Below are 267,280 nucleotides of genomic sequence, written 5' to 3' on the forward strand. Positions count from 1 at the left end.
CGTCGGTATCTCTGTACATCGACAAATCTCAAAACTCTGAAAAACACGTGGGGGCATCATTCCTCCCATCATAATCCATACTCATAAACTCATTAAAACTCCATAAAACTTCACAAAACTCATAACACTGTGTTGCAAATACTTGTCCAGTGAGGCGCGCTTAAATCGTTATAAAGGACCTCGCACATTACTAAATATCATTCCAAAACAAAGATCTGGGCGCTTACATACATATAATTCAACATCACAAAAAAAAAACGATAAGAAAAACGATAGGAACAGCAAGCAATACTGAACAATAGGGTTGGGATTGTGAAAAAGAGTTCAACGTCTTGAGTTACAGTGCCGTTACAGCGTCCAGTGAGCGATACTCTAAGCAATACACAGATAGCTAAAGTTCTAATTCAAAGTCTATAAGCGTCTCCTCTTGTCATCGCGTTAGTCCGGGTCGTTCTTTATCATCATCTTGTCTTTAATGTCGCTCAATTCTTAATTATTCAGTCCTATTCAATATTCGTCCTTCCAAAGGGGTTCTGAAATCTTCATCTCTTCAGCGCTGTACATCGGTGTCGTTCGGGTAAAGTCGTTAGTCGTCAAGCGCAGTTTTGTCTCTGCCATCGAGCCAGTTAGTTCGGTTCACAAGAAAGACACCTCTTCGCCATTTCACTTTTCTTCACAGGATGTCAATGTGTGTAAAACACCTGCCCGGGATCTCCATTCACGTGTCAGGGGGTAAATCTCTTCTCGCTGGGGTCTCCACACTTGTCAGGGGGAATATCGTCTCGTCTCTATATCTCGTCCTCTTGAGGTGCGGGATCGAGAAAGTCACTTAAGCTTTACAGTCAAATAGACACACACAACGAAATACGTTTCAACTTTCGTCTTAGTCGATCAGTCGAGCACTTTATAAGACACAGCGCCCTGGGGGAAAATCCCCAAGACTATCGCAAGGCTGACCCAAGACTCGCACAAGACTCTCTAGGACTGGACTCTCGACTCGTCTCTCCTCGTGTACTCGCCAAGACCAACTCAAACATTAACCTATTACAAAGCAGTAAAAAGACTCTAGGGCGTAACCTTCAATCATAAAGCCAATCACACTAAGTACTGAATACGTCATATCTTTTGATTAATCGTTCACTACATTAATAACTATGAATATAAACTGTCAGAATGAGTAGTCTGAATAGCGACGGTTATCTCGTATTTAGTTCCAAATCACTGAGCCAAGTTCCGTCCAAAACTTCAAATAGGCCTAAACGATGACAGACATAACACAGCAATTTGCTCGTAATCAGCTAAATAAGTCGATTAACAGATACGGGAAAAACAAATTCATGACAGTACTATAATTTATCTATATTGGAAAATTGTTATGGGGATTATTAATTTTATTAAACAATATTCAACTATTCATTCAACATCAATAAGATCATTAATTACAGTATGTTACTAAGCAGTATACAAAATACATGATACAAATGTTTATTTGTCTTAGAAACTAGGGGCATTATTAGAGTATGAATCTTATTTTGGTCCTCCTGCCAGAGCAACTGCACGAATCATAAGGACAGCTTCCAAGGATGGTATTCCCAGAATAGCACCAGTTATTAAAGAAACATATTTTTTTAATTCACAACAACAATGAAAGGACCAGTAACTGCGACAAAGCCCTACTCCCCGCGAAAGCCATCTGAAACGAAACCCACTTACCGCAAAAGCCACTTATCGCGAAGCTGCTAGTCTAGTAAGTATAAATAAAATAAGTAATAAATATAAATATATAAATATATAGAATTGGACAGATTCAATCGATAAGATATAAAAACAAGTATGTGTCCGATACTTCTGTGGCCGAAACTTCTTGCTTTCGAGATAACAACTTAGTTCTCCGCCGTTGATGCATCAACATTGGAAATAGTTTCCATCGTTTCCTGGTGACATGGACATTGTGTAAACCACGGACACTCTTTACGTTGCTTGGTTCGTTGTTTTGACATAAATCGCCCCTAGAACCAAAATCACCCTAAGTTATACACTCCTAGAACTACATTCTACATTACATTACATTCTACTACATTAGTCTATTTCTTTAGTTCTAGGAGTGTATAACTTAGGGTGATTTTGGTTCTAGGGGCGATTTATGTCAAAACAACGAACCAAGCAACGTAAAGAGTGCCTGTGGTGTAAACCATTAGAACGTCTATTTTCATCAAACAATCCACATCATATACGAGAATTCACTAAACTATACCTAACGGAAAGTGTATTTCAAAAACACGTCTGAAATTCAAAAACTTCACTGCATATTTTTTTTAATTTTTTTATTAGACGCATAAAATCCTTAGGAAAGGATAAAAAGGGTCTTACAGAAAGAAATTAAAACAAACTACAATCTAAAAAAGAAAACAAAAAATAAAAACTTTTCTAAAAAAAATCAAAAAAATCAAAAAAATCAAAAAAATCAAAAACAATAAAGACAATTTGCAGCCAATGGTGAATACAGAATGAACACAAAATGTAGCCTAATACACTGATAGTTGTTGCTGTTTTGTTCCATAGCTGTTTTTTAGGAAGACTACTAAGGCTGGTGCTAGAGTATGGTTTGCCATAATCAAAATGAATTTATTCTGACTATTTTCTTTATCAAAATTTGTAATTTTTTTTTTGCAGTCAGGAATAATTTGTCCCTATGGTGACTGTAAGCTGGACATTTCATTACAAAATGTTGCTCATCCTCAATTATATTTTGGCTGCACATATCACATGTTCTTTTATCCAGCGGCACATTATTATGTCTGCCTTTCTCAATTTTAAGGTCATGGTTGCTTGTCCTGAATTTTGCAATTAACCTTCTAAGACCATGGTTCTGCATATTAATTAGGTAATTTTCAATTTTTAAATCTTGTTTGAAAAGTCTGTATGTTCTGTTCTTAGTTTGTTTTTAGCCAAGGTTTGTTTTCTATTATCATTATGCATGTCTAAGATCCATTGGTTCTCAAATGACTTGTTTATTTTTTTATGAATAAAGTCTAAATTTTTCTTAATTATTTTTTCACTTGAGTTTACAATGGTGACAACATCTATATCTTGCATGAGTGTTTCTGTACTAGTAAACCATTTACTTTTTACATTCTTATTTACTAAGTAGGCTTCTCTTAGTAATGTGTTATCAGAGTTTGTTACCCGGTTGAAATATTTATGTCGCATATGTGTAACAACCTCATCCGGAAGGTGATTACATTTTACATTTTGCCCATGTCTACGAAATTACGTTTTTTTTATTTATCTAAATTACATTCTTACGAAAATACCCCTTGCCGACCCTCTTTGGTTCCTAGCTCTTTCGGTTGCCGATCGTCATTTTCATTCGGCGTACATTGCCGGCCCGAGAATGCGACTTACAAAATATACGATCCACAACAAATTAGTTTAAAATTAGTGAGCGACAAAAACATAGCTGGACACGGCAGTGCCTACTTTTACTTATTTTTAAATCTGTCATTTACTTGTAGTTTGCGTTTTCACCCGTCTATTTTTTTCGCCTGTCATAGCCTACTTTTAATTATTTTTAATTTTATCATCGGCTTGTAGTCTGGCGTGTTTTTGATCGATAATTTTGCAAATGAGTCAGGGAATTGTTTTCACCATACGCAAAAAAACTAAAAAATAAGAATAAATTTATTGTGAATTATTTGTTGACAAAGTATTGGTGATATTTGTTTGGAAATTCTTATTTTTGTTATTGAGCTGCGCAATTTGTGATTGGAAGTCTGAATACCAGTACTGGTATGAGTCTCTTGCTGGAAACTGAATCTGCTCGATGAGGGCGCTCTATAATGTCATTGCGCATGCTCAATAAAATCCGCCATTTTGGAATTATCTGCCGGCAACATGGTGAGTCTGCAAGTTTTCCTTTTGTATTTTGGATGATATTTTTGGGGGGTTTTGTTTCACTGACCCGAATAAAATAAACCGCTGTCCCACATATTGTAGTGTTACTTGTTAGGTCTGGAAATATCGTAACGCACATAATCATGTTTATTACCGGGTTGTGACGATCGACCACTGACTGACTCTAGTTCTAGTAGTTGCACTGGCGGTTGATGCAGTTTTAGCAGCTCCGATTGGTCTACGTTACACTATGTTCAAGGCGCCACAGTTCCATGCTTAAAGTGAACACACTGTTTTTCGGCGGTATGTATGTGTGGAAGTATATCAATTAAAGCATTATGCAAAATCGCATTACTATTTTGCAAATTCGTAAGGTACCATCCTTTCGTTGTATCCCAACTGCTAATCCTAACTCTAACCGTGTATGCCGTTCTTGATGAGGGATGTGCTTATTAGTCCCCGTTCTGACGCAGTCCGAAAACGGGGACTTTTTTTCTTATTGGCACCAACATGAAGGAAATATACATTACTTATTCAAGTACAACTATTCATTAATTACTTTAATTATGTCTATCCATTTCTGACAATGTGTATCAAGTTTATCTCTTTCTGTAGCAATTTCATATTCTAAATTACAATTAGACTTCACTAGGAGTTTGAATAAGGGAAAATGGGGTTTGGACTTTCTCATCTTTGCTGCATAAATGTGTCTCTTAGCAATTAACATAAGGTGGTTGTAAATTACAGAATATGAACACTGTCAAACAGTCAAACCTGTCTATAAAGGAAGTCAGTGGACTGAGCCAAACTGTCCTTTATAGACAGGTGGTCTTTATATGGAGGTGGCCTAATTTATTCATTCAATCATGAATATTAATTAGGATGGGAATTTTAAGGGAGATCATAAGCAAAACATAAAAACAAACCTACACATTGTACAATGAATAGGTCTTTTTTAATAAAAGTCACTCATTTTCATCTGGATAATTACACAGCTTTACTTTTTTACTACAAATTATATCATGTAAATTCACTGGAATCAAGTGATTCTGCCCATGGATTCATTGGTGTATTTAATTCGGTCTCCGTCCGTGCGTCCGTCCGGAGTCATATCTCAGAATCCCTTGGACCGATTCCGTTCATTCTTTGCATGTGCCTAGTACTTTATGTGGGACATATGCACATGCAGTGGTTTAGCGATTCGATTTAAAATGGCCGACTGGCAGCCATCTTGTTTTTTGAAAATGTTGTATTTTGGACATGCTTTGTCAGTTGTCATTCAAACTTGGTACATAGATTATACATGTTAAGATACATGTCCATGACGATTTATTTCGCAATTGGATCAAAGATGGTCAACTGGCAGGCATCTTGTTTTTGTTTTTTTATGCGGTATCTTGGACGTGCTCTGTCAGTTTTCATTCAAATTTGGCACATACATGTACTTTATACATGTTAGGATGCATGTCCATGACAATTTGTTTCAAAATCTGGTCAAGGATGGACGATTGACAGCCATCTGACTTTTTGGCCTTACTACTATATTTCCACAATTTATGTACCATTTTCATTCGTATTTGGCACATACATCATACATGTCAGTGTGTTTCATAATCAGATCAAAGATGGCTGAATAACGGCTGTTTTTATTTTGGCCATATTACTATGACACAAAACACATGTTTTGATGTAAATAAACAATCTGTTGTATACGCAACTTGGAACTCAAGTTTCAAGGACACGCTCGCGACCACCCCTCCACTTTAATATGATGAGCACAAAGAGAACTTGTTTTTTTACTTTTTCGCAACTTCACAAACTAAGTTGCAATGGTCACCCCTGTTTATTAGCCCTAAAGATTGCGTACTCGGTAATCTGAACGTAACATATGGCCACTTTCCTGTTAGCGATTCGCAAGTAGCTATTGTCTTTTTGCTGAGACCGTCTGATGGAAATGTTGATGGTCGTTATACAAAGGTTAAAGTGTGAATAGGTCTACAATAGGGTGGTTGCTGGTCGTGTTGGACATGTGGTCGCTATATCCAGTGTCTTTAACGTGTAAATTGCAAAGGGACTGTACTAAGGTGGTCGCTATGAGCAGCTGGCCGCTCTGCACATGTGGTCGTTAACACAGGTTTGACTGTATTTCCAAGTATGATCACATCAAGAGTGGGTTTATGTACCAACATCATTGTTTTTTTAACATATGAAAAATTCATCCCAAAAATTAGCAGTAAATTTACATGAATAGAAAAGGTGGTCCAGGGTTTCATTTTCATCCCCACAAAATGTTCAAAGAGGTGATTGATTAATACCGCTTCTAGACAGATCATAATTTGTAAATAAAATGTGATATATTAACTTGAACTGTAGTTCACATGTTTTTGTATCAATAGCTACCTTGAATGATAGACCATCTGTAAAACTCCAAAAACTATTATAATTAAACTCTCTTTCATAGTATCTTTCATTGATTAGCTTATCCTTATTTCTATCCATGAATATTCTTTTTATTACATTTTTTGAGATTTTGTCAAGTTCTATGAAACCACAATCAAAAAAATACTGATCTACTGTTTCCGTAGAAGAGTCATTGTTATCAATTTCTTTCCATTCTCTAGGAATAGACCTTATTAATCCATAAAGCATAAATATTTCATTACAATTAAGGTTTTTTAAATGCAAGTCTTGCCAGGTCATAAATTTGTTCCCATTTTGTAAATTAGAAACATATTCAGTTTCTTTCTGCCTGAGATTTCTATAAAAGACTGATCTCCCTCCTACAGTAATATGCCTGTTGTTCCAAATTATTTGACTAGATACATCTATATCATAATTCTCATCAGATTCATTGGACAATGACCATGCTTCTAGTGCTTCAATATAAAATTCTGAGACTACTGGTTTAAGAGACTTAATATCAAAATTACATTTGAAAAGATATTTCCCACCATATGGTTCCAAGCGATGGTCAAGGATCAATTTCCATGGATGTAAAATTTCTTCATTGAGGTATCTTTTGATAAGATTAATACAGGTGTTTTGAGTCCACCCTTTGAGATCTCCCTAACCATCACTTTCCTTGCTATTTGATCTTTTCCATTCCAAATAAAGTTAAACACCAACTGCTCAACCTTTAATTTCTTGTTTAACTGATAGTTGTAAGAGATGAATATTCCTGCTATCTTAAGCCATTCATCGTCACACAGCTACTCAAATTTGTATAGTAGGTATCTATCCATTGTTTAAAGTTTGGGCCAAATCCATATATATGTATTCAAACATTCTTTGAGATAATCCCATTCAACACTGTCAAATGCTTTTTCAAAATCTATTGCAAGTAGAATCCCTGGTTGGTTAATACCGTTAAAATCCTATTATAAACCGCGGTTTATATTACAATGTACTGTAAAATGACTAATTTTCACTGGGTTTAAATTTCACTGATTTACCATTTCAGGCATATTCAGTGGGTTTTAAATTCACGGTTTCGTCATTTAGATAATGTGTTCTATGCTAAATTTTACATATTCACTGGGTTTTAATTTAGCGCATTTTTCCAGTCAGCGAAATAAGCTAAATTAAAACCCAGTGAATAATTACCCCCTTTACAGTATCAAATAAAAAATTGGGATCAACAGCTCAAGTCTGGGGTGCGGTTTATATTAGGTGCATATTGCAATCACTAAATGAGCGTGGTAATTTTTTCCCACATCACTTGCACAAAACAAACAATACACAGTACAATTTTGTGAATATAAGCTAACTCCAATTTAGATGTCGGGGAAGAGTGATAAGCCTCACGTCACAAAAAAACTGTTCACATGAAGAAAAAAAATACTCTGTATATTTAAGGTAGCGAGACTATTATTTGCATACTTGTTTTCATCTTCTAATTGTGACTAAATGACTACAAATAGACCCAGGAAAGTATAAATTTTTAGAATCGCCAGACTTCAAGCTCTTCACAAGTGTATTTTGCATGCTCGTATCTGCATTCTACGACGCGTTACTCAATCAAAGGTGAAAAATTATTTTTTCTGTAAAAAAAATAATTACGCATTTACACTGGCGATAAGAAGTATTTTTTTCACTTTTCCTAGTTGTTCAATAGTCTGGTAAATTGAATGTGTCTGGTCAGTTTTATTCAAGCAACGCGTTCTAAAAATAGTGTGCTGAATTTCAATTACTGTTTTAGTCACATTGCCCCCAACTCAAACCACAACTCGTTGGTAAATAATCGATGAAATAGTTTGTCTGGACACATTCAAGTTCCTCTCATTGTCACCTTAAAGCTGTGAAAATTTGGTGTTAATCCGACGACAATAAGTATACGTTATTTTTTGTTAAAGACCTTGTATTTTGAAAAACATAAACTCCTAGAAAACGTCCATGAAGGAACAGCAAAGATTTTCAAGCTTGTTTATCGGCACAATCAATTTGTTTTCCCATCAAGGTCTGTTTTACCATGTGTAGGGGCATCCAAATGTGTAAGGCTATTAGAAACCAAAAAAATAAAGGAATGGGATAGCTATAATTGGATAAATTCGGCATATGAAAACACCAAAATCAATGATTTTTTTCAGTGGCTGTGTGACCTTGTGTCTGACACATTCATATGCAAATGACTAATCTGTGAAACAAACAGGGGCGGAGACAAACCACTCGAATGTTTGGAAACACTCATTGTGTGTCAGATAGCTACTGATAACACATCCTAACATTGCTTTGTCTTGAGTTTATCTTTGAAACTTATAGGCACACAGATTAAACCTGTATTGTTGATTTTGGAAAACACTACTGAGGCTGCCTTGCTTCCCTTCAGAAAATATACATTTTAACCAACTTACATGACATTCTATGTTATGTTGACTTTATCATATGAAAGTTTATAGTGCATTTCATCAATTAATAAATAAATGTGAAAATCGTTATTTTCAACACAAATAATAGTCTCGCTACCTTAATGTAATATACATTTATTATTTTTAATTTTTTTCGTAACGGAAAGTATATTCTGACAGGAGTTTCAAATATAAACAAAAATGAATGCATTGCTTAGTAGAAAATGATCGTGGTACGGCACTAAAAAAAGTACGGTACCGCGTGGGTACGATAACGCAATCCGGCCATGCTTCAACTCACAAGTGAATAACTTACTTGTTTTCGAACTGTTGAAATTGTTGATTATTACTCAGTAGTAATTATAATAATGCACGAAAAATTAATTGGTTGAATTGTTATCAAATGCAAGTAAAATTCAACTTAGTTTCACCGTAAGCGAATTATTTCGGTCACACGATCGATGGGACCGGGTAGGTCAAGTCGCTAATTAACCAATCAAAATGCTGGATGGTGCCCACGTGTTCAAATTACCTTAGTTCATTTAAATATGTTAATGACAGGTCACTGACTTCATGGTGAACGAAACCCGGAAGCGATTTACCGATAATGTAGTCTTTTGGCTTTGATTTCCATGGAAAACGACACGACTTTTTTTTAAATCAAGAAATTAGTTGTTTTCGAAAGATAAACTGAGCATTGAAAAAGAATTTAACAGTTTTTTGGTGAGAACAGCTCATTGTCGAAAACTTGCGACACACGGACGTACATGTATTCATAAGGAGTATTGACAAAAGTTGTCACAAGACAAAAGCAGTTTCACTGCGTGTTTGACATCCTAACACTATTGAACAATAAAGAGATGTGAATTTTTTTAGGCACGTTGTCAAAACAAATGAATAGGATTAGGAACAATGTACCAGCTGGTTGAAACAAAGTCGGTCACGATCTTGTTGAATTGGGGATACGGTTAGTAATAGGTACTTTTAATGTTTTCAATTTTTGTTGAGAACTCTTTAACACTGAAGCCGAAATCAGGGGTGCGGTTACTATTAGGTATGCGGTTTATAATAGGATTTTAACGGTAGTCCCCGTTCGGACGCAGTCCAAAACAGAGACTCATGTTTTGACCTCCGAGTGTCTGTGCGTGTGTCCGGACCTGTATCTTAGAAATACCTGGACCAATCACAATCAAACTTCACACATACATCATACATGATATTATACATATGTACGTCAATTTGTTTCACAATCTGATTCAAGATGGCCGAATGGCGGCCATTTTTGTGCTAAAAATCATCAACATCAAGCATTTTTCCACTGTTTACAAATGGATTTTGTTCAAAATTTGTATATATGTTAGACATGATATGACCTTGATGCACATCATTTTGTTTTACAATCTGATTCAAGATGGCCGAATGGCAGCCATTTTTGTGCTAAAAAATCATAGAAATCAAGCATTTCTCGGCTGTTTACAGATGGACTGGCGGTCATTTTGCTTTAATGAATGTGGTTCTCGTGCCATATGCCTGACTTGCTTTCACTGATTATGTTTAAATTTTAAATATTCATTATACATCATGTCATCCATAGACAGATATATTGGTTTGACGACCCTATTCAAAATGGCCGAATGGTGGCCATTTTTGTGCCAAAAAATCATCAAATATCAAGCATTTCTGGCATTTATGGATGGATTTCGTTCTAACTTGGTACATACATTAGACATTACGGGTTCCTGATGCACATCATTTTATTTGTCAGATCAGATTCAAAATGGCCGACTGGCGTCCATTTTGTTTTAATGAATGGGCTTCTAGAGCCATATCTCCGACTTGCTTCCACTGATTATGTTCAAATTTTAAATATTCATTATACATCATGTCATACATAGACAGATATATTGGTTTGACGACCCTATTCAAAATGGCCGAATGGTGGCCATTTTTGTGCCAAAAAATCATCAAATATCAAGCATTTCTGGCATTTATGGATGGATTTCGTTCTAACTTGGTACATACATTAGACATTACGGGTTCCTGATGCACATCATTTTATTTGTCAGATCAGATTCAAAATGGCTGCCTGGCGGCCATTTTGTTTTAATGAATGGGTTTCCAGACCCATATGTCTGACTTGTTTTGACTGATTATGTTCCAATTTTTAATATTCATTATACATCATGTCATAGATATATGAATATATTGGTTTGACGATCCTATTCAAAATGGCCAATTGGTGGCTATTTTTGTGCTAAAAAAATCCTCAAATATCAAGCATTTCTTGCATTTATGGATGGATTTTGTTCAAACGTATAACATACATTTGACATTACAGGTTCCTGATGCACGTCATTTTATTTTTCAGCTTGGATTCAAAATAGCTGACTGGCGGCCCTTTTGTTTTAATGATTGGGCTTCGATAGCCATATCTTTTAAATGCTTTGACTGATCATATTCAAATTTTATATATTCGTTATACATCATGTTATATATATATGTATTCAAAATGGCTGATATCGAATGCTGTTCCAGAGCAATATCTTTCAATATGGACAAGTACTTGTTTGACGATCAGATACAAATGTCAATCATTTTACTGTTAAAAAATCATATTCCTGACATGGTTATATTCCAGCTATATTACTATAAACAAAACTATATATCTTAAATTTGATAACTAACGGGGACTGTGCCATGCATGGCTTGTTTTCATGTGTATATGACAGGATTTCTTCTGTTAAACATATATAGTCACAAATATCTCTACCCTTAACAATTGCACTTTGCTGACTATCTATAAGGTGTGGCAAGATTGACTGTAGATGTTTGGCTAGACATTTAGATCCTATCTTAGCATCAATGTTAATGAGAGATATTGGATGCCAGCTTTTAATGTACCTTGAATCTCTACCCTTTTTTTTAATCAAGGAAATTATTCCTTGCCGTTGCGAGTTAGAATGTGTTCCTTGTTCAAATGCATAATTAAGTGATTCAACCACGAATTGCCCAGTCTTAGGCTAGAAGGTAGTATGTATAAAATTCAAATGGAATTCCATCATTCCCTGGAGTTTTATTTTTTGCCATAGTATTAAGCACAAAGAATGCCTCATTAATTGATATTTCTTTCTCGCAATGATCTACCATATTATCTGTTAGTTTTGGGATATTGTCATTGAGAAAATAATCATGATCTGAGATATTCCTATCATTTGCCACTTTAGAGGTATATAAATCGGTGTAGAAAATTATCAGCTATGTAAGAATATCTTTTTGACTGACTTTTAGATTATTATCTGTACCAATAATTCTCTGAATATGGGTTTTTCTTCCTTGCCACTTTTCTAATCCTAGAAAATATTTGTTATTCTTTTCTCCTTTTTCATGCAAAATAACCCTAGATCAGATTATTGCACTTTCTGCTATATAGTCGTATTCTGTTTCTAAATCTCTTTTAACTTTTTGTAATTTGAGAAAGTTTTCTTTGGATGATTCCTCACTAATCTCAGTCTCTAACTTGGCCACCTTTTGTTCTAATTCATTAACTAGGTTTTTCTTCATTCTAGCTTTAGTTTTGGAATAAGACATGGAAAACTTTTTTATTTCATAATTAATCAGGTGCCATTTCAATCCTTTGTTTTCCATATCACCATATTCAATTACCCATTGGTCAATAATTTCATATAGTTTGGAAATATAGACTCCATCGTGTAAAAGACTTGTGTTGAGCTTCCAGTAAGAAGGCCCAAAGGAATTTCTAACTGAGTCAAAATTCATTGAGATGGGGAAGTGATCTGATCCAATGGACGGGATTATATCAGCTGAGCATATATCTTGTGGAAGAGTCACTGACAAGATAGTAATCTAATCTACTTTGTATAATTTTGAGTTTTACCCCTTCTCCAGGTGAAGCGCAATGTTTCTGAGTTATGAACTCTCCATATATCTATTAGACCATAGTGTTCCATTAATCATTCTATTTTTGGCATTTTTCCACCCTGGTCCTGAAGAGCCTGAACGACCCATTTTATTTAACGTAATGTTAAAATCACCTGCTATAATGATTTCTGTATCCGGGTTGATCTTACATACTGTAATTTTCTCAATAATTTTCTGAATAAAATTCACATGATCTCTTTCGTTATTTTACATTAACGTGGGATGCGGCTAACTTTTTTTTCTAAACTGCGCATTTTTCTGCGCATACATGCATGTCTATGCGCGTGCACCGTAAATCTCAAGGTAAACATTGGAGGTCAGGTCAAACACTTTTTTTATGAAGCGCTGTGTTTAAATTCCTGTACAAGTATGTTTCGTAATAAAAACGGCAAATTTTTTACTCGTGGAGTTTTCGAGCGAGAGATTGTACGGTTAGATGGCAGTTACAAACGTGTAACAAGCGGTGAAACAGTGTACGATCCTAATGACGATCATTCCTACCACAGTCGAGCCGCCGAACCTAGCGGCAGTGTACCTGTTGTCATCAACATTCAGCACAGGAAGAAGTAGTGACTTCTCCAGGTAAAGGCAATCACCTAGACGATGATTGTTTTCCTGTAGGGGACAGTGTGCAATTGTCTGATTGGAAGGTGGGTCCTCGTGTTGTAGATCTTGGAGTGCTTGCTAGAGACCTTGATGCATGTAGTGCATCGTTGCGTCTGAGCTCCTGTGTAAGTGACAAGTGTTACGGCCTTGGATGTGTCCTATACATCCAGTGTGATAATTCAGGGTGTTTACTTATTAATCGCGTATATACAGGCAGCAGGCAAAGACAGGACGGAAAGATAACAAGATTACCCGTTTGGGATATTAATTCCAAACTCGCAATCGGTAAGTTGCATAGCTTTATGGTATGTTATTGCTGCTGTTATATGTATTCAAGTTGTAGATGCTAGAAATGATATATTTTTCAAAGTGAGTACAGTTCGATCAGTAAGATGAATATAATTATAAATTACATAAATGTGTTTTCAGGTATGTTACATGCTGGAGTTGGTGAAAGGCAATTAGTACTTTGAATGTACCTGGTATACATCATAAAAGCTTGAAGTCCAGGGAGAGAGAGAGAGGTTGAAGCTGCGATTGAAAAAATAGCTAATGCTTCGGTACTGCAATTGTTGGGAGATGAAAAAAAGGCCACACTGTAAGTTACCTTTTTTGGTTAAGTAATTTTACATATTACATGTACACACAATTTTACTGGACGGGTATATTTTTTTAATGATTTTTTTTAACTATTCAGGACTAAAGAAAAACCTGTACATGCAATATCAGATGAACATGACAATTCTGAACTTGAAGGTCAGTATATTATATATCTATAATTTTAGATATTATGATGAAACATTGTTCAGGTTAGACAAATGTAAATATTTGGAAAACATGTGCACTTTTAATCTCACTGGTCATGTTTTTTTTTTCCAGGAACTACTGTAAACATTACAGCATCAGTAGATGGGGCATGGCAAAAACGTGGTAGTGGAAGAAGTTACAATAGTCTTTCAGGTTGGTTAAAATAAATACATGTATGTTTTCTTATGATTGATGTTTATAGGGACAGGGAGTAGATATGTTCAAGTTTAAACATTTTAAAAAAAAATTGTTGTTTTTGATATTTATTTGAAAGGTCATGCAACAATGATAAGTGAACTAACTGGAAAGTGCATAAGATATGCAGTACAAAGTAAGAGCTGTAGTACATGTCAATATGCAAAGAAGTTGAGAGTTAAGGCTAAGTCACATGATTGTAGAAACAACTGGACAGGTTGGGCAAGGGCAATGGAAGCTAGCATGGTTATAGAGATGTTAGAAAAGGCAAAAAGTAGTGATGTAATAGTAGACACTCTTGTAGGCGATGACGATAGCACCACTATAGCACATGCTAGACATCAGTTTAACCATAAAATAAAGAAGCGAAGTGACAAGAATCATGTTAAAAAAACATTAGGAAATGACTTGTATGCTCTTAGAAACAAACACAAGCATCTTACTGTATCTGTCATTAGCTATTTGAAGAAGCTTGTGCACAGAATGAGGGAAATCCGGAAGGTCTCAGTTCAGCGATATTAAATATTGTGCCAAATGCATTTGGTTCACATGAAAATTGCAATGCATTATGGTGTCAATATTTATCAAAACCAGAACACTATAAACATAAAACCTTGCCACGGGCCAAGATTTACAAGGAGAATCTCTCAGTCAAAATTTCAGTGCCATGTTTAATAAATATGCCAGGCAGAAAGAAAAATTGAGTTGTCTCAGGTCTAGTCAGGCTATTGAAAGTTTGAACAACACCGTAGCATCAAAAGCTCCTCAATCCCATCACTATAGCTCCTCAGAATTAGAGTTAGTTCAGCAGTAGCACAGAAAAATGAAGGTTGTTCATATGTATCTCACAAGAGTATCAAATAAATAAATGTTGTGGTTCTGATAGTTTGTCATTACCAATACTTGTATATCGTATAGTTTATTATTTGGTAGGTCAGTATATTGCTTTCCCTCTAGAATTTGGTGAAATTAAATTTACTGTTTAACAAAAACTGAATAAATTATTATTATTTTTAGTAAATTTTCTTAATATTGCAAAATAAAAAAATAAAATATTGTTTCTTTAATCAATTTGAAATATTAAGGATGGTCATTTATATCATATTTTTGAAACCAAAAAAAATATAAAATGCATGAACCAGATTTGAAACAATCAAATGTTATGTATTTTGGTAAAAACAAAGTCAATATTTGCATAGAAACATGTTTGTGTACCCCTACTTTTCATTTATCCTTTGCTATTGTAATGGAACTGTTCACTAATCAAAATATCAAACATGACCAATGTCTTATTAATAATACAATAGTGGCGTTCACGTTAGAGATCTCGGCACGTGCCGAGACTCGGGATCGAGTCGGCACGTGCTGAAACTTATGTGTGAACGGTTGGGACCGAGTCGGCACGTGCTGAAAAGAACTCGATCTCGGTTCTGATAAATGCTTGGGATCGAAACTCGGCACATGCCGAGATTTTCTGCCTGAACGCTCAGCACGAGCCGAAATCACGCCCTCGGTGGTAAATTTAAGAAAAACATAAGTTGATTGATACTAGTATGAAATGACGATGAAAGGAAATTCAGATATACTAGTATATGATCGGATGCTGTAGGAATGAATGAAATGAATGCAAACCGTTGTCAGCGACGCTTATTTATGTGCTGCTGCAACAGCTATTTTCTTGCAATACTAAATTGACATGAAAAAAATAATTGTGTTTCGAATCTTCTTTGCCGTTCATGTACACGATGGCTCGTAGTAAACACCATAGTAATAAATGGATATAATTTCACTATAACAATTACTATTATTATCATATGCGTATCGTTTTCCATGTTTGGGCCAACAGATCGACGAATGAAGGCGTGATTTCGGCACGAGCCGACTCAGTCCTAAGTGGGCCCCGAATAACGTGACTGCAACTGCTGTAATCCCTCTGCAAACACAACGAATTAAAAATTTCAACACGTGCCGAGATCCCGTAACGTGAACATAGTAAATGATACTGTTACAAAAACTCCATTAATCAATCACGTAAGCACCATTGCAAACCCGACCAATTATAGCTGGTTACCATGGAAACAACACTTAAAATTGGTCAATAAACCAACTTGTCTTTTTACTCAATAATAACTAATATATTTATGGTCTAATGTTATTTTATTATACCATTCACAGGTTAACAAAAGCATAGGCCTATCTCCAGGACGCCATACTGTGACGCAGGGCCTCAAGTTAGATAAAATTAGAAAGCATAAAAAAACAAAACAATCATCAAAAGAATTCAAAAGAAGACGTATCGAGCTTAAAGAAGGAAAGTATAAGTGTAATGTTGCCCATGAAGTTTGAGAAGGTGATAGCTACGAAAGCAATATTACATTCAGTCCTGTAACTCTAGATATCAATGAAATTCCAGATCCTGTCATACCACCTGGTCGTACACCACTCACTGATACATCAGTTAACTTTGTTGTTTTTGATCTGGAGACTACAGGCTTAGGTGAGAATGAAATGTATTTACTTACCTTGCAATATAAGTTGAGTGTTTATGCATGCACTGAATTGTTTGTGAATCAGATTCACTAAAAATTAATTATGACTTTTTGCTCACATGGGAGGTAATGAGTTTGGTGTATCTGTGTGCATGTGTCTGTATGGGTGTGTGTCCCTGTGTGAACAATTTCAGATACACAGATATTGTTAGGGGGGATGCAATGAGTGCAATGAAATGAGTACAAACATGTACATTTATTTACCTACTGCTAATTTTTTTTTTTTTTCTTATTTCAGATACACAAGCAGGTATTGTGCAGATAGCAGGTGTGCATGGAGACAATTGCTTCAATGCATACACATTTCCTTCAAAATCTATGTCTTTTGGTGCAGAATTGGCAACAAAAAATTTCAGTTAATCAAAATACTGGCAAAATGTTTTATGATGGTAATGAAGTTAATTCAGTGCCTTGGAAAGAGGGGCTCTCAAATTTCCTTTTATGGTTGAAATTAATTCCAAATGTTGTTTTAGTTAATCATAATGGGTATTTATTTGACAGTCGTTTAATTATTAGGTCTTTACAACGCTGTAACTTTATTGAGGAATTTCAGACCTGTTGTGCAGGATTTCTATTCTTTACAAAACCTATGAGGCACATAATGCACAGAATGATGTCATAGCATTGCAAGAACTGTTTTTGCAATCTAATCAAGTAATAGTTTAATTCACTCTTTCACAAAAGACAATATTCTTCAGGTCATTCACTTCCAGGACAGGAAAAGGTTTAATCTGTCAACATTGAATCCTATGATTGAGTCTTGTACAATCTCAAAATCCATGGCTAAAAAAATTGCATCATTGTCTTCAACATCAGCATTTGCGTATTGCCTTTCAAAGTAGAGGTGCTGATGGTATACGTTCACTTTTCACAGAATTACATAATGGAAAGGCTAAGAGTAACAAGATCAAATAGGATCATAAACTCTGTCACTACATATTTTGAATCAAACTGATCAAAAGTAATTTTTAGTGATTGTCCTATTAATGCACTGTGATCAAACATGATTTGACACTGCAAATGTACCCTATGTAATACCTTTCAGGGATATATATTGTATCTTATTTGTGTATATTGAGCAAAATGATCTTATAATATACAGTACAGTTCTCGCGGAAGCTTTGGCTTCACTTCGCTTCAGCATCGCATTGTTCTGGCTTCAGCATCGCATCAATGTCGCGACATTAAAAAGTCAGGCGGTTATCGCTTTGCTTCATTATGGCCTCATTATGGCGACAATGTGGCATCTCGCCCGCTTCCGCTTTTCAATCGCTCACTTTTGCGACCGCTTGTTGAATTTTCGCTTTATTTTCGACTGTGCAAAAATTCGGACGACTAACAATTTTCTGGTTTTCATAGATCCTGGCATGGGGTCGGACTCGGCTAAAACTAAACGAAACACAGAAAAATACCACCAAAATGAGGAATCTGAATCTGTTCTCTTACCAGCAAATAAAATGAACGAAAGTAAGGTAATTTTATAACAAGAACAGTTTCATTTCGTATAGCAAATTGTGTTGTTTCCGAACGATGATTGCATCGTGTGATTTAAATTTATCACATTTTTCCTTGCAGTCAATATGACACTTGTCACCTTGCAGATTGCAATGTACTTCACATAGTTTTTGGTACCCAATACTCGCAACATTAAATAATTAAACAAGATATCTGTTTAAAATGTCATTTTACTCTTTGAATTTCAAGTCGATTACATATCGAACTTCTGTACATGTGTTTTTTCTCTACTGCCTTTCCATGTGAAAATAATGAGGTCATACTCATGTCACAATACTTTGAAGCTGATGCCATGTTGATGCCATGAGACTGCGAAGCTGAGGCCACGATGATGCCACAAAATAAGAGAGGCGAACACAGCTTCAATTTTCAATGATGCGATGTTGAGGCGACATCGAAGCCATGCGTAGGCGACAATGATGCCACAAAAGCCAAAGCTTCCGCGAGAACTGTACTGTACATGTATTACACATTTATTGTTTACTAGTCTACCAGAATCATATCTCTAATAGAAATAAACTAAAATGTATATGTACATGCATTTAGGTTTACTCAGAAAATAAAATGAATTTTTGTATTTATGTGACTTTTCCATTACTTGCCATCTTCATTCTTCTGTGTGATAGGAGTAAATAAAAAACGGCCCCTCTCCCTACCCCAAATCACCTCCCCTAGATTGGTCATAACATGATCACATACATTGTAACACACAGGATGTAGCAGGTAAATAAAGCATACCCTACCCAACTCTTTTACTTTGGATTGGTCATAATTTGATCCCATAACACCCTGGATATGATAGGTAAAATATACACCCCACCCTAGATTGATCGAAAGTGATCACATAACTAGGGAAGGTGCCATGTATAGTTAGTTGTCTTGACTGATGCACCTTCCCTTCCACCGTGGTATTAGAGTACAGAGTTTCAGAAAATTACTGTGTAACATTACCCATAGTAGCGACCCTCCTTAATAAAAAATTTCTAGTTCCAAATGTGATATCAAGTATTATATACCTCCCATTGTTGCTAATATGACTGACATTAATTTTATAATTACAATTTCTGAGTATAACCATGACACCCCTGCTGTTAGTTTTGCCATGTGAGTAAAAACATTCCCCTCAGACTGGCTTGACCAATATCTCATTTTCTAATGTGCTATGTGTCTCTTGGAGAAAAATAGTATTCGATTTCTTATTTTTTATCCAGCTAGAGATCTTTTTCCTTTTTTAGCCCCCGCCGGATCTGTGATCCAGGCGGGGGCTATTAATTTGGGTCGTGTCTGTGCATTCGTGTGTGCACATTTTCACGTTACCAGCTTTTTCTCACAAATGTGTGTTCCAATTCAGTTCAGAGTTGGTACAGAGACAGGAATTGGTGGTGCTATTATGCACATCAAGTTATTTTTTCAATTCTTCAAAGTTTCACTGTGTTTTTCTTTGATTTTTAACATTTTTCCTTCAAAACTGCTGGAAATCCGACTTTTCTCGAAATTACCTGAGTTTAATCCGAGTTTTGATGACGCAAACGCAGTTCTCATCTCGGTGGAAATCAGTCGCTTTTGTGTGAGGATGTTGTATCCCGGAATTGTATCTTTATTTGCGCAACGCTTATATGGACAAAATTGTGTCTCGTCAATTTCAAAGGTAAGAAACTGTGCTTATTATGGTATTTATACACTTTGTATTATCGTTTTTGTCTCGGGTTTGGTGATCGTGAGAAACTATTGCTAACCTGGCGAGAGTTTCGCCCGAAAAACTGCCTTTTTATTATTGTTGTAGGAATTGATTATATATTGTGTAAATTGAAAGTTTACCTCGTGATTTAAGAGGTTTACACTGCTCTCTCCGGGATTCAAACGTCGTGGTGGTGTCGGCTCAATGCTGCTCTGAGATGCTTGCCAGACTATGCTTCGCTCAAAATCATTATCGCCATGCTTGATTTCCGCAACATTTACATTATGATTTCCACAGCTATTGTTCTATGAGATGCGTCCTCAAGTTTAGTTGGGTCGGCATGTACTCGTTGAAAGTGTTGGTTTATTTACGTAATCCACTGATCACGCCAATGCGAAGTTAAAAATATGTCGCTACTCGGAGAGCTTGCCCAGAACGCTACTTGTCCCAAATAAACGTACCGGTACGTTTATTTTTTTCCCCGAAAAATTACACCCGGTACATTCTTTTTTGGGACGATACGTTTATTCATTTTTTTAAATCGGGCAGATTAAAAAAAAAATTACGCCTTTTTTTGCCATGAATTACGAAGCCAAAAGATTGCACTAAAACATCGGTAAATATCTTCCGTGTTGCTTTCACCATGAGGTCGCTGAACTGTCATTAACATATTTAAATGTTTATGGTAATTTGAGCACATGGGCACTATCCAGCATTTTGTTTATTTGATGAGCGACTTGACCTATCTGGTCAATAAACACACCTCGTCAGCATGGATAACATGGCGGATATAGTATGGCATGGAGCGTTAGTATGTAATCGAAATCATTTTCTTACGATAAAACTAAGTTGAATTTTACTTGCATTTCATAACAATTCAACGAATTTATTTTTTGTACGAAGTACGAATCAACAATTGCAACACTTCGAAAACAAGTAAGCTGCCGTACCGTGATCATTTGCTACTAACAAATACATAATGCATATTAAATATAGTGAATATTTTTTGTTGTCATGTGAACAGTTTTTTTGGTTGACTGAAATTTTCCAACATTTCATGACGCCCATTGTAGAATCAAATTACGGCTTTTCACTCCTCCTTGTCTGGCGCCTGTTTAAAAGATTATACGGCATCTTGCTTTTCACCAGCCACGAAGGTCACACTAGTAGATGAACTTGATCGATACTGCCGACCATTCCGTGCATTTTTTATCGACGCACGACGGCACGCAAATCGAGAAAAGTATTGTCCTTGCAACAATTTCGCGCAATAAGTCACTATTGTACTGTGACTGATTTTAATAATAATAATAATATTATAATATTTATTCAACATTAAAACAAACTACAGTGAGTTGTTCTATGGTTGTATAAAAATAAAATAAACTACATTAAGATACAGTAAAGTTAACCAACTAAACAGAATCCTAAATGAAGCTAAAACATATTACAAACACATTTAGAATCACAATAAACTTGTATGATACAGTACAATACAATACAATACAATACAATACACAAACTAGTATTGCTAAGGAGTGGAAAATCACATTCACATTAGAGTCATAACTATGGAAAGAATATTTTTAAATTTGGTGGAGCTGCTCATATATCATTTGCATACATTTTTGTATGTATTGTGCAGTTTCCCAGCCAGTCCGACTCGAGTAGTGATTGGTTTGCTATTTCATTACATCTTGCGGCCTTTCAAACAGTATATTGCTACAGCTGGACATGCATCAATTGTTGTCCATTTATATTCCTAATGCAATTTCCTTCTGGCTGGTATAAATATATTAAGTAATATATGAAAAGACAGTACACAAATATCTTTTTTAATAATTAAATTTAACAGCTAATGGGAGCACATACATGTATGCTACAACCTCTGCTTACTTTTGACTAAATGTTTTTTTTTGTTTTTTTCAGGTGCAGAGCCAGAATTTTTTTCTCAGAAAGCAAAGCCACTGGAACTGCATATATTACAAAAGCATACTATTCGCTGCATGTCTGACAATTGTATAAAGTTTCGCAGGTCCTCTTCTTTTTTTTTTACTTTGAGAAGTGCTGTCAACCAAAGCATAAATATGTGTTTCTCTGTACATAAAAGTTCAATTTCACACGATTTGTTAATATTAATGTATGATAATAAAAACTTGATACTATTTTTCTGGATTCTTGCACTTTATTTGTATCATTGTCATATGAGAAGTACTCTTGTTCAAACTAAATGTAGATCTGTACATGAAGTACATGGGAAGTAAAGCTGTTGACACAAGTAATGTACACCAAGGATCATTGCAGTTTCTCAGTTCCTCATCTGGTGCTAGTACTTGTATGACAAACAGTATCATTTCCCTGTTACTGTCTAAGATATCAGAAGTTTTTCACTGAACAGTTCTGTGATTGACAATGTCCTTGTATTAGGAATACAGTTGTACAAGGAAGTTTATCCAAACAGACACAACACTGACTCTTCAACATATTTGCAGTTGTGATTTACATACTTACATGTCATTTTACCTGTTGTACTCCGGGCTACGGAATGCTAAGTACGAGTTAAATCTGATCCAAATTTAAGACGCGGTCTAGACCCTTAGTACGGGCTAACGAAGTGTGTGCGAACGCTTAGCCCAGGGCTAAGCGCCCTCTGTGGAGACCTTTGGGTGTGAACATTATGCACGTAATCAAATATATCCAATTTTCTCATTCCCAAAATGGCAACCGAGCTCAGTGTACATGCTTCCACACTGATCGGATCGCTGTAGTGAAGCGTACAGCAGCACCAATCGTAGACAAAATAAATTTGGTTCGCTGTCTACAACATGCATTAATAAAAAAACTCTGTATTCTGTTACGCCGTTGTTTCTGTGCATCCAAATAAGTTGGGTCCGTCTTCTCTCTCGTTTCTGTGCACGTCACTTCAAAATTAGAACGAAACATGTCAGCAGCAGAAGTAGAACCTCGCGCGTGTCATCCATTTTTCGTTCGTTAATAGCGGCTTGCACCTTAGCCCGTGCTAACGACTGGCCCTCCCTGTGCGTATGTATATATGTAAAAATGATCAAAAGTTTGGGCATTTGTTTCTCAAAGGTTCTTCAACCAATCTACTGGATGTTTTTAGATATAACTTGCCTGGCCATAGCTTCATATGAGAAAAATATTATAAATTTGGTGTGTCACATGATTTGGCCGCCAACTTGGATTTTGTGAAAACGTAACTTGTGCAATAACATGTGTTGTATTGGTCTGATTTGGTTAAAATTGTGTACGTCAATTCTCCTTCAGAGTCGCAATCTTTCCCATGAATGTCACATGGCTAAATCGTGTGGCTACGCGCCCATGGGGTGGGGGGCTTCTAACCTTATTAATATGCATAACTGCTATATCTTAAGCACTGTTGTAGTTAGGAAGATGAAACCTGCTGAATTATTATGACGTTAAACAAGAGATTTGAATAAAATAACAGATGACAATATATGGTCAGGTGAACTCATTAATATGCATAATTGTCATATCTGAAACGCTGTTGCAGAATGAGACATGCAACCAGTGCCTTAATGAAGCCATCAAACAAAAGATGTAACTGACATTTATGATTATGTAACCTCATTAATATGCATAAGTACATGGCTCCTTTTATATTCTGAAAACCATATCTCGATAACCAAACCATTCAAAGTACCTAAATGGCAATTCGGTGACCACTTTAATTACGGAATTCGTTTGACAGCTTGGGCCATTGTGACGCTGCTTACAGCTTTAATTAAATTTTGCATTTGATTTGAATATTTTTTTTTGCAATGCATAATGCGAATAAGCCTTGTTACATACATTGTACTGTATACTAAATTGTATTGTGACTTGTAATTTACTAATATGTAGTACAGTCGAGCATAGCATAACTTAACTTCAAGTTCAGAGTGTCATTATCATCAACAATTCTTTGTAGTATTTACCTACTTGTCTAATATGAGACATTTAGGTAGATTTCTGTGCACTATAATATATATATATAGATGGTAAATTTAAAATCCAGTTAAGGTTTTTTTATTAGTAGACAAAATGTTCAAAAGTGTATTTGACTACTTTGGTGCTATGTATTGCAATTATTTGTTACCGCTATCTGTTATTGCTGTTATTCGTCCCCGTTCAGGCGCAGCCTGAAAAGGGGACTTTATAATTCAGGTTTTGTCAAATGTCCGTTTCCCATTGTCCATATTCCATTTTCCGTCTCCAACATTTTTCCAGAAATTCTACACCAGGTATCAGTGAAACTTGGCAGGTTGATGAACAAGTCTCTGACGAGTACACACGTAATTTTTTTTCCAGATCTAAAAATCCCAAGTGGGTCTTTTTCACGATTTTCACCAAAAATTACCTCTCCTGGCAACATTGACAGAACGTGTGCGCATGCTCAGAATAAATTAATTACTGTAAAATACTTTATTTTCGCTTGCAACATTTTTTTGCTATTTTCGCTGAAGGAATGTTTCAGTTAAAATAAAATCCAGCGAATATATCTTTTTTCCTATATTTTACAGTCAACTTGTCAAAAATCAAGGAAAATAAATTCAATACAAAACACCCAGAAAAAGTCTTTTCAGCAAATGATAATTTTAGCTGAAATAAAATATTTTACAGTAGATTAGATCTGTGAGTAACGCTGCTGTTATTACGACACATGATTTCTCCATTGCGTACAATTTATTATAGTACTGTTTATACATGTATTCTGTTCGGCTCAGTGGTCTCATTCACTAGTTACTAGAAGAACTAGTAACCTTATTTGATTTCAAGAACTTCAAGAAGGCGGCATAAGAGACGTGTTTGCAAAGGTAAGTTCTCCAGTTTCAGCAAAATTGAATGTATATTGGGGTACGATTGGTATACATTCCGTGACGGATGGACGTGAATATTATGATGATTGCCAGCTTTAATTCTTGTGAAAAGCCAAAAAAGCAAACAATTGTCTCCAGTCTACGAAACTAGTTCGTAAATTGTATACCCTGTCAAATTATTGTACACGAACGATTAATTCATGGGGACATAGTTTTCAAGTAAATTGTTATCCGGTCTTTTGCTTGTGACGCGATTTCCGAAATATCCACAACTCGGGGGGGGGGGGGGGGGGGGGTGTCCCTGTGTCTGTGTCGATCAATTTATTCATTATATAATAGTAGGTTGCCTATGATTATATTTTTTTTTTTACGTTGTGAGCATCAGATTTTTTGTTCCACCGTTATCTCAAGAACCACTAATCAAATGTTGGTGAAACTTGGTACATAGATGCTCTGGGATAATGCGCAGAGTTGATTAGGTTTTGGTAAAAATCTATGAATATTAATTACCTAATTTGCATGATAATTAACTGATTTTAAGCTGTTCTATGACTATTCCACTGATTTTTGAAGATTTCAATGAAACTTGGCACATGGATGCGCAGATTTGATTAGTTTTGGGTAAAAATCTGTTAATATTATTAATTACCTACCGGTAATTTACATAATGATTAATCAATTTTTGGCTTTTCCACTGATATCTCAAGTACTAATCATAATATTTCAATAAAACTTGGTACGTAGATGTCATATGACACTGCACAGACCTGATAGTTTTTAGGGTAATATCAGTACATATTAATTACCTAATTTGCATAATTAATTTTCAGCTTTTGATATTTCGAGTAGTAATGATCACGTTTCAATGAAACTTGGTACATAGTTACTTGAGGACTGTGCAGAGACCTAATTAGTTTTTGGGTAAATATTTGTGCATATTAATCACCTTATTAGCATAATTAGTTAATTTTCAGCTTTTCACCTGATATCTCAAGTACTAATCATCACATTTCAATGAGACTTGCAACATAGATATTCTAGGACTATGCAGAGACCTGATTAATTTTGGGATAAATAATTGTGCCTATTAGTTACCTAATTTACATAATTAGTTAATTTTTTGCTGTTCTATGGCTGTTGCACTGATGTCTAAAAACCACTCATTGGATTTCAATGAAACTTTTAAAAGAGTACCCATCACATTTCAATGAACCTAGGACTATACACCATATTAGTTTTTGGTAAATATTTATACTTCTTAATCACCTAATTAACATAATTAATTAATTAATACTGATATCTCAGGTATTGATCATCACATTTGAATAAAACTTGGTACATAAATGCTCTAGGACAATAGACAGCCTGATTAATTTTGGGTTAAAATCTGTTCATATTAATTTTCTAATTAGCATAATAATTAATATTTTTGACTCCCGTGTGCGAAGCACAAAAGGGAGTCTTTGCAGTTACCCTGTCTGTATGTCTGTATGTATGTATGTATGTATGTATGTATGTATGTATGTATGTATGTCACTTTTTTTGTTCCACCGTTATCTCAAGAACCACTAATCAAATTTTGGTGAAACTTGGTACATAGATGCTCTGGGATAATGCGCAGAGTTGATTAGGTTTTGGTAAAAATCTATGAATATTAATTACCTAATTTGCATGATAATTAGCTGATTTTTAGCTCTTCCAAGACTGTTCCACTGATATTTGAAGAACCACTCATTGGATTTCAATGAAACTTGGCACATGGATGCTCTGAACTAATGCGCAGATTTGATTAGTTTTGGGTAAAAATCTGTTAATATTAATAATTATCTAATTTACATAATGATTAATCAATTTTCCGGCTTTTCCACTGATATCTCAAGTACTAATCATAACATTTCAATAAAACTTGGTACATAGATGTCATATGACACTGCACAGACCTGGTAGTGTTTAGGGTAATATCAGTACATATTAATTACCTAATTTGCATAATTAATTAATTTTCAGCTTTTGATATTTCGAGTAGTAATGATCACATTTCAATAAAACTTGGTACATAGTTACTTGAGGACTGTGCAGAGACCTAATTAGTTTTTGGGTAAATATTTGTGCATATTAATCACCTTATTAGCATAATTAGTTAATTTTTTGCTGTTCTATGGCTGTTGCACTGATGTCTACAAACCACTCATTGGATTTCAATGAAACTTTTAAAGAGTACCCATCACATTTCAATGAACCTAGGACTATACACAATATTAGTTTTTGGTAAATATGTATGCTTCTTAATCACTTAATTAACATAATTAATTAATACTGATATCTCAAGTATTGATCATCACATTTGAATAAAACTTGGTACATAAATGCTCTAGGACAATAGACAGCCTGATTAACTTTGGGTTAAAATCTGTTCATATTAACTCTCTAATTAGCATAATAATTAATATTTTTTGGGTTCTAATCACATTTCAATGAAACATGGTACATTGTGCAGACCTTATTAGTTTTACACTTAAATCTGTTCATATCAGTTACCTGATTTACATAATTAGTTTTCAGCTATTCCATCAATATCTCAAGTACAAGTAATTTTGAATTAATTTGTAATGCGTCTTCAATACTCTCAGCACACGGGAGTTCTTTCTAAGCTTTCTTTGATTTTGGTTCTAATCACATTTCAATGAAACTTGGTACATTGTGCCGACCTTATTTGTTTTACACTTAAATCTGTTCATATTAGTTACCTTAATTACGTAATTAGTTTTCTGCGTTTCCATCAACATCTCAAGTATAAGTAATTTTGAATTAATTTTTAATGTGTCTCCAATACTCTCAGCACACGGGAGTTCTTTCTAAGCTTTCTTTGATTTTTTGAATATTTTGGATATTTCATTCACTCCTGACGCCTAAAAGAGTCTAATTTATATTTTACCGTAGTCATTGACACCTATTGTGAATAGCCTGAATGGGTAAGCTTCGTTTCGACAATGAGCTGTTATTTCTGTGAACAATGTTAAATTATCCTTTGAATGCTCAGTTTATTTTTTAAAAACAACTAATTTTTTGATTTAAATAAAAATCATGCCGTTTTCCCCATCAAAATCAAAGCATAAAGATCTTGCCAGAACATTGGTAAATCTACTACCGCGTTGCGTTCACCACAAGGTCACTGAACCGTCATTAACATATTTAAATGAACCATGTGTAAATAAAAATATGGCGGATATCGTATCGCATCGAGCATTTACATTCGACCGAAATCATTCGTTTACGATGAAACTGAGTTGAATATTACTTCCAATTCATAAAAATTCAATTTTGTGCGGTATTATAATCATTACTGAATAATAATCAACAATTGCAATACTTTGAAAACAAGTAAGTTATTCACTTGCGAAACACAGAATGACAAGATTGTGCTACTGTGATCATTTGCTACCGGTACTAACCACTAAGCAATGTATTCGTGTTTGTATTTATTCAAAACTTCTTTTAGAACATACTTTACTTTTCGTTATCAACAAAATTCTAAAAAAAATAATGCATATTACATTATGTGAATTTTTTGGGGGGATTCAATTCCAACTTTTCGCGATGCCTATGAACCAAAGGCCTTTCACTCTTCTCTGAGTGTGACACCTAAACAAGAGGTTTTATGGTGTGTAAACTGGCATAGACTGGCGCAGTCGGGGCGATTAATTTGTTTTTGTAGTTTAAATAAAATTAAAAAAAAATCGCGAAATGGAGGTGTTAGCACGAAATCACCCCGACTGGTTTATTCTGTAGGAAATTCATTGCTATTAAATATTCATGAATGCACTTATTATAATGAGGTGGGCGGGGAAATACATGCATAATGAGGTCAACACTGTAAGGGTCATACTGCAGACCCAACATGGCGGCACGTTGACATTCGAGTTTGTCGTAGTCGTCGTTTCTAATTCATCACAGTGTGTAAACAAGTAACTCGTACTAGTCGTACAATTAAAAAAATCGGCTGCTACAATCAGCCGACGTCTTCTAGGTCCGAGGTCAGTTGAAGAGACGTTGTGATTGGTATAGATAATTGTCAATTAGAACACTCATTAACATAATTACCGTTGAAAAATCGACGGGTTCCTGCAGTGTCGATAGAGGGCCATGCAGAATAAACCAGTCGGGGTGATTTCGCAGTTACAGTAGATTTCGCGCTAACACCTCCATTTTGCGATTTTTTTTTATTTCATTTAAACTACATACACAAAGTAATCACCCCGACTGCACCAGTCTAAAACTGGCACTAAATGAAAAGGCCGTTGAACATTATTCAATTTATAAGTACATGTTATTATGTATTTAATTATGAAAACTGACTAAATTAAATGTGATCTTAATTTTAATTGTTTGAACAGAATTATGATTTATATTGGTAATGACGTTTTCATCCAATATTAATTGTGCAATTGTTAAAATGCCTACCTACACATTTATTGTTTTTGTTTCTGTTGCCCTGAAATAGACATTTGTAAAAAAAAAAATTAAAAAATCATGCTTAATTAAAATTAAAAAAAAAAGATGTAACCATGTAGCCCCTTCCTGTTATCTGTTTCCAACTCCTTCCAAAGTAAACTGGCGAAGCCATGTAATTGCCATACAATCATCAACTGCGGGAAAACTTGTATGTTATTGAAAATCGGTCAAACAATCGGTCTTCTCGTGGCACTTATGCACAGTCAGTATCCCAGCGATCTCAGCTTACTAAGCGGTGATGATAGTTGAAATGGAAAACTGAATACAAAAATCCAGTAACATCTCAAACGAATTTCCGTCTGCAGTGAATGCATGTTTCGTTGCATCAAATAAATAACCCAATTTTATGATAGGAGCTTGCGATCTTGTGTCATACAGGGTCAAGTGATTGAGCAATAAAAAATGTGGTTTTATGTATCAGGTCATTGAATGTATCCAAAAACATGGTACCAATGATATGAAATTTCAGGAGTGCTTGCTGAAGGTTTATCAATCTTGCGTATTGTCTTGTTCTTTTTCAATCCTGCATTTCAGTTACTAGAATTTAAACTGAAATAATAGTTTCTGTTTTTCTTCTAAAAATTCGGCCACTTTCAAAAACAAATATTTTTCCATGGTCGAAATGCAAGAAGAATACAAAACTACTGTGATTTCATAGCGATACCTGTAGGGCCATTGTCAATTAGTTCGCTTGATCAACACAGTGTTATACATAGGGCTGATATTGAATCACAGCGTATAAAATCTTGTGATACTAATCTCTAGAACCACTCAGATTGGTACATATGTCTTATGAACCCACATGTGTATATCTTTAACTATACTCATTTTAAATTTTTTTTTTTTTTTACAGTGGTGCTGTGAACTGCTTCAATTTTGCAAGGCAATTTTTTGGGGGTTCCCACAACATGGAGTGTCAGGAACTTTATTGAAATGTTGTACACAAATTTTATAAAATCCTGAATATATCTAGAAGTGAAAATTAAATGGTTTACAGTATTTTATACCCATTAATAATGATTGAAATGCAATAATATCACTGCACTAAAAAGACTTCGAACAATTATTGTTACTTCTCCATTGTATTTGACAACATGAGAATGATTCTGATGCCCAGTGGTGATGTTGAAACAAACCCAGGTCCTCGTAATATACTAAGACCTGATTAACAAAGAGGTCATGTACATCAAGGTTCATTCAGATTTATGAATGCAGTTTCTTGAGCAAGTATACATGTATGACAAATAGTTTTGTTGCACTTGTGTACTCTGAGATTCTGAACAGTTTTTAGTTGTCAGTACAAAACTAGATTATGGGAAATCACTTTATGATGAGTTGTACCCACAAAGAGTACATATTTATTCACCTGTTTGCAGATGTTCCTTGTACTACTTTATAATAAAATAACGGGGACTGTGACATTTCATGTCATTTCATTTTTATGCACATTGCTTTTTTTGTAGTTTCGTAACCAGTATGATAATGATGTCACTGTGTGGAGTCCACAAGGCAGAATTCATCAAATTGAGTATGCTATGGAAGCTGTCAAACAAGGTTCAGCTACTGTGGGACTCAAATCTAAAACACATGCTGTTCTTGTAGCTCTGAAGGTAAGAACCTAAACTTTTCATCTCAAATCTAAAACACATGGTGTTCTTGTAGCTCTGAAGGTAAGAACCTGAACTTTTCATCTCAAATCTAAAACACATGGTGTTCTTGTAGCTCTCAAGGTAAGAACCTAAACTTTTCATCTCAAATCTAAAACACATGCTGTTCTTGTAGCTCTGAAGGTAAGAACCTAAACTTTTCATCTCAAATCTAAAACACATGCTGTTCTTGTAGCTCTGAAGGTAAGAACCTAAACTTTTCATCTGAAATCTAAAACACATGCTGTTCTTGTAGCTCTGAAGGTAAGAACCTGAACTTTTCATCTGAAATCTAAAACGCATGCTGTTCTTGTAGCTCTGAAGGTAAGAACCTAAACTTTTCATCTCAAATCTAAAACACATGCTGTTCTTGTAGCTCTGAAGGTAAGAACCTAAACTTTTCATCTCGAATCTAAAACACATGCTGTTCTTGTAGCTCTGAAAGTAAGAACCTAAACTTTTCATCTGAAATCTAAAACGCATGCTGTTCTTGTAGCTCTGAAGGTAAGAACCTAAACTTTTCATCTCAAATCTAAAACACATGCTGTTCTTGTAGCTCTGAAGGTAAGAACCTAAACTTTTCATCTCAAATCTAAAACACATGCTGTTTTTGTAGCTCTGAAGGTAAGAACCTAAACTTTTCATCTGAAATCTAAAACACATGCTGTTCTTGTAGCTCTGAAGGTAAGAACCTGAACTTTTCATCTCAAATCTAAAACACATGCTGTTCTTGTAGCTCTGAAGGTAAGAACCTAAACTTTTCATCTCAAATCTAAAACACATGCTGTTCTTGTAGCTCTGAAGGTAAGAACCTAAACTTTTCATCTGAAATCTAAAACACATGCTGTTCTTGTAGCTCTGAAGGTAAGAACCTGAACTTTTCATCTGAAATCTAAAACGCATGCTGTTCTTGTAGCTCTGAAGGTAAGAACCTAAACTTTTCATCTCAAATCTAAAACACATGCTGTTCTTGTAGCTCTGAAGGTAAGAACCTAAACTTTTCATCTCGAATCTAAAACACATGCTGTTCTTGTAGCTCTGAAGGTAAGAACCTAAACTTTTCATCTGAAATCTAAAACGCATGCTGTTCTTGTAGCTCTGAAGGTAAGAACCTTAACTTTTCATCTCAAATCTAAAACACATGCTGTTCTTGTAGCTCTGAAGGTAAGAACCTAAACTTTTCATCTCAAATCTAAAACACATGCTGTTTTTGTAGCTCTGAAGGTAAGAACCTAAACTTTTCATCTGAAATCTAAAACACATGCTGTTCTTGTAGCTCTGAAGGTAAGAACCTGAACTTTTCATCTCAAATCTAAAACACATGCTGTTCTTGTAGCTCTGAAGGTAAGAACCTAAACTTTTCATCTCAAATCTAAAACACATGCTGTTCTTGTAGCTCTGAAGGTAAGAACCTAAACTTTTCATCTGAAATCTAAAACACATGCTGTTCTTGTAGCTCTGAAGGTAAGAACCTGAACTTTTCATCTGAAATCTAAAACGCATGCTGTTCTTGTAGCTCTGAAGGTAAGAACCTAAACTTTTCATCTGAAATCTAAAACGCATGCTGTTCTTGTAGCTCTGAAGGTAAGAACCTAAACTTTTCATCTCAAATCTAAAACACATGCTGTTCTTGTAGCTCTGAAGGTAAGAACCTAAACTTTTCATCTCAAATCTAAAACACATGCTGTTTTTGTAGCTCTGAAGGTAAGAACCTAAACTTTTCATCTGAAATCTAAAACACATGCTGTTCTTGTAGCTCTGAAGGTAAGAACCTGAACTTTTCATCTCAAATCTAAAACACATGCTGTTCTTGTAGCTCTGAAGGTAAGAACCTAAACTTTTCATCTCAAATCTAAAACACATGCTGTTCTTGTAGCTCTGAAGGTAAGAACCTAAACTTTTCATCTCAAATCTAAAACACATGCTGTTCTTGTAGCTCTGAAGGTAAGAACCTAAACTTTTCATCTCAAATCTAAAACACATGCTGTTCTTGTAGCTCTGAAGGTAAGAACCTAAACTTTTCATCTCAAATCTAAAACACATGCTGTTCTTGTAGCTCTGAAGGTAAGAACCTAAACTTTTCATCTCAAATCTAAAACACATGCTGTTCTTGTAGCTCTGAAGGTAAGAACCTAAACTTTTCATCTCAAATCTAAAACACATGCTGTTCTTGTAGCTCTGAAGGTAAGAACCTAAACTTTTCATCTCAAATCTAAAACACTTGCTGTTCTTGTAGCTCTCAAGGTAAGAACCTGAACTTTTCATCTCAAATCTAAAACACATGCTGTTCTTGTAGCTCTCAAGGTAAAGAACCTAAACTTTTCATCTCAAATCTAAAACACATGCTGTTCTTGTAGCTCTGAAGGTAAGAACCTAAACTTTTCATCTCAAATCTAAAACACATGCTGTTCTTGTAGCTCTGAAGGTAAGAACCTGAACTTTTCATCTCAAATCTAAAACACATGCTGTTCTTGTAGCTCTGAAGGTAAGAACCTGAACTTTTCATCTCAAATCTAAAACACATGCTGTTCTTGTAGCTCTCAAGGTAAGAACCTAAACTTTTCATCTCAAATCTAAAACACATGCTGTTCTTGTAGCTTTGAAGGCAAGAACCTAAACTTTTCATCTCAAATCTAAAACACATGCTGTTCTTGTAGCTCTGAAGGTAAGAACCTAAACTTTTCATCTCGAATCTAAAACACATGCTGTTCTTGTAGCTCTGAAGGTAAGAACCTAAACTTTTCATCTGAAATCTAAAACGCATGCTGTTCTTGTAGCTCTGAAGGTAAGAACCTAAACTTTTCATCTCAAATCTAAAACACATGCTGTTCTTGTAGCTCTGAAGGTAAGAACCTAAACTTTTCATCTCAAATCTAAAACACATGCTGTTTTTGTAGCTCTGAAGGTAAGAACCTAAACTTTTCATCTGAAATCTAAAACACATGCTGTTCTTGTAGCTCTGAAGGTAAGAACCTGAACTTTTCATCTCAAATCTAAAACACATGCTGTTCTTGTAGCTCTGAAGGTAAGAACCTAAACTTTTCATCTCAAATCTAAAACACATGCTGTTCTTGTAGCTCTGAAGGTAAGAACCTAAACTTTTCATCTGAAATCTAAAACACATGCTGTTCTTGTAGCTCTGAAGGTAAGAACCTGAACTTTTCATCTGAAATCTAAAACGCATGCTGTTCTTGTAGCTCTGAAGGTAAGAACCTAAACTTTTCATCTGAAATCTAAAACGCATGCTGTTCTTGTAGCTCTGAAGGTAAGAACCTAAACTTTTCATCTCAAATCTAAAACACATGCTGTTCTTGTAGCTCTGAAGGTAAGAACCTAAACTTTTCATCTCAAATCTAAAACACATGCTGTTTTTGTAGCTCTGAAGGTAAGAACCTAAACTTTTCATCTGAAATCTAAAACACATGCTGTTCTTGTAGCTCTGAAGGTAAGAACCTGAACTTTTCATCTCAAATCTAAAACACATGCTGTTCTTGTAGCTCTGAAGGTAAGAACCTAAACTTTTCATCTCAAATCTAAAACACATGCTGTTCTTGTAGCTCTGAAGGTAAGAACCTAAACTTTTCATCTCAAATCTAAAACACATGCTGTTCTTGTAGCTCTGAAGGTAAGAACCTAAACTTTTCATCTCAAATCTAAAACACATGCTGTTCTTGTAGCTCTGAAGGTAAGAACCTAAACTTTTCATCTCAAATCTAAAACACATGCTGTTCTTGTAGCTCTGAAGGTAAGAACCTAAACTTTTCATCTCAAATCTAAAACACATGCTGTTCTTGTAGCTCTGAAGGTAAGAACCTAAACTTTTCATCTCAAATCTAAAACACATGCTGTTCTTGTAGCTCTGAAGGTAAGAACCTAAACTTTTCATCTCAAATCTAAAACACATGCTGTTCTTGTAGCTCTGAAGGTAAGAACCTAAACTTTTCATCTCAAATCTAAAACACTTGCTGTTCTTGTAGCTCTCAAGGTAAGAACCTGAACTTTTCATCTCAAATCTAAAACACATGCTGTTCTTGTAGCTCTCAAGGTAAAGAACCTAAACTTTTCATCTCAAATCTAAAACACATGCTGTTCTTGTAGCTCTGAAGGTAAGAACCTAAACTTTTCATCTCAAATCTAAAACACATGCTGTTCTTGTAGCTCTGAAGGTAAGAACCTGAACTTTTCATCTCAAATCTAAAACACATGCTGTTCTTGTAGCTCTGAAGGTAAGAACCTGAACTTTTCATCTCAAATCTAAAACACATGCTGTTCTTGTAGCTCTCAAGGTAAGAACCTAAACTTTTCATCTCAAATCTAAAACACATGCTGTTCTTGTAGCTTTGAAGGTAAGAACCTAAACTTTTCATCTCAAATCTAAAACACATGCTGTTCTTGTAGCTCTGAAGGTAAGAACCTAAACTTTTCATCTCAAGTGAAGTGCCCATCTCAAATTTATGTGGCCTACTACCGGTAGTTTAGCTTTGCAAAAATTATCTATTGTCACACAGGTCCACAAATCACATTGCATGAAATGTCATTGTATTTATTTACAGAGAGCCCCATCTGAGCTATCTGCACATCAGAAGAAAATAATAGAAATAGATGAACATGTTGGTATGTCAATTGCAGGACTCACAGCTGATGCAAGACTTTTAAGGTATGTCAATAAAGATCCTCTGTGAGGTTCCTGAGATATTACTGGTTGAAATTTTTTTTATTTGTCAAGCCGAGTTTATTTAGCTTTACTATGATCGTAGATAACAAAGCAAAGCTGTTCAAAAATACTATTTTTGTCTTCTTGAAAACTACCAGCCCAATTGCTTTGATACAGTACAGTTCTCGCGGAAGCTTTGGCTTTTGTGGCATCATTGTCGCCTACGCATGGCTTCATTGTCGCCTCAGCATCGCGTCATTGAAAATTGAAGCTGTGTTCGCCTCGCTATTTTGTGGCATCATCGTGGCCTCAGCTTCGCAGTCTCATGGCTTCAACATGGCATCAGCTTCAACTTATTGTGGCATGAGTATGACCTCATTATTTGCACGCAGAAGTTCGATATGTAATTGAATCGATTTGAAATTCAAGGTGAATAAAATAATATGATCAAGAGTAAAATGACATTTTAAAAAGATATCTTGTTTAATTATTTTAGTGTTGCGAGTATTGGGCACCAAAAACTTTGCGAAGTACATTGCAATCGGCAAGGTGACGAGTTTCATATTGACTGGAAGGAAAATCGTGATAAATTCAAATCACACGATGCAATCGTCGTTCTGATACAACACAATTTGCTGTATACGAAATGAAACTGTTCTTGTTATAAAATTTACCTTTTTTCGCTCATTTTATTTGCTGCTAGAAGAGCAGATTCAGATTCCTCATTCCGGTGGTATTTTTCTGTGTTTCGTTTAGTTTTAGCCGAGTCCGACCCCATGCCCGGACTACTAAAACATGCAACACACACGTACGTCGCCTGGTGCGTCGGCGTCATCGCCGGTCATCTTGATACAAAGTTCCAAAACAAGTGCGTACATTTCCAACATATGATTGGATGGTTGTGGTGGCGTCGGTCTGGTAAAATTTGACAACCAATTCTCAAAATTAAGTCACGATCTATACGTACTTTAAAAGTATTCTCACAAACATATTTTCGAATGAAAACGAGCCACATGCCCTGTAAAAAATCGAATAGCACTTGACATGCAGAAATAATTTATTGGGCTTCAGAAAAAAAAACGTGTCCATTTAGTGTGGCCGTAAATATTTGGTCACCAGCCGATGAACAATTTGAAAATCATGATTCACACGGAAGTCCTTCGATACTGAAAATCATCGACCTCAGTCTGGTTTACCTTATTTCCCAACTTGCAAAACTGATTTGTATCTCAGCCCTGTTTTTTTTCTTCTTTTTTTTTGAACTGAGGTAAAATCCCATCCGTTTGTCAAAATATATCGATGTTTTTCAGTGAATAATTGCGAAGCCTGTCACAGCACAAAAAAACTTTGTGAATCGACGATGGAGATTGGATGGTACGACGACCCTTCAATTTGCGTTAAATATGTTTTGTTACAACATCATTGATTGGCTGAGAGTCACCTGATCGGAGCACGACCTGGGTCACAGAACCATATTAGTCCGTATTATCAACAGGACTTTGCGAGAAAATCACACCCACATTTTCAACCATTTTAGCGCGGAAGTTGCCAACAAATGTCGAAAACTCGTGAATTTTATAAATTCGAATAAAATAAAGCTAGCAATTCGTAAGACTGGTTAATAATATATCCCCCGATGCGCTTCGATTTTTTTATTTCAAGGTGAGAAATGGATACTAGTAGTTGAAGTTCCATCGATTTCAAGGCGACTATTTAACCGCGACAACTCTACGCTCTGTTGTAGTTTCGCGAGGTAAAACAAAAATACAATAAATAGTACTTGTTTAATTATTTGGTTGTACAGCCCGCAAATTACGGACATGATCCCCATGAATTACGATAAATAAATGCTGATTGTGTTGAATGACGGACTTCGGGACCGTTTGGAGAAACAAATTACGGTCGGTAGACATTTCAAACAAATGAAATTATTAACGAAAGACGAGATTTTTCTAGGTATTTACGATCATACGGTCATACCAAATATATACAAAATTGACAAATACACAAAGAGGTGTTATAGTAGGTCATTTTTGACTCCCATGTGCGAAGCACAAAATGGTCTTTGCAGTTAGTGTGTTTGTATGTGTGTATGTGTGTGTGTGTGTGTGTGTATGTGTGTATGTGTGTCCGACTGTTCCACTGCTATCTCAAGAACCATACATCGGTTTTTGATGAAACTTGGTGCATAGATGCTCTGGGCCAATGCGCAGATTTGATTAGGTTTTGGTAAAAATCCATGCTCGTTAATTATTTAATTTGCATGATAATTAGCTAATTTTTAGCTGTTCTATGACTGTTCCACTGATATCTAAAGAACCACTCATTGGATTTTGATGAAACTTGGTACATAGATGCTCTGAACATATGCGCAGATTTGATTAATTTTTGGTAAAAATCCGTGCATATTAATTTATTACCTAATTTGCATGATAATTAGCTATTTTTTAGTGGTTCCATGACTGTTCCACTGATATCTAAACAACCACTCATTGGATTTTGATGAAACTTGGTACATAGATGCTCTGAACTAATGCTAGGTTTTGATTAGTTTTTGGTAATAATCCGTGGATACTAATTACCTAATTTGCATAATGATTAGTCAATTTTCGGTTTTTCCACTGATATCTCAAGTACTAATCATCACATTTCAATGAAACTTGGTACATAGATGTCATACGACACTGCACAGACCTGATAGTTTTTATGGTAATATCAGTACATATTAATTACCTAATTTGCATAATTAATTAATTTTCAGCATTTGATATAAGTAGTTAGCATTACATTTCAATGAAACTTGGTACTTACATACTCAAGGACTATGCAGAGATTGATTGTTTTCGATAAATATTTGTGCATATTAATCACCTAATTTGCATAATTAGTTAATTTTCAGCTTTTCCACGGGTATCTCAAGTACTAATCATCGCATTTCAATGAAACTTGGTACATAGATCCTTTAGGACTATGCAGAGACCTGATTAGTTTTAGGGTAAATAATTGTGCATATTAATTACCTAATTTGCATAATTAATTTTCAGCTTTTCTACTGATATCTAAAGTACTAATCATCACATTTCAATGAATCTAGAATTATGCAGACCCAATTAGTTTCCGGTAAATATTTGTGCATATTAATCACCTAATTTACATAATTAACCAACTTTCACACTGATATCTCAGGTACTATACATCACATATCAATAAATGTACATGGATGCTGTAGGACAATAGATGGACCTGAATAATTGTGGGTTAAAATCTGTACATATTAATTACCTAATTTGCATAATTAACCAATTTTAAGCTTTCACACTGATATCTAAAGTATCGTAAAAACTCCAAAATTTCGACCTGATTTAAATAAATGGTGTTAGAAATGTGACGTGTTTTTAGAGTCAAAATTAAGGTGCATTTTCGGACGGTCGAATTTTTCAGAATAGAAATCAGCAAATGAAAAAATGGGGATGATAGACAGTGTGCTTCATTAGTTTTTAAAAAATGCAATGTCCGTCAATTGACGTAAACTTCCTCATGTTTCACGGTAAAAGCAAAGGTCGTGGCCGAGTTGTAACTCAAAATCTAAACAAAGTCATCAATCAGTATTATGACAAGCAAAACAAAACATCAAGACGCGGAGAAGAGGTCAGCACAAAACTAATAGGTCAAAAGACAAAGCTGTCTCGCACTACCTAGGAAAACTTGCGAATGTTCGAAGTACAGGTACCCATTGGACAAAAGATACATGGAAGTTTAGCAAACTATCTCCCCGACCCAGTGCAATGTATCCGGTTAGAATCAAAGCTCACGTGTCCCTTATTTGAGGGACCAAATTCTGCCGTAAATTCGCCCTTGGATTAAAAAATAAAATGGGATTTAAGAAAATAAAATGGGACTTTTAAGGTGTATTTTGGCGTCATTTTTCGGACATTTCAATCAATCCTGCCAGCTAAAATAGAGTCTAAGTTTTACCGTAGTCATTGACGTCTGTCTATTCAAGAGTACACGTGTATGATTTTTATCGTGACTAGCGTGAGCGGGTAAGCTTCCTTTCGAGAATGAGCTGTTATCACTGTGAACAATGTTAAATTATTCTTCAGATGACCAGTTTATTTTTTAAAAACAACTATTTTTTTTATTTAAAAAAAATCATGCCGTTTTCGCATCAAAATCCAAGCCAAAATATCGTACTACAACATCAATCTCTTCCGCATTGCGTTCAATAACATTAACATATTTAAATAAGCTATGGTAATTTGAACACGTTGGCATCATCCAGCTTTTTGATTGGTTAATTAGCGATTTGACCTATTTGACCTAAGAGAACATGGCGGATATCCTACAGCATCAAACGTTTATACGAGACCGGAATCATTCGCTTACGATGAAACTAAGTTGACTTTTATTTGTATTTCATAACCATTCAACAAATTTATTTTGTGTACATTATTATAATCACTACTGAGTACAGTAATAATCAACAATTCAGAAACGCAGCATGCCGAGATTTTTGTGTTCGTTTTTATTTGAAACTTCGTTTATTTAGAATATATTTTCGTTACCAATAAAATAAAAATCTCTCAGTCAATCAGAAACCCGGATTCATGCCTTCGAGGAAGGTCCCGTTTGAACGCTCACATCGTTTTTTTTTCGTTTGAGGGAAAACTAAAACTGGTCGCAATTTTCGAATAAGAATGAGTCGGCAATTTTTAGTGGAGTCGAAAATTTGGAGGTAAATAAAACACAGAAACCCGGCAAATAAATAGGCGTCCGAATTTTTAGAGGGGTCGAAATTTTGGAGTTTTCACGGTACTAATTATTCCATTTCAATGAAACTTAGTACAAAGATGCTCTAGGACAATGTACAAACCTAATTAGTTTGGGGTAAAAATCTGTTCATATTAATTCCCTAATAAGCATAATAATTCATAATTTTTTGGTTCTAATCACATTTCAATTAAACTTGGAGACATAGATTTTCTGTTACATTGCGCAGACCTCATTAGTTTTACACTCAAATCTGGTCATATTAATTTTCTGATTTGCATAATTAGTTTTCAGCTAAGTAATTTCGAATTATATTTAATGTGTCTCCAATACTCTCAGCACATGGGAGTTCTTTCTAAGCTTTCTTTGATTATTTTAGCCTTAGAAATATTTTCTTTCACTCAGTCCACGTCCATGCGTGGGAATTCTATTTAGCTTCATGGTCCTTTGGCTTGTCTTCTGCTTGGGGGGAAACAACAATAATTATACAAATCGTAAACTCAACACAATCAGGAAAAGAAACCCAGACAACAATGTTGTACTTCAGTTGAATACATTTTGTAGCAGTGCGTCACGTCGGAATATTGTCTAAAATAAAATATTCAATCCCAGCCAAATCTAGGTCAAAGGGTCAGATTGCGTGCATATAATTATTGATAGTTAAAACAAAAAGTATTTGAATTTTTGATGGTTGTTCAACATCTATGCACAGTTACTAAACTAGTAACCGTGATCTATAAAAACCAGAAAATTGTTAGTAGTCCGAATTTTTGCACAGTCGAAAATAAAACAGAAATTGACCGGTCAAAAGCGGAAGCGGTCAAGAGGTTTGGGGGAAATGAGTACAGTACTTCTTTGTTTGATGAAGCAATGCTGATGCCACGTTGTTGCCATAATGAGGCCACAATGAAGCGAAGCGACAATCGCCTAACTTTTTAATGTCGCGACATTGAAGCGATGCTGAAGCCATAACAATGCCATAATGATGCGATGCTGAAGCGAAGGTGAAGCTGAAGTGAAGCCAAAGCTTCCGCGAGAACTGTACTGTATATGATATGTAGGTACTTAGGATGAACCTTTATTAAATTTGTGACGATATCATTAATACTATATTTTTAACTCCCTTGAGCTTTATTTTTACTTTTCTTTACAGTAAATTCATGAGAACTGAATGCTTGAATTCGCGGTATTCGTTTGACACTTCTCTACCAATCTCCAGACTTGTTGCATCAGTTGGAAACAGTATCCTTTGACGATATTCCCATGATGCACTCTGTTCGCTGATCAATCATCTCTTGCTGTTTTTAATAGTGTAATTGGATGACCATTTTGTTGTTTGAGGATCATGAATAATAGGGTATAGGTGCACATCATATTTTTAAGAAAAGTGGCTGACTGGAGGCCATTTTTGTTTTGTCCATGTTGATTCCTTGCATAAGTACTAAACTCATAAGTAATAATATAAGTTGTGTTAGTTTGTGTCATCAATTGAAGACTATCATTGTGTCATGAAAAGTTTTTCACAGAAAGAAGAGGTCTTTGTATCATAATCATACATCATGGGTTACAGGTGCATGTTATTTTAAAAGACTTTTTCTGTGATGGCTTGCATGATTTCATTCAAACTAAGTACAGTAGAACGTCGATTATCCGGACTGTTAGGGGGACATGCTTTTTGTTCGGTTATGCAAACAGTTCGGATATGCGATCTTGTATGGGCGTGCTCAAATTTACAGGCTCACATACACACAAATTCTAACGCACATGACTGTAATGAAATCAAACAATAGTACATGTAGAGTACGTCATTAAAAACATTTTAATACATTGTAATAAAAATGTTGCATGCTGGAATGTTAAAAAATGTTTCAAAATGTCCGTAAAATGTAGCGATAATAAAGTTCCTTTGCTTCTTTCTTGGGAAAACCAAGTCCCGAACCAAGTGAAGACGGATTTCTCTGAACGATCGTCATAGGCTGTTTTCGTTATCTTTCGTGTCAGTCCTGCACTTGAATCCACTTTACTGAAAAAATCCAGCAGCTTTTGTTTTGCCTTGATATCTGATATCGTCGATTTACCAACACCATACTCAGCAGGATAGATTGCTTGTGGTTTCGCCACGTTCTAGTCGATTTATAATTGACACCTTCGCGTCCAAATCACCAGGGGTAGCCATGCCAACACCAGATACAAGACGCTGATAAAGTAAACAGGTGAAAGGTCGCTTCGTTTTCGCTGTGTATATTTCGGCTCGATGTTACCAGATTGCTCGGGAATTTTCGAATGGTAAACTGCTACAAGATGTCCCGATTTTATTGGATTCAGCAAAGTTTTTAACACCTAGAACGATTGACATAATAAATTGTTGTAAAAATCCAGGTTGGCTACTGTGATCATCGGACGTAAACACTTCAACGCTGTGAACCATCAAACGGCCCGCCGACTGTGGTCATTGGTTGCCGTTGTCTGCTGATAAACCATCAAAGAGGCACACCAAGGGGTTGTTATTGTTTCGTCTCTCTTTTTCACTGCACTATTAAACTGGCGTCGCTTCTGTGGAAAACATCCCAGAAGTTGTTTTCTTTCTTTTTAGCTCCGCTGTTGACTTTGTCGAGCGGAGCTTATCATATGAGTGATTGTCCGTCGTCGTCCGTGTCAATGTTTTACTTTTTCGACTTCTTCTTGAAAACTACAAGCCTGAATGCTTTGATACTTGGTGTATATGTACCTTGGGTAGACCTCTCTCAGATTTGTTCATTCCATGATAATATCTTCAATTCTCTAATTTTGGTGAATATTTTTGTCATTTTTGGTAAAAAGTGATATTTTCGACATCTTGTTGAAAACCGCAAGTCCAATTGCTTGGATATTACATATATAGGTACTACATGTGGATCTCTCTCAGATTTCTTCATTTTGTAATGATATCTTTAATTCTCTAATTTTGGTGAATATTTTTGTCATTTTTGGTAAAAAGTGATATTTTCAACTTCTTGTTGAAAACCGCAAGTTCAATTGCTTTGATATTACATATATAGGTACTACATGTGGACCTCTCTCAGATTTGTTCTTTTTGTAGTGATATCTTTAATTCTCTAATTTTGGTGAATATTTTTGTCATTTTTGGTAAAAAGTGATATTTTCTTGTTAAAAACCACAATCATTTATGGTGAAAAATGATATTTTTGAATTCTTGTTGAAAACAGCAAGTCCCATTGCATTGATACTATGCATATTGTTCATTTTCTAATGATATCTTCTGTTCTTTAATTGCCATGTGCATTGCTAACAGTGGAGCTATCTCAGCCGAGAGGCTGCTTGTTTTATTCCGAAAAGCATGTGACTTCTGATACTGGACATTAAAATTAAAAATCGGAAAAAACATGGGATCGGCTCATGGCCGCGTTTCTTTGACGGCAGTGGAACCCCGTACAATTTTCCCAGGAAACGTATCCGAACTTTACCAGTCAGATCCTTAACTTTACCAAGTTGTAAGTCACCGCGACTTACAACTTGGTAAAGTTAAGGATCTGACTGTAAACAGTGGAGAAGACATTTGATGAAGTTTGTGTTTTTAGGACATTTTTTATTTACAGTGGAACACTGGTGTGGCGTAATAGGCTTGTCTGAATTTAGGAAATTATTGGATACTGTAATTCGTTTCATTGTTTGCGCAGACACTGTAAACAATGAACGTACACGTGAAAGACGTCGGATTACATGTTGATAACAGCTTTATTGAAAGTGTTGCACCAGGAAATCACACAAGACTGTAGTATTTATTGTATTAATCGACGTCCGGATAATCAACGATCTACTGTACGATTTAACATCCTGGATTTTGGGTGCACATTGCATTTTAGTGATTCAGCCAAATACAAATGTATGCTCATATCATCACAGTACATTGCCATCAATGATTGATCACATCCAACACTATTTATTCAAACATTCCCACACTCGTAGAAGTAGAAACAGCTAGTGGCTGTCTTTGGCATTAAGTACAAAACAGGGACTGTGCATTATCAATGCTTGGCTTGCTGGTACAAGGTCATTTTGTTTTAATCAATTGTGTTGTAACTATATGTTAAAACGGGGAAGTCGTCACATGCGCATGCGCCAGATAGCCTTAGCAAGTCATTGTTTACAAACAAGCGTCTACCCATGAGCCTTTGCGCTGTTAGCATGTGTTATCGTCGCTTGGAACTCGATTCCCACACGTGCGCAGGTGATAACCTTCCCTCTTCAATTTGATGTTTATATGTTCAATGATCACATTCAGTTGTTTGATTGGCAGTCATTCTAGAATGTTAAAATTTCATCAAAATCATTTCATAATTCTGAAACTTTATCTTTGTCAATTTTGAATGGATTTCATTATTCTGAAACTTTATCTTTGTCAAGTATGAATGGATTTCATTATTCTGAAACTTTATCTTTGTCAAGTATGAATGGATTTCATTCAAACTTTATACATTTATTGGACATTTTTGAAACCTTGATGCATGTCATGTTTTTTTGAGATCAGATTTAAAATGGCAGAATGACATATAATTTATGATCATGTGGCTAGACAAATTGTGTTAGCTATTATCCTTGACTTTCTTACTAGAATCTCAAATAAATACTCAACGATATGGTAGGAGGCCATTTGGTGTGGGCCTTTTAGTTGCTGGATATGATGTAAGTATGTCAAATAAAATATTGTGTTTTACTGTAAATACAGGAACTGCACATCTAGCAATAAAAAGTAATACTGTAAAATGACTAATTTTCACTGGGTTCCAATTTCGCTGATTTACCATTTCAGGCATATTCAATGGGTTTTAAATTCACGGTTTTATCATTTAGATTATGTGTTCTATGCTAAATTTTACATATTCACTGGGTTTTAATTTTGCGGATTTTCCAGTTGGCAAAATAAGCAAAATTAAAACCCAGCGAATAATTAACCCCTTTACCGGAAAAGCCCAAAGGTCCAACTCTTGTCCCTGGTGTACTAATTTATGAGAACTAAACTATGAGAAATTCACCTCTGTTTTCACAAAAATCAGATTGTCTTTGAAGCTAGGGTGTCCTACAAAAAAAAATAGCAATATGATATTTATTAATCTGTATTCACAATTTTTGGATGACCCAATTTCTACTGCTGCTAGTTCAACAATGGACTACCCACTACTATTAATGAAGGGCCAGCTTTCAAAAAATGTTAAACATGGTAGCAAAGTCAGAGAAGGTTCTAGAAAAGGTGGTGTAGTGTTTTGAATCTTTTATTTGACTGGACCTATCTGATGCCAAGATGCCTTTAGAAGCATTTAGTTTGTAAAATTGTACTTATAGCAATCGGCAGCTGAACCAACCAACCAAGTGACACTCGCCCTTGTATTTTACTATTCAGCATTGTACTGACTATCTTTGTCTCTCACCAGGAAATGGGTCCTCATGTGTATCAAACCTGTCCATCAGCAAATTATTTTGATTGTAAAGCTATGGCAATTGGTTCACGGTCTCAGTCAGCACGGACGTATCTTGAAAGGCATATGGAAGAATTTACAAATAGTAAGTATTCAAAAACACAAAATAGAAAGTCATTGTGCGAGGATTGGTTCAATCATGTAGAAAGTGTTTTTTAACAAATGTAAATCTGGAGGTGATTTGGAAACACAAAAAATGTGTTGTTAACAAAAAACAGATATAACTAGATATAATTAGGACGCAGTCCGAAAACGGGGACTTATGTTTTGCCCTGTGTGCGTCCGCCCGTCCGTGCGTCCGTCATCACCTGTATCTCGAACATGCATGGACCGATTAAGTTCAAACTTCACTCATACATCACACATTATATGGGACATATGCACATGCATTTTTTTCATGATCCGATTAACGATAGCCGAATAGCGGCCATTTTAAGGCCGAAAATGCATCAAAATCGCACATTTTCACCATTCCGGACCCAGATCTCAGTTATGCATGGACGGATTTTGTTCAAATTTGGTACATACATTAAACATAATAGGACGTTGATGCACGTCATTTTTTTTTTTGGGATCGGGTTCGAAATGGCCGACTGGCGGCCATTTTGTTTTAAAGAATTCAGTTCTGGATCCGTATCTGAGACATGCTTGGATTGATCGAGTTCAAACTTCACACACACAAGGTACATCATGTCACAAATATGTATGTGCATTTGTTTCATGATCTCATTAAACGATAGCCAAATGGCGGCCGCTTTAAGGCCGAAAATGCATTGAAATCGCACATTTTCACCATTCCGGACCCGGATCTCAGTTATGCTATGACGGATTTCATTCAAATTTGGTACATACATTAAACATAATAGGACCTTGATGCACGTCTTCTTTTTTTTCGGATCAAGTTCGAAATAGCCGACTGGCGGCCATTTTGTTTTAAAGAATTCAGTTCTGGATCCGTATCCGAGACATGTCTGGATTGATCAAGTTCAAACTTCACACACACAAGGTACATCATGTCACAAATATGTATGTGCATTTGTTTCGTGATCTCATTAACGATAGCCAAATGGCGGTCGCTTTAAGGCCGAAAATGCATTGAAATCGCACATTTTCACCATTCCAGACCCGGATCTCAGTTATGCATGGACGGATTTCATTCAAATTTGGTACATACATTAAACATAATAGGACCTTGATGCACGTCATTTTTTTTTTCGGATCAAGTTCGAAATAGCCGACTGGCGGCCATTTTGTTTTAAAGAATTCAGTTCTGGATCCGTATCCGAGACATGCTTGGATTGATCAAGTTCAAACTTCACACACACAAGGTACATCATGTCACAAATATGTATGTACATTTGTTTCATGATCTCATTAACGATAGCCAAATGGCGGCCGCTTTAAGGCCGAAAATGCATTGAAATTGCACATTTTCACCATTCCGGACCCGTATCTCAGTTATGCATGGATGGATTTTGTTCAAATTTGGTACATACATTAAACATAATAGGACCTTGATGCACGTCATTTTTTTTTTCGGATCAAGTTCGAAATAGCCGACTGGCGGCCATTTTGTTTTAAAGAATTCAGTTCTGGATCCGTATCCGAGACATGCTTGGATTGATCGAGTTCAAACTTCACACACACAAGGTACATCATGTCACAAATATGTATGTGCATTTGTTTCATGATCTCATTAACGATAGCCAAATGGCGGCCGCTTTAAGGCCGAAAATGCATTGAAATTGCACATTTTCACCATTCCGGACCCGTATCTCAGTTATGCATGGATGGATTTTGTTCAAATTTGGTACATACATTAAACATAATAGGACCTTGATGCACGTCATTTTTTTTTTCGGATCAAGTTCGAAATAGCCGACTGGCGGCCATTTTGTTTTAAAGAATTCAGTTCTGGATCCGTATCCGAGACATGCTTGGATTGATCGAGTTCAAACTTCACACACACAAGGTACATCATGTCACAAATATGTATGTGCATTTGTTTCATGATCTCATTAACGATAGCCAAATGGCGGCCGCTTTAAGGCCGAAAATGCATTGAAATCGCACATTTTCACCATTCCGGACCCGGATCTCAGTTATGCTATGACGGATTTCATTCAAATTTGGTACATACATTAAACATAATAGGACCTTGATGCACGTCTTCTTTTTTTTCGGATCAAGTTCGAAATAGCCGACTGGCGGCCATTTTGTTTTAAAGAATTCAGTTCTGGATCCGTATCCGAGACATGTCTGGATTGATCAAGTTCAAACTTCACACACACAAGGTACATCATGTCACAAATATGTATGTGCATTTGTTTCGTGATCTCATTAACGATAGCCAAATGGCGGTCGCTTTAAGGCCGAAAATGCATTGAAATCGCACATTTTCACCATTCCAGACCCGGATCTCAGTTATGCATGGACGGATTTCATTCAAATTTGGTACATACATTAAACATAATAGGACCTTGATGCACGTCTTTTTTTTTTTCGGATCAAGTTCGAAATAGCCGACTGGCGGCCATTTTGTTTTAAAGAATTCAGTTCTGGATCCGTATCCGAGACATGCTTGGATTGATCAAGTTTAAACTTCACACACACAAGGTACATCATGTCACAAATATGTATGTACATTTGTTTCATGATCTCATTAACGATAGCCAAATGGCGGCCGCTTTAAGGCCGAAAATGCATTGAAATTGCACATTTTCACCATTCCGGACCCGTATCTCAGTTATGCATGGATGGATTTTGTTCAAATTTGGTACATACATTAAACATAATAGGACCTTGATGCACGTCATTTTTTTTTTTCGGATCAAGTTCGAAATAGCCGACTGGCGGCCATTTTGTTTTAAAGAATTCAGTTCTGGATCCGTATCCGAGACATGCTTGGATTGATCGAGTTCAAACTTCACACACACAAGGTACATCATGTCACAAATATGTATGTGCATTTGTTTCATGATCTCATTAACGATAGCCAAATGGCGGCCGCTTTAAGGCCGAAAATGCATTGAAATTGCACATTTTCACCATTCCGGACCCGTATCTCAGTTATGCATGGATGGATTTTGTTCAAATTTGGTACATACATTAAACATAATAGGACCTTGATGCACGTCATTTTTTTTTTCGGATCAAGTTCGAAATAGCCGACTGGCGGCCATTTTGTTTTAAAGAATTCAGTTCTGGATCCGTATCCGAGACATGCTTGGATTGATCGAGTTCAAACTTCACACACACAAGGTACATCATGTCACAAATATGTATGTGCATTTGTTTCATGATCTCATTAACGATAGCCAAATGGCGGCCGCTTTAAGGCCGAAAATGCATTGAAATCGCACATTTTCACCATTCCGGACCCGTATCTCAGTTATGCATGGATGGATTTTGTTCAAATTTGGTACATACATTAAACATAATAGGACCTTGATGCACGTCATTTTTTTTTTCGGATCAAGTTCGAAATAGCCGACTGGCGGCCATTTTGTTTTAAAGAATTCAGTTCTGGATCCGTATCCGAGACATGCTTGGATTGATCGAGTTCAAACTTCACACACACAAGGTACATCATGTCACAAATATGTATGTGCATTTGTTTCATGATCTCATTAACGATAGCCAAATGGCGGCCGCTTTAAGGCCGAAAATGCATTGAAATCGCACATTTTCACCATTCCGGACCCGTATCTCAGTTATGCATGGATGGATTTTGTTCAAATTTGGTACATGCATTAAACATAATAGGACCTTGATGCACGTCTTTTTTTTTTTTCGGATCAAGTTCGAAATGGCCGACTGGCGGCCATTTTGTTAAAGAATTTAGTTCTGGATCCGTATCCGAGACATGCTTGGATTGATCAAGTTCAAACTTCACACACACATGGTACATCATGTCACAAATAGATATGTGCATTTGTTTCATGATCTGCTTAACAATAGCGGAATGATGGCCATTTTAAGGCCGAAAATGCATCAAAATCACGTATTTTCACAATTCCAGAACCGGATCTCAGTCATGCATGGATGGATTTTGTTCAGATTTAGCACAATGTATTGTACATATGCAGGTGCATTTCGGTCATGATCTGCTTTGAATGTATATGTCACTCAAATATGAACGGAACGGGGACGTGTCATTGACAATGACTTGTTATATTATTAGTTTAATAATACGGTCCAGTGTTCTCCCCAGGATACAAACTGTATGGCAATGCTGTCATGCTGCCCTGAGAGACCGCCATGTTTGTCTGTCACTGCCATGCTTGATTTCTGCATTTTATTTTGCTCAAATTTGGTACATTAAACATAATAGGACCTTGATGCACGTCATTTTTTTGGGGGGATCGGGTTTGAAATGGCCGACTGGCGGTCATTTTGTTTTAAAGAATTCAGTTCTGGATCCGTATCTGAGACATGCCTGGATTGATCGAGTTCAAACTTCACACACACAAGGTACATCATGTCACAAATATGTATGTGCATTTGTTTCATGATCTCATTAACGATAGCCAAATGGCGGCCGCTTTAAGGCCGAAAATGCATTGAAATTGCACATTTTCACCATTACGGACCCGGATCTCAGTTATGTATGGATGGATTTTCTTCAGATTTAGTACAATGTGTTGTACATATGCAGGTGCATTTCGGATCAGACCACTGAAAGTGGTCTGAGATTTCGGTCATGATCTGCTTTGAATGTATATGTCACTCAAATATAAACGGAACGGGGACGTGTCATTGACAATGACTTGTTCATCATGATTTGACCTGAAGAACTTCCTTTGACCTAAAAGGTCACATCTTTCATTAAGCAATCAAAGTGCTGTGTCGTACAGACGAAGTTTTCCGATTATTGACGAAGTCATTTTTTCAACGCAATGTGGAAGTGAATTACCACGATGTTAAAATGCGATCTGATTTCAACAAAAAACGGTGATTTTTAGTCCCTGTTCGGACGCAGTCCGAAAACGGGGACTTATGTTTTGACCTCCGTGTGTCCATGCGTGCGTGCATGCGTTCAGACCTGTATCTTAGAAATGCCTGGACCAATCACAATCAAACTTCACACATACATCATACATGATATTATATATATGCACGTCAATTTGTTTCATGATCTGATTCAAGATGGCCAACTGGCGGCAATTTTTGTGCTAAAAATCATCAAAATCAAGCATTTCTCGGCTGTTTACAGATGGATTTTGTTCAAGCTTGGTATATACATTAGACATTATAGGACCTTGATGCACATCATTTTGTTTTTCGATCTGATTCAATATGGCCGAATGGTGGCCATTTTTGTGCTAAAAAATCCTAAAAATCAAGCATTTCTCGGCTGTTTACAGATGGATTTTGTTGAAACTTGGTATATACATTAGACATTATGCGACTTTGATGCAAATAATTTTGTTTTTCCAGATAAGATTCAAAATGGCCGACTGGCTCTCGTGCCATATCTCTGACTTGCTTTCACTGATTATTTTCAAATTTTAAATATTCATTATACATCATGTCATAAATAGACAGATATATTGGTTTGACGATCCTATTCAAAATGGCCAAATGGTGGCCATTTTGTGCTAAAAAATTATCAAATATCAAGCATTTCTGGCATTTATGGATGGATTTTGTTCAAACTTGGTACATGTATTAGATATTACAGGTTCCTGATGCACATCATTTATTTTTCAGATCGGATTCAAAATGGCTGTCTGGCGGCCATTTTGTTTTAATGAATAGGCTTCTAGAGCCATATCTCTTAAATGCTTTGACTTGTTATATTCAAATTTTATATATTCGTTATACATCATGTTATATACAGTAAAACCTGTCAAAACCGATCCCTGAATAAACTGACCTACTGTCAGAACCGACCGATTTATGTAGTCTACGAATTTGTCCATAGATGCCTATGTTAAAACAACCTGTGAAATCCGACCACTGTCTACTCCAAACACCGACCGCATTGATCGGTCCCAAGTCCAATATTCACACTGAATACATCAACCATCCGACCAGTTGCACCACATCTGTTGTCTAGTAATCCGGTCTGCCCGACCTAAAAAGTGTGCATTGTGTTAAATTTACCGTGAACGTCATAGAAACAATATCAAATCTCACTACAAGTAACGTTCCGTGTAAAACAATAGCAACTGATTAAGTTTTTCAAACCGCACGCCCTCACATCGCATGATGTCTGGACAGTGTAATGACCCCGGATATAAACAAATGATCGGGGTCATCAACTTCAATTGCGGTGAAGCACACTGCATCATCACTTCTTCAACGATCAAGACATTGAGTTTTTTTCTTTCCATAACAATTCTGATCGACAATTTTGTGCTTTCGAATGTTTCGGTAAAGGGGGCTTTAAGATTGACGACGACAACAAAGAATTCAGAAACCTTATTTAGCATGTTGCAGACCCGCAAACGCAGTGTAGCATTGATGAATACCTCCACTTTGATGAGCGTATCCCGACTGAAGCAATGTATGACGACGAGTGAGAGCAACAGATTGTTGAGAATTTTATTGCAGACAAAGAAAACCATGAATCTACAGACAACGATGACATAAATAGCAACGACAGTCAAATTATTGACCCCAACGATGACCGTGACTTGACGCATGGTGATGTGCTAGACATGTTGACAAGATTACAAAACTTCGCAATAAACAGACTCCAGTTACTTGACAGATATCCAAAATGTCATAATTCGACTGTCTGCATAAATTATGATAATTACATGTAGCTCACGTGAACTTGCATTGTGATGTCATTCAAAATGGTCGCCTTCAGTTACGATACGCGATACTTACCCGTTCTGTTCGAACAGTTATTTTAACGTTTATTGATTTCATGTACTTACCATAATATTCTTGTCTTGTTTGGTAAATTATTTTATTGAAACAATACAATAAATGTAAATACATGTATAATCACCATAGGCAAACTCTGGTGTCTTTCATTTGTCCCGTGTTTACAGCACATGTAATTGTTGTTGTTTCAATCCAAGTCACCCCCACCCTGAATAAACCGACTCCCTCTGAAAACCGACCATAGATCCCAGTCCCCCAGTCATGGTCGGTTTTGACAGGTTTTACATACTGTATATACATGTATTCAAAATGGCTGATTTTGAATGCTGTTCCAGAGCAATATCTCTCAATATGGACAATCAGATACAAATGTCAATCATTTTAATGTTAAAAAAATCATATTCCTGACATGGTTATATTCCAGCTATTTTACTATAAACAAAACTATATATCTTAAATTTGATAACTAACGGGGACTGTGCCATGCATGGCTTGTTTTCCCTAAAGCTGTTGATTTGCAATTTTTGAAAGGTAGACTGAGGGTGGAGGAAGTATTTAAACCTTTCATGGTCGCCAACAAGTCATGTCAAAGAATAGTTCGCTCGTTCACATCCCATTCATGAAAGTCTTAATGAACACAATTATTCAGAAAAGTAAAACTATGTTCAATGCCCAGGTTTCACGACTTGACGATCACATTTTTGGCGTTTCTAAAACTACTACTCAAAAGAAATATGGATTACTTCAGTATTGCAACATCGGGGTTCATCCTGAGTAAATAACAGAATAGAAAAGGTGCTAATCCAATCTGATTAAAATCTGATGTAGTGTACGGGCTTTAATTATTTTGCCTATAAACTTATTTTAATTTTATTATTTATTACTTTTGTTATTAATGCGTTTTTATTTTACTTTGATTTTGATTTTGTATTTTTTTTTAATTCCGCCCTATCTACATCTGATCCGACGTCTATGTAAGTCCCGTTCGAATCTTGCGTAAGTAACAGCCAATCACAGCCCCCCTTTTATACAGGCTCTCGGTTGCTTACTTTTCAGTGTAGCGATACTCTACGGGCAATCTTTCTGTACATTATATGTTGCCCACTTGAATAAACCATTAATAGAAAATTGCTAGTATATTTTTATTTGCAAAAGAAATTCCACAGCATTTTACAATTTTTGTCATTACATTGATTATTTTTTTCACTTCCAACAAATTTAAATGTGTACACTTCCAGATACATCTTTGCCAGCCAAGGTTCGTTCATTCAGTCATCGCTTCAATTTTACATCAAACACTGAGCATAATTATCTAGAATGAAATCAAACAAATAAGTAAATTGTAATGATTAGAACACAGTAAACAGCTATAGTAAACAATACAAACTGATTTTAAATTATATAACGGTCACCGGCCCACGGCATTGACGCAGAAAATTGGAGCAAACAAATATTTCCTGATCAACTGCGATGTGTTCCAAATAAAAAATATTTTATTCCAGTCCAAATCAGCTCAATTACTTTAATAAAGAGTTATTGTATAATGTACAAAATGTTGATACATTTTGATAAATATTTACAGCTACGGCTTCAATATTGTAGACGATTTTGGCCCGACCGTCAACAAAACATCACCCGTCTCCAGGGCAAGCGACTGGAAAAAGACACCGGTGTTCGGTCGAACCGGTGAAAACAAAATCGTCACTCCCAGAATAACTACGCAAAATAACGATCTAAACTCGAGCCACAATATTAACATTTATGACGCAGACACTGTAGTAAAATGAAAAAATATATTTATTGCCAATAAGGGGGGGCTCACCGAATCCCACCTAACCTGCACTAAAGCAACGAATAACTAACAGAGAAATGCGAAAAAGCGGTGAGCCCCCCAAAAAACGTATCAGAATAGTAAAATGCATAAAACAAAAGTATAACCATCAACACTGTATAAAGATGGGTTAACATTAGTAAATGAGATGTCCTGGTAGATGTAGCATGACTACAACTACAATGATATATGGTAGAAGCAGCCTGAGTGCAACTACAGAGTAACGGTAGAAGCAGCGTGACTGCGACTACAAGGTAGTTACCGAATAACTGTAACTACAGGAATGTTAGATGGTAGAGGTAGCTCTACTGGTAGATACATTGGTATTGTACTACAAAGAATTTATTAGTATATGTAGGTAGCAAAGCTACAAGGTAGAAATGGCGAGCACCATAACTACAATGGTAAATGAAGTGATGGTGAAAAGTAGGTATTTAAAAAACAGTACTAAAGAAACTATAAAAACAATACAATAAAAAATATGCATAAATTAAACCTGTTATCTTGGGGGGAAAATTGCCTTAAATAATAAGGCAAAACCCCCAAAACTATGCCAATTAAATAGGAAATTGGCATAGTGACCCCCAAGATAATAAAAAAAAAAAAATCTTGAATTATCACTACTTATTTTGTACAACAATGAGCATTTTTTTTTTTTTTTTTTATATCTACTTCTATAACATACACTTATTGAGCAGATTAAAAACTACATATCTAAAAAACAAAACAAAAATAACCCTGGCACTTGCCAAAATACAAAGTTCATTAAGATAACTTATATCTCTAAAAACCTGACGCTTCTGCCATGGTAGATTGTGCATTACCCAAAGACCCCTTAGAAACATGAATATAACGATTGTATGAATTCGATGTCCATCGCCCTAACATCTTGATCATATGATCTTGAACACCTGCCTGGGCAGCTGAGGATGCTGCTCCTATGCGAAAAGAGTGACCAGTATACAGTGATGGATCTAAGTGCAGTAATGTCAACAGATGATGCAAATACTGGAGGAAAGTTACACGTGTCAAAGGACAATTGTCAATTGAAAATAGCGGATCAGTAGACCTGGGGGTTGGCTTGCAAGCTAAACGTTTACCCAAGTACACACGAAGAGCAGTAACAGGGCACATTCGGCTGTTAGAACATAGTGTAATAGTAGTGCCATGTCAAACTAGGTCTGTCTTAGAAGTTTTCAGTCGTAAATGGGCATCCCCGTTTGACATGAAAGATACGTCTTCAATACACAGATTGAAATTGGAGTCAAATTTGGAGTTATAAACAGTGAATTCTCCACAACGTAAGAAACCAAAAAATGCTACAAGAATAGCGGCTTCCAAAAGACTATCTGTATAGGGAGTGAAAACACCCTTCTTTAAAGTTGAGATTAACTGAAATGCCAAATCGGCAGTAATGGGGAGCCTCTTTTGAGTCTCACGTGCAAGATCACGTTTGATTGCTTTCATGAAAAGATTTAAACGAACCATGGGTCCTTCTTTGGATTGCCATGGATTAGGTAAGTCTGCCTGTAAGTAAGCAAAGCGTATACCAGCTAAATATAACTGTATTGTAGATGCACTCAAGTTTAATCGTTTGAAACAGTGTGTGACAAAAAGTAATAGAAGATTCTCTGAAATATTTGGTAAACCTGAAACAGAACAATTAACATTATGCATTATGTTGAATCTAATGAAATGAGTAAGTCCGGTATGGTATGCCTTTCTAGTCTTCTCTGATATAGTTAACTTCCACAACAACCTTGTATCCTCAACTAGATGTGGATTACAGTTGAGTATGGTGGACACGGCATATTGCGACTGTGTGCTGTAGGTACTAAGGTACGGAACTTCTGTAATTGAGATCGAGAGAGGGCATCAGCAATATCATTATGTATTCCAGGTAAATATCGTGCTAAAACTACAAAGTTATTCTTCATAGCTGTCAAGGTTAAACGTCGCATCAGTTTGTTAATGACATGGCACCGTGCTGATGCCCTTCCCTTCTTGATTATCTGTACTGTCGCTTGATTGTCACAATTGAAACGAATACGTTTCTTAGACCAATATTTACCCCATAGCATTGCTCCAATCACTATAGGATATAACTCCAGAAGAGCCATAGAGAGTTCATCAGTCTGCGTACCATTTAACTCTACTGGCCACGACTGACTGAACCAACTACCCTGAAAGAAGCCACCAAAACCAACAGTAGATGATGCATCAGTGAAAATTTGCAAATCCGTGGCTTCTACAATATCTACATTCATGAACAGGTGAATACCATTCCAAGACTGCAGGAAATCTTTCCACATGGTCAATTCCATTCGACAGTCTTTGTTCAAAGTAACATGATGGTGTAATTTATGTACAGATGCTGCTAATTTTAGCATATGGGATACAAAAGAACGGCCCGGAAGAACTACTCTGGCAGCAAAATTCAAATGACCCAATAGAGATAGCATTTCCCGTTTAGTGACAGTGGTCTTAGAAGTCATGTCTGCTATCTTAGAAGTAATTCTTTCTTTCTTAACATCCGGCAAGAAAGCTACCATATCCTTTGAATTTAGCATGATCCCTAAATACCCTAATTGATGTGTTGGACCAACAGTTTTGTGCTTGGCCAGCGGTATGTTATAAGACGCAAAAAGCATAGTCATTATTGGCCATGGTACGAAGTGCGTCCTCTTCCTGTGCATCAATCGTCAGGAAATCATCCAGTAAATGGATAATAAAATTCACAGAAAGTCTAAATTCTGCAACCCAGCAAATTGCCTGTGACACCATATCAAATATTTTCGGGCTGGATCTGCTACCAAATACAAGTCGAACAAAGAAATAGTACTGATTGTCCCATTTTACCCCATGCAGATGCCAAATTGAAGGATGTAAAGGAACTTGTTTGAATGCATCTGTAATGTCAAATTTCGATATAAAAGCATTTGCACCAAGTTTCTTTAACTGTACAATAGCATCATCCACGCGAATGTACGATAAAGAATACAGCTCTTTATCAATGAGGTCATTCAAACTAGCCACCTCCGGGTTATCATGAGGAGCTGACAAGGCTATAATGAGACGTTTCTTTTTTGAATATTTCCCTTCTGCTATACCAAGTGGACTGACTCTGTATACCGGAAATGGGGGTGTAACAAAGGGTCCAATCATATACCCCTTGTCCAATTCAGTTTGAAGTAATGCAGCAACTGCCTCCGGGTCTCTTCTTGCCGAAAGGTTGTTTCTACATTCAAAACTAACTGATGGAGAATTCTCAATACCTGTTAAAAAACCATGGCGTAGCCCTGAGCATAGATTTGTAACAAAGTTCCTGTCAGGGTGCGTAATCAAGTCATGTTCAAGTTTATCCACATTCACTGAAGCTCCAGAAGTCTTAGGCAGTCATTGTACAGGTTTGTTAACAGATGGAGATTTAGGACATTTGTTTGCTGGATGTTTATCTTTGCAATTGTAACATATATGTAGCAAAGAACAGAAATTCCTTGTACAACCTTTATCCATGTTAAAATTGTTACAAATCTCCCTGCCACCTTGGTATACACGTGGTCGACCCCTAACATCTGTAATGCCCCGACCAGTATATTCCCGCGTATACTGATTGCGTGGACAGAAATCGTGGGAGTGCAAGGTACTCTGACATCTGAAACATGAGACAACATTTCTGCCAGCAGATAATCTTGAGAAAATTTTACTATCCCGTATTGACCAGTCTATTTTAATCTCACGCTGCAACCAATCCGCAGCACGAGTAGCAAATTCTTGGTGATATTCATAGAACATTGAACCTTCAAAACTGTTAGACATGCTAATAATATCAGTGGTATATAATTCAAGTTCCTCGCGCCTAGCCGGGAAAGCCTCACACATGATTGCTTTGTACTTTCCAAAAGCAGTCAAAAATTCGCTTAAAGTTAAAATCTTATTTAAGCGATGATCAACGTTACCCCTAATTCTGATCTCATTGCCAAGTGAATCAGAAATTAGCTTGCTGCCCAACAACTCGTGTGACGGTATAAGCAAAGCCGCAAGATTGACATATTTCCCTTCAATAATGTTCTTTCTCAGAGACGATGAGACTGATATAAGACGCGGCAGATCGTTCGATGATTTTCCAAATTTATTTATCTCAGTAGAAAAACCTGAAGACTGACCTGAGATATTTGCTTGGGTGGTGTTGCCTGTTGTTAATCGATCCTCCGGTTGAAAATTCAAACGTTCGGGGGCCGTAACTATAGGCACACTACAAGATGATGCCGCCGCCATATTGGAATTACGTTGTTGACACAGAAAGTCTAATCTTTCGTGTATACCATGCATGGACTGTTGTAACGCAACTATTTCGCGGCGATTGTCCATTTCGGTTGCCGATGCACTAGTAGTACCAATATCTCTTTCCAAAGGCCGATTCCCAGACAAAATATCTTCAGGTGGACACGTTTCCGTGCTAGCGATCCCATGCAAATTACTTGCACGCGGACGTATCTCTGTACTAGTTGATTGTGTTTGTTCATTGTGCTCAGGAATGTTGGCATTATTCGTCGATATAGAGGGAGCGTTCCGTCTCTTATTCATGTTATATGTCTGAATCAGTACCTTCCTGGACGACGTGTGATGCATAATTATGCCTACCCCTTCTAATTTCTGTCTCAAAACCGCAGCCGACCAATTATTAGGATTATCTTGGTCCAAAACTCGAGGACACCGTTGCCTTGCTAATGAACGAGTCGAGGGCCCCGGACGACTTGGGGTAACTTCGACTCTTTCTTGACGAGAGTTTGCTACTTGTGGCTCTTGTTCACCGGCCGTGCGTCGCTTCCTGCCTCTTCTTCTAACGTTAGTAGTGTTCTCCATGACGTGGAATGAGGAATTAAAATTGTGATAAATTCCTGAAGAGTAGCGCGAACAAACTAGTGTTACAAGATGGCGAAACAACAAACTAATGACGTCATGTAATCAATTAGTCACGCGAGTCTATGAGATATAACGCGAGATAAACGTCACAAATAATGTTCAACGTACTTCGTACATTAAACACACATAAAAATGACTTTCGTTGTATTTGACAATGATAAACTTACCGAAAAGCTGTGTTATTCTCGGTCCGTTGTCGCTGCAGGTCGGCAGCCTTTCCATCTGTGCTGGGACAGCACTTCCTGTGACGACACAACGATTCTCGGTCGCTAATGTCTGTATAATCCGCCATTTTATTTGAGTGTGTTTGCCACCTGACTTTGCCCGGTGACGTCATCATGTGCGCTATAGAAGGAGGTCTGTGATTTGTTGACTAAAATCGTCAATAGTGGGTCTCGTTGAAATCTCGTTACATAGGCATCGGGTCAGATGTACATGTATGTAATGCGGAATTTAAAAAAATCACAAAACCAAAATCAAAGTAAAATAATAATAAAATAAAAAGGCATTAATACAAAAGTAATAAAAAATAAAATTAAAATAAGTTTATAGGCAAAATAATTAAAGTCCGTACACTACATCAGATTTTAATCAGATTGGTGCAAACCATGTTCCGTACATTCGCCGGCCATGCACTCTGAAATTAAATGCGAGTTTTCTCGTAAAAGCAGGAACCAAACTACCGTACCAATCACAATTATCATGCAATTAAATACACTTTTTACATGCATAATTGTAATAAATGTTGTTGACGCCCGGTAAAAACACTCTGGGCCTATACTCGGGATGCCCTCAACCTGTTAAATGTCTAAAAACAGAGGGTGGGCTTGTGCTTCCATTGTAACTGGTTTTTGGAATTTTTTGGGGGACTGCCACAAGCAGTAAGGTCTTTAAATCTCACCAGATAGACTGTAGATGCATTAAGCAGTATACCAATGTGCAATGTTTTAATGGTTAACACGCATTTATTCTGTTGTACAGGAACAAGATAAAGCGAGTTGAAAAAATACATACCGGTAGGCTAGGACGATTAAGAACAGTGTCTCACTCGGAGTACAAACGATGAAGTCTGTCTTAATTAACATACTTTGTCTATTTGAAGCCAATGCTTCAAATACAAGCCAAAAGATCGTACTACAACATCGGCAAATCTCTTCCGTCTTGCGTTCAATAACATTAACATATTTAAATGAGCTATGGTAATTTGAACACGTTGGCATCTTCCAGTATTTTGATTGGTCAATTTGCGATTTGACCTATTAGGTCAATTCATGCAAGAGAAAGGACATGGCGGATACATTACAGCATCAAGCGTTTATATGCGACCGAAATCATTTGCTTACGATGAAACTAAGTTGAATTTTATTTGCATTTCATAACAATTCAACAAATTTATTAGTCCCAGTTTGGACGAAGTATGAAAACGGTGACTTATAATTCGGTCTCCATCCGTCCGTCCGTCCGTTCGTGCGTACGTCCGTCCGGAGTCGTATCTCAGAATCCCTTGGACCGATTCTGTTCATTCTTTGCATGTGCCTAGTACTTTATGTGGGACATATGCACATGCAGTGGTTTAGCGATTCGATTCAAAATGGCCGACTGGCAGCCATCTTGTTTTTTGAAAATGTTGCATTTTGGACATGCTTTGTCAGTTTTCATTCAAACTTGGTACATAGATTATACATGTTAGGATACATGTCCATGACGATTTATTTCACAATTGGATCAAAGATGGCCGACTGGCAGCCATCTTGTTTTTTGAAAATGTTGTATTTTGGACATGCTTTGTCAGTTTTCATTCAAATTTAGTACATAGATCATACATGTTAGGATACATGTCCCAACCCTCCATGAGTTCCTGAGTCTTTCTGTCCGTCCGTCCGTTAGTCCGTTAGTCTGTTCGTGCGTCAGTCTGTTCAACGTCATATTTCAGAATCCTGTGGACCGTTTCCGTTCATTCTTTGCATGTGCCTAGTACCTTATGTGGGACATATGCACATGAAGTGGTTTAGCGATTGGATTCAAAATGGTTGACTGGCAGCCATCTTGTTTTTTGAAAATGTTGTATTTTGAACATGCTTTGTCAGTTGTCATTTAAACTTGGTACATAGATTATACATGTCCGGATACATGTCCATGGCGATATATTTCGCAATTGGATCAAAGATGATCGACTGACAGGCATCTTGTTTTTGTTTTTTAATCTTGGATGTGCTCTGTCAGTTTTCATTCAAATTTGGCACATACATGTACTTTATACATGTTAAGATGCATGTCCATGACAATTTGTTTCAAAATCTGGTCAAGGATGGCCGATTGACAGCCATCTGACTTTTTGGCCTTACTACTATATTTCCATAATTTATGTACCATTTTCATTCGTAATTGGCACATACATCATACATATCAGTGTGTTTCATAATCAGACCAAAGATGGCCGAATAACGGCTGTTTTTATTTTGGCCATATTACTACAACACGAAACACATGTTTTGATGTAAATAAACAATCTGTTGTATACGACACTTGGAACTCAAGTTTCAAGAACAACGCGACAACCCTCCGCTTTAATATGATGAGCACAAAAAGAACTTAACGAGGACTGTGTCATTTTCAATGACTTGTTTTTTGTGCTTTATTATAATCACTACTGAGTAATAATCAACAATTGTGAAACGCAGCATGGTCGGATTGCGCAACTGTGATCGTTTGCTACACTAAGCAATTCAGTTGTGTTCGTTTTTATTTGAAACTTTGTTTAGAATATACTTTCGCTACCAATAAAATAAAAACAAATTTGAAAAATTAATTTTTAATTCAACAAGAATTATTAGTTATTTTTAATTCTGCATTGATTTCTTATTAATCCCCATTTCAGGCACAGCCTGACAGACGGACTATTAATTCTTATTTCAATTTTCCGTCTGTGACGTCTCTAACATTTTCTCAGAAATTCTGCAGCAGATATCGATGAAACTTGGCAGATTGATGAACAAGTCTCTGCCGATTATGCATGTAATTTTTTTTCTGAGATCTGAAAATCCTATGTTGGTTTCATCCAAAATTACCTCTCTCTACTGCACTGACAGTGCAACTGAGCATGCTCAAAATAAATAATTAGCTTAGATTGTAATGCTAAGGCTTTTAGTGATGTCATGACCTGGTCATTACTTTGATCTGAATTAGTGACAGATGGGTATCATTACCAATCTCAGTGGAAAATATGAAGGGATGTCAGAGCTACATTTTGATGGGAATTATAGTGGTGATAATGAAACAAACCCAGGTCCTGGTAATATATAAAGACCTGAATTAACAAAGAAGTCTAGTTGTTATTGAAGGTACATCAAGGTTTACTCAGATTTATGAATGCAGTTTCTTGAGCATGTATGAGACAGTTTGGTTGCACTTGTGTACTCTGAGATTTTGGACCCGGGTCAATGAAAGTTTTCAGTTATCAGATTAAGATAGCGGGAGAAAAAAAAAAAAAAAAAAAACATTTTTCAAAAAATTTCAGATCATGAAACATTATATTGTGTACTTTCTTTATCTTTGGTCCAAATTTACTGTGCGTAATTACTAGTTGTGGAAAACGTGTCCTCTATACATTTACATATCATGTTGAGTGACAGACTGAAGACAAAGGATTTAATTTGCATACTGATTTGTGGACCATTCAGCTTTATTATATCCTGTGTAATTTATAAATAGTGGCCGTTACGCGATCGCGATCAAAGCACAAACAAACATTACGATATAGAATTTTAAGCTTTTCTCTGTGTTTTATTTAATAACATAATATAATCATGGGAAGGAGTTCTAAAAATGTAAAAAACCTGGCCGCTGAAAAATGTCTGACACCGTTAAAAAGACATCTAAATGAAAGTGACCTTGACTCGTATTATAGTCAGCCCGCAGAGTGGTTTGAAGACAATACTATCAACAGTAACAACAAAGGTTCTGCGCAAAAAATTGTCCTGAGTGATTGTCATGGTGACACCGACAGTTCAGACAACGATGACGACGATATGAAAATCCTGGATACAGACACTGCTTCATGGTAGAATTACAGTCTGTAAATAAAATTGGCAGTGATATATTGATGTGTCGTTATTGTAAAAAGGGGAATGTTGTTTTGGCAGAAAACACGAACATTCGCCATGGCTGGGGGAGTCATCTTTACGATAAGTACATAAATGCAACTTCACGACTGATTTTTTTTCTGGCTTTGAAAAAGAGTGGACATTCTTTCGATGTAAACCGTAAGTTGGTAATCGCTGCTCGTTGCATTGGAAAGGGTCGTCGCACAATGCGTAAATTTACTATAGTTACATGGAATTACCGCCTCCTACCATCCCACTACGCTACATTTCATTTTTCATCGGGAGGAAAAAAGAACAGTGCTGACTTGGTGCTAATTGATTATAACGAATACGATAACAGTACACTCTCCATAGACAGAAAGTAATGCAAGCATATCTGTACTTGAAGGCATGTATATCCCACGAGTAAATATATGATGGCCTGCCTTTTGTTTAGAGAATCGATTGTACTGTTGACGCTGTTCAACATAACAAAGGGGTTTCAATAAATTAATTGCGCGGTACGCCATCTTGTTCAAGTTAGCACCCACTTTTGATGAAACTGTTAAGTTTTGTCACTTTTTATATAAAAAAAACACAACCATTTTTTCACGATATAACAGTCCTTGCAGATCAGATACTTGTATATTTATAAAATATGATCAAAATGGTAGACTTTTGGTAATTAATTAGAGGCCAAATTCGAAGAAACCTTTTTATTGAGTTTTTACGAAAACTAATTTTTGACTATCATAACTATTGAAGATGTCATCTTTTAACTCTTTTCTTAATGCTAAATGATGTACAAATTACACAATCTATTCACCACAAAATGGGCTAATATATGATGTCTCATGGACGTATATGTGAGCCGTTGACTTTGAGTTACGGCCATGAGAACATGGAGACGTTCATAAAATTTAGTCCATAATGTTCAACGGACTATATCTCCAGAACTATGAGGCACATAAAAATTCTGAGACGTATTTTCAAAGATCATTATCCTATAAAGCAACAGTGAAAAGATCAGAAACATAGGAAAAAGGAACACTATGTTTAGGAGGTTATCGGGAACGGTCGTAACTTAATCACCTGAGCAAATATTAACATGAAACATATATGATCGTATTCTATATCTCAGCTTTCTGAAAACATGTGCATTGCCATAACTGCATGCTTAGTAACCGGCGAGGAAGGTCCTAATCTCAATTAAACTACAGTACTCATTCCGCCCAACCTCCCGCTTTTATCGCTTTTTTTCCGACCGCTTATCGCTTAATTTCCGACCGCTCGCTGCTTTCCGACCGGAAACCAACCGCTTTTTTTTCGCTCGCTCGCTTTTGTTCGCTCTTGTTCGCTCGCATTTGTTCGCTCGCTCTTGCTATGCTGGCTTCAGAAACATTGTCCGCTTGCCAACTGACCGCTGGAGTAACGATGATCGTACATTGTATCTATAAACTTGTGTTTTTAAATTTAAATTTAAATTTAGGTTTTAATGACGATTTAAAATACAACGCGTATTGCTTCTCTGTATATTGGGAAGGGCGACAAAGACGCCTTCAAATCACTTGACACATTGTAACGTTTGCTACGCAAGTCAAACTGTTACCTGTATATACATATTTACGTCCTTGTGTGCCCAGTTCAAGCAGCTATATAACTGGTCAATCAATCGTGATATGTATTGAGTACTAGTATTTGTGTGTTGTGTGTGTGTTTCTGTGTGTGGTTTTGACTAAATTTATTCTGAACGGCTCTCAAAATAATTTGACACTTTGTTATTTGCGAACGCAACTCACACTATGACCCTTACTCAATTTGCATAAGTAATACGAATGCTGTAGTTCCGAAAATCTATAGGGTTAACTTTTGCTCGTGTCTGGGTGCGCAAAACAAAACTGCACATATAATCATCGCATAGCTGAAGTTCTACAAATCAATTGGACTTAAACTACTAGTATAATGACTGTGACGATTAATCGCTTGTCTGAGTACATGCGGCGACGAATTGTTGGATTGGCAGCAGCCGGACGAAAAATGAAAGAGAGGAAAACGTAAAACAAAACAAACGCAGCCAGTGATACATTTCGAAAATAAAAATACAAAATAAACGCAATCAGAGGAGCCGACGACGCACGTTGGAAATAAATAAAACGTGTTGTGACACAGCCTCATCAGACTCTTTCACTTAAGCAATATAATTATGCTATTTCCCAAAGCACTTATATTTAATACATTGACGAAAAACACCGCAAGAAAAATGTAAATCAGGCTTGTAATTACTGGTAACTCAAACTCGAACGCAATATTGATCACTGTAAAAGTGGATAAATTCGAATCGTCGTCAAATTCAAACGATCTCGTTGAATTTTAATAAAAAATAAACTTGATGTTTAGAATGACAAAAACAACAACATATTAGAGTGCAAAAAAAGTTAGCAGCAAAGAACGAGAAATGCATGTGGGAAAGCGATGAGTGAACTCGAGGAAAATTATGCTAATGTGAGAACAAGCCATATACCCCGCGGAATACTCGCTAAAACATCAAGAAAATGTGCCATTTCAAAGGGCACCCTTACAAATAATGTCTGCGATTGTGTGAACATGATAACGTGCAAACAAGGAACAGAGCTCGTGGTCCACCAAGGAAACTTAGCGATGATGCAGTTAGATGTATACGGGTGAACATTTGTATTATTATACCGAATAAATCTTAAAACAGAAATTGTGGCACTCAATCATGGCAATCTTCCAGGTCATCTTTAGAAAGATTTTCGGAGGCAAATTCAATCTCCACTCAAGGCTATCTTGAAGGATTGCAGGAAGTTGACCCTTACCGATTCATATTTATGAATTAATCGGGATTCAGGTACCATAGTGTTTGTAACTGAGTATTCAGTGGGATTTTTCATGCAAACATTGTCAATGGTTCCCCGAGACTGATCTTTCAATTTTTCCAAGACGTCGTCGAGATGCAGGTGCGATTCCTCTTAGCAACGCGTTCTATTTATTTCCAACGCGTGTGGTCGGCGCCTTTGATTGCATTTATTTTATTCTTTTATTCACGAAATCTATCACTGGCAGAGTTGTTTTGTCGCGTCTCACAACTTAATGTCCAAGCTGACTTTCTTTTGGCTGTAAGTGAACTTACGTACAGCTCATGAAAATATTTCGCCCAGAGTTCACAAAACGAAATACCCTGCAAAATTTGAATCCTTTATTTTATAACGAGACATTGGGCGCAAAAATATAAACCATAATTGTAATTCAACAAGTTTATGTAACGTGTTAGTCCGCTTGCCAGCCGCCTAGTTTAAAAACGCGATCTCCATTGATGTCGGCTTCGATAACTTCGGACAAGTAAGATGGGCGCCGGTCGACATTACATTTGCACTTATTGTATTTGTTTGACAAATTGTACAGTATGGTCATTCTATAACAATCGATTGGTCGTTTTTTTCACAGTCTTACTATTCCTGCAGATATTCTTCAATTGTTATAGGTGCCATAGATTTACATAACTTCAACTTGACCCGCGTTAAACCCAAACCATGCGTGCAAGGCAACAGTTATTCTACACACGGTTACTCAATGAATACCATACTCTACAGTAGACATTTTTCGTTCTCCACCAAAAATAGATAGTTTTATTTCATATTAGTTGTGTCAGTGTCGTATTTGATTTCACATGTTTGGTTCGATCTTGTTTATGGTGGACATTATTACTACGCGTATGTATTATTACCAATTTTATATGGCAGTGTGATCCACCGTATTTTTTCAACGGGCGTTCTATAAATTTCTGATTGTATTTATTCTTCTTTTAACATCATAAAAACAAAAATGATACACTTGTACATGGAACAATAGGTAATGAACTGTAAATGTGGGTGGTTGCGCTGTCAGGCGAGCGAGCGAGCGAATACTTTGCGCGGTCGAAAAAAAGCGGAAATTGTCCGGTCGAATTGAACAAAGCGAGCGGGAAAAAAGCGGGCGGGAGGTTGGGCAAAATGAGTACTGTATAACTTGCGTTTCCCCTCTCGCTGCCTTAAGGGAAATCACTTTATGATGAGTTGTACCCACATAGAGTACATATTAATTCATATTGTTTGCAGATGTTCCATGTATTATTTTAACATGAGTATTTTATAATTAAATAAAGGGGACTGTGACATTCATGTCTTGTTTATACAAACATTTTTTATTATGTTCAGATTCCTCAGATGAGCTTGTAAAACATGGACTATGTGCATTGAGAGATACACTACCACAAGAGGCAGAGCTTACTTCAAAGGTTAGTATACTTGTTAATCTTTTCCAAAGATTCCACTTTTGAGGAGTATGCTTATTTACTACGTGTAAGGAATTGGCCAACATATTTGTTGATCAAATTTCCCAGTCATGTGCCCAGTGGCCTCTACATGTAAAATCGAGGAAAGTAAGGGGTGGGCTTATCGTGATGATATCTTCAATTCTCTATTTTGGTAATTTTTGCTAAAAAGTGATATTTTCGACTTCTTGTTGAAAGCAGCAGGTTCAATTGCTTTGATATTACATATATAGGTACTACACTGGACCTCTCTCAGATTTGTTCATTTCGTGATGATATCTTCAATTCTCTAATTTTAGTAAATATTTTTATAATTTTTGGTAAAAACATCTTGGGCCTATAACCAGGAATGTCCTCAACTTGTGAAATGTCTGAAAATAGAGGGGTGGCTTATACCCAGCGAGGGGCTTATGACCAAGGAAGTACATTACTTTGATTTGGTGTCTGATGTGACTTTGATTTGGTATTTTATGCGATTAATATGATGGCTCATTATTATGATTTGGTGACTTGTTATTTTGATTTGGTGGCTGATTATTATGATTTGATGGCTCATTATTATGATTTGGTGACTGATTATTATGATTTGGTGGCTGATTATTGTGATTTGGTGGCTGATTATTGTGATTTGGTGGCTGATTATTGTGATTTGGTGACTGATTATTGTGATTTGGTGGCTGATTATTGTGATTTGGTGGCTGATTATTGTGATTTGGTGGCTGATTATTGTGATTTGGTGACTGGTCTCATAATCGTCTAGTACAATGATTTTAACTAATACTCATATGAGTTATTAATTCTATAGTTACTGTATAGGACTAACTTACTAGTAGCTTCCAGTGACTGCAACTCAAAACAACTTTTTAAAGAGGTTAGCACTCGGTCGAAAACTTCCCTCAAAAATTGTAAAAATGCAAGTTTTTGCTAACCTGGTGACAGTTGTAATTGTATATTACCGTAAAATCTGTATTAGAAGCCGCATCCCTAATAGAAGTCGCATCCATTCTATTTGAATAATTGAGAACCAAAAATTCATCATTTCTCATATGTGTAGATGCTCTAATAGAAGCCGCATCCCCTCTGTTGCATTGTACCATTTTAATAGAAGCCGCGGCTTCTAATACAGATTTTACAGTACTAGCAATCTCACAATGCATGTTTCATTGTCGCCACTACTGGTATAGTAATTCTATTGACAAAAATAAGCAGATTGAAAAATATGACTGAAGATTGATACATACAATATATCAGCAGGACTACATGTGAACTTGGTGCTGTAACTATTTTAACTCGCATTGTATATGGGAATAGTGTATTTTTGGTGTCTCATTATTGAATGCGGTAATGAAAGCTGAACCTGGCCGTTAGATATGTAAATGGCAATATTTAAAAAAATGCTACAAGGCTCTTACAATATGTATATACCGTAAAAACGGTCCCTCTAAGAATTCGGCCGCCTGATTATTTGCCGGGTTTAAGTATTTTATTGACCTCCAAGTTTTCGTCTCACTAAAAATTGTCGACTTATTCTTATTCGAAAATTGTGACCAGTTTTGGTTTTCCCCCAAACGAAAAAAAAAATTGATGTGATTGTCCAAACGGGACTTTCCCCGAAGGCGTGAATCTAAGTTTCTGATTGACTGAGAGATTTTTATTTCATTGGTAACAAAAGTATATTGTAAATGAAGTTTCAAATAAAAATGAACACAACTGCATTGCGTAGCAGCAAATGATCATGGTTATCCGAAATCTGGTTATGCTGCGTTTTTGAATTGTTGATTATTACTCAGTAGTGATAATAATGTACGCAAAATAAATTCATTGAATTGTTATGAAATACAAATAGAATTCAACTTAGTTTCATCGGTCTCATATAAACGCTTGATGTTGTGGGATGTCCGCCATGTTCTCTTAGATCAAATATGTCAATATGCTAATTAACCAATCAAAAAGCTGGATGATGTCAACGTGTTCAAATTACCATAGCTTATTTAAATATGCTAATGTATTGAACGCAATGCAGAAGAGATCGATTTTGATGGGAAAACGGCATGATTTTTTTTAAATCAAAAATTTTGTTGTTTTCAAAAAATAAACTGAGCATGTGAAGAATAATTTAACATTGTTTACAGTGATAACAGCTCATTGTCGAAACGAAGCTTACCCATTTACGCTAGTCACAATAAACATCATATTCTTGAATAGGCGTCAATGACTACGGTAAAACTTAGACTCTATTTTAGGCATCAGGAATGATTGAAATGTTCGAAAAATGACACCAAAATACACCTTAAAAGTCCCATTTTACTCTGAATCTGGTCCCTCAAACAAGGGACATGTGAACTTTGATTCTAACTGGATATATTGCACTGGGTCGGGAGATACAAACTGTCGCAGTTGCTAAACTTCCATGTATCTTATTGTCCAATGAGTACCTGTATTTCGAACATTCACAAGTTGTTCTAGGTAGTGCGAGACAGCTTTGTCTTTTGACCTATTAGTTTTGTGCTGACCTCTTCTCTTGATGTTTTGTTTTCTTTGTCATAATACTTTGTTTTGATTTTGAGTTGTTTAGGCTACAACTCAGCCACATCAATTTGACGGACATTCCATTTTTTAAAAACAAACGAAGCACACTGTCTATCATCCCCATTTTTTTCATTTGCCGATTTCTATTATGAAAAATTCGATGGTTCGAAAATGCACCTTAATTTTGACTTTAAAAACATGTCAGATTTCCAACACAAATAATTTAAAAACCGGTCGAAATTTTAGAGTTTTTATGGTACTTACTTTTCCATTTTGTCATTTCTGTTTATAACAAATCACAAATAGACATTGCATTTACAAAAACTGTAAACATAATTTCACCTTTCAAGTGGAGTATTTCTATTGTTAGAGTAAAACAATTATTTCCTTATTATTTAGAAGCTCATCTCAGCACATGCATGTATAAACCAAAAATTACATTTGTTGTATATTGAATGATTAAAATATTACTTATTTTGACCATAGAAACACCACAGGGAGTTGGACAAACTTGTGTATTTTAATAAATTATTAAATAATAAAATGTTATATAACTTTTCTTTTACCTCCCCCCCCCCCTTTCCTGGTATCAAGTAATCACTGATCTTTGTTTATACCACTCTTTCCTTTATCAAAATCTTAGTTACGCGCTAATGTTGTATGCAAATGTTAATGCGCGATGTAGACACACCCTATTATAGTAAAATATCCCAAGGGTTGAAACGCACCAGGACTGTGGCATCAAATCACGCATTTGAACCTTTCAAAGTTTGTTTTCTTTACATATATGGCATCTGTAATGACATGGATGGCTTTAGAAAGTTACACAATTGCATTTGCACTTGAATATTTGTCAAATTAAAACTCATTGCGATCGAGCGACATGGCAGGAGCACAATCGTAAAGCCGGAAACCGGATGTTGCGATCTTTGACCTCTATCGCAAAGAATGACTTGTATATTGTTGTCACATGATCAGAAGTAAACAATTTTCCCATGAAACATATCGGATTTTTAAAGGTTAAAGGTTATGCTGGATAATCTTGTGTGACGACGCAAAGCTTTTATTTAGACTACCGTAGAAAATTATATGTATTATCAAGTAGAAACCATTTTACAGAAGAGTCACTGATTCATTGAAGTTGCGTTGCATCAGAGATTACACTCGCCGGATTTAAATTTTGCGCACAGCATTTCTTCTTTAATTTATTCTTGAATAAATTAAATGCCCACCCGTTTTACGGTTGTGCTCATGCCACTGTTCTGGCACGTTTCAACCCTTGGGATATTTTACTATAATAGGATGTGTCTACATCGCGCGTTAAAATTTGCATATAACATTAGCATGTGACAAAAGAAAAAGTGGTATAAACAAAAATCAGTGATTACTTGAAATCGATACCAGGAAGAAAAGTTATATAACATTTTATTATTTAATAATTTATTAAAAACACTGTAATTTACTAATAGAGCCAATATGGTACCCACTCAATTTTGGGAATATTTGAAAAGTTGTAGTTATTTAGGCAAACATGTCCTCTAATATAGAAATTGTACAGAAGTAGGGAGGTATGTAATGGCAATCTTGAGCTTCAACCTGAGCTTGCTCAGAGTCAACCTGAGCTCCACCCTGAGCTTCACCCTGAGCTTCAACTTGAGCTCCACCCTGAGCTTCAACTTGAGCTTCAACCTGAGCTTCCTCAGAGTCAACCTGAGCTGATAGTTGTTGCTGTTTTGTTCCATAGCTGTTTTTTAGGAAGACAGCTAAGGCTGGTGCTAGAGTATGGTGGGCTGTACATTTCATTACAAAATGCTACTCATCCTCAATTATATTTTGACTGCACAAATCACATGTTCTTTTATCCAGTACGTGGCACATTATTATGTCTGCCTTTCTCAATTTTAAGCTCATGGTTGCTTGTCCTGAATTTTGCAATTAACCTCCTAAGACCATGGTTCTGCATATTCATTAAGTAATTTTCAATTTTTAAATCTTGTTTAAAAAGTCTGTATGTTCTTAGTTTGTTTTAGCCAAGGTTTGTTTTCTATTATCATTATGCATGTAAAAAATCCAAATGATTTTTTTATTTTTTTATGAATAAAGGCTAAATTTTTCTTATTTATCTTGAGTTTACAATGGTAATAACATCAATATCTTGCATGAGGGTTTCTACACTTGTAAACCATTTACTTTTTACATTCTTATTTACTAAGTAGGCTTCTCTTAATAATATGTTATCAGAGTTTGTTACTCGGTTGAATATATATATACGTTGTTTCTTGATAAAACAGTCAATTGGGTACCTTCCTAGCTCACCATAAACAGCCATTTTTGGTGTGAGTTTGGAGAGACCAAGAATGAACCGACAAAATGAAAGATGGACATCCTTGGTTTGGTCTTAATGTAGCTTGTAATCAAATCATAGTACATCCATGATCAAACAAACCAGGGCATAGTCAAGCCTGGTTTTTACTCATCAAACTTTGCAAAATTTTGTTTTTTAATTCAGGTTAGATAATCAAATTTACTCGAATCCCCCTTCAAATACCAATATATGTACATACATGTATATCCCTGTGCTTATAAGTATGCTAATTTTTGTTACGAGGGTTAAAATGGCTGGACAACAGGAAGTGCTCTACCTGCTGCCAAGCTTCAAATTATGATATCACATATTTAAACAATGTTTTTATCGGTACTTTTAATTTGTTTCCAGTTGACGTTTTTGATGGGCAGAAAAAAAAAACAAGCGGGCGATGGAACAATCTTTTCTGTTCTGCAGTTTTACTCAAGGAATTGTACCTAGTGTTTATGTGTATTGTTTATGAAAGTGTTTTGTTCTGCCTATGTTATACCTCAGACTACTATAGAACAGACTAGCAACACCTATTGTATGTGTGAATTGGGGGGCATGTAAGAGAGGAGGTGTGAGCCATGGCTAATTTTGCTGGTAGTTAATTGACACGTCTTTACCCGAAGATCGCATGTTTTCGTAATGTCATTCTAGTGCATCGCACATATTTTCAGATCTAACTGAAATTCGAATCTGAGTTTTGAAATGAACAAATCTGAGAGAGGTCTACCCAAGGTACATATACAATGTACACCAAGTATCAAAGCATTAATTGTAAAACATTGACACGGACAACGACAGACAATCACTCATATGATAAGCTCCGCTCGACAAAGTGGACAGCGGAGCTAATAAAACTGAAGATGAATTACATAATAAAACTGAAAATAAAAACAATTACTTTCAGGTACTTTTGTTTACTATTACCTTTATCTTATTATTAACCAACTCAACTTCCATTTATTACTTTATTGTTGTAGACTGATAGAAAAATAATATTAAATAAACATTATTATTTAAATAATTAGTCAATTTTTCCTTTTCAGAATAAAATAAAACTGTAACTGCAGAAATAAAGATTAGAATAAAAAAAGGAAAAATGTTTCATGTGTGTGAAACAACTGCTTTAATGTGTGACTCCAACACAACTGATTTGAATTTAGAGCTTCTGTTGTAAACAATTTCCAGGGTTCAAGTTGGGTGGAGCCCAGGTTGACTCTGAGGAAGCTCAGGTTGAAGCTCAAGTTGAAGCTCAGGTTGAAGCTCAAGTTGAAGCTCAGGGTGGAGCTCAGGGTGGAGCTCAAGTTGAAGCTCAGGGTGGAGCTCAGGTTGACTCTGAGCAAGCTCAGGTTGAAGCTCAAGATTGCCATTACATACCTGAAGTAGGAGGTTGGTGCTTGATTTATCATGTGTGTCAGTCAAATTATATAACTTGTATATAATTGTATTGTTTTTTGTATTCACAGAATTGTTCCATTGCTGTTGTTGGTAAAGATGCTAAGTTTACTATATATGAAAATGATGATGTACAAACATTTGTATCCTTAATTGTATTATGTTTTAATACCCAGCATTCTGTCACGTATACCTACACAATCCAAGCAGTGCAGTGCACAATGACATCATTTGAAAACGTTCCAATGTTATTCCATCGGCCAATAGAAACCTCTTGTTTCTGTTTGAAATTTATAATTGTGAAGGAAATGGGTGTTGATAATATGTAATGAAATGAATCTGTGCATTGTTTGCTTGTCAGAATGAAGCATTTCTGTAATGCCAAAGTACTTTCAATTATTACAATGTCAATGACAATGTCTCAACAAAATATCAATGCATCACTGTGTTTCTCCTTGACAACATTTTCTCTAAGCTGGCAGGTATTGATACAGAGAAGAGGAGAGCACCAGCTACTGCTGCAGTGGCAGCAGATGCACCCATGGAAGAAGGTCAGAGGTCAGAGTCTCAGGCAACAGAAGGTGATCAACAACCTGCACCACCAGCAGCAGAAGAACAACAACAACCTATGGAGCACTAGTAGTTTGTTTTATAGTTTGAGATGTCAATTTTATTGGACTGTTAGTGAGCAAAGTTATCCTATATATTCTATTCTACACATACTTGTTATTTTGGCAGGCTTATCCTACAAACATTCGTTATGTTATAAGAAATGCAAATCTTATTCTCAAATTTTGTAAAGGGCCTTTGGAGTCGGTGCTGAATTGTATTTCTAACAATATTGTATATAGGTGTTCATTTTATGAAATCATCATGCTTGGTATTACAGTGATTCAAATATGTTGTACTGTCCAGTATGTCTGATATTATCTGTAATTATCTTGCATACATGTGCAACAAATTGATATTGTAATGCTGTATATGCAGTGGTCTATCAATATTTACCATCTCCCAAATAAAGTTCAACTTGTTATTTAAAAGTTTTCTGTCATGAATTTTTTTTATATTCAAGGTATAAAGAGATTATAGCTTAAAAGTAGTTGCACTTCATACCTTGTGCAGTTTATGTGAATGTACATGGTTATTTCCTACATCATCATCCTATTAGTATATGGATATTTAGGGAAAAATAAAGTTTATCGAAAGGCACTGAAAAAAACCTGAAGACATTAAACAATTCATATAATTAATCCATATGTCTTTTATTGTCCTGTCCCTGTTTAAACAAAGTCCAAAAGTGGTTTCATGTCTGTGCACCAGTGAGGAAGTGTGTTTGTGTGTGTATGTTCCGGAGTATTTTGACATGTCTGCTGAACTGGAACCAATTCTTATGTTGGCCAATTTTCTTAAAGCTTTGTAGAAGGATTAACCATTATGAGTAGTTGATATTTGATTTATAAGTTCTTTTTCATGCTTAGAGCAATTCACTTCTAACTCTTCACATAGATAGTACATTATAACGTACATGCACATATACCAGTACAATAATTTTGTAATATGATCAAAAACGGCTTACTGCTGACTATTGTAGTTGTAAAAATCATGTCTGGAACCAGATCTTAGACAATCTGCATAATGTTGATGTTAAATGAGATGATACATTTCCATTATGTACAATGGGAATTCCTTCTATAATTCACAGTAGGTGCCAAACTTTGCAAGAAGGTAAAGCATACATGTGCAGTTGATCACACATAGCCATGTTTTAAGTGTAACAGTCGCGTTTACATGAGGCTGACTAAGTGTAATTGTTGCACTTGAAACAGTATGGCGACTTGCATTACGTGATTCTGTTGAAAAATAACTGCATTGCTGTTGGTGAAATAGCTCAGTACATTGTTGTGCATATTACCATATAGGATGGCGAATGTATTCTTAAAACGTCTATTTCTATAGCTATCCCAACCAAATCAGTCATAAATGTAGTGTACTGGTTATAGATATTGTCTTGCCATACAAATGTCGTGGTTCAAACCCAGCTTGACAAACTTTTTCAATAACTGAACATAAAATCTCATTCACATCTAAAAGTCTTGACACTTAAGGTAGCGAGATAGTTTTTTGGCATGGAAAATGTAAACATCTATAATCGGAGTAAATTTTACAAGAACCTATACAATCTATATATGTTTGGAAAGCCCTTGACTTGTACTTTTCTATTATTAATATTTTGTGAACACTGTGTTTGTTTTAGCGTCACGTGATTCTGAAAATCGGCGCGGCTGATAATTAACTAACGTGAATACATTTTTAAATGTCAGCTCTACGGTCATGCATGCGGCCAAAAACTTTACACTGTTTTGAAGCAAAGGTCATGAAGTTTAAATCCGTATTTCTATTTTTTAAATTAAGTTTTTTTTTCCTCTCCGAAAATGGAAAATTTCAAGCACGTTTTTTGGTGTTGAAGTTAGTGTATACCGGTGGTTTGCGCGAGGTTTGTGAAAATACGCGATAGAATTTCGCAAAAATGTAAATACGGATACGAAGCCAACATATTCGAGAGTACGGAAAGCCAAACGGCGACATCGTAGCGCTACTCAATGAAACGTCATTTAAAATTAGGTCAACGGCAATAGCCAGAAATCGAACACCGAGAAATCGGCACTTTTATGATTTTAAACTTCAATCAAGGTTAACTCCCGTTTTAGCAGCAACAATTATATAGGTTGGCAGTAAATAAATTACCTTGAAGGTTGTTTTCAGAAAAAATCATGATTCGACATTTATGTCTGTGAAAAAACTGTATTTTTACCGTTTTCTTTCACGCTATGGAGTTTTGACACGGTCTGTGCTGATAACGAACGGTGACCTCATTCATTACAGCTGGGATTATGCAAAGTGGGCGGTTCTGTTTGCAGGTAGCAAACAACACAAATACTACACTGGGCAGTTGAAATGTTTTTCAACATAGCGTATTTATGTTTGGGCCGTTTTATTTGCAAACTTATTTTCTTGAGTATTCCACAAGTTTCAAAGTCTTTTAGAGACACAAGAACACTTTCCGACAATAATTATCAGACTCCCGCGAGCAAACTTGCGCAAATTACGGTAGAATAAGAAAATGGAATGACGGCTGTGGGGTAAGTTTTTTTATGTGTGGAATTAGAAGAAATGCAGAGTAAATTTTCAACACGAAAATATTGTAAATCATCATCCAACGAGACCGTTTTTGTTGGACTTGTTATTTTCGGGAGGGACCTTTTGTAGTGTTCGTGCAAGTTTAATTTTCATTTTACCTGAATAAGCCTAAAGCGATTTTCAGACAAATTCGAAGGAAACTCTGCCCCTCCTTACCAAAGTGTTCGTCTTACAGCACATTTACATGTAGCTGCAGTTCTGTAGCTCTGGATTTCGCTGGTGTCCGTTTTTGGCGTTTTCTGTTGCATCGAAACCCTAGGGTTTCGCAATTACCAATAGACGACCGAATCAGACTACCGATGCAACAGAAAACGCCAAAAACGGACACCAGCGAAATCCAGAGCTACAGAACTGCAGCTAATTTACATGCACTCTTTTTGCAGGTACGTCGGACTTTGGTTTGATTTTATTTTAAGATAGTAACAACCACCATCAGCTAAATTCAAGTCAATTATGTTCGCAAATAATTGTGCTGCATCAAGTTTTAAACTTGCCACTTTATCGTGAAGATTCTGGCGATCTCGGCAAAGGAAGCTACCGTAGTGTGGCTCCCCAACAGCAAGTATATTGCGGATAACTCTTTTTTCTATGATGATAACAGTGATCAATCACTGTCAACAGACTGTAATATTTGTTTCAATTGACGACTCTTTCAACGTAATTCGACCACTGAAAATGCAGTGTTCTAAAATATTGACAGACACTAAACAACTCCACGTGGTTTCTTGTTATGGCTATGACGGGGCTTCAAAGTGTCTTTTTGTCGTCTTTTTGTTGCTTTAACCGGACTTTTCTGGTCTGTTTATAATTCACACTTACGCATTGAATACATCGTACTATCTTGGGAAACATCCTTTACCATTGTGAGTACCGCCGTTGAGGACTCGGAAACGAAAACTGCTGTGAATGACGGTGGAGTCAATGAAAGTAAATTACTGGACAGCAAACTTCAAGAGGTGTTAGCTGGGGAAGCTAACTGTGGAGAAGAAGATGGCGAATTTGACTTTTTAGACGAAGACAGTTTGAAGGTGAAGATATCACAGATGCCCTTCAAGTATTTGTGAATGACGCTGACGAATCCGACGTTGGGGGCTTTTAGTTTTACAGCCAAAACAAAGTCAGCTTGGACTTTCAGTTGCGAGACGTGACCCAAAAAAAAAACGCATCGAGTGATACATTTCGAAGACAAAAAATACAAAACAATCGCAATCAAAGACGCCGACCACGCGCGTTAGAAATAAATAGAACACGCTGTTTCACTGGCTTCTTTCACTCACGCAATATAATTATGCTATTTCCAAACGCTTATATTGATCACTGTAAAAGTGGATATATTCAAACCAGCCATCAAATTAAAAATTCGGATCTCGTTGAATGTCAATCAACACGGAACTCGGTAAGGGTCAAGGCCCTATGGTGTGTCATTAGGGCCAAAATTGAAAAACGCCAATAAATAAAAGAATAAATCAAAGAATATATAAATAAATAAAAGAATAAATAAAAGAATAGATAAATAAATAAAAGACTAAATCAAAAAATAAAACAATAAATAAAAGAAGAAATTGAAGAATAGAACAAGAAATAAAAGACTAAATTCAAGAATAGAACGATAAATTAAAAATAGAAGAATAAATAAAATAATAAAACAAAAAATAAATCAAAGCATAAAATAATAAATAAAAGATTAAATTGAAAAATAGAATGATAAATTAAAAATAGAAGAATAAATAAAATAATAAAATAAAAGAATAAATCAAAGAATAAAATAATAAATAAAAGATTAAATTGAAAAATAGAACGATAAATTAAAAATAGAAGAATAAATAAAATAATAAAACAAAAAATAAAAGAATAAATAAACAAATAGAAAAATTTATAAAACAACAAATAAATAAATAAATAGAACTGCGAATCGATAAAACATCAAGCATATAGACTGACAATTAAAGAAACCAGCTTATTTAAAAGCGTAATTCTTAAACGTTGACAAGAAAAAGTAAAAGGCGTTGTTTTATACTGAACCACCTTTACTGATGGTAAACATCATGGCAGCCATGGATGGTAAACACTTCCTTCTTAGGCGGGTACATCTTTTGCTTAGCGATGTTTTGAAGTGTATTGAGGATAAAGATCGTATGAATTATGATAGCATTCAATACAAGCTCAACAGTTTGAAGCGTATTTGTTCGCAAGTTAACTCCTACTACTGTGATATGTCTTCTGTTTTGAGCGATATAAGCGAGGTCAATGAAACATTTGCGGCCCTGAACAATGATGTATTCGAAGGATATTGTGTGGACACAGAAGTACTATCTGGAAGAGGAAGACCTCCATATTGTATTACGAAGGATCAGTTGATATACCTAGTCGATACTGGATTTACTATTCCGTATATTAGCCGGTTACTGTGTGTAAGTGAGCGGACGGTGAAAAGACGCATGAGTAAGTTTGACATCAAAATAAGAGATACATATTCTGATATTTCCGACATTCAGTTGGATGACGTTATAAGAGAAATCATCCTCGATTTTCCAAATTGTGGTTATCGCCGTATGACAGGCTTCCTCCGAAGTATGGGGTTACGAGTCCAGCAACAGAGAATGAGACTTAGTTTACACAGGGTCGACCCTGTTGGAGTTCCTTTGCGATCACTAGAAATATTTTCAACGCCAAGGCGTGCATACAGGGTGTATGCACCACTGTCTCTATGGCACATAGATGGACATCACAAGTTAATACGGTAAGGAACATAAATTATGTATACATGGACAATTCAATATCCGAGAGTGGACATAATATATAGCTGAAAATAAAACCATCCACAGAGAGGTAGAACATACGACTACGGTAAAATTGCAATTTAATTTGGATTTGGACTGTATAAACACACCACACAATATACTGGTGTAGCTGGTACTGTATAAACACACCACACATTATACTGGTGTACCTGGTACTGTGTAAATACACCACACAATATACTGGTGTACCTGGTACTGTGTAAACACACCATACATTATACTGGTGTAGCTGGTACTGTATAAACACACCAAACAATATACTGGTGTAGCTGGTACTGTATAAACACACCAAACAATATACTGGTGTACCTGGTACTGTATAAACACACCACACAATATACTGGTGTAGCTGGTACTGTATAAACACACCAAACAATATACTGGTGTAGCTGGTACTGTGTAAACACACCAAACAATATACTGGTGTACCTGGTACTGTATAAACACACCAAACAATATACTGGTGTAGCTGGTACTGTATAAACACACCAAACAATATACTGGTGTAGCTGGTACTGTATAAACACACCAAACAATATACTGGTGTAGCTGGTACTGTATAAACACACCAAACAATATACTGGTGTACCTGGTACTGTATAAACACACCAAACAATATACTGGTGTAGCTGGTACTGTGTGAATACACCACACAATATACTGGTGTAGCTGGTACTGTATAAACACACCACACATTATACTGGTGTACCTGGTACTGTGTAAATACACCACACAATATACTGGTGTACCTGGTACTGTGTAAACACACCATACATTATACTGGTGTAGCTGGTACTGTATAAACACACCAAACAATATACTGGTGTAGCTGGTACTGTATAAACACACCAAACAATATACTGGTGTAGCTGGTACTGTATAAACACACCACACATTATACTGGTGTAGCTGGTACTGTGTAAACACACCACACAATATACTGGTGTAGCTGGTACTGTATAAACACACCACACATTATACTGGTGTACCTGGTACTGTGTAAATACACCACACAATATACTGGTGTACCTGGTACTGTGTAAACACACCATACATTATACTGGTGTAGCTGGTACTGTATAAACACACCAAACAATATACTGGTGTAGCTGGTACTGTATAAACACACCAAACAATATACTGGTGTACCTGGTACTGTATAAACACACCACACAATATACTGGTGTAGCTGGTACTGTATAAACACACCAAACAATATACTGGTGTAGCTGGTACTGTGTGAATACACCACACAATATACTGGTGTAGCTGGTACTGTATAAACACACCAAACAATATACTGGTGTACCTGGTACTGTGTAAACACACCACACATTATACTGGTGTAGCTGGTACTGTATAAACACACCAAACAATATACTGGTGTAGCTGGTACTGTATAAACACACCAAACAATATACTGGTGTAGCTGGTACTGTGTGAATACACCACACAATATACTGGTGTAGCTGGTACTGTATAAACACACCACACAATATACTGGTGTAGCTGGTACTGTATAAACACACCACACATTATACTGGTGTAGCTGGTACTGTGTAAACACACCACACATTATACTGGTGTAGCTGGTACTGTATAAACACACCAAACAATATACTGGTGTAGCTGGTACTGTATAAACACACCAAACAATATACTGGTGTAGCTGGTACTGTGTGAATACACCACACAATATACTGGTGTAGCTGGTACTGTGTAAATACACCACACAATATACTGGTGTACCTGGTACTGTGTAAACACACCATACATTATACTGGTGTAGCTGGTACTGTATAAACACACCAAACAATATACTGGTGTAGCTGGTACTGTGTAAATACACCACACAATATACTGGTGTACCTGGTACTGTGTAAACACACCATACATTATACTGGTGTAGCTGGTACTGTATAAACACACCAAACAATATACTGGTGTAGCTGGTACTGTATAAACACACCAAACAATATACTGGTGTAGCTGGTACTGTATAAACACACCACACAATATACTGGTGTAGCTGGTACTGTATAAGCACACCACACAATATACTGGTGTAGCTGGTACTGTGTAAACACACCACACAATATACTGGTGTAGCTGGTACTGTGTAAACACACCACACATTATACTGGTGTAGCTGGTACTGTATAAACACACCAAACAATATACTGGTGTAGCTGGTACTGTATAAATACACCACACAATATACTGGTGTAGCTGGTACTGTATAAACACACCACACAATATACTGGTGTACCTGGTACTGTACAAACACACCAAACAATATACTGGTGTAGCTGGTACTGTATAAACACACCACACAATATACTGGTGTACCTGGTACTGTATAAACACACCACACAATATACTGGTGTAGCTGGTACTGTGTAAACACACCACACATTATACTGGTGTAGCTGGTACTGTATAAACACACCAAACAATATACTGGTGTAGCTGGTACTGTATAAACACACCAAACAATATACTGGTGTACCTGGTACTGTGTGAATACACCACACAATATACTGGTGTAGCTGGTACTGTGTGAATACACCACACATTATACTGATGTACCTGGTACTGTGTAAACACACCACACAATATACTGGTGTAGCTGGTACTGTGTGAATACACCACACAATATACTGGTGTAGCTGGTACTGTGTGAATACACCACACAATATACTGGTGTAGCTGGTACTGTATAAATACACCACACATTATACTGGTGTAGCTGGTACTGTATAAACACACAACACAATATACTGGTGTAGCTGGTACTGTATAAACACACCAAACAATATACTGGTGTAGCTGGTACTGTATAAACACACCACACAATATACTGGTGTAGCTGGTACTGTATAAGCACACCACACAATATACTGGTGTAGCTGGTACTGTGTAAACACACCACACAATATACTGGTGTAGCTGGTACTGTGTAAACACACCACACATTATACTGGTGTAGCTGGTACTGTATAAACACACCAAACAATATACTGGTGTAGCTGGTACTGTATAAATACACCACACAATATACTGGTGTAGCTGGTACTGTATAAACACACCACACAATATACTGGTGTAGCTGGTACTGTGTGAATACACCACACATTATACTGGTGTAGCTGGTACTGTGTAAACACACCAAACAATATACTGGTGTACCTGGTACTGTACAAACACACCAAACAATATACTGGTGTAGCTGGTACTGTATAAACACACCACACAATATACTGGTGTACCTGGTACTGTATAAACACACCAAACAATATACTGGTGTACCTGGTACTGTGTAAACACACCACACATTATACTGGTGTAGCTGGTACTGTATAAACACACCAAACAATATACTGGTGTAGCTGGTACTGTATAAACACACCAAACAATATACTGGTGTACCTGGTACTGTATAAACACACCACACAATATACTGGTGTACCTGGTACTGTACAAACACACCAAACAATATACTGGTGTAGCTGGTACTGTATAAACACACCACACAATATACTGGTGTACCTGGTACTGTATAAACACACCACACAATATACTGGTGTAGCTGGTACTGTGTAAACACACCACACATTATACTGGTGTAGCTGGTACTGTATAAACACACCAAACAATATACTGGTGTAGCTGGTACTGTATAAACACACCAAACAATATACTGGTGTAGCTGGTACTGTGTGAATACACCACACATTATACTGATGTACCTGGTACTGTGTAAACACACCACACAATATACTGGTGTAGCTGGTACTGTGTGAATACACCACACAATATACTGGTGTAGCTGGTACTGTGTGAATACACCACACAATATACTGGTGTAGCTGGTACTGTGTGAATACACCACACAATATACTGGTGTAGCTGGTACTGTGTGAATACACCACACAATATACTGGTGTAGCTGGTACTGTATAAATACACCACACATTATACTGGTGTAGCTGGTACTGTATAAACACACAACACAATATACTGGTGTAGGTGGTACTGTACAAACACACCAAACAATATACTGGTGTAGCTGGTACTGTATAAACACACCACACAATATACTGGTGTAGCTGGTACTGTGTGAATACACCACACATTATACTGGTGTAGCTGGTACTGTATAAACACACCACACAATATACTGGTGTAGCTGGTACTGTGTGAATACACCACACAATATACTGGTGTAGCTGGTACTGTATAAACACACCAAACAATATACTGGTGTAGCTGGTACTGTATAAACACACCAAACAATATACTGGTGTAGCTGGTACTGTATAAACACACCACACAATATACTGGTGTAGCTGGTACTGTATAAACACACCACACAATATACTGGTGTAGCTGGTACTGTATAAACACACCACACAATATACTGGTGTAGCTGGTACTGTGTGAATACACCACACAATATACTGGTGTAGCTGGTACTGTATAAACACACCAAACAATATACTGGTGTAGGTGGTACTGTACAAACACACCAAACAATATACTGGTGTAGCTGGTACTGTATAAACACACCACACAATATACTGGTGTAGCTGGTACTGTGTGAATACACCACACATTATACTGGTGTAGCTGGTACTGTATAAACACACCACACAATATACTGGTGTAGCTGGTACTGTGTGAATACACCACACAATATACTGGTGTAGCTGGTACTGTATAAACACACCACACAATATACTGGTGTACCTGGTACTGTATAAACACACAACACAATATACTGGTGTAGCTGGTACTGTATAAACACACCACACAATATACTGGTGTAGCTGGTACTGTATAAACACACCACACAATATACTGGTGTAGCTGGTACTGTATAAACACACAACACAATATACTGGTGTAGGTGGTACTGTACAAACACACCAAACAATATACTGGTGTAGCTGGTACTGTATAAACACACCACACAATATACTGGTGTAGCTGGTACTGTATAAACACACCACACAATATACTGGTGTAGCTGGTACTGTATAAACACACAACACAATATACTGGTGTAGCTGGTACTGTATAAACACACCAAACAATATACTGGTGTAGCTGGTACTGTATAAACACACCACACAATATACTGGTGTAGCTGGTACTGTATAAACACACCACACAATATACTGGTGTAGCTGGTACTGTATAAACACACCACACAATATACTGGTGTAGCTGGTACTGTATAAACACACAACACAATATACTGGTGTAGGTGGTACTGTACAAACACACCAAACAATATACTGGTGTAGCTGGTACTGTATAAACACACCACACAATATACTGGTGTAGCTGGTACTGTGTGAATACACCACACATTATACTGGTGTAGCTGGTACTGTATAAACACACCACACAATATACTGGTGTAGCTGGTACTGTGTGAATACACCACACAATATACTGGTGTAGCTGGTACTGTATAAACACACCACACAATATACTGGTGTAGCTGGTACTGTATAAACACACCAAACAATATACTGGTGTACCTGGTACTGTATAAACACACCAAACAATATACTGGTGTAGCTGGTACTGTATAAACACACCAAACAATATACTGGTGTACCTGGTACTGTATAAACACACCAAACAATATACTGGTGTAGCTGGTACTGTATAAACACACCAAACAATATACTGGTGTACCTGGTACTGTACAAACACACCAAACAATATACTGGTGTAGCTGGTACTGTATAAACACACCACACAATATACTGGTGTACCTGGTACTGTATAAACACACCACACAATATACTGGTGTAGCTGGTACTGTATAAGCACACCAAACAATATACTGGTGTACCTGGTACTGTACAAACACACCAAACAATATACTGGTGTAGCTGGTACTGTATAAACACACCACACAATATACTGGTGTACCTGGTACTGTGTAAACACACCACACATTATACTGGTGTAGCTGGTACTGTATAAACACACCAAACAATATACTGGTGTAGCTGGTACTGTATAAACACACCAAACAATATACTGGTGTAGCTGGTACTGTGTAAACACACCAAACAATATACTGGTGTAGCTGGTACTGTATAAACACACCAAACAATATACTGGTGTAGCTGGTACTGTATAAACACACCAAACAATATACTGGTGTAGCTGGTACTGTATAAACACACCATACATTATACTGGTGTACCTGGTACTGTATAAACACACCAAACAATATACTGGTGTAGCTGGTACTGTGTAAACACACCAAACAATATACTGGTGTAGCTGGTACTGTATAAACACACCAAACAATATACTGGTGTAGCTGGTACTGTATAAACACACCAAACAATATACTGGTGTAGCTGGTACTGTATAAACACACCACACAATATACTGGTGTAGCTGGTACTGTATAAACACACCATACATTATACTGGTGTACCTGGTACTGTATAAACACACAACACAATATACTGGTGTAGCTGGTACTGTATAAACACACCAAACAATATACTGGTGTAGCTGGTACTGTATAAACACACCATACATTATACTGGTGTACCTGGTACTGTATAAACACACCATACATTATACTGGTGTACCTGGTACTGTATAAACACACCACACAATATACTGGTGTAGCTGGTACTGTATAAACACACCACACATTATACTGGTGTACCTGGTACTGTGTAAACACACCAAACAATATACTGGTGTAGCTGGTACTGTATAAACACACCACACAATATACTGGTGTAGCTGGTACTGTATAAACACACCATACATTATACTGGTGTACCTGGTACTGTATAAACACACCATACATTATACTGGTGTACCTGGTACTGTATAAACACACCACACAATATACTGGTGTAGCTGGTACTGTATAAACACACCACACATTATACTGGTGTACCTGGTACTGTATAAACACACCAAACAATATACTGGTGTAGCTGGTACTGTATAAACACACCATACATTATACTGGTGTACCTGGTACTGTATAAACACACCATACATTATACTGGTGTACCTGGTACTGTATAAACACACCACACAATATACTGGTGTAGCTGGTACTGTATAAACACACCACACATTATACTGGTGTACCTGGTACTGTGTAAACACACCAAACAATATACTGGTGTAGCTGGTACTGTATAAACACACCACACAATATACTGGTGTAGCTGGTACTGTATAAACACACCATACATTATACTGGTGTACCTGGTACTGTATAAACACACAACACAATATACTGGTGTAGCTGGTACTGTATAAACACACCAAACAATATACTGGTGTAGCTGGTACTGTATAAACACACCATACATTATACTGGTGTACCTGGTACTGTATAAACACACCATACATTATACTGGTGTACCTGGTACTGTATAAACACACCACACAATATACTGGTGTAGCTGGTACTGTATAAACACACCACACATTATACTGGTGTACCTGGTACTGTGTAAACACACCAAACAATATACTGGTGTAGCTGGTACTGTATAAACACACCAAACAATATACTGGTGTAGCTGGTACTGTATAAACACACCACACAATATACTGGTGTACCTGGTACTGTATAAACACACAACACAATATACTGGTGTAGCTGGTACTGTATAAACACACCAAACAATATACTGGTGTACCTGGTACTGTATAAACACACAACACAATATACTGGTGTAGCTGGTACTGTGTAAACACACCAAACAATATACTGGTGTAGCTGGTACTGTATAAACACACCACACAATATACTGGTGTACCTGGTACTGTATAAATACACCACACAATATACTGGTGTAGCTGGTACTGTATAAACACACAACACAATATACTGGTGTAGCTGGTACTGTGTAAACACACCAAACAATATACTGGTGTAGCTGGTACTGTACAAACACACCAAACAATATACTGGTGTAGCTGGTACTGTGTGAATACACCATACATTATACTGGTGTAGCTGGTACTGTGTAAACACACCATACATTATACTGGTGTAGCTGGTACTGTATAAACACACCACACAATATACTGGTGTAGCTGGTACTGTATAAACACACAACACAATATACTGGTGTAGCTGGTACTGTATAAACACACAACACAATATACTGGTGTAGCTGGTACTGTATAAGCACACCAAACAATATACTGGTGTACCTGGTACTGTACAAACACACCAAACAATATACTGGTGTAGCTGGTACTGTATAAACACACCACACAATATACTGGTGTACCTGGTACTGTATAAACACACCACACAATATACTGGTGTACCTGGTACTGTATAAACACACCAAACAATATACTGGTGTAGCTGGTACTGTGTAAATACACCATACATTATACTGGTGTAGCTGGTACTGTCTAAATACACCACACAATATACTGGTGTACCTGGTACTGTATAAACACACCAAACAATATACTGGTGTAGCTGGTACTGTGTAAATACACCATACATTATACTGGTGTACCTGGTACTGTCTAAATACACCACACAATATACTGGTGTACCTGGTACTGTGTAAATACACCACACAATATACTGGTGTACCTGGTACTGTGTAAACACACCATACATTATACTGGTGTACCTGGTACTGTATAAACACACCAAACAATATACTGGTGTACCTGGTACTGTGTAAATACACCACACATTATACTGGTGTGCCTGGTACTGTGTGAATACACCACACATTATACTGGTGTACCTGGTACTGTCTAAACACACCACACATTATACTGGTGTACCTGGTACTGTGTAAACACACCATACATTATACTGGTGTAGCTGGTACTGTCTAAACACACCAAACAATATACTGGTGTAGCTGGTACTGTATAAACACACCACACAATATACTGGTGTACCTGGTACTGTATAAACACACCAAACAATATACTGGTGTAGCTGGTACTGTATAAACACACCAAACAATATACTGGTGTACCTGGTACTGTACAAACACACCAAACAATATACTGGTGTAGCTGGTACTGTATAAACACACCAAACAATATACTGGTGTAGCTGGTACTGTATAAACACACCACACAATATACTGGGGTAGCTGGTACTGTGTAAATACACCATACATTATACTGGTGTACCTGGTACTGTCTAAATACACCAAACAATATACTGGTGTACCTGGTACTGTATAAACACACCAAACAATATACTGGTGTAGCTGGTACTGTATAAACACACCAAACAATATACTGGTGTAGCTGGTACTGTATAAATACACCACACAATATACTGGTGTAGCTGGTACTGTATAAACACACCAAACAATATACTGGTGTAGCTGGTACTGTATAAACACACCAAACAATATACTGGTGTAGCTGGTACTGTATAAACACACCAAACAATATACTGGTGTAGCTGGTACTGTATAAACACACCAAACAATATACTGGTGTAGCTGGTACTGTATAAACACACCAAACAATATACTGGTGTAGCTGGTACTGTATAAACACACCAAACAATATACTGGTGTAGCTGGTACTGTATAAACACACCAAACAATATACTGGTGTACCTGGTACTGTATAAACACACCAAACAATATACTGGTGTACCTGGTACTGTATAAACACACCAAACAATATACTGGTGTAGCTGGTACTGTATAAACACACCAAACAATATACTGGTGTAGCTGGTACTGTATAAACACACCAAACAATATACTGGTGTACCTGGTACTGTATAAACACACCACACATTATACTGGTGTAGCTGGTACTGTATAAACACACCAAACAATATACTGGTGTAGCTGGTACTGTATAAACACACCACACATTATACTGGTGTAGCTGGTACTGTATAAACACACCAAACAATATACTGGTGTAGCTGGTACTGTATAAACACACCAAACAATATACTGGTGTAGCTGGTACTGTATAAACACACCAAACAATATACTGGTGTAGCTGGTACTGTATAAATACACCACACAATATACTGGTGTACCTGGTACTGTATAAACACACCAAACAATATACTGGTGTAGCTGGTACTGTCTAAATACACCACACATTATACTGGTGTAGCTGGTACTGTGTAAATACACCACACAATATACTGGTGTACCTGGTACTGTGTAAATACACCATACATTATACTGGTGTACCTGGTACTGTCTAAATACACCAAACAATATACTGGTGTACCTGGTACTGTGTAAATACACCACACATTATACTGATGTACCTGGTACTGTGTAAATACACCACACATTATACTGATGTACCTGGTACTGTGTAAACATACCACACATTATACTTTCATTCTAATTTTATTGCAGTTGGAGATTTGTGATCCATGGTGGCATAGACGGATATTCACGTAGAATTATGTATTTACAGTGCAATGACAACAACAGAGCATTCACTGTACTGGAGGACTTTATGTCAGCTGTGTGTGAATATGGTGTACCGTCTAGAGTGCGATCTGATCATGGATTAGAAAACGTTGAAATTGCAAAGTATATGCTTTCGCACCCAGACAGAGGACCTGGGAGAGGTAGTCATATCACAGGAAAAAGTATACACAATCAACGTATTGAGCGCTTATGGCGTGATGTATTTTGTGGGTGCTTATATGTATTTTATAATACATTTTATGCTCTCGAAGACCAGGGTCTTCTTGATTCATGTAATGATATGCATTTATTCTGTTTACATTATGTGTATTTACCACGTATAAGAAGACACTTGTCCATGTTTTCTGCAAGTTGGAATCAACACCCAATTAGAACAACAGAAGGGAACATGTCTCCCAATCAACTTTGGGTGTCCGGACTGCTGAATATCGCAGCCTCTTCTAGTACTGAAGCTACAGAAGCATTTGAACCTAGCACAAATGTAAGTAATAAACACAGACAATATCATCTAGCGCGTTTAATGACTGATCAAAGAAAGTTTAGAAAGAACTCCCGTGTGCTGAGTGTATTAGAGACACAGTAAATATTAATTCAAAATTACTTGTACTTGAGATATTGATGGAAAAGCTGAAAACTAATTATGCAAATCAGAAAATTTAAAATGAACAGAGTGTAAAACTAATAAGGTCTGTGCAATGTAACAGACCATCTATGTACCAAGTTTCATTGAAATGTGATCAGAACAATTATGAATTATTATGCTAATTAGAAAATTTATATGAACAGATTTTAACCCAAAACTGATCATATTTGTACATTGTCCTAGAGCATCTATGTACAAAGTTTCATGTAAAGGTGGTGATAAGTACTTGAGATATCAGTGAAAAAACTGAAAATTAAATAATTATGCAAATAAGTTAATTAATATGCACAATTATTTACGCCAAAACTAATCAGATCTCTGCATAGTCCTAGAGGATCTATGTACCAAGTTATATTGAAATGTGATGATTAGTACTTGAGATGTATATGCAAATTCGAAAATTAACTAATTATGCAAATTAGGTGATTCATATGCACAAATATTATCCCAAAACAATCGATCTCTGCATAGTCCTTCAGTATCTATGTACCATTGAAATGTATTGCTTACTACTTGAAATATCAAAAGCTGAAAATTAATTTATTATACAAATTAGGTAATCAATATGTACTGATATTACCCTAAAACATACTAGGTCTGTGCAGTGTCCTAAGACATCTAGGTACCAAGTTTCATTGAAATGTGATGATTAGTAGTTGAGGTATCATTGGAAAAGCCGAAAATTTACTAATCATTATGCACATTAAGTAATTAATATGCACAGATTTTCACCCAAAACTAATCAAAACCTGGCATTAGTTCAAAGCATCTATGAACCAAGTTTCATCAAAATCCAATGAGTAGTTCTTTTGATACCAGTGGAACAGTTATGGAACAGCTAAAAATGAGCTAATTATCATGCAAATTAGGTAATTAATATGCATGGTTTCTACTAAAACCTAATCAAATCTGCGCATCTATGCACCAAGTTTCATAAAAAAACAATGTATGGTTCTTGAGATATCAGTGGAACAGAAGGACACACACACACATACAGACAGGGTAACTGCAAAGACTCCCATTGTGTGCTTCGCACACAGGAGTAAAAAATGTGGAAGTATCATTGACCTAATTAGTGCATATGTTCACCAGCTACTTTCTGTTTGGACATGCATCTCACTCAACTTATATGATTCAATATAATATCTGTTAGAAGAGCAAATTGTGCCCCCGGATGATCTGCTATTGTGATAATTTGGGCAGTTTTTGTGTATATTATGGGCATTAACTTGATAATTAACATCTTTTTAATTAACTTTGTCTCTGAATTGTGTGAAAGTCACAATTTATGTTGTTTAAATTTCATTTTGCAGACAGAGTTATCATCTTATGGAATAGACTGGGAAGGTCCTACTCCAGCTGATGATGATATTCCAAATGTTGATGTACCAACAATTGAATGTGATATTACTTCAGCACAGATTCGTTCGTTGGAGGCACGAATAGACCCATTGCAGCAAAGTAATGTTTTTGGAACAGATCTGTATCAAATGGCATTGCAGACAATTAATGAATTTTAGACTGTGTCTGCGTGTTCCATGATTTAATTGTAATGTGCTGAATAAAGTAATTAATTTGTATAGCCATTTAAGTACTTTCTAGGTTATACGATGTTACTATATTAAGTCTCAATTTGACAAGTACATAATCAGCAGTGCTGTTCAGTGCACGGACACATGTAGAACATGTTTTCCAATATTTTATACATATAATTTGGGGTAATTTATCACAGACCAATGCAGTGACAACCTAATTTATCTAATTATTAACTCATTTTCACTAAGTATTTTCGAGCAGTAACTTTATACAAACTCATTCTTGAAGAATCAATGAAATTTAAGTTGCTGATTTAGATTTTAGTCAGAATGAATGCTTCACCAGTTGATGTCCCTAAAACAGAGAAGCTCTTTTCTGAAAACAGTATTGTTGTTCATTGGTATATTAAATGCCAGACTATGATTTGACAAATTTGTTTTTAAACTGAACATGTGTGTAACAACTCCTTTGTTTATTATCAACACTTATGATAAAAAAACTAATAAAGTTACAAATTGTACATTATAAACATGTAAATTTAAACACAACAGAGAATATGTTCCTGAATTAGGTCATTATGTACAGTGATTATCACAACTTTAATGTGTCTTTGCCATGTATAAAAATATAGTAAATATGTAGGTCACTTGATGGTACTGTGACATGAGCTAAAACTGCAATAACTATGCGCCAATGACTTTAAATGTTCATATTACTGTAAACCTTTGCAACATTCAATTGCTGTAAACAGTGTGAACATGCCAGACTAATCAAAGATATTCATATCTTGAAAACAGGTTCACAACTGTTGTTTCACATTGTTTCATTAGCCTGCCGTCTGTATAATAAACTGTTTACAACAACACTGGTCAGATTTTTACTTTATATAATATTTTATGGAGAAAATAAACAACAAGGAGGGAGGTATACTCCAACTGAAACGACTGTAGATGCATCCGGATAAATTTGAGATTTTTCAATGATTTTGCAGCAACAAAGCACAAAGCTATTTTTATAATCAAAATGCCCCAATGGCCAATCAACTTGTTGCGGAGCATACCTCAAATTCAGGAGAGTACCCTCCACCCCCACTACTTGGACAACTTGTTTGATACCGCTCACTGTTTTTAAAATCAACTGTACACTGCACAAATGGGCATAACCTGTAAATATTTTGACTAAAATCAGTGTAATAACTGGTATTTATACCAACTTATCCCTGATGAACATCAAATCATGAAAACATTAAATTAAGAACAATTAGTAACAATTAAATTATGAACAAGATAATTAGGAACAATTAAAGACTTGTGATTTGCAATAAACAAATCAAAACCAGCTCTCTTCTATGTTTTGAACAAGTTCGAATTTCAGTTCTACACTGTCAACTGAATCAATTATAATGAAAAGCAATTCAAAGTTGTAATGTTGGCAAAACTTTGTTAAAATTCTCTCAATTTTGAGTAACTAGACCTAAAATCATATCTGAACTTAATACTGTGCATGGAACTGCTTAATGTTTGACTATTGTGCAAGACATCTGATGTGGATATCTTGAAGATACTGTACATTCAGCTTTAACACGTGTTACAGTACACATACTACTTGACACGTCAGAAGATTACAAACAAAATTTCCCAACTATAAAGTTCTGGGATGACAAAAATGTTCAATGTTTTTGTAATTTGTTGGAAGTGAAATGTCCACTATTCAGCAATCTTGAAACGAGTCAACAAATGAAGTCTATTCCAGGATGTATTCTGTGTGTCAAGTTTGACTGAACAGGGTCAATTCTTGGTGATGTGCTAGAACACAAATGTCTGTGTACCAAATTTGGCTCTAAATGGACTATGTGAATTTGAGATATAAGCAGAATTATGCACAAAAAAAAGATAAAATTGTCAGTCATCTCAGACAGCTGTTACCAAGTTTTGAATAATTGGTCTATAAAACTCTAAAGAAATACAACATAAGAACTAAACAAACAGATACAAATTTGAAAAAGCTCCAAACTCTCCTCAGAATGTTGCTATACTGTATCTATATTATAAGCTCATTCGTGTGTCCATGTATAAACTTACAAATGTTTGAGTACAGAATAAACTTACTGCATGCACCACACACAGACCACAAAATATGTTGATACATGATACTGTGTATGAGAATCAATGTTAAACATTTTCAGTTAGGCTGAAGTTCTTCTAAGCAGATATATTTAGTTGTACTCCAACATTTGAAGTTTAATGAAAAATACTGCTACTACAGCTATCTGTGGTGGCTTTCAGCAGGCAATGTATTAAGCCATACCAAAATGTCCCAATCCTAGCTGAACACGTTCAAGTATGTTATATTTAAAGTCTTCATATCTCAAATATGTTGATGGCATAAGTAAGGTGGCATTACAAGTATTTGCGATTGGTGATGTTTCTGTTCTTGAATTAATAATAGTTATTTCCATTACAGATGGTCTGCTTTGCATAATTGTTGGTGTCCCTGTTACAAACCAGACCAAATCAATTGCATCTTGGTCATCTGTAAACAAATAAATTTGATACTGTGAGTGAGAAGTATAATAACATATATTGATTAGGAAGTGGAATTATTATTTCAAACTAAACTTTTAATTACATATGAATGTTACAGGTTGTCAGTAGGGGCATCTGAAATTTGTCAAATGTATTATTGCTAGAATAGATTCCAGATTCAAAGTAACCAAAGGTACGCCAAAACTTAAGAATATACAAATTTTTAGTCCCTTTAACTATGATTATATAGTACAGTACCAAGAAGGTATACAGTAATAAAACAATATCAAATAGGATGAAGTAGTAAAGTCTCATTGTCAGTTATTTCCTTTTTTTGAACAATATCCATGTATGTGCTCATGTTGATTGTCATGTCGGATATGGCATACCAAAATGAATTGCAAACCTTTTGGACATTGAATACAAATTGTGCATACTTTGTTAGCCAATGCTATGAGTGCAGACCGGGTCTTAAAAACAGGTCAGATTTAGCTTGTATTTACTGGTTTATAGCACTGGTTAAACATTCATGCATGTTGTCTCAACAAAGACTTCTGACGAATTAGTCTATGCTAAGGAACTGTGCATGAATGCAACTACAATCAATACTGCTCTCCCATGGGTGCAGTATTTATTTAGTTTTCAACATTATTTTCATTTAACAAATGCATTTACATAAATCCTAGTTATGTTTGTTTGTATCGTAGTATTGCCAACAGAAATGCATTTGTGTGAGCAGACTAGCATATATAGCTTGGTAAATTCATAAATTTATAGGTAGCAATGGCTTATATAATTAAGTGCAATTTGCTGGCAACATTTTACCTATCTATACCTACATGCATTCACTCACCTATTTCACTCAGAAGCCTATCTACATATAGAACAGTCCGATAGGCATCACTGTTTATATCTGATGAATGTTCACTCTTCATATTGTTAATCTGAGTTCTGGTGGCATCATACAGCTTCTTTGAGGTAACATTACTTACGCTTATTACACTCATAATACATGACCTTTTGCAACAACATAAAAAGCCATTTTTGGAGAGACCTTTGGAAATATGCTTAATAGCCTCTTCTCTCTGCCCAATAATGGAATACTCAATGATGTAGGAGGCCAATTCATGACGGTTTGAAAGCTGAAAAAAAGGGTGATAGTTACTGATACTTTCAATGATTTAAATCATAACTCCTTCCATAGGTTAAAACTGTCAAAACTACCGGTATATAGTTTCTAGCATATGCTTTTACACTGCAAGTGGCAACTGACACTAATGAAAGTTGAGACTCATCCACTCATTCATCCAAGTCATTTTAGTTCAAGATAGATCAGTTGAACATATTTCATGCACAGACAGACATGCATGCATACCTACACACATACATACATACACACACACACACACACACAGACAGACATTACCATGAAATAAGCTCCCTTTTTGATTCTAGAAGGTAGAGGGATGTATTTTAGAGAAACACAAGCCATGCATGGCACAGTCCCCATTAGTTATCAAACTTAATTTTGTTTATAGTGATATAGTTGGAACATAAATATGTCAGAGATATGGATCCAAAAGCTAATTATGATGATTTTTTAACATTAAAATGATTGACATTCATTCATCTTGTTTCTGATCGTTAAACAAGTACTTGTCCATATTGGGAGATATTGTTTTGGAACAGCATTAATTAAAACAAAATGGCTAGTTGTTAGCCATTTTGAATACATCTGTATATTTATAACATGATGTATAATGAATATATAAAATTTGAACATAATCAGTCAAAGCAAGTCAGAAATACGGCTCTAGAACAGCATTCATTAAAACAAAATGGCCACCAGTCATTCATTTTGAATTCGATTTGAAAAATAAATTTACATGCATCAAGGTCTTATAATGTCCAACATATGTACCAAGTTTGAACAAAATCCTTCCCTAAATGCTAGATTCTGATGATTTTTCAGCACAAAAAAGGTTGCCATTCAGCCATCTTGAATCAGATCATGAAACAAATTGATGTGCATAAGTATAATATTATGTATGATGTATGTGTGAAGTTTGAATGTAATCGGCCCAGGCATTTCTAAGATATAGGTCAGGACGCACGCATGAACACATAGACCATAAGTCCCCGTTTTCGGTCTGTGTCCGAACAGGGACTAAAAAATCATTTAATTGTGAGTTGGACTTCATAACAATGTGGCAGCAACAATTGGGTGGGTGATTTGCTACTGTTATTAACAAACAAACAAACAAACAAACAAACAAACAATTAATTAATTAATTAATAAATAAATAAATAAATAAATAAATAAATAAATAAACAAACAAACAAACAAATAAATAAATACAACTTACTGTGATTATACAAGTATTATCCCATCCACACATATCAACGTAATGTGTTGGTTGGGTTTCATCATTCAACAATTCAGTTAGATCATCATTCGAGACACATTCCAACATCTGTAAATAAGCAGAATAAACAAAGTTTTGTTGGACAAGCCCAAAAATAGTTTGCCTTTCTTGGACTGTCAGAAAGGAATAAGTTCAATATACATGTTGTAATGCTTGTGATTTATATGTGCAGCTGTACTTTTATGAAGAGTGTAGTAGCATGTATTCAAGATTATCTGCAAACAAGTTTATTTTACAATTACATTACATACAATTACATTACATAATCAACTGATTCACTCTCTAATAAATTATTTAGGATATTAGTATAACAAGTTAACAAGTCATTTTCAATGAAATAGTCCCCAGTCAGTTTTAGTGACTGTGTCAACTATAAAAATGTAATTTGTAAATATTTGGATTATTTCAGCATGATAACAGTTTATACCAAATGAGAAAAGACATTTTTTTTTTAAATCGGTCAAAGTATGCCTAACAAGTTCAACGTCCATGTTAGTTAATTAGATATAGAAAGTTCAAACCAGCACTTTAACTGTGCAAGGTATATTTGCCTCAATGGCTGAAGGTATCACCAGTCATCTAGTTCATGTTCATCGCAATCTTTGTCACAATATTTTGTTCATTTTTCAAGATTGTCATGATATAAGTTAAACTCACTTGATAATGTGGGTAACCAGTTTTGGCAAAATTTTAGAAACTCCAGAATTTATTGGAAAAGAACAACATTGTTTTGCAGGGACAATATGACTGTAGTGCATGCTGCACAAATTGGTACATGCATTTAATCTAATAAAAAGATCTCTATAAATGATGCTGAATGAAAAAGAAGCAATTGAAACAATGAGGCAGCATCTAGTTGATTCATAGACCATGTAGTGAAATACACAATGACATACTTGGTGACTAGTGTTTATATACGGTCCACACTTGACACTGTGTTTAGGTTGGCAGATTTTAATGTGGGAACTTTATGATTGTGTGAGATACATATCTTACCTTCTTAATAAATTGCTGAGCATAAGTATCAGGCACGTCTTCAATGCAGAGAAACTTCATCATACTACTTGGATCTTCATTACACATTTTACTCACTATAGCCGGATGTAATGGAAGCATGGATGGCACATCATTCATTGCTGCCGCTGCAACTGCTATACCAACAATTTCAAACAGTCCACCATAGATACACCTTTTGTTGTAAATAACCAGTTGGTGTTCTGATGAACATATCCAGTTTTGCTGAAACTATTTCTTCAAAAAACAGAGAGAAATTTTCTCTCAGAGGACCCCCAGCATCCACAGCATCTTCTTCTTCGAATATCACACATATAGGCCGCAATATTGAGAAGTCAATGCGCTTGAAGAATGATATGTTATATTCTAATAAATGTGTACGCTCCACATACAGTCGGTGTGGTCTAGCATCATAAAATAGAAGCTGTTCCCTAAATATTTGCAGTTTTTCTTGTATTTCCATTTCCTTAGTTGCATCAATTAGTTGAGTCAAATCAGTTATCCTGGTAACGGAGGCTGTGCCAGTATTTGTAGGTACTGCAGTTTGCTGTTGACTTGGTAAGCAGGTAGTAGTATACATGTTTCTGGCACTGGTTGCTGTCTCAATAACTGCAGATTGTGACTGACATGGTAAGCAGGTAGTAGTATACATGTTGCTGGCACTAGCTGCTGTCTCAATAACTGCAGATTGTGACTGACTTGGTAAGCAGGTAGTAGTATACATGTTGCTGGCACTAGCTGCTGTCTCAATAACTGCAGATTGTGACTGACATGGAAAACTTGTATAAATGTTGCTGGCACTGGTTGCTGCCGCAGTAACTGCAGATTGTGGCTGACTTGGACAACTTGTATAAATGTTGCTGGTACTGGTTGCTGTTGCAGTAACTGCAGTTAGCTGCTGACTTGGAAAACTTGTATAGAAGTTGCTGGCACTGGTTGCTGCCGCAGTAACTGCAGATTGTGGCTGACTTGGACAACTTGTATAAATGTTGCTGGCACTGGTTGCTGTTGCAGTAACTGCAGTTAGCTGCTGACTTGGAAAACTTATATAGAAGTTGCTGGTACTGGTTGCTGTTGCAGTAACTGCAGATTGTGGCTGACTTGGACAACTTGTATAAATGTTGCTGGCACTGGTTGCTGTTGCAGTAACTGCAGTTAGCTGCTGACTTGGAAAACTTGTATAGAAGTTGCTGGTACTGGTTGCTGTTGCAGTAACTGCAGATTGTGGCTGACTTGGACAACTTGTATAAATGTTGCTGGCACTGGTTGCTGCCGCAGTAACTGCACACTGTGGCTGACTTGAAAAACTTGTGTACATGTTGCTGGCACTTGATACTGCTCCAGTATTTGTATATACTGCAGTTTGCTGTTGACTTGAAAAGCTAGTAGTATACATGCTATTGATATTGGCTGCTGTTTCAGTACATGTATTTACTGCAGTTTGCAATTGATTTGGAAGTACAATACTCTACAAGTCATTGGCCATGGCACTGGCTGCTGTCTCAGTAGATACAACAGGTTCAAACGGATCACTTTGAAAGCTACAATGACCAACATCACTGTCACTGGCAGCTGGTTCAACTATAGAAGTGTAAACATTCTGACTTGACACATTTGATAGTGATGCACCTGAAATAGAGTGCATATTCATAATAAAACATCATCATCCTTTAGTTGAGTGAATGTGAGTGAGTTAATACAATTAGAACAAACAACTTTAAAAAGTGCACCATTAATTGCCACAATATAATATTCATATATTAATTGAATGACACAGTTTCAGGGTAAAAAGAGGTTTTGTCAAAGTCACCATTTCTAGCCTCAAAATACCTCAATAAACACAGATTAGGAACACATTGTTATGATTGTACAATCACATAGAGAAAAGTCAAATTACAAGTTATGGAAGTATAGTCCTCACTTTAATCTGAATGAGCAGATACTGAAGAGTTGTAGCCTAAACATGATTATGATTGAAAGAAGAAAAATATCCTACAAAGAATAAAAATAGATACAATCTAGGCACAATTAATATCAAAGTCCATCTATTTAACATATCAGAGGGAGGAAGGGAGTATGATCAACATTCAATACTGATAAAAATATTGTGAAAGGGTACAAAAATGATTTATGCACTCGCTCTAAGCATGGTTACTAACCATGCTCTAAGTACATGTATCAGATTCGGGAGAGTTGCAATAAAAAAGAAACATGTTCCTTATGAACAATGGCTATATTTTAGGTGGATATAGGTTGCTAGGTTGTAATAAGAGTAGATTTTTGAATGACATTCCTGACATATTAAGTTAATGCAGATTTTGTAGAAACATTTTTACCAAAATCTCCAAAATTATATGCACTAAACCTAGCCAACACTGAACAGCACCAAGATTATACAATAAGTTTGCTCACTGACCAGCAATTGCCCATGATCTGCTGTGACAACATTACCCATAGTGGAAAATAGACACAAAATGTAAACAAGTGTACTCTAGAACCTTTTCTTTCATTTCATTACAGACATGGCATATATTAATATTTTCCATAAAAATTTAATTTTTATAGCAATTTTTGGTAAGCTATTGAGAATGTCACAGAATCCTCTGTTCTTGTAATTAAATATATGACAAATGAAATGTCAGCTCATTTTTGATCAAGTGCATACATGTACCAGTTCTACACTGAACTAATGACTTGGACTGCCAGACAATTCAATATGTGTGATATGTCTAATGTATTCCCAAGTTGCTGCAAAAATGAACCAAAATAAATTTTCTTTTCACTAACAAATTTTAAAAAATCTGAAAAACAGGTTTATCCGTATTCTAAGTTTGAACAGAATTGGCCAGCACAATGTAGAAATAATACTCTACACATATAAAATGAGGTTTTTAGGCTATTTTGGGGTCAATTAATGGCCATTGTTCAGCCATAATGTATCAGAACAGAGGCAAAAATTTGGGTCATTTGTACACCATCATGTATATACCATATGTACCAAGTTTAGGGAAAATCGGTTCATGAACTTTGAAGATAATGCAACGGACAGACAAACAGACAGAACCCAAACCGTAAGCACCCAATGGCACAAAGACATCCCTCTCCTGCAAACAAGTTTAAAATGTCTTCATACAAATTACATACAATAGTTCTAGAAATAGAACAAGTCAGCTTTTTGATTTTTGGAACACACAACAAAACAAATATGACACAATTTCTTACCGTTTTCATGTTCAGACAGAATATCATATGCTTTTTCTGAGTTACCATTGCAGAAAGACATGCATCTTAGAATTTCTTCCTTATTTTTAGTTCCATTGAAGACACTCATCAACACATCAACTTTAGCATTGAACTAAAATGTAATTTAAAATCAAATTACAATCATGATGTGACAACTACATATCTAATGTAACAAAATACAGTGTATATTTAAAATCTAGTGTCTTTCTTATTGCTATGTCCTGTTAATTCCAGAGTTTCATTGTTTAATGCATTCAATATTTTTTTATCTCTTGCAATACTGTACAGTAAATTCCATAAAGGCATGAACGAGGTTCATGACAAATTAATAAAATTAAACATTTTATAAATAAAATTAAATGTTTTATAAATACACAAATTTTTATAAATCATAATGACTAATAATTAAATTGATCGGATAATATTGTAACATTGCCACAAGTTCTAACAAATAAGTTAGTTCAACATAATTTAATCAAAAAGTGCTTTATTTTGGGCTACTAGTATTCAATATTTAATATTTCAATTTGAAATAACGCTGATAATCAGTAATCACAAATTTTTATAAATATTCCTATCACTGTATATCACTACAGAGAGATAAATAAACTTTGCAATAGCATACTTTATTTTTAACAGTACACCATGGGGGTGTCACACACAAACTTACCTGATCCTCTAATCGGCTACTTGTAAAATCTACAGCTAGATGTTCCACCTTGGATTTTTTTGATTCATTGCTACATTCTTCATCAGTTATCCCTTCATCACTGGTGTTATCACTGGAGTCAGTCTCTTTATTACAATGTTTGTAATGATCACTAAAGCAATCTATGTCAACAGATGCATTACAGTGAATGCATGTAACTTGTGGGGTCTGTTTTCCTGAAATTAACTATGATAAAAAAACAATACAAGGTTATTTATTACCTTATATCACTTGTATATAGAGCTGATTGATATGAGTAATGCCATGAGCTAGTATTATTCATGAACCAAAGATGAGGTGAATAAATAACCCATGATGCCATTATTATTAACCAGCTCTATGAATAAGTGATATCAAGTGACAACCTTTTTATCACATGACCATCTACAAGCATCAAAACAGCAAATAAATCATGCTTTCATGGAACATTCCTTACAAATTACAATTACAAATTTATGCTAATTGGGCATGATGTTAATTAATTTTAGTGGACAAATTTAAATTTAGTGGACATGCATTTGCAAAAAATTACAGTCGCTGTTGGTTCTCAAAATAGGCAGAAATATGACTATTCCTACGGATGTTTTCAAAATAAACTTTCAGTTATCATTAATATGAGGTTATTAAGAGGATACCAAAAAGTATTGACCGATGCGTACCGGAGGTCAATGCTAGGATGTACAGTCTGAGTGCATACTTTGCGGTATCCTAGTAATAACCTTTTTATTATACATCTTTTCCTCTCGAAGATACAATGCCGAAAAGTTTAGTACAGAATCAGTGAACTTCTTTGTGTGGAGTCCGGTCAAACCATGATTGCAGCCATGTTTGTTTTTATTATTAGAGGACGTTTACGGGCATAATCATTCCATATTTGGTAGGATGAAAATACACTGTAAAATACTGCAAAATTACGACACACTGTAACTTATGGCATTAGGGTGACAGATGTATAATAATATGAGTTAATGTCACCAAGCAAAATAACATATATATAGTACTGTGGTATGTCTTAAATTTGCTGAGTACCAATTAATGTGAAATGTGCTTTACCTAAGGTAAAGTAAACATGGTAAAATGTTTGTGTATATTACACTACCTGTATTTTGAGAAAATTGACCTAATATTTTTAGGGAAATTTCATAGAACATAATTCAAGATAGCAAAAAGTATCCCACCAGGCATCAAATATATATATATATATATATATATATATATATATATATATATATATATATATATATATATATATATATATATATATATATATATATATATATATATATATATATATATATATATATACAAATAAATAAATACAAAACAGACAAGAACACTTACGTCTGAGCTTAATGATCTTGTCGTCATTTCTGGTTCCAATAACAGATTTTTTTGTAATGGCTTCACATAGGCAACAGCAGATCCTAGTATAGAGTCCTTTCTGAGAAACTTCAGCGAATATCCATATATAGGCGGCTTGAGTTCAACAAGCGTTTTGCTATTTCGGCCACACGTGCGCCAAATTGTGAATCCCATAGCATGTTTTAGCTTTGGAAATTCAGAATATAATGTATTCATGAGATACTCGTGATCGCCGCTTTTGTTTTGAAAAACAATTTTCTTCTCGCCTAAACCAGCAAGTTTCAATTGTTCCTTATCCGCAGTGCTTGGGACAAATTTGGCGTCTTTCAATGCCAGAACACAAAACTTATGTGTCCATGTGTTTGGGGGCGTCAAGAGAGCAATAAACTTGCTTTTAGGTTTTGAGCGACCTTTTCCAGAACGTTGATCCCTTAAACTAGGGAATAATTCACCAAGGACTTCTTTACTAGAAAAGTCGTGTGTCGATTTTGTCAACGAACTGCTCGCGTCGCGGGAGCCCGAAGGCGCCGACAATATTGGCGGGGATATTTGTAACTGTGAATGACTTGGTTCATTGCGACGACTTGTCTGGTCTTCGGCCAATAATTTCGCCACGTCAGCAGCGGCTCGGTGAAGTGTTTCAGTCGCAGTTACCAAACGAGATCGACGATGATCAGCACCTCCCTGTTGGTGATGACTTTCCTTCGACATCTTGTTTTCCAAGCGCGTTGTGACTTTGGGGTTAAAGTTTGGGTCAAAGTTTTAGCTCCGTTGCGGCGCAACGGCGGTTAAATTTTTAGCTCCGTTGCGGCGCAACGGCGGTTAAATTTTTAGCTCCGTTGCGGCGCAACAGCGGTTTAATTTTTCCCTCCGTTGCGGCGCAACGGCGGTTTACTTTTAAACAGGTTTTTTAAAACACTTATTTAAATAAGCTGATTCTATTTTTCTATTCTTTTATTTAATCATTTAATTTTCTATTCTTTCGTTTATTGTTTTATTTATTTTTCTATTCTTTTATTTTTTGTTTTATTATTTTATTTATTCTTCTATTTTTTAATTTATCGTTCTATTCTTCAATTTAATCTTTTATTTCTTGTTCTAGTTTTCAATTTATTTTTTTATTTATTGTTTTATTCTTTGATTTATTCTTTTATTTATTTATCTATTCTTTGATTTATTCTTTGATTTATTTATCTATTCTTTGATTTATTCTTTGATTTATTGGTGTTTTTCAATGTTGGCCCTAATGGCACACCATACAAGGCCCCCTGATCTGATCCTAAAAAGCATATAATGTATCAAACAGAAATAAAAAAAAATAAAAAATCTCCAACTGTGACATTGTACTTTTATTTTGACAACAGATTTATTAAAATAACATTTAGAACATAAATTTGTCTTCCCAAAATATTTTTTTAAAAATCTTAAAAAATACCAAACTGCCGTTAAACGGCCCGGGCGAATTTATGGCAAAATCCGGTAACATGTGATACACTCATGTACTATTTTGTTTATACAAAATTTGTTGTGTTTCGAAAGTGTTTTTTGTTTTTGTTTTTGCTGTACAGCTTCCTCCTCTTGAAACGAAGCAGTGCACACATCTTATCAGCTGTGTGTAAACTACAAACAGATATCTTATCAGTTGTTTGTAAATAGCTTAGCCCCAGTTCAGTTATGTTTGTTACCATGAATATTAATGAGAAGCACTCATGGGGTGTACACTGGATAAACAAAAAACTTGGGTATTTGTTTGCACACAAGGAAAAAAACAGTTTACTTGTACAAGATATTATTTTTTCAATAAAATAAATACACTAATGTATGTGGCATGCCTTATGGAGCTATGCTTGTGATTTTCAAAAAAAAATGTGAAAAGTGCCCAAAAAACTATTCCGCTACCTTAACTGAACCACCGTCCCTGTTGAGGGACGGTGACTGAACTCTATGTTCAGCAGTGCTTGACACTCACATGAATTACTAATCTACATGTGCACAAACCAAAACTGTTATTACTATAATACAAGTGTGTGCATATGAAAAATTATGACCATTGAAAATTCTACATGGAGACAAGATTGAGTGTGGAGTTAGAGAAACACCTGGCCAAATATAAATAGTTAAAACACACTTAGATTTGTTTTGTCGCTCACTTTATTAACAGAATTCTATAAACATTATAAAATGGACTTTAAATTGAATAGTCTGTGCATTACAAAATGCTTGTTGCTTATTTTTATTTTTCAAAAATTGAAAAACGTGGAAAATAATGAAAAGAAACAATATAAATGTTGTCCCTCATGGTATTTGAAAATCCGGGATATGTAAGGTCATACACTGTACAAGAAACCCAGTGATACGCATGCGTGAATTCAAAAGCTTGTTATTTTCAAAATGGCGGTGGTTTCAAAGTTCGAACATTTTTACGTTGTCAATTTGTCAAGTATATTCTTGTGTAATCCTCTGGCAATCTGTGATTAGCATATATGTCGTCCACAATAGTTGCATTTGTGAATGCATGTCACAGATTGCATGGCTCTCTGATTCTTGACATAAAATCAGTGTTCGACACAAACAAAACATCGTACATGTGCATGTATGTACCTGCATTCTGGCATTTAAGTATCCCATAGTAACTAGGTGAAAAAACGCCTATCTCCAAGTATTTGGATTATAGCAAACTGCTGAAGGTGCGGTCCGTGGTGCAAATTGAGAACTAACACTCGGACTTGTGTTTTGTCATCAATCATGGACTACATCGCGATAATGAAGGCCGTGGTGTTGTCGGCCAATCAGTATTCAAACAACAACAACGAAAGTGACTTGGTTAATCTACAGACGCAGTTGGATGTAAGTACATAGGTTTATTCCAGCACTAAGGAGCTAGGAGGTCAGGGCCTCTACCTGCATGTCCGACGCATCGGCGCGTATTTTAGTTTGTATTTTAGCGGAGGGCAACCTGACTGGTAGTTTGTCTCGAATATTTACCGTTCACAGCGCTTGAATTGCTTGAACTTGTGTAGTCTCACTCACGGTCGCCTCAGAATCTATTCTACCTCCATGCTCAGACTAAGGAGACATAAATCCATGTACACAAATTGTTGTGTGATCAAGTCAATATCAACACACTATTGTTTACACACAGTCCCTCTATCACTGATAGAGGGACTGTGGTTTACATCAACAATTACTCGTGGACATTCTCCTAAGCTCGCCAGAACATGGAGCTCTGTGTCAGATCATAGCCACAGACTGTGTCATAGCTAATACAATGTGAAAGAAACTGAGTTTTTACAGGGGAACCTTCCAAGCCCAGGGATTGCACCAAAGAGTCATGGGATACTATTTATGTTGTTTACAAAGACTATATTTTGTTATCCATTGTAATTTTAATCCAGAAAGTAAATTTGTTGTGAGATTAGGCTTAACTGGTTAACACATGGAACAATTTGTCTGAAAGTAGTGCTGTACCATCACTTACTAGTAATGCTTTTATTAAATCCACAATATGACTAGTTTATGCAAACATGATGCAAATAACCCCAAGCTGTCTGATTTATAGATATTATGTTTACCTAAATATTTAGCAGTGAAATGTCCTTGGCTTACTGTGGAAACACTAATTTGAGCCATATTTAGTAAACAAGGATTCCACAATTTTGTAATCAAAATTATAAGCATGATGTCGTTATCTTTTCTGATGTTATAGGGATTCGTGTATGAGTGACCATATATATGTGTTCACAAACTTTGCTAAAATGGCACAAACCTGTATATTTCAACCAGTCCATAGCCAAAAGGTTTTTCAGTACCACCTGGTCTGGTACAAATGATTGCCTCAGAACATTTTTTGTGTAGATCACAAACATCTATGATGGCAAAGTTGTAGTGAGAGCTTTTTATTTTTAGTCTTTGCTCAAATCTGTGCATTACTTGCGTTTTTAGACAAATATGTTAATATTTTGGTCAAAAGGGACTTGAACAGTATCGAACCCATTGTCAGGTCTTGCTACTTACTGTAGGTCATTTCATATATTCTCTGTAGTATCCATTGTGAAAAAGATTTTAAGATGCAGTTCATAGAGTTATTGCTAAAGGTTGTGGGTCATCAGTGCAATATGTTTTAACATATATGATGTGTTGATAAGAGTAGCTTCCAATGGTTACATATATGATGTGTTGATAAGAGTAGCTTCCAATGGTTACATATATGATGTGTTGATAAGAGTAGCTTCCAATGGTTACATATATGATGTGTTGATAAGAGTAGCTTCCAATGGTTACATATATGATGTGTTGATAAGAGTAGCTTCCAATGGTTACATATATGATGTGTTGATAAGAGTAGCTTCCAATGGTTACATATATGATGTGTTGATAAGAGTAGCTTCCAATGGTTACATATATGATGTGTTGATAAGAGTAGCTTCCAATGGTTACATCTCTATTTATGCATAACACAGTGAAATAATTGGTTGGCTTAATACAAGTAAATTAATCTTGTTTTTGTTTTTGTCTCACCACCGTATACCAGACAGCGTTTGTCATGTACTTTTTTTTTTTCCAGGGGGGATTTTGTCGTCTGCTCTGTATCTTTTTCTTTATTTCGGAATAAAAAAAAAATTGTTATTAACACAACGTGAAACACAAATTGCAAATGACAAATCAGCCATGTGTAAGCTACTTGATTTGCCAACAGTATTGATACCAGATTACCATTACAAACTGTTACAGCTGGTTGGGTTGCTTTTTTGTTCAGAGTAATGTTGTATGCATTTTGATCGTACAAGTGAATCACACTATAATAATGAAAACAGATGAAAGTGACAACTTATTTGAAATACAATAACATGTACACATGCTACTATTGCCAGTTTTGCATTACGATGAAGTTCTTGATTTGATCCTGTACATATTGTCACAGTTGCTGCGTTATTAACCCTACAACCAAAATACAAGTAATTTAATCATTTTCGCCCATCTGTCTGTCTAGTTCTTAAATATGATTTCCTATCATAGCTATAATAAAAATTGGTAAAACCTTAAAAAAAAAAAAAATAACACTGACTTAAACTAACGAATAGTGCATTCAAAATCAGGAGAGAGCTTGTGAAATTTTCCTCAGTCTGCAATTTGAAAAAATTAATCAGCGTTGTAAAATGGGGCCTTGTTGATACTTGTACCACAATGAACTAAATATAAACTTATGATTGAACAAGGGAGATACATGTATACTAGGTCAAAAAAAAACTTGAACACAGAATTTGTACAAGATGTGAAAAAAATCAGTTGAGGATAAGAGTACCATTACATTATGGACACGGCACAATGAAATGAGACAAACTTTTCGCAGATTTACAAAATGATAATCCTAATTTTACTTCATTGAATCATTCTGATAAATTTATTTACATTATGACTGTCACATTAATCTTGATGTCTTTATAATGCCAAAAAATGTGTATTAACTAATAATAGTAAACTACCTAATTCTGTACTATTCAGTATTTAATACTAGTTTGTCCTTTTAATTTTTTTACTTACTTTTATGTTATTTTAAAGTTTATTATCCTTTTACTTTTCTATTTTACTTGACTATGTTCACCTTGTATAGAAAGAATTGTCAATAAAATAAATCTTATCTATAAAGAAATAACCAATAACTTCAGATTTGTCATGTGACATTGGAATATTATCAAATGAAAAAAAGCTTGGTTGACTTTTCAGAGGTTTACAATTGTCAAGTAAAATAATAGTAAATTGTTCTGACTTGTGTGTCTGGGTCCATTACGGCCAACATTGTTTCCAGTGACTTCTTTAGTGAATGTTAGACTAGGAGATTTATGCCTGTCAAAGTGATGTCCTCATTCATCAGTACCAGTAGTTTTTGGAATGGTTGCTACAAAGTTGTAGTAAATACTGACAAGCTGTTGGTTTTGTTTTGTTGTCTTTTCCCGAAATGATATATTTGTAAATTGTATATTACTAGTACCCTGTTGAGCTGAGTGAAAAAGTCATGAGACAATGCACTGGTGTTATGATTTAGGTATCTTGATTCGTTATTCGCTTTTAATTGTTCAACTGTTGTGATATGTGTAACCTTAACCTTGTAGGAATACTCTTCTATGGGTACAATTTTTTTTGTTTTTTTCTGTTTCTTCTTTGACAAACCAGAAATTACAATCTCTGCCATAACCAGAGATTACTTGAAGAATACGATTGAGGGCGTGATTTCGACCCAATCTGACCCCAATGTGTTTACAGGGTCGGAGCCATGTCAGGGCCCAATCCTATCAACACAGAGGGTCAAACTCCGCTCCAGCTGAATGCTTATACAAGGTCATTTTTGCTGGCTAGAGCTGTAAAAGCTACCATTATGACCTTGCCATCATGGATATTTGTGATTGTCAATAGGTCCATATATATTTGTATTAAACTCAAAATAATTTATACGAAGTGAATGGGAATGCCAAACTGTAATTTGTGTGACATAAACATATATAGATCACACTTGTTGTAGGTTCTTTTCACAGGCCATAAAGGCATGATTGGAAATCATTAAGATGGTTATCGTTACAAGAAGACAATGTTCAGATCTCAGTCCAATAACAATTGGGCATCCAAAGATCCTGGGAAATTTGCAAATAAGTGAACGAACACATTCATCATACACGCACAGCACTAAATGAAACCAAATTTGAATTAACGTCAATGTGTGTACGCACACTTTAATACAACAAAATCTAACATATAAATACACGATGAGAATATAGCTATAATTCTAAATCAAAAACTACAAATAGCTACACAAAAATGACTAATTATTAAATATTACTGCATTGCCTAAATATATTAGACTGTTTCGATAAACGTAACCGCGGTTGAAATATGCAGGTAAGGCAGGGGGAAACTGAAAACCTGGCTGTTTGCATGTGTAATGTACATGATTCTTTGCGGACGTAATAATGTCGGACTGGAGCAACAACTGTGACGGCTCGGTTTCCAGGAGTGGCTCACATAAGGACGACGTTGTACAGTACCATAGCTGACACTAGAACGATTCGAAAATAATTTCTCAATCAGGAGTTCAATGGTGATGTTATCTGTGGTATACCGTACTTCTGGTGGATAGTCAAATATGCAGTCCTAGGCCACGATTTCTTATTCAATTTATAGCGAAACATATGTAAATTAAAATGTGAATAAAGACATCACTTTGTTTACACTGCTCATTTCTAATTGATCAAAACAAAAAGAATTCCGAGAAACTACCAAATCAGGTGCCATAGATCATTGTCATACAACTGAATACCCTCAAGGCAACAGGAATGTTATGCAAATTAATAGAAATGCGTAATCGAGTTTGTTGACCCGTCTATCCAGTTCACCAAAGTTTATTAACCTCAAGTTCATACAGAGTGCTCAAATCACCTCGTCGTCCTAAGACATTCAAGTTCATACCACTGCAAAATCTCTTCTGACGTCATTCTGATTCTCGGAATCATAAAGTTTTCGGTACCATAGTATTTGGTGACAAATCTCACACCGGGTATATTCTTTGTCTTCCAATCAACCTGCTCTCCTTGCGATGAATGTAACAATACGTGCATGCAATATATTTATTAAATATTTCTTTATTTCTCCACCTAAGAAGGGTCACAAAGCATTTCCCTTTCTATGTAAATTATGTATGCAGAGAGGGCTTAATACTTGGAAATCAATTAAATTTTGAATTCCTGACAGTGATCTACACAAAAATGCTATAATAATTATATTTCATTTCAGGAATTTCATTTCATGTAAAAGTATCCAATAATCCGCAATAAAGTTGATTGGAATGGTACATACATCAGTGCATAACATTGTTATAATCATAACATTTAAACTGGTGTTCAGACTGTTAAAAATTAATACAATCTATAATAAGTTTCACTGCAGACCACCAAAAGTACAGATACAGTTGTAGTTTGTACAACAAACATCTCACAATTGTGTGACTATAGACAACATTAAGCAAATGACCATCAAGACACATCTACTGTTGACATCACTGTGCAGACACATCTACTGTTGACATCACAGTGCAGATACATCTACTGTTGACATCACTGTGCAGACACATCTACTGTTGACAACACTGTGTAGACACATCTACTGTTGACATCACTGTGCAGACACATCTACTGTTGACATCACTGTGCAGACACATCTACTGTTGACATCACTGTGCAGACACATCTACTGTTGACATCACTGTGCAGACACATCTACTGTTGACAACACTGTGCAGACACATCTACGGTTGACAACACTGTACAGACACATCTACTGTTGACATCACTGTGCAGACACATCTACTGTTGACATCACTGTGCAGACACATCTACTGTTGACAACACTGTGCAGACACATCTACTGTTGACAACACTGTGCAGACACATCTACTGTTGACAACACTGTACAGACACATCTACTGTTGACATCACTGTGCAGACACATCTACTGTTGACATCACTGTGCAGACACATCTACTGTTGACATCACTGTGCAGACACATCTACTGTTGACAACACTGTGCAGACACATCTACGGTTGACAACACTGTACAGACACATCTACTGTTGACATCACTGTGCAGACACATCTACTGTTGACATCACTGTACAGACACATCTACTGTTGACAACACTGTGCAGACACATCTACGGTTGACAACACTGTACAGACACATCTACTGTTGACATCACTGTGCAGACACATCTACTGTTGACATCACTGTGCAGACACATCTACTGTTGACAACACTGTGCAGACACATCTACTGTTGACAGCACTGTACAGACACATCTACTGTTGACATCACTGTGCAGACACATCTACTGTTGACATCACTGTGCAGACACATCTACTGTTGACATCACTGTGCAGACACATCTACTATTGACAACACTGTGCAGACACATCTACTGTAACACTGCACACACATCTACTGTTGACAACACTGTACAGACACATCTACTGTTGACAACACTGTGCAGACACATCTACTGTTGACAACACTGTATAGACACATCTACTGTTGACAGCACTGTGCAGACACATCTACTGTTGACAACACTGTGCAGACACATCTACTGTTGACAACACTGTACGGACACAACTACTGATCTACTGTTGACAACACTGTGCAGACACATCTACTGTTGACATCACTGTGCAGACACATCTACTGTTGACATCACTGTGCAGACACATCTACTGTTTACAGCACTGTACAGACACATCTACTGTTGACAACACTGTGTAGACACATCTACTGTTGACAACACTGTACAGACACATCTACTGTTGACAACACTGTACGGACACAACTACTGATCTACTGTTGACAACACTGTGCAGACACATCTACTGTTGACATCACTGTGCAGACACATCTACTGTTGACATCACTGTGCAGACACATCTACTGTTTACAGCACTGTACAGACACATCTACTGTTGACAACACTGTGTAGACACATCTACTGTTGACAACACTGCAGACACATCTACTGTTGACATCACTGTACAGACACATCTACTGTTGACATCACTGTGCAGACACATCTACTGTTGACAACACTGTGTAGACACATCTACTGTTGACAACACTGTACAGACACATCTACTGTTGACATCACTGTGCAGACACATCTACTGTTGACATCACTGTGCAGACACATCTACTGTTGACATCACTGTGCAGACACATCTACTGTTGACATCACTGTGCAGACACATCTACTGTTGACAACACTGTGCAGACACATCTACGGTTGACAACACTGTGCAGACACATCTACGGTTGACAACACTGTGCAGACACATCTACTGTTTACAACACTGTGCAGACACATCTACTGTTGACATCACTGTGCAGACACATCTACTGTTGACATCACTGTGCAGACACATCTACTGTTGACATCACTGTGCAGACACATCTACTGTTGACATCACTGTGCAGACACATCTACTGTTGACAGCACTGTACAGACACATCTACTGTTTACAACACTGTACAGACACATCTACTGTTGACATCACTGTACAGACACATCTACTGTTGACATCACTGTGCAGACACATCTACTGTTGACATCACTGTGCAGACACATCTACTATTGACAACACTGTGCAGACACATCTACTGTAACACTGCACACACATCTACTGTTGACAACACTGTACAGACACATCTACTGTTGACAACACTGTGCAGACACATCTACTGTTGACAACACTGTATAGACACATCTACTGCTGACAGCACTGTACAGACACATCTACTGTTGACAACACTGTGCAGACACATCTACTGTTGACAACACTGTACGGACACAACTACTGATCTACTGTTGACAACACTGTGCAGACACATCTACTGTTGACATCACTGTGCAGACACATCTACTGTTGACATCACTGTACAGACACATCTACTGTTGACAACACTGTACAGACACATCTACTGTTGACAACACTGTACGGACACAACTACTGATCTACTGTTGACAACACTGTGCAGACACATCTACTGTTGACATCACTGTGCAGACACATCTACTGTTGACATCACTGTGCAGACACATCTACTGTTGACATCACTGTACAGACACATCTACTGTTGACAACACTGTACAGACACATCTACTGTTGACATCACTGTGCAGACACATCTACTGTTGACAGCACTGTGCAGACACATCTACTGTTGACATCACTGTGCAGACACATCTACTGTTGACAACACTGTACAGACACATCTACTGTTGACAACACTGTACAGACACATCTACTGTTTACAACACTGTACAGACACATCTACTGTTGACATCACTGTGCAGACATATCTACTGTTGACATCACTGTGCAGACACATCTACTATTGACAACACTGTGCAGACACATCTACTGTAACACTGCACACACATCTACTGTTGACAACACTGTACAGACACATCTACTGTTGACAACACTGTGCAGACACATCTACTGTTGACAACACTGTATAGACACATCTACTGTTGACAGCACTGTGCAGACACATCTACTGTTGACAACACTGTGCAGACACATCTACTGTTGACAACACTGTACGGACACAACTACTGATCTACTGTTGACAACACTGTGCAGACACATCTACTGTTGACATCACTGTGCAGACACATCTACTGTTGACAGCACTGTACAGACACATCTACTGTTGACAACACTGTGTAGACACATCTACTGTTGACAACACTGTACAGACACATCTACTGTTGACATCACTGTGCAGACACATCTACTGTTGACATCACTGTGCAGACACATCTACTGTTGACAACACTGTGCAGACACATCTACGGTTGACAACACTGTACAGACACATCTACTGTTTACATCACTGTGCAGACACATCTACTGTTGACATCACTGTACAGACACATCTACTATTGACAACACTGTACAGACACATCTACTGTTGACATCACTGTGCAGACACATCTACTGTTGAAATCACTGTGCAGACACATCTACTGTTGACAGCACTGTACAGACACATCTACTGTTTACAGCACTGTACAGACACATCTACTGTTTACAACACTGTACAGACACATCTACTGTTGACATCACTGTGCAGACACATCTACTGTTGACATCACTGTGCAGACACATCTACTGTTGACATCACTGTGCAGACACATCTACTATTGACAACACTGTGCAGACACATCTACTGTAACATTGCACACACATCTACTGTTGACAACACTGTACAGACACATCTACTGTTTACAACACTGTACAGACACATCTACTGTTGACAACACTGTATAGACACATCTACTGTTGACAACACTGTACGGACACAACTACTGATCTACTGTTGACAACACTGTACAGACACATCTACTGTTGACAGCACTGTGCAGACACATCTACTGTTGACATCACTGTACAGACACATCTACTGTTGGCAACACTGTGCAGACACATCTACTGTTGACAACACTGTACAGACACATCTACTGTTGACATCACTGTGCAGACACATCTACTATTGACAACACTGTGCAGACACATCTACTGTAACATTGCACACACATCTACTGTTGACAACACTGTACAGACACATCTACTGTTTACAACACTGTACAGACACATCTACTGTTGACAACACTGTATAGACACATCTACTGTTGACAACACTGTACGGACACAACTACTGATCTACTGTTGACAACACTGTACAGACACATCTACTGTTGACAGCACTGTGCAGACACATCTACTGTTGACATCACTGTACAGACACATCTACTGTTGGCAACACTGTGCAGACACATCTACTGTTGGCAACACTGTACAGACACATCTACTGTTGACAGCACTGTGCAGACACATCTACTGTTGACAGCACTGTGCAGACACATCTACTGTTGACAGCACTGTGCAGACACATCTACTGTTGACAGCACTGTGCAGACACATCTACTGTTGACAGCACTGTGCAGACACATCTACTGTTGACATCACTGTACAGACACATCTACTGTTGGCAACACTGTGCAGACACATCTACTGTTGACAGCACTGTGCAGACACATCTACTGTTGACATCACTGTACAGACACATCTACTGTTGACATCACTGTACAGACACATCTACTGTTGACATCACTGTGCAGACACATCTACTGTTGACATCACTGTACAGACACATCTACTGTTGGCAACACTGTACAGACACATCTACTGTTGACATCACTGTACAGACACATCTACTGTTGACAACACTGTACAGACACATCTACTGTTGACAACACTGTACAGACACAACTACTGATCTACTGTTGACAACACTGTGCAGACACATCTACTGTTGACATCACTGTGCAGACACATCTACTGTTGACATCACTGTGCAGACACATCTACTGTTGACATCACTGTACAGACACATCTACTGTTGACAACACTGTACAGACACATCTACTGTTGACAACACTGTACGGACACAACTACTGATCTACTGTTGACAACACTGTGCAGACACATCTACTGTTGACAGCACTGTGCAGACACATCTACTGTTGACAACACTGTACAGACACATCTACTGTTGACAACACTGTACAGACACATCTACTGTTGACAACACTGTACAGACACATCTACTGTTTACAACACTGTACAGACACATCTACTGTTGACATCACTGTGCAGACATATCTACTGTTGACATCACTGTGCAGACACATCTACTATTGACAACACTGTGCAGACACATCTACTGTAACACTGCACACACATCTACTGTTGACAACACTGTACAGACACATCTACTGTTGACAACACTGTGCAGACACATCTACTGTTGACAACACTGTATAGACACATCTACTGTTGACATCACTGTGCAGACACATCTACTGTTGACATCACTGTACAGACACATCTACTGTTGACAACACTGTGCAGACACATCTACTGTTGACAGCACTGTGCAGACACATCTACTGTTGACAACACTGTGCAGACACATCTACTGTTGACAACACTGTACGGACACAACTACTGATCTACTGTTGACAACACTGTGCAGACACATCTACTGTTGACATCACTGTGCAGACACATCTACTGTTGACAGCACTGTACAGACACATCTACTGTTGACAACACTGTGTAGACACATCTACTGTTGACAACACTGTACAGACACATCTACTGTTGACATCACTGTGCAGACACATCTACTGTTGACATCACTGTGCAGACACATCTACTGTTGACAACACAGTGCAGACACATCTACGGTTGACAACACTGTACAGACACATCTACTGTTTACATCACTGTGCAGACACATCTACTGTTGACATCACTGTACAGACACATCTACTATTGACAACACTGTACAGACACATCTACTGTTGACATCACTGTGCAGACACATCTACTGTTGAAATCACTGTGCAGACACATCTACTGTTGACAGCACTGTACAGACACATCTACTGTTTACAGCACTGTACAGACACATCTACTGTTTACAACACTGTACAGACACATCTACTGTTGACATCACTGTGCAGACACATCTACTGTTGACATCACTGTGCAGACACATCTACTGTTGACATCACTGTGCAGACACATCTACTATTGACAACACTGTGCAGACACATCTACTGTAACATTGCACACACATCTACTGTTGACAACACTGTACAGACACATCTACTGTTTACAACACTGTACAGACACATCTACTGTTGACAACACTGTATAGACACATCTACTGTTGACAACACTGTACGGACACAACTACTGATCTACTGTTGACAACACTGTACAGACACATCTACTGTTGACATCACTGTGCAGACACATCTACTGTTGACAACACTGTGCAGACACATCTACTGTTGACAGCACTGTGCAGACACATCTACTGTTGACATCACTGTACAGACACATCTACTGTTGGCAACACTGTGCAGACACATCTACTGTTGACAGCACTGTGCAGACACATCTACTGTTGACATCACTGTACAGACACATCTACTGTTGACATCACTGTACAGACACATCTACTGTTGACATCACTGTGCAGACACATCTACTGTTGACATCACTGTACAGACACATCTACGGTTGACAACACTGTGCAGACACATCTACTGTTGACATCACTGTGCAGACACATCTACTGTTGACATCACTGTGCAGACACATCTACTGTTGACATCACTGTGCAGACACATCTACTGTTGACAACACTGTGCAGACACATCTACTGTTGACAGCACTGTGCAGACACATCTACTGTTGACATCACTGTACAGACACATCTACTGTTGGCAACACTGTGCAGACACATCTACTGTTGACAGCACTGTGCAGACACATCTACTGTTGACATCACTGTACAGACACATCTACTGTTGACATCACTGTACAGACACATCTACTGTTGACATCACTGTGCAGACACATCTACTGTTGACATCACTGTACAGACACATCTACGGTTGACAACACTGTGCAGACACATCTACTGTTGACATCACTGTGCAGACACATCTACTGTTGACATCACTGTACAGACACATCTACTGTTGACATCACTGTACAGACACATCTACTGTTGACATCACTGTGCAGACACATCTACTGTTGACAACACTGTGCAGACACATCTACTGTTGACAGCACTGTGCAGACACATCTACTGTTGACATTACTGTACAGACACATCTACTGTTGGCAACACTGTGCAGACACATCTACTGTTGACAGCACTGTGCAGACACATCTACTGTTGACATCACTGTACAGACACATCTACTGTTGACATCACTGTGCAGACACATCTACTGTTGACAACACTGTGCAGACACATCTACTGTTGACAACACTGTGCAGACACATCTACTGTTGACAACACTGTGCAGACACATCTACTGTTGACAGCACTGTGCAGACACATCTACTGTTGACAGCACTGTGCAGACACATCTACTGTTGGCAACACTGTACAGACACATCTACTGTTGGCAACACTGTACAGACACATCTACTGTTGACAGCACTGTACAGACACATCTACTGTTGACAGCACTGTGCAGACACATCTACTGTTGACAGCACTGTGCAGACACATCTACTGTTGACAACACTGTACAGACACATCTACTGTTGACAACACTGTACAGACACATCTACTGTTGACAGCACTGTGCAGACACATCTACTGTTGACAACACTGTACAGACACATCTACTGTTGACAACACTGTGCAGACACATCTACTGTTGACAGCACTGTGCAGACACATCTACTGTTGACAACACTGTACAGACACATCTACTGTTGACAACACTGTACAGACACATCTACTGTTGACATCACTGTACAGACACATCTACTGTTGACATCACTGTACAGACACATCTACTGTTGACATCACTGTACAGACACATCTACTGTTGACAACACTGTGCAGACACATCTACTGTTGACAGCACTGTGCAGACACATCTACTGTTGACATTACTGTACAGACACATCTACTGTTGGCAACACTGTGCAGACACATCTACTGTTGACAGCACTGTGCAGACACATCTACTGTTGACATCACTGTACAGACACATCTACTGTTGACATCACTGTGCAGACACATCTACTGTTGACAACACTGTGCAGACACATCTACTGTTGACAACACTGTGCAGACACATCTACTGTTGGCAACACTGTACAGACACATCTACTGTTGACAGCACTGTGCAGACACATCTACTGTTGACAGCACTGTGCAGACACATCTACTGTTGACAGCACTGTGCAGACACATCTACTGTTGACAACACTGTGCAGACACATCTACTGTTGACATCACTGTGCAGACACATCAGTTGTGTACTATATTGTGTTTATATTTCCAGGCACTCATAAATCTCACCAATGGCGGGTGCTCTTATAAGTTCTTCTCGCCAGAACAGATTCTACCAACTGAATGTCTGTCTTGTTTAGTAAATATCTTAAAAGAAGCTAGTGCTGTGGAGTTATTGATAAAAACAATCACTGTATTGCAGAATCTTGGTAAGTAATTCACTGTTTTCTGTATTCCTGTAACTAAAGTGCATTTCTATTGTTATGGTAGGGTCTACCCAACAGTTAATTTTAACTGATTGTTGAGAATCATTTGGAAACAGTTTAACCCAATGTTAACTGACATTAATTTAATTCAAGGGGCTGGTCATTGACTTTCAACATCATTCAGAAACAACATCTAGAATGACATGACAGTGTGGTTGTAAAGTTTGATTCTGAGACATGACAATAGCTAGCTATTTAAAACCAAGATCTTGTTCTTGAATAGGAGATATGCTTGATTTTGATTATTTTTTAACAGTAAAATGGCCACCATTCTGCCACCTTGAATCAGATCATGAAACAAATGAATGTGAATTTGTAACCCAAGACATGTGTTTGAAATTTGAATGTGATTGGCTGAGATACAGGTCCAGACAGATGAACTAATGCATGCACACATGGTTGTTTAGGACTGCTTCTGAACAGAGTTTTGGAAAAGTGGCATGAATCCATTTTATAAACGTGGTGTGTACCAAGTAGTCTGCCATTTGTTAGTACATGTACATGTATGTAATGAACAACAATCAGGGTAATCCAGCATTATGTTGTTAGTCACTATGACAGTTTGCTGTTTATTAACAAATCTACTTGTACATATTTTGTTTTACAGCCATTGATAATGAAGTGAAAGAAGTCCTACATAACAACTATGAGCTAACGCCTATAGTTGCAAGTACTATATTGAAACACAGTAAAACACCTACAGATAGAATTGTGTTGCAGGTCAGTATGCCACTTTATAGCTGCATTAATTGGTAATTAATTATTCCACATAATTTGCATATTGTTATAATCTGTTTGACACCTGCTTCTGATGTATTCAGAAAATATATTGATTTGTTTATTGCAGTGTGTTCAGTTACTCCAGAGGATAACATACAATTGTAGAATACTTTATCCAAACTCCATGATTGATGATTTGTTGACATTTCTTATGACACACATGTAAGTATAAATGTATTTCCAGTGAAGATGCTTGTATAGTGTACACCAACATCCCAGAGGTTACATTATCCACAACTCCCTAGTACCAGGTCATTCGCAATACTGAAAGTGTTTTTTCAATCAACAGAATAGTAAAAAAATACAATAGTGAAATTGGTCGTCAGGTAATCTCTTAGACAAACATTGGCACAGCATATGCTCTATCATCCAAGTTCTTATATTGTACTTATCTGACTTAGCGTCCAGGGAAGTGTGCACTTAGCCAAGCACCTCCTCAAAAACTATGTAAATGAAAATTTTGAATCACCATGTGACAGAATATTACCGCAAAAACTCTAAAACCTCGACCAGTTTTAAACAATTATTTTGTTTTTTCTGAAAGTCGAATTTTTAGTCTCACAAAATAGGCAAAAATTTTAAAGTGGACGAAATTTTGGAAGAAATATTAGTCATTTTGGAATAACATGGGAAGCTTTTTGGGTTTCATGAAAAGTGGAATAAACAACGATAGTACAGACAAATTTGTTTGAAATAACGCGCTGTAAGTGTTCAGCTAGGGGTCACGACCTACATGACCTAATTTACACTAGAATGAAAAAAAAAACAAGCACGTGACGGCATATAAATAAAATTTACTAATAAGTTATACCTTAGAAAAGATTACATTTTGGGCGATCAATGAAATTTGTAATGTCCTTTTTTACAGTAGTCTTACAGTTATTGATAGAGTGCCACTGTCATTACAGTATCTGCAGTTATTGATAGAGTGCCACTGTCATTACAGTATCTGCAGTTATTGATAGAGTGCCACTGTCATTACAGTATCTGCAGTTATTGATAGAGTGCCACTGTCATTACAGTATCTGCAGTTATTGATAGAGTGCCACTGTCATTACAGTATCTGCAGTTATTGATAGAGTGTCACTGTCATTACAGTATCTGCAGTTATTGAGTTAATAAATAAATAAAACTTTTATTGTTGGTATGAATTCATCATGATGTAAATCATTGAAAAAAATGCAACTTTATTTTATTCAAAACAATAAACTTTGATTGTAGCGGTATCTTTTTTTGGAGGATGCGGTGGCCCTGAAAAGGGCCGCTTGATTTGTGCAGTAAAATATATTGCGGAAGTCATTACTGGATGTCGTTGAACCCCTTGAACCACAGTCCCTCCACAAACAGCCTGTTCGTTGTGTGTGAGGCTATTCTCACTGCCATCTAACGAAAGAATAACAGGATTTCTGGACAAAAAGAACATTCTTTCTAATAACCAGTTTGGATTTAAAAAAGGCTGCCGCACAACCGATAACCTTGTCATTCTTAAAACAATAATCACAAAGTACCTGTACCACAGCAATCACACCAAAACAACAAAGGAGTGTAACAATAAATCACAAACAAAGAAACCAAACAAATTATATGCATGTTTTGTCGATCTAAGGAAAGCGTTCGACAGTGTCTGGCATGAAGCCATGTTTCTAAAGCTACTAAAGTCTGGTATTACAGGCAAAATATATAGACTAATAAAAAACATGTATAGTAAAGTGAATTACAAAGTCAAAGTTGGTGGGGGGCTGACAACATCTTTTACATCAAAAGTAGGAGTAAAACAAGGTTGTAACCTGAGTCCTACACTATTCAACCTGTTTATTAACGACATTCCAAGAATCTTCGACTCACCGACATGTTACCCTCCCACTTTAAAAGATAGTAAAATTAGCAGTCTTCTATTTGCCGATGATGTAGTGATTTTATCAGAAAATAAGACCGGCTTACAAAATTGTTTAGACAACTTATCCACCTACACAAAACAATGGAGACTATCAGTCAACACAGAAAAAACTAAAATTATGGTTTTCAACAAATCGAACAGACTATTAGAAGATAACATATTTTTCTATGAAAGCAAAGAAATTGATATTGTTAAAAAAATCAATTATCTTGGTATCACTTTAAGCCCAAATGGGAAATTCCAAGAAGCCATAAAAAACTTAAAACGTAAAGGTCAAAAGGCCATGTTCTCTTTAATTCTGCAGATTTATTCTCGGTTTCAAGAGAAACACTCCCATAATGGCAATATACGGAGAATTGGGTGAATATCCGCTACATTTATTTATACAAAAACAAATGATCAAATACTACAACCGCGCAATAAACTCGCCTAACGTACTAATTAAAGAAGCAGCAATACTAAACAAGCAAATGAACAGTAAATGGTATATCGCAATAACGAAACAATTAAACAACATCAATGAAAGTGACAAAATTAATTTGGACAGAATAACACCAACTGCTGAAAACAAAAATTTACAAATACAGTTAGAAAAACAATTTAAACAGTACTGTAAAGAAGAATTGAATAATGATCGAGAGGGTAATAAATTGAGAACATACAGAAAATTTAAACATAAATTTGAATTAGAAAACTATTTGATATCACTGAAAAATGTTGAACTAAGACAAGCATTATGTAAATTTCGACTAAGCAACCACAATTTAAAAATAGAAACAGGACGACATTCCAAACCAAAAACACCTGTAAAAGAAAGAGTATGTGAACTTTGCACAAAAAACCAAATAGAAGACGAACAACATTTCATCATGACTTGTCCATTTTACAATGACCAAAGAAAATTAATATTTGAGAAATGTAAGAAACAAATTAATAATTTTGATAGTTTTACAATTAATGAACAATTTGCACTGACAATGAGTTATAATTTTACCTCATTTCATATCACACTCGGACAATTCATTAAAACTGCCCTCGACTTAAGACAGCAACACCTCCAAAATTGTTAACCCTTAATGCATTAACGCATCATTATTGTTATTACTTTTTTAACAATGGTTTCTTCTACCTTTATTATTGCTGTTAGTGGGATTTATTACTTACTATTCATGGTTTTTTTAAAGTTTTTTAAGTTTCTTTTTTTTTTTTTTTTAATCATTACTTTAGTCATTTTTTTTTTTTTTAGTGTGTATTTTTATTGTGTAATTTTTTCATTAGTAGTTATGTTAACGCATGTTTTTTATTTCTTTATGGCTGACTAGTTTTTAATAAATTGTCTTACTTTTAATCTGGTGTGTTGTAGTGTTTTTACAAACGAACGGATGTGTACCACTCCGTCCCAAATGTGTGATACTGGTATTACCGGACGCTGTCCTTTGAAAAATCACTGCAGTGAAATTGTGATTTTGGCGGTGTCTACATGGGGGAAAATAAACTGCGAATAGGCCCATGTCGCTTCTAAATACGCAAACCGGGAAGTCAAATAAGTGTTAAAGTTGGGAGCTTGCGAGCTTAGTTTCTGATTTATTTACTTAGTCAATTTTTTTTTTAAATGCATGGAAGCTTGGCCGATGAAAACGTGCTCCGGGAAACAGACACCCCGCTCATTACAGCTCCCTGCGGGGACATTCTGCTTACATTCAAGAAATTTCTGTACTCGTTCTAGTAATAATCATACTGTACTCTTTGGTCACCCACGTCTGTAAATTTTCACTTTATTTTGTTGTAGGCCTACTTGTCACATAGACACGTTTATTGTAATCACCTCACTGGGGCCCCACGGTGACACAAGTCAAGCGTCTAAGCAATCACAGAACCGGATTCACGCAATGGGGGCTGTCCTTTGCTTTATATGCAAATTGTTTTTCTCAATGACTGGCAAAAGTGTTGCGTCCGGTTTTATTCTGGATCGACCTTTTTAAGAGCAAATACAGACTGTGATGGTTTTTCGAATCGTTCTTTTTTCAAAAGCAAATACAAACTCTGATGTTTTTTTATTAAATAATAAATTTCATAGAGATAACAATAAATACATGTGACTTAAATGTTATTTTAGTTCATGCAAATTACGTTGAAGCAAACCTGACCTCGCTCACACTCAACGAGTACAGGAGTACAGAAACCCGTAATCTGACAGGGTTGGTGCGAATTACCAAGAGCTCCGAGATATGAAAGTTTGGTAGAATTTTCAGAGTTGCAAAAAACGTCATTTCCGGGCAGGGTCAAAATTTCGGAGGTCGAAAAATTACGTAAACTCACCCAAAACATCTGTAGACGAATTTATAGAGCGGTCGAAATTTTGGAGTTCTTACGGTACGTCTTTTTGGGAAAATAAAATTACGAAATTATTTGCGTCATTATTTATTTTCACAACACTTTTACAAAAACAAAACAGAAATGGTCACTCACTTATTAATTATGTGCCTCCAGAATTTAAGATGTTAAAATTATAAAAATCTTGTGAGTACAGTCAATTGTCCAAAGTGTATGATCGTATGCAAACTCTATATAAAGTAATTTTCACCATGATGTTTTCTCGCATGATTTGGCCTGCAACAATGTATTTTGACCTGATAGGTAAAGTCTTTTACTAACCAATCAGAATGCTATGCTGTACCGACACAATTCTTCAAAAATTTCCGTAGATATTCTAGTATCGCAATGTAGAGGGTGTCCCAAAAGAGGAGGGTGGGCGCTTAGTTGAGCATGGACGCTATGTCAGATGAGTGAAGTAGTAGTGCTTAGTAACTTTTTTTAACACATTCTCAACCTGTTTATTTTGCAGACAAGGTACAGAGAATCAGTTGACTTTACCCTGCCTTGGATTGATGGCTAATCTTTGTAAAAATAATGTTTCTATACAGGCACATATCAAATCTATGGTAAGGGTTAGGATCTTTTAAAATACATTGACCACTGGTTTGACCATTTGAAATTCTGACAGTGGATTGAATTTGATAAAAGATGGTTGATTGAGATTTTGACAGTAGTATGAATTAGATGAAAGGGGTCGACCATTTAAAATCAGGGGAAACCTTTATGGGTGTGTGCATTTGTGAGTGTTATCTCATAACAAGTGAGTTTAAAATTGCTGGTACGTGTTAACTAGATAAATTGTTTTGAAACACACTGAAGTAAATAAATAAAAAAAACTGCCATTGGTCTAGAAATCAGAAAAAAACCTGCATATTGCATGTCTTTACTTTCAGGTAAACTTAATTTGTATTCTAAAGTGAGAAATATTTAATTAGTCTTGCGTGGAACACATTGATGTATATACATGTACTACAGTAAACATTACTGACATCAACAGTTATTATATTATGTTGTTAATTAAATTTTTTCAGGACAGCATAAAGTCTGTATATAAGGCATTAATTCAATACTTATCTCATCGTAATTTGACAATGATAGTATTTGCACTGTCCGTCATAACAAGTCTATGTTTAAATGAAGACCTTGGTAATAAGGTAAGTTGTACACATGATCATACTTTCAACTACATTGTTGTCTACTTGTCTAATTTCACCAAATGTCCACTTGTTCATTTCCTACCAATACCCTCAATTTTAAAACAGCCATATTGTTTGTTGATTTATGATTAAGTATCAGTTATTCTCATATTGTCATTATATTTACATACATAAATTGGTCATGTAAAGAAACTAGATAAATGACTAAAAAAAACAACGGCAACCCTATGATGTCTTAATGCATTCTACTGATGACGGCAACCCTATGATGTCTTGATGCATTCTACTGATAACAGCAACCCTATGATGTCTTGATGCATTCTACTGATGACGGCAACCCTATGATGTCTTGATGCATTCTACTGATGATGGCAACCCTATGATGTCTTGATGCATTCTACTGATGACAGTAACCCTATGATGTCTTGATGCATTCTACTGATGACGGCAACCCTATGATGTCTTGATGCATTCTACTGATGACGGCAACCCTATGATGTTTTGATGCATTCTACTGATGACGGCAACCCTATGATGTCTTGATGCATTCTACTGATGACAGCAACCCTATGATGTCTTGATGCATTCTACTGATGATGGCAACCCTATGATGTCTTGATGCATTCTACTGATGACGGCAACCCTATGATGTCTTGATGCATTCTACTGATGACGGCAACCCTATGATGTCTTGATGCATTCTACTGATGACGGCAACCCTATGATGTCTTGATGCATTCTACTGATGACGGCAACCCTATGATGTCTTGATGCATTCTACTGATGATGGCAACCCTATGATGTCTTGATGCATTCTACTGATGACGGCAACCCTATGGTGTCTTAATGCATTCTACTGATGACAGCAACCCTATGATGTCTTGATGCATTCTACTGATGACGGCAACCCTATGATGTCTTGATGCATTCTACTGATGACAGCAACCTTATGATGTCTTGATGCATTCTACTGATGACGGCAACCCTATGATGTCTTGATGCATTCTACTGATGACAGCAACCCTATGATGTCTTGATGCATTCTACTGATGACGGCAACCCTATGATGTCTTGATGCATTCTACTGATGACGGCAACCCTATGATGTCTTGATGCATTCTACTGATGACGGCAACCCTATGATGTCTTGATGCATTCTACTGATGACGGCAACCCTATGATGTCTTGATGCATTCTACTGATGACGGCAACCCTATGATGTCTTGATGCATTCTACTGATGACGGCAACCCTATGATGTCTTGATGCATTCTACTGATGATTGTTTTTATTTCTGTTTCAGTTATTCCAAGCCAAGAATGTTAATCAGACATTTCAGTTATTATTTAATATCTTGATCCAAGGTGAAGATCTGACCACAATACAATATGTTGCTGACCTATTTGTGTTTTTATTGAAAAGTCCAAAAATTCAACAATCCATGCTAGTGTGAGTAATCCTATTGATAGGCACTTCATTGACTTTTGTAAATTTAAATAATTGTGGCTATCTACTTGGCTATGACATGCATAAAAAAAAACTTAGCCATAGTACGTTTTTAGGCAAAAATTAATTACTCCAAAACCAAATGGTACCAGAAAGTGAAATTGTCACAAAATGTAGTAAATTGTTTTCATAACATTAGATCTTTTGATAGTGCCAATAAAATTGTAGTGTTCATGGAGACTTTTCTAAGGAGTTTGCTGACTTCAACCTATAATTCATCAAAAACTATTGCATCCATTTATAGATTTGAAGATCTTTCAGGAGGAATCCAAGAAGTTTTGAAACTACTAACAAGAAATAGTGAACCAGAGTCCATTTGTAAGGTAAGAACTGATAGCAACAACAAATACAACAGTTGACACCAAGCCACCTGGAATATCTCACCTGGTCTCAAAGAAAAGGATATTATCTTGTGATCACTACATATATATCCTAACAGACAACCTATAGTATTATTCAAACATTTCATTTCCCTTTGTAGCACTGTTTAACTTTGTTGATTCATGTGATATGTTTTTTTGTTTGTTTTTTATCAGACATTTGAATTACTGCTTGCGTTCTGTAAAAGCAGTGGTATACGATGTACTGTCTGTCACACCCTGATGTCATCTCCATTAGTACAGAACTGTGAATCTGTACCACAGCATCCAATGCAACTCCCTGGAATAACACAACCATTCTATGCTGTATTACACTGGACAAGGCAAACACATGCAACACATGATAAAGCACCTTTATTGGCACTGGATTTCTTGAAAGAAATATACGAGGTAAAACAAACAGCAAATTATTGGAGTTGTTACAGTTGTATTAAACCTTGATGCAGCTAATTTTGGTTTTTAAATCAATCCTTAATTGCCGTCTGATGTACATTTTGTTTTAACAAATGCTGTTACATAGACATATCACTGACATGCCCTGATGAATTAAGTTTACCCATACATGCACACATATTCATTTGATGAACTCATTCATGATGGCCAAATGACATCCATTTTAAATGTTAGAAAAATCATCCACATCGAGCATTTCTGCCATCCCAGATCTTAGTGGTTTATTGATGGATTTCATTAAAACTTGGTATATACATTTGGAATTGAATATCGTGATCCTTTATATATTCTTAGTTTCCTGATAACTAACAGGATTATATAATGCAATTACTTGTCTATACTTGACACAGTTATTAACACCTGGACAGCTACATTGACTTGTTTTATATTCCATGCATCTAATACCCTCACAGCACATAGCAGTTCTTTCTGAGCCTTCTTTGATTCATTGCTATGACAACCCGTGTTAGAAACACAGCTGCAACCTTTGTCTCTTCACTTACACAAATATGACTCAAATACAGAAATATAAAGTATATTTTAAGTACTGTCTGATTTCAGGAAATGTTAGATTCTGGTTTAACATCTCAGCTGTCACCAAGGATTGACTTAGTACTACCAACCCTATCAGAAAAATTACATCCACCAACAGAGTCAGATGACAAGACAATCAAACATCAGTGTGTGAAATCTGTCAAGATAATAGACATTATACAAGATATCCTTTTATTATTGTCAGATATCCAGATTATATTATGTGATTTGCATCAACCAATGACAATTCACATAGTGTACATGTCAGACCAAAAAGCCACCAGCAGAACTGGATACATGTGTAAGACCAAAATGACCAGCAGTGGACAAAACTTGATTAGATAATGTGTAAATCACAACTGTCACACCAAAAGGTCACAAAGCTGAATACCGGTAGAACTAAGACGGCCACCAATAAACCAAACTCTAATGGTCACTAGTGAACAAAGCTGAATAGAACTAAGATGGCCACCAATAAACCAAACTCTAATGGTCACTAGTGAACAAAGCTGAATAGAACTAAGATGGCCACCAATAAACCAAACTCTAATGGTCACTAGTGAACAAAGCTGAATAGAACTAAGATGGCCACCAATAAACCAAACTCTAATGGTCACTAATGAACAAAGCTGAATAGAACTAAGATGGCCACCAATAAACCAAACTCTAATGGTCACTAGTGAACAAAGCTGAATAGAACTAAGATGGCCACCAATAAACCAAACTCTAATGGTCACTAGTGAACAAAGCTGAATAGAACTAAGATGGCCACCAATAAACCAAACTCTAATGGTCACTAATGAACAAAGCTGAATAGAACTAAGATGGCCACCAATAAACCAAACTCTAATGGTCACTAATGAACAAAGCTGAATAGAACTAAGATGGCCACCAATAAACCAAACTCTAATGGTCACTAATGAACAAAGCTGAATAGAACTAAGATGGCCACCAATAAACCAAACTCTAATTGTCACCAGTGAACAAAGCTGAATAGAACTAAGATGGCCACCAATAAACCAAACTCTAATGGTCACAAGTGAACAAAGCTGAATAGAACTAAGATGGCCACCAATAAACCAAACTCTAATGGTCACTAGTGAACAAAGCTGAATAGAACTAAGATGGCCACCAATAAACCAAACTCTAATGGTCACTAATGAACAAAGCTGAATAGAACTAAGACGGCCACCAATAAACCAAACTCTAATGGTCACTAGTGAACAAAGCTGAATAGAACTAAGATGGCCACCAATAAACCAAACTCTAATGGTCACTAGTGAACAAAGCTGAATAGAACTAAGATGGCCACCAATAAACCAAACTCTAATGGTCACTAATGAACAAAGCTGAATAGAACTAAGATGGCCACCAATAAACCAAACTCTAATGGTCACTAGTGAACAAAGCTGAATAGAACTAAGATGGCCACCAATAAACCAAACTCTAATGGTCACTAATGAACAAAGCTGAATAGAACTAAGATGGCCACCAATAAACCAAACTCTAATGGTCACTAGTGAACAAAGCTGAATAGAACTAAGATGGCCACCAATAAACCAAACTCTAATGGTCACTAGTGAACAAAGCTGAATAGAACTAAGATGGCCACCAATAAACCAAACTCTAATGGTCACTAATGAACAAAGCTGAATAGAACTAAGATGGCCACCAATAAACCAAACTCTAATGGTCACTAATGAACAAAGCTGAATAGAACTAAGATGGCCACCAATAAACCAAACTCTAATGGTCACTAATGAACAAAGCTGAATAGAACTAAGATGGCCACCAATAAACCAAACTCTAATTGTCACCAGTGAACAAAGCTGAATAGAACTAAGATGGCCACCAATAAACCAAACTCTAATGGTCACAAGTGAACAAAGCTGAATAGAACTAAGATGGCCACCAATAAACCAAAGTCTAATGGTTACCAGTGAACAAAGCTGAATAGAACTAAGATGGCCACCAATAAACCAAACTCTAATGGTTACTAATGAACAAAGCTGAATAGAACTAAGATGGCCACCAATAAACCAAACACTAATGGTCACTAGTGAACAAAGCTGAATAGAACTAAGATGGCCACCAATAAACCAAACTCTAATGGTCACCAGTGAACAAAGCTGAATAGAACTAAGATGGCCACCAATAAACCAAACTCTAATGGTCACAAGTGAACAAAGCTGAATAGAACTAAGATGGCCACCAATAAACCAAACTCTAATGGTCACTAATGGACAAAGCTGAATAGAACTAAGATGGCCACCAATAAACCAAACTCTAATGGTCACTAATGAACAAAGCTGAATAGAACTAAGATGGCCACCAATAAACCAAACTCTAATGGTCACTAATGAACAAAGCTGAATAGAACTAAGATGGCCACCAATAAACCAAACTCTAATGGTCACCAGTGAACAAAGCTGAATAGAACTAAGATGGCCACCAATAAACCAAACTCTAATGGTTACCAGTGAACAAAGCTGAATAGAACTAAGACGGCCACCAATAAACCAAACTCTAATGGTCACTAATGAACAAAGCTGAATAGAACTAAGATGGCCACCAATAAACCAAACTCTAATGGTCACCAGTGAACAAAGCTGAATAGAACTGAGATGGCCACCAATAACCCAAACTGTTTGCTGTTATCAGGTGATCAGCTTCAATTAATGACACAGTGTACATGTTTAAAACCATAGGTGACTATTTAGGTCCTGTCCAGTTTGGTTCAATAATGGGCATTATAGTCAACTTCAGTTTTGTCTACAAGTACCCATTTTGATGCCATCCACTTGTTTCCATTGTTGGCCATTTTTGTTGAATACATTGTGGTTTACTTGTCATGTCCAGTTTGGGCCAGTGATGTCCCTCTTGGTCCACTGGTTGCCCTCTTGGTCCACTGGTTGCCCTCTTGGTCCACTGGTTGCCCTCTTGGTCCACTGGTTGCCCTCTTGGTCCACTGGTTGCCCTCTTGGTCCACTGGTTGCCCTCTTGGTCCACTGGTTGCCCTCTTGGTTACTGCAGGCCCCCTTGGTTACTGGTGGCCATTTTGGACTGATCTAGTTATGCTCACTGGTGGCCAAATGGTTTACTTGTGTTCTGTCTACTGGGGGCCAAATGGTTTACTTGTGTTCTGTCTACTGGGGTTCATTTTTACCTTGCCCGTAACATCAAAGATGGAAAGGAAAGGTATATTAAGGGAAACACTTCTGTCTGGCACTGTCATCGTCGTCGTTGTCGTCAATAATTGTTATTGTGTTCAAACTTGGTCACCTTATTCATCAGTATAAAATCTTTACAGAAAACAAGATAAGCACTCCTATAAATTGAGTGCCAAACTTTGATCAAGATCTGCAGCTACTAGAAAATCTGTTTAGTCTAAAAGCAACACTTTTTGCTGGGAAAGGATTGACCAGCTTTGTTATTAATCCAAGAAAATTGTTCAGCTTGGAATGTGTCTGAATTCCCCCATTAGTATGCAAGAATGTAGGAATGTACTAAGAAAATTGTTTTTCTGGAGTAAATTGTAGTGTATTTTACTTATGAATGGTCAAAAAGTGCATGGAGATTTTATGAAAATGTGTGGATGTTAACAGAATGATGTCATGTGGTCACAGTTAAATAATAAATGATGGACTATTTTGGGCGTAGTTATAAAATGTGTCACCGAAGTACTCACACGTGTGCATGATTATGAATCTTGTTTCTTTGCAAAGTGTATTTATATAATTGAAAATTGTTTATAAAAATGTTCCTTATACTTTTTCGACGGATTTAATTTACCAATGATGAGTTATTTTGTTATACCATCACTCGAATTATGTGTTCTGATAGTTTAGGCTTTGTGTTCTTGCGAATGGGAAGACATTAAACTGTTGAACAGTGGACATTGATAAAAGCGAACGTATTTCGAAAGATGTTTTGGCATTATACGACTTGCAGCTCCCTTTTGATGGATTTTATGTGACTGGCCATGTAATTGAACTGTAGTATTATGTAAATCTGCCCGTGGAGTCGTCATCTAAGTATGCACAATTGTTCGTCTCGTGTTCCCCGGTGCGTTTAAAAATCCCTTTTGAATTTGGGGGACTTTGTGTGACTGACCGTGGTGTTTGTAAACTTTAGTTGAACTGTAGTAGTGTGTATTAAATCTGCCACAACGTGGAGTTGTCATTGTCTCTCATTTAAATATGTTTGTGCCTCAACGAGGACTGAAAAGTGATTTCCATTTACTTTGTCTGTTATAATCAACTGTATTGGCTTCCTTCGAACTTCCTATTGCCTTCGGGATTATGTCTACTACACTCGGCGGTGTAGTTCATATCGATCTTCTTGTATGAAAAGCACTGAACCCGGAAATCAACGGCAAATCGGGATGGTCTCGTCACGTAATTTCTTACCTTGTTCTTGACCGCAGTACGCTTGGCTATGACCTTCCACATACCTACACATGGGAATAGTGCATCGTGGGTAATACTGTATTGATTGAGGTGAAACAAACATGGTTGCCGTAATGCCTGTTCGACTACATTGCTCGTGTTTCTCTTTCTGTCTTAGAGTCCTCTGTTTTCTTTGATTTTTTTTATTTCAATTAAACAGCGATTTGGCTGTGACCATGCATTTAGTCTTTGTCGTCTGTTTGGTTGATTGTCATAGTAACATACACTAAGTACAATTAAACGTCCAGAGTTGAACAGTAGTAATTTCTATCATGATTATTTAATTTAGTTTAATTCCTTCAGTTAACAAATTGAGTTTCCAAAATAAATAAATCATACCTACCCTCATGTATACTTCAAGTTTACATTAAAACAAAGTGTTTGAAATTGCTTTTCTGTCTGTTCACCAATCCATTGCTCCAAAATACACCTTTAAATACTCTTATTTTCCCAGCATCGAGATGGCTCTGCCAACTCTTGTTTTCTGAGATGAGTCATTTGTTTTATAATAAAAACTCTGAATTACTTTGAATATAGCTGGAAATTATGTCCCTTAAAATAATTAAACAAATTAGGCACCAATGTTTTTGTAAGATATTTACATCTATCAAGGTCATTTGGTAAACTGCTTTCCCACTGTTGTTTCAACCCCAAAACTTGTTTGTATTCAAAATTAATTATGACAATGCATATTCATATTGAAACAAACTATGATGAAGGGAATGATATTATATAACATGGGCATGGTCACCAGAGTTCAACTATGTTTTATCATTTCAACCTTGTGAACCTCCTTACTTTGCCTCAGCTGTCCAACCTGTTAAAGGAAATGATATAGACTTCCATACATGTGGAATGTATGTAAAGGTGCCCTTAAAAGTAGTACATGTTTGAATGAAAAGTCAGTTTCCTTAATTTGCTTTACTTCTTGCTGGCGAGGACAGCTTAAAATCCACTGTTTGTCAGTACATTGATATTAGGATGGTGTCTGAAATATTAGAACATCAATTAAATCGTAATATTGGTGTAAGTAGAAGTAAGTCTAATTCGGTGACAATATGGAGGTAAGTATTATGAATTTAAAATAAACTTAATATGTCTGATGGCATAACAAAACCGATAGTTTATAAACTTGAAGAACTACCAAATGCAAACAGAGATACATGTATACCAGAAAACACATTACAACTACTCTCTGAATCTAGTCACTATAGAGGAAATTGTGTAAGATAGAAGGTACAGCTAGAGATTACTTGCTATCAAACTGACTGCTATTATAAGAGTATTAATCCATATCATAATGTATACCCTATACTGTAAGTTGTATTCATCCACAAGTAATAGCTTCACAAGTTGTAGTAGTTGTGGTATGTGTTTTGTTTTTTTTTATTTCTCATGAGAAAATACCAAATGTATTTTTCAGTGATGCAGGAGTTGATGTTGTACTTCATATGTTGGAACTGATGTATAAAATACAAGACAATGTACATGGATTAGACACGCATTTACTGGAAACACTGCAGGTAAACCAAGTATGTGTATGTGTATGTGTGCATTTATCTAAACACTGCAGGTAAACCAAGTATATGTGTATGTGTGCATTTATCTAAACACTGCAGGTAAACCAAGTATGTGTATGTGTATGTGTGCATTTATCTAAACACTGCAGGTAAACCAAGTATGTGTATGTGTATGTGTGCATTTATCTAAACACTGCAGGTAAACCAAGTATGTGTATGTGTGCATTTATCTAAACACTGCAGGTAAACCAAGTATGTGTATGTGTGCATTTATCTAAACACTGCAGGTAAACCAAGTATGTGTATGTGTGCATTTATCTAAACACTGCAGGTAAACCAAGTATGTGTATGTGTGCATTTATCTAAACACTGCAGGTAAATCAAGTATGTGTATGTGTGCATTTATCTAAACACTGCAGGTAAATCAAGTATGTGTATGTGTGCATTTATCTAAACACTGCAGGTAAACCAAGTATGTGTATGTGTATGTGTGCATTTATCTAAACACTGCAGGTAAACCAAGTATGTGTATGTGTGCATTTATCTAAACACTGCAGGTAAACCAAGTATATGTGTATGTGTGCATTTATCTAAACACTGCAGGTAAACCAAGTATGTGTATGTGTGCATTTATCTAAACACTGCTGGTAAACCAAGTATGTGTATGTGTGCATTTATCTAAACACTGTAGGTAAACCAAGTATGTGTATGTGTGCATTTATCTAAACACTGCAGGTAAACCAAGTATGTGTATATGTGCATTTATGTAAACACTGCAGGTAAACCAAGTATGTGTATGTGTGCATTTATCTAAACGCTGCAGGTAAATCAAGTATGTGTATGTGTGCATTTATCTAAACACTGCAGATAAACCAAGTATGTGTATGTGTGCATTTATCTAAACACTGCAGGTAAACCAAGTATGTGTATGTGTGCATTTATCTAAACACTGCAGGTAAACCAAGTATGTGTATATGTGCATTTATCTAAACACTGCAGGTAAATCAAGTATGTGTATGTGTGCATTTATCTAAACACTGCAGATAAATCAAGTATGTGTATGTGTGCATTTATCTAAACACTGCAGGTAAATCAAGTATGTGTATGTGTGCATTTATCTAATCACTGCAGGTAAACCAAGTATGTGTATGTGTGCATTTATCTAATCACTGCAGGTAAACCAAGTATGTGTATGTGTGCATTTATCTAAACACTGCAGGTAAACCAAGTATGTGTGCATTTATCAAAACACTGCAGGTAAACCAAGTATGTGTGCATTTATCTAAACACTACAGGTAAACCAAGTATGTGTGCATTTATCTAAACACTGCAGGTAAATCAAGTATGTGTATGTGTGCATTTATCTAAACACTGCAGGTAAATCAAGTATGTGTATGTGTGCATTTATCTAAACACTGCAGGTAAACCAAGCATGTGTATGTGTGCATTTATCTAAACAGTGCAGGTAAATCAAGTATGTGTATTTGTGCATCTATCTAAACACTGCAGGTAAACCAAGTATGTGTATGTGTATGTGTGCATTTATCTAAACACTGCAGGTAAACCAAGTATGTGTACGTGTGCATTTATCGAAACACTGCAGGTAAACCAAGTATGTGTATATGTGCATTTATCGAAACACTGCAGGTGAAATAAGTATGTGTATGTGTGCATTTATCTAAACACTGCTGGTAAACCAAGTATGTATATGTGTGCATTTATCTAAACACTGTAGGTAAACCAAGTATATGTGTATGTGTGCATTTATCTAAACACTGCAGGTAAACCAAGTACGTGTGCATTTATCTAAACACTGCAGGTAAATCAAGTATGTGTATGTGTGCATTTATCTAAACACTGCAGGTAAATCAAGTATGTGTATGTGTGCATTTATCTAAACACTGCAGGTAAATCAAGTATGTGTATGTGTGCATTTATCTAAACACTGCAGGTAAATCAAGTATGTGTATGTGTGCATTTATCTAAACACTGCAGGTAAACCAAATATGTGTATTTATGCATTTATCTAAACACTGCTGGTAAACCAAGTATGTGTATGTGTGCATTTATCTAAACACTGTAGGTAAACCAAGTATGTGTATGTGTGCATTTATCTAAACACTGCAGGTAAACCAAATATGTGTATGTGTGCATTTATCTAAACACTGCTGGTAAACCAAGTATGTGTATGTGTGCATTTATCTAAACACTGTAGGTAAACCAAGTATGTGTATGTGTGCATTTATCTAAACACTGCAGGTAAACCAAGTATATGTGTATGTGTGCATTCATCTAAACACTGCAGGTAAACCAAGTATGTGTGCATTTATCTAAACACTGCAGGTAAACCAAGTATGTGTGCATTTATCTAAACACTGCAGGTAAATCAAGTATGTGTGCATTTATCTAAACACTGCAGGTAAATCAAGTATGTGTATGTGTGCATTTATCTAAACACTGCAGGTAAATCAAGTATGTGTATGTGTGCATTTATCTAAACACTGCAGGTAAATCAAGTATGTGTATGTGTGCATTTATCTAAACACTGCAGGTAAACCAAATATGTGTATGTGTGCATTTATCTAAACACTGCTGGTAAACCAAGTATGTGTATGTGTGCATTTATCTAAACACTGTAGGTAAACCAAGTATGTGTATGTGTGCATTTATCTAAACACTGCAGGTAAACCAAGTATATGTGTATGTGTGCATTTATCTAAACACTGCAGGTAAACCAAGTATGTGTGCATTTATCTAAACACTGCAGGTAAACCAAGTATGTGTATGTGTGCATTTATCTAAACACTGCAGGTAAACCAAGTATGTGTATGTGTGCATTTATCTAAACACTGCAGGTAAACCAAGTATGTGTCTGTGTGCATTTATCTAAACGCTGCAGGTAAACCAAGTATGTGTATGTGTGCATTTATCTAAACACTCCAGGTTAATCAAGTATGTGTATGTGTGCATTATCTAAACACTGCAGGTAAACCAAGTATGTGTATGTGTGCATTTATGTAAACACTGCAGGTAAACCAAGTATGTGTATATGTGCATTTATCTAAACACTGCAGGTAAACCAAGTATGTATCTGTGTGCATTTATCTAAACGCTGCAGGTAAATCAAGTATGTGTATGTGTGCATTTATCTAAACACTGCAGGTAAATCAAGTATGTGTATGTGTGCATTTATCTAATCACTGCAGGTAAACCAAGTATGTGTATGTGTATGTGTGCATTTATCTAAACACTGCAGGTAAACCAAGTATGTGTATGTGTGCATTTATCTAAATACTGCAGGTAAACCAAGTATATGTGTATGTGTGCATTTATCTAAACACTGCAGGTAAACCAAGTATGTGTATGTGTGCATTTATCTAAACACTGCTGGTAAACCAAGTATGTGTATGTGTGCATTTATCTAAACACTGTAGGTAAACCAAGTATGTGTATGTGTGCATTTATCTAAACACTGCAGGTAAACCAAGTATGTGTATGTGTGCATTTATGTAAACACTGCAGGTAAACCAAGTATGTGTATGTGTGCATTTATCTAAACGCTGCAGGTAAATCAAGTATGTGTATGTGTGCATTTATCTAAACACTGCAGATAAACCAAGTATGTGTATGTGTGCATTTATCTAAACACTGCAGGTAAACCAAGTATGTGTATGTGTGCATTTATCTAAACACTGCAGGTAAACCAAGTATGTGTATATGTGCATTTATCTAAACACTGCAGGTAAATCAAGTATGTGTATGTGTGCATTTATCTAAACACTGCAGATAAATCAAGTATGTGTATGTGTGCATTTATCTAAACACTGCAGGTAAATCAAGTATGTGTATGTGTGCATTTATCTAATCACTGCAGGTAAACCAAGTATGTGTATGTGTGCATTTATCTAATCACTGCAGGTAAACCAAGTATGTGTATGTGTGCATTTATCTAAACACTGCAGGTAAACCAAGTATGTGTGCATTTATCAAAACACTGCAGGTAAACCAAGTATGTGTGCATTTATCTAAACACTACAGGTAAACCAAGTATGTGTGCATTTATCTAAACACTGCAGGTAAATCAAGTATGTGTATGTGTGCATTTATCTAAACACTGCAGGTAAATCAAGTATGTGTATGTGTGCATTTATCTAAACACTGCAGGTAAACCAAGTATGTGTGCATTTATCAAAACACTGCAGGTAAACCAAGTATGTGTGCATTTATCTAAACACTACAGGTAAACCAAGTATGTGTGCATTTATCTAAACACTGCAGGTAAATCAAGTATGTGTATGTGTGCATTTATCTAAACACTGCAGGTAAATCAAGTATGTGTATGTGTGCATTTATCTAAACACTGCAGGTAAACCAAGCATGTGTATGTGTGCATTTATCTAAACAGTGCAGGTAAAATCAAGTATGTGTATTTGTGCATCTATCTAAACACTGCAGGTAAACCAAGTATGTGTATGTGTATGTGTGCATTTATCTAAACACTGCAGGTAAACCAAGTATGTGTACGTGTGCATTTATCGAAACACTGCAGGTAAACCAAGTATGTGTATGTGTGCATTTATCGAAACACTGCAGGTGAAATAAGTATGTGTATGTGTGCATTTATCTAAACACTGCTGGTAAACCAAGTATGTATATGTGTGCATTTATCTAAACACTGTAGGTAAACCAAGTATATGTGTATGTGTGCATTTATCTAAACACTGCAGGTAAACCAAGTACGTGTGCATTTATCTAAACACTGCAGGTAAATCAAGTATGTGTATGTGTGCATTTATCTAAACACTGCAGGTAAATCAAGTATGTGTATGTGTGCATTTATCTAAACACTGCAGGTAAATCAAGTATGTGTATGTGTGCATTTATCTAAACACTGCAGGTAAATCAAGTATGTGTATGTGTGCATTTATCTAAACACTGCAGGTAAACCAAATATGTGTATTTATGCATTTATCTAAACACTGCTGGTAAACCAAGTATGTGTATGTGTGCATTTATCTAAACACTGTAGGTAAACCAAGTATGTGTATGTGTATGTGTGCATTTATCTAAACACTGCAGGTAAACCAAATATGTGTATGTGTGCATTTATCTAAACACTGCTGGTAAACCAAGTATGTGTATGTGTGCATTTATCTAAACACTGTAGGTAAACCAAGTATGTGTATGTGTGCATTTATCTAAACACTGCAGGTAAACCAAGTATATGTGTATGTGTGCATTCATCTAAACACTGCAGGTAAACCAAGTATGTGTGCATTTATCTAAACACTGCAGGTAAACCAAGTATGTGTGCATTTATCTAAACACTGCAGGTAAACCAAGTATGTGTGCATTTATCTAAACACTGCAGGTAAATCAAGTATGTGTATGTGTGCATTTATCTAAACACTGCAGGTAAATCAAGTATGTGTATGTGTGCATTTATCTAAACACTGCAGGTAAATCAAGTATGTGTATGTGTGCATTTATCTAAACACTGCAGGTAAACCAAATATGTGTATGTGTGCATTTATCTAAACACTGCTGGTAAACCATGTATGTGTATGTGTGCATTTATCTAAACACTGTAGGTAAACCAAGTATGTGTATGTGTGCATTTATCTAAACACTGCAGGTAAACCAAGTATATGTGTATGTGTGCATTTATCTAAACACTGCAGGTAAACCAAGTATGTGTGCATTTATCTAAACACTGCAGGTAAACCAAGTATGTGTATGTGTGCATTTATCTAAACACTGCAGGTAAACCAAGTATGTGTGCATTTATCTAAACACTGCAGGTAAACCAAGTATGTGTCTGTGTGCATTTATCTAAATGCTGCAGGTAAACCAAGTATGTGTATGTGTGCATTTATCTAAACACTCCAGGTTAATCAAGTATGTGTATGTGTGCATTATCTAAACACTGCAGGTAAACCAAGTATGTGTATGTGTGCATTTATGTAAACACTGCAGGTAAACCAAGTATGTGTATATGTGCATTTATCTAAACACTGCAGGTAAACCAAGTATGTATCTGTGTGCATTTATCTAAACGCTGCAGGTAAATCAAGTATGTGTATGTGTGCATTTATCTAAACACTCCAGGTAAACCAAGTATGTGTATGTATGCATTTATCTAAACACTGCAGGTAAACCAAATATGTGTATGTGTGCATTTATCTAAACACTGCAGGTAAACCAAGTATGTGTATGTGTGCATTTATCTAAACACTGCAGGTAACCAAGTACGTATCTGTGTGCATTTATCTAAACACTGCAGGTAAACCAAGTATGTATCTGTGTGCATTTATCTAAACACTGCAGGTAAACCAAGTATGTGTATGTGTGCATTTATCTAAACACTGCAGGTAAACCAAGTATGTGTATGTGTGCATTTATCTAAACACTGCAGGTAAACCAAGTATATGTGTATGTGTGCATTTATCTAAACACTGCAGGTAAACCAAGTATGTGTATGTGTGCATTTATTTAAACACTGCTGGTAAACCAAGTATGTGTATGTGTGCATTTATCTAAACATTGTAGGTAAACCAAGTATGTGTATGTGTGCATTTATCTAAACACTGCAGGTAAACCAAGTATATGTGTATGTTTATGTGTGCATTTATCTAAACACTGCAGGTAAACCAAGTATGTATCTCTGCATTTATCTAAACGCTGCAGGTAAATCAAGTATGTGTATGTGTGCATTTATCTAAACACTCCAGGTAAACCAAGTATGTGTATGTATGCATTTATCTAAACACTGCAGGTAAACCAAGTATGTGTATGTGTGCATTTATCTAAACACTGCAGGTAAACCAAGTATGTATCTGTGTGCATTTATCTAAACACTGCAGGTAAACCAAGTATGTATCTGTGTGCATTTATCTAAACGCTGCAGGTAAACCAAGTATGTGTATGTGTGCATTTATCTAAACACTGCAGATAAACCAAGTATGTGTATGTGTGCATTTATCTAAACACTGCAGGTAAACCAAGTATGTGTATGTGTGCATTTATCTAAACACTGCAGGTAAACCAAGTATGTGTATGTGTGCATTTATCTAAACACTGCAGGTAAATCAAGTATGTGTATGTGTGCATTTATCTAAACACTGCAGGTAAATCAAGTATGTGTATGTGTGCATTTATCTAAACACTGCAGGTAAATCAAGTATGTGTATGTGTGCATTTATCTAAACACTGCAGGTAAACCAAATATGTGTATGTGTGCATTTATCTAAACACTGCTGGTAAACCAAGTATGTGTATGTGTGCATTTATCTAAACACTGTAGGTAAACCAAGTATGTGTATGTGTATGTGTGCATTTATCTAAACACTGCAGGTAAACCAAATATGTGTATGTGTGCATTTATCTAAACACTGCTGGTAAACCAAGTATGTGTATGTGTGCATTTATCTAAACACTGTAGGTAAACCAAGTATGTGTATGTGTGCATTTATCTAAACACTGCAGGTAAACCAAGTATATGTGTATGTGTGCATTTATCTAAACACTGCAGGTAAACCAAGTATGTGTATGTGTGCATTTATCTAAACACTGCAGGTAAACCAAGTATGTGTGCATTTATCTAAACACTGCAGGTAAACCAAGTATGTGTGCATTTATCTAAACACTGCAGGTAAATCAAGTATGTGTATGTGTGCATTTATCTAAACACTGCAGGTAAATCAAGTATGTGTATGTGTGCATTTATCTAAACACTGCAGGTAAATCAAGTATGTGTATGTGTGCATTTATCTAAACACTGCAGGTAAACCAAGTATGTGTATGTATGCATTTATCTAAACACTGCAGGTAAACCAAATATGTGTATGTGTGCATTTATCTAAACACTTCTGGTAAACCAAGTATGTGTATGTGTGCATTTATCTAAACACTGTAGGTAAACCAAGTATGTGTATGTGTGCATTTATCTAAACACTGCAGGTAAACCAAGTATGTGTCTGTGTGCATTTATCTAAATGCTGCAGGTAAACCAAGTATGTGTATGTGTGCATTTATCTAAACACTCCAGGTTAATCAAGTATGTGTATGTGTGCATTATCTAAACACTGCAGGTAAACCAAGTATGTGTATGTGTGCATTTATGTAAACACTGCAGGTAAACCAAGTATGTGTATATGTGCATTTATCTAAACACTGCAGGTAAACCAAGTATGTATCTGTGTGCATTTATCTAAACGCTGCAGGTAAATCAAGTATGTGTATGTGTGCATTTATCTAAACACTCCAGGTAAACCAAGTATGTGTATGTATGCATTTATCTAAACACTGCAAGTAAACCAAATATGTGTATGTGTGCATTTATCTAAACACTGCAGGTAAACCAAGTATGTGTATGTGTGCATTTATCTAAACACTGCAGGTAACCAAGTACGTATCTGTGTGCATTTATCTAAACACTGCAGGTAAACCAAGTATGTATCTGTGTGCATTTATCTAAACACTGCAGGTAAACCAAGTATGTGTATGTGTGCATTTATCTAAACACTGCAGGTAAACCAAGTATATGTATGTGTGCATTTATCTAAACACTGCAGGTAAACCAAGTATATGTGTATGTGTGCATTTATCTAAACACTGCAGGTAAACCAAGTATGTGTATGTGTGCATTTATTTAAACACTGCTGGTAAACCAAGTATGTGTATGTGTGCATTTATCTAAACATTGTAGGTAAACCAAGTATGTGTATGTGTGCATTTATCTAAACACTGCAGGTAAACCAAGTATATGTGTATGTTTATGTGTGCATTTATCTAAACACTGCAGGTAAACCAAGTATGTATCTCTGTGCATTTATCTAAACGCTGCAGGTAAATCAAGTATGTGTATGTGTGCATTTATCTAAACACTCCAGGTAAACCAAGTATGTGTATGTATGCATTTATCTAAACACTGCAGGTAAACCAAGTATGTGTATGTGTGCATTTATCTAAACACTGTAGGTAAACCAAGTATGTATCTGTGTGCATTTATCTAAACACTGCAGGTAAACCAAGTATGTATCTGTGTGCATTTATCTAAACGCTGCAGGTAAACCAAGTATGTGTATGTGTGCATTTATCTAAACACTGCAGATAAACCAAGTATGTGTATGTGTGCATTTATCTAAACACTGCAGGTAAACCAAGTATGTGTATGTGTGCATTTATCTAAACACTGCAGGTAAACCAAGTATGTGTATGTGTGCATTTATCTAAACACTGCAGGTAAATCAAGTATGTGTATGTGTGCATTTATCTAAACACTGCAGGTAAATCAAGTATGTGTATGTGTGCATTTATCTAAACACTGCAGGTAAACCAAGTATGTGTATGTGTATGTGTGCATTTATCTAAACACTGCAGGTAAACCAAGTATGTGTATGTGTGCATTTATCTAAACACTGCAGGTAAACCAAGTATGTATCTGTGTGCATTTATCTAAACACTGCAAGTAAACCAAGTATGTATCTGTGTGCATTTATCTAAATGCTGCAGGTAAATCAAGTACGTGTATGTGTGCATTTATCTAAACACTGCAGATAAACCAAGTATGTGTATGTGTGCATTTATCTAAACACTGCAGGTAAACCAAGTATGTGTATGTGTGTATTTATCTAAACACTGCAGGTAAACCAAGTATGTGTGCATTTATCGAAACACTGCAGGTAAACCAAGTATGTGTGCATTTATCTAAACACTGCAGGTAAACCAAGTATGTGTGCATTTATCTAAACACTGCTGGTAAATCAAGTATGTGTATGTGTGCATTTATCTAAATACTGCAGGTAAATCAAGTATGTGTATGTGTGCATTTATCTAAACACTGCAGGTAAACCAAGTATGTGTATGTGTGCATTTATCTAAACAGTGCAGGTAAATCAAGTATGTGTATTTGTGCATCTATCTAAACACTGCAGGTAAACCAAGTATGTGTATGTGTGCATTTATCTAAACACTGCAGGTAAACCAAGTATGTGTACATGTGCATTTATCTAAACACTGCAGGTAAACCAAGTATGTGTATGTGTGCATTTATCTAAACACTGCAGGTAAACCAAGTATGTGTATGTGTATGTGTATGTGTGCATTTATCTAAACACTGCAGGTAAACCAAGTATGTGTATGTGTGCATTTATTGAAACACTGCAGGTAAACCAAGTATGTGTATGTGTGCATTTATCTAAACACTGCAGGTAAATCAAGTATGTGTATGTGTGCATTTATCTAAACACTGCAGGTAAATCAAGTATGTGTATGTGTGCATTTATCTAAACACTGCAGGTAAATCAAGTATGTGTATGTGTGCATTTATCTAAACACTGCAGGTAAACCAAGTATGTGTATGTATGCATTTATCTAAACACTGCAGGTAAACCAAATATGTGTATGTGTGCATTTATCTAAACACTGCTGGTAAACCAAGTATGTGTATGTGTGCATTTATCTAAACACTGTAGGTAAACCAAGTATGTGTATGTGTGCATTTATCTAAACACTGCAGGTAAACCAAGTATATGTGTATGTGTGCATTTATCTAAACACTGCAGGTAAACCAAGTATGTGTGCATTTATCTAAACACTGCAGGTAAACCAAGTATGTGTATGTGTGCATTTATCTAAACACTGCAGGTAAACCAAGTATGTGTATGTGTGCATTTATCTAAACACTGCAGGTAAACCAAGTATGTGTCTGTGTGCATTTATCTAAATGCTGCAGGTAAACCAAGTATGTGTATGTGTGCATTTATCTAAACACTCCAGGTTAATCAAGTATGTGTATGTGTGCATTATCTAAACACTGCAGGTAAACCAAGTATGTGTATGTGTGTATTTATGTAAACACTGCAGGTAAACCAAGTATGTGTATATGTGCATTTATCTAAACACTGCAGGTAAACCAAGTATGTATCTGTGTGCATTTATCTAAACGCTGCAGGTAAATCAAGTATGTGTATGTGTGCATTTATCTAAACACTCCAGGTAAACCAAGTATGTGTATGTATGCATTTATCTAAACACTGCAAGTAAACCAAATATGTGTATGTGTGCATTTATCTAAACACTGCAGGTAAACCAAGTATGTGTATGTGTGCATTTATCTAAACACTGCAGGTAACCAAGTACGTATCTGTGTGCATTTATCTAAACACTGCAGGTAAACCAAGTATGTATCTGTGTGCATTTATCTAAACACTGCAGGTAAACCAAGTATGTGTATGTGTGCATTTATCTAAACACTGCAGGTAAACCAAGTATATGTATGTGTGCATTTATCTAAACACTGCAGGTAAACCAAGTATATGTGTATGTGTGCATTTATCTAAACACTGCAGGTAAACCAAGTATGTGTATGTGTGCATTTATTTAAACACTGCTAGTAAACCAAGTATGTGTATGTGTGCATTTATCTAAACATTGTAGGTAAACCAAGTATGTGTATGTGTGCATTTATCTAAACACTGCAGGTAAACCAAGTATATGTGTATGTTTATGTGTGCATTTATCTAAACACTACAGGTAAACCAAGTATGTATCTCTGTGCATTTATCTAAACGCTGCAGGTAAATCAAGTATGTGTATGTGTGCATTTATCTAAACACTCCAGGTAAACCAAGTATGTGTATGTATGCATTTATCTAAACACTGCAGGTAAACCAAGTATGTGTATGTGTGCATTTATCTAAACACTGTAGGTAAACCAAGTATGTATCTGTGTGCATTTATCTAAACACTGCAGGTAAACCAAGTATGTATCTGTGTGCATTTATCTAAACGCTGCAGGTAAACCAAGTATGTGTATGTGTGCATTTATCTAAACACTGCAGATAAACCAAGTATGTGTATGTGTGCATTTATCTAAACACTGCAGGTAAACCAAGTATGTGTATGTGTGCATTTATCTAAACACTGCAGGTAAACCAAGTATGTGTATGTGTGCATTTATCTAAACACTGCAGGTAAATCAAGTATATGTATGTGTGCATTTATCTAAACACTGCAGATAAATCAAGTATGTGTATGTGTGCATTTATCTAAACACTGCAGGTAAACCAAGTATGTGTATGTGTGCATTTATCTAAACACTGCAGGTAAACCAAGTATGTGTATGTGTGCATTTATCTAAACACTGCAGGTAAACCAAGTATGTATCTGTGTGCATTTATCTAAACACTGCAAGTAAACCAAGTATGTATCTGTGTGCATTTATCTAAATGCTGCAGGTAAATCAAGTACGTGTATGTGTGCATTTATCTAAACACTGCAGATAAACCAAGTATGTGTATGTGTGCATTTATCTAAACACTGCAGGTAAACCAAGTATGTGTATGTGTGTATTTATCTAAACACTGCAGGTAAACCAAGTATGTGTGCATTTATCGAAACACTGCAGGTAAACCAAGTATGTGTGCATTTATCTAAACACTGCAGGTAAACCAAGTATGTGTGCATTTATCTAAACACTGCTGGTAAATCAAGTATGTGTATGTGTGCATTTATCTAAATACTGCAGGTAAATCAAGTATGTGTATGTGTGCATTTATCTAAACACTGCAGGTAAACCAAGTATGTGTATGTGTGCATTTATCTAAACAGTGCAGGTAAATCAAGTATGTGTATTTGTGCATCTATCTAAACACTGCAGGTAAACCAAGTATGTGTATGTGTGCATTTATCTAAACACTGCAGGTAAACCAAGTATGTGTACATGTGCATTTATCTAAACACTGCAGGTAAACCAAGTATGTGTATGTGTGCATTTATCTAAACACTGCAGGTAAACCAAGTATGTGTATGTGTATGTGTATGTGTGCATTTATCTAAACACTGCAGGTAAACCAAGTATGTGTATGTGTGCATTTATTGAAACACTGCAGGTAAACCAAGTATGTGTATGTGTGCATTTATCTAAACACTGCATGTAAAATAAGTATGTGTATGTGTGCATTTATCTAAACACTGCTGGTAAACCAAGTATGTGTATGTGTGCATTTATCTAAACACTGTAGGTAAACCAAGTATATGGTATGTGTGCATTTATCTAAACACTGCAGGTAAACCAAGTATGTGTATGTGTGCATTTATCTAAACACTGCAGGTAAACCAAGTATGTGTATGTGTGCATTTATCTAAACACTGCAGGTAAACCAAGTATGTGTCTGTGTGCATTTATCTAAACACTGCAGGTAAGCCAAGTATGTGTATGTGTATGTGTGCATTTATCTAAACACTGCAGGTAAACCAAGTATGTATCTGTGTGCATTTATCTAAACGCTGCAGGTAAATCAAGTATGTGTATGTGTGCATTTATCTAAACACTGCAGATAAACCAAGTATGTGTATGTGTGCATTTATCTAAACACTGCAGGTAAACCAAGTATGTGTATGTGTGCATTTATCTAAACAGTGCAGGTAAATCAAGTATGTGTATTTGTGCATCTATCTAAACACTGCAGGTAAACCAAGTATGTGTATGTGTGCATTTATCTAAACACTGCAGGTAAACCATGTATGTGTACATGTGCATTTATCTAAACACTGCAGGTAAACCAAGTATGTGTATGTGTGCATTTATCTAAACACTGCAGGTAAACCAAGTATGTGTATGTGTATGTGTATGTGTGCATTTATCTAAACACTGCAGGTAAACCAAGTATGTGTATGTGTGCATTTATTGAAACACTGCAGGTAAACCAAGTATGTGTATGTGTGCATTTATCTAAACACTGCAGGTAAATCAAGTATGTGTATGTGTGCATTTATCTAAACACTGCAGGTAAATCAAGTATGTGTATGTGTGCATTTATCTAAACACTGCAGGTAAATCAAGTATGTGTATGTGTGCATTTATCTAAACACTGCAGGTAAACCAAGTATGTGTATGTATGCATTTATCTAAACACTGCAGGTAAACCAAATATGTGTATGTGTGCATTTATCTAAACACTGCTGGTAAACCAAGTATGTGTATGTGTGCATTTATCTAAACACTGTAGGTAAACCAAGTATGTGTATGTGTGCATTTATCTAAACACTGCAGGTAAACCAAGTATATGTGTATGTGTGCATTTATCTAAACACTGCAGGTAAACCAAGTATGTGTGCATTTATCTAAACACTGCAGGTAAACCAAGTATGTGTATGTGTGCATTTATCTAAACACTGCAGGTAAACCAAGTATGTGTATGTGTGCATTTATCTAAACACTGCAGGTAAACCAAGTATGTGTCTGTGTGCATTTATCTAAATGCTGCAGGTAAACCAAGTATGTGTATGTGTGCATTTATCTAAACACTCCAGGTTAATCAAGTATGTGTATGTGTGCATTATCTAAACACTGCAGGTAAACCAAGTATGTGTATGTGTGTATTTATGTAAACACTGCAGGTAAACCAAGTATGTGTATATGTGCATTTATCTAAACACTGCAGGTAAACCAAGTATGTATCTGTGTGCATTTATCTAAACGCTGCAGGTAAATCAAGTATGTGTATGTGTGCATTTATCTAAACACTCCAGGTAAACCAAGTATGTGTATGTATGCATTTATCTAAACACTGCAAGTAAACCAAATATGTGTATGTGTGCATTTATCTAAACACTGCAGGTAAACCAAGTATGTGTATGTGTGCATTTATCTAAACACTGCAGGTAACCAAGTACGTATCTGTGTGCATTTATCTAAACACTGCAGGTAAACCAAGTATGTATCTGTGTGCATTTATCTAAACACTGCAGGTAAACCAAGTATGTGTATGTGTGCATTTATCTAAACACTGCAGGTAAACCAAGTATATGTATGTGTGCATTTATCTAAACACTGCAGGTAACCAAGTACGTATCTGTGTGCATTTATCTAAACACTGCAGGTAAACCAAGTATGTATCTGTGTGCATTTATCTAAACACTGCAGGTAAACCAAGTATGTGTATGTGTGCATTTATCTAAACACTGCAGGTAAACCAAGTATATGTATGTGTGCATTTATCTAAACACTGCAGGTAAACCAAGTATATGTGTATGTGTGCATTTATCTAAACACTGCAGGTAAACCAAGTATGTGTATGTGTGCATTTATTTAAACACTGCTAGTAAACCAAGTATGTGTATGTGTGCATTTATCTAAACATTGTAGGTAAACCAAGTATGTGTATGTGTGCATTTATCTAAACACTGCAGGTAAACCAAGTATATGTGTATGTTTATGTGTGCATTTATCTAAACACTACAGGTAAACCAAGTATGTATCTCTGTGCATTTATCTAAACGCTGCAGGTAAATCAAGTATGTGTATGTGTGCATTTATCTAAACACTCCAGGTAAACCAAGTATGTGTATGTATGCATTTATCTAAACACTGCAGGTAAACCAAGTATGTGTATGTGTGCATTTATCTAAACACTGTAGGTAAACCAAGTATGTATCTGTGTGCATTTATCTAAACACTGCAGGTAAACCAAGTATGTATCTGTGTGCATTTATCTAAACGCTGCAGGTAAACCAAGTATGTGTATGTGTGCATTTATCTAAACACTGCAGATAAACCAAGTATGTGTATGTGTGCATTTATCTAAACACTGCAGGTAAACCAAGTATGTGTATGTGTGCATTTATCTAAACACTGCAGGTAAACCAAGTATGTGTATGTGTGCATTTATCTAAACACTGCAGGTAAATCAAGTATATGTATGTGTGCATTTATCTAAACACTGCAGATAAATCAAGTATGTGTATGTGTGCATTTATCTAAACACTGCAGGTAAACCAAGTATGTGTATGTGTGCATTTATCTAAACACTGCAGGTAAACCAAGTATGTGTATGTGTGCATTTATCTAAACACTGCAGGTAAACCAAGTATGTATCTGTGTGCATTTATCTAAACACTGCAAGTAAACCAAGTATGTATCTGTGTGCATTTATCTAAATGCTGCAGGTAAATCAAGTACGTGTATGTGTGCATTTATCTAAACACTGCAGATAAACCAAGTATGTGTATGTGTGCATTTATCTAAACACTGCAGGTAAACCAAGTATGTGTATGTGTGTATTTATCTAAACACTGCAGGTAAACCAAGTATGTGTGCATTTATCGAAACACTGCAGGTAAACCAAGTATGTGTGCATTTATCTAAACACTGCAGGTAAACCAAGTATGTGTGCATTTATCTAAACACTGCTGGTAAATCAAGTATGTGTATGTGTGCATTTATCTAAATACTGCAGGTAAATCAAGTATGTGTATGTGTGCATTTATCTAAACACTGCAGGTAAACCAAGTATGTGTATGTGTGCATTTATCTAAACAGTGCAGGTAAATCAAGTATGTGTATTTGTGCATCTATCTAAACACTGCAGGTAAACCAAGTATGTGTATGTGTGCATTTATCTAAACACTGCAGGTAAACCAAGTATGTGTACATGTGCATTTATCTAAACACTGCAGGTAAACCAAGTATGTGTATGTGTGCATTTATCTAAACACTGCAGGTAAACCAAGTATGTGTATGTGTATGTGTATGTGTGCATTTATCTAAACACTGCAGGTAAACCAAGTATGTGTATGTGTGCATTTATTGAAACACTGCAGGTAAACCAAGTATGTGTATGTGTGCATTTATCTAAACACTGCATGTAAAATAAGTATGTGTATGTGTGCATTTATCTAAACACTGCTGGTAAACCAAGTATGTGTATGTGTGCATTTATCTAAACACTGTAGGTAAACCAAGTATATGGTATGTGTGCATTTATCTAAACACTGCAGGTAAACCAAGTATGTGTATGTGTGCATTTATCTAAACACTGCAGGTAAACCAAGTATGTGTATGTGTGCATTTATCTAAACACTGCAGGTAAACCAAGTATGTGTCTGTGTGCATTTATCTAAACACTGCAGGTAAGCCAAGTATGTGTATGTGTATGTGTGCATTTATCTAAACACTGCAGGTAAACCAAGTATGTATCTGTGTGCATTTATCTAAACGCTGCAGGTAAATCAAGTATGTGTATGTGTGCATTTATCTAAACACTGCAGATAAACCAAGTATGTGTATGTGTGCATTTATCTAAACACTGCAGGTAAACCAAGTATGTGTATGTGTGCATTTATCTAAACAGTGCAGGTAAATCAAGTATGTGTATTTGTGCATCTATCTAAACACTGCAGGTAAACCAAGTATGTGTATGTGTGCATTTATCTAAACACTGCAGGTAAACCAAGTATGTGTACATGTGCATTTATCTAAACACTGCAGGTAAACCAAGTATGTGTATGTGTGCATTTATCTAAACACTGCAGGTAAACCAAGTATGTGTATGTGTATGTGTATGTGTGCATTTATCTAAACACTGCAGGTAAACCAAGTATGTGTATGTGTGCATTTATTGAAACACTGCAGGTAAACCAAGTATGTGTATGTGTGCATTTATCTAAACACTGCAGGTAAATCAAGTATGTGTATGTGTGCATTTATCTAAACACTGCAGGTAAATCAAGTATGTGTATGTGTGCATTTATCTAAACACTGCAGGTAAATCAAGTATGTGTATGTGTGCATTTATCTAAACACTGCAGGTAAACCAAGTATGTGTATGTATGCATTTATCTAAACACTGCAGGTAAACCAAATATGTGTATGTGTGCATTTATCTAAACACTGCTGGTAAACCAAGTATGTGTATGTGTGCATTTATCTAAACACTGTAGGTAAACCAAGTATGTGTATGTGTGCATTTATCTAAACACTGCAGGTAAACCAAGTATATGTGTATGTGTGCATTTATCTAAACACTGCAGGTAAACCAAGTATGTGTGCATTTATCTAAACACTGCAGGTAAACCAAGTATGTGTATGTGTGCATTTATCTAAACACTGCAGGTAAACCAAGTATGTGTATGTGTGCATTTATCTAAACACTGCAGGTAAACCAAGTATGTGTCTGTGTGCATTTATCTAAATGCTGCAGGTAAACCAAGTATGTGTATGTGTGCATTTATCTAAACACTCCACGTTAATCAAGTATGTGTATGTGTGCATTATCTAAACACTGCAGGTAAACCAAGTATGTGTATGTGTGTATTTATGTAAACACTGCAGGTAAACCAAGTATGTGTATATGTGCATTTATCTAAACACTGCAGGTAAACCAAGTATGTATCTGTGTGCATTTATCTAAACGCTGCAGGTAAATCAAGTATGTGTATGTGTGCATTTATCTAAACACTCCAGGTAAACCAAGTATGTGTATGTATGCATTTATCTAAACACTGCAAGTAAACCAAATATGTGTATGTGTGCATTTATCTAAACACTGCAGGTAAACCAAGTATGTGTATGTGTGCATTTATCTAAACACTGCAGGTAACCAAGTACGTATCTGTGTGCATTTATCTAAACACTGCAGGTAAACCAAGTATGTATCTGTGTGCATTTATCTAAACACTGCAGGTAAACCAAGTATGTGTATGTGTGCATTTATCTAAACACTGCAGGTAAACCAAGTATATGTATGTGTGCATTTATCTAAACACTGCAGGTAAACCAAGTATATGTGTATGTGTGCATTTATCTAAACACTGCAGGTAAACCAAGTATGTGTATGTGTGCATTTATTTAAACACTGCTAGTAAACCAAGTATGTGTATGTGTGCATTTATCTAAACATTGTAGGTAAACCAAGTATGTGTATGTGTGCATTTATCTAAACACTGCAGGTAAACCAAGTATATGTGTATGTTTATGTGTGCATTTATCTAAACACTACAGGTAAACCAAGTATGTATCTCTGTGCATTTATCTAAACGCTGCAGGTAAATCAAGTATGTGTATGTGTGCATTTATCTAAACACTCCAGGTAAACCAAGTATGTGTATGTATGCATTTATCTAAACACTGCAGGTAAACCAAGTATGTGTATGTGTGCATTTATCTAAACACTGTAGGTAAACCAAGTATGTATCTGTGTGCATTTATCTAAACACTGCAGGTAAACCAAGTATGTATCTGTGTGCATTTATCTAAACGCTGCAGGTAAACCAAGTATGTGTATGTGTGCATTTATCTAAACACTGCAGATAAACCAAGTATGTGTATGTGTGCATTTATCTAAACACTGCAGGTAAACCAAGTATGTGTATGTGTGCATTTATCTAAACACTGCAGGTAAACCAAGTATGTGTATGTGTGCATTTATCTAAACACTGCAGGTAAATCAAGTATATGTATGTGTGCATTTATCTAAACACTGCAGATAAATCAAGTATGTGTATGTGTGCATTTATCTAAACACTGCAGGTAAACCAAGTATGTGTATGTGTGCATTTATCTAAACACTGCAGGTAAACCAAGTATGTGTATGTGTGCATTTATCTAAACACTGCAGGTAAACCAAGTATGTATCTGTGTGCATTTATCTAAACACTGCAAGTAAACCAAGTATGTATCTGTGTGCATTTATCTAAATGCTGCAGGTAAATCAAGTACGTGTATGTGTGCATTTATCTAAACACTGCAGATAAACCAAGTATGTGTATGTGTGCATTTATCTAAACACTGCAGGTAAACCAAGTATGTGTATGTGTGTATTTATCTAAACACTGCAGGTAAACCAAGTATGTGTGCATTTATCGAAACACTGCAGGTAAACCAAGTATGTGTGCATTTATCTAAACACTGCAGGTAAACCAAGTATGTGTGCATTTATCTAAACACTGCTGGTAAATCAAGTATGTGTATGTGTGCATTTATCTAAATACTGCAGGTAAATCAAGTATGTGTATGTGTGCATTTATCTAAACACTGCAGGTAAACCAAGTATGTGTATGTGTGCATTTATCTAAACAGTGCAGGTAAATCAAGTATGTGTATTTGTGCATCTATCTAAACACTGCAGGTAAACCAAGTATGTGTATGTGTGCATTTATCTAAACACTGCAGGTAAACCAAGTATGTGTACATGTGCATTTATCTAAACACTGCAGGTAAACCAAGTATGTGTATGTGTGCATTTATCTAAACACTGCAGGTAAACCAAGTATGTGTATGTGTATGTGTATGTGTGCATTTATCTAAACACTGCAGGTAAACCAAGTATGTGTATGTGTGCATTTATTGAAACACTGCAGGTAAACCAAGTATGTGTATGTGTGCATTTATCTAAACACTGCATGTAAAATAAGTATGTGTATGTGTGCATTTATCTAAACACTGCTGGTAAACCAAGTATGTGTATGTGTGCATTTATCTAAACACTGTAGGTAAACCAAGTATATGGTATGTGTGCATTTATCTAAACACTGCAGGTAAACCAAGTATGTGTATGTGTGCATTTATCTAAACACTGCAGGTAAACCAAGTATGTGTATGTGTGCATTTATCTAAACACTGCAGGTAAACCAAGTATGTGTCTGTGTGCATTTATCTAAACACTGCAGGTAAGCCAAGTATGTGTATGTGTATGTGTGCATTTATCTAAACACTGCAGGTAAACCAAGTATGTATCTGTGTGCATTTATCTAAACGCTGCAGGTAAATCAAGTATGTGTATGTGTGCATTTATCTAAACACTGCAGATAAACCAAGTATGTGTATGTGTGCATTTATCTAAACACTGCAGGTAAACCAAGTATGTGTATGTGTGCATTTATCTAAACACTGCAGGTAAACCAAGTATGTGTGCATTTATCTAAACACTGCAGGTAAACCAAGTATGTGTATGTGTGCATTTATCTAAACACTGCAGGTAAACCAAGTATGTGTATGTGTGCATTTATCTAAACACTGCAGGTAAACCAAGTATGTGTCTGTGTGCATTTATCTAAATGCTGCAGGTAAACCAAGTATGTGTATGTGTGCATTTATCTAAACACTCCAGGTTAATCAAGTATGTGTATGTGTGCATTATCTAAACACTGCAGGTAAACCAAGTATGTGTATGTGTGCATTTATGTAAACACTGCAGGTAAACCAAGTATGTGTATATGTGCATTTATCTAAACACTGCAGGTAAACCAAGTATGTATCTGTGTGCATTTATCTAAACGCTGCAGGTAAATCAAGTATGTGTATGTGTGCATTTATCTAAACACTCCAGGTAAACCAAGTATGTGTATGTATGCATTTATCTAAACACTGCAAGTAAACCAAATATGTGTATGTGTGCATTTATCTAAACACTGCAGGTAAACCAAGTATGTGTATGTGTGCATTTATCTAAACACTGCAGGTAACCAAGTACGTATCTGTGTGCATTTATCTAAACACTGCAGGTAAACCAAGTATGTATCTGTGTGCATTTATCTAAACACTGCAGGTAAACCAAGTATGTGTATGTGTGCATTTATCTAAACACTGCAGGTAAACCAAGTATATGTATGTGTGCATTTATCTAAACACTGCAGGTAAACCAAGTATATGTGTATGTGTGCATTTATCTAAACACTGCAGGTAAACCAAGTATGTGTATGTGTGCATTTATTTAAACACTGCTGGTAAACCAAGTATGTGTATGTGTGCATTTATCTAAACATTGTAGGTAAACCAAGTATGTGTATGTGTGCATTTATCTAAACACTGCAGGTAAACCAAGTATATGTGTATGTTTATGTGTGCATTTATCTAAACACTGCAGGTAAACCAAGTATGTATCTCTGTGCATTTATCTAAACGCTGCAGGTAAATCAAGTATGTGTATGTGCGCATTTATCTAAACACTCCAGGTAAACCAAGTATGTGTATGTATGCATTTATCTAAACACTGCAGGTAAACCAAGTATGTGTATGTGTGCATTTATCTAAACACTGTAGGTAAACCAAGTATGTATCTGTGTGCATTTATCTAAACACTGCAGGTAAACCAAGTATGTATCTGTGTGCATTTATCTAAACGCTGCAGGTAAACCAAGTATGTGTATGTGTGCATTTATCTAAACACTGCAGATAAACCAAGTATGTGTATGTGTGCATTTATCTAAACACTGCAGGTAAACCAAGTATGTGTATGTGTGCATTTATCTAAACACTGCAGGTAAACCAAGTATGTGTATGTGTGCATTTATCTAAACACTGCAGGTAAATCAAGTATGTGTATGTGTGCATTTATCTAAACACTGCAGGTAAACCAAGTATGTGTGCATTTATCTAAACACTGCAGGTAAACCAAGTATGTGTGCATTTATCTAAACACTGCTGGTAAATCAAGTATGTGTATGTGTGCATTTATCTAAATACTGCAGGTAAATCAAGTATGTGTATGTGTGCATTTATCTAAACACTGCAGGTAAACCAAGTATGTGTATGTGTGCATTTATCTAAACAGTGCAGGTAAATCAAGTATGTGTATTTGTGCATCTATCTAAACACTGCAGGTAAACCAAGTATGTGTATGTGTGCATTTATCTAAACACTGCAGGTAAACCAAGTATGTGTACATGTGCATTTATCTAAACACTGCAGGTAAACCAAGTATGTGTATGTGTGCATTTATCTAAACACTGCAGGTAAACCAAGTATGTGTATGTGTATGTGTATGTGTGCATTTATCTAAACACTGCAGGTAAACCAAGTATGTGTATGTGTGCATTTATTGAAACACTGCAGGTAAACCAAGTATGTGTATGTGTGCATTTATCTAAACACTGCATGTAAAATAAGTATGTGTATGTGTGCATTTATCTAAACACTGCTGGTAAACCAAGTATGTGTATGTGTGCATTTATCTAAACACTGTAGGTAAACCAAGTATATGGTATGTGTGCATTTATCTAAACACTGCAGGTAAACCAAGTATGTGTATGTGTGCATTTATCTAAACACTGCAGGTAAACCAAGTATGTGTATGTGTGCATTTATCTAAACACTGCAGGTAAACCAAGTATGTGTCTGTGTGCATTTATCTAAACACTGCAGGTAAGCCAAGTATGTGTATGTGTATGTGTGCATTTATCTAAACACTGCAGGTAAACCAAGTATGTATCTGTGTGCATTTATCTAAACGCTGCAGGTAAATCAAGTATGTGTATGTGTGCATTTATCTAAACACTGCAGATAAACCAAGTATGTGTATGTGTGCATTTATCTAAACACTGCAGGTAAACCAAGTATGTGTATGTGTGCATTTATCTAAACACTGCAGGTAAACCAAGTATGTGTGCATTTATCTAAACACTGCAGGTAAACCAAGTATGTGTATGTGTGCATTTATCTAAACACTGCAGGTAAACCAAGTATGTGTATGTGTGCATTTATCTAAACACTGCAGGTAAACCAAGTATGTGTCTGTGTGCATTTATCTAAATGCTGCAGGTAAACCAAGTATGTGTATGTGTGCATTTATCTAAACACTCCAGGTTAATCAAGTATGTGTATGTGTGCATTATCTAAACACTGCAGGTAAACCAAGTATGTGTATGTGTGCATTTATGTAAACACTGCAGGTAAACCAAGTATGTGTATATGTGCATTTATCTAAACACTGCAGGTAAACCAAGTATGTATCTGTGTGCATTTATCTAAACGCTGCAGGTAAATCAAGTATGTGTATGTGTGCATTTATCTAAACACTCCAGGTAAACCAAGTATGTGTATGTATGCATTTATCTAAACACTGCAAGTAAACCAAATATGTGTATGTGTGCATTTATCTAAACACTGCAGGTAAACCAAGTATGTGTATGTGTGCATTTATCTAAACACTGCAGGTAACCAAGTACGTATCTGTGTGCATTTATCTAAACACTGCAGGTAAACCAAGTATGTATCTGTGTGCATTTATCTAAACACTGCAGGTAAACCAAGTATGTGTATGTGTGCATTTATCTAAACACTGCAGGTAAACCAAGTATATGTATGTGTGCATTTATCTAAACACTGCAGGTAAACCAAGTATATGTGTATGTGTGCATTTATCTAAACACTGCAGGTAAACCAAGTATGTGTATGTGTGCATTTATTTAAACACTGCTGGTAAACCAAGTATGTGTATGTGTGCATTTATCTAAACATTGTAGGTAAACCAAGTATGTGTATGTGTGCATTTATCTAAACACTGCAGGTAAACCAAGTATATGTGTATGTTTATGTGTGCATTTATCTAAACACTGCAGGTAAACCAAGTATGTATCTCTGTGCATTTATCTAAACGCTGCAGGTAAATCAAGTATGTGTATGTGCGCATTTATCTAAACACTCCAGGTAAACCAAGTATGTGTATGTATGCATTTATCTAAACACTGCAGGTAAACCAAGTATGTGTATGTGTGCATTTATCTAAACACTGTAGGTAAACCAAGTATGTATCTGTGTGCATTTATCTAAACACTGCAGGTAAACCAAGTATGTATCTGTGTGCATTTATCTAAACGCTGCAGGTAAACCAAGTATGTGTATGTGTGCATTTATCTAAACACTGCAGATAAACCAAGTATGTGTATGTGTGCATTTATCTAAACACTGCAGGTAAACCAAGTATGTGTATGTGTGCATTTATCTAAACACTGCAGGTAAACCAAGTATGTGTATGTGTGCATTTATCTAAACACTGCAGGTAAATCAAGTATGTGTATGTGTGCATTTATCTAAACACTGCAGGTAAATCAAGTATGTGTATGTGTGCATTTATCTAAACACTGCAGGTAAACCAAGTATGTGTATGTGTATGTGTGCATTTATCTAAACACTGCAGGTAAACCAAGTATGTGTATGTGTGCATTTATCTAAACACTGCAGGTAAACCAAGTATGTATCTGTGTGCATTTATCTAAACACTGCAAGTAAACCAAGTATGTATCTGTGTGCATTTATCTAAATGCTGCAGGTAAATCAAGTACGTGTATGTGTGCATTTATCTAAACACTGCAGATAAACCAAGTATGTGTATGTGTGCATTTATCTAAACACTGCAGGTAAACCAAGTATGTGTATGTGTGTATTTATCTAAACACTGCAGGTAAACCAAGTATGTGTGCATTTATCGAAACACTGCAGGTAAACCAAGTATGTGTGCATTTATCTAAACACTGCAGGTAAACCAAGTATGTGTGCATTTATCTAAACACTGCTGGTAAATCAAGTATGTGTATGTGTGCATTTATCTAAATACTGCAGGTAAATCAAGTATGTGTATGTGTGCATTTATCTAAACACTGCAGGTAAACCAAGTATGTGTATGTGTGCATTTATCTAAACAGTGCAGGTAAATCAAGTATGTGTATTTGTGCATCTATCTAAACACTGCAGGTAAACCAAGTATGTGTATGTGTGCATTTATCTAAACACTGCAGGTAAACCAAGTATGTGTACATGTGCATTTATCTAAACACTGCAGGTAAACCAAGTATGTGTATGTGTGCATTTATCTAAACACTGCAGGTAAACCAAGTATGTGTATGTGTATGTGTATGTGTGCATTTATCTAAACACTGCAGGTAAACCAAGTATGTGTATGTGTGCATTTATTGAAACACTGCAGGTAAACCAAGTATGTGTATGTGTGCATTTATCTAAACACTGCAGGTAAATCAAGTATGTGTATGTGTGCATTTATCTAAACACTGCAGGTAAATCAAGTATGTGTATGTGTGCATTTATCTAAACACTGCAGGTAAATCAAGTATGTGTATGTGTGCATTTATCTAAACACTGCAGGTAAACCAAGTATGTGTATGTATGCATTTATCTAAACACTGCAGGTAAACCAAATATGTGTATGTGTGCATTTATCTAAACACTGCTGGTAAACCAAGTATGTGTATGTGTGCATTTATCTAAACACTGTAGGTAAACCAAGTATGTGTATGTGTGCATTTATCTAAACACTGCAGGTAAACCAAGTATATGTGTATGTGTGCATTTATCTAAACACTGCAGGTAAACCAAGTATGTGTGCATTTATCTAAACACTGCAGGTAAACCAAGTATGTGTATGTGTGCATTTATCTAAACACTGCAGGTAAACCAAGTATGTGTATGTGTGCATTTATCTAAACACTGCAGGTAAACCAAGTATGTGTCTGTGTGCATTTATCTAAATGCTGCAGGTAAACCAAGTATGTGTATGTGTGCATTTATCTAAACACTCCAGGTTAATCAAGTATGTGTATGTGTGCATTATCTAAACACTGCAGGTAAACCAAGTATGTGTATGTGTGTATTTATGTAAACACTGCAGGTAAACCAAGTATGTGTATATGTGCATTTATCTAAACACTGCAGGTAAACCAAGTATGTATCTGTGTGCATTTATCTAAACGCTGCAGGTAAATCAAGTATGTGTATGTGTGCATTTATCTAAACACTCCAGGTAAACCAAGTATGTGTATGTATGCATTTATCTAAACACTGCAAGTAAACCAAATATGTGTATGTGTGCATTTATCTAAACACTGCAGGTAAACCAAGTATGTGTATGTGTGCATTTATCTAAACACTGCAGGTAACCAAGTACGTATCTGTGTGCATTTATCTAAACACTGCAGGTAAACCAAGTATGTATCTGTGTGCATTTATCTAAACACTGCAGGTAAACCAAGTATGTGTATGTGTGCATTTATCTAAACACTGCAGGTAAACCAAGTATATGTATGTGTGCATTTATCTAAACACTGCAGGTAAACCAAGTATATGTGTATGTGTGCATTTATCTAAACACTGCAGGTAAACCAAGTATGTGTATGTGTGCATTTATTTAAACACTGCTAGTAAACCAAGTATGTGTATGTGTGCATTTATCTAAACATTGTAGGTAAACCAAGTATGTGTATGTGTGCATTTATCTAAACACTGCAGGTAAACCAAGTATATGTGTATGTTTATGTGTGCATTTATCTAAACACTACAGGTAAACCAAGTATGTATCTCTGTGCATTTATCTAAACGCTGCAGGTAAATCAAGTATGTGTATGTGTGCATTTATCTAAACACTCCAGGTAAACCAAGTATGTGTATGTATGCATTTATCTAAACACTGCAGGTAAACCAAGTATGTGTATGTGTGCATTTATCTAAACACTGTAGGTAAACCAAGTATGTATCTGTGTGCATTTATCTAAACACTGCAGGTAAACCAAGTATGTATCTGTGTGCATTTATCTAAACGCTGCAGGTAAACCAAGTATGTGTATGTGTGCATTTATCTAAACACTGCAGATAAACCAAGTATGTGTATGTGTGCATTTATCTAAACACTGCAGGTAAACCAAGTATGTGTATGTGTGCATTTATCTAAACACTGCAGGTAAACCAAGTATGTGTATGTGTGCATTTATCTAAACACTGCAGGTAAATCAAGTATATGTATGTGTGCATTTATCTAAACACTGCAGGTAAACCAAGTATGTGTATGTGTGTATTTATCTAAACACTGCAGGTAAACCAAGTATGTGTGCATTTATCGAAACACTGCAGGTAAACCAAGTATGTGTGCATTTATCTAAACACTGCAGGTAAACCAAGTATGTGTGCATTTATCTAAACACTGCTGGTAAATCAAGTATGTGTATGTGTGCATTTATCTAAATACTGCAGGTAAATCAAGTATGTGTATGTGTGCATTTATCTAAACACTGCAGGTAAACCAAGTATGTGTATGTGTGCATTTATCTAAACAGTGCAGGTAAATCAAGTATGTGTATTTGTGCATCTATCTAAACACTGCAGGTAAACCAAGTATGTGTATGTGTGCATTTATCTAAACACTGCAGGTAAACCAAGTATGTGTACATGTGCATTTATCTAAACACTGCAGGTAAACCAAGTATGTGTATGTGTGCATTTATCTAAACACTGCAGGTAAACCAAGTATGTGTATGTGTATGTGTGCATTTATCTAAACACTGCAGGTAAACCAAGTATGTGTATGTGTGCATTTATTGAAACACTGCAGGTAAACCAAGTATGTGTATGTGTGCATTTATCTAAACACTGCATGTAAAATAAGTATGTGTATGTGTGCATTTATCTAAACACTGCTGGTAAACCAAGTATGTGTATGTGTGCATTTATCTAAACACTGTAGGTAAACCAAGTATATGGTATGTGTGCATTTATCTAAACACTGCAGGTAAACCAAGTATGTGTATGTGTGCATTTATCTAAACACTGCAGGTAAACCAAGTATGTGTATGTGTGCATTTATCTAAACACTGCAGGTAAACCAAGTATGTGTCTGTGTGCATTTATCTAAACACTGCAGGTAAGCCAAGTATGTGTATGTGTATGTGTGCATTTATCTAAACACTGCAGGTAAACCAAGTATGTATCTGTGTGCATTTATCTAAACGCTGCAGGTAAATCAAGTATGTGTATGTGTGCATTTATCTAAACACTGCAGATAAACCAAGTATGTGTATGTGTGCATTTATCTAAACACTGCAGGTAAACCAAGTATGTGTATGTGTGCATTTATCTAAACACTGCAGGTAAACCAAGTATGTGTGCATTTATCTAAACACTGCAGGTAAACCAAGTATGTGTATGTGTGCATTTATCTAAACACTGCAGGTAAACCAAGTATGTGTATGTGTGCATTTATCTAAACACTGCAGGTAAACCAAGTATGTGTCTGTGTGCATTTATCTAAACGCTGCAGGTAAACCAAGTATGTGTATGTGTGCATTTATCTAAACACTGCAGGTAAACCAAATATGTATCTGTGCATTTATCTAAACGCTGCAGGTAAATCAAGTACGTGTATGTGTGCATTTATCTAAACACTGCAGGTAAACCAAGTATGTGTATGTGTGCATTTATCTAAACACTGCAGGTAAAGCAAGTATATGTGTATGTGTGCATTTATCTAAACACTGCAGGTAAACCAAGTATGTGTATGTGTGCATTTATCTAAATACTGCTGGTAAACCAAGTATGTGTATGTGTGCATTTATCTAAACACTGCAGGTAAACCAAGTATGTGTATGTGTGCATTTATCTAAACACTGCAGGTAAACCAAGTATATGTGTTTGTGTGCATTTATCTAAACACTGCAGGTAAACCAAGTATGTGTGCATTTATCTAAACACTGCAGGTAAACCAAGTATGTGTATGTGTGCATTTATCTAAACACTGCAGGTAAACCAAGTATGTGTGCATTTATCTAAACACTGCAGGTAAACCAAGTATGTGTCTGTGTGCATTTATCTAAACGCTGCAGGTAAACCAAGTATGTATATGTGTGCATTTATCTAAACACTCCAGGTTAATCAAGTATGTGTATGTGTGCATTTATCTAAACACTGCAGGTAAACCAAGTATGTGTATGTGTATGTGTGCATTTATCTAAACACTGCAGGTAAACCAAGTATGTGTATGTGTATGTGTGCATTTATCTAAACACTGCAGGTAAACCAAGTATGTATCTGTGTGCATTTATCTAAACGCTGCAGGTAAATCAAGTATGTGTATGTATGCATTTATCTAAACACTGCAGGTAAATCAAGTATGTGTATGTGTGCATTTATCTAAACACTGCAGATAAACCAAGTATGTGTATGTGTGCATTTATCTAAACACTGCAGGTAAACCAAGTATGTGTACGTGTGCATTTATCTAAACACTGCAGGTAAACCAAGTATGTGTATGTGTGCATTTATCTAAACACTGCAGGTAAACCAAGTATGTGTATGTGTATGTGTATGTGTGCATTTATCTAAACACTGCAGGTAAACCAAGTATGTGTACGTGTGCATTTATCGAAACACTGCAGGTAAACCAAGTATGTGTATGTGTGCATTTATCTAAACACTGCAGGTAAAATAAGTATGTGTATGTGTGCATTTATCTAAACACTGCTGGTAAACCAAGTATGTGTATGTGTGCATTTATCTAAACACTGTAGGTAAACCAAGTATATGTGTATGTGTGCATTTATCTAAACACTGCAGGTAAACCAAGTATGTGTATGTGTGCATTTATCTAAACACTGCAGGTAAACCAAGTATGTGTATGTGTATGTGTGCATTTATCTAAACACTGCAGGTAAACCAAGTATGTATATGTGTGCATTTATCTAAACGCTGCAGGTAAATCAAGTATGTGTATGTGTGCATTTATCTAAACACTGCAGATAAACCAAGTATGTGTATGTGTGCATTTATCTAAACACTGCAGGTAAACCAAGTATGTGTATGTGTGCATTTATCTAAACACTGCAGGTAAACCAAGTATGTGTGCATTTATCTAAACACTGCAGGTAAACCAAGTATGTGTGCATTTATCTAAACACTGCAGGTAAACCAAGTATGTGTATGTGTGCATTTATCTAAACACTGCAGGTAAACCAAGTATGTGTATGTGTGCATTTATCTAAACACTGCAGGTAAACCAAGTATGTGTCTGTGTGCATTTATCTAAACGCTGCAGGTAAACCAAGTATGTGTATGTGTGCAATTATCTAAACACTGCAGGTAAACCAAATATGTATCTGTGTGCATTTATCTAAACGCTGCAGGTAAATCAAGTACGTGTATGTGTGCATTTATCTAAACACTGCAGGTAAACCAAGTATGTGTATGTGTGCATTTATCTAAACGCTGCAGGTAAACCAAGTATGTGTATGTGTGCATTTATCTAAACACTGCAGGTAAACCAAGTACGTATCTGTGTGCATTTATCTAAACACTGCAGGTAAACCAAGTATGTATCTGTGTGCATTTATCTAAACACTGCAGGTAAACCAAGTATGTGTATGTGTGCATTTATCTAAACACTGCAGGTAAAGCAAGTATATGTGTATGTGTGCATTTATCTAAACACTGCAGGTAAACCAAGTATGTGTATGTGTGCATTTATCTAAATACTGCTGGTAAACCAAGTATGTGTATGTGTGCATTTATCTAAACACTGCAGGTAAACCAAGTATGTGTATGTGTGCATTTATCTAAACACTGCAGGTAAACCAAGTATATGTGTTTGTGTGCATTTATCTAAACACTGCAGGTAAACCAAGTATGTGTGCATTTATCTCAACACTGCAGGTAAACCAAGTATGTGTATGTGTGCATTTATCTAAACACTGCAGGTAAACCAAGTATGTGTGCATTTATCTAAACACTGCAGGTAAACCAAGTATGTGTCTGTGTGCATTTATCTAAACGCTGCAGGTAAACCAAGTATGTATATGTGTGCATTTATCTAAACACTCCAGGTTAATCAAGTATGTGTATGTGTGCATTTATCTAAACACTGCAGGTAAACCAAGTATGTGTATTACACGTGCATTTATCTAAACACTGCAGGTAAACCAAGTATGTGTATGTGTATGTGTGCATTTATCTAAACACTGCAGGTAAACCAAGTATGTATCTGTGTGCATTTATCTAAACGCTGCAGGTAAATCAAGTATGTGTATGTGTGCATTTATCTAAACACTCCAGGTAAACCAAGTATGTGTATGTATGCATTTATCTAAACACTGCAGATAAACCAAGTTTGTGTATGTGTGCATTTATCTAAACACTGTAGGTAAACCAGGTATGTGTATGTGTGCATTTATCTAAACACTGCAGGTAAACCAAGTATGTGTATGTGTGCATTTATCTAAACACTGCAGGTAAACCAAGTATGTGTATGTGTGCATTTATCTAAACAGTGCAGGTAAATCAAGTATGTGTATTTGTGCATCTATCTAAACACTGCAGGTAAACCAAGTATGTGTATGTGTGCATTTATCTAAACACTGCAGGTAAACCAAGTATGTGTATGTGTGCATTTATCGAAACACTGCAGGTAAACCAAGTATGTGTATGTGTGCATTTATCTAAACAGTGCAGGTAAATCAAGTATGTGTATTTGTGCATTTATCTAAACACTGCAGGTAAACCAAGTATGTGTATGTGTATGTATGCATTTATCTAAACACTGCAGGTAAACCAAGTATGTGTATGTGTGCATTTATCTAAACACTGCAGGTAAACCAAGTATGTGTATGTGTGCATTTATCGAAACACTGCAGGTAAACCAAGTATGTGTATGTGTGCATTTATCAAAACACTGCTGGTAAACCAAGTATGTGTATGTGTGCATTTATCTAAACACTGCAGGTAAACCAAGTATGTGTATGTGTGCATTTATCTAAACACTGCAGGTAAACCAAGTATGTGTATGTGTGCATTTATCGAAACACTGCAGGTAAACCAAGTATGTGTATGTGTGCATTTATCTAAACAGTGCAGGTAAATCAAGTATGTGTATTTGTGCATTTATCTAAACACTGCAGGTAAACCAAGTATGTGTATGTGTATGTATGCATTTATCTAAACACTGCAGGTAAACCAAGTATGTGTATGTGTGCATTTATCTAAACACTGCAGGTAAACCAAGTATGTGTATGTGTGCATTTATCGAAACACTGCAGGTAAACCAAGTATGTGTATGTGTGCATTTATCAAAACACTGCTGGTAAACCAAGTATGTGTATGTGTGCATTTATCTAAACACTGCAGGTAAACCAAGTATGTGTATGTGTGCATTTATCTAAACACTGCAGGTAAACCAAGTATGTGTATGTGTGCATTTATCGAAACACTGCAGGTAAACCAAGTATGTGTATGTGTGCATTTATCTAAACACTGCAGGTAAACCAAGTATGTGTATGTGTGCATTTATCTAAACACTGCAGGTAAACCAAGTATGTGTATGTGTGCATTTATCGAAACACTGCAGGTAAACCAAGTATGTGTATGTGTGCATTTATCAAAACACTGCTGGTAAACCAAGTATGTGTATGTGTGCATTTATCTAAACACTGCAGGTAAACCAAGTATGTGTATGTGTGCATTTATGTAAACACTGCAGGTAAACCAAGTATGTGTATGTGTGCATTTATCAAAACACTGCAGGTAAACCAAGTATGTGTATGTGTGCATTTATCTAAACACTGCAGGTGTGTATTTTCATTTCGTCACCAATCAGCACACATCTGTGACTTGCTGCATGACTGCACATGCAGTTTGAAACTTGTCAACAATTTAACACATTGTAAACTATATTTGTCATTGCTGTTCATGTTCGTTGTAGTGTAGTGTTGCCAACTTACATGTAGTTAACTAAAGAAAGAAATTTCCATTTTTAGGATCCCAGACTGATATCATTATTATCCTATGCGTTGACATCAGACGACAGAGACAAAGTACAGATAGCATTACATCTAGTCAGTATTGCAGCTAAACTACCAGACTTCTCAATTATAATGTAAGTAACTACTTTGCAGTGTCTCTATAGAGTCTATGCTATAAAAATGTCACTTTTGTTTTTACATCATACCATAGACTCTGTTAATCAGCAATATGATGCTAGCATGTACGTAACTATTGAAAGGTGATATGACTAATAAATATAGCAGAAAGTAGTTCTTGTGCAATTATGTCATAATTGTGATTGATAGACAACCACTTTTTATTACTCATCACAGGTTAGGTGATTCTATGGCAGCCAACAACTCGTGTAAAGCAGTTGATATTACCTCCCTACCATTGAAGAGTGCCACCAGTCCATGTGTGTCACCGTCTAGAGCCTGCCATGCTGCTGTCAGTAAACCATCTGTCATGGATATGGATTTACTGGGTTTAACTGACAAAATGCACAATGTACAGGTATTTCATTGTTATGTACTTTGTTAACATTGCAATCACAAACACATGGGGCAGTGTGCGAGTACAGCACATAGGGCAGTGTGCGAGTACAGCACATAGGGCAGTGTGCGAGTACAGCACATAGGGCAGTGTGCGAGTACAGCACATAGGGCAGTGTGCGAGTACAGCACATAGGGCAGTGTGCGAGTACAGCACACAGGGCAGTGTGTGAGTACAACACACAGGGCAGTGTGTGGATATAACACATAAGGCAGTGTGTGGATACAACACATAAGCCAGTGTGTACAGTGAATTCATTGTCTATTGTTCATGATTATTCTTATTACATCAGAAATTGTTTTTAACAAATTATGTTATTATTTGTAGACCAGAGAGAACCAACTTAAGGACTTATTAGAAGCCAAGGCCATGGCGCTGTCTCAAGCAGACCGGCTAATATCACAATACAGATTCAGGAAGACACAGTCAGAGGCACAGGTAAAATTTAAAATTTGTCCAAATACTAAAAGATCCCATGCCTAGAACGATGTTGTTCAAAAATGGTAAAAAAGAAATAATTGAATACATATGTACGTCGATTTGGTATTCATTTGGTTCATTTTTGTGAATAAAAACCACAAAAACACACAATTTGAATGTTGGAAATTTGGAAACTAGTCTGGAGAAAAGTACACATATTTTGAAAAAGTACACACATTTTGAAAAAGTACACATATTTTGAATTTATACAACTCAGTTGTTGACAAAAAGGCTCACATTGCTGGATTGCACTTGACTTCACCATCATTTACTGTTATTAACACTACAAAAACAATATGTGTATTTCCTAGATATCCAAGGGGAAGGCAGCCCACTGTCCCAGGGGATGACAGGCTCTCACTATCCCAGGGGATGACAGGCTCTCACTATCCCAGGGGATGACAGGCTCTCACTGTTCCAGAAGGTGACTGGCTCTCACTGTTCCAGAAGGTGACTGGCTCTCACTGTTCCAGAAGGTGACTGGCTCCCACTGTCCCAGGGGGATGGCAAACTTTTACTGCCCACTGGGTGGCATGCTTTCACTGTTCCAAAGAATGACAGCCTCACACTCTCCCAGGGTGTAGTAGGCTACCACTCTCCGAGGGTGTGGTAGGCTACCACTCTCCTAGGGTGTGGTAGGCTCCCACTGTTCCAGGGTGCGGTAGGCTCCCACTGTTCCAGGGTGCGGTAGGCTCCCACTGTTCCAGGGTGCGGTAGGCTCCCACTGTTCCAGGGTGCGGTAGGCTCCCACTGTTCCAGGGTGCGGTAGGCTCCCACTGTTCCAGGGTGCGGTAGGCTCCCACTGTTCCAGGGTGTGGTAGGCTCCCATTGTTCCAGGGTGTGGTAGGCTCCCACTGTTCCAGGGGGTGACAGGCTCCCACTGTTCCAGGGGGTGACAGGCTCCCACTGTTCCAGGGGGTGACAGGCTCCCACTGTTCCAGGGGGTGACAGGCTCCCACTGTTCCAGGGTGCGGTAGGCTCCCACTGTTCCAGGGTGTGGTAGGCTCCCATTGTTCCAGGGTGTGGTAGGCTCCCACTGTTCCAGGGGGTGACAGGCTCCCACTGTTCCAGGGGGTGACAGGCTCCCACTGTTCCAGGGGGTGACAGGCTCCCACTGTTCCAGGGGGTGACAGGCTCCCACTGTTCCAGGGGGTGACAGGCTCCCACTGTTCTAGGGGGTGACAGGCTCCCACTGTTTCAGGAGGTGACAGGCTCCCACTGTTCCAGGAGGTGACAGGCTCCCTCTGTTTCAGGGGGTGACAGGCTCCCACTGTTCCAGGGGGTTACAGGCTCCCACTGTTCCAGGGGATGAAAGGCTCCCACTGTTCCAGGGGGTGACAGGCTCCCACTGTTCCAGGGGATGAAAGGCTCCCACTGTTCCAGGGGATGAAAGGCTCCCACTGTTCCAGGGGGTGACAGGCTCCCACTGTTTCAGGGGGTGACAGGCTCCCACTGTTATAGGGGGTGACAGGCTCCCACTGTTATAGGGGGTGACAGGCTCCCACTGTTATAGGGGGTGACAGGCTCCCACTGTTATAGGGGGTGACAGGCTCCCACTGTTTCAGGAGGTGACAGGCTCCCACTGTTCCAGGAGGTGACAGGCTCCCACTGTTTCAGGGGGTGACAGGCTCCACTGTTCCAGGGGGTGACAGGCTCCCACTGTTCTAGGGGGTGACAGGCTCCCACTGTTCCAGGGGGTGACAGGCTCCCACTGTTCCAGGGGGTGACAGGCTCCCACTGTTCTAGGGGGTGACAGGCTCCCACTGTTTCAGGAGGTGACAGGCTCCCACTGTTTCAGGAGGTGACAGGCCCCACTGTTCCAGGAGGTGACAGGCTCCCACTGTTTCAGGGGGTGACAGGCTCCACTGTTCCAGGGGGTGACAGGCTCCCACTGTTCTAGGGGGTGACAGGCTCCCACTGTTCCAGGGGGTGACAGGCTCCCACTGTTCCAGGGGGTGACAGGCTCCCACTGTTCTAGGGGGTGACAGGCTCCCACTGTTTCAGGAGGTGACAGGCTCCCACTGTTCCAGGGTGCGGTAGGCTCCCACTGTTCCAGGGTGCGGTAGGCTCCCACTGTTCCAGGGTGCGGTAGGCTCCCACTGTTCCAGGGTGCGGTAGGCTCCCACTGTTCCAGGGTGTGGTAGGCTCCCATTGTTCCAGGGTGTGGTAGGCTCCCACTGTTCCAGGGGGTGACAGGCTCCCACTGTTCCAGGGGGTGACAGGCTCCCACTGTTCCAGGGGGTGACAGGCTCCCACTGTTCCAGGGGGTGACAGGCTCCCACTGTTCCAGGGTGCGGTAGGCTCCCACTGTTCCAGGGTGTGGTAGGCTCCCATTGTTCCAGGGTGTGGTAGGCTCCCACTGTTCCAGGGGGTGACAGGCTCCCACTGTTCCAGGGGGTGACAGGCTCCCACTGTTCCAGGGGGTGACAGGCTCCCACTGTTCCAGGGGGTGACAGGCTCCCACTGTTCCAGGGGGTGACAGGCTCCCACTGTTCTAGGGGGTGACAGGCTCCCACTGTTTCAGGAGGTGACAGGCTCCCACTGTTCCAGGAGGTGACAGGCTCCCTCTGTTTCAGGGGGTGACAGGCTCCCACTGTTCCAGGGGGTTACAGGCTCCCACTGTTCCAGGGGATGAAAGGCTCCCACTGTTCCAGGGGGTGACAGGCTCCCACTGTTCCAGGGGATGAAAGGCTCCCACTGTTCCAGGGGATGAAAGGCTCCCACTGTTCCAGGGGGTGACAGGCTCCCACTGTTTCAGGGGGTGACAGGCTCCCACTGTTATAGGGGGTGACAGGCTCCCACTGTTATAGGGGGTGACAGGCTCCCACTGTTATAGGGGGTGACAGGCTCCCACTGTTATAGGGGGTGACAGGCTCCCACTGTTTCAGGAGGTGACAGGCTCCCACTGTTCCAGGAGGTGACAGGCTCCCACTGTTTCAGGGGGTGACAGGCTCCACTGTTCCAGGGGGTGACAGGCTCCCACTGTTCTAGGGGGTGACAGGCTCCCACTGTTCCAGGGGGTGACAGGCTCCCACTGTTCCAGGGGGTGACAGGCTCCCACTGTTCTAGGGGGTGACAGGCTCCCACTGTTTCAGGAGGTGACAGGCTCCCACTGTTTCAGGAGGTGACAGGCCCCACTGTTCCAGGAGGTGACAGGCTCCCACTGTTTCAGGGGGTGACAGGCTCCACTGTTCCAGGGGGTGACAGGCTCCCACTGTTCTAGGGGGTGACAGGCTCCCACTGTTCCAGGGGGTGACAGGCTCCCACTGTTCCAGGGGGTGACAGGCTCCCACTGTTCTAGGGGGTGACAGGCTCCCACTGTTTCAGGAGGTGACAGGCTCCACTGTTCCAGGGGATGACAGGCTCCCACTGTTCCAGGGGGTGACAGGCTCCCACTGTTCCAGGGGATGAAAGGCTCCCACTGTTCCAGGGGGTGACAGGCTCCCACTGTTCCAGGGGGTGACAAGCTCCCACTGTTCCAGGGGGTGACAAACTCCCACTGTTCCAAGGGGTGACAAGCTCCCACTGTTCCAAGGGGTGACAGGCTGCAACTGTTCCAGGGGGTGACAAGCTCCCACTGTTCCAGGGGGTGACAGGCTCCCACTGTTCCAAGGGGTGACAGGCTGCAACTGTTCCAGTTCTCACTGTATTATTGGGACTTAATTATTTCACACAGTATGTGAAGACAGCTGGCAGCTGAGCATATTTTGATTTCTTTCTTGGGAGAACCTCTGTCTGCCCTCATTAGAGATTTTTTTAAACCATAAACCATTTCTCAGGTATGCCTAGGAACATTCATTCAGATTTAGCATTAATGTTAGTTGTGTATTAAAAAGACTTAACATGATTCTATAGTATATTAAATAGGTGAGGAGGGGCTCATTATTATGCATAAACATGCAGCTTAAGTGAAAAAAAAACAAAATTTGTTCATGTTTTTTTCATGATCTGCATGTAATTGTAATTTACATGGATAGTTTCATTGTAATGTGACCTTGGCTTGGAGGCTGCTATTCTAATTAAAATTTCAAACCTGGGAAATTCTGGGTACTAATCAAAATCTTCATGGACAAATTAAAAACTTTTGCAACTAATGGCAATTTTATTGTGATCATCAGATTCGTAAATTGCGATCTCTTCTTCAAGATGTTGAGAAACGTAATGAGGAGTACATTGAAAAGGTGAATGGAATGAGACTTGAAAATGAGAAAACGAACAAGGAAATGGAATTATTAACTGAGCACAATCAGCAACTACAAGTCATTGCTAAAGAGCATGAAGATCTGAGTTCAAAGTACCAAGACCAAACACAAAGGTAGAACAGCACAGTTTGCTTATACATGCCTACAGGGATAAGTGCATACAAAGGTAGAACAGCACAGTTTGCTTATACATGCATACAGGGATAAGTGCATACAAAGGTAGAACAGCACAGTTTGCTTATACATACATACAGGGATAAGTGCATACAAAGGTAGAACAGCACAGTTTGCTTATACATACATACAGGGATAAGTGCATACAAAGGTAGAACAGCACAGTTTGCTTATACATGCATACAGGGATAAGTGCATACAAAGGTAGAACAGCACAGTTTGCTTATACATGCATACAGAGATAAGTGCATACAAAGGTAGAACAGCACAGTTTGCTTATACATACATACAGGGATAATAGCATACAAAGGTAGAACAGCACAGTTTGCTTATACATGCATACAGGATAAGTGCATACAAAGGTAGAACAGCACAGTTTGCTTATACATGCATACAGGATAAGTGCATACAAAGGTAGAACAGCACAGTTTGCTTATACATGCATACAGGGATAAGTGCATACAAAGGTAGAACAGCACAGTTTGCTTATACATGCATACAGGGATAAGTGCATACAAAGGTAGAACAGCACAGTTTGCTAATACATACAGGGATAAGTGCATACAAAGGTAGAACAGCACAGTTTGCTTATACATGCATACAGGGATAAGTGCATACAAAGGTAGAACAGCACAGTTTGCTTATACATACATACAGGGATAAGTGCATACAAAGGTAGAACAGCACAGTTTGCTTATACATGCATACAGGGATAAGTGCATACAAACATAGAACAGCACAGTTTGCTTATACATGCATACAGGGATAAGTGCGTACAAAGGTAGAACAGCACAGTTTGCTTCTACATGCATACAGGTATAAGTGCATACAAAGATAGAACAGCACAGTTTGCTTATACATGCATACAGGGATAAGTGCATACAAAGGTAGAACAGCACAGTTTGCTTATACATGCATACAGGATAAGTGCATACAAAGGTAGAACAGCACAGTTTGCTTATACATGCATACAGGATAAGTGCATACAAAGGTAGAACAGCACAGTTTGCTTATACATACATACAGGGATAAGTGCATACAAAGGTAGAACAGCACAGTTTGCTTATACATGCATACAGGGATAAGTGCATACAAAGGTAGAACAGCACAGTTTGCTTATACATGCATACAGGGATAAGTGCATACAAAGGTAGAACAGCACAGTTTGCTTATACATGCATACAGGGATAAGTGCATACAAAGGTAGAACAGCACAGTTTGCTTATACATGCATACAGGGATAAGTGCATACAAAGGTAGAACAGCACAGTTTGCTTATACATACATACAGGATAAGTGCATACAAAGGTAGAACAGCACAGTTTGCTAATCCATACAGGGATAAGTGCATACAAAGGCAGAACAGCACAGTTTGCTTATACATGCATACATACAGGATAAGTGCATACAAAGGTAGAACAGCACAGTTTGCTTATACATGCATACAGGGATAAGTGCATACAAAGGTAGAACAGCACAGTTTGCTTATACATACATACAGGGATAAGTGCATACAAAGGTAGAACAGCACAGTTTGCTTATACATGCCTACAGGGATAAGTGCATACAAAGGTAGAACAGCACAGTTTGCTAATCCATACAGGGATAAGTGCATACAAAGGTAGAACAGCACAGTTTGCTTATACATACATACAGGATAAGTGCATACAAAGGTAGAACAGCACAGTTTGCTAATCCATACAGGGATAAGTGCATACAAAGGTAGAACAGCACAGTTTGCTTATACATACATACAGGGATAAGTGCATACAAAGGTAGAACAGCACAGTTTGCTTATACATGCATACAGGGATAAGTGCATACAAAGGTAGAACAGCACAGTTTGCTAATCCATACAGGGATAAGTGCATACAAAGGCAGAACAGCACAGTTTGCGTATAAATACATACAGGGATAAGTGCATACAAAGGTATAACAGCACAGTTTGCTTATACATGCATACAGGGATAAGTGCATACAAAGGTAGAACAGCACAGTTTGCTTATACATGCATACATACAGGATAAGTGCATACAAAGGTAGAACAGCACAGTTTGCTTATACATGCATACATACAGGATAAGTGCATACAAAGGTAGAACAGCACAGTTTGCTTATACATGCATACATACAGGATAAGTGCATACAAAGGTAGAACAGCACAGTTTGCTTATAAATACATACAGGATAAGTGCATACAAAAGTAGATCAGCTCAGTTTGCTTATACATGCCTACAGGGATAAGTGCATACAAAGGTAGAACAGCACAGTTTGCTTATACATGCATACAGGGATAAGTGCATACAAAGGTAGAACAGCACAGTTTGCTTATACATGCCTACAGGGATAAGTGCATACAAAGGTAGAACAGCACAGTTTGCTTATACATGCATACAGGGATAAGTGCATACAAAGGCAGAACAGCACAGTTTGCTTATACATGCATACATACAGGATAAGTGCATACAAAGGTAGAACAGCACAGTTTGCTTATAAATACATACAGGATAAGTGCATACAAAAGTAGATCAGCTCAGTTTGCTTATACATGCCTACAGGGATAAGTGCATACAAAGGTAGAACAGCACAGTTTGCTTATACATGCATACAGGGATAAGTGCATACAAAGGTAGAACAGCACAGTTTGCTTATACATGCATACAGGGATAAGTGCATACAAAGGCAGAACAGCACAGTTTGCTTATACATGCATACATACAGGATAAGTGCATACAAAGGTAGAACAGCACAGTTTGCTTATAAATACATACAGGATAAGTGCATACAAAAGTAGATCAGCTCAGTTTGCTTATACATGCCTACAGGGATAAGTGCATACAAAGGTAGAACAGCACAGTTTGCTTATACATGCATACAGGGATAAGTGCATACAAAGGTAGAACAGCACAGTTTGCTTATACATGCATACAGGGATAAGTGCATACAAAGGTAGAACAGCACAGTTTGCTTATACATGCCTACAGGGATAAGTGCATACAAAGGTAGAACAGCACAGTTTGCTTATACATGCATACAGGGATAAGTGCATACAAAGGTAGAACAGCACAGTTTGCGTATAAATACATACAGGGATAAGTGCATACAAAGGTATAACAGCACAGTTTGCTTATACATGCATACAGGGATAAGTGCATACAAAGGTAGAACAGCACAGTTTGCTTATACATGCATACAGGGATAAGTGCATACAAAGGTAGAACAGCACAGTTTGCTTATACATGCATACAGGGATAAGTGCATACAAAGGTAGAACAGCACAGTTTGCTTATACATGCATACAGGGATAAGTGCATACAAAGGTAGAACAGCACAGTTTGCTTATACATGCATACAGGGATAAGTGCATACAAAGGTAGAACAGCACAGTTTGCGTATAAATACATACAGGGATAAGTGCATACAAAGGTATAACAGCACAGTTTGCTTATACATGCATACAGGGATAAGTGCATACAAAGGTAGAACAGCACAGTTTGCTTATACATGCATACAGGATAAGTGCATACAAAGGTAGAACAGCACAGTTTGCTTATACATGCATACAGGATAAGTGCATACAAAGGTAGAACAGCACAGTTTGCTTATACATGCATACAGGGATAAGTGCATACAAAGGTAGAACAGCACAGTTTGCTTATACATGCATACAGGGATAAGTGCATACAAAGATAGAACAGCACAGTTTGCTTATACATGCATACAGGGATAAGTGCATACAAAGGCAGAACAGCACAGTTTGCTTATACATGCATACAGGGATAAGTGCATACAAAGGTAGAACAGCACAGTTTGCTTATACATGCATACAGGGATAAGTGCATACAAAGGTAGAACAGCACAGTTTGCTTATACATGCATACAGAGATAAGTGCATACAAAGGTAGAACAGCACAGTTTGCTTATACATACATACAGGGATAATAGCATACAAAGGTAGAACAGCACAGTTTGCTTATACATGCATACAGGATAAGTGCATACAAAGGTAGAACAGCACAGTTTGCTTATACATGCATACAGGATAAGTGCATACAAAGGTAGAACAGCACAGTTTGCTTATACATGCATACAGGGATAAGTGCATACAAAGGTAGAACAGCACAGTTTGCTAATACATACAGGGATAAGTGCATACAAAGGTAGAACAGCACAGTTTGCTTATACATGCATACAGGGATAAGTGCATACAAAGGTAGAACAGCACAGTTTGCTTATACATACATACAGGGATAAGTGCATACAAAGGTAGAACAGCACAGTTTGCTTATACATGCATACAGGGATAAGTGCATACAAACATAGAACAGCACAGTTTGCTTATACATGCATACAGGGATAAGTGCGTACAAAGGTAGAACAGCACAGTTTGCTTCTACATGCATACAGGTATAAGTGCATACAAAGATAGAACAGCACAGTTTGCTTATACATGCATACAGGGATAAGTGCATACAAAGGTAGAACAGCACAGTTTGCTTATACATGCATACAGGATAAGTGCATACAAAGGTAGAACAGCACAGTTTGCTTATACATGCATACAGGATAAGTGCATACAAAGGTAGAACAGCACAGTTTGCTTATACATACATACAGGGATAAGTGCATACAAAGGTAGAACAGCACAGTTTGCTTATACATGCATACAGGGATAAGTGCATACAAAGGTAGAACAGCACAGTTTGCTTATACATGCATACAGGGATAAGTGCATACAAAGGTAGAACAGCACAGTTTGTTTATACATGCATACAGGGATAAGTGCATACAAAGGTAGAACAGCACAGTTTGCTTATACATGCATACAGGGATAAGTGCATACAAAGGTAGAACAGCACAGTTTGCTTATACATGCATACAGGGATAAGTGCATACAAAGGTAGAACAGCACAGTTTGCTTATACATGCATACAGGGATAAGTGCATACAAAGGTAGAACAGCACAGTTTGCGTATAAATACATACAGGGATAAGTGCATACAAAGGTAGAACAGCACAGTTTGCGTATAAATACATACAGGATAAGTGCATACAAAGGTAGAACAGCACAGTTTGCTAATCCATACAGGGATAAGTGCATACAAAGGCAGAACAGCACAGTTTGCTTATACATGCATACATACAGGATAAGTGCATACAAAGGTAGAACAGCACAGTTTGCTTATAAATACATACAGGATAAGTGCATACAAAAGTAGATCAGCTCAGTTTGCTTATACATGCCTACAGGGATAAGTGCATACAAAGGTAGAACAGCACAGTTTGCTTATAAATACATACAGGATAAGTGCATACAAAAGTAGATCAGCTCAGTTTGCTTATACATGCCTACAGGGATAAGTGCATACAAAGGTAGAACAGCACAGTTTGCTTATACATGCATACAGGGATAAGTGCATACAAAGGTAGAACAGCACAGTTTGCTTATACATGCATACAGGGATAAGTGCATACAAAGGTAGAACAGCACAGTTTGCTTATACATGCCTACAGGGATAAGTGCATACAAAGGTAGAACAGCACAGTTTGCTTATACATGCATACAGGGATAAGTGCATACAAAGGTAGAACAGCACAGTTTGCGTATAAATACATACAGGGATAAGTGCATACAAAGGTATAACAGCACAGTTTGCTTATACATGCATACAGGGATAAGTGCATACAAAGGTAGAACAGCACAGTTTGCTTATACATGCATACAGGGATAAGTGCATACAAAGGTAGAACAGCACAGTTTGCTTATACATGCATACAGGGATAAGTGCATACAAAGGTAGAACAGCACAGTTTGCTTATACATGCATACAGGGATAAGTGCATACAAAGGTAGAACAGCACAGTTTGCTTATACATGCATACAGGGATAAGTGCATACAAAGGTAGAACAGCACAGTTTGCGTATAAATACATACAGGGATAAGTGCATACAAAGGTATAACAGCACAGTTTGCTTATACATGCATACAGGGATAAGTGCATACAAAGGTAGAACAGCACAGTTTGCTTATACATGCATACAGGATAAGTGCATACAAAGGTAGAACAGCACAGTTTGCTTATACATGCATACAGGATAAGTGCATACAAAGGTAGAACAGCACAGTTTGCTTATACATGCATACAGGGATAAGTGCATACAAAGGTAGAACAGCACAGTTTGCTTATACATGCATACAGGGATAAGTGCATACAAAGATAGAACAGCACAGTTTGCTTATACATGCATACAGGGATAAGTGCATACAAAGGCAGAACAGCACAGTTTGCTTATACATGCATACAGGGATAAGTGCATACAAAGGTAGAACAGCACAGTTTGCTTATACATGCCTACAGGGATAAGTGCATACAAAGGTAGAACAGCACAGTTTGCTTATACATGCATACAGGATAAGTGCATACAAAGGTAGAACAGCACAGTTTGCTTATACATGCATACAGGGATAAGTGCATACAAAGGTAGAACAGCACAGTTTGCTTATACATGCATACAGGGATAAGTGCATACAAAGATAGAACAGCACAGTTTGCTTATACATGCATACAGGGATAAGTGCATACAAAGGCAGAACAGCACAGTTTGCTTATACATGCATACAGGGATAAGTGCATACAAAGGTAGAACAGCACAGTTTGCTTATAAATACATACAGGGATAAGTGCATACAAAGGTAGAACAGCACAGTTTGCTTATACATGCATACAGGATAAGTGCATACAAAGGTAGAACAGCACAGTTTGCTTATACATGCCTACAGGGATAAGTGCATACAAAGGTAGAACAGCACAGTTTGCTTATAAATACATACAGGGATAAGTGCATACAAAGGTAGAACAGCACAGTTTGCTTATACATGCATACAGCGATAAGTGCATACAAAGGTAGAACAGCACAGTTTGCTTATACATGCATACAGGGATAAGTGCATACAAAGGTAGAACAGTACAGTTTGCTTATAAATACATACAGGGATAAGTGCATACAAAGGTAGAACAGCACAGTTTGCTTATACATGCCTACAGGGATAAGTGCATACAAAGGTAGAACAGCACAGTTTGCTTATACATGCGTACAGGGATAAGTGCATACAAAGGTAGAACAGCACAGTTTGCTTATACATGCATACAGGGATAAGTGCATACAAAGGTAGAACAGCACAGTTTGCTTATACATGCATACAGGGATAAGTGCATACAAAGGTAGAACAGCACAGTTTGCTTATACATGCATACAGGATAAGTGCATACAAAGGTAGAACAGCACAGTTTGCTTATACATGCATACAGGATAAGTGCATACAAAGGTAGAACAGCACAGTTTGCTTATACATGCATACAGGGATAAGTGCATACAAAGGTAGAACAGCACAGTTTGCTTATACATGCATACAGGGATAAGTGCATACAAAGATAGAACAGCACAGTTTGCTTATACATGCATACAGGGATAAGTGCATACAAAGGCAGAACAGCACAGTTTGCTTATACATGCATACAGGGATAAGTGCATACAAAGGTAGAACAGCACAGTTTGCTTATACATGCCTACAGGGATAAGTGCATACAAAGGTAGAACAGCACAGTTTGCTTATACATGCATACAGGATAAGTGCATACAAAGGTAGAACAGCACAGTTTGCTTATACATGCATACAGGGATAAGTGCATACAAAGGTAGAACAGCACAGTTTGCTTATACATGCATACAGGGATAAGTGCATACAAAGATAGAACAGCACAGTTTGCTTATACATGCATACAGGGATAAGTGCATACAAAGGCAGAACAGCACAGTTTGCTTATACATGCATACAGGGATAAGTGCATACAAAGGTAGAACAGCACAGTTTGCTTATAAATACATACAGGGATAAGTGCATACAAAGGTAGAACAGCACAGTTTGCTTATAAATACATACAGGATAAGTGCATACAAAGGTAGAACAGCACAGTTTGCTTATACATGCATACAGGGATAAGTGCATACAAAGGCAGAACAGCACAGTTTGCTTATACATGCATACAGGGATAAGTGCATACAAAGGTAGAACAGCACAGTTTGCTTATAAATACATACAGGGATAAGTGCATACAAAGGTAGAACAGCACAGTTTGCTTATACATGCATACAGGATAAGTGCATACAAAGGTAGAACAGCACAGTTTGCTTATACATGCCTACAGGGATAAGTGCATACAAAGGTAGAACAGCACAGTTTGCTTATACATGCATACAGCGATAAGTGCATACAAAGGTAGAACAGCACAGTTTGCTTATACATGCATACAGGGATAAGTGCATACAAAGGTAGAACAGTACAGTTTGCTTATAAATACATACAGGGATAAGTGCATACAAAGGTAGAACAGCACAGTTTGCTTATACATGCCTACAGGGATAAGTGCATACAAAGGTAGAACAGCACAGTTTGCTTATACATGCGTACAGGGATAAGTGCATACAAAGGTAGAACAGCACAGTTTGCTTATACATGCATACAGGGATAAGTGCATACAAAGGTAGAACAGCACAGTTTGCTTATACATACATACAGGGATAAGTGCATACAAAGGTAGAACAGCACAGTTTGCTAATACATACAGGGATAAGTGCATACAAAGGTAGAACAGCACAGTTTGCTTATACATGCGTACAGGGATAAGTGCATACAAAGGTAGAACAGCACAGTTTGCTTATACATGCCTACAGGGATAAGTGCATACAAAGGTAGAACAGCACAGTTTGCTTATACATACATACAGGGATAAGTGCATACAAAGGTAGAACAGCACAGTTTGCTAATACATACAGGGATAAGTGCATACAAAGGTAGAACAGCACAGTTTGCTTATACATGCGTACAGGGATAAGTGCATACAAAGGTAGAACAGCACAGTTTGCTTATACATACATACAGGGATAAGTGCATACAAAGGTAGAACAGCACAGTTTGCTTATACATGCATACAGGGATAAGTGCATACAAAGGTAGAACAGCACAGTTTGCTTATACATGCCTACAGGGATAAGTGCATACAAAGGTAGAACAGCACAGTTTGCTTATACATGCATACAGGGATAAGTGCATACAAAGGTAGAACAGCACAGTTTGCTTATACATGCATACAGGGATAAGTGCATACAAAGGTAGAACAGCACAGTTTGCTAATACATACAGGGATAAGTGCATACAAAGGTAGAACAGCACAGTTTGCTTATACATGCCTACAGGGATAAGTGCATACAAAGGTAGAACAGCACAGTTTGCTTATACATGCGTACAGGGATAAGTGCATACAAAGGTAGAACAGCACAGTTTGCTTATACATACATACAGGGATAAGTGCATACAAAGGTAGAACAGCACAGTTTGCTAATACATACAGGGATAAGTGCATACAAAGGTAGAACAGCAGTTTGCTTATACATGCATACATACATGATTGAATAGTTTGTACTGTATTTATATACAACCTATGTTGTAATTGATGTTTACTGTTTACTTATGATGTTTAGATAAACTATTAATTTTATTTTACAGATTGAATACAACAAATCATAATTTAAAATCCAAGGAAAATGATTATGTTAAACTACACGAATTGTATGATATGTTACAAAAACATAATGAGAAATTAACATGTCAACATGAAGTGTAAGTATTCAATGATCCCTGGTGTTATAGTTGCTATAGTGACACACATCTTTATTGTGGGTCCCATGCAATGTAACCATATCCATTACACACAGTTCCCTCAGATATGTTGTGGATTTCATTCACTCTAAATTATGTTCTAATTACTCAAAAAAATATTTTATTTTGGGATAAATGACTCCTTTGCAGATCATTTGTTTTTTACTTGGTCTGTTCAAAAACAGTAATTCTAAGGGATTTTTTAAAAATAGTAACCAGGCTTCAATATACTATCCATATATAAATTTTACTTGGCCAATAATATTAAATACTGAGCAAAATAATATTAAATAACCTAACTGGAAGAGTGGCTTATTTTTTAAGGTTGAGAGTGGTAAGACTGTGTGTGGTCCAATCAAACCAGCTTGCATTGAATTTGCTTGGCTAAATTTTGCTGCCTATTCCATGCTGTGATTTCCATTAGCAATACTGTGGTAAAACCACAGACAAGCTCTCCAGCATTAGAAATCCTGTGTTAGTGTCATGCCCTTTACCACCATTTGCTTTCATTGACAAATGCTGTAATGTCCAACATAAACAAAGAAAAGTATATATTATAAATTATCTTGGACAAATTCAAATTTTGTGAGGAATTATCTCATACTTGTTCAAATGCCAATACAGCTGATTCACATAAAATATTTCCATTGTTTAAATTTCTATGTATAATAATTTACTGATTTGGGTTTGTCATGTAGGGCAACTGAGAGGCTGACTAAGCTTGAAGAAGAATGGAGAAAGGTTTGTAAAGTACTGAAGGAAAGAGAAATGAAATTCAGTGATCAGAAAATTAGGCTGGAAAAATTAGAAAAAGAAGGAAATAAGATCAAAAGAGAATTAGAAAATGCTGTTACCACAATTGAAAAACTTCAAGAAGATTTGAGCAAAAGTGATCGTGAGAAAAAAAAATTTAGACAACAGGTGAGAACATTATTGGGTGATTTAGTTAAGTTTGAAATGTGAGAATTTACAACAAGTGAGAACATTATTGGGTGATTTAGTTAAGTTTGAAATGTGAGAATTTACAACAAGTGAGAACATTATTGGGTGATTTAGTTAAGTTTGAAATGTGAGAATTTACAACAAGTGAGAACATTATTGGGTGATTTAGTTAAGTTTGAAATGTGAGAATTTACAACAAGTGAGAACATTATTGGGTGATTTAGTTAAGTTTGAAATGTGAGAATTTACAACAAGTGAGAACATTATTGGTTGATTTAGTTAAGTTTGAAATGTGAGAATTTACAACAAGTGAGAACATTATTGGGTGATTTAGTTAAGTTTGAAATGTGAGAATTTACAACAAGTGAGAACATTATTGGGTGATTGAGTTTAGTTTGAAATGTGAGAATTTACAACAAGTGAGAACATTATTGGTTGATTTAGTTAAGTTTGAAATGTGAGAATTTACAACAAGTGAGAACATTATTGGGTGATTTAGTTAAGTTTGAAATGTGAGAATTTACAACAAGTGAGAACATTATTGGGTGATTTAGTTAAGTTTGAAATGTGAGAATTTACAACAAGTGAGAACATTATTGGGTGATTTAGTTAAGTTTGAAATGTGAGAATTTACAACAAGTGAGAACATTATTGGGTGATTTAGTTAAGTTTGAAATGTGAGAATTTACAACAAGTGAGAACATTATTGGTTGATTTAGTTAAGTTTGAAATGTGAGAATTTACAACAAGTGAGAACATTATTGGGTGATTTAGTTAAGTTTGAAATGTGAGAATTTACAACAAGTGAGAACATTATTGGGTGATTTAGTTAAGTTTGAAATGTGAGAATTCACAACAAGTGAGAACATTATTGGGTGATTTAGTTAAGTTTGAAATGTGAGAATTCACAACAAGTGAGAACATTATTGGGTGATTGAGTTAAGTTTGAAATGTGAGAATTTACAACAAGTGAGAACATTATTGGGTGATTTAGTTAAGTTTGAAATATGAGAATTCACAACAAGTGAGAACATTATTGGGTGATTTAGTTAAGTTTGAAATGTGAGAATTTACAACAAGTGAGAACATTATTGGGTGATTTAGTTAAGTTTGAAATGTGAGAATTCACAACAAGTGAGAACATTATTGGGTGATTTAGTTAAGTTTGAAATGTGAGAATTCACAACAAGTGAGAACATTATTGGGTGATTGAGTTAAGTTTGAAATGTGAGAATTTACAACAAGTGAGAACATTATTGGGTGATTTAGTTAAGTTTGAAATATGAGAATTTACAACAAGTGAGAACATTATTGGGTGATTTAGTTAAGTTTGAAATGTGAGAATTCACAACAAGTGAGAACATTATTGGGTGATTTAGTTAAGTTTGAAATATGAGAATTTACAACAAGTGAGAACATTATTGGGTGATTTAGTTAAGTTTGAAATGTGAGAATTTACAACAAGTGAGAACATTATTGGGTGATTTAGTTAAGTTTGAAATGTGAGAATTCACAACAAGTGAGAACATTATTGGGTGATTTAGTTAAGTTTAGAATGTGAGAATTTACAACAAGTGAGAACATTATTGGGTGATTGCATGTATGTAAATGTGTCGAAATGGGCGTAGTGCGAGTGGCTAATGCTAGTAGCACTAATCCGAAAAAGTACTAGATCTAGTGCTAAAATGGCACTAGATCTAGTGCTAAAATGGCACTAGATTTAGTGCTAAAATGTGCACAGTGCGAGTGGCATTGTTATCGCATTGTCAACGACGTCGAATAATAGGAGGGGCATCAACAACCACTTTCATATGCAAACTACAAACAGTATAAAACATCGGCAATATACGCGAGATGTCCATAATAATACTTTCTTTATATGCCGTCGTAAATTAGCCATCCGAAAATCGCCTGGGGATTTCACGGCTGGTGGGCACTTATTTTGGGCTCAGAATTTCAAAAAAATAATCATCAAATATTTTTTGAGGACTTCCATTTTCATCATTGAAGTATCTAACTAGTGTACGCAGACTTTCAACACCGTCAGTTGGGCCACCAAAGACGAAAGAAACTATTGCAGAATTAACAATAATAATTAATAATTCTTGTTGAATTAAAAAGTAGACCGCCTGCAATTTCATTACAATATCGCCCAGTGTCATTTTTCAAATACATTTGTTTTTATTTTATTGGTAACGAAAGTATATTCTCAACGAAGTTTCAAATAAAAACGAACACAACTGCATTGTGTAGTAGCAAATGATTCTGGTTGCGCAATCCGGTCATGCTGCGTCTCACAATTGTTGAATATTATTCAGTAGTGATTATAATAATGCACAAAAAATAAATTCGTTGAATTGTTATGAAATTCAAATAAAATTCACTTAGTTTCATCGTAAGCAAATGATTCCGATCGCATATAAACGCTCGATGCTGTAGGGTATCCGCCATGTTTCTTTTGCATGAGTTGAGCTAATAGGCCAAATCGCTAATTAACCAATCAAAATGCTGAAGGATGCCCATGTGTTCAAATCACCATAGTTCATTTAAATAGATTGAACGCAACGCGGAAGAGATTTGCCGATGTTGTAGTACGATATTTTGGCTTGGATTTTGATGGGAAAATGGCATGATTTTTTTTTTCAAGTCAAAAAATAGCTGTTTTCAAAAGATGAACTGAGCATCAGAAGAATAATTTAATATTGTTTACAGTGATAGCAGCTCTTTGTCCACACGAAGCTTACCCATTCACGCTTGTAACAATAAACACGCTCTTGAATAAAAATTTAAATCACCGTCCGTGTTGAGGGACGGTGCTTAAATAGACTATTTTAGGCGTCCGGAAAGATTGAAATGTCTAAAAAATTACGCCAAAATATTTAAAAACTGCCGAAAAATCGCCGCATTACGAAACTACGGTCATCACGTATGCGCACTGGGTTTGTTTAGCTGTGAAGGGTTAAAATACGCATTTCACAACCGGAAATTCAACAGACTAACTTGTAACTTCACAGATTTCACATGTTTTAATTATTAGCAACTGTAACAAGAACAAAATTTCGAGAGTCTAGAACAAATAATAGGACTCCTAAAAAATACTATTGCTGAGAAAGTGTCTAGACATATATTATATGGTCATGTTAAAAAATCAGCGAGGTTATATCATATTCCGCTAACTGGTTACTTGTGTAAGCAATCGCAAACTATCATTGGCATCAAAGATGAGCTAGACAGTGTCCTTATCAGGATTACCTTGGGTTGAAACGAAAGGAAATAAGCCAGTTAAGAGGCTTAAATGGCCACTTGAGAGGGGTTGTCGCTGCTTCCGTTAGTACCTCCTTGCATAGACATTCTAAGGTCTTGGTGGGGATCGCAGCAGTCCAGGGCGCCACCTACGCCAACTTGTCAGGCTATCTAAGGTCTATGCTCCTTGGTACAATGTAACAACAGGATTGCGTGAATCCACTTTTATAATTGGTTGATTATGTCCGCAAAGGTCAATGTTATGACAACCAGACAACGGTTCATTTTCTGTCTGGTTCCCAGCGGTACTGAGCGACATGCCCATTCACAGGTCGCCGTACACACAAAATCCACCGAGCTTTACAGGGACCCGGGACTTAGACTAGGAGTATACACATTTTTTATTTAGTTCACATATGGCATCATAATTTCATTTTCGAAGATCTATTTATCATTAAATGTGGCGCCGACTAGAAATAAAACGGCACGTCAGCGATTTAAAAAAAATCAACGCTGAATTCCACCATTTACATATAAGTTACAAGTTTATATCCACCGAAGCTGAAAACACAAACTTCCACACAATACGATTTCATACAGTGTATCTATTCACAATTTGTAAAAATTGCGAAGTTTGACCTGCAGTTTCACTGTCCGTGGAGCTAGTTTCCCGGCCGATCGCGTTGTTTCAAAGGTCTCTTTTAGTAACCGTGATTACGACAAACGTGGACAATGACATTCATGTACATTCTCAATTTTCCCACTGCAGCACATTTCCCAATGAATGAAAGATACAACAATTTACATAAATATTAATTCATTTTCGGACAATTACGGGATGTCTCGACGTCGTTGACAATGCGATATCAATGCCACTCGCACTATGTACATTTTAGCACTAGATCTAGTGCCATTTTAGCACTAGATCTAGTGCCATTTTAGCGCTAGATCTAGTGCCATTTTAGCACTAGATCTAGTACTATTTCGGATTAGTGCTACTAGCACTAACCACTCGCACTACGCCCATTTCGACACATTTACATACCTCGTGATTGAGTTAAGTTTGAAATATGATAATTTACAACAAGTGAGAACATTATTGGGTGATTTAGTTAAGTTTAGAATGTGAGAATTTACAACAAGTGAGAACATTATTGGGTGATTGAGTTTAGTTTGAAATGTGAGAATTTACAACAAGTGAGAACATTATTCATGTATGTAAATGTGTCGAAATGGGCGTAGTGCGAGTGGTTAGTGCTAGTAGCACTAATCCGAAAAAGTACTAGATCTAGTGCTAAAATGGCACTAGATCTAGCGCTAAAATGGCACTAGATCTAGTGCTAAAATGTGCACAGTGCGAGTGGCATTGTTATCGCATTGTCAACGACGTCGAATAATAGGAGGGGCATCAACAACCACTTTCATATGCAAACTGCAAACAGTATAAAACATTGGCAATATGCGTGAGATGTCCATAATAATACTTTCTTTATATAATACCGGATTCTGCCGTAAATTCGCCCATCCGAAAAATCGCCCTGGGGATTTCACGGCTGATGTGCGCTTATTTGGGGTTCAAAATATAAAAAAAAAATAATCAATTATTTTTGGGGGACATTTTCATTGTATCCAACTACACAGACTTTCTACGCCGTGAGTTGGGCCACCCAAGACGAAAGAAACTATTGCAGAATTAACAATAATTAATAATTATTGCTGAATTAAAAAGTAGACCACCTGAAATGTCATTAAAGTGTCGCCCAGTGTCATTTTTCAAATACATTTGTTTTTATTTTATTGGTAACAAAAGTATATTTTAAACGACGTTTCTAATAAAAACGAACACAATTAACAATCCCGGCAAGCGATCACAGATGCTCAATCCGGACATGCTACGTTTCACAAACGTTGATTATTAGTCAGTAGTGATTATAATAACGCAAAAAAAAAAAAAATCGATAATTTTTATGAAATTCAAATAAAATTCAACTTAGTTTCATCGTAAGCAAATGATATAAACGGTCGATGCGGTAGGGTATCCGCCATGCGCTTCTCTTGCATGAGTTGAGCTAATAGGTCAAATCGCAAATTAACCAATCAAAATGCTGGACGATGCCAACGCGTTCAAATCACCATAGCTCATTTAAATATGTTAATGTTATTGAACGCAACGCGGAAGAGATTTGCCGATGTTGTAGTACGCTCTTTTGGCTTGGATTTTGGTGGGAAAATGGCATGATTTTTTTTTAAAATAAAAAAATAGTTGTTTTCAAAGATGAACTTAGCATAAGAAGAATAATTTCACATTGTTTACAGTGATAACAGCTCTTTGTCCAAACGGAGCTTACGCTAGTCAAAATAAACACGCTCTTGAATAAAAACTTAAATAGACTGATTTAGGCGTCAGGAACGATTGAAATGTCCGATAAATTACGACAAAATATTTTAAAAAATAAATTTAAAAACTGCCGAAAAATCGCCCTGGACGATTTCTTGGTCCCATTTTTTTTTAACGCGACCATACACTGGGTTTGTTTAGCTGTGAGGGTTAAAATACGTATTTCACAACCGGAAATTCAACAGATGAACTTGTTACTTCACATGTTTTAATTATTAGCAACTGTAACAAGAACAAGATTTCGAGAGTCTACAACAAAAAATCCTAAGGGCTTCTAAAAAATATTATTGCAGAGAAAGTGTCTAGACATACATAATATGATCACGTTAAAAAAATAAAAAATCGGCGAGGTTACATCATATTCCGTTAGTTCCTCCATGATACAATGTAACAACAGGATTGCGTGAAAATCGCAGTACACGCACAACCCACCAAGCTTTACTGGGACCCGGGACTTCCCCACAATACCATTTCATACAGTATATCTATTCACAATTTGTAAAAATTGCGCAGTTCGACCTGCAGTATCACTGTTTCAGCTAGTTTCCCGGCCGATCGCGTTGTTCCAAAGGTCTATTAGTATTACGACAAACGTGGACAATGACATTCTCAATTTTCCCACTGTAGCACATTTCCAATGAATGAAAGATACAACAATTTTACGTAAATATTAATTTATTTTCAGAGAATCACGGGATGTCTTGACGTCGTTGACAACGCAATATCAATGCCACTCGCACTATGTACATTTTAGCACTAGATCTAGTGCCGTTTTTGCACTAGATCTAGTGCCATTTTAGCACTAGATCTAGTACTTTTTCGGATTAGTGCTACTAGCACTAACCACTCGCACTATGTCCATTTCGACAGATTTACATACCTCCATTATTGGGTGATTGAGTTTAGTTTGAAATGTGAGAATTTACAAACAAGTGAAAACATTATTGGGTGATTGAGTTAAGTTTGAAATGTGAGAATTTACAAACAAGTGAAAACATTATTGGGTGATTGAGTTTAGTTTGAAATGTGATAATTTACAACAAGTGAGAACATTATTGGGTGATTGAGTTAAGTTTGAAATGTGAGAATTTACAAACAAGTGAAAACATTATTGGGTGATTGAGTTTAGTTTGAAATGTGATAATTTACAACAAGTGAGAACATTATTGGGTGATTTAGTTAAATTTGAAATGTGAGAATTTACAACAAGTGAGAACATTATTGGGTGATTGAGTTTAGTTGGAAATGTGATAATTTACAACAAGTGAAAACATTATTGGGTGATTGAGTTAAGTTTGAAATGTGAGAATTTACAAGAAGTGAGAACATTATTGGGTGATTTACCGGTAGTTAAGTTTGAAATGTGAGAATTTACATGAAGTGAGAACATTATTGGTTGATTTAGTTAAGTTTGTAATGTGAGAATTCACAACAAGTGAGAACGTTTTTGGGTGATTGAGTTAAGTTTGAAATGCGAGAATTCACATCAAGTGAGAACATTATTGGGTGATTGAGTTAAGTTTAGAATGTGAGAATTTACAACAAGTGAGAACATTATTGGGTGATTTAGTTAAGTTTGAAATGTGAGAATTTACAAGAAGTGAGAACATTATTGGGTGATTGAGTTAAATGTAGAATGTGAGAATTTACAAGAAGTGAGAACATTATTGGGTGATTTAGTTAAGTTTAGAATGTGAGAATTTACAAGAAGTGAGAACATTATTGGGTGATTTAGTTAAGTTTGAAATGTGAGAATTTACAAGAAGTGAGAACATTATTGGGTGATTGAGTTAAATTTAGAATGTGAGAATTTACAAGAAGTGAGAACATTATTGGGTGATTGAGTTTAGTTTGAAATGTGAGAATTTACAACAAGTGAGAACATTATTGGGTGATTGAGTTAAGTTTAGAATGTGAGAATTTACAACAAGTGAGAACATTATTGGGTGATTTAGTTAAGTTTGAAATGTGAGAATTTACAACAAGTGAGAACATTTTTGGGTGATTTAGTTAAGTTTGAAATGTGAGAATTTACTAAAAGTGAGAACATTTTTGGGTGATTTAGTTAAGTTTGAAATGTGATAATTTACAACAAGTGAGAACATTATTGGGTGATTGAGTTTAGTTGGAAATGTGATAATTTACAACAAGTGAGAACATTATTGGGTGATTGAGTTAAGTTTAGAATGTGAGAATTCACTAAAAGTGAATACATTATTGGGTGATTTAGTTAAGTTTGAAATGTGAGAATTTACAACAAGTAAGAACATATTGAGTTGAAATTTGGATGTGAAAACAAGTGAATATATATATTGTTATCAGTAATAATAGGTAGGGGCATTCTACACATCACTCATTCATTTATTAATTCTCACAGGCTACCGCATTGGAAAAAGAAAACCGTGAAAAAGATAACCAACTTCACAAGATGGAAGGAGAATTAGAAAAACAGACACAAATCTCCAAAATGATTCACAGTTTAACAAGTGGTAATCTCCCACATGAATGAAATGAATGTCATTGTCACCCATTCCAGTCTCCATAAGTAACCATGGTTCCATCGTAACCTATTACAATTTCTGTACGTCACCATGATTACATTGTCACCCATTACAATTTCTGTACTGACCGTGTTTACATCATTACCATTACAATTTCTGTACGTGACCATGGTTGCATCGTTACCCATTACAATTTCTGTACTGCCCATGTTGACATCATTACCATTACAATTGCTGTACGTGACCATGATTACATCGTTACCCATTACAATTTCTATACGTAACCATGGTAACATCATCACCCATTATAATTTATGTACGTAATCATGTTTACATCATTACCATTACAATTTCTGTACGTGACCATGATTACATCGTTACTCATTACAATTTCTCTACTGCCCATGTTGACATCATTACCATTACAATTGCTGTATGTGACCATGATTACATCGTTACCCATTACAATTTCTATACGTAATCATGGTAACATCATCACCCATTATAATTTCTGTACGTGACCATGATTACATCGTTACCCATTACAATTTCTGTACTGCCCATGTTGACATCATTACCATTACAATTGCTGTACGTGACCATGATTACATCGTTACCCATTACAATTTCTATACGTAATCATGGTAACATCATCACCCATTATAATTTCTGTACGTGACCATGATTACATCGTTACCCATTACAATTTCTGTACTGCCCATGTTGACATCATTACCATTACAATTGCTGTACGTGACCATGATTACATCGTTACCCATTACAATTTCTATACGTAATCATGGTTACATCATCACCCATTATAATTTATGTACGTAATCATGTTTACATCATTACCATTACAATTTCCGTACGTGACCATGATTACATCGTTACCCATTACAATTTCTGTACATGACCAGTTACATCGTCTCCTTTACAATTTCTGTACGTGACCATGGTTACATTGTCACCCATTACAATTTCTGTACTGACCATGTTTACATCATTACCATTACAATTTCTGTACGTGACCATGATTACATTGTCACCCATTACAATTTCTGTACTGACCATGTTTACATCATTACCATTACAATTTCTGTACATGACCATGATTACATTGTCACCCATTACAATTTCTGTACTGACCATGTTTACATCATTACCATTACAATTTCTGTACGTGACCATGATTACATTGTCACCCATTACAATTTCTGTACATGACCATGGTAACATCACCCATTATAATTTATGTACGTAATCATGTTTACATCATTACCATTACAATTTCTGTACGTGACCATGATTACATCGTTACCCATTACAATTTCTGTACATGATCATGATTACATTGTCACCCATTACAATTTCTGTACTGACCATGTTTACATCATTACCATTACAATTTCTGTACGTGACCATGATTACATTGTCACCCATTACAATTTCTGTACATGACCATGGTAACATCACCCATTATAATTTATGTACGTAATCATGTTTACATCATTACCATTACAATTTCTGTACGTGACCATGATTACATCGTTACCCATTACAATTTCTGTACATGACCATGATTACTTTGTCACCCATGTTGACATTACCCATTACAGTTTCTGTACATGACCAGTTACATCGTCTCCTTTACAATTTCTGTACTTGACCATGGTTACATCATCACCCATTACAATTTCTGTACATGACCATGATTACTTTGTCATCCATTACAATTTCTGTACGTGACCATGATTACATCGTCACCCATTACAATTTTTGTACTGACCATGTTTACATCATTACCATTACAATTTTTGTACTGACCATGTTTACATCATCACCCATTACAATTTCTGTACGTAATCATGGTTACATCATCACCCATTACAATTTCTGTACATGACCATGATTACTTTGTCATCCATTACAATTTCTGTACATGACCATGATTACATCGTCACCCATTACAATTTTTGTACTGACCATGTTTACATCATTACCATTACAATTTTTGTACTGACCATGTTTACATCATCACCCATTACAATTTCTGTACGTAATCATGGTTACATCATCACCCATTACAATTTCTGTACATGACCATGATTACTTTGTCATCCATTACAATTTCTGTACATGACCATGATTACATCGTCACCCATTACAATTTTTGTACTGACCATGTTTACATCATTACCATTACAATTTTTGTACTGACCATGTTTACATCATCACCCATTACAATTTCTGTACGTAATCATGGTAACATCATCACCCATTACAATTTCTGTACATGATCATGGTAACATCACCCATTATAATTTCTGTACGTGACCATGATTACATCGTTACCCATTACAATTTCTGTACATGACCATGATTACATTGTCACCCATTACAATTTCTGTACTGACCATGATTACATTGTCACCCATTACAATTTCTGTACTGACCATGATTACATCATTACCATTACAATTTCTGTACTGACCATGTTTACATCATTACCATTACAATTTCTGTACTGACCATGTTTACATCGTTACCATTACAATTTCTGTACGTGACCATGATTACATTGTCACCCATTACAATTTCTGTACTGACCATGTTTACATCATTACCATTACAATTTCTGTACATGACCATGATTACATTGTTACCCATTACAATTTCTGTACGTGACCATGATTACTTTGTCACCCATTACAATTTTTGTACTGACCATGTTTACATCATTACCATTACAATTTCTGTACGTGACCATGATTACATCGTTACCCATTACAATTTCTGTACTGACCATGTTTACATCATTACCATTACAATTTCTGTACTGACCATGTTTACATCATTACCATTTCTGTACAAGACCATGGTTACATCGTTACCCATTACAATTTCTGTACATGACCATGTTTACATCATTACCATTACAATTTCTGTACTGACCATGTTTACATCATTACCATTACAATTTCTGTGTGTGACCATGTTTACATCATTACCATTACAATTTTTGTACTGACCATGTTTACATCATTACCATTACAATTTTTGTACTGACCATGTTTACATCATTACATTACAATTTCTGTACGTCACCATGTTGACATCATTACTATTACAATTGCTGTATGTGACCATGATTACATCGTTACCCATTACAATTTCTGTACGTTACCATGATTACATTGTCACCCATTACAATTTCTGTACTGACCATGTTGACATCATTACTATTACAATTGCTGTATGTGACCATGTTTACATCATTACCATTACAATTTCTGTACTTACCATGGTTACATTGTCACCCATTACAATTTCTGTACGTGGTAGTAGTTACATTGTCATACATTTGCTATAACAATTTCTGTACTACTTTTTTTTAAATATAAAGAATGAATATGCATTTTTTATTATTTTAAATATTCTGGAGACAACTTTAATTATAAATTTAATGAAACATATTTTCATAAGTAAAGCCCTGCTTTGATTTGCTAATAAATACCTTACATGATCTAATAAAGCCCTGCTTTGATTTGCTAATAAATACCTCACATGAACTAATAACCATCATATATTTTTATAGGAATTAATATTTATTTATTTTTAATATAAAAACTGATTTCTGTTGGATATATTGTGCAAGAACACTTTACATAAAATAAGTAATTGCATTACATAGCCCTGTACTCTAAAGTAGTCCCCAGGTAAATTCCAGTCATAATATTGCCTATTCAATATGCAGGATGGCCCTTTTGCATGATGCTTTGTAAAGTCAAAACAAATATTCAATCCCAAGTTTAATCAAAACCCAAAACAAATCCCATAGCAAACATCCAACATTTATGTAAACTATACCAGTTTGATCAAAAACAATAGTCACATAATCACAAAAAAGTATCCCTTATGTATTTCAGAGTGCATGTATTTATGCATGTTTGTTACACTAAAGAACCAATCATCAGATGTCAATGAAACTTGGTACGTAGAAGTTCTTGGACAATGAATGCACAGACCTGATTAGTTTTAGTTGAAATCCATGCATATTAATTAGCTAGATTTTAAATAATTAACCATTGTTCAGCTTACCCAAAGATATCTTTAAATGTTTTGCAAAATACTACTGTGTCTGTGCATTTCAATGAAACTGCACAGACATGCTTTGTTTGGGATTGAAATTTTTGTGTAGTAATACCCTAATTTTACTTCATTTAGTTTTTCCACCAATTTCTCAAGAACTGCATATACCCATCAGATGTCAATGAATCTTGGTGCTCTGGGATAAGTTTATGGTTCAATTTTATGCACGCTAATTAACTAATTTGCATCATAAAATTGTCTTTGCTGTCTGTCCAAAGTAATCAGCATTCCATTCTTCAACATTTCTTTCCTTCCTTTGTAATAGTTATAATAATAGTAATGACAAGAACTTTTTTTCTTTTATTTTACATTAACATATTGCAATGAAAACAATTAAATGAAAGGAATGGTACAGCATGCATTTCACCAAGCTTTAAATCTTTGGAACGGCCAGTCTGACATGATTTGTCGATTTACCACTATTATTGATTTCACATACGCACTCAGTCCAACACACAGAAATTCAGTAAAATTGTATTGTCCAAAGCCAAATATTGTATGTCATAATTTTATCAAGCCTAGAATACTCAATTGGATCAGAGTGTACATACAAGGCAGAAGACAAAAAACAAGCTGCTCTCTGATTGGCTCAATTGTTAGGGTCTTGTACCAGATTGCAATTACTTTTTAGTTCATGTTCAGATTCTTGAAATGGTGGCTGGTGGCTATTTTGTTTTCATGAATGAGGTTCTAGACCTACATCTCTGATGTGCATTGACCAGTCATGTTCACATTTTATTTATACATCATTGTCTCACATATGGCCATTTATTTGAGAATTCAAAATTGGCCGAAGATCAGATATTTTAATAACAATTTATTAAAATCAAGCAATTTTGCCATTCTGAAACTGGATCTTAGTCATATCTGGTTGGATTTTGTTCAAACCTGTTACATGTACATGGTGAACATTATGAGCAAGTCATTTTATTTTTCTGATCAAGTCCAAAATGGCAGAGTTCTAGATCTATACATCTAACAGGCCTTATCAGTTTGAACTTCAGACATATTGGACAAATGCACATGACTCTTTGTCAGCATAAAATACCAAATGGCTGACAAGTGGTCATCTTGTTAAACGAATGCAGATCCACAGAGCAATATCTCTTAAACTTTGCACATTAGGTCATAATTATAATAAATCACGGACTATGTCATTAAAAAATGACTTGTCAGATCCGAATAAAAAAATGAATCACTGTTCTTGATCTTTTAAAATTCTGTAAATAATTTTCTCAATTTTTTTTAATAATTGCAGACTATTGTAAAATAATTTATTTTTAGTTGTGGAATTATTTCTGGAAAAGCATTTTGAATTTTTAGTATGAAATTTGTTTTCTCTGATTTAATGAAAATAAAGTACTTTACAACACTATCAAGATGTGGTCAATTATGGCAACAAATATCAAAAAAGGAGAATATTGTTTTTGCTCTTTGTTGACCCCCCCCCCACACACACACACACACACAATTTTTTCAACAAATATTCAAAATTGCTGTCCCACCATTCATCTTAATTATTAGTTTTGTGAATTGGTACTTCCTTCTTATAATCAGCTTATCAAGAATTGATATTAATTAAATCTGAGTTCACAAGAGAGGACCATACACACAATAAGCACTGAGCAGAACATACTCAAGATATAATACCATTAACTAGTTTAATATCAACAGTTTTGTTAAATGTTCAACAACTAATTTAAGTATACATGATAAAAAATCACACAAAGCTGACCAGTATCATCCAAACATTAGCTTACATGCAATTAATCTCAACTTGGAATCCAGCCACAATACAGCTATATCGATTTTTAAAAAAAAAAAGATGGTCCCCAGCTACAAGGGAGATTTTAAATTAATACAAGAGACTTATTTCTACAACAAATTTGTTTACAATTACACTGAAGTCAAAAAATCCATGTTTATGAATATTTATAAGCAAATTTTTCATTTCAGACTAAAATCCGACCAAGATGATTGGTTATTGCTTATGCACAAATTAGAACAGCCATTGTCACTACACCAGCTCTGCACATAATGTGTAACTGTTGTTTATAGATATTTTAAAACATACATGGCTTTGATGACTAGTGTATGTAGTTGATAAAGTTAATTTGGGTCAGATGTACAGGTAGATATTGTTATGGTGAATGACACTCTAAGCCTCTGATAACTACAAGTGATATTTAAAAGGAATTAATAAGATAAAGTATTAACGATGATTTTTAAAGTTTTGAAGCTTTTCACAAATGGCAAAAATTAATTGAATTGTACTAATATTCTTTAAAACAAGGCCAAAATTAAAGTAACACCTGACAATGTACAAAAAAAGAAATTGACTCAAATACAGGGAACAGTGCAAAACAATCTGATTTCATGAACTATAAAACAAAGAATATACAGAAAATAACACATTGAAAACCACCATAAAAAATATGATTCACAAAAACTGAAATTCTCGTTCAATAAAAAATGACATTTCAGACAAGTATGTCGTGATTTACAAGTATATACAGCTGAGATATAATGTCATGATTTTAGATGAAAGCCAGAGATTTCAAACGTGAGATTGTGAGACATGTCACCAGTGAAATTCAAGATGAGATGAAATTTTAAACATAATTTGTACTAAAGGACAGTGAACCTAATATGAACATAATATAAGTATGCACAAAGGCAGTTAATGCATAGCAGAAGTCAATGTGATTCTGTACTGCCCGAGTGCATACTTTGTGGTATAAATGTACTTAATATTATACATACTTTTTGTGCATTTAGTAATAAGTTAATGAGAGAAAACAGCCTGAAATGGCAAAAGAAAACATTTGCATTGTGTAAAAAATTTGAATGTGTAATTGATGTATTGTAACCTATATACTTTATATGTAGAATGAATACAGATATGTTTTGGAATGAATACAGACATGGCTTTTTACAAAACAGTAAATTATATTGTTTTCTGTGCTAGACTATAATTATACATGTGACTGCCCAGAAAACAATATAATTCAGAATTTTTTATAGATGAGCTCAAAAATGCACTTTCATACTTTTTGTTTACACATAAGACAACTAATCAAAACCCATCCGCAAAAAAAACAATATTGTTCGGACTCCGCCACCTCCCACAAATGATGTTTACTACAGTTTTTAACATAACCAAATAAATGATCTGAGAAAAATAGAAGTATGCAGCAGATAAAATAATATGAATTCTGAATACATGTATATGTGGCACTGAAAAACAACACAATAACAAATATCATAAACGTACACCCACCTCACCCCAGCCCACACCCACCCCCACCCTAATCAGAATTCCATCATGGATACTTGCTGACAATTTATTAACCCATGGATTCACTGTATGCAATACCAACAATACCACATCCTATAACTTCATATCAAAGTTCTGTTACATGGCGTACTTCTGTGCCCATTCTCGAGCTGTTCGGTTGTACTGTTGGCGATCTGTTTTGTATAAACGTGCAATATCTGGAACAAGTGGATCATCTGGATTTGGATCACAAAGCAATGCACATATAGATAACAATACTGAAAGTGAATGCAAAATAACTATTTTAAAAACCTGAATCTGTGGACTAGTTATATTAAGGATTAGATCTGTGGACTAGTTATATCAAGGATTAGGTCTGTGGACTAGTTATATCAAGGATTAGATCTGTGAACTAGTTATATCAATGATTAGATCTGTGGACTAGTTATATCTATGATTAGATCTGTGGACTAGTTATATCAATGATTAGATCTGTGGACTAGTTATATCAAGGATTAGGTCTGTGGACTAGTTATATCAAGGATTAGATCTGTGGACTAGTTATATCAATGACTAGATCTGTGGACTAGTTATATCAAGGATTAGATCTGTGGACTAAGTTATATCAATGATTAGATATGTGAACTAGTTATATCAATGATTAGATCTGTGGACTAGTTATATCAATGATTAGATCTGTGGACTAGTTATATCAATGATTAGATCTGTGGACTAGTTATATCAAGGATTAGGTCTGTGGACTAGTTATATAAAGGATTAGGTCTGTGGACTAGTTATATCAAGGATTAGATCTGTGGACTAGTCATATCAAGGATTAGATCTGTGGACTAGTCATATCAAGGATTAGGTCTGTGGACTAGTTATATCAAGGATTAGATCTGTGGACTAGTTATATCAAGGATTAGATCTGTGGACTAGTTATATCAAGGATTAGGTCTGTGGACTAGTTATATCAAGGATTAGGTCTGTGGAATAGTTATATTAAGGATTAGATCTGTGGACTAGTTATATCAAGGATTAGATCTGTGGACTAGTTATATCAAGGATTAGATCTGTGGACTAGTTATATCAAGGATTAGATATATCAAGGATTAGACCTATGGACTACATGTAGTTATATCAAGGATTAGATCTGTGGACTAGTTATATCAAGGATTAGATCTGTGGACTAGATATATTAAGGATTAGACCTATGGACTAGTTATATCAAGGATTAGATCTGTGGACTAGTTATATCAAGGATTAGATCTGTGGACTAGATATATTAAGGATTAGACCTATGGACTAGTTATATCAAGGATTAGATCTGTGGACTAGTTATATCAAGGATTAGATCTGTGGACTAGTTATATCAAGGATTAGATCTGTGGACTAGTTATATCAAGGATTAGACCTGTGGACTAGTTATATCAAGGATTAGACCTATGGACTAGTTATATCAAGGATTAGGTCTGTGGACTAGTTATATCAAAGATTAGGTCTATGGACTAGTTATATCAAGGAATAGACCTATGGACTACATGTAGTTATATCAAGGATTAGACCTATGGACTAGTTATATCAAGGACTAGATCTGTGGACTAGTTATATCAAGGAATAGATCTGTGGACTAGTTATATCAATGATTAGGTCTGTGGACTAGTTATATCAAGGATTAGGTCTGTGGACTAGTTATATTAAGGATTAGATCTGTGGACTAGTTATATCAAGGATTAGATCTGTGGACTAGTTATATCAAGGATTAGATCTGTGGACTAGATATAATAAGGATTAGACCTATGGACTAGTTATATCAAGGATTAGATCTGTGGACTAGTTATATCAAGGATTAGATCTGTGGACTAGTTATATCAAGGATTAGATCTGTGGACTAGTTATATCAAGGATTAGATCTGTGGACTAGATATATTAAGGATTAGACCTATGGACTAGTTATATCAAGGATTAGATCTGTGGACTAGTTATATCAAGAATTAGATCTGTGGACTAGTTATATCAAGGATTAGATCTGTGGACTAGATATATTAAGGATTAGACCTATGGACTAGTTATATCAAGGATTAGATCTGTGGACTAGTTATATCAAGGATTAGATCTGTGGACTAGTTATATCAAGGATTAGATCTGTGGACTAGTTATATCAAGGATTAGATCTGTGGACTAGATATATTAAGGATTAGACCTATGGACTAGTTATATCAAGGATTAGATCTGTGGACTAGTTATATCAAGGATTAGATCTGTGGACTAGTTATATCAAGGATTAGATATGTGGACTAGTTATATCAAGGATTAGATCTGTGGACTAGTTATATCAAGGATTAGACCTATGGACTACATGTAGTTATATCAAGGATTAGATCTGTGGACTAGTTATATCAAGGATTAGATCTGTGGACTAGTTATATCAATGATTAGATCTGTGGACTAGTTATATCAAGGATTAGGTCTGTGGACTAGTTATATCAAGGATTAGGTCTATGGACTAGTTATATCAAGGAATAGATCTGTGGACTAGTTATACCAAGGATTAGACCTATGGACTAGTTATATCAATGATTAGATCTGTGGACTAGTTATATCAAGGATTAGATCTGTGGACTAGTTGTATCAAGCATTAGGTCTGTGGACTAGTTATATCAAGGATTAGATCTGTGGACTAGTTATATCAAGGAATAGATCTGTGGACTAGTTATATCAAGGATTAGACCTATGGACTAGTTATATCAAGGATTAGGTCTGTGGACTAGTTATATCAAGGATTAGGTCCATGGACTAGTTATATCAAGGAATAGATCTGTGGACTAGTTATATCAAGGAATAGATCTGTGGACTAGTTATATCAATGATTAGATCTGTGGACTAGTTATATCAATGATTAGATCTGTGGACTAGTTATATCAATGATTAGATCTGTGGACTAGTTATATCAAGGAATAGATCTGTGGACTAGTTATATCAATGATTAGATCTGTGGACTAGTTATATCAATGATTAGATCTGTGGACTAGTTATATCAATGATTAGATCTGTGGACTAGTTATATCAAGGATTAGATCTGTGGACTAGTTATATCAAGGATTAGATCTGTGGACTAGTTATATCAAGGATTAGATCTGTGGACTAGATATATTAAGGATTAGACCTACGGACTAGTTATATCAAGGATTAGATCTGTGGACTAGTTATATCAAGGATTAGATCTGTGGACTAGTTACATCAAGGATTAGATCTGTGGACTAGTTATATCAAGGGATTAGATCTGTGGACTAGTTATATCAAGGATTAGATCTGTGGACTAGTTATATCAAGGATTAGATCTGTGGACTAGTTATATCAAGAATTAGATCTGTGGACTAGTTATATCAAGGATTAGATCTGTGGACTAGTTATATCAAGGATTAGGTACATAATTAACACTGAAACTTGAAACCCAGATTTTGTGACAACTCCATCTGTCATTACTGAGAATATTTTAATATTTATAATTGTGAACTAATGCACAATTTATAACTTTGTGATCATATGATAGTTGCTAGGAGACCACAGAATAGATAGAAACAATGAAAATCCATTTGGTTTGGTTGGAATAGCTGTCTTATATTTGTATTTGGCTAGTTGCCAAAAAACATCAGATATAAAAAAGTAGATATCAATTGTTTTGAAATGAACCAATGTGAATGAGATCATCCCAAAGTAAATATCGGTAGTGTTTATTTTCAGTTTTCAAAAACAAGTTCTATAAGCCGTTGCCAAAAGGAAATAACATCTAGTAATTGTCAAAATAAGTTAGAATGAGATGTACTGCAAGACACAAGTGAAAATCTTACCTTTTGATGTTGTTAATGCGGGTGACCACTGTGATCTTAAAATATCCAAACAAATACTACCATTACTATTTATATTGGGATGGTAAATCCGAGTTGTGAAAGACACCTACAAATATACAAGCATTTTGTATAAGATAGGACAATATGAGAATTGGCCAATTGCATCAACATGTATCCATCTGAACATGCAAATGACTTACTTTACATGTATGTCACTAACTTAAGGTAGAGATGCAGTTTATTTGCCTTGTCTTTTAATTGAGTACTTAGACAATGAAAATAGTATTATATATCCAACATGTTATATATTTTCTGAAAGCTTATTATACAAACTTTGTAAAACTTTTCTTTATTTTAAATATCCAGAATGCGTTTTTGATTTTGGGTCAAAAATATGCTTTTTTGGGCAAAAGTGGTTTAAAAAAAATTAGCCTAAAAACTTCAAGTCCGTTTGTGGGTAAAATTACATCACTGGATACCTTGGTATACTACTAATTCAAATGCGTCCACACATCTCTCTAACGGCTATCAAAGTCACACAGCATGACCTCAAAGTTCACTCTTTTCTATTTTTGCATAATTTATATATCCATGTTAATTGCGGACTTGTTATTTTTGTTCCACTCGCCGTAATAAACTGTTCGGATGCATTTTGAAGGGGGAACGAACACCTTGTCAATAATGTGTGAAAATTTCGAGGCAAATGGCCAAAGCGTCTATCAGCTATTTTAATTTAAAACCCAAGAATTCACCAAAAATAGAAGACGAGAAAAAATCTAATTTGCATATTTGCACGTTAAACCAGGAATTACTGCTTTGTCATACTTTCTAGACTATTGAAATTGAAAGTTAACGTATAGACATTTGATGTAAAATTATTGTATTTCACAACAACAAAGACCTCATGTCAAGGTTGCCTATCAAGCATGAGGGATCAAGATCATCTTTAGTCTCCAGATATTCCAAAGCTTCAAGCAGTTCATACCGACGTTGAGAAGCCGCAGCAGAGGCAGCTGCCTTGAAAACTAAGTTGGAAGCCCAAATACTCCTTAACAAGAAACAAGAAATGATAGAACAAATTGAGTTTGAAGAAAACTAAAGAAGTTTGGAAGAAAAACGAAGGAGTTTACAAACTGAAAGGAAAATGTCTAATTTGAGACGGGAATTAGAAGAACGGAAACTAGCTGCCGAGTTGAAGGCAGAAGAAGCAAGACTGAAAGTGTATAGCGATGAAGAAGATGACTCTGATTCGATTCGCAGCACATCTCAACTGTCAAAGAAAGTGCCTGATCTTAAGCACTTGTTCACAGCTTGTTCACAAATCCAACTGTAAAGTACTGGGTACTACTGTAAAGAAGGAAAACGTACCTCCTGAGAAATGTGCTCCTCCAACGCCATACACCAAGAACATGAACACAGACACTCAAGCTTACCTACCATCTTCAGAGTTGACAGCAGAAATGTTTGCCCGGACAATTGCTATGAGCCGTCTACCTACTCCTGAACCCCAAGTCTTTACTGGAGACCCACTTCAATACCTAGATTGGAAGTAGAGGTATTCCACAGGGTGAGAAAATTCATTACCTGAAACGTTATTTAGGAGGCCAGGCAAGGGAAACAGTGAGTGGATTCTTTCTTCTACGGAGCCAAAATGCATTTGATGAAGCAAAATGTGTTCTTGAAAAGAGATTTGGCAATGCCTTCATCATTGCGGAAGCCTTCTGACACTATGTCAGATGTCACATTTATATTGGACCAGATCGAGGAGGACCTACAAGCACACTCTAGCCCAGCAAAGCTACGTTTGTCAACGATGACTTCAAAGGGAGACCTTGTAGAAAGTCATAAATATGAAAATCTTGTGGTGAGTGGATTTAACTCTACGTCAAGGATTCCTCTCCCAACAACATATTCCAGAGATCATATCCCACTGGACAGGTCCCACATTGCTACACCTGAAACTGCTCGTGAATGGTCTCACCTACATAGGATTGCAGATCTGCTGACTCCTAAGCAGGACTGCCCAGTTGGTTTGTTAATTGGATACAACTGCCCAAGTGCTTTAGCACCTCAGAATTGCGTCTTAGGCAGTGGCAATCAACCATATGGCGTAGAAACTAAACTCGGTTGGAGCATTGTTGGTGGATCTCAGACTCAACTTTCAGAGGAATTTGATGCATTTGGTCACACCCACACGGTTGTTAACAGAACCATACATGCCCCCATCAAGCCTGACGAGCAATCAAATGTGATGTATGTATATACAGTACAGTTCTCGCGGAAGCTTTGGCTTTTGTGGCATCATTGTCGCCTACGCATGGCTTCATTGTCGCCTCAGCATCGCATCATTGTGGCATCAGCTTCGCGTCATTGAAAATTGAAGCTGTGTTCGCCTCGCTATTTTGTGGCATCATCGTGGCCTCAGCTTCGCAGTCTCATGGCATCAACATGGCATCAGCTTCAACTTATTGTGACATGAGTATGACCTCATTATTTGCACGCAGAAGGGCAGTAGACAAAAACATGTACAGAAGTTCGATATGTAATCGATTTGAAATTCAAGGCGAATAAAATAATATGATCAAGAGTAAAATGACATTTTAAAAAGATATCTTGTTTAATTATTTTAGTGTTGCGAGTATTGGGCACCAACAACTTTGCGAAGTACATTACAATCGGCAAGGTGACGAGTTCCATATTGACTAGAAGGAAAATCGTGATAAATTCAAATCACACGATGCAATCGTCGTTCTGATACAACACAATTTGCTGTATACGAAGTGAAACTGTTCTTGTTATAAAATTTACCGTTTTTCGCTCATTTTATTTGCTGCTAGAAGAGCAGATTCAGATTCCTCATTTCGGTGGTATTTTTCTGTGTTTCGTTTAGTTTTAGCCGAGTCCGACCCCATGCCCGGACTACTAAAACACGAGTATGCCGCCTGGAGCGTCGGCGTCGTCGCCAGTCATCTTGATACAAAGTTCCAAAACAAGTGCGTACATTTCCAACATATGATTGGATGGTTGTAGTGGCGTCGGTCTGGTAAAATTTGACAACCAATTCTCAAAATTAAGTCACGATCAGTGATCTGAGCTCGATCTATATGTACTTTAAAAGTATTCTCACAAACATATTTTCGAATGAAAACGAGCCACATGCCCTGTAAAAAATCGAACAGCGCTTCACATGCAGAAATATTTTATTGGGCTTCAGAAAAAAAACGTGTCCATTTACTGTGGCCGTAAATATTTGGTGACCAGCCAATGAACAATTTGAAAATCATGATTCACACGGAAGTCCTTCGATACTGAAAATTATCGACCCCAGTTTGGTTTACCTTATTTCCCAACTTGCAAAACTGATTTGTATCTCGGCTCTGTTTTTTTTCTTTCTTTTTTTGAACTGAGGTAAAATCACATCCGTTTGTCAAAATATACCGATGTTTTTCAGTGAATAATTGTGAAGCCTGCCACAGCACAAACAAAACTTTGTGAATCGACGATGGAGATTGGATGGTACGACGACCCTTCAATTTGCGTTAAATATGTTTTGTTACAACATCATTGATTGGCTGAAAGTCACCTGATCGGAGCACGACCTGGGTCACAGAACCATATTTGTCCGTATTATCAACAGGACTTTGCGAAAAAACCACACCCACATTTTCAACCATTTTAGCGCGGAAGTTGCCAACAAATGTCGAAAACTCATGAATTTTATGAATTCGAATAAAATAAAGCTAGCGATTCGTAAGACTGGTTAATAATATATCCCCCGATGCTCTTCGATTTTTTTTATTTCAAGGTGAGAAATTGATACTAGTAGTTGAAGTTCCATCGATTTCAAGGCGACTATTTAACCGCGACAACTCTACGCTCTGTTGTAGTTTCGCGAGGTAAAACAAAAATACAATAAATAGTACTTGTTTAATTATTTGGTTGTACAGCCCGCAAATTACGGGACATTATCCCCATGAATTGCGATAAATAAATGCTGATTGTGTTGAATGACGGACGTCGGGACCATTTGGAGAAACAAATTACGGTCGGTAGACATTTCAAACAAATGAAATTATTAACGAAAGACGAGATTTTTCTAGGTATTTACGATCATACCAAATATATACAAAATTGACAAATACACAAAGAGGTGTAATAGTAGGTCATTTTTATTTTAGCCTTAGAAATATTTTCTGTCACTCAGTCCACGTCCATGCGTGGGAATTCTATTTAGCTTCATGGTCCTTCGGCTTGTCTTCTGCTTGGGGGGAAACAACAATAATTATACAAATCGTAAACTCAACACAATCAGGAAAAGAAACCCAGACAACCATGTTGTACTTCTGTTGAATACATTTTGTAGCAGTGCGTCACGTCGGAATATTGTCTAAAATAAAATATTCAATCCCAGCCAAATCTAGGTCAAAGGGTCAGATTGCGTGCATATAATTATAGATAGTTAAAACAAAAAGTATTTGAACTTTTGACGGTTGTTCAACATCTATGCACGGTTACTAAACTAGTAACCATGATCTATGAAAACCAGAAAATTTTTAGTAGTCCGAATTTGTGCACGGTCGAAAATAAAACGGAAATTGACCGGTCAAAAGCGGAAGCGGTCAAGAGGTTTGGGGGAAATGAGTACAGTACTTCTTTGTTTGATGAAGCGATGCTGATGCCACATTGTCGCCATAATGAGGCCACAATGAAGCGAAGCGATAATCGCCTAACTTTTTAATGTCGCGACATTGAAGCGATGCTGAAGCCATAACAATGCCATAATGATGCGATGCTGAAGCGAAGGTGAAGCTGAAGTGAAGCCAAAGCTTCCGCGAGAACTGTACTGTAAGACTCCAATCAAAGAAGTCACTATTGCTGATTTGCTGAGTATTGTAGAAAGAGATTTCAGAGATGAAGATTATAAGACTATGTCTCAAGAAGACATGAAGTTTATAGAAATCGTATCAAATGGTATTCGGCAGAGAGAAGATGGGTATTATGAGATGCCGCTACCATTTAGGAATGGAAAACCTCCACAGTTACCAAATAATCGTCAAGCAGCCATGCATCGTGCCATAGGCTTGTTGAAACAATTCCAGAGAAAACCAGAATATCAAAATCATTACACCACTTTCATGAGAGAGATACTAAAGAGAGGTGATGCAGTAATGGTCCCATATGATGAGCCACTGACATCAACACCATGGTATATACCTCATCATGGAGTATACCATCCCAGAAAACCGAATAAGGTAAGAGTTGTCTTTGATTGTAGCGCTCGTTACCAGGTTTCAAGCTTGAATGACCACCTTTTGTCAGGTCCAGACTTGATCAACCCCTTAATTGGAGTACTCTGCAGGTTCCGTGAACACCCAATTGCCTTGACGTGTGATGTCGAAAAAATGTTCCATCAGTTTCGTGTGAAGTCCGAACACCAAGACTTTCTCAGGTTTTTGTGGTGGGAAGACGAAGACTTCACACAACCCCCAGTTGACTTTAGGATGAAAGTCCATTTGTTTGGAGCTGTTTCATCGCCAGCATGTGCGAACTTCGGCTTAAAACAACTTGCCAAGGACGACAAGCACCTTGGAGAGAATGCTTCAGAATTCTTGAAAAACAACTTTTATGTTGATGATGGGTTGAAGTCGGAACAAAGTGTAGAAGCTATGAAGGATCTCATTCACAATGCTGTTGAGATCTGTAAAAAGGGTAACTTGCGGCTACACAAAATTAGTTGTAATAATTCTGAGGTAATGTTAAGTCTTCTAGAGTCCGAAAGAGCGACTATAACACAGAATGACCTTGAACCCAGTCAGAAGAGTTTTTCGCCAGAGAAGGTTTTAGGTATACAGTGGTGCATCGAATCAGATACCTTTTGTTTTAAGTTGACATTAAAGGATCACCCCTTGACTCGTTGTGGGATTCTAGCAACAGTTGCCTCAATTTACGACCCCTTAGGTCTTATTTCGCCCTTAGTCTTAGTTGGAAAGATGATACTCCAAAGAATGTGCCAGGACAGAGCAGATTGGGATGACCCATTGCCAGATGATCTTCGTCCAGATTGGGAACGCTGGAAAGCCGAGCTGTTGAAACTGAGTGAGATCAAAATTCCGCGATGCTTCATTCCAGATGATTTGGGTCAAGCAGTCTCAGTACAACTTCACCACTTTTCTGACGCATCGTTTTCTGGTTATGGACAATGTTCATATGTGCGTCTGAAGACAACAGATGAAAAGGTACACTGTGCCTTAGTCATGGCGAAGGCAAGAGTTGCCCCATTGAAACCTGTAACTATACCTAGACTGGAACTACAAGCTGCAACAATTTCAGCAAAGGTTTCTAAGGTTCTCGAGACTGAAATGGGCTATAAAGACATGTCACATCAATTTTGGACGGATTCCAAGGTAGTCTTGGGATATATAAAGAATGATACGAAGAGACTCAAGATGTTCGTTGCGAACAGGGTTCAACGAATTAGAGAAGTTTCCCAGCCGACACAGTGGAAATATGTTTCAACCACTGATAACCCTGCAGATCATGCCACACGTGGTCTAACAGCTGATGAAATCGCCAAATCCAACTGGCATACAGGCCCTAAGTTTTTTGTGGGAAACAGAGGCTTCAGCTCAGACTGCAGTCATTGACTTGGAAATCTCACCAGATGATGTAGAGGTTAAACCGACAGTTGTTCATATTGTACAGAGAACGAAGTTCACTAGCTTCACAGAGAGGATGAGCAGATTTTCTAGCTATTTAAAGGCAGTGACAGCAGTGGCAGTCATTGTTGAATGTTCACTCAAAAAACAGGGAAAGTTAATTCTCCAAAACACAGGTTAGAAACTTAGCAGAGACAAACCTTATCAGAGTTATACAGCAAGAAACATTCAAAGACAGTATACAGAATCTCCAGAAGAGATACACTTCTAGTCATAGAGACGATCCTCTAAAGAACCTGGACCCCTTTCTCGATGAGAATGGTTTGCTATGGGTGGGAGGCAGATTGAAAAGGTCAGCCTTCTTATATGGAGTGAAGCATCCAATTTTGTTGCCAAAGAGAAACCATTTCTCAACATTGGTTGCAAGTCATTATCATGACCGCATAGGTCATCAAGGTCGAGGCATGACTATCGATGAGATTCGGAATCATGGATACTGGATTGTTGGGTGTCGTTCAACAGGGTCGTCCCTGATCCAAAACTGTGTTACGTGCAAAAAACTGAGAGGAAGAAGAGTGTCACAAAAAATGGCAAACCTCCCAGAAGACAGGACAGAACCCTCTCCACCATTTACCCACTGTGGACTGGACTGTTTTGGACCATTTATGATCAAAGAAGGACGAAAGGAGCTGAAGAGGTATGGGTTAATCTTCACGTGCCTCGCATCAAGAGCTGTTCATATTGAGGTCTTAGTTGATATGTCTACGGATTCGTTCATCAATGCATTGAGATGCCTAGTTGCCATTCAAGGAAATGTCCTCATGATTCGCTGTGACCAGGGAACCAACTTTGTTGGTGTGAGTCATGAACTGAAGGAGAATCTTAACAAGTTAAACATTGATAGTATCGCAAGAAAACTTCTCTCCCAAAATTGTGAGTTCTTATTTAACACTCCTTCATCAAGCCACATGGGCGGAGTATGGGAGAGGCAGATCCGGACTATCAGAAGTGTCTTAGATGGAATCCTGATCCAGAATGGAACCCAGCTGAACACATCAGCTTTGCGTACATTCCTGTACGAGACAATGGCCATAATCAACAGCAGACCACTGACGGTGGATGATTTGGAAGACCCTAACGGATTCCTTCCTCTATCGCCAAACAATATCCTCACAATGAAGTCTGGAATTGTCACCCCTCCACCTCCTGGAGATTTTGTGAGGGAAGATATATATGCAAGAAAGAGGTGGCGCAGAGTCCAATCAGAGGCCAATCTGTTCTGGACAAGGTGGGAAAAAGAATATTTGTACAATCTTCAGTCAAGAAAAACCTGGCAAGGTACCAAAGAAAATATCAGAGTTGGTGATATAGTTATGCTAAAAGACGAGAACATCTTTCGCTCTGATTGGAGATTGGCTAAAGTGATGGTCTTGTGAGAAAGGTAAAGCTACTAATGGCCACTCCGAACTAAGATAAAACAGGTAAGCCAATTTACAATAGAACGTTTTTAGACCGTCCAATTCATAAGCTGATTCTTCTCATTTCCTGTCATGAAGAATTGAAATGATGTTACTTCTTCTACTGAGTAGACAAAGTAGTTGACCTTGATCGTTCACATGTTTTACATTGATAAGGCGATATTTGTTTATTCCGAATACCTCCTCTTTTTAGAAATCATCTTGGATGATTTGGGTGGGAGTGTGGCTGCCGTTGCCCGAGCAACCTAAAACTTCGCCGCGTTCCCGCGCTTTGTTTAGCCTCGTTCATTTGTCGGCGTGCTATGTACACGTGAAAGACGTCTTCTTCTGAATTTTACTACAGGTCATACTAATAGGTACTGTAGTTTTGTTGTTTAGACTTGTTCCTGATTCTTTTAGTGCTCCCACTCGTTTATTTATCTCACGGCAGTTTTTGGTGTTGTGCGCGCTCTGTACGAGGATTGAGGCAGTCGCCATTTTTCGCTTTCACTGGAAGTGAAACGCTCGTTTCACTGCATCTAGTTTTCGTCTTTTTCGCTGCCCAAGTATCGTTTATGCTGCCAACGAGTTTGGCGGTGTTACAATCTTCTCAATATTGTTTGTTATAAATAAAGTGAAGGTTACATCAGTATTTTGCGTTGGTTACTGGGGCAGCTACACTAAGACAGTCGCAGACAATCAGCGCACGGTACGTACGTACAAAACATGCTGTTGTACTACCGGCGACGGTCGCCTGCAAGAAAAGAGCTCCAGCTCCTAACGTAAAAATTTTAAAAATTTAGACCGGTTTTTAAATAATTAGTGTTGGAAATCTGACATGTTTTAAGAGTGCAAAATTAAGGTGCATTTTCGAGCGGTCAAATTTTTCTGAATAGAAATCAGCAAATAAAAAAAATAGGATTGCTAAACAGTGTGCTTCGTTAGTTTAAAAAAAACGTCAAATTGGCGTAAACTTCCCCATTTTTCACGGAAAAAGAAAAGGTCGTGGCAGAACAAAATCATTAATCAGTATTATGACAAGGAAAACAAAACATCAGACGCGGAGACGCGGTCAGCGCGTCAAAAAGAGTTACCTCTCTCGGTGATTTATTTTTCATTGAAATTATTTGCTTGTTCTTAATTAATTTTAGCCTACCTCTGTGTTGCATACGACTTGTTTACCACTTCCGTATCACTGAGAATGTTCTAGAAACGTACTGTGTCTGGATAGAATATTCTAGATTTTTAGGAACTGGTTGAATAGGTAATAGAACACTGTAGAAGGCAATAGAAGGTAATGGAACATTCTAGAAATTTGTAGTAAGTTCCAGACTCATTATGTATGCTGATGTAATGGTCTATTTATAGACAGTGGGGGTATATATAGGAGAGTCGTTCAGCACTGAGATCAGATCGGAGATCTTGTTGAATTGTGTTGGAGTTTAAGTATCTAGTTATTGGAGGTTTGGAGTTTTACCGCGTTATTGTATTTGATGTTTGCAGAGTATAATAATACCAGTACCAGTTGAAACCTCATCTGTTGGCTCCGTGTTCGTATGTTATCATTGCCGCCAGGGAAGTCTTTATGTTACTGTTGCCATTTTGGTATTTGAACCATCACACCTGTACTATACCAATTACAGTAATATTACATTGCGTGTGACACTCTGCAATTTATTTTAGCATTGTTAGTTGTTTGCTTCATTGAATTAAACGGAGTTCGTCCGGTTGCAAACAAAGCTGTCTCGCACCACCTAGCAAAACTTGCGAATGATCGAAGTACAGGTACCTATTGGACAAAAGATACACGAAAGTTTGTATCTCCCCGACCCAGTGCAATATATCCGGTTAGAATCAAAGCTCACATGTCCCTTATTTTGCCGTAAATTCGGGATGGGATTTAGAAAAAAATAAAATGGGACTTTTAAGGTGTATTTTGGTGTCATTTTCAGACATTTCAATCATTCCTGATGCCTAAAATAGAGTCTAAGATTTACCATAGTCATTGACGCCTATTCAAGAGTATGATGTTTATTGTGACTAGCGTAAATGGGTAAGCTTCGTTTCGACAATGAGCTGTTATCACTGTAAACAATGTTAAATTATTCTTCACATGCTCAGTTTATTTTTTGAGAACAATTATTTAAAAATAATATCTCTCAGTCAATCAGAAACTCGGATTCCCGCCTTCAGGGAAAGTCACGTTTGGACGCTCACATCGATTTTGTTTTTCGTTCGGTGGGCTGATGCCTTCAATTTAGCTTTTGCCTCTTCCGACATAAAAATCATCTGAATCTTCTTTCTACCTCTCTTTCTTTTCACACCACGCATAATGTAATGATAAACATTTGGAAAAAAACGCTGAGGAAATATAATGTTTGGTTTACTAGCGAGCGATAACTGATTTGAGAATAATTGCACATGTGCGTGAATTGAATGAACTATGACCCGTACAATCTCGATTTGCATATTGTCAATCAAAGGTTCTGTTATTTGATTGCTCATGCAAATTAGGCAATTGGACATGAACATTGCCATGTGTGAGTGTTTTTTTTATTTTTAACCAGAAAATAAACAGCAATTTTAACAGTGTTCCAATAAGAATACATTGGTCAAATTTTCACAAAATGTTCTTTAGATAAAAATCTATATAAAAAACGAAAAAAATTTTTTTTATTGAAATTCACAAATAAAGTGCATCTCTACCTTAAATTATAACACATTACAATGTAACTAAACATTGTGAAATTACCGACAGAGGTAGTAACAGTCTATTGAGTTATTTACTAATATCAATATTCCAGAAGAATGTCCAGATATTTAAATATATCATGAGTTCAAGAGAAGACGAAATAATAAGACAAGTTAGTTAATACATATACAAAATATTTGAAATCAGAAATAACAATAACTGACATTTCACTTTAGTATTATATGTATTGTACTTTATTACTAACATTTTTTTGCTGTCAACCAATGGAAACTATTTCCAAGGATGCAATAACTCCATTATTATTGAGTTCAATTTGTATTGTTAAAGTGTTGGATGTTAAAGGTAGAGATGCAGGTTGGGAGACTATATTTCTAATTGCCTCTAATTACTGTAATTACATGAGTAAAATATACTTTTTACCAATCAAGTTATATATCATTTGAAAGAGTTTTATTTAAACTTTTGAGTTTTATGGTTTACAATAATGTACTATGATACCATATTAAGTGGTGTTGATTTTGGGTTAAAATCATGCATTTTAGGTGAAAGTGCACTTAAAACTATTTAACTTTTGAATGCATACCCTGATTTTAATTTAAGAACACTTATTTAAAACTTCTGTTTACTAGGAACATAATGGCTTATTTATTAGTGCTTCCATTGAAAAGTTTTTACACAGTGCTCTTTGAAACATTCACATTTTATAAATCGTCCACAGTTAACAGAGCCGCTAATTGGCAGCGCTATTGTTTCTGTTCCAGTAAAGACAGTGAAACCATACGAAGCCATTTACTTAAGATAGACCTGAATAATGACCCATGAAAATTTCATCGAAAACAAATGAACCGTCTAGAAGTTAAATAGTTTTAAAGTTGAAATTTGGAGTAAAAAATGAAACTGAGATAATTGCCATTTTGTAAAAAAAAGTTTTAAAACGAATCATTCGCTTCATATGTGTAACAGAAACTCCTAGAAATACACCATTCACTGTAATTTGCCGATGTTAAATCGTCAGGTAAAAAAATAAAGGGAACTATTGTAAATCGATGCAGGTTTCATTCAACTACAGACGAGACAGGTCGATGCAAATTAAACGAACTCTGACCTCTGGAAATACCTCATTCATATAGTTCCTTAGTACCAGAGGTCGCCGATCACGACCATACAACGTAGTTTGCGACATCGCTACTGGTGCATGCTAGCTGACAAGGGGGTTTCCGATTAAGGTAACCAAGATGGCATCGCAGAGTGCATGATTTTTCCGCGGTGTTTAAAAACAGCATCTCATTGCCGATTTTTCGGTAATTTCCAGGGTATTTTTTTTATTTTTAATTAACCAAGCATTTTATGTTTGTGTATTTTGGCACTGAAAAGTTAGTTATCGATGACAGCAACAGCAGTGTTGTTTGTCAATTGCATCACAATTTATTCAGCACGATAATCATTACATCGAAACGAAAAATGTTTACTTCAGTTTTAAAACGCCGTTGGAGTAAAAATTTGTGGAAACATTTTTTAGTTTTGCCAACAGTGCGAAAAAGCTTGAAATCTATGTATGCACCAAGAAAACAAAAAAAATTGTGGCCTTGTTTTGCGCGAAAATTAAATCGCCCTATCGACGCTACCTCCTACATGAAAATAAATGAAAAACCAATTTATTTAAGGGTGAAAAAGTTTACTTATCAGTTACAAGTGTATGTTTTGTTTCATTCCGCTTGCATTGCTGGAATCGTCTACGTCTTGTCTGTTTTTGTAGTTTGCTAGTTGATCGCGCTTGAGGTAAGTAAACAGAAAGCCAGGACAGGAAGTCGCACACCGGCTGCTCCGTAACTGGGGCTAGCAATCATTTGCATATAACATCAACAGTGACTTGTCAATCAAAGAGCAACGCAAACAAACTTTCGGGACTTTTAATCACATACGCGTGCCTCGGTTTCCTTTATTTTAAAATTGATTTTTGAGTATGTTCCAACAATGACAATGCTCCAAAATTTTAACACTATCTAGCCAAGACTGTCTGGGTGAGAAAAAGCAAAAAAAAAAAAAAATTCACGAAAAATGCCCACGAACCTGCATCTCTACCTTAATTATTAACTGTTATAGTTATTTAAACATACTGTTTTTTCTTATGGTGTTCAATTATTTGATGTCACATGACCCACTGACCCAAGATTGATCAATGAATATAGTGAAATATTAACAATAACATTAATGAAGTAAAGAACGACATGCTCTTTTACCTTTGGTGGTTTGAATGGGTAATCTGTTGGGAAATGAACAGCTAGGAAGAAAACGCCACCATGGTATGGACTGTCTGGCTGTATAAGAAAATAAATAACATGATTAATGCATAGTTTTTATGAAGTTTCACAACTACCAATAACTATAAATCTGTTCATTTCAAATTGACTATATACAGTATATTTTGCAAGGGAGAAGGCATTATAAAGTCAAAAACATTTCACTGAAACAAAAAAAATGCATATGAATCCACCTAATTTGCGATGGGTAATGCCAAAACCAACTTACACCTGTAGTAACCCATGACATGTCTTAGATTATGAATAACTTACCGGTCCCATGATAGTTGCCTGCCAATGAAACACTGCAAAGATAAAACATTAAAATAATGATTTGCTTAATAATGTATACAGCCACTCATCAATCAACCACCTTAATCACCAAAAAATTCTATCCTTTCGTCACCAGGCCAGGGTTCTCCCCAGAAAAAATGCATAGCGCCGGGGCTAATTTGCATAATAATTTGCATATCATTTACATATCTTTCCTTCATTGATTAACAGAACTTATTTACAATTATGAATATTAGTGAGCTCAGTCACAGGGCAAATATTTTTTTTAATGGAATCAACACATTATGTTTCACAATTTAGAAGAGTTTGAAACATTCTCGAAATACAAATGCTGCAGACTAAAAACAAACACAAATAAATTATTGTTGCAATTTAATTGTTTTGTAAAACGTTGAAGGAAACGCATTCAAAACGTTAAGCCAGATTTATGTTCACGAATCTCATAATTTTATTCACTCCAAAAACATTCTCCTTCAAAAAATCGATCACGTAATTAATTGACGTATTGTTGTAATTTATTATTCGTGCCATCAACTTCTAAAACGTTTACAAATAAAGCTTCAAAACGATCAAAGTTACGACGTGACATAACTTACTTGGCCATGTTATACACCAGTTATAGCAATAATTCCTCAACAAATTTAACTTTTTTTTTTTTTGATATGAAATGTAAGTAAAATCCGACTTATTTTTATCGGGAGCGATTATTTTTGATCACTTGATCGCTTCGGTAAAAAAAACCAGACCCGCCATGATGTTTGTGAAACATTAGCATGTGTCCTTTGACCCGATGGGTCAAGAATGCCATTAACCAATCAAAATGCCGCATGGTAATGCCGGTAGAACCCGAAGTTTTCCGAATGGTAGTGATCATAAAGATTACATTGCGGAAGTAAAGCGAATGTCGTAGCACGATGTGTTGGCATCGATTTCAATTGACAACTGCATGATAGCTTTCGAAATAGGCGAGTTGCAATTTTTAAAAGGTAAATTAGGTCTTGAAAGAAGAGTTTTTACATGATTCGCAATGATAACAGTTCAAATGTATTTTACCAAATAACGCAATAAACACGTTTTTTTCTTGAGTAGCGTGAAGTGATCGTGAACTCCGATTTGACCATGTTATATCGAGGTGGAATTGATTTTGAAATAATTTTAGCTTTCAATCTAAAGACTGTGTCTATCGCAGAAAGTATTTACTTACAAACAAAGAGGTGCTAATTCCACAAATTTGACTAGCCGCTACGTATCGTGCGACTAGGTCTATTGTTTATAAATTATAATCCATGACTGACAGGATGCGTGTCGGTCGGTACGTAATTATACTAACAATCAGACAATAGTCCTTGCATTTCCGTGGTGGTCACTAATTTCGAGTGACGGTCGGGGCCGACCGACGTGGCGAACAAAGATTTTTCACATCTGATATTGGCATGTCAAATATGAAATCAAGCGCCGAGGTGGGAACACATAGCGCCGAGGTCCCAAGTGAAGCGCCGAGATTCACAGGTATAGCGCCGCGGACCTCGGCGATAAAAAGCCCTGGGGAGAACCCTGCAGGCATCCCCCAAAATATGATAATTCTATCAATGTGGACTCAACTTACAGTCATCTCCTACAGGACCTGCTGAACACTGTGCTGGTGGGTCACGGCCAAGGTCTTGCAATTCCTGCAAGAAACAATATTTAGGTTGAGTTTATAAAGTTGTATATATATACAGCATATATGAAACCAAAAACATTGCGATCTATTACAACCTTCCCGTTTTTAGAGACTGTCAACATTAGTGCCAAATAATCATTTACTACATTGGACAGAAACTCGAAAGGATTGAATCATGCAATGCATTCTGGGAAATACAATATAAAACATTGTGGAAAGGTGCTTAAAAAAAGACATAAATAAAGACATAAAAAGTGCATAAATATTTAAGAAACACGTTGATTAACTTCGCTTCTCTGGAACTAACAAATCAAACTTTATACCATAAATAAGGTGTATATATTATTTATTAAATAATAATTTAAAAATTATTTCTGGTGCTCTTCAAAACTTGCATCAAAAGCAATATGTATTAAACAATTAACAATACTTAAAAAGTCTTGCAATTGTCCAATAGTGTATGATGGTTAAGTTTAATGGGAATTGGGTTGTTGGTTCTTGTAATATCAATGATATTTAATTATGAATGTTTTTTTGTACCCAAACTTATTCAAATCTTGCAATTGTCCTAGTATATGACTCAGCAATTTCATCATTTTTGAAATACATTGTATCATGTTCTCAAGAATCATAGGGTCTATGATTAAACACATGTAATAATAATTCCCTCATTAATTAACATAATTGCATAAAAGAACCAAAATTTGGAGGGGAAAACACAGACTGATGAAAATAACATATCTGTAGTTACTGTGCTATTTAAACTACATATCTTGGAGATTACTGGGTATATCACAGACATATCTGCTTATCATGATCAAAGTATAAATGACTCAATTTATTACACATGCTAGTAAAACCAATCAAAAAAAGCTTAGAAAGAAACCTTGTGTGCTGAGAATATTGACATATTAAAAATTATTTAGTCTTCCAAACAATAAGCTTTGCAACTAATATTTGTCTGCTTTTTAAGATGCACATTTACAACATAAAAACAATGTGATCCACAGAATTGAAATTTATAATTTAGAAAATACATTTGATTTACATCTGTGGTTTTCAGTCTAATTTATTCCAGAGCACCTCTACCGCAAGCTCAATTTAAATCAGATTTTTTGAGATATCAGAAATTGGCTAATAATAATTAAATAACCAATATGCATGTTTTTCATTATCAATCACATCTGTGGATGTATATAAAACGAAAACTAATTAAATTGTTGAATTGTCTTTATAGAGTATTTATGTACCAAGTTACACTGAAATGTGATGATGAGCACTCAAGATATCAGTAGAAAATCCCAAAAATGACTAATCATTATGCAAATTAGGTGATTAATATGCATTGAAACCCAATTAGGTCTAGAGCATCTATGTACAAAGTTTCATTGAAATGTAATGATTAGTACTTGAAGTATCAGGAGAAAAGCCATAAATGTACTAAATATGCAAATTAGGTAATTAATATGAACAGATATTAACCTAAAACTTGTAAGGTCTTTGCATTGTCTTATAACATCTATGTACCAAGTTTTATTGTAATGTGATGATTAGTACCAGTACTTGAGATATCAGTAGAAAAGTTAACTGTTGAGTAATCATTATGCAAATTAGGTAATTGCAAAATGCATTAATTTTCACCCAGAACTAATCAGGTCTGCTATTGTCCCATAGCATCCATCCACCAAGATTCATCAAAATCAGTATAACAGTCATGGAACAGCTCGCACACTAGTAAAAAATAAACTTGGTGAACATTTTATTAAAACTATTCAATTTCAAAGTTCAAAGATGATCAGATGATCGAAATTTGTGACTTATCTCAACCACATGAATACTATTAGAATGGCAATTAATTTGTTTTTGTAGTTTAAATAAAAAATCAAAGAAAGCTTAGAAAGAACTCCCGTGTGCTGAGAGTATTGAAGACACATTAAAAATTAATTCAAAATTACTTGTACATGAGATATTGATAGAAAAGCTGAAAACTAATTATGTACATCAGATAACTAATATGAACAGAACAGAACAAAAAAATTATGAATTATTATGCTAATTAGAGAATTAATATGAACAAATTTTAACCCAAAATTAATCAGGCCTGTCTATTGTCCTAGAGCATTTATGTACCAAATTTTATTCAAATGTGATGATCAGTAATTGAGATATCAGTGTTAATTAATTATGTTAATTAGGAGATTAATAAGCATAAATATTTACCAAAAACTAATTGGGTTTCTGCATAGTTCTCTTTAAAAGTTTCATTAAAATCCAATTTGTGGTTCTTTATATATCAGTGGAACATTATGCAAATTAGGTAATTAATATCCAATTAAAACTAATTAAGTCTCTGCATAATCCTAGAAGATCTATGTAGCAAGTCTCATTGAAATATGATGATTACTACTTGATATATCAAAAGCTGAAAATTAATTATTTATGCAAATTAGATAATTAATATGTACTCATATTACCCTAAAAACTATCAGGTTTGTGCAGTGTCCTATGACATCTATGTACCAAGTGTCATTGAAATGTGATGATTACTACTTTTCGACCAATCTCTATCCTACCAATCATCAGTAAAATTATAGAAAAAAATGTAAATAAATGCCTGATGAATTACTTACAAAAATATAATATACTGTACAAACACCAATATGGCTTTCGGGAAAAATATAGCTGCAAACTTTCACTCATTAGCTTAATTCAATATTTGCTATTTGAAATGGATGAGGGTAATGCCACAATTGGATTGTTTATAGATTTTTCGAAAGCATTCGATACAGTGAACCACAGTATCTTAATTGCAAAACTTGAACATTATGGTATAAGGGGGGTTGCCTTGTCCTGGTTTAAAAGTTATCTGACAGCAAGAAATCAGTATGTTTGTGTTTATAACACTAAATCCCAAACATTGCCAATTACATGTGGAGTACCCCAAGGTTCCATTCTAGGGCCCATACTATTTTTGTTATATATAAATGACATACCACAATCCACTGACCATTTTAACTTCAGATTATATGCTGACGACTCCAATATTTTTCACACAGTTCAAAACAAATCTAACCAAATCAACATAAACGCTCTGAATTGTGAATTTCAAAAGGTGGTAATGTGGTGTGATGCAAATAAACTTACTATCAATTCCGATAAAACAAATTACATGTCTATTGCCAATACACATACAAAAATCAAAACTGAGGGTGAATTCAATCTTAAAGGTGACCAATTAAGTGAAACCTGTAGTATTAATTACATTGGAATTACTATGGATAAACATCTGACATGGGAAAATCATATATCACTAGTAAAGAAAAAAATCAGTAAATTAGCAGGTATATTTTTCAAGCTCAGATTCTTAGTTCCACTGACGGTATTAATAATGTTATACAACACATTTATTCTTCCCCATATTTCTTATGGATTAGAGGTTTTGGGAAATACATATCAATGTCACCTGCAAAACATTTTACGTATACAAAAACGCATTGTTCGCATTATCGCCTTTAAAAATTACAATACACCCTCAGCACCTTTGTTTAAACAATTAGGCATTTTAGATATTTACAAACAACATTCTCCACAAATTGGAACCTTAGTGCATGATGCCATTTATGATAGATTACCACCAATTTTCCACAACTACTTCCCGCAGATCGAACATAATTATAACACAAGACAAAACTACAAACGTAATCTTTCTCTCCCCAAAGTTAAAAAAAAATGTGGTCAATTTTCTATAAAATACATTGGCCCGAAAATATGGAACACAATTCCGACTCATATTAGATCTATACAGTCGAGAAACATATTCAAAAAAGAATACAAAAAATATCTTTTGTATACTTAGTGAACTTAGTGTTTTCTTGTACATAAAATGTATATACATATCTATATATTTATATATATATATATATATTTGTTTTCGCTATTTCTTTAACTAGCCCTAATACTTAATTATTATGAATATTTATTTAAGATGGGAACGGACTAGATTAGCAGTCACTTGACGGCTATTTTCCGATCCTATTCTCACTTTTGTTCTTGCATTGTATTTAGTTTTTTTTTTGATTCTATTATTGTATTGGTTATAATAAGGAGAAAAAGGAGAATAAACTACTTGAAATATCAAAAGCTGAAAATTAATTAATTATGCAAATTAGCTAATTAATATATACTGATATTAGCCTAAAACTATCAGGTCTGTGCAGTGTCCTATGATGTCTATGCACCAAGTTTCATCAAAAACCGATGTATGGTTCTTGAGATATCAGTGGAACAGACGGACACACACACACGCACGCACAGACAAACTGCAAAGACTCCCTTTTTTGTGCTTCGCACACGGGAGTCAAAAAATTTGATGGAGGCGAAATCTGGTTTATTCTGCAGGAAATTCATTGCTACTAAATATTCATGAATGCACATATTATAATGAGATGGGCGCGGAAATACGTGCATTATGAGGTCAACATGGTAAAGGTCACACTGCAGACCTAACATGGCAACACGTTGAAATTTGAGTTTGTCGTAGTCGTCGTTTCTAATTCATCACAATGTGTAAAAAAGTAACACAAACTAGTCGTGGAATTAAAAAAAAATCAGCTGCTACAATCAGCCGATGTCTTCTAGATCAGAGTTCAGTTGAAGAGACATTGTGATTGGCTTAGATGATTGTCAATTAGAACACTCATTAACATAATCACCTGTTGAAAAATCAACGGGTTCATGCAGTGTCAATAGAGAGCCATGCAGAATAAACCAGTCAGGGTGATTTCGCAGTTACAGGGGATTTTGCTCTAACACCTCCATTTTGCGAAACTACAAAAACAAATTAATCACCTTAACTGCGCCAGTCTAGAATACCATATGCAAGACATCTCAACCACATGAATACCATGTATATGTAAGATATCTCAACCACATGAATACCATGTATATGTAAGATATCTCAACCACATGAATACCATGTATATGTAAGATATCTCAACCACACGAATACCATGTATATGCAAGACATCTCAACCACATGAATACCTTGTATATGTAAGATATCTCAACCACATGAATACTGTGTATATGTAAGATATCTCAACCACATGAATACCTTGTATATGTAAGATATCTCAACCACATGAATACTGTGTATATGTAAGATATCTCAACCACATGAATACCATGTATGCAAGACATCTCAACCACATGAATACCATGTATGCAAGACATCTCAACCACATGAATACCATGTATATGCAAGACATCTCAACCACATGAATACCATGTATGCAAGACATCTCAACCACATGAATACCATGTATGCAAGACATCTCAACCACATGAAAACCATGTATTTGCAAGACATCTCAACCACATGAATACCATGAATATGTAAGACATCTCAACCACATGAACACCATGTATATGCAAGATATCTCAACCACATGAATACCATGTATATGCAAGGCATCTCAACCACATGAATACCATGCATATGCAAGACATCTCAACCACATGAATACCATGTATATGCAAGACATCTCAACCACATGAATACCACATCTCAACCACATGAACACCATGTATATGTAAGATATCTCAACCACATGAATACCATGTATATGCAATACATCTCAACCACATGAATACCACATCTCAACTACATGAAAACCAAGTACAAATGTATATGCAAAACATCTCAACCACATGAATACCACATCTCAACCACATGAATACCATGAATATGTAAGACATCTCAACCACATGAATACCATGAATATGTAAGACATCTCAACCACATGAATACCATGAATATGTAAGACATCTCAACCACATGAATACCATGTATATGTAAGATATCTCAACCACATGAATACCATGTATATGCAAGGCATCTCAACCACATGAATACCATGTATATGCAAGACATCTCAACCACATAAATACCATGTATATGCAAGACATCTCAACCACATGAATACCATGTATATGTAAGATATCTTAACCACATGAATACCATGTATATGCAAGATATCTCAATCACATGAATACCATGTATATGCAAGATATCTCAATCACATGAATACCATGTATATGTAAGATATCTCAACCACATGAATACTATGTATATGTAAGATATTCTCAACCACATGAATACCATGTATGCAAGACATCTCAACCACATGAATACCATGTATGCAAGACATCTCAACCACATGAACACCATGTATATGCAAGACATCTCAACCACATGAATACCATGTATATGCAAGACATCTCAACCACACGAATACCATGTATATAAGATATCTCAACCACATGAATACCATGTATGTGTAAGATATCTCAACCACATGAATACCATGTATGTGCAAGACATCTCAACCACATGAATACCATGTATATGCAAGACATCTCAACCACATGAATACCATGTATATGCAAGACATCTCAACCACATAAATACTATGTATATGCAAGACATCTCAACCACATAAATACTATGTATATGCAAGACATCTCAACCACATAAATACTATGTATATGCAAGACATCTCAACAACATGAATACCATGTATATATAAGACATCTCAACCACATGAATACCATGTATATGTAAGACATCTCAACCACATGAATACCATGTATATGTAAGATATCTTAACCACATGAATACCATGTATATACAAGACATCTCAACCACATGAATACCATGTATATGTAAGATATCTCAACCACATGAATACCATGTATATGTAAAATATCTCAACCACATGAATACCATGTATATGCAAGACATCTCAACCACAAATACTATGTATATGCAAGACATCTCAACCACATGAATACCATGTATATATAAGACATCTCAACCACAAATACTATGTATATGCAAGACATCTCAACCACATGAATACCATGTATATATAAGATATCTCAACCACATGATTACCATGTATATGCAAGACATCTCAACCACATGAATACCATGTATATGTAAGATATCTCAACCACATGATTACCATGTATATGCAAGACATCTCAACCACATGAATACCATGTATATGTAAGATATCTCAACCACATGAATACTATGTATATGCAAGACATCTCAACCACATGAATACTATGTATATGTAAGACATCTCAACCACATGATTACCATGTATATGCAAGACATCTCAACCACATGAATACCATGTATATGCAAGACATCTCAACCACATGAATACTATGTATATGTAAGACATCTCAACCACATGAATACCATGTATATGCAAGACATCTCAACCACATGAATACTATGTATATGCAAGACATCTCAACCACATGAATACACATGTACTATGTATATGTAAGATATCTCAACCACATGAATACCATGTATATGCAAGACATGAATACTATGTATATGCAAGACATCTCAACCACATGAATACCATGTATATGCAAGACATCTCAACCACATGAATACTATGTATATGTAAGACATCTCAACCACATGAATACCATGTATGCAAGACATCTCAACCACATGAATACCATGTATATGCAAGACATGAATACTATGTATATGCAAGACATCTCAACCACATGAATACCATGTATATGCAAGACATCTCAACCACATGAATACTATGTATATGTAAGACATCTCAACCACATGAATACCATGTATGCAAGACATCTCAACCACATGAATACCATGTATGCAAGACATCTCAACCACATGAATACTATGTATATGCAAGACATCTCAACCACATGAATACACATGTACTATGTATATGTAAGACATCTCAACCACATGAATACTATGTATATGTAAGACATCTCAACCACATGAATACCATGTATATGCAAGACATCTCAACCACATAAATACCATGTATATGCAAGACATCTCAACCACATGAATACCATGTATATGCAACACATCTCAACCACATGAATACCATATGCAATTAATTAATTAATTAATCTCAACCAATTAATTAATTAATGACTGAAATGTACTCCTGCAGTCACTTGTCATGTCTATGACTCTATAAATTAATTGTTCAATCTAAAATTACAGGCAAATATTCTCATTTCAGGCAAGTGAAAAAGAATATTATAACTCTTGTTAACATGCAATGACATTATTTATTAAAGGTTGTGTTACACTATTGATGTTCACTTGAAAAAATAAACAGTACTGGTTATGAGTGTTTTATAAAGTAAATCCTGTTCAAATGGTAGACACTGATGGCAAAACACTGCCCTCATTAGGTATGAAGCTATGAAGCAAAGGATTGTGTGACATTGATTGATATGTGTTACTTAAAATTTGCGTGAAACGTGGAAATACCTGTGGGTAGGGAATTGGATTGCGACCGAAGTCTAAAAAGATTGATATGTGTTACTTAAAATTTGCGTGAAACGTGGAAATACCTGTGGGTACGGGATTGGATTGCGGCTAAGTAGGTTTCAAAGATGGTCTTTTTACGATTAAGGTAAAAAGTTGCAAATTTCTAGCGGACTCCTGCAGACTTTGTTCCAATATGCCAGTCTGCATATGCTAACAATGACACTCATCATTCTAATAAACCACTTGTCCATAAGTTGTGGGTGTATACACAATATCTGGACAAATGCTAGTGAATGATTCAAAGTAAATCAACATATCTAGGTTTCCTTTCGATTCTTTTGATGTAAACGTAAAGTTAGACTGACACAGTCTGGGGAATTTTTTTTTTTTTAAAGTTTAAATTACATAAAAATATCATGGAACCGAGGTGTTAACACAAAATCCCCTGTGACTGGGAAATCACCGAGACTGGACACAATTGCCACGCCATCTGAGGTAAGAGCAAGAACTAGTGTGTTTTCATACTAGTTTTTACGTTAATGAGCAGAATGACAGGCAAGAACGTAATCAGAGTAATTTGACCTTTACACTACTGGTATATCTAGTTAACCTTTGTATTTGAAGACTGTTCACATTTCTTGAAGTTTCTCGATCATCAATCATAACAAACTAATTACTATTAGAGAGAAGTAGCCTGCATTATCTCACCTGGGTTACAGTAATGCGTGATCTGCACAGAAGACAATAAATGATTTTATTTTAATTGGTTTTACTGACGGCCATGACATTTTCATTGCCCTTCTGACTGGAAGCTGCAAATAGTTACTCATTTCTGTTTTCTTTGAATTAATCGGTGTGGTTGTAAGTTTTGCACCGGCTCCATACTCGTGGCCAGTATTGCAATTAACTCAACTTTCTATAAAACTACCGTGTCTACATATCACTAATGACTAATAAACTAAACTAAAAACTAAGAAGAACTGAAGTGAAACGAATGCAACTAGAAATGATGACATTGTAGCAGACATTTGTTTATGCGAATCAAAGTCAAATAAGTGGTACTGGAGGGCTTGAGTCCCAGTTGCTAAATATTCATTTTAAAATGCTTTACAGGAGCTACGTACAATGCTCCCAAATGTTGAATAGCCTGTGACTGAACTTGTTTTGTTTATAACAATCAGAAGAATCAACGTCATGCAAAACCCCAGATGTAAGTGTTTTTTGTGTGTTTGTAAGGTGATTCTCACCTTCATGGAAACTCCCCATCTACCTTCACTCAACGTATGCAACAATAATAAAAATCATCTTAAAGTATTCATACTAGTTCATGGCAACTACACAATCATGAAAGTGGGCTAGGTTTACTTTTCCTTCCTCAGTTTATAATAGTTGTCACATTTCTAATTTCATTGCTTTGTTGGATTAACATATTAACCATCTGAAAACAAACATAGTGATTGTGTACATGTAAGTTATTTTTGGCTGCTGTTTTTTCAGTGGATCCATAATCAATGATTGCTTTCTTTTTTTCCTGAGATTTCCAGGCATACACCAAAGTCAGCAAAGGAATTTGTATTTTCAGAAATATATTTATAATTTATAAACTGTTTTCATTTGAAATCATTCAAATCCAAATGAAATGATTGAACTGGCCAGGTAGGCACTTCCTTCCTCTGCATGTAGTTATCACGAATAAATTAGAATAATATGAGGTTATTACGAGAATACCTCAAAGTATGCACAAAGACAGTACCAGCTAGAGTATCGACCAATGCGCAGCAGAGGTCGAGGATACATCATGGGAATGCCGCAATCCAACAAGTCATTGTCAATGACATGTCCCGTTCCGTTCATATTTGAGTGACATATACATTCAAAGCAGATCATGACCGAAATGCACCTGCATATGTACAACACATTGTGCTAAATCTGAACAAAATCCATCCATGCATGACTGAGATCCGGTTCTGGAATTGTGAAAATACGTGATTTTGATGCATTGTCGGCCTTAAAATGGCCATCATTCCACTATTGTTAAGCAGATCATGAAACAAATGCACGTACATATTTGTGACATGATGTACCTTGTGTGTGTGAAGTTTGAACTTGATCAATCCAGACATGTCTCGGATACGGATCCTGAACTGAATTCTTTAAAACAAAATGGCCGCCAGTCGGCTATTTCGAACTTGATCCGAAAAAAAAAATGACGTGCATCAAGGTCCTATTATGTTTAATGTATGTACCAAATTTGAATGAAATCCGTCCATGCATAACTGAGATCCGGGTCCGGAATGGTGAAAATGTGCGACTTCAATGCATTTTCGGCCTTAAAGCGGCCGCCATTTGGCTATCGTTAATGAGATCATGAAACAAATGCACATACATATTTGTGACATGATGTACCTTGTGTGTGTGAAGTTTGAACTCGATCAATCCAAGCATGTCTCAGATACGGATCCAGAACTGAATTCTTTAAAACAAAATGGCCGCCAGTCAGCCATTTCGAACCCGATCCAAAAAAAAAAAAAGACGTGCATCAAGGTCCTATTATGTTTAATGTATGTACCAAATTTGAACAAAATCCGTCCATGCATAACTGAGATCCGGGTCCGGAATGGTGAAAATGTGCGATTTTGATGCATTTTCGGCCTTAAAATGGCCGCTATTCGGCTATCGTTAATCGGATCATGAAAAAAATGCATGTGCATATGTCCCATATAATGTGTGATGTATGAGTGAAGTTTGAACTTAATCGGTCCATGCATGTTCGAGATACAGGTGATCACGGACGGACGGACGGACGGACGCACGCACGCACGCACACAGGGCAAAACATAAGTCCCCGTTTTCGGACTGCGTTCGAACGGGGACTAAAAAGTGTGGAGTCTAGACAAACCCTGATGGCAGCCATGTTTGTTTTTATTATTAAAGAACGCTTACGCACGTAATCATTCCATATTTGGAATTTGCATTTTATTATATGGTAGGATGAAAATACCGCAGAATTACGGCACGCTGTAACTTACAGTTATAGATGTATAATAATAATTGTTTATTGCATCTTTAGAAATACACATTTATTTCAGTATATTGCAATAAAAATATTAATCAATACAGAAAAATAAAATAGAATGTTTTAGAACATCCCACATCATGGATTCATACATTGTGTAACGCTGTCTGAGTGAAATATTTAATTTTATAAAAAATGTATACTATACATGTCTTAGCTGACTTCAAGGTAAACTGAATTTCATGAAGGCATGAATATTCTTTGGGTAAATTTATCAAACATTTACCCTGGAACACCCTCATGCTTCATTTAAATCAAAAGAATATGCTTTGATTGGCTATAGTGTCCACCCATTACCCATGATTCTTTGTGAATTTCCTTCAAGCATTGGTTAATTTACTGCCAGTCCTATACAATGCAGCCATTTTGGTTGCCATGGCAATAAAATAAATAAAATATCTAGGTTGCCATTCGCAGATCTATATAATGGAAGGGGACAAAAATGTTTAATATAAACAAGCAGCCTATCGACTGAGATAGCTCTGCTGTTAGCAATGCACATTCAATTAAAGAACTGAAGACATTAGAAAATGAACAATATGTAATATCAAAGCAATCGGACTTACAGTTTTTAACAAGAAGTCGAAAATATCACTTTCTACCAAAAATGACCAAAATATTCACAAAAATTAGAGAATTGAAGATATCATCACGAAATGAACAAATCTGAGAAAGGTCTACATGTACATGTAGTATCTATATATGTAATATCAAAGCAATTGAACTTTTGGTTTTTAACAAGAAGTCGAAAATATCACTTTTTACCAAAAATTACAAAAATATTCACCAAAATTAGAGAATTAAAGATATCATTACAAAATGAACAAATCTGAGAGAGGTCCACATGTAGTACCTATATATGTAATATCAAAGCAATCAGACTTGTGGTTTTTAACAAGAAGTTGAAAATATCACTTTTTACCAAAAATTACCTACCTACAGTACAATGTGCACACAAGGACCCATGTGTTCTCGCCATTGGCGAGGCAATGGCGAGGCCATGTCCCGCCAATGTCGAGTCAATGGCGTGCCAGAGGCGAGGTCATTAAAGGGCTCTCCCTCAAAAAAGCGAGCCCAAGATCAAGCTCGTCGTGGTCAGTTAAATACAGCGCGCCTTATTAAACTCGGCGCGATCACCGGCGCGACCGGTATTTCTTGGAACACCAAAACATAAAATATCACTTCAGCGTGGTTACACGAGTGTTGTTTGAAAAGTTAACAAATGTTTGTTTTGTTGATTTCATCATTAAGATTTGTCAGATTGAATTATTTCCCCGAGTGGACCTTAATCTTTGCAGACCCGATCGTTTTGTGAGATTTGCGTGGGTATGTGTACGTGTATCTGATTGTCGATTTCATATCATTGGTAGTTGTAAAAATAAAACAAAACAAAAACACTCTGTGCCGAAACCTCAGTGACAACACGATTTCCAAATATATGTTATCATGTTGTTTTGTCGGTCTCTGGTCCACCATTATATTACCGATGTCTTGATTCACCCCTGCACCGATCTGGAAAACGGGTCTCATTATGTGACGAAATAATCGTCACAAACTGTTTGTGTTCACTTAAATTCCAATGTATAAACCGTCATCACGACGTTCATAGAGGTAAAATGCTAGACAAAGTAAAATTGTTGTACGCGGAGTCGTTGCATGATGTATGTTTCCTTTTCACAGTTCAGTCAGAGGTCAATGACAATGTCGTAACTAAAACCTCCATGCTAAAACCATGTGGTCAGCAACAGAAATTATACAAGTATGTTTTCGAATTAGATAATATAATAACCGCTCTTTAACTAAGACATAACCGTCAAGTTCTCTCTGTACCTGCCATATTTAATTTTTGTTTTTGTAACAAGAATGATTCCTTCATATTTTGCAAGTTTGAGTGTTAACCCAGAATATTGCTATTAAAAGTGAACCTCATCTTGTTAATGAATCAGTGTCGGACATTACAAAAAACATTGCATCTGATCTTGGAGATGAAATAGCTTGTTGGAAAGTCTGTTGTAGACTAGATGTAGTCTATTATCATGAAATTTTGAAATATCTGTGAATAGTGGAAGAGTGAATTGGTCTGGAATGTTGTGGGTATAAATCCTTTAGCCCATCCCATTTTATATGGCTATATTTGTGAGCCATCAATATCAAAATCGTATCCAGTTACACTTATATACTGTGTTATCTTTCATAATTGTTGCATGGTAGAATTTTATTTACAAATCTGCACCAATTTCATATATTTACTCTTCCTATGTCTAGAGTACTATGTTAACCACGTCTCAGCCTGATTACTTACTTGTCAGTGTCTGACTGAAAAGTCAAAAAGAACGCTGAAAGTCAGTTAATTTTTGTTTTTTTAGTCAATAAATATGAACAAAACCACAGCTGTTGTCTGTCTCCATCCACCATTGCTCTGATGGTAATTTTCATTGTTACACAAGACATTGAGAACCACAAGTGAAGACAAACAATCAGTTTTGTGGTTTTTAAAAAGAAGTCAAAAATATCCCTTTTTACCAAAAATTACTTGCGGTTTTTAACTAGATGTCAAAAATATCAGTAGTATTTGAGGAATTGGTTGAAGATTGCTGTCTCATATACATGCTGGTTTTAATGTACTGGTCAAGTCAACTATTGCTACTTCACAATATATGTAATTATTGTAATGGGTGTATATATGTAAGAGAATTTAATATATATCATGGACAGAAGAAATCATTATTTTCTGTAATTGCATAATAAAGGTTGTCCACAGTTTTTTTTTTGCAAATATTGTATTCATCGACATTTATTTTGTATTATATTTGTTATCAGTCATTTGTTTTGTATTCTTGAACCTGTAAATTTTCTTATACTGCTTTTGCACAAAAATCAACAATGGTTTAATACATACATATGTAACTGTATGTTATTTTGACTTTCCAGTACAATTGTAAGGTGATTTTTATTCATTAATGTTTTATTGTGACTATTTGGGACCTACCTGTGATTCTGGAGTCCAAAGCTAAAAGTCAGTTGCCGGTGTCAAAATAGCAGCAGAAACACATCAATTTGTCAGCTGTTATCAGCGATATGATTTCAAACACAGAGATTGAGAACCACATTAAGTCTAAATGATCACTAACTACAGTTCCTGAACAGCTTTTGACTCATCGATTGCACGATTGATGTAACCGGTGTTACCATCTACAGTGGCCCCTCGCGGGTGGTGATATCCAAGCAAATACCGAGGGATATCGTGAAGGGTGGGCTTATGCATTGAAAATAAATAAAAAGCACACATACACACATGGGTTTATTTATACATGTTGTAGTACATTGTCTTTATTGAACAACATCACAGCGTCCATGTCTGCATGGATTCAACTTGCAGCTAGTATTATATAGCTTTATAAAAAGAGACCTGTCAAGATATATGTAAAGTGGCAACTTCATATTCCTGTTGACACCTCGAGTCAGGCCTTCTTCACCCATTAACAGCAAATTAAATACATGATGCAACGAAACATTAGCTCTTTTATTTCAAAACTGTTGGCAAAAACGATAGATAGATTTACCCGTGATGAATTTGACTTACTGAGGCGTGACTTAGCGAGGGGGTCACTGTATTTGCTTCAACTCTATTAAAACTATCCTTACAAATAAAACGGTCATGTGAATATTGTTGAGTTTGTGAGTGTGCATCTTCCAAATGACCTGAACATGGCTACAATCAAAGATATGTGCTGAACAGGAATTTCATTCTTTGCTCGTAACCATTGTCAAATTTTGGAGAGTTGAGGACTATTACAGCAAGTCTTGGGGCAGCCAATTTGCAAACTCGCTAGCGAATTGGTTAACTCATGCTTGGGTTTTGACTAAACAGTTGGCTTTCGAATCTCGCTGGCGCCGTCTTGTGATCACGCCCATGCACTTACGAATCTATATAAAAGTAGGGAACGATCGTTATACTTGAGGAGCTAATCAGCAACGGTTTTACAGTTGGGTGGCAATTTCGCTTTCAAATATACTAGGGAAAGTGTTCTATTTTCTTCGTATCCATGTAAAAATGTCGAATGACTTTTTTAGCGATCGGCTTAATTTTACCCCAATGGATCTTTTGTATGTGAAAGTTTGTTATTTTCTCCCTGACTTGTAGGAAAATGTTTCTCAACTTGACTATTTACATTTTGTAGTTTCAAGCAGTGTTCAAGATGGCTACCCCCATATAATATCGGTGAAATAATTGCATTTATCATATTATCACGTGTACGCCAGCTGACTGTGGTTATCTCCAGGCTCAAACCGGAGGCTCAAATTACTCATAGGGACATGTACATGTACTAGCAAGTTTGCAAAAATGCTGCCTCAATACTTCTGAGACTTGCTGTAATACAGGAATAAGTTCCAATAAAGAATTGTTAAAATGTTTCAATTGGAACAGAACATGTTCTATATTCACAAAAAAACAATGTTGCTATGTTCCTCTGCATACAACGGACTCAAAACAAAAGAAAACATCTGATTCAAATGACCTGCATACTTCCATATATCGAGTCTTATCACATTGCCTTTACAAGTCTTATCTTCTGTGATTTTTTGATAATATCATTAATTCAGCCGAGCAGATATTTATTAAAGATGCCAGGGGAATCAAAATTTGGGATCTGAATCAACCCAGCAATGAAAAAGGCCAAGGGGGTGAGGGACAGCAATTCAAAAGCATATTTACATATAGGGTAAATAATTATATAAACATTCATGCCTTTGGGAAATTCACTGTATATTTGTTACTTGTTGTTGTTGTTGTTGTTGTATGCTTATTGAGCATAGATAATGTAATTCAATGCATTATTTCGTGCCAAATAAAATATACTATACTATACTATACTATACTATATTCTTATGTTGTTATTTTTTTACTTTCAAAAATGACTGTTGTAATCTCCTGACTCAAATATTTTAGTTTGATGCTATTTATAACCTTATATTGAGCACCTTTACAATGATGTCATGTCGCAATGCATTGTGGGATGCGTAAGAGTAACATGGGGAGGGGACAAGTTGTTCCTCCTCTATATCTGCCATTGTACACTTAAAATGAACTGGTCATGTATCAGTAATTTACATTCACATTAAAATCAAAATGTCCTGTTTCTACTGAATGTATTTTACAAATCATCGTGGAGCTGGACATAGACTAAAACATGAACTGGGGGACTTCCAATGCGGAAACGAAACAACGTTGTCAGTTTTTCAAAAGAACACGGTCCACATGCCATTGAAACAAAATGTGCTTTATCGGTAGCGAATTTCCGGAAGAATAGTAAAAAAACCACTACAATACCTTTCTTATTCTTTTTAGAGCCATGCTAAATGTCTGTGCCACCAGAGTTTGCGTTAAATTGTTTCGATTTCGACGATATCAATGTACACTGACAGTAAAACATATGGCTGCCACAGAAACTGAGCTGAGGTCATCCTATCAAAAAGGTCAACATAAATAATTTATTCATATCCCGTGGTCTCAACGTGTTATTAATGGTTTAATAGGTGGAATGACATCATGGAATTAAAACAATCACTATTCTATCTGTATTTTATGAAAATTACTGTGACGTTGGTATGTGGTGGAAAGGGGGGTACTGAATTACGCAAGCAGCAGGTACACCCGTTTTACTTTGAGTGTCCGCATATGAAAATTTCTGCTTACAACTCTTCCAAGGGGGACTTGGATTATAACACGATCTAAATCCAACTTTAAGCCTAAAAACGTTCCATTTTTTTAGCGCCAAACCCCCAACAACAAATATTTCATAGGTGTTCGTGAGCTCTTGTGTGATTGGTCAATGCATGGACAGCTCTTCTAATTCTGTGTTTTACTCCCTATCAATTTGGGCCCTGTTTTACTCAGGGGTTACGTCCAAACGCCACTCTCTTGACAGGAGATCTGTGTTGAAAAGTAATTCTTTGTTGTTGCGGTGTATGCAAGACGATGAACAACTTACGTTTTTTAACATCACTTTTATTTATATTATATAAACTTTATTGCCATACTAGGCCACCGGCCCATCACAATCTCAAGTATACATTTCTTGAAAACAATAATAATACATAAATTAACTGTAATATAAAAATACTGCCATCAAGAGGTTAATTTTAGTGCCTCTGACCTTAACTTAAAAGCTTGATACAGGAATTTTGACAAATTACAAAGTGTAATGGGTACCTCATTTTTCATTATTGTTATGAAAGTGTGGTGTCCCTGGTCATGTAATGACCAACGTGGCAATAGCTCGTCTCTGTAGGCCTGGTATATGGGACATTTGAAAATTAGGTGTAATTCATCTTCAATTATTCCACTATTGCATAATACACATTTCTTTTCAAAACCATCTACATTATGCATACGGCCAGATTCTATTGCTAATTGGGGACTCGAGCAACGAAGCCTTGATAAAGATTTCCTATGTTTGTTCACACTTACACTGATAATATATTTTTTCTACAGTATAGTGTCGTTTTACCTGGCAGAACACATTTAGGCGGCTCATAGTTGGTCATTCTTCCCATCATTCCTGTTCCCACATGTCCCTAATTCTATGTGCAAAATTTGCGAGGAATGCAATTTCATTTCCCACCCATTGATTGATCCACACTATCCCAAATCCACACCTATTCAAAATATCTCAAATATGCGTTACCCAGTTAATTTTACCACGTTAGTCTTCCCGTACTAAAAGAAGATACGATTGCTTAGCAATCTTACTTTCTTCCATACATAATAATTTTAACCACCATTTGGTACATTTAATATATGTAGTAGTAAAAAATTGGGTAATGCTCTAGTTCACCTAATACAGCTAAATTTTCACAGTATTTATAATGGACACGCTCAATACATTCATACTTCTTAAAACCACAAACTTCAGACCCATATGTCAGAATTGGATATATCATGAGATCAAAAATTTTAAAATATAAATTATATGGCAATTCCCCAAATGTTTTCATATATCTGTTAACAATATGGAGAGCTTTACTAGATTGGTCTGATAATGTTTCTGTAGCTTTGTGCCAAACATTCCTACTGGAGAAAACAATACCTAAATACTTATACTAATAAGGGATCACTTCTAAGTTTAGGTCATTATATGACCATTTCTCAGTTTTCTTAACAATATCCCCATTTCTGAAAACAATGATTTTGGTTTTTGATAGATTAACCTTCATTTCCCATTTTTCATTAAATAGACTGAGGACGTTTAGCAGTCTCTGTAGACCTATTACAGTATCAGAAAATGAAACAATATCATCCGCATAAAGCAGAATAAACAGGTCTTTCAATTCCTGTGTTAATTGAATAGCAATGTGACCAGCGTTACTTGCAATTCATTTATAAACATAGCAAAAGAAAGGGGCTTAATACACAGCATTGCCTGACCCCTACTGGATAACTGAACTGTTCTGTGTCATATATTCCCTCTCTAACACATGCTTTAACATCTTTGTATATACTATAAGTTTATTACGAAGATACCTCAAAGTATGCACGAAGACAGTACAGCGGCAGTATCGACCCACAGGGGCTTAACGATCTATTCGTCTCAATGCGTGGACGTCTATGGGGCCGTGCCGGGAAAGGACCTTGCCCTTGCTCAAAAAAATAGAAATTATGGGATTAAAACAGTTTAGTAATGTAAAGCAAGCATATGTTATTATATTTAATCATCACGCTCCGAAACCACAAAAATCACTAATACCAGAGGTACATTACTTGGGGTTTGTAACTACGGTGACATGATAACAAGATCCCGTCACAATCTCGCTCTCGCATAAACGTTTATCTACGAGAAGAGACTTGAATGGGATCTTGACATGATGTCACCATACAGTACTATGCGAGTTGCAAACCCCAAGTAATGTACCTCTGCTAATACTTGTTTCCGGCCGATCAGCTTGCACTATAGGTCTCATGCTACTAATTAACCAATGGCTGCTCGTAATTTAAATGCCCAGCAAGAACCAATGACATTTTTAAAATATTATTTTTCGCAGGTGCTCCCTGTTTGAGGGCGTAATCACCTGGGTCAGAGGTGAGACCAACTTGTGGTCTTTTGTTTACTACTTAGCGGCTGTGTACCTGTGGGTTTATTCTGTGTGTTAATGAATGTTCTAATCTTGGTGTTTTTCCAGTGATTTCTCTTGGTGCAATCCAAATACAGTAGGTGTGTCTTGTTTACCTGAGATTTGCAAGAGTTTGAGCTGGCCAACATGTTAGTTTTTTTCATATGGTTGATTACTGGCATGTTGATTTCCCATTTTTGAGCCATATTTTCAACTTTCTTCGTCATTTTCATATAGCAATCTCGTCATATGTTAACATTGTCGTCTATGGAAATTCAATTAGTGGTATGAGCCCTATATATAAGACAAGGGAGGAAACAAAATATGCACACATTTTTCTAGCTGCCGAAAATCATACCTCAAAATACAAAATACCTTGTCCAAACCATTTACGAGTGCTTATAAGACATTGAACTATCGCAAAATGTTGTCCGATTACATATAAATCATATATTTTTCCAGATTTTACGCATTTATGACGAAATTTGACATTTTCTATTCTCTGTGATACCAGCATTCAAGTTGTGTCAATCTGCGCATGCGTTCGCGCCCTCAAACGCTAGGACTGCATTTCCTTTCTTTGCTGCCAGAGTTTGAAATTCTCAACTATGCATAATCATTTATACACAATTCTATATTGTCTTACCTGTCTTTCTCGATTTAGTTGAAATATCAAACAGGATGCTTCAGATTTATCTCGAATGATTATGCATAGTTGAAAGCGCGTTTGATTATGTATACACTACTTTCTTTAAAAGCAGCTTCGATAATTATGTTGTTTGTTTTTTTAAATGACAACCTTTGATAACATTTTATGACAGTAGTACAAACATCAATCACAAGTAGGAAACAACCAAGTTCATCTCTACAAGCAATATGCCTTCCTATTGTCGCATACGACTTGTTTACCACTTCCGTGTGACTGAGAATGTTCTAGAACCGTACTGTGTCTGGGTGGAATTTTTAGAAGCTGGTTGAATAGGTAATAGAACACTGTAGGAGGCAATAGAAGGTAATGGAACATTCTAGAAATTTGTAGTAAGTGCCAGACTCATTATGTATGCTGATGTAATGGTCTATTTATAGACAGTGGATGTATATATATGGGAGTTGTTCAGCACTGAGTTCAGATCGGAGATCTCGTTGAATTGTATTGGAGTTTAAGTATCTAGTTATTGGAGTAGTGGAGTTTTACCGCGTTATTGTACTTGATGCTTGCAGAGTATAATAATACCAGTACCAGTTGAAACCTCATCTGTTGGCTCCGTGTTCGTATTTTATCATCGCCGCCAGGGAAGTTTTTTTGTTACTGTTGCCATTTTGGTATTTGAACCATCACACCTGTACTATACCAATTACGGTAATATTACGTTGCGTGTGACACATATGTACTCCCAAAACTCTCTTACAAAACTTTATATGAAGTTTTTCTGGTAATATTTTGTCAGAGAATAGCTTTGAAACAAAAACAGTATTATCAATCTCTGATTTGCTATTGCCAGTTCCCCTGAATAGATTTGTCAGAAAACTACCCCAAACCTCTGACCCATAAAGAATAACTGGTTTAATAACAGAATCAAACAATTTACAGACTAGACTCACTGAATGGCATTCATTCGAATCCCAAAGCATTTTATACATTTTAAAATTACACATTTGTGAGCTTTTTCATACAACCTTGCTAAATTTCCCATTCGATTGAAAAGTGATGCCAAGGTAGTTATAAAAATTCACACAATCGAGTTGTGTTCCATTAATGTAGAATTGAAATTTGTCTTCAAGGTTTTTATCAGTGCTGTTGTTTATGTTAACCTGTTCCATTTCTGGCAGTAATTTTGAATGGCATCAATGCCCTTCTGTAGACCATCATGACTAGTTGATAGCAACAGAAGATCATCTGCATATAAAATCAGTGGCGGATCTAGAGGGGGGCTCTTGGGGTCTGGCCCCCCCGCCCCCCCCCCCCGTTGAAAAATTTATTCAATTTGTTTTTGTATAATATAAAAAAAATCATTAACTTAGTCTGGTGATTTTAAAGTTTGGAAACCCCCCCCCCCCCCCCCATAAAAAAAATCCTGTGTCCGCCCCTGAAAATACAGTTAAATTTCACACCATTCAGGTCTACTAGGCCAGAATTGTTAACATCACAAATACCATTGACATAAATATTAAATATGCCATACAATATCTTTGGTAATAACTCCGAAAGTGAAGTCTGATATCTTCAACAGAACGTAGCCGTAAAAACTTACAAAACAAGTCTGTTTCGATCGATCATTTAAGCATCATAGACTTTTTTGGGGCTCTTTTAAAAAATACGAACGGTGTCAATATTTTTCTCTTCGGCGTGCTTCAGAATGATAGATCTTGGCCGATCGTATTTTTACGAAGGACCTGAATGTACAGCGCTAATTTCACCCAACCTCCCGCTCGCTTCAGCTTTTCGATCATTTTTTTCATTCGCTTTTGCAACCACTTGTTGAATAATTTCCGCTTTAAATTTTGACCACGCAAAGCACAGGGAGCCCATGAACTATGATAAACTGTAAGCACTCCCTATGAGCGGGGGGGGGGGGGGTATCGCAAGGCTAACCAAGTCGTGACCTCGATGTGGTTCGTAACCAGTCTTGTGATTGGTTGTTGACAAATGCTGAACCGGCCACTGTGCCGTTCGGGCAAACCGTTAATTATTCGTGAATTGAGTCATTTTGTGTAGTTTTCTTGATGTATTCTGCAAATATAGGTAAAATATAGGTAAGGCTTTGGCGAAATTTGAAAGAGCAATTAATATTCTTCAACCTGGTATTTTTTATAGATTTTATTTTTCATTCTGTTCGTCTGTTTTTTCCAGTTTAAAAAATATGAGCTGGCTGGAGCCTTCATTTCTTGTCTATTTCTTACACTAGATACCAGCCGATAACCCCCCCCCCTCCCCGCCGCTCATGGGGAGTGCGTACAGTTGATCATAGTTCATAGGCTCCCTTTGCGCAAACCCAGAAAGATCGCCCGTCTGCTCGCTCGCATTTTAAATACATGTTTGTTTTTTTGGAAAACACATCAATATTTACCTGGTTTATCTGCCCTAATGAGTTAGCATTGCCTGTATCACGTAAATGTCTTGATAATCATATTGTTGAAACGAAGTAGCAGCCCTGGATTCAAACGGAACACAGTCCCGCTCTGTCGGCTTGTTGTCGAACATTCGCGCAACAAGAGCTGGTCATAGTTCAAGTTGTGTTCGCGAACGATACAAAGCATAGGAAGTGTCGTTTTGAATTAAATAATGGTTAATACTCGTTGAATCCTCAAACTTTAACATTAAAACAACCATTTCGACAACTCATGTGATAGTGATCAGTGTTTGGACAAGCGGTCAGTGTTTTAATAATTTACGGGGAAAACGTGAAATCTCGACGGATTGTTTTCGTTCCCACATGTAATATTAGGTTTTGAGGGCTTCTGAGTTCAAAAAAGATGACTAAATCAACCAACAAGCATGCCTATGCAGAAGTTGATTTGCCAGTACTTAATCTATTTTAAATGGATTTATGAACTAGAAAAATTCAATGCAATTATGAAATATTGTTCAGGAATAAGAACTGCAGAATACATACAAAAATGTATGCAAATGAGATGTGAGCAACTCCACCAAAATTAAAAATATTCCTTCCACCATAATTATGACTATAATGTGATTTTAATATTAGCTAGTGTATTGTATTATACCGTATAAGTTTATTGTGATCTTTTGCGTGTTTGTAATATTATTTAGCTTTATTTAGCATTCTGTTTAGTTGATTAACGTTACTGTATCTTTAGTTAGTGTAGTTTATTTTATTTTATTTTATTTTTATTTTTATTGTTATATGACCATAGAACAACTCACTGTAGTTCGTTTTAGTGTTGAATAAATATTGTTATTATTATTATTATTGTTATTATTAATATTATTATTAATATTATTATTATTATTATTATTATTATTATTATTATTATTATTATTATTATTATTGACATTGGCTGTTTATTTCATGAATTTGGCACTTGAGGTGGCTGATAAGCCGTGTCGAAAACGTGCACAGAATGACCATTCTGGACCAATCAAGGATTAAAATTTGCTAGCCACAAGTTTTAGCCCGTTAAAATAAACACCACATCACGGTTACTCTTTTTTAGTAACCGTGACCACATCAATTACAATGAAGATCGCAAATAATACAATAAGACAAACAATATAGTTTTAGCGTGAATAAAAAAGCAACTCAGCCAGCAGCAATCGCACTATTATAGCACACTGTTTTTGCAAACAAAGTTCAATATTGTTAATGTCTGTTATGCATTTTTTCGAATTTTAAATTCTGTTTAAAGTTTTTGTAAACTAGTATACCTGTCGATTGTTATTGTTATTGTTATTGTTATTGTTATCAAAGAAGACAGTTATATATAGGCAGTTAGAAGACACATATTCGTTTTAGTAAATTTAGTAAACTTCGAGTTACGGACAACAACAAACTTATGTTTCCTCAATAAATAAAGTGTAGATAATATTGCGTACATGTTATTGTAAATGTCAGAATATTTGGGAATATCGTGTTACTAGTAACTTCGAACGTAAATGGCGCATTACATTAGCAAATAAGCATACACATGGATATAATCATGACATGTATAATCTGTACAGATTATTACACAGCAACGGAGCTGATCATATTACTGATTAACTGTCGTTCGTCCTTCAACAATTGCATTTGCATTTTCTTCCTTGGGTGGGCCTCGCTCAGATTTTGTGTCAATATTGTATTTTTGTGAAATATTTGGTAATTTTACTCAAAACTTCGACGACTTCTTGAAAACTAGTAACAGCTCAATTGATTTGATACATGTTATGTAGTTATCGTGGATCAATCTCCGTTAGATATTTTCTTTTTGTGACGATATCAACTATTCTCAATTCTAGCAATTGTTTTTTCATGTTTGGTATAAAAATGATACGTGGTCATTCTTGAGATGTTTGTGGAATCATCGATAGAAGGGAACTAGAAGAGACATTTTTTTCACATTTTATTCTAGTAAAACAATAGAATAGTTGAATTAAAAAAACGCGATACGTATTATGTACAACGTCAGGCAAAATAATGTAAATCCTTTATAATCCTTAAAAAAAATAATACATCTGGTGTTTGCATCTTGAACTTCCACGTGCACTCGCCAAGTTACGCACAGACAGGGGTGCTCGTCATGATATTGCTAGGTTGTTGTATTCTGCGGTTTATATTATTATTATTTTAATTTCCATTTCTCTATAGAAATATACCCCACTAACCTGGGGGAACAGGTTACAATGCAAAAGTTACAGGCGTGACTTTAATCGCTTCAATAAAATAAAGTATTATATATATATACACATACATACACATATACAACTCATCTATTGGAGAACTCACACTAATCTGAACAGCTGTGTATTGAGATTTGTATCTTGCAATACTTTAGATGATTTCATGGTTATCCTGAGAAAAAATATATGTAAGTTTACGGATAGGCGAAAGAAACTCGAATTGTGGTTCAATGCGGTTAATTCGATCAAAAAGCGGTTTTCGAATATGGTTATATGCTGGACAAACTACCAGAAAATGAGTTTCATCTTCAACAGCATCTATACATATTTGGCAGGTTCTATTTTCCACTGAAGTTCCATAATATCTACCGGTCTCAATGTGTAACTTATGATTAGAGCACCGGAGTTTAGTTAAAGCTTGTCTGTACAGGGGACACGAACGATATCCAAATAATTCTCATAAAAAATATTTGTTTTAAATTGGTGAAACGTTCGTAACTTATTTCTACTGTTTGGGGATCTACGAACATCGTCAGATAAAGCATCTTTCCAACTTTTGAAATAACAATCTCTCTCTTTCTTTCCAATTAACAACGTTGTTTCATCGATAATTTGGGAGATAAACCTATTCTCCCAAACAGTATGCATATTGTGTTTAATTAATAATTTCTTAGTAGCTAAAGCAAAACATGGCTTTCCTATCTGTGCCATTTTTTCAGACTCTCTATAGGCTTTGTAAACGAGTCGATTAGATGACATTTTCAGAATACGTTTCCAAAATTTAATACGGATTAGATTTCTGCCGATACTAAGTGGATATCGTTTATAAATGTACTACAGTATATTGTATTTACTGATAGTTTCTGCAATAGTACCTTTGGTATCCCGTGACTTCTAACAACAGATAATTTCAATAAGATAATTGTAATATGTATGAAATATACGGCGGGCGGGAGTCCGCAACCATTCGCCACCCCGGAAATAGTTTCGACCACAGGCATGTTTTATATATTATCGATTGAGTCCTTGCAGTTACTAGTATATACATATATTCAGATTTAATTACTAATTTTAATTATTTTTACTAATAGCTCGTACGTTGCAAGCACATCGTGTTTTTTATTTAATATAAAATACAATGTGCTCAGTAATTATACATACATAATCAAAAATAATATAAACTTGTCAATTTACAAAAATGCGTCTTGTCCGACTGTCGATGTAAACCTTTAAAATATTTATTTTTAAAAATCAATACCAAACATACAGACTGCAAATTAAACTAGACCAGGAAAGATACATGTATATAATTGCCGAATACAAGCGAGTGAATAAACATTTCTGAACTCCTTATCTCGACAAATTTAATTCAAATAAGCTGTACTTCTGACGTAGAGTTATTGGTAAATAAATATAAATTTGCCGTGCTTGCAATGTACGAGTTATTAGTATAAATAATTCAAATATAAATATAAACTGCAAAGATTCAATCAACAAGACATAAGCCATGTGTGTGTCCGAAACTTCCGTAACAACTTAGCCCTCTATCGTTGATGCATCAACAGCAAAACATTTGTTTTCACTGAACAATGCACATTATTTACGAGAATCCACTAATCCGCCAAGAAAATTCAAAAACTTCACTGCGCATGTACAACGACCTCGCCCGGAAGCTTTAGCCCACGGAAGATTTTTTGTTTGAAACCGGGCTTCAAACACAGTCACTTGGGGGCTGAAAATAAATATATTTATTTGGCTTCAAAAGAGCAATTACAAGTTTGTAATTTTGTACGAATTACGATATTTAATGTGGAAAATGCGTTATACACTTACAAAAAATAAGAAGGGGGGATAGCTGGTACAGGTTACAGAAAATAAAAAATGCACTTTACGATTTTACAGGAAACAAAACGGAAAGTTCCTTTTACAGTAAAAACACTTGACAAATAAAGCAAATTCCTAATTACATTTTTATAATATACTTGATAATTTGTGTTTAAGAATCAAAATTTGAAATTGCGCACGAATTACGGCATTTAAAGTGCCTGTGCAATGCCCACCCTCACGTTTCCTATTTTAGATCTGTGTCCCACAGAAATGGGCAGTTATTGATTTTTTTGCTGAAAATGATTACTCGTATCCAAGTAAATTTGGGATATTTCTCGTGTTGTAGCCACGCCCACCTATCCTGAAACGGTCGACTGTTTCCGGATTTCCGACTCTCACCGAAAGTGCGCCACCAAATGACAAAAATGTGAGAGGAAGTCATACCCCCGAGCCGTAAGAACACTGGTCATTCAGTATAGTTTTAAACGATATACATTTTTCGGTCGGCGTTTTTTCTTCTTTTTTTTTTGTCTATTTTTTTTTTTTTTTGAGAGAGAGAGTTTTTAGTTGTTGTGTTGTGTTGTGGGCAGTTGCAGTGAAACGTATAGTCATAGTGTATGTATTCACACGTTTCTAATCGATCCGAAGGTGCGACATCAGTGGACGAAAGCCACTTAACGTAAACCTGGCGCAACACTTTTGAAAGAAATAGATTCCGGACCAGCCCATGATCACCGAGGTGGATTTTAGAAGAGAGAAAGAGACGTCCGGCAAGTGTTTCAAATGAGTTGACTTGTTTTGCGATCGTGATTATCGTTTTTACCAAACGCTTCAGCGTGGTATTAAGAGTTTGTTTTCAGGGGTGGGTGATACCAAGGTGGGAAATGGATGCACATAAGGGGTTAATTCCTTGAATTGCAATATAGAGGGTTCAGGCCGAAATACAATATATAGTGTTTTCATGTTTCGTCTGATATTTCTGTGGTATTCTGCTGCTGTAAGTAATGCACGATTTGTTCCGAAATTCAGTATTTTGTGTGCATTCCAGGGTTATTCGTTTTTTGCTGAAAACACCCCTATTTTTTAATGGCAGAGTCGAATAGTTTCACTCCCACTGGGAAATCTGCATTGTTGCTTGAATGAGAGCTAATTAAACACATTTCCCAGACCGGCGAAAGAGTATGCAGCAGCCAATTTTAACAGCCTGTCACATGATTTTAGTCTGAATGTCAACATGAAAAGAGGCTCACCATTTTACGCAGGAGTAATTGGGAGTAGAACATGTGAGGGATAGTATTAACAGAGATGTGTATACTGGAAAGTAATAACTATCATACTTTTGCACTCTGAGCATTCCTGTTTTAGTATATTGGTTTGAAAATGTTGAACTTGCATGATTTGCAATGTGTTTTTTTTATACTGAAACTCCCCTATTGATCGAATTCCGGGTTTGAACGAGAACGACACACCACGTGATTCATTTGAATACAATGCTGAAGGCAAGCATGCCGTGCTACTGTGGTACTCCACTGACGGGATGACTTACTAGTACTGCATGCTACAACTTCGCTTCTGATGTTGCTTGCTAGCCGTGGATTGAATGAATCTTGATTACCGGTTAAAATGTTGCTCATTTGGCGTTGGTAATCTTTATTTGGAACTGGGTAACGCCGCAACGTCGCCAGCAGAAACCTCCTGGTACTTCGTACTATGATAAAACTCAGTCAACATACACCAAGTTCTGTCAATCGTAGTATTCCATGTGATGTACACCTAATATGCAAAAAATGTTGCTAAACTGGATAAAAATAGCAGACGAACATTTATTTACAAAATAAAAATACTTCGGTTGCCAATGAAAACAAGCCGGTAAAAAACAAGCAATATGTTTTCGGCTGTTACCATGGTAGGACATGAACGTGAAGCTAACGTCGGTTTATAACTAAAACCAGGCACCTTTATACGAGGTTCGCAAAATAACATTCAGTCTTTAGAAGTCCCTTTAATTTATTGCTAGGACGTCTTCAGCCGTTAAATGTATTATTTAGAACCGTTTTGCGATAGTATTTTCTAGATTGGAGGCAGCATTTAGATTTTATTCAAAGTTCAATTGGGATTACGTTGACAGTGTAACAATGTCGGCGCCAGTGATCTCTTACCAGTGCGCAACGTAGCCAGAATAAAAGGCATGATCATTTGGCCACTGCTATTACAAGACTGGTAGGAGGTAATAAATTTGGGGCGAAAGTATTCAAAAAACAGAATTTGGCTGTTGCCATGGTAGCGGTGGGTCAGGATTGTTTTCCCAATTAGTGATGGTACGATCTACCTATCAAGTTTGAACAAAATCAGCCAAGCCCAAAAAAATCACAGAAGAGTTAAAAAGCCATTCCTGGTGAACAGTTACTTAACTTTGGGGTCAAATTTCTCATTAATGAAAAAAGATATAAAAAATTCAAATAGTAACTTTGTACCCACACTCAAACCGAGTACAATGAGCTATGTCTGAGGTGTTGTATCACAGGGAATTGGACAAACTTATGTATTTTAATAAATTATTGAATAATAAAATGTTATATAACTTTTCTTTTACCCCCTCCCCTTCCTGGTACCTATTTTTAAAATCAAGTAATCACTATTTTTATTTTGTAAACACATTTCCGTCTGCTATTTTTGTCAGGTTCAAATCGTTCACCGATCGTTCATTTTTGGCATGTTAGATGTACATCACATAGAATACTAGGATTGGGAAAACTTAATGTATGTTGACCACCTGGAAACTGAGTTTTATCAATCTTGAAGGGCTCTCTGAACATCCACCCGCAGCCTGGACCCGCAGTAAAATCAGCCTTTTCACTTTGGCGCGTAGATGTTTTGACTTGACAAGTTGTTTGACAGCTAGCAAAAAGATTGTGCGACGCGCATCGTCGGCGGCGTCTTTTTTATGACGTTTTGAACACTTAGTCAATTTGAGCAGTATTTATTCGGACAATGACTCAAGTTTAGACGTCTGATTATTTTATTTTCACACGTACAGTGACACGCGTTCTACACTGACACGCGTTGCTAGGTCGCAGCACTGTCTTGGAGCATATTTATGGGCAATTGGGTTCCCCGACCTAAATTTCTATCCCGATTTGTTGCACGTTCTTTCTTTAATATGAAATAATCAAATATGGGACATATGTAATAATAACAGAACCCCATACCCTCCCAGTGGCTTCGCTCGTGAAAGTACGGCAGCAGGATACACCGCATCACTCGTGAAAATAACTTCCATACGCAATGAAAGCCACGGGGAGGGTATGGGGTTCTGTCATAATACTTCATTATCACTGAAAACATTTTCCCCCTGAAATAAATTCCAGTGAAAATGCCATTTCCCTCACACTCTATTGAGACACAGCACAGTGAAAATTGGATTCACATGTAATGCTTGAAAACATGTCAGCAAAAATAAATTAAGTGAAATTCTACGTGACTTCATAAGAGTTGGAAATGAACAAATTACACCCGATCATACCACTCCATACACAATGTAAACTACACCCCAAAACATCCTTTCGCCCATGGGTACTATCGTGTTTCACCAGTGTATTCTATTTGACTTCAGGAGAAATTGAAATAAACAAATTAATTATAATTTCAGCCTCTAGTTGAGCACTACCTCGTCTTTATGTCAACTTTAAGTTATTCATTGCCTACATCAGTGACTTCAAAATATATGTTTCAATCCCAAGAATTTAACTCGCTGTTAATTGCATGGGAGTGCCAGTCTTTCATGAATTACTGGGATTACTGGGAACATGAAGCTGTAACTAAATCCTGGTATAAGCACCGGTTAGGCAGGCTTGAACTATGCATGTGAAGCCACCTGAGAGGTATATTCAATCCAATAGATTTCTCATTGTTTGGTAACTATTTGCTGCAAATGCAGCAAAAATCAATATAAAAATATTACCCACACAGCATTCTACAGGTTACTTTTATCGTTTAGTCCCTGTTAGGTAAAAGGTAGCAATAATTTTGACAGTGACACGAAAACGAAGCGTCGGACAAACAGGAAATTACACAGCCCTTACACACTTCTAATCGTTTTTATTTTCGAAGGCTAAAAGTTTCTGAATTGTTTGATGATTGGTGTTGAATGTCGAATTCACACCTCTGTTCTTTTTTACCTCCATGCTTGCAGCTTGATCTGCGTAATAATTTATGAAATAAGAATTATTATAATTATGACAATCACGCCATGGATCACGTTAACTCGAATCCACTCTGAATTTATCTGTATGTGTGCCGATCTCGATTATTTTTGTTATCCAATTAAACGCCGCCCTCGTCCTGACCCGGCGCGTTGGTACTCACTAAAACGAAGGACCGCGAAGGACAGAAGGACCTTACCGAAAGACCGAAGGACTTAAACTTAAAGGACTTAAACTATAAAACGCTGATACGAATTACGTTGTTATACGTTGCATTTGTTCACAAATTATGCAGTAGCGATTAAATTTACAAAAATAATAAAAAAGCGAAGGACCACAATTATATTATAAATATGAGCGAAGGGCCTCGTTTTTATTAAAAATAAAAGCGAAGGACCACGTTTATATTATAAATATGAGCGAAGGACCATGAGTACTTTATAAATATGAGCGAAAGACCACGTTTATATTATAAATATGAGCGAAGGACCAAGGTTTTATTAAAAATATGAGCGAAGGACCACGAATATATTATAAATAAGAGCGAAGGACCACGTTTATATTATAAATAAGAGCGAAGGACCACAATTACGTGATAAATATGAGCGAAGGACCACGTTTATATTATAAATATGAGCGAAGGACCACGTTTTTATTAAAAATATGAGCGAAGGACCATGATTACGTGATAAAAATGAGCGAAGGACCACGTTGTTATTGTAAATATGAGCGAATGCATGACCGTTATTACGTGGCTAATATGAGCGAAGGACCACGATTATATTATAAATATGAGCGAAGGACCATGATTAGGTGATAAATATGAGCGAAGGACCACGATTATATTATAAATAAGAGCGAAGGACCACGTCTATATTATAAATAAGAGCGATGGACCACGATTACGCGATAAATATGAGCGAAGGACCACGTTTATATTATAAATAAGAGCGACGGGCCACGTTTTTATTATAAATATGAGCGAAGGACCGTGATTACGTGACAAATATGAGCGAAGGACCACGATTATATTATAAATAAGAGCGAAGGACCACGATTACGTGATAAATATGAGCGAAGGACCACGTTTATATTATAAATATGAGCGAATGACCGTTATTGCGTGGCTAATATGAGCGAAGGACCACGATTATATTATAAATATGAGCGAAGGACCGTGATTACGTGACAAATATGAGCGAAGGACCACGTTTATATTATAAATATGAGCGAAGGACCACGTTTTCATTAAAAATATGAGCGAAGGACCACGATTATATTAAAAATAAGAGCGAAGGACCACGATTACGTGATAAATATGAGCGAAGGACCACGTTTATATTATAAATATGAGCGAATGACCGTTATTGCGTGGCTAATATGAGCGAAGGACCACGATTATATTATAAATATGAGCGAAGGACCGTGATTACGTGACAAATATGAGCGAAGGACCACGTTTATATTATAAATATGAGCGAAGGACCACGTTTTCATTAAAAATATGAGCGAAGGACCACGATTATATTAAAAATAAGAGCGAAGGACCACGATTACGTGATAAATATGAGCGAAGGACCACGTTTATATTATAAATATAAGCGAAGGACCACGTTTTTATTAAAAATATGAGCGAAGGACCACGATTACGTGATAAAAATGAGAGAAGGACCACGTTTTTATTGTAAATATGAGCGAATGACCGTTATTACGTGGCTAATATGAGCAAAGGACCACGATTATATTATAAATATGAGCGAAGGACCGTGATTGCGTGACAAATATGAGCGAAGGACCACGTTTATATTATAAATACGAGCGAAGGACCACGTTTTTATTATAAATATGAGCGAAGGACCACGATTATATTATAAATATGAGCGAAGGACCACGATTACGTGATAAAAATGAGAGAAGGACCACGTTTTTATTGTAAATATGAGCGAATGACCGTTATTACGTGACAAATATGAGCGAAGGACCATTATTACGTGACAAATATGAGCGAAGGACCACGTTTATATTATACATATGAGCGAAGGGTCACGTTTATATTATAAATATGAGCGAAGGACCATGAGTAAGTGATAAATACGAGCGAAGAACCACGTTTATATTATAAATATGAGCGAAGGACCACGATTATATTATAAGTATGAGCGAAGGACCACGTTTATATTATAAATATGAGCGAAGGACCACGAATATATTACAAATAAGAGCGAAGGACCATGAGTAAGTGATAAATACGAGCGAAGGACCACGTTTATATTATAAATATGAGCGAAGGACCACGATTATATTATAAATAAGAGCGAAGGACCATGAGTAAGTGATAAATACGAGCGAAGGACCACGTTTATATTATAAATATGAGCGAAGGACCACGATTATATTATTAGTATGAGCGAAGGACCACGTTTATATTATAAATATGAGCGAAGGACCACGTTCATAAAACATCACAAGGTCGGCACTCAGCTGGAACCCACATGGCAAAAGGAAAAGGGCCGTCCAAGAAATACCCGGCGACGGAACCTAGAGGCTGATATCCGGAGGTTGGGCTATACCTGGAGGGAAGTGGAGCGTCTGGCACAGGACCGGCCTGGTTGGAGAATCTTGTTGATGTCCCAAGAGGGACGATAGGCATTACTAATAATTAATAATCTATCAATTTGTTTATACTTAGCTTTACAATTCATTAATTAACATTGCATTGAATACTAGCCGTACGTTTTTCGCTCAGGATTTTAAAATATACATGTCAATTGTTTTTTAATTCATACACAATGTTTTGTATAAGAAAAATACTATTATTATATGATGTTGGCAAATGTTTAGCTCCGGGTATGTTGAAAATATATAATAATATATCATCCTAACAAGTAATATAACTTTAATATTAATAAAGTGTTTTTGTTTGAAAATGGGAAAAAATGATTAATAATATAAAAGACTTCATACAAGACTTTGGTAATTTTGAATACAAATTATAATATAGTCGTAGCAAATTATATTTCAGATTATTTTTAAATGGAGTTTCTACGTGTATTGGGTATTGTGGTTTGTGCGTGGTTTCGATATTACTTTCATCTGTATTTTGCGACAATATGATTATTACTACAATTTCTAATGGAAGCAGGTGTTTTTCCACGCGTGGGTGATAGATTGTTGACTTACATATCTATTGTTTCTACGCCTATATAGGCAATATTGCAACAAAATGTATGAGGTTAAATAAGTTCTCTTTTCAGGTACTACATGTTGATAAATGAGTGATAAAAATATACGACCCACTGTCTAACTGTTCATAATACCCGTCAGGGGAAGAGTCCATAAAGTGAGTTTCAAAAAGCTCTAAAACTATTATTTAGTTCTGTTTTATTTGTAAGCATTATTTTTGTATAAAATGTATTACCGTATTACCCCGGCCACGCGCCCCTCCCTGGGCAAGCGCCCACCCCCTGTTTTCACAAAAGTTACATGTTGGGGACATCCTCGGTTAAACGCCCAGGGTGATTTTTAGCCAAGAACGGGGTCAACAATTGCTGCAGTTTAGCAGCTCTTATTGGCCGCTTAAGCTATTTTGATATTACGTTGCGGCCATAGAGCTGCAGATCGCGTCCATTGAGAACCGCACAGTTCGCCGCCCCGGGATCCCGGGGCGCACGCTATTTTTGATGTTATCGAACGATTTCAATGAAATTTAAAACGAATAAAAGTTATCCTTGCAAACACAAACATCTTAGGTATCTACTGACCGAAAATGAAGGACTATTTCTTCTTGAAAAGTATATATTTCTGTGTATAATTAGACCGAACGTAATTTAATTGATTGAACGACGGATTTCAAGATGACCTCTGTCATGTGACCTGATCACATGACAATGACGAAGCATGCGCAGTTGACATTTTAACTGAAAATTGAGAATGGCAGGTTCTTGCATTCATTGTGGAGATGAGTTCCAGAAGAAAGTTAAAGGGTATCGCAGGCAATCCATTGCATCTAGACTTAAAACCTCAGAAACTGTTGACAATGCATTAGTGAATGTTCTAAAGCTGAAACCCATTACCCCGTTGGCTTGTTGTCTCTTTCCGCATAATATTGAGGAGCATTGGTGGTAAAATATACATCATACTTTTGCCATACCCTGTTGGTAATATGGCCAATGTGTGTATATTATTTAAAATACAAGTAGTACCTTCTACTTGTTGAGCTTTTAGGTCAAATTTAAAAATATCTTTCAGATTCTGGTCAAAAGACTCAACAATTTTGTCCTTTGTGAATTCCATGCTGTCTGCTGTCTGTTCCTGTCACTTGTAACACTCTTTGGCAAGTTACAAGATTATTTTTAGATTTGTCACAATATATAAATAAAACTGCTTGAAAAAAATATTTTTAATAATACATGTACTTTATTTGATTTTTTCAAAAAAAGATGAGTCACTTAATGATGAAATGAAATTAAAATTATAAAAAGCCGTCTGCCGTTGTTTCGTCACATGAAGCGCTGTCCCAGACAGGCGCCGATGGCCGTCTGCTGTAGTCACGTGATTGATTACACTCGTCACTAAAAGAGCCAAGTCACGTGATAGAGGTCGGCTTCAAAATGGCGGCGTTCAATCGGAGGTTTCACTTCGGCACAGTTTTAACGTGAAATAGTCTCATTTACACGGGCAAATTTGCTTAAAGCTTGCTGTAATCAGTAACAGATATATTTGTGAGAACATATTTGTCTATTTTTTCCTGCAAGTCGAGGTAATTTTATTACAATCACAATTTTAATGATACATAACTGGCATATTTAATAATCTGTGCATTTCTTTAGGGAAGGGAACTGCAGCTCTCTGGTCGCCCGCAACGTATACCACGACCAAGAGAGCTGCATAAACTGCAGCAAGGTCAACAATAAAGTTCGATTTATTTAAATAATGTGTTTGTTACGGTAGTTCTCTTTTTGGAGTGTGTGGTGGCCCTGAAAAGGGCCGCTTTGTTTGTGTTTTTACGTAAAAACTCATTGGAACTTAACGACATAAAATGAACCACGCAGCATATGGCGCACACGTTCTGCTTTCTCTTCATTCACGATGAATCCAATATTGCAACGATCCATACCTTGGTGAGTGGTTTGGAAGCACTTAGCCTTGGTTTCGAAACGTAGTATTTCGCTGACTGTGAATCTATAACGGGAGCTAGCACTTTTGAGACATCACGTCGTAAACTTGCTACTTTCTTTCGATCCTTCATCACAGCTATGGCATTACGGTCATGTGGATTATTTTTCTGTCGTTGAAGAAAAAACATTTTGCCGACCTCAAGTCCATTACGATAACCATAATGAGGCATGCCGATGATGGGAACTTGTTGTATCATCGTTATTTTTGTAATTTTGTCACGTGTGTGGGTGCGTGAATAAATCATGTTAATGAGGTCGACCGGAGTTTATTTTCAGTCTGTTTTTTATGTATTGCCATTTGAATATGTATTCACAATAGTTTGTAAACATTTCACATCTGTAATAAAAGGTTTATTTGTTTCATAACCCTGTCTGCTATTCTTCAGTAATTACGATGCGATGTATCAATACGTGCGTGAACAAAATTATGCTAATGAGGTCATCGCCATCTTGGATTACAAGCGGTAGTTTTTCCCGGCCGTTTCGACTTGCATGCACTGATCACGGTTACTAAAAAAGTAACTGTGCATTGATTACAATATTTACCATACTTTGTAGCCAATTTCAGTGAGTAATACAACTTCATTCGCTGACATAAAACAAGTTTTAATCTTGAAATTCGACCCCGTGTCTTAGTGTTCCCACAGTTCTTGACCGGGTGCTCACGTTTATTGAAACCTCGCATAAATCAAGAAATAAGTACGTGTACAAAGTGTACGAAAGCATTCCTTTATTTGACCTTATCATACGATCACAAAAACAACTTTTTAAAATCTTTTTTGGGGTGGTCCTCGGGTGAGCGCCCACCCCCATTTTTTCCCGATTTTGCATGTTCCTGGGCGCGTGCCCGGGGTAATACGGTATTATTCTTCATCTCTATTCCCACGTCCACTCAAAAAAATGCAAATTATCACAATCCACTAACTCGTTTTAATCTTAGCAAGCAATTTAATTTACCACTGAATGTTTTGCGCAAAATACGTATGTGCGAACACAACAAGTAACTCGAAAAATCAACTAGTGGTCGAAATTTGTTCATTGCTATTGCTTGTAGGTAATAATCAGTCAATAAGCACTAACGGACTAAGATGTCATTTCAAACCTCACTGTTACACGTAGAGAATCCGTGGAACTGTCAGTCTAGTAAAACCAGGCTACAACCAATTGACCGTCCGTGTCTGGCAAACCATTTAGTTGCTTACATCTCAACATAAAGCAATCCGATGTTGTTGTATATTGGGTAAGGGATGAACACATGTGGTGACAATGACCATTCCAGTCCAAAATATTCACATTAGCCCAATACACTTTAATATTCACAATATAGAGTACGACTATTATTACATGATATAAGTACCAAGATTGGGGTGTGGTTAATGTTAATGTTAATTTTAGCAATTATTTCAAACTATGTTTTCACGCAGAAGAAGTCCCTGTTTTGTTTTGTTTTAATTCCACTATAATGTAGCCTTGACTCCAGTCATTTAGATTGCCCTTCTCAGTGCATCCGAGAATGGTCTGCTGAATTGCAACGTTAATACGTAGACGGCACAGAATTCTGTGTCATCACTGATTGGATGTCCTCATGACTTCAGTTCATTCACATGGAAACTCTCATGCGCTGACTGAGTCGTAAATAAGGTCCGCTCACGCCCAGAACGATTTACTGGTCTATTATATAATCAAGTTTAATTATAATGTCAATGCCTAAAGAAAACCAAATGAAATGACTCCAGTTCATTTCCCCTTGACACTTGATATGATATTAATCCGGCTACATTTTCTATTTATTCACGATTTGTATTGGAAATAATTAATGTTATTTGTTTAATAATTGATAGTTTATATTTTCTATTCTTACAAGCAGGGTATAACTCGTCAAAATAATGACACCGACTGTAGCGTGTTAAAGTTTTGTATTTAATGTTCACCAAGTTACGATGTTGCTTGTTTTTGTTTTTATTTTGATTACCAAAATTTGCAATGATTGGGCATTTTGGCACATTTTTCTAACCATGTAGGCCGGGATGTATTGCCGTTGTTTAGGGGATAGTGAGCTCGCATCACATAAGTGAGATATACGAGTTCCATCCGATCCTTAACCATTCCTTCATGTTGAACATACATCGCTTCAATGCGTAATTACAGCCAGTCCCCGTGAAATTTAATTAAGTCAGGCATATTCGGTTAAACGGATTTCGAATAGATCAAACTTGTGCACTAATTACTAATAATTGTTGGATTATGTATTACCATATTATAGCACACGGGAAGATTACATACATAAACTAATTATTAATTGTTATATATTTCAGTAACTCAAGAGCTGCATTTTACAGGAAACTCTTCGCTTTAGTGTAGGTTATCAACAGTTAAATAATCAATCCAATCATGTTAAATAATTGTGCAAATACTTACACAGGGATATAAAGTTGGGTAGCATACTGATGTGATTTTGACAAAATCAAATAATGTACATATCAAGTAGAATGCACGTGCGTGATTTATAGTGGTGATATATAAGGGCATCCCATTCTTGATTCTTGATTATGATATGTGAGCTACTGGTATATTATCAACATGTCAAAATGACGATATTAACACATAAATTACTAGTTTGGACCTATTGCATTCATAGTGCATTATTTTATTTATTGTATACAAAATGAACTCAGTTAAGAATGTACCGTATATTAAATTCTGTTGGCATTGCTTATTAGAGTGACTCTAAATATCTGCACTCTGAAATAATGAGTGATATGAAACAAAGGTTGAGTTAAATATATTATTAACAAATCCATATTTATTTTGTATTGTTGTTAAAAGTTTATCAAAGACAAAACGGTTAATTCAACATATTCAAAAATCGTCAATAGTACATTTTAACTGTCAAAGGTCAAGGAAACACTATATATTATCATTATTTTATTTCCATTTCTCTAAAGAAATATACCCCATTAACCTGGGGGAACAGGTTACAATGCATATAAAAAATAAAGTTACAAGCGTGACTTTAATCGCCTCAATAAAATAAAATATTATAACTCATCTATTAGAGAACTCACACTAACAAATTATATCTAATATGGTTATATGCTGGACAAACTACCAGAAAATGAGTCTCATCTTCAACAGCATTTATACATATTTGGCAGGTTCTATTTTCCACTGGAGTTCCATAATATCTACCGGTCTCAATGTGTAACTTATGATTAGAGCACTGAAAGTTAGTTAAGCTTGTCTGTACAAGGGAACACGAACGATATCCAAATAATTCTCATAAAAATTATTTGTTTTAAATTGGTGAAACGTTCGTAACTTATTTCTACTGTTTGGGGATCTACGAACATCGTCAAATAAAGCATCTTTCCAACTTTTGAAATAAAAATCTCTCTCTTTCTTTCCAATTAACAACGTTATTTCATCTCATCAATAAACCTATTCTCCCAAATAGTATGCATATTTTGTTTAATTAATAATTTCTTAATAGCTAAAGCAAAAGATGGCTTTCCTGCTAGTGCCAATTTTTCGGACTTTCTATAGGCTTTGTAAACGAGTGGATTAGATGACATTTCTAGATTACGTTTCCAAAATTTAATACGGATTATATTTCTGTGTAGATCGTACGAGTTCCCCCATAACTGCATTGCTGGTTGTATTTTGCCCCACACCTAATATATATTTACACCACTTTAACTGAACATCTTCAATTGGTTTACAATACCGATTTCCTATAACTGCCGCTCCATAGTTTAAAATTCGTTTAATTTTAGAGTTAAATATTTGTTGAAGTAATTTTGGAGAAATCTCGTTACCAATTCCTTTCCTGACCACGTACGCTGCCTTTAAAGTTTTTCCGGCCAAAATTGCACATGCCAACTTAAATGAACCATTTTCGGCAAAGACAACTTTTAGATATGTATAATTTACAACAATATCAATTTGATTTCCAAATAGTTTCAAATCCAAGTTATCGTCATCACAGTCAAGAATATACTATTGAAGATAATAATTTCAGTTTTAGTGATGTTTACAAACATTTTCCACGTATAACAATAAAATTGAAATCTGGCAAGTAACAACTTACTGTAAACCCGAAGCACTATCAGATACAATAACAGTGTCGTCGGCATACATAAGACATGTTAGTGGATAATCATCCAATTCAACCCCATTAAATGGTGCTTTATTCAAAGCCTTTTCTAAATCGTTTAGAAAAAAATGCCTATTGGGCTTAATATGCCCTTTATTGTACCCCAATCTCAGATGTATACGTTTTTGTATAACCATGCGGTAATTTTACATAATATTTAACCACACTGTACACACTCTTTAAACGATTGACTATTTTACAACTAAAGCTTACTCTAACAAGCTTTAAAAATAAACTAGCTCGGTCAACATAGTCAAACGCTTTTTATAGTCTACAAAACAAACGTAAAATCTCTTTCTAGCGACTCTATATTTCTCAATTAGCGTTGACAGGGTAAAATATTATCCTCAGTACTGTGATTTGCCCGAATGCCTGCCTGATTATCACTGAGAATATTATTTGTATCAAGCCATTTGACTATTCTTTAGTTAATAATAATTGTAAAAAACTTACCAAAACAACTCAATAGGGAAATGTCACGGTAATTAGCGGGGTCGTGTGTGCTACCTTTCTTAAAAATTGGACAAATCAGTAATCAAATCTTGATTACTATTTTGAATAACTCATTTCTAAAGCCATCAAATCCGGGTTATTTTTTTTTTCATTTTTTCATTTTTTATTGCAGCTATCACTTCCTCCGTACTAATCTCCATATCAAATTGTACAGTATCATTATAATCTTGTCGTGTATTATCATGAGTGGAAATTTCAGAGCCCACTGTCTCGGAAACTGGTGCTTTACTCAAACGCTCAAAATAATTAAACTAATCTGTGTTCGAAATATATGTATGTATATAAAAATCAAATCGCAAACTATTCTTCCTTGTCATCGCTTCAAATAACGTGATACTGTTGTATTTTCATTTTTGCTGGAAGTTTCCCGATGGATGTACTTTATAAAGAAGCAGTATCTGTACTGGTTTCAACTCTTCAAAATATTACAATATAAGAAGCTGAGTGTACTCTAACTAAGCGTGTTTTATAATAATATGCATTAGAAACGCCACGAGCAAGTGTAGGTTTTAGTGAAAATCACGTAAATGGACAGAGTGTGCTAGCCAAAACTACGGCTGTATTATTGGAAACACAAACAGTCAGCATCAGTGTATTTTGTATATGTGGTTTAAAGGAAATGCCAGTACATTTATTAATCTTGTTACGTGTTTAGTGTTATGTACTCGTCAGTGCCTCGGTCATTCGAATAGAGTCACGTGACAGTTTAGCATAGAAAAAAATAAATGATTAATTTGATAATTGTTGTATAATAATTTCTCTTTTTTAGCTCCGCTTACGACTTTGTCGATCGGAGCTTATCATATAAGTGATTGTCCATCATCGTTCGTGTCAACTTTTTTATTTTCAACTTTTTCTTGAAAACTACAATTCTTATTGCTTTGATTCTTGGTGTCGTGTACATTGAGCAGACCTCTCTTAGATTTTTTCATTTCGTGTTGACATCCTTAATTCTCCAATTTTGATGAATATTTTTGTACTTTTTGGTAAAAGTGATATTTTTGACTTGTTGAAAACCGCGATCTGATTGCTTTGATATTATATATATAGGTACTACATGTATACCTCTCTCAGATTAATTCATTTCGTGACGATATCTTTAATTCTCAAATTTTGATGAATATTTTTGGTAAAAAGTGATATTTTTTAATTCTTGTTGAAAACCAAAGTCCGATTACTTTGATATTATACATATTGTTCATTTTCTAATGAAATATTCATTTCTTTAATTGAAATGTGCATTGTTAACAGCGGAGCGGAGCCGACAATACGTGATATTGAATAGCATACATTAAAGTGATTGTTGTTATTTAAGTTTATTGAGTGAATCTACGTTCTTTTAAACGTGATTCTTCGCTCATATTTATCATGTACTCATGGTCCTTCGCTCATATTTATAATATAAACGTCGTCCTTTGCTCATATTTATAATATAAATGTGGTCCTTTGCTCATATTTATAATATAAATGTGGTCCTTTGCTCATATTTATAATATAAACGTGGTCCTTCGCTCATATTTATAATATGAACGTCGTCCTGTGCTCATATTTATAATATAAACGTGGTCCTTCGCTCATATTTATAATATAAACGTAGTCCTTCGCTCATATTTATCACGTAATTGTGGTCCTCGCTCATATTTATAATATAAACGTGGTCCTTCGCTCATATTTATAACGTACTCATGGTCCTTCGCTCATATTTATAATATAAACGTAGTCCTTCGCTCATATTTATCACGTAATTGTGGTCCTCGCTCATATTTATAATACGAACGTGGTCCTTCGCTCATATTTATAACGTACTCATGGTCCTTCGCTCATATTTATAATATAAACGTGGTCCTTCGCTCATATTTATAATATAAACGTGGTCCTTTGCTCATATTTATAATATAAACGTGGTCCTTCGCTCATATTTATAATATAAACGTGGCCCTTCGCTCATATTTATAATATAAACGTGGTCCTTCGCTCATATTTATAATATAAACGTGGTCCTTCGCTCTTATTTATAATATAAACGTGGTCCTTCGCTCATATTTATCACGTAATCATGTCCTTCGCTCGTATTTTTCACTTATTCATGATCCTTCGCTCATATTTATCACGTACTTATGGTCCTTCGCTCATATTTATCACGTAATCATCGCTCAAATTGATAATATAAACGTGTGTCCTTCGCTCATATGTATAATATAAACGTGGTCCTTCGCTCATGTTTATAATATAAACGTGGTCCTTCGCTCATACTTATCACGTAATCGTGGTCCTTCGCTTATATTTATAATACAAACGTGGCCCGTCGCTCATATTTATAATATAAACATGATCCTTCACTCATATGTATAATACAAACGTGGTTCTTCGCTCATATTTATATCGTACTCATTATCCTTCGCTCATATTTATCACTACTCATGGTCCTTCGCTCATATTTGTCACGTAATCATGGTCCTTCGCTCATATTTGTCACGTAATCATGGTCCTTCGCTCATATTTGTCACGTAATCACGATCCTTCGCTAATATTTATAATATAATCGTGGTCCTTCGCTCATATTAGCCACGTAATCACGGTCATTCGCTCATATTTCCAATAAAAACGAAGTCCTTCGCTCATATTTATAATAATATAATTGTGGTCCTTCGCTTTTATATTTTTTATGTAATGTACTTATTAAGGTATGTTTGTAAATTTAATCGCTACTGCATAATTTGTGAACAAATGCAACGTATAACAACGTAATTTGTATCAGGTTTTATATCATTACACCCGTTTAAGTCCTTCGGTTAGGTCCTTCGGTCCTTCGCGGTCCTTCGTTTTAGTGAGTACCGGCGCGTTCACCCATTTCAACAAAAAAGTCAATTTATTTCCACGCGGCTGTCATTTATTTAGTAACTGTGATTTGTTGTGTTTTTAATTATTATTTTATAGTGATCACTATAGTCTAATGTTTAGAATGTCAGAATATGTTCTCTTTTATTTTAATTTTGAAAGTTTTACTCAGACGATCGATGAAATAAAACAGTGTAGTGACGTGCCTAGTAACCTGCTAAATAACGAGATAATTCCGACGTCAAATTCTATTTTGTTCAGCGACAGTGTACAAACGTGCGCCGGTGTCGGTGACGATCACGGTTACCAGCTACACCAGAACGGACATATTTCGCATCTAACTCAACCCCATGCAACAAAAATTGATACTATGTGTTCATTATGGTCCATTCTTCCTCGACGAACAAGTACGTTAGTGACAATTTAGTCAAAGACGAGAAAACTGCACAAGAAATTTGCCTTATTTACACGTATCGGCAATGCAAGCTGTCATGCGACTCCCCTTCTGACGTCACAAGGGGAATTTCTGTATGCAAATGAGAAGCTAATGAGGAGCCTCGTTTTAAAATACACAAAAATAAAGTTGCCGTAGAGTTTAAAACACATTTTTCACTTAAAAAAAATAATTCATGCTTAGAAACATAAAAATTATTAATATTTATGTATCAAATGATAATTTTAGGCGTGAAAATAGCAGCCATTTCACAGGCACTTTAATGTGGAAAATGCTTTATACGATTACAAAATATAAGATCTTTGTACAAATTACGGATGAATAAAATAGCTGATTACAATTTACACCTTGGCCATGTCTACGAATTTGTGTTTTTTATTATAACATGCTTCTGGAGATTAGTGTTCTGCTTGTAAATAAACTAAGAGTTTCTGTAAACACAGGCTACAAGTGATTATTAGCATATACACCCCAATAAACAATTGGCCAGGACAAACGGCATACTGTTTGTATTTGAATGACTTGTATCTTTTTAGTTTGAAATCAATCTATAAAAAAAGGCCATAGAGTTTTTGTTCATCAAAGAATATTGAATTCACTTTCTAGCATCTTTATTAGAAAAATATTAGAAACTTGTAACAATCAATAAATACATGACCAACATGACATATTGTTCAGGGCTTTTTGTGCTGATTTAATGATGTGTTATAATCCCATACCTCTGAAAATACTAATCTTTTTGGGCGACTTATTATCCTTCAGGGGAAATTTATGCTATTGCCATTGTGCCCAGTCAATATGTGGTCTCTGTTTTTCTTTATATTCACTGGTTGGACCTTATAGTTTACAAAATACTTCACCCTCAATATTGACTGGGTGGTTCCTGATATAATACATTTCACCCTTAATATTTACCGGTACTTTAGTTTCTAATATTGGTTGCTAATGCAGGATATTTCTACCTTGTAAATTGGCTGGCTATAGTCTCTAATACAATTAGACCAGATGGTCGAAAAAAAATAGTGAATCAATGGTCTGGAGTTTTGTGTCAGCATCCTCGCGTAAAAGACATGAGAATTGCATATGGTAATGTACTGAGGTCATGGAAATAGCCAATCGGTGATGACACAGAATTCTGTGCCGACTTAGATGTAGTTGCATAGCTATTCATCAGACAATTCTCGAGACGAGTGATCCAGGCTATAATAATAATAGATTTCCCTAAAAATATTGACTGAAATTTTTTTTTTTAATTAATACTGACTGGCTCATCTAGAGTACAAGAAATTTCTCTTAATATAGAATCTGGTCATATGGCCAAAGAGTCAATTCTTGATTTACTGAAGGTTCCTAACAAAAATGGGGTGGCTATACTTCAACGCTGCTGTAATATAGTTCTTAAAGACAATGCACTTCTGGTGATCCAGATGCGAGTAGGTTACTAATGTTATGGTGTATTATGTAAAACTATGATTATTTCAAAAGGCATGACCATATCCAGGTTTTGTTCAACTGAAGACAACTCAAGATATCTGATAATTCTCATATCGTACAAAATTGTATAAACCAGATATAAACCAGCTGGATATTTAAAATCACATCACAAAACAGAAACTGTGTTGCACATACCATGTTTAAATGACATTGGCTCAGGCAGACTTAGGAACATGCCGGACAAAAATGACCAACAGTCACTAAATGCAAAAATTATTGACATGCCTATATACATGTTTAATTAAATCGACTACCTTCCTATATATTTAATTATGTTTACAAAATGGTTTAGAATATTCAAGACTACGACACAAGTAGGTCATTTAAAATCAGATCATGACATGCATCAGTAACTAATCATGTGTAATGTTCATAATAAATGTTGAAATCAGTTGCAGGTATACCTAAGAAATGGTTGACATTCAAATTTTGTGATTTTATTGTTTTGACATGTCCATGCAACAGTCAGTAAGCTAAATTTCATCAAAATCAAAAATAACTAAAGACAACACTTGACCCATCATGTATTGCCTTTTTATCAAATCTGTAACAACAAATCTGAGAAAACCTATTATTTGTAACATGTAAATTGCATGGCAAGTATGATGGTATACATCTATCACAAACTGGAGCCAGTTTGAGTGATTTGCCAAGACTTGTTAGAGCCTCTAAATGGCATTCGTTGAAACAAAAAGTCAACTATTTTGAATCTGTTCAGAGAAAAAAAAACGTGCATTGAGATCCCATCATGTTGGAAGTAACAAATTTGAATACAGAATAGAAATGGCAGAAACTTTTATGAAAGTGCAGCACTGAAATAGCAGACATCTGGGTGAATCAGTAAATTTCAGATCAAGCAACGACAAGAAATTGTCTGCATACAATAGCCATCAGAGACGAGATACTTTACATGTCTTAGTGCTACTGAAAGAATCCTTTATCTTCAGAGCATTACACCGAATGACAAACTATTTCAACACAAAGTGTTCAAATGTTACTTAGTTCACTGAATATTCAAGTCAATCAGGCACGTGGGAACATTTGACAAAAATTCTGTCCTACTATTGACATGGCAACTGCAAACAAATTCGCATCCCCAGAATGCTGGCTTGTATTCTTCTGGTATCCTAACCATGTTTTTATCAGTTCTACAAGTTTGACTATCTTCTATTCCGTGACTTTGCTGAAATATACCAGCATTTGCAGCTGCAACAAGCATTTCGCCAAGTACATTGTAAATTCAGCTCCATTTCATAAATTGAAAAGCTCACCTGTTAGTACAAGGGCTAGGAACTTGTTTTGTAACAAGACTAGGTTTTTTATTATTAACATTAGAATAATTTAAACTTTCCTTTCAATGAGTTATTTAGCTTTTGTATATCACTGAATAGAACTGTATTAACTATACAAAACAGCTGGTTTCATCAGACAAACTAATAAAACATAAAAAGCAAAATTCAAGACCGAATATTTAGATTGAGAACCTTAACATTTTTCCAACCACAAGCATGTTGACAAAATGGCCACCAGAGTCAAGACTCCTTGTGCACAGATTCCAAACTTCAGCTTACAATTCTTTTGAACGTTTGAACTGAAATACCTGACCACCAAAGGTGGCATAGAACCTTTATGTACTTTTGGGAAAAGTGCATCATCCTTTCAAAACAAACTTGAAAGTGATTTCTTGATAAACTAAAATTTTCAGTCAAGATAATGATAATGTTGTAACCATGAGTGAATGAAATCTGTTCATGTACAACCAACATTTTGTTCCAGAAATGCAGAAATTGATGAATAATTTCTTTTATCAGAAATGAAATTACAATTCTCCCTTCAAACTGACCGAAAGAATCTGGCTAAAATTAAAAGAAAAAATTATTTTCCCACTATCTGTAAAGGACAACCACAATTTTGTGGACTTGAAAAATAACCTGTACAACTCTGCTTTCTTGGAGATAGCTGCAGTTGGTAGTTTGTTATTAAAGGTGCCCCTTGAATAAATAAATCGACAAATGTTTTTAGTTGGATAATTCCAGTCAGGTGAAAGATCTAAATAGCAAGGGCATAAATCTTGTTTATTGAATAGCCATACATACACATACTAAATTACAACAACTCAAAAGTATGGGGAGGGGCCTACTCCATAGAATAGACAATTGAGTTCTATTGTCATCTCCTA

The 267,280-nt window shown here is 36.2% G+C and overlaps 6 protein-coding genes and 1 pseudogene across 9 annotated transcripts; 4 read left to right on the forward strand and 3 right to left on the reverse strand.

Annotated features, from left to right (window-relative positions):
- The first annotated feature begins 3,809 nt into the window (after window positions 1-3,809).
- On the forward strand, window positions 3,810-75,250 carry LOC102810099 (proteasome subunit alpha type-1-like). Its single transcript, XM_085493489.1, has 9 exons — window positions 3,810-3,897; window positions 30,844-30,990; window positions 35,580-35,683; window positions 41,604-41,692; window positions 45,063-45,133; window positions 45,880-46,009; window positions 67,818-67,897; window positions 74,282-74,353; window positions 74,686-75,250. The coding sequence occupies exons 1-9, from the start codon at window positions 3,895-3,897 to the stop codon at window positions 74,848-74,850; spliced, it is 861 nt and encodes a 286-aa protein (XP_085349615.1). The 5' UTR covers window positions 3,810-3,894; the 3' UTR covers window positions 74,851-75,250.
- LOC144354718 (uncharacterized) lies at window positions 13,162-16,565 on the forward strand (annotated as a pseudogene). Its single transcript, XR_014927486.1, has 5 exons — window positions 13,162-13,243; window positions 13,713-13,881; window positions 13,981-14,039; window positions 14,163-14,243; window positions 16,461-16,565. The product of XR_014927486.1 is annotated as an uncharacterized LOC144354718 (transcript).
- Window positions 75,251-77,173: 1,923 nt separating the features above from the next.
- LOC146730225 (uncharacterized) lies at window positions 77,174-93,301 on the forward strand. Its single transcript, XM_085493666.1, has 4 exons — window positions 77,174-77,350; window positions 77,792-80,148; window positions 90,613-91,171; window positions 92,647-93,301. The coding sequence occupies exons 2-4, from the start codon at window positions 79,442-79,444 to the stop codon at window positions 92,851-92,853; spliced, it is 1,473 nt and encodes a 490-aa protein (XP_085349792.1). The 5' UTR covers window positions 77,174-77,350; window positions 77,792-79,441; the 3' UTR covers window positions 92,854-93,301.
- A 1,538-nt stretch (window positions 93,302-94,839) lies between these two features.
- LOC146730226 (uncharacterized) lies at window positions 94,840-98,954 on the reverse strand. The gene is made up of 4 exons (XM_085494044.1): window positions 98,817-98,954; window positions 97,761-97,868; window positions 96,248-96,536; window positions 94,840-95,401 (listed from the first exon to the last, which is right to left on the reverse strand). Exons 1-4 carry the CDS (start codon window positions 98,952-98,954, stop codon window positions 95,166-95,168), a joined length of 771 nt encoding a protein of 256 aa, XP_085350170.1. The 3' UTR covers window positions 94,840-95,165.
- A 1,293-nt stretch (window positions 98,955-100,247) lies between these two features.
- On the reverse strand, window positions 100,248-104,859 carry LOC146730227 (uncharacterized). The gene is made up of 4 exons (XM_085494045.1): window positions 104,128-104,859; window positions 102,748-102,972; window positions 102,057-102,189; window positions 100,248-100,463 (listed from the first exon to the last, which is right to left on the reverse strand). The coding sequence occupies exons 1-4, from the start codon at window positions 104,857-104,859 to the stop codon at window positions 100,303-100,305; spliced, it is 1,251 nt and encodes a 416-aa protein (XP_085350171.1). The 3' UTR covers window positions 100,248-100,302.
- Window positions 104,860-106,893: 2,034 nt separating this feature from the next.
- LOC100375185 (protein CIP2A-like) lies at window positions 106,894-193,286 on the forward strand. Its single transcript, XM_085494049.1, has 19 exons — window positions 106,894-106,995; window positions 120,639-120,795; window positions 121,460-121,572; window positions 121,700-121,794; window positions 126,375-126,471; window positions 126,937-127,059; window positions 128,365-128,510; window positions 128,812-128,890; window positions 129,104-129,337; window positions 129,962-130,118; window positions 135,308-135,446; window positions 135,806-135,905; window positions 168,984-169,102; window positions 169,323-169,503; window positions 169,870-169,980; window positions 174,141-174,337; window positions 183,965-184,078; window positions 184,816-185,038; window positions 193,078-193,286. The coding sequence occupies exons 1-19, from the start codon at window positions 106,894-106,896 to the stop codon at window positions 193,207-193,209; spliced, it is 2,619 nt and encodes an 872-aa protein (XP_085350175.1). The 3' UTR covers window positions 193,210-193,286.
- Window positions 193,287-198,997: 5,711 nt separating this feature from the next.
- Window positions 198,998-236,475, reverse strand: LOC144341574 (ubiquitin-conjugating enzyme E2 2-like). 3 transcript variants are annotated; one of them, XM_085493975.1, is made up of 6 exons: window positions 236,326-236,475; window positions 219,508-219,571; window positions 217,881-217,912; window positions 217,548-217,625; window positions 204,482-204,587; window positions 198,998-200,824 (listed from the first exon to the last, which is right to left on the reverse strand). In XM_085493975.1, the coding sequence occupies exons 1-6, from the start codon at window positions 236,347-236,349 to the stop codon at window positions 200,769-200,771; spliced, it is 360 nt and encodes a 119-aa protein (XP_085350101.1). In that variant the 5' UTR covers window positions 236,350-236,475; the 3' UTR covers window positions 198,998-200,768. The 3 variants fall into 3 exon arrangements, with proteins under 3 accessions (XP_085350101.1, XP_085350099.1, XP_085350100.1); XM_085493973.1 differs by having other exon boundaries at window positions 198,998-200,908; XM_085493974.1 differs by lacking the exon at window positions 236,326-236,475 and adding an exon at window positions 229,165-229,300 and having other exon boundaries at window positions 198,998-200,908.
- Between the last annotated feature and the right edge of the window lie 30,805 nt (window positions 236,476-267,280).

This window comes from Saccoglossus kowalevskii, chromosome 19, assembly GCF_978046115.1.
Source record: "Saccoglossus kowalevskii chromosome 19, keSacKowa6.1, whole genome shotgun sequence".
NCBI lineage: Eukaryota > Metazoa > Hemichordata > Enteropneusta > Harrimaniidae > Saccoglossus > Saccoglossus kowalevskii.

Coding starts and splice junctions, on each gene's coding strand:
- LOC146730226 (XM_085494044.1), bottom strand. CDS start 98,954: ATGAATGATGTGCCATCCATGCTTCCATTACATCCGGCTATAGTGAGT. Junction 96,537..97,760: donor ATAATACTTGTATAATCACA/GTAAGTTGTATT, acceptor CCTTTTTTTCAG/CTTTCAAACCGTCATGAATT. Junction 95,402..96,247: donor TAGGCTTCTGAGTGAAATAG/GTGAGTGAATGC, acceptor ATTTGTTTACAG/ATGACCAAGATGCAATTGAT.
- LOC100375185 (XM_085494049.1), top strand. CDS start 106,894: ATGGACTACATCGCGATAATGAAGGCCGTGGTGTTGTCGGCCAATCAG. Junction 169,103..169,322: donor CCAGACTTCTCAATTATAAT/GTAAGTAACTAC, acceptor TACTCATCACAG/GTTAGGTGATTCTATGGCAG. Junction 174,338..183,964: donor TACCAAGACCAAACACAAAG/GTAGAACAGCAC, acceptor TTTATTTTACAG/ATTGAATACAACAAATCATA.
- LOC146730225 (XM_085493666.1), top strand. CDS start 79,442: ATGGTAAACATCATGGCAGCCATGGATGGTAAACACTTCCTTCTTAGG. Junction 80,149..90,612: donor GGACATCACAAGTTAATACG/GTAAGGAACATA, acceptor ATTTTATTGCAG/TTGGAGATTTGTGATCCATG. Junction 91,172..92,646: donor CATTTGAACCTAGCACAAAT/GTAAGTAATAAA, acceptor TTCATTTTGCAG/ACAGAGTTATCATCTTATGG.
- LOC144341574 (XM_085493973.1), bottom strand. CDS start 236,349: ATGGCTCTAAAAAGAATAAGAAAG. Junction 219,572..236,325: donor CTCTAAAAAGAATAAGAAAG/GTATTGTAGTGG, acceptor TGTTTCTTGCAG/GAATTGCAAGACCTTGGCCG. Junction 217,626..217,880: donor AGGCAACTATCATGGGACCG/GTAAGTTATTCA, acceptor TTTCTTATACAG/CCAGACAGTCCATACCATGG.
- LOC146730227 (XM_085494045.1), bottom strand. CDS start 104,859: ATGTCGAAGGAAAGTCATCACCAACAGGGAGGTGCTGATCATCGTCGA. Junction 102,973..104,127: donor CAAGATCATTAAGCTCAGAC/GTAAGTGTTCTT, acceptor TTTTTATCATAG/TTAATTTCAGGAAAACAGAC. Junction 100,464..102,056: donor TCTGTCTGAACATGAAAACG/GTAAGAAATTGT, acceptor ACTCTATTTCAG/GTGCATCACTATCAAATGTG.
- LOC102810099 (XM_085493489.1), top strand. Junction 41,693..45,062: donor TGTTGCATCAGTTGGAAACA/GTATCCTTTGAC, acceptor CTTTCTTACTAG/AATCTCAAATAAATACTCAA. Junction 46,010..67,817: donor TATGGAAGAATTTACAAATA/GTAAGTATTCAA, acceptor TATTATGTTCAG/ATTCCTCAGATGAGCTTGTA.